Raw genomic sequence first — 260,713 nt, 5'->3', positions numbered from 1 at the left:
AGTCCATTCCACCAGACCCAACCCCCTGGACATCCCAGCTCCAGTGCCTCAAACACCCCTGTCTTCAGCCAGGGCGCGAAGTCCTGCATCTGTTTCCCTTTGTTCTTCCTTCTTGCCTCCCTTTCCTCTCCTCCCTTCTGGACCCCATGGAGCCCAGAGCCAAGAAGGTAAAGTTTCCAGAGCCTTTGAGACCACCCCCCACCCCACCCCCAACCCACTGAATGCCTAGAATCTTCACCCTGGAAGGGTCCAAGCTTCCAGGATTTTCTCTCCAGCCTTGAACCCATTTATTCTTTCACCTTCTGAGTTGGAAAACCCTCCCTTGTGCAGCCTCAGACAGGGTCCAAGGGTCCAAATGGGGCTCAGAGCCTTCCTGCAGTCAGCGCTGGGGAAAGGGGCTGGACATGGGGCTGGAGGGCCCAGAGGAGGAAGCAAGGGGCCTCCCTGGGTGGGCTCCTTCAGGTAGAACCAGACGCAACTGATCCATCTCCAGCAGAGGGTCGGGTACACAGTAGGTACTCAATCATTTGTGTAAAATGCTCAGGACACTGGAAGTTGATAGATACTAGGTGCTGAAGGGCCCTGCTAACTCCTCCAGCACACAATAAGCGCTCGATAAATATTGAATGTGTGAGAGCATGAGCAGCTCACATTCCGGCTAGCTCTGCACACATCCCCTCACCTGCCTGTAGTCTGCCTGCCACTTGAGCCTTTTTTCCGGATGAACCACATGCAGGCATCAAACCCCGCTCAGCAGAGACCTTCAGCTCGCACGCCCGACACATACAGCTGTAGGCAATGGCATCCATGTGCACCCACACTTCATAAACACACAGATTTGACCCACATGTCAGACACATAGTCAAAGATAAGCAAGAAGAGGTTCACTGGGCCCCTGGCTGCGTGTTTACAGGTAGCACACTGCAGACGCATGGTCTGTGGACACACTAGTTACTTCAAGATCACATAGCACAGGACAGCCAGTGCAAAGGCCCTGAGGTAGCATGCCTGCAGTGTTGCCTGGTGGGGGAAAGTGAGGGAGAGGAAGAGGGAAGGAGAAGATGAGGTGGGCAGCCACGAGGGGTGGTCTAGGTCATGGAGGGCTTGTGGACCACTGTGGAGGCATTTTCCCTGTGTGAAATGGGCGGGGGGCTAGTGAGCAGAGGGAGTATAACCAACACTGACAGTTGGAGGCAATATCTTGACTTAGAGACATTACTTAGGAGGTAAGATTTCCTGGCCAAAAGATGGTGCTCATCCCATGGTGGTGGCCAGGGAGGAATGGGAGGCGATCCTTGCCAGGATGTACTTTGCAGGTGGAGCCAACAGGTGATACAGCAGATAGGATGTCGGGGGGCAGGCAGAGCGAGGCCAGGGATCCCCCCCAGGGTTCTTGGCCTGAGCCCAATGGGCTGCAGTACCTGGAATGCATCACGGGCAGGTGGGGACAGAGAGGACCCAGGAAGGTTACTGCACACAGTCATCCAATAATGATGACCCACGGTCTGGCAGAGCGCACAGGCAGGGACATGGCAGACAGCGTCTGCAGGCCTGGCCACCATCTGGCCCACAGCTGGCACAGCTCTCCCAGAGGCAAAGGCCTCACCACCTGCTCCCCGCTCCAGACCAGCTGTGGGACTCACGGCCCCAGGTTGGAGCTGGGAGGCCTCCTTATAACCTCCAGGTGTTACAGAGGAGGAAATTGAGGCCTGGGGGATAGGAGATGCCTTGCTTTCCTACATCCTCACCCTGGGGCCTCATCCACCCTGTCTGCCCTTCACCACTGAGTGGCCTCAGAGCAAGCTGCTGACACTCGGGCGCCTCCTTCTGCTTCTCTATAAACTAGAGAGGTCACCTTCAAATAAATTCTCACAATCTTTGCTATTACCCTTAGTTGCGCATCAACTTCTTATGAGCCTCGAGGCCTTGAGTGGGTTGCTCCAGCTCTACACGTCAGTTTTCCCATCTTCAAAATGTCCTTGTGGGACAGAGCAGAAGCCCGGATAAAATAAACAATGTACAGGGCTCAGGGCCACTCAGGTAGTAGATCCTAACTCCATGCCAGCGGTGGGCATCTCCCCTCTCCCACACTCACTCTTCGACCCTCAGCCCTGCTTGATTTTTCTATCTAACAAACTCTGCATTTTAGGTTTCCTTGTTTTAAAATGGAGATATAATTCCCATGCCGTAAAATTCACTATTGTAAAGTGTACAATTCAATGGCATTCAGTGCATTCATGATGTCATGCAATCAGCACCTCTATCTAGTTCCAAAACATTTCCATCACCCCAAAAGGAAACCCCATCCCCGTTAGCTGTCACTCTCTGTTCCCACTCCCTCAGCCCCTGGCGATCACTAATCTGTGTCCTGTCCCTATGGATTTACCTATTCTGAACATTTCATATAAATGGAATGACATGTGTCCTCCTGGGTCTGGCTTGTTTTATTTTATTCAGCATAATGCTTTTGAGGTTCATCCACATTGTAGCATGTGTCAGTGCTTCATTTCTTTTTATGACTGGGTAATATGCCATAGTATGGGGATTTCCCTGGCAGTCCAGTGGTTAAGACACTGCAATTCCACTACAGGGGGTGTGGGTTCGATCCCTGATCGGGGAACTAAGATCCCACATGCTGTGCGGCACGGCCAAAAAAAAAAAATTCCACAGTATGGATGGACCACGTTTTGTTTATTCATTCATCCACTGATGGACATTTGGGTTGTTCCTCTCTTGGCGATTGTGACTAGTGTTGCTGTGAACATGCGTATACAAGCATCTGTCAGAGTCCCTGTGTTCACTTTTGGGGGGGCACATACCTAGGAGTGGAATTGCTGGATCACAGGTTAGCTCTATGAGGAATTTTTTGAGGAACTGTCTTGCATTTTCTTTTCTTTTCTTTTCTTGTTTTTTGGCCTCATGGCGTGCGTCGCTTGCAGGATCTTAGTTCCCCAGTCAGGGATTGAACCCGGGCCCTCAGCAGTGAAAGCGCAGAGTCCTAACCACTGGACCACCCGGGAATTCCCTGCATTTTCTTTTCTTCCTTATCCTCTGTCATCTCCTCAAGGGATGGGGACTCTGTTTTCTTCCTAGCCACTCCACAGAGCCCTGGGCAGCACCCAGAATGTTAAGTAAATACACGATGCATGAACAAATCAATGTGACTATTGGCTGAACAAGAACTCTTAGGTTCTCTGGGTTCTCAATTTCCATATATGTGAAATGCGAATGGACTCAATCCTTCCCTTGGTAAGAATTAGTCCTGGGCTTCCCTCGTGGAGCAGTGGTTAAGAATCCACCTGCCAATGCAGGGGACACGGGTTCGAGCCCACGTCCAGGAAGATCCCACATGCCACGGAGCAGCTAGGCCCATGGGCCACAACTACTAAGCCTGCACTCTAGAGCCCGCAAACCACAACTACTGAGCCCACACGCCACAACTACTGAAGCCCATATGCCTAGAGCCTGTGTTCTGCAATGAGAAGCCACCACCATGAGAAGCCCAAGCACTGCAACAAAGAGTAGCCCCTGCTTGCCGCAACTAAAGAAAGACTGTGCACAGCAACGAAGACCCAACGCGGCCAAAAATAAAATAAATTTAAAAAAAAAAAGAAGGAAAAGAATTAGTCCCCCTTTCTCCAAAAAGGCTGTGAGCCTGACACTCAGATGCCCACGGTGTAAGCACCATGGTTTGCTAACTCGCCCCAAGCAAACAGTCACCAATTCTGCATTTCTTCCTCCCACTGCTGCCTCCACAGATGCTCAATGGCCAGAACCTGAACAGCAGAGAAGGTCAAGTGCAGAGATGGGGAGGGGCTCCTGCAGTTACACAGCAATGGCTTTGGGCTCTGCGCCTTAAGGAGTGGGCCGTCTGGGAGGCTGAGACAGAGACAGCTCTGGGGAGCCCCACCTCAGTTGGAGCACTGGGGGCAGACGCCAGTCCACAGCCAGGCAGGGCCAGGACTGCTGCTTAGAGGTGAGCCAACCCCAGGGAACCTCATGCAGGGTGGGCAAAGGAGGCCCCAGTAACTGATCCCCAGTGGAAGTGGGCTCTGGGCGAGGGGAGGAATCCCAGCTTCCTCCGTTGTTACTATTAATAACATAGTAGCCACTATGGGCCAAGTGTTGTGACATGTCCTCCCAGAAGCTTCTTCCTATGAGCCAGGGGTCCTGGTAGCTCCCCAGGACCAAAGTCACATGTGAGTGTCCGGCAGAGCCCAGCCTCAAGCCAGATCCAAATCTCACCTCGTTTCAAATCTACACTCTTCACAGCTGACTCATCCCCTCTCAGCCTCAGTTTTCTCATCTTTAAAATTGGCGTACACCCAAGGGACGTGAAATCGGGTGTTTAAACAAATACACATGTACACATGTTCACAGCAGCATTAGTCACGACCGCCAAAAGGAGGAAACAGCCCAAGTGTCCATCAAGTGACAAATGGATAAGCAAAATGTGGTCCATTCATACAATGGACTATTACTCAGCCATGAGAAGGAATGAAGCTCTGACACATGCTATAACGTGGAAGAACCTAGAAAATATGCCGAGTGAAAGAAGCCAGACACAAAAGGTCACCTTTTGTATGATTCCATTTATATGAAATGTCCAAAACAGGCCAATCCTTAGAGACAGAAAGCAGACTGGTGGTTGCCAGGGGCTGGGGGAGGGGGGTGGGGAGTGGCTGCTAATGGGAACAGGGCTTCTTTTCGGGAAAAATGGAAATGTTCTGAACTAAACAGAGGTGATGGTTGCACAATATCGTGAATGTACTAAATGTCACTGAATTGTTCACTTTAAAATAGTTAATTTTAGGGAGTTCCCTGGTTGCCTAGTGGTTAGGATCTGGTGCTTCACTGCCAAGGGCCTGGGTTCAATCCCTGGACGGGGAACTGATACCCCTCAAGCTGCGCAGCAAGGCAAAAAAAAGGTTAATTTTGCATTATGTGAATCTCACTTCAGTGGGAAAAAAAAGGGGAGGGGCATAGAGACCACTTCCTTCCAGGATTGTGAGCGGGGCTCAGTGACAAATAAACATAGTTGCCCTTTATCTTGCTCTCTCGCTGTCACCCCAGCCGGCCTCACTGCAGCGCCCCCTTGAAGTCAGATCTGCACCGGGTCCACCTTCTCTAACTTTACCTGCCGTCTAGAACGTTTCCTGCCTGGGTCACCCTCCCGGGCCACCACCATAGCTATACCTCCTAAGATCATACTGGGTACTCGGTGACCTCCAGACTTTGACCCTCATCCTCACAACAACCTTGCGAAGTGGGGAAAGTGAGACTCAGAGAGTGGAAGCATCCTGCCAAGGCTCAGGAGCAGGAAATGGAGCCCCCAATCTCCGACTCCGAGGCTATGCCCTCTCCAGCACCCCATGCTGACTCCCTCTCCTCCTTTTCTTCAGGCATTCAATGAGCACTTATTGACAGCTTCCTATGCCCCAGACCCTGTGACGGGCACGGAGTACATGCTCCAGACAAGGCTGAGACAGCCCTACCCCCAGGAGAACAGTCTCGCTGAAAAGAAATTGAACAAACACCCTCACTGTACTGGGTTGAATGGTGTCCCCCCAAAGACATGTCCACCTGGAACCTCGAAATATGACCTTTTTTGGGATAAGGGTCTTTGCAGATATAATTAAGGTAAGGATCTCGAGATGAGATTATCCTGGATTGGGTGAGGGAGCTAAATCCAATGACTTGTGTCCCTAGAAGAAGAGGTAAATCCAAACAGAGGGAAGGCCATGTGAAGATAGAGGCAGAGATTGGAGGGATGTGGCCACAAGCCAAGGAATGCCTGGAGCCACCAGAAGTTGGACGAGGCAGGGAAGGATCCTCCTCTAGAGCCTCCAGAGGGAGCACAGCTGCCGACACTTTGATTTCAGACTTCTGGCACGGCAGAAGGGCTGGTCAGTGTGGTCTCGTGCACCCTCCCATGTTCTTCAAACCCACCACAGGTCTCTTCCTCCAGGAAGCCTTCCTGGCTGCTCAGCAGAGACCCCATTTCCCCTCTGCCTAGTCTGGCTGCCTAGCCTGTGTCCAGATTGGGGCCTTGCCATGTTTCCAGCCTCTTGAATCCAGCACTGACTGGCAGCAAATCTGTCGGTGAATGAATAATATTTTCTTGTGCTGGCTCTGCTCTGGCTTTCCTTCGTTGCTTCCAGCCTTGCAGCTCTCTTGGGCCTCCCAGTGTCCGCACTATCACCCCAGAACCCAGCCCCCACTGGCTTCTCCTACAGGGGGAGAGGGTCCCCAGCCCGAGCTCCCTGTGTGTGACTTCTTCTAGGGAAGAGCAGAAAAACCCAACATTGAAGACAGATGGAGCCGAGTTTGCACCTTCTCTGCAATTTTTTTTTTTAAGTTACCATTTACAGAGTGTTTTCAATGCCCAGAACTGTGCATTCTCATGTATTCTCACCACACCTCTGAACGGTTATTAGTGTCCCCATTTTAGAGATGGAAACGTGATGGCTCTTACGCTCATCTGGTGGGAATGTCAACTGGTACAACCACTTGGGACAGCCGTTTGGCAATATTTGCTAAAAGGGAGTATTTGTACACTCTGTGGCCTAGCAATTCCAGCCTTGGGCATTTTACGAGTGTCCTGGGGCTGCCACAACAAATGACCACAAACGGATGGTTTAAAACAGAAATTTACTCTCTCACAGTTCAAGAGGCCAGAAGTCCAAAATCAAGAGGTTGGCAGGGTTGGTTCCTTCTGAGGGCTCCGAGGGAGAATCACGCCTCTCTCCCAGCTTCTGGTGTTGTCTGCCATTTTTGTCATCCCTTGACTTGCAGCTATACCACTCCAATCTCTGCCTCTATCTTCACATGCCCTTCTTCTTGTGTCTCTCTGCATATTCATTTCTGTCCCTAACCAAGACACTCTCACTGGATTTGGGGCCCACCTTAATCCAGTTTGATCTGGATTCTTAGCTAAATTCCATCTGCAAAGACCCTATTTCCAAACAAGGTCACATTCTGAGGTTCCAGGTAGACATGAATTGGGGGGGATTTGGGGCACCACTCAACCCACTACAGGTATCCCTCCAACAGAAAGGAGGACAGGGATTCACCAAAATATGTAAACATAAATGGTCATAGCAGCCCCAAACTGGAAACAGCCCAAAGGTTCATCAACAGGTTGATGGATAAACAGACAACGACATGGTCAGTGGTGGAATACTATGCAACAAGGAAAAAGAATGACCCACTACTACATGTATCCCACAAGGGATCTCACCAATGCTAAGCAAAAGAAACAAAAAGGACACGTGTTGTGATTCCATTTACTTGAAATTCACAAACAGGCCACACTAAACTGTGGTGACAGAGGTTGGGCCAGGGGGCCACCTGGTGGGGATCATCAGGGAGGCAAATCAGTGACCACAAAGGGACACGGGGCCTTGGGGTGATGGAAATGTCCTATATCTTGATTATGGGGCAACAGGGGGGATTACATTTGGCAAAATTCATTGAGCACTTAACATGGCTGTATTATTAAATGTAAAGTTTGCCTCATTAAAGCCGATTTATTAAACAAAAATAGGGAGTTCCCTGGTGGCCTAGTAGTTAAGATTCCGGTGCGTTCACTGCCGTGGCCCAGGTTCAATCCTTGGTAGGGGAACTGAGATCCTGCAAGCTGCATGGCGTGGCAAAAAAACAAAAACAAAACAAAACAAAAAAACAGGTCAGAGCTTCCCTGGTGCACAGTGGTTGGGAATCCGCCTGCCAGTGCGGGGGACATGGGTTCGAGCCCTGGTCCGGGAAGATCCTACATGCCGCGGAGCAGCTAAGCCTGTGTGCCACAACTACTGAGCCTGCGCTCTGGAGCCCGCGTGCCACAACTACTGAAGCCCGTGCATCTAGAGCCCGTGCTCCGCAACAAGAAAAGCCACCGCAATGGGAAGTCAGTGTACCACAACGAAGACTAGCCCCGGCTCGCCGCAACTAGAGAAAGCCCGTGCGCAGCAAGGAAGACCCAATGCAGCCAAAAATAAATGAATTAATTAATTAATTTAAAAAAAAAAGCAGGTCGGATGGAGCCAAGGGGACAGAGGTCAGATGTGGGGCTGCCTGTGGGAAGTGACTGGAAGCGGGCACAAGGAAGCCCCTGGGGGCTGGTGTGTACTCTGTATTTGGGTCACAGGAGTGTTACCATTCATTGGGCTGCACAGTAAAAATGGGTGCACCTTGCTGTTTGTAAGTTACATCAGATTGAAAAGAAAAAACCTGGGGCTCAGAGAGGTAAGTAACTCACCCAAGGTTCCCTTGGAGCTCTCACCACCTCCTGGAGCTCATCACCACCTCCTGGTCTCATCACCCCCTCTCTCCATTCAATCAACAAGCACTTATTATGCACCTAGGGATTCAACTGTAAGCACACGAGACCCGATCCCCGTCCTTCATGTTCCAGAATATTCTGGAATGTATATTCTAATGGGAAGGACAAACCTGAGACATACAAACCAATCAATGGCCAAGATCTTTCCAGATGTGATCATTGCCATGAAGGCAATGGGCTGAGAGTGACCGAGCGGGGAAGGACTGCTTTAACCAGGAGGTTGGGGAGAGCCTCTTTGAGGAGGTGATGTCCCAGCTTTAATAAAGCAGGAGACAGAATGTTCTAGCGTGTTCTGGGACATTCCAGAACATTGTGGAAGGGCCCAGAATGTTCCAGAATATTCCAGGTGGAGGTACTGTGTATGGTTCAAGCCGGGTGCCTGAAAGAGCCTGAGGAACAGAGGTGAGACCACATTGGCTGGGTTGACATGGGCAAGGCTTGGAGCTAGGAGGGAGCGTGTTGACAAAGATGTATTGACAGCAGCCTCCTCAATGTGTGGGACACAGCTGTGACCGAGACTGCTACAGTGTCGCATCATTTATTAAACCAATCATCACACAAGCAAAGAAGCCATAACTTAATTGTCAACATGATAGAGGCTTGAGCTGGAGCGTAGTGAGTTAGGGGGGCTGGGCTGAGTCACGAGTTCAAGGAGAGACATTCGGGCTGAAAAGTTGGCTAGGAAGAGATCAGAGTCTTCCAGCCAGAGGGAACAGACTGTGTGGGGACTGTTGGAGCCACAGGAACCTGGTGGGACTGGGTGTGAAGGGGGTGGTGGGCAGCATCACGTGACACAGGACCCCTGGAGACTTCAGTTTCCCTGTTGGGCTCACACTTGGCCCCAAGCAGGGACTTAAGCAATCCTCAGCTGGGATCTGACTTAAGCAATCCTCAGCTGGGATCTGGCCTGCACCTGCCCCCCTCACAGAAGAGAAAGACATGAGTCCCCATTCTTCCCTCCAAGATCTTGCAGAGTGTCTCCAGGGACGCCTCCCTCCCTCCCTTCCCACCCCTAGGCCCAGAACTCAGGCCTGTCGCCAGGGAACCAGGACCGCAGGTTGCCATGGCAACCCTCACTACCCAGACACATGGGCGCTCCTGCTTGTTGCCATGACACCAGCCACCCACCCACCTTCCACCAGGCCTGCACTGGGGTACGAGAGGAAGGCGGAGGGAGCGGCAGAGAGGGTGGCATCCCAGATGCCTTGCGGAGCTGGGGGGAGGGCTGGGGACAGACGAGGAAACTGAGGCTCAGAGAGCTGCAGCAAGTCAGGACTTATCTGTGGGTAAGCTCTGTGGACACCTGCCCCTGGGAGGAGCCTCTGATGGAGGTGAAGGGCTCCCTCTCTCCTAAGATTCCAGAAGAGTCTTCACTTGGCACTTGAGGCCCCTTCTCCAGTGAAGCCCTCAGAACGGCAGGTTATGTGAGTAGGTATTACTTTTCTCTGAATGTACACACACACCTTCAACACGCATACCCGTGCACCTGGGACACCCTCCCTTCTCCCCGGATTCTACCCATCCTTCAAAGCCCAGTTCAGCTGCCACCTCTTTCAGGCAGCCATCAGTCACCACCAGCTTGGAAGGGAATCCTCTCTCACCTCCACACATCTACAGGGCTCACAGTTTCTACCCGCACCAAATGGCGTTACGCATTCCACAACTATGAGGGATCCGATCTGGGCCCAACCCTGGGCTGTTCACCGGGGTTTCAAGAACTAATGCACTAGGGACTTCCCTAGTGGCGCAGTGGTTAAGAATCTGCCTACCAATGCAAGGGACGCAGGTTCGAGCCCTGGTCCGGGAATATCCCACATGCCGCAGAGCAGCTATGCCCGTGCGCCACAACTGCTGAGCCTGCACTCTGGAGCCCACGAGCCACAACTACTGAGATTGGGTGCCACGCTACTGAAGCCCACGTGCCTAGAGCCACCGCAATGAGAAGCCCACGCACCGCAACCAAGAGTAGCCCCCGCTCGCCGCAACTAGAGAAAGCCCGTGCGCAGCAATGAAGACCCAATGCAGCCAAAAATAAATTAATTAATAAATTAAAAAAAATAATTAATGCACTAGGGAATTCCCCAGTGATCCTGTGGTTAGGACTTCATGCTCTCACTGCCAGGGACCCTGGTTCAATCCCTGGTCCGGGACCTAAGATCCTGTAAGCCATGAAGCAAGGCCAAAAAAAAAAAAAAAGATTTAATGCACTAGACACACAGCAGCATACAAACAAAGCTCTCTGCCCTTGCAACTCAGTCTTGAGAGAGGGGAGGGAGGACAAAGAGACTGGGATCAGTCACAACTTTTCAGTTCCAAGGAACCCAACACAAACTGGCTTAAGCCAAAAAATCAAGGACAAGATGGCTTCAGGCACAGCCTGATCCAGGACTTCCAGCAAAGGCATGAAGATACTGTCTCTTTCCATCCCTCTAGCTTCGGACTGACATTCTCCCAGCTCAACAACCCCACTTAACAGGGCATGTCTCTCTCCCAATAAATCCCACCAATACCAGAGGAAGCTTGGGTCATGCTGCTCAACTTCCCCTGAGCCACATAGCTTTGATCAAACCAAACCAGAGTTCTGTTAGAGAGCAAGATGAGGGTGACAAGGTGACAGGTAGATTCCTACCAAGTCTATGATGGTGTCCTGAGCAGAGGGAGCAACTATAGCAAAGGTCTGGAGGCTGGAACATTGATGTCCCTTATGTCTTCAGACTAAAAGTTTGGAGGAACATAAGAGGTGGTGGCTGCCAGCTTGGTGAGGATTAAAAGCCCTTAAAAGGTAAGCAGAGGAGGTACTTCCCTGGTGGTCCAGTAGGTAAGACTCTCACGTGCATGCCGCAACTAAGAGTTCACATGCCACAACAAAAACAAAAAAATCCCGCATGCCACAAGTTAAAAAAAAAAAAAAAGAAAAGGTAAGCAGAAGAAATTAGGTGGTGTCCGAGGGCAACAGGGAGCTTGTAGGAGAGGGACAAGGTCAGACTTGTGTAGAGAATGGATGTGACTAGGTGAGGCTGCTTCTGGGGTCTGAGAGGGAAACAGGAAGACACCCAAGCAAAAATAATTACTGGTCACCTGCTCCACGTCAGTTCACATGTGAGATCCTAGGGAGCGGCCTTCCTGGAGCTCATAAAATTATGTTAAACGAGGCTGACATTGAAGCAAATAATTCTTAATCGACTGTAAATGTGGTAAGCACAGGGAAGACGAACGGGGAGCTGAACATGGGTATAACAGGGGATGCTGGCCGAGTCTGGGGTGGTGGGGATGTCTTTGGTTGAGGATGAGCCCTTTTTGTTGAGAACTTTGGTAGAACAGGGCTTCCAGGGTGTTGCTGGCAGAGGGAGATGCAAGTGTAAAGGCCCTGGGGCTGGAAGAAACAAGGTAGGTTCGAGGGATCCAGAAAGAACCCATGTCAGCAAGGGACAAAGCCTCTGTAGAAGTGGTTGGAGATGCTAATTGGGCCAAGTCATGGGGGTCCTTGTTGGTTCATGTGGATATTTGGGCTCCTCATGGCAGCACTAGACCCCAGAATTAGGGTAATCATTTAAATAGATGATGGTGATCATTGCACAACATTGCAGATGTACCTAATGCCCCTGAATTGTACTCTTAAAAACTGGCTAAAATGGCAAATTTTATGTGATGCATATCTTTTACCACCACGAAAAAATAGAGGAAAAACCTTAAATGTACATCAACTCAAACTAAAGAACCAGGAAACAGTCCTTGAGTCGCACTAGCCAGGGCTGTGCAACACCATGTGGCTGCGGGTGGCGCAGAAAGAACGTTTCCGTCATCACACAATGTTCTGCTGGGCAGCGCTGGCCTGCCATCACGTCTCACCTCTGCCCAGGTCTTATTTCCTGGTGACATTCCCGGGGCTGCTCTGAAACCCTACACTGGGCCCAGAAATGTACTCAGGGGCCTAAATTGTCTTTATGTTGAATCCTGATGCTCATGATATCAGGCAGGGTCCTGGCAGCAAGCAGGAGCCAGTCAGAATGGAAGATTCAGGAGAGCAGTAATAAAGGGGATATTTACAAAGGCACAGCAGGGTTGGGTAACGAACATGGGGTGGTGCAGCACACAGGATGGGCAACAGTGGGGAGCTGTTAACACGCCCAGGCTGAAGGCTCATTTGGTGGAGTTGTGGCATTGGGTTGGAGGATGCAGGGAGAGAAACAGGGAGAGAAACTCCCAACTTCTCACTCCTCCTTCCTTCCACCTCCTGCTGGTGGCCCCCCGGCTGACTCTAGCAGAGGCTGAGGGCCCAAGTGAATCAACTTCCCAGGACACCGGGCGGGGTGAAGGGTGGTGGGGCAGATCATCAGCCCCACTCAGCTCTCTCTAACTCACCTTCCCCCAACCAGTCACTCATCACCCACAGGCCTCCATCAGACCTTGGAAATCTGTGCCACATTGACCACCATGTCCCTCATCCCAAACTCTTCCCAGGAGATGCGGCCCCCACCAGCCAAGAATCTCTGGTTGCCAGCAACAGAAACAACTCTAGCCTACTTAACCAAAAGATTTACTGGGAGGATCTTGGGGAGTCTGCAGAATGGACAGGAAGGATGGAGTGCCATGGCTGTGGCCTCATCAGGGTGGGCTGTTCCTGTCCTACAAGACTCCTCTTGAATGCAAAGTGCGGGAAAGAACGCCAAGTCTGGACCTCTTGAGTAAGGAAGGGGAGAGAACCTGTGGACAGGACCCTGAGACTGCCCCCAACGGGGCAGAGCTCCATCCCAAAAAGAAAGGCGGATGGAAGCCAGGTGGTGACAAAATTAACAAATGTCCTCTTCAAGATGTGACCTGTCCGTTTCACAGGAGCCACGTGGAGGCCCAGGACCCACCTGGGCCAGGCAGGTGGCCCAAGCCGCTTATCCAGAGTCACCCCTAGTTAGGAATGTGATGTGCGCTGGGTAGCAGAGGGGCTGTCCTTCCAGGTGTCAGCTGGTTCTCATCACTCAAGCCACGGGGAGTTCCCGAAGTTCACCTCCCGCATCTCAGAAAGGGCCTGGTGGGCAGGGGTCATGGCCACGTTCAGGCCAGTCCCCAAGAGACAGGTGGAAAGACCAACAGAAGCAGGCTCAGTCCAAGATGGGTTTTGTATCATGGTTTATTCCTCCCGACCACCATGCTGCAACTCCCAGCATGGCGCTACCCACCACCTCCCCTCTTGGGGGTGGGGGGCCTCCTCTCACGAGGCTACATCTCCGGTGGTGGGGTGGGGAGAAAGGGGGAAGCCCTGGAACGAAGCGGCTCCCCTGTGACCTCAGCCCCCCAGAGGGGAGAAAGGAGGAAGGACGAAGGCAGCACAGAACTGGCGTTGAAATACTCAAGAAGCTACACGATAGAAGACAAAAGTAACACGCTCTGGGGAAGCGGGGTGTGGAGGAACCAAGGTCAGATCCCGCCCCCCAGGAGGGGCAGGGCAACCCCAGGATGGGGGGAGGGGGAGGGGAGAGGGGTGGGACTGGGAAGAGAAGAAGAATTTGGGGAGAGGAGGAGCCCAAGGACCGTCCCACCCTGACCCGGACTCCTAGGCAACGGGCAAGTGAGACCCAAGGAGCTCCTGAACTTGGCAATGGAGGCCTACAGCTTGGTCAGGTCCAGCTTCAGCTTGTAGGGCGGGGGATTATCTGCAAAGGCGTGCGACGGGGAAGGGTACAGGGGCCAGTCTGGCTCTACCATAAAGCCCTTGTGCTGCTCCAGAGACAGGGGCTGCAGGGGGAGGAAGAGGGAGCGAGGGCTATGAGTCCCCAACCTGGCAAGGCTCCTTCCCACCCCTGACCTGAGGTTGCCCCTACTAAGGGTGGGAGTTGTTTCCCCCATTTCATAAGGGAGTGAAGAAACTTGCCTAATGTCACGCAGCAAGTCAGGGGTCCCTGCCTCCATGGGAGAGGGGGCAGCCCTATCCAGACGAGGGAGCAGTTCTCCTCCCACCCCTGCCTGTGGGCCCCGCCCACCTGGAACTTGAGGTGCTGGCCGGGTGCGGTCACCAGGGTGGAACAGCTCAGCCACAGCATCACCAGCACGGAAAGAAAGAGGCAGCAGGCCAGGATCCAGCGAGGAAGCCCGGATCGCCTGCCCCACCCCGCAGGCACGCTCAGTGGCCCTAGTTGGGCCAGATAGTCACTCCCCTCTGGCCCCACCCCCCCCCACCATCCCCAAGGTTCTGCAACCCACCGGGACATGCAACTGAGGAAGTCGTTGTCCTGCAGCTCATCGGACTCCACCTTGGCCTTGCTGCTGGTCTTGACTCGAATCTTGGCCTTCCTTACCTTGTCCAAGGGGCCTACAGGGTCTGAGAGAATAGGTCACCTCTCAGCAGCCTCCAGGCCTTCGCCAAGAGGCGACAGCAGCCATGGAGAACAGAAAGGAGGCCAGGACCTGGGGCAATGGGGCATGGGATCCTGGAATAAATCAGAACCCTGAAAGATGGACCACGGACCCCTGGGAGATGAACCATGGAACCCTGGGAGATGGACCATGGAAACGGGAGATGCACCATGGAACCCAGGGAGATGGACCAAGGAACCCCAGGAGCTGAGAGATGGAAATCCCAATCCTCAAGGGTTCATTTGTCAGGAGAACCCCTTGTGACAGTGGAGCCACCTGTGGAAGGAACACGGGTCTAGGCTTGGACCTTACCAACATGCACCTCCAAGGCCTCAGGGTGGGATCCCCGCCAGGTCACCTCCACTCGCTGCAGACGGGCCCCCTCGTGCCCCAGGCTCTCTACCACAGGCTGGGTCTGGGCCAGGAACAATACAGCACAGAGAAGCCCTTTAGAAAGGCACCATCTTGGCCCTAGGAGGCATCTCTCTGTGCCCCCTGTAGGTTACATTGTCCCAAGCCCAGCTGGCACCTAGTTCCCCTGGGGACAGAGAGGACACCCTCTATGGAGCTGTGAGCTGTGATACCAGGGATGCTGTTCCCTGCTAATATGGGGCCCTGATTTGTCTTGCTCCTAAAGTAGGGATGTGATCCAAGGCATGCCAGTAGAATCACAGGGATTGGCTGAGAGGTTATCACATGACTGAACCAGGGCCAATCAGCTCAGTTAAAACCTCAGAGAGGTTGTCATCTAGAGCCTCAGGCATCCACCCTGCTGTGCGGAGGGATGTGCTTGCCTGAGAATAAAGCCACCAAAAAGGACAGCAGAGTCCAGCAGTGGAGTGAGACACTGAACCCCTGGATCCAGCTGTGCCTGAAGCTTGTCTCCTGTGGACTTTGCATCCCATGAGCCAAGAACCAACTCATCCCACCTTCTTAGCCTGACCACCCAACCACTACTCTAGTGCGGCCCCTGCCAGAGCCCTCACCTGGAACACCACCACCTTCCCATTGTCAGTCTGCAGGTAGTATGTCCAGGTGGAGGAGACGAAGCCCTGCGCCGAGTTGACAAGGTCATTGCAGAGGGTGGAAAACAAGTCCAGGAGCGAGAGGGCCCCACTTGGAGCTTCCAGAACTTTTCTCTGCCAGGGGGAGGCCCAAGGCACAGAAATGTCACCAATGTAGGGCATTAACCAGTGGGAGGGGAGCTGGGAGAATTGATTGTGATCAAAATTCACTAAGTGGTTTGAGGCAACAGGGCTTCATACAATGAACACAGACCTCAGCACTGTATTTGGCTGACTGTGTGCCCTTGGGAAAGTGGATTGCCCTCTCCGAGCCCTGAAATGGGGATGATTCTCTTCCCTCGTGGGGTTGCTATGAGATTTCAACTAGACAATGGTACAAGTGCCTAACATGTAGTAGCTACTATTATTAAAAATATCACCATCATTGTTCTTATTTTGACAGCATCAGGAGAGAACTCAGAATAGGAAGAAATGATAGTGCACTGTGCTTTTATGAACAGTGAAAGCCTGGAAGGGGTGGAGGAAAATGAGTGAAGAGGGAAAAGGCTTTCTGGGGAATCCCAGCCCATGCGTTTCTGGCTGTGATGAAGGATTTCCTGTGCCTCAGCTTCCCCTGATGCAGCGTTTTCTAGACTCTCTCACAGACTATGATAGGTGAGCAGTTATTATTTCTCCCTGGAGTGGGGGGAGGGGTACTACCTGTGTGCCTGGGAGGCTGCTCCCTGCACCTCCGTTCTGAGCCACCCCAGATGAGAGTGGCCACTTGTTCCTCAAGAGGAACGTGATTAGACCAGTAGCTGGCATGTAGGTGGTCAGTAGTCAGCTCTTGTGGCACTGAAGATGAGGGAGGTGAGGGGTGGTCACAAGCCCTAGTGGCACTGGCTTTAAATCCCACCTCTGCACAGCCCTGTGTGACCTTGGCCAGTTGCTCTGTGGGCATGAAATGAGGATGACACTGTCTCAGGTGCCTCCGGGTGGCCCAAGGAATTGAGGACAGGCTGAGGTCAGGCCTGGACCAGGACAAACGCTTGCTAAGTAATGTAAACGGTGGCTGTTTTGGCGGCAGCAGGGGAGGGGAGGGGGAGAAGTCACAGAGATGATAATTGAGTCTTGGGATGTGAAATGGCTTAATCAAGGACACCCAGTAGGCCCCGAATGGAATGGAGAGCTTCAGAGACGCTGGATGTGAGTGCAGATTTGGGGGGTAGAGGAGAGGGGGGATGGGCCTGGGGCCACAGGTGGGAGGGCGCCCACCTTCTGCTCCAGCTCAGGCTCGGCTTCGGGCTCCGGCTCTGGATTCTGGCTCCAGCAGCCCTCGCTGCAGGCCTGCTGCTCTGTCTCCTTCACGTAGGCCTCCACACAGGCTGCAAGAGGCAGGAGAGGGTGACTGGGGGCACAGCCCTTCCCAGGCCACCTCTCCCCACCCTGGCCCACCCATCCAGCCCTTACCGGCTTCACACTCAGCCTGTGTGGCATTGGGCTTGGAACTCCTGGCCACGAATCGGCAGATGGAGAAGAGGCGGCAGCCTCGCTCACAAGCACTGATCAGGACGGCCCTATTATGCGCATTCGCTTTCCGGGACTCAGTGGGGTCCTCCTCCAACTCCTCCTGGAAGCGAAGATGTGGGGTTCAGGCCAGGGGAGGGGCAGGAGGAGGGCAGCGCTGGAAGCCCTCATGTGAGGAGGTAGAAGATTTGATCCCCCCCAGACCTTCTAAGGAGTTTGGGATGAAGTTGGGGAGGAGGCCAAGCATATTAGCAGGGGCTCTTAGCTCTGATGAGGAGAGAGGGAGAGGGGGCTTGAGAAAGAATAAACAACGGAGGTTGCTGGGTTTGGGTAATGGCTGGAAAACTGGGGAAGATCGAGGGAAATGGTCCCCCCCCAAGGCTCCAGGGAGGAGGGCTTCTCAGGCCTGAAGAAGGAGGGGGGGCTCAGAGGAGGTTTTGTCACCCTTCAGGCCTGGGAAAATTGGGATCCGACTGGGGGGGCATGAGGATAGGAGTGGGGGCTGGTAGCTCTGAGGGGGGGAGGAGGAGGATGTGGAAGCTGCTAGGGTAGAGGGGGAGGAGAAGGGGACTGTCAGGCCTGAGGAAAGTGGGGGTTGGACGCCCCAAGGGTCCTTGCGCAGCAGTGTGGAGCCAGAACCCTCTAGGTAGCATCGGGAGCCCCAGTCTCCTCCCTGCCTCAGGCTTGGAGAGACTCCAGCAACACCGAATTCATCGGAAGGACCCGCATCCCTAAACCCTCCCCCATCAGAGGGACCCCACGGCCCCTCCCCTGCGGGAGGAACATCCCCATCCTCATCGGAGGGACCCCCGACCCCTGAGCTCACCACCATCGAAGGAACGCCAGCCCTTCCCCCACCAGAGGGACCCACCCCCATTGGAGAGCCCCCTTCCCTGACCCCTTCCCCCTCCGAGGAACCCTTGTCTCCCACTCCGAATGGGGGGAATCGCATCCTCAACCCATCCCCCATTGGAGAGATCTCTGGTCCTCCCGCTGGCGCCGCATGCGCTTCACCTGAGCGGGCTGCGGATTAGGGTAGCGGTCTCGGCACCGCAGCTGGCAGCTCTGCGTGTCCCCGAGCTGCAGGGCGAAGGGGTCGCGGGCAGGCGGCGCGGGGGTGGCGGGCGGAGGCTGCAGCAGCAGCAACAGGAGCGGCATCAGGGCGACCGAAGCCATGGCCAGGCCGGGCGCAAGGAGCGCGGGGGACGCCGGCTCCTGGCAGGCGCGGAGGATGCGGCGGCGGCGGCGGGGACCGGTTAGCTGACGTCACCCGAGCGAGGCAGCCTGGGAAGGGGGGGTGGGGGATGCGGAGAACTGGCGGGGGAGCGGCGCTGCGGCACCGTGAGGGTGCGGGCAGGGCGAGGCAGGTGGATCGTGGCCCCTGCCGTCTGTCCCATCTCGGGGGTGCCATGACACCTCCCTAGTATCCACGCACGAGGGATCTCAGCCATCGCTAGGGGCCAAAAGGAAACAAATAGTGTGGTAGGATGGGGGAGAGATCTATTCTCCAGGGAATCAAGGAAGGCCTCCCGGATAGGCAACGTTGGAGCTGGCCACGCGAGGAGGCCGAAGGAACAGCGAGGGCCCTGAGGAGGGGATGAGCTTGTTGGAAAAGGAAGTAGGAGGGCGGTGGTCGTGGCTGGAACCCAGCCAGAGAGTGGAGATGGAGGGTCGTGAGTGTCGCAGAGCTGTGTTAGAGAAGGCCTTCTGAAGGTCTGTGTCATCATCTACTTTGGTACCCAAGTCAGAGATCCGGTAACGTGTGCAGTTTGCCTCCTTTAGGAAGCCCTCCCAGACCCTCCAGGGCTCCCCCAGCCTCTCCTCCCTCTGACCCAGCCCTGATCTACAAACCTTGGGGATCTGGTCCCTGCTCTCCCAGACTAGGGGCCCCTCGGCCTGGGGCTGAGAGGGAGGCGGCACAGAGATGTTGATAGGGGCGATGGGGTGCTGCTAAAATTTCTAATTCTCATGGGAAAACTTGGGACAAGCAGGAACATTTCTGACTTCCATCGCACTCCAAGGTGACAAGAGCGTAGCCCCATGAATCTTGGGTTAGGAGGTCCCCCTAGCTTCCTCTCCGGCAGGCATGGGAGTGAGGGTTCCCCTCTAAGCCTGAGACCTTGCAAAAATGACACCCTCCCTCTCTCTGGCGTGCCCCGCGCAGGTGTCTGCCGCCTGCGCATCTTCCATCCACCCTCTGCCTCAGCAGACAGGGCGGCAGCCACTCGGGGTCGGCGTGTCAGAGGGCGCCGTAGGTTCCGGCCGAGGAGGAGGGGACTGAGGGGGTGATGGCTGGCAAGCCCCCTCCCCCGGCCGGCCGCCGCCCTTTCATCTCCGCGCCTCGACCAGCCCCCACATGGCTTAATCAGGCGCGGCTGTGCCTGGCGGACCCTGAACATCTGGATCCCCGCGCGGCCCTCCCCCGTCCCGCCCCTCCCGGGCTAGGCTGCCGCGACCCTGCGGCTAGGGCCTCCAGCCTGCGGTTTGCGCGAGAGCCAGGGAACCCCGCATCTAACCCACCGCGCGCCAGGCCTGCGCCTTGGGAAACAGCCATTGGTTATGACCAATACTGTTCCCCGTTTCACAGGTTGGGAAACCTAGTCCCCAGGACCCCTCCGCAGAGCCAGGTTTCAAGCCCACACATGTCAATTCCAGAGCCCAGCGCGCTGAAGCCGTCCACAATTACTGTTCTTCATTCATTCCAAACAAAACACTTCCCAAGTATTTTCTTGTAACAACCTATAAGGAAGAACTGGCAGCGTTGTCCAAGTTACAGCTGAGGAAATTGAGGATCAGGGTGGCAAAGAGGGTCGGCCCGGGTGACAAGCGAGGGAAGCCAAGGGAGGTGGGCAGACCCCTGCCAAGACTAGGAGGTGGGGAGTCAGGGGAATCGGGCTTAAGAGGCGTCTCTTAAACCACAACAGGAAGTAAGGAGACCCGCGCCTTTTTAAAAGCGGAAGGGGAAACTGAGGCTGGAGGAGTTGGGACGCTGGCCTAGGTCGCTGGAGAGGAGTGAGAGGGTTTGATTGCCTCCCACTCACCCCCTTTTCCGCTGCAAGAGGCCGCCTGGGGCGGGAGCGGAAGGAGGACTTGACCCCGGCCCCCCAGGTGAGCCCCCGCGCCCCTCCTGCCGTTCCCGAGGGAGCAGGTCCAGGTGAGGGGCAGGCGGGCCGGCGGGCGGCCGGGGTCGGGTTTCAGGAAATCCGCCGACATTCCTTCGGGGCTTAAGAGGGAAAGTTGACTCGGCACCGCCCCTCGCCCCCCCCCACTTCCTACCCCCCGGGGCGGCAGGCGGTGGGGGGGGGGGCGGGGGGAGGGCGCTGCGGCCGGCCTGGGCGTGAATCAGAGGCGGGCCGGGAGTCCGGGAAGCGGCAGCCGAGGTCAGGGCGGGCATCGGACAAGCGCCCTTTATCCCTTGCCGCCCTCGCCACGACCCTGCTGACCCCCACCCCCAAGCCGGGTACAGCCTGGGGAGCGGGCACGGCTCCCTGGCGCCGGCGGCTTGCAGACAGTGGGTGGGGGGAGGGGAAGGGACACAACTGTCACCCCCAACATAGCTGGTGCCTCCTGGAACCCAGACGTCCTAGGTTCTCCAGGGTGCGGAGAGGCAGGGAACCCAGGCCTCCGAGGCCCGGTAAACACTGGCCCTGACCTAGACACAGGCAGCTCTTCACTCCTGAGATCTCACCTCCAATGCCTATGGGGGCTGGATTTTTTTTAAGTATAGACTGCACAAAGCTTGGGACCCAGGCAACCCAGCTCCCCAGGCTGAACCTCCAGGGTGGAAATGATAAAGCCCCGCCTTCTCTTGCACACATGTCCTGAACCTAGGTTCTGCTGTCCCAAGCCCACGTCCAGGCGAGCCCCTCACTGTCCCTGCTTCCTGGGCACACTGGCCTGGAACACAAGGCAGCTAATCCCATACTGAGGGGTCTCAACATGGGAGAGGCAGCTCTGTGCCCTCCTCACTCCCAATGGGACCCTGAAGGGGCTGTTACCACTGCCTCTCCCTGGGGCCCCCTCAGTGCCCTGGAATTATGCAGGGAGCTGGGCTGGAGGCTCTCCCCCAAGGTAATCCTTAGGTGCAAAGACTGAGGAGCCCCTCCCTCATGTGGGGCCCTCCCTCCATCTGCCACCTCAGTACATTCCCAGCCACCTTCAAGGACTTGGGTCAATATTTGTCAGAAGTTCCATCAACGCTCATTCCCCTTCCTGCACAAAGAGGTGGTGGGACTGATGAGGAAGGGGTTAAGCCACCTGGAGAACCAAGGGCAGGGAAGGGTGCACCTAGAGGCCAAATCACTTTCCTCAAAGTCAAAGGTTTGAGGTAAAGGTCACCCAGAGGGCAGAGGGTATGCTCCAAGGAGGGGCTGGGTGAACAACCCATACCCTTCTACAGGTAAGGATCAGAGAGGGGTGGCTACCAGGTTGGGTCACACAGCAAGTCCAGGGCCTGGCTGGGATCCCAGACAGCATGATTCACTGGGACTGAACTTTCTTGCTACTCTGAGGCACTGAGAATTCTCCATCCTTTCATTTTGCAAATGTTCACTGAGCTCTTCTCCTGTGGCCCTCACTGGGCCCAGCATGAGGTCCTAATGGCTCTCAGGGTGCTCACAGTCTGAAGAAAATATCTCAAGAGAAAGATGATGTTCGAAGAACTGTGTTACAAAGATAATTTAAAAAGGAGAAGGGGATGGAGGGTGCCTGGGAAGGTTGGGGGACCCCTCCGAGAATACTTGACATGTGACCTGACGGAAGAGAAGGTGCTAACTGGGGGGAGATCTGGGGGAACTGCATTCCTGCAGGGGGAAAAGCAAATGTACAAAGACCCCCTGATAATAAACAAGCCTATGTGTTTGGGAGAAACGGGTGCAGCAGCTGGAGTGGAGTGAGGGAGAGGAAGAGAGAGGATGAGAAGAGAGGAGAAAAGGAGGGGGGAGAGGGTGGCAGGGCAAAAAAGACCTGCTTTGCTTCTTGTAAAAACTCCTTCTGGGGCTTCCCTGGTGGCGCAGTGGTTGAGAGTCCGCCTGCCGATGCAGGGGACACGGGTTCATGCCCCAATCCAGGAAGATCCCACATGCCGCGGAGCCGCTGGGCCCGTGAGCCATGGCCGCTAAGCCTGCGCGTCTGGAGCCTGTGCTCCGCAACGGGAGAGACCACAACAGTGAGAGGCCCGCGTACCGCAAAAAGAAAGAAAGAAAGAAAGAAAAAGCTCCTTCTGCCTGCTGTACAGACGAGGGCAAGAGGATTTACCCAGGAAGCCTAGGAGGAGGCTGGGCGGCATCCCAGACGGAGATGGTGGGGCCTGGAGCCGGATGGGGTGGAGGAAAGGGGTCCGAATCTCAGAATGGGGATGTGTTTTGGAATCAGCCAACAGGATTTGCTGATGGATTGGACGTAGGGGATGAGCGAAGGAGAGAGCTGTCACGCGCACCTCCAGGTCTCTGGCCCGAGCATCTGGGTGGATGGGGGAGCCTTTTCCCGAGACTGGGGAATGACTGGGGAGGAGCAGAGACTGGGGAGGAAAATAATCAAGATTTTGCTCCAGAAGCCTGAAGTCCTCCAGGAGGGAGTCAAACGTTGCAGGACAGAGGTTGTGGGGGAGGGGGTGGTATATATCCTGGAAACACAATTCCAGCCAAGAACTGCCACCTCCACTTAACTCTCTGGACCACCTGGCAGGTGGGACTATGGCCCCATTTTTCAGAGGTGACAAACTGAGGCTCCAAAAGAATGTGCCCCCGGTGCCAGACACTATGCTAAGTGTCTAGACCGTGGAGCCTTCTGCTACGTTGCAACTTCCCACAGAAACCCTTAGGCTGGCTAGGAGTCACCCACTGCGCTGAAGAGGAAACTGAGGCAGAGAGGCCTGGTGTGCCCCAGTAAACGACAGTGCAGTATGCCAGGGCTTTACTCTCTCCTTCACAAACCCATCCAGCGTCCAGATGGGGGACTAGAGGGGCGCACCCTGGACTCCATCCTTTAATCCTCTTTTCTGACAGTCTGAGGTCTGAGTTGGGGACCCAAGTAGCAGGGGTGGAGGGCAGCCGTGAGCAAACGAGATGGGAACTCCTGAGCCCTCCTCAGACACTTTTACCCGCTTGGCTCGTTAGGGACCAAGACGGAGGGTCCAGATCTCTAAGGGAACCCCTGGAAAGGGGAGTTAGAGCCCTTCCCCTCTGAGGGCACGCGGCTGGGGGCAGGGCTGCGACTCTAACAGCCCGGCTGAAGGCGGCCCCGGAACTCTCATTTCAGGCTCCCCCTCCACCGGGGCCTTGGAGGTCAGGAGCCCTTTTATCGTGGGCGCCCGAATCGGGTGGGGACTAAGAGGAGGGGGGTGAGGCGCCCGGGCCTGGAGGGGTCCCGAAACCCAAGCAGTGGCCAAAAATAATAACACGGAGAAGGATCCCTACGCAAAAAAAAAGAAGACAAACTATGCGTCGCTCGGGGCAGCCGGCGTTACCTGGAGTCGGCGGGCGGCGGCCGCCCGAGCGATTAGTCACTGCGTGGCGCACCCCACCCGCGGGCCGCTGAGCGGATTTTTCGGTGGGGGGGGGTGTCAGCGAGTCGGGGGGCGCCTCCTTACCGCTCTCCTCCTGGGAATCTGTCCTGCCCCGCAAACGGGACCCGCGCAAGCCCCCGTCCCCTTTCCCACGGGGGCCCATTTCTCCCAGCCTCCCCACGCGGGAACTGCCTACTGAGGCCCCCGGGTGCCCCCAAAGAACCTCAGCTTGGTGCCGCTCGAGGGGGACAGCTGAGCCAGGGTTAGGTCCAGGGAGGCTGTGCCTTGCGGCTTTTTCTCCGTCTTCCCTCCAGCAAAGCCTGGGGCCGAGGCTTCGCGCGCTGGAGGACCAGAAGAGGCGGGATGAAGTGGGAGGGGGAGCGCTGGGCCAAAACCGGTGGGACCCGCGCGCCGATGGCGTGGGGCGGGAGGGAGGGCGACTTTTAGGCCCCTGGGGAGGAAGGGGGGCTGGAGATGGGAGCAGGCGGGGCTCAGGGACCGCTCAGTGGGGGGCGGGGCCAGAGTTCGGGTGGGGGCCGAGACAGAGGATGGGGGGAAGGAGCGGGCGAGGGCTGGGGGCCTCAGGGGACGCCGAAGGGGCACATGGCTGAGAGCAGGGTGCAGGGAAGTGGGCGAGGGTATGGAAACCCGACTGGGGGCTCCAGGTCCCAGATTCGGGGTAGGCAGCCTGGAGCTCGCGAGGTTGGAAAAGGAGGTCCCAGGTCGGTAAGGGTAGAGTGGGGGGTTTGGGGCCGCGGGAAAGGGCGCGTGCGGTGCGCGGCAGGGCGGAGGCCGGACGGGTGGGGCCCGCGGTGCCCGCGGGCTGGCGGGCGGCGGGGAGGCCGGTGCGGGGCCCGCCGCTCGCCCCCCCCCGGGGGCCGGGCCGGGGGCGGGGCCGGGCGGGGCCAGCGGCGCATTAGCGCCTTGTCAATTCGGTTGCTCAGACTTGCTCTGGCCTCCGCGCCCGCGCTCAGCGACGTGCGGGCTACTTGGCCCGCGCCCCGCCTGCGCCCCGAGTCCCTCGCCGCCGCCGCTGCAGCCGCCGCCCGCCGCGCGCCCCCGGCAGCGCCGGCCCCATGCCCGCCGGCCGCCCGGGCCCCGCCGCCCAATCCGCGCGGCGGCCGCCGCCGCTGCTGCCCCTACTGCTGCTCTGCGTCCTCGGGGCGCCGCAAGCGGGATCAGGAGCCGGTGAGTAGCCGGCGCCGTGCTCCCCTCTTCCCGCCTGGGCCGAGAGCGTGCGCCCCGGGGGCAGCCGCGGGGGGAGGGGGCGCGGGCGCCACCTGGACGGCCCGGGAACAAAGGAAGGCGCCCCCTGCGCGGCCCTCGGGGCATCCTCACCTGTGGGGCGCACGGCGCCGAAGTCCCCTGGCCCGAGGGTCCGGCTTCCGCTGCCGAGGCCTTTTTACCTGGGCTCTCCTCTGGAGGACGCCCGAGTCGGCCCAGGGGGGTCGAGGGGCCGCGCGGCCTGGGACCCTCTGCACTCCAGGACGCGGTGGGCGCACGCGATAGCGTCTGCTGACTCGGAGACGCGGGGACCGCGGGTCACCGCTCTTGGGCGGCGGCGCACGCGGTAGGCGCGCTGGGTGCCGGCCCTGAGCGGGGCCCCCCCGGGTGGAGGGATGAGCCCCGTGAGGAAGGCGGGGCGGGAGGGGGCCGCTCTGGCCGCCTGGCGCGCGGCCCGGGGTCCCCGGGGACGCGCCTCTCCGCGGGCCGGCGCCGCCGCCCTCCCCCTGCGGGACCCCGCGCGCGGGGGTCCATGGAGTCCTCTCCACTGGCGGCGCTCAGAACTGTTCCCGGCCACGCTGCGCCGGGCTAGGAGAATCCAGCGAGAGAAATCTTTGTGAGAGAGTGGGTGAAAGTGAGAGGGAGCGGGACCCAGCGAGTCCGGGCACCGCAGGCCCAGCCGTTGTGGGGGGGAGCAGCCACCGGGAGCCCACAGCCCCCGCAGGCCGAGACCCCCGCCCTGCTGGGAGCGCCTGGCCTCCGGTACTCTCCGGTCCCCCACCCAATGCACACCCCCGCCAGGACACGGTCTCCACATCCAGACCCACTCTGGGACACACCCAGAGACACACAAAGACTCACACTGGCTTGTGGCCCGTCACCCTCGCCCTCAGATGTGCACACACTGCATCCCAGATGCACATTCGCACACCATCGGGGCGCACACACACATTCCATCCCTGACACACACACATTCATGGTCACACTCTTTCCGAGGGAGAGGCAACACAGGGCATGCACGCAGGCACAACCTGCCCTGGATGTTCGCAGTCACTCCACACACCCCATCCAGGCACACAAGTCGACCCGGGTCGGCAAACACTGCACCCCAGGTGGGCCTACATTGCGCAGAGCGGTTTGCAGGCTCCCTGCGGTGCTCTTTCAGAAAGAGCAGGGTCCAGTGTCCTGGAGGTACTTGCTGAAAGCCTAACATGCCCAAGGCTCCTGGGCAGATGAGGGGCTGTCCCAGGCCCTTCTGGGCTTCCTGATAGCTCTGCCAGGCAGTGGGCAGCACCTGTGATGCCACCTTTAGTGGCAGGCTTTGTTTCCCAGCCAGCAGAGCAGCAGGCAAAGGTGGTGGTGGTGGAAGGATTGTTGTGCGTGTGTTTTTTCCTTTAAGGGGGAAGAAATTAAAGATTCTCACACCTCGGCAATATGTTTCTACTTATGGTGTGGTGTGTCTTAGCACCTGACCAGCAGGCGGGTGGGTCGTAAAGCGTCTGCAGGTACCAGCGGGACAGGAGATGGGGACCCCCATGGGGACCCCGGATGGAGGCCACCCTCCTGCCTTGCTTGCAGAGAATCTCACACTTTTCCCTTTTAAAACACATGGTGTTCCTTTTTAATAACGGCAGTGGCTCCAGATTGGGAAGGGGGAGAGAAAAGACTTTTAAAGGCCCCAGCTCTGCGGGAAAGGCGGGGAGGCAGGGAGCAGGGGAGGGGGGCTGTCCAAAAGCCTAGCCCAGGGATCTGCTTAAGGGAGGCTTCTAGGAAGCCCCCCAAACCAGGCCAAGGGCCCTCCCAACCTCAGTGGGCTGTCCCCAGCTGCTTTGCCTGGGCTGGAATGTGTGCATCCTGGTCCCAAATGCCTTGGCCCATTGTTTGGGGAGGCCTGGAGGGAGTGCACCAGCCAGCCAGGGACCCCAGAGCTGGGAGGGGCCCTAATTCCAACAGTTGCTAGGCACTGCAGTGTGCTGGGCCCTCTGGACATGGTGAGCTCATCTCATTCATCTCCCCAGCAGGTAGAACGTATTTTCCTCCCATTTTACGGAGGAGGAAACTGAGAACAGGGGATGGGAAGCCAATTGCCCAGGTGCCCCAGCCGAGATGGGCACCCACATCCCAGGAGGAGAAGGTCTCCCTGTGACCTTTCCTGCTGGAGCTTGGGGTGCGGGACTGGCCTGTCCAGGCCCGCCTGGCCTTGCCCTCTTGCCCTGTCCCCCGCCCAGCCCTGGGAGGGCAGCTGCAGCTGCTGGCAGGCAGGCCACACCAGCCCAGGCCAGGCTGGTGTGGCAGAGGGGCAGTGCCACAGCCAGCCAGGACCCCCCTGAGAGCCCCCTTCCTGGCCTGGCCGTGGGGGTGAGTGGGGGACAGGAGGGCTGTGACCCACCCCTGGCAGTTTGAGAATGGGCCTGGGGTCCGGGCAGGCCTGGCCGTGCCTCCCACCCTGCTGGGGGGGGGCCCAGGCAGGAAGCGGTGGGTGGGCCGGGGCAGAGACGCTGGCACGCCCGAGTTCATGCTGAAGGAATTCCGAATTAGCGGGCGGCTGGCTGCCTGGGACCTCCGGGGCGGCCCCCTGGCCCCCCGCCCCCCAGCCGCCCCCGCCTCCTCGGCTCTGGCCGGCACAGCCGGCTCCTTCGCACGGACGCTGAGACCTCCGGCGAGCCCTGGGCCAAGCCCCAAACGCAACTGCGATCCCAGGCTCCAGCAAGACATGGCCCTCAAGCCAAGTTTGCCCCGGAAAATCGTCAGGGCTGGCCCCGGGAACTGTGTCCACCCCATCTCGCCCATTTGGGGCAGTGAGAGCCAGCACAGGGCAGCCGCTGGCATTTAGGGGCCTCCCAGGGAAACCAGGATCACCCTGTCCTTGGCTGCCAGGGAAGCTGGGCTGCCCCTGCCTCTCTGCCCCCCTGCAGTCCCTTCTTACAGCTGCCCGGTGATCCTTTTAAAATATAAATCCCTTCCTTGCTCAGAACCCTGGAATAACTCCTCCCTGCAGGTCTGGCCCCCTGCTAACCTCCCAGACCTCATTTCCTACCACCCCTGCCCCCCCAGTATCTTTGCACTTGCCGCTCCCACTGCCTAGACACTCTCTTTTGTATATTTTCATGGCTACTTCTTTCACTTTATTCACATCTCAGCTCAAATGCCACCTCCCCAGACAGGCCTCTTGGGCCATTTAGCTGCCACCCCTGATTCGTGCTTTATTTTCTCCCTTACTTGTTCTCCTAGACATTTATTTGTTCTTTTTCTTACTGCTCCCTTGGATTCAAGGCCCAAAAGGGCATGAATTTTGGGTATCTTGGTCACCATTGTGCCCTCAGGTCCTGGCACACTGTAGGTGCTCCTTGAATGAATGAATGAACGAATGAGTGAATGAGTCCTCACTACTACTCTGGGTGGAGGGAGAGGCCCCTTCCCAAAGTCTCAGAGAAGTAAAAGAACTGGGTTAACCTCCAGAGTGACCTGGGGGCATTCGAATCCAGCTCAGCCTGGCTTAAAGATCCCACAAGGTTGTCCTTAAGACAATATTTTCACTCTTCTCGAACAATCTCATGTGGCTGATACCATGATGCCTACTTCCCAGGTGGGGAGACTGAGACTCAGAGGGGCATCAGGGGCTTGAACTGTGCATCCCCTCCCCCTCTTCTGTGCCTTGGTTTCCCCTCGGATAAAAACAGCTCTCTCTTAAGTTCTAATCTTTGGACTAGAAGGCTTCTCCAGTGGAAGGCAGGAGGAAAGGCATCAACCACGGCACCCCAGAGGCCCCTGTGCCCAGCACCCAATTCACACACAACCCAGTTTAGGAAGTCACTTCCCATCTGATCTTCCCAATGGCCCTGAGGACCGTGAGTTTTCTTGTTCCCATTTTGCAGATTAGGAAAACTGAATCGAGGGAAAGCATGATGATGGCAAGTCCCTTTGGATGGGGGTGGGGAGCCTAGAGCTTGCCACGATCACTTTCCATTCCAGCGGCAGCGCAGAGACTGACAAATATAGGTTTAAATAGTGTGCCCTTCTTCTATTTGGTGACCTTAGGCAAAGGACTCGATCTCTCAGAGCCTTGTTTTTTTTTTTCATCCATAAAATGAGCAGGATTCTAGTAGGGGTCAGGGCACCCCTTTTTAGAAGTGCCTTCCTCCCCACAGAGACACATGTGTGAGGTTCTGGGGGTAGAAGAGAAAGAACACACAATCTGTTACTTCTAATTGTCAAAAATAAAATGAAAAAAAAAAAGCAGAGTGTGGTGGTTGTCAGAAGTATGTGCAAAGCAAGAGGTACTTGGATCTGAGTGAGGTTTGTAACCACTCAGAAAGCCCTGAGCAAGTCAGTGAGGAAGTGCTTTGGGAGGACCTGAGTTGTGGAATCAGACAGTCCTGAGGCTGAATCTTGGCTTTACCACCAACCTTGGGTTTGTCACTTGACCTAATAGAGCCTCAGTTTCCTTCTCTGTAAAATGGGGACAATCATATAAAGCTCCTTTGCAGGACTACCGTGAGTCTTGGAGGACCTAGGATGGTGGGGGATGCTCAGGGCAGCTCCATCCCAGGCCTGACAGGTGCTCCTCTCTGACCCCAGACACGGCTGTGATCAGTCCCCAGGACCCCACGCTCCTCATCGGCTCCTCCCTGCAGGCCACGTGCTCAGTGCACGGGGACCCACCAGGGGCCACCGCCGAGGGCCTCTACTGGACCCTCAACGGGCACCGCCTGCCCCCTGAGCTGTCCCGAATGCTCAACGCCTCCACTCTAGCCCTTGCCCTGGCCAACCTCAACGGATCCAGGCAGCAGTCGGGGGACAACCTCGTGTGCCATGCCCGTGACGGCAGCATCCTTGCCGGCTCCTGCCTCTATGTTGGCCGTAAGTGGGCCCCCAGGACACCTAGGGGTAGCTCTTGGGGGCAACATCTCCCTCTGGAGAGGGGCATGAATCATGGGTCCTCTGGTCTGGGGCTGAACAATGGGTATACTGGCATAAGTTGAGAGGTACAGGCCACTAGGGTGGGAATGAGAACCTGGAGACCACCCCCCCACAAGACCATCCTCAAGAGAGCCATGCAGGCGGTCCTGCCAACATCCGCTCTGTCCATCCTCCTTCCGCTCCAAGGTGGGGGCCCCAGCTGGCAGCCAGCAACTCCCCCTTCCACCTGTCCACGGCCCATCCAGACCCTCAGCCCCTGCACCCCCCCTTCCCCAGTTCCCCCAGAGAAACCCTTCAACATCAGCTGTTGGTCCAAGAACATGAAGGACCTGACATGCCGCTGGACGCCGGGGGCCCATGGGGAAACCTTCCTCCACACCAACTACTCCCTCAAGTACAAGCTGAGGTTGGTGGTGGCCCTCGGGTGACATGTGTTCCAACCTGGCTGTGTGGCCTTGGCCAAGCCTTTCCTCTCGGAGCTCTGGTGTCCTCTCTGCACTCCGGGGCTGCTGGGGGGAGGTTTGGGGGCCCAAAGGGACCCTCACATGTCCTCCTCCCCTCCTGCCCCTGCAGGTGGTATGGGCAGGACAACACATGTGAGGAATACCACACGGTGGGACCTCACTCTTGCCACATCCCCAAGGACCTGGCTCTCTTCACACCCTATGAGATCTGGGTGGAGGCCACCAACCGGCTGGGCTCGGCCCGCTCTGATGTGCTGACACTGGACATCCTGGATGTGGGTGAGCCCTACCCCCCCTGCAAGGCCAGCCTGGCCCACCTGGGATCCACCCCGTCCCCCTCGGCCCCCACCAGCCCAGCCACACTGCAGCTCAGCTGAGGTCTGCACTGCTGGTTGGGTTGGGGAGAAGCTAGGCATCCACCCGTCCGTCCCCAGCCCCCTGAAGCAGCCAGGATACCCCTACTCTGTGGAGAACACCTGGCCTGGCTGCCTCCCCCTCGACAGCCCAGGTGTGCTGAGAGGGGCCCCCCGGGGAGCTGGGAGGGGGGCGCCCAGGTCTGGAGGCGCCCCAGGAAGCAGCAGCCTGTAGCTGGGGGGGGGGCGTGCAGGCGGGAGGCAGGAAATGGATGATCTGCGAGCAGAATTGGGCCTAATCTAATTAGGGTGTTTCTCAGCCCCAAGCAGGCCTGTGCCTTAACCCTTTCGGCCCCTCACCAAGGCCTCAGGGGAAGAGGTCAGCCCTCCCTGCTGCCCAAAGGGCTCCCAGAAGGTTCCTCAGAAGTGTTGCAGTGACTCCGTCCTCCTGCTTCTCACTTTGCTTCCTTAAGTCCTGAAGCTGCAGTGGGCATGTTCTAAGCCTCAGTTGTCCCTTTGCACCGAGCAAAGCCGTCACGTTGAGGACCTTTGTGAAGTTGGAAAGAGCAGGAGGTGGTCAGTGGGGAGGTCGGGGGAGCTTCCCAGGAGTCTGGCAGCCCGAGGGCTCCCTGGTCTCCTGGGCATAATAATAATAATATCATCATGCAGGCAGTGTCTGCTTTTTACATAGTTCCCTGAAGATAGGATTATGTTTCTCCTGTCACAGATAATAATGGTGATAACAGCTAACATTAATTGAGTGCTTCTAGGTGCTGAGTGTTTCCTGAATATTATCTAATGTAATCCACCCGTCCTGAAGGGGGGAGAGGGGAGAACGGAGGCAGGTGCCATCTAAGCCACGTTCCCTGGTATTTGGACCCAGACAGGGACCAGCCAGGTCCAAAGAGAGCCCGGTGCCTAAGCCCCGCCCCGCCCCCCTAGTGACCACCGACCCCCCGCCAGAAGTGCACGTGAGCCGCGTAGGGGGCCTGGAGGACCAGCTGAGCGTGCGCTGGGTTTCACCGCCTGCCCTCAAGGACTTCCTCTTCCAAGCCAAGTACCAGATCCGCTACCGAGTGGAGGACAGCGTGGATTGGAAGGTGCCCGCACCCACCCCCCAGTTCCGCTCCTCCCTCCTCCTCTCGCCCCTCCCCACCCCAAGCTGCCCCTGCCTCTGACCCTGCCCTTGCCGCCCAGGTGGCGGACGACCTCTGACCCTGCGCTTTCTGCCCAGGTGGTGGACGACGTGAGCAACCAGACCTCCTGCCGCCTGGCGGGCCTTAAGCCAGGCACCGTCTACTTCGTGCAAGTGCGCTGCAACCCCTTTGGCATCTATGGCTCCAAGAAGGCAGGGATCTGGAGCGAATGGAGCCACCCCACGGCTGCCTCCACCCCCCGAAGTGGTGAGCACCCCAACAGGGCTGGGTGGTCCTGGGACCAGCCCCAAACCAGTCTGGGCCTCTGTTTCCTTGTTTCCTTCAAGAGAGCAGAGGTCTCAAACTCTTGGCCCCAGGGGCCAATTGTGGCCCTTGGATCTATTTTCTTGGCCTGTCATTTGGGAAAAAAAAGTTTGACCTACTGGCAGACTTTTAAAAACAATAAGTTTGAACACAAATATCCTAGATTCCCTAGAAAAATTGTCTAGAAAATGTAATAGGACACAGCCAGAGTTACTCCACAGCCCCCATCAGCAGAGGCTGCCCCTTAAGTCAGGGCCTTTACTCTTTCAGTTGCGCCATCCCCACCTGGCCTGTTTCACCCACATGTACCCCTTCCCCAGCCCCTAAGGGCAAGTAAGTTTGAGACCCCTGCTTCTAAGACGATGGGCTGCCAACTCTCCCTATGACCGGCTTTGATTTCCCCTTCTGTTAAAGGTAGCGGGATGGGATGATCAGGGGCTGGGTCTGATTTCCTTTGCGGTCGGGCCGTGGCGGGTGGGGGGGGGGGGCGTATCTAAGCCCATGGACCTCCCTTCTCTCCTTTGTGAAATGGTATGAAATCTTATTTGGTACGTCTGGCCTCAGCTTCCCTATCTGGAAAGTGGGGATGATAATCATGCCTGCCTCAGGCTACTGTGAGGGTTAGATGAGAGATAACCCATGGAAAGTGCTCTCATGGTGGGTGCCACCCAAGCGTTTGCAAGTGATAGTTACTGAGACTCCCATCCCCTGCTCCCCCAGTGGTTTCACCTAAGGGAGAGCCCCTTTTCTGAGATGAGGACACCAAGGCCCCAAGGTCACACAGGGATCTGAACTCAGTTCCCTTGAAGTCCTGGCTCATGCTCCTGGGGTGATGGGGAAACCAAGGCCCAGAGAGGATCCCAGAGTCAGGGAGTGGCAGAGCAGGGCTCCAGCCAGTTCCCCAGACCCCATCCCGGGCCCCTCCAGGTTCGGCGGTGGGCGGGAACTAGCACAGCTGGGAGGGGCCTGGGCCTTGGCCCCTGCTCGTGCCCAGCACCTGTGATTCTTGCACGTGAGCCAGCAGGCGGCTGTGTCCGCTGGGGAGGCTGGGGAGGCCAGGGGAAGCCGGCAGGGGCGGTGGGGGCCGGGGCTGTGCCAGGGCCTGTCAGCGGGTCCCCAGCGTTATTTATGACGTGAGGCCGATGTCCTTATCCGCCAGCCTGCTCAGGGCTGGCTGCGGCCAGCGACTGGACCGACAGGCCGGCCTCCCACCTGGCCCTCCTGGCCCACTCCCCATCCAACAGGCTGTACTCTCAGGCCTGTCCTGGGGGCTTGCCCCTCCCCCTCAGAGCCACCTCGAATTCTCTGTCTCCCTTCATCTCTCTGTCACTCACTCTCTTTCCCTGTTTCTATCTTTCTGCCTTTCTTGGTTTCTGCGTCCCTACACCCCCAGTGTCTCTGTCCCTCCCTGCTCTGGCTCTCCATCTCTCGAGCCTCTGCATCTCCTTGGCTGTCTCTCATTGCTTTCTCTCTCCCTCTATCTGTCTCTCCTTGCCTCCATCGCTCAGTCTCTGTCTCTCTCTCTCCAGCTCTTTCTCATCAGCGTCTCTTCCTTCCTCTGCCCCCTGCTCTGTCTGCTTCTCATCCCTTTGGCCCTGGCCTCTCTCTCCTCCCCCCGCCCCCTTCCACTCACACCTGGCTCAGGCCACGGGAATCGGGTTCCTAGAGGGGATGTGGAGGAGGAGCCCCTTCCTTCCCCTGCCCCCTATCTCCTTGGGGGCGCAGCTGGGCTGCAGTGCAGGGCTGGGCCGTGGGGAGGATCGGGTCCCGTAGAAACAGGGTGGGAGGTGCCCTAAGGGAACATCCCTCTCCTGCCCGCGCGCGCCCTCTGCCGGGCGCGCCCTGACGCTGCCTCTCCGCCCCCATTAGAGCGCCCGGGCCCGGGCGGCGGGGCGTGCGAGCCGCGGGGCGGCGAGCCGAGCTCGGGGCCGGTGCGGCGCGAGCTCAAGCAGTTTCTGGGCTGGCTCAAGAAGCACGCGTACTGCTCGAACCTCAGCTTCCGCCTCTATGACCAGTGGCGAGCCTGGATGCAGAAGTCACATAAGACCCGCAACCAGGTAGGAAGGAGGGACGCCCGGGCGAGAGGTGGAGGGGTGGGGCCAGGGGGGTAAACGGGCTGGGGAGGTAGGTCCTCAGCCCTCAGACACTGCCTCCTTCCTTCCAAGCACAGGACGAGGGGATCCTGTCCTCGGGCAGACGGGGCGCGGCGAGAGGTAAGGGGGGCCCAGGTGGGTGGGCAGGCAGGGAGACAAGGGCCCCTCCTGGTGGCCGTAGGCCACGGGACCTCCACCCTCAGCCCTAGTTACTGAGGTGCAATCCCTTCCTCCATCTCTCTTATCAGCATTTACGTTAACACCTCCTGTGTGCCTGCCCCTGTAGCCCTTAGTCTAGTAAGAGCATCCAGACCCCTTTAAAATGTCCAGAGGGGAATGTCATCCTCAGGGATGAATGCACATAACCACCCGGTAGCATTATATGAGCGCCTACTGCATACCGGCCCCGTGCCAAGTACATTACCTGCAGGACACCCCATGGAATAGGTATTACTTTTCAGAGGGGAAAACCGGTGCCTAGAGAGGGGCAATAGCCTACCCAAGGTCACCCAGCTGAAAGTGGTGGGACCAGGACCTGAAATGGGGTCTCCTCATTTGCTCTGTGCTCCTGGCCCCTCCCAGGCTCCTTGCTAAGCCTGGCTTCCCCTCTGCCTGCAGGTCCTGCCAGATAAGCTCTAGAGGCTGGGGCTGCCTTCCCTGCTGCATGGAGACCCAGGGGCCACCCCCAGACTGGGGGCCACCTCTGTACCCTCACCTCAGGGTGCCCCAGCCCTCTCGGCAGCAGCTGGGGTGAGCACTCTGAGCTCCGAGGGCCACAACAGCTCTGGCCTCCACGTGAGGTGCACCCCAGTGCGGGGAATGTGTGTGAGGGGGGCTGAGCTTCCCAGAACGCCTGCCAGGGCTGGGGGTGAAAAAGGGTCATTACTCCTCCCTACCCAGGACCACTCCAAAGAGTCTTTTTAAATAAACAAACTATTTAGGTGCCCTGACTGTGAAGGTGAGTTTGGGGCTAGAGTGGCCTAGGGTGGGGGCTGACGAGGAATCCTGATGACCTTTTGGGATGGGAATCTTGACCTCCCAGAATCTAACTCTCTCCATGATCTGAAATATCTGGTTTCAAACTCCTTGGAGAGTGTGATTCAAAACACCAGAGTTTTTACACTCATGGAGTGGGGGAATCTTGCACCTGCCATCCCTGGCTTTGTGGGATCCCACCGCAGCACAGAGAGACAGTGGAGCAGCTGCAGACGAAAGGTTCTTTAGGTTCTTTATTATGAGAGGTGAGGCGAACTTGAAGAGGGTCAGTGGTCCGGTGGGGCATGACCCCAGCCAGCTGGCAGTCAGGGCAGAGCGCTGTACACCCCATTTCCCATCTCCTCTGGCTTGTCCCTGGGGAGCCACCATCACTCGGCAGATTCTGCATCAAACCTGAGATCCTGGAGAACCTCACTGATCGCTTCCATGGTTTTAATTACCCTACAAGAGTGGATGGGAACTATAAATAAAATCCAGATGGGGCGAATTAGCCGCCGCTGCGCCGCTCCGAAGGGGCTGTAGCCAGCCCCGGGCCCTCTTGCCTGCCGCCAAACCTCCAGGCAGCGCTAGCAGCCAGAAGGACCATTTAGGTGCCTGGGAGGATGGGTGGTCCCACGGGTCCCGAGTGGCAAGAGAAAAGGCCATCTTGGGTGGGTGTGTGCCATCAGGAAGGTGTGCAGGGTGACTGTGGCACATGTCTAGTGGGTGTGCACACGTGTGCGCTTGGGGGGCCAAAGGAAGGAACGTGCAGGCGTGTGCCTGGTGGGGCCTGGGCGACCATGTCCAAGCTCGGAGTTGAGCCATGTGAGCAGGATTCGTGTGTATGAGGTGCGCAGCTGTGTCCTGGGAATGCACAGCGAGTCTGGTGTGAAACTGCATAGCCTGTGTGCTGAGGGAATGTGTGTAGTACATCTAGGAGTCACCAAGTGAGTACTCTGGCGTGCACACCCTAAAGGTCGTGTGCAGATCTGCCCTTGCCAGCCCTGGGGCGCACCTGGCTGGGGGTGGGTGCCCAAGGGTGCATGTGCAAATCTAGCGTGGTCAGCCCACTGGGAGGCGGTGCTCACTTCATCTTCAGCTGGTGCATCTGCAGGTTGTCCTGCCCAGTCAGCTCTGGCGTCCCCATCAGCTGCAGCAGGGCCACCTAGTTGGGGAATAGGCAGCAAGGAGGATGTCACAACTGGCAGAGGCCACCCCCTGCCCTCCCACATAGTAGGGAGGAAGAGACACTGAAGCACCGGGAAAGGCAGCGCAAGGGTGGGGCCACAGCAGGCGCGAGTCTCAAGGGGCGGTACTTCGCGCAGAAGGAATCTAGGATTACGTTTAGGGGGGCTCCTGAGGAGAGGGGCCGAGTGGGCGGGCCCTAGAATCAGTGCAGAGCGCAACATGGGCATGACCTCATGTAGGCGGGGAAGGGGAACAGTGGTGCAATCTCAGGCAGGGATAGGTGGGCGGGGGCGGGGGTGGGGTGGGGTGGTTGGGTTGTGAGGGTTGGGAAGTAGGCGGAATCTCAGGGACCAGCCGGGGAGTTACAATCCCTAGACTGGGATTGGGTCTCTAAAGCAGCGTGGCCTGGGAATCCCAGCGTAGAGTGTGATGTGGGCGTGGCTTCACGTGGAGTTGGCCTGGGAATGGTAGTGTATCTTGGTCAGGATTGGCTGTAGAGGCAGAGTAGGCTGGGCCTTGGATCCCTAGCGGGAGGAACAGAACCTAGGCTGGGATCGAGGGTGTACCCGGAAGGGGACCTGGCCTGGAAATCCAAGGCCCCCAATCAGCAGGGAGTTGAGTACCTGTCCTGGGGCATTGGGACAAGCCGGGGGGGGGGGGTGGATAGGAGCATTGTAGGGTCGGGGTCTGGGATAGAGTGGGCGTGTCCTGGGACTAAAGATCTGGATGAAAAGTGGGGGCGGACTAGGGGGCTAACCCTGAGACTCTCCAGTGAACTTAGTGGATGACTGAGGTGGGGCAGGAAGAGGGGGTGCTGGGGCGCCAGGGGCGGGGTTCGAGGGAACGGAATCTGGTCCCTCCCCCAAGGGGTGCACAGTGGGCCATGGCCCGAGAGACAAGCCGAGGAGTAGGGGGGATACATGGAGGGGGCGGGACCTAACCGTGGCCAGGCGCGTCTCCTCCAGCTGCTGCAGCCTGCGCACGTGGCTCGCGAGCAGCGGCTGCGCTCGGGGTCCGGCTAGCTCGGCCTCCACCGCCAGCACCTCCCGCGAGGCGGCGGCGAAGGCCTGGGTCACCTCGTGTACTGTGCTCCGGTAGCGCGGAAAGTCGTAGGGCGGGCCGCTGCTCAGGTACTGTCGGTGGCCTCTGCAGCAGGCGGGGATCCTGAGGCTACGGCCCCGGCTCTCAGGCCCTGCACCCGCATCGACCACCTGAAAGCCCTCCAAGTGTCCCCTAAACCCCAGAGTGTGGAGGACGTTCTGACTCCCGCAGGGTAACCCGAAACGGGCCCACTCCCGCGCACGCGGAAGGGAGCGATCTGGTCTCCCCGCAAATCCCGCCCCACCTCTGACACCGCGGCCCCGTGGGGACCCAGTTCCTCCCCCGAGGCACGCTCATCCCCGGAGCGGGCTGTGGGCTGACCCCTCCCCTCCCCTATGCCCTCACTTACTCCTCCAGCCGGCGGAAGGCCTGCGCGCGCTCAGCCTGCAACTGGTGGATGCGCTGCACCAGCGCCCGTATCGCGGCATCTTTCTACGGGGCGAGGGGCACGGCTAGGGTATGAAGCCGGCGCCCCCGCGCCTGCACCGCCCGCCCCGCGCCTGTTCCCGCTCGGGCTCGAGCTCACCCAGGGCCACACCAGCTGCTCGCGCTCCGGGGCTCCAGTGGCTCCTGCATCACCGGGCACCGCGGGGACAGCGGACTCTGCCGCGGCCTCAGTGATGATCATGACTACGCAGCTCTGGTCCCACCCGGGAGCAGGTTGCTCCGCTGCGCCTGGCGCCCCCTGCAGGCCCGGAGGCCTCTGGAGCCAGCTTGTGGCGACCAGCTAACCTGGAGACCCCGGGGGAAGAATGGGGAGCGAAGACTGGGGGCTTCTCAGGCCTGACACCCTCCACCCACCTCCACCCCTGTGCTTGTTCCCGACTGGCGCCTGCCTTAACGTTTTCGACCTTAAATGTACGGTTCTGTATACAGCAAGGCTGTCCTTCGGCTTGTTTCTATGCAGCTATGTCAAAACCCGACTTCAGGGCTTCCCTGGTGGCGCAGTGGTTGAGAGTCCGCCTGCCGATGCAGGGAACACGGGTTCGTGCCCCGGTCCGGGAAGATCCCACATGCCGCAGAGCGGCTGGGCCCGTGAGCCATGGCCGCCGAGCCTGCGCGTCCGGAGCCTGTGCTCCGCAACAGGAGAGGCCACAACACTGAGAGGCCCGCGTGGAGGGAAAAAAAACAAAAACAAAACCCGACTTCACTTCCTCACATCCCATCCCCACTAATATAAAGAAAATTGAATCCAAGAAGTGATAGCCATCATCTAATGCCACAAGGTTGTGACAAGAGTGGGATTTGAACGCAGGTTCGGACACTGGAGAATTCCAAGTCACTGGCACCCACAGGTTCTGTGTGAACTGCTTTGAAGAGGGGGGCCTGTGCAAAAGGCCCTAAGGTGGGAGTCAGTGCAGGGCTGAGGTCAGGGCTGAGGTCAGGGGTGGGGGGTGGGAGGGTTCCTATTAAGTACAGAGAAGACCTGGGAGCTGGACATACACTGCCTAGTTTGAGCTTCAGGAAGCCTCCTCCTCCAGGAGTGGACACAGGGTAGACCAGAAAGATGGTGGTGGCCTGGCCTTAGGGAGGAGGGGGCAACTGACAAAAATGAAACTCAACTGAGGCCTGAAGTGAGAGCCTTTAGCTGGTACTCCAGGTCTCAGCTGTTCTCAAGCATCACTGTCTAGGCCTGGGTTGTCACCTACAGGAAGCCCCAATCACCCCAAGACAAATAAAAGCATGGCGTTGTCAGGGCACTACAAGCCGTCACCTGACAGACATCAGTCTTGGGTGGGACTCAGGAGCTCCTAAAGGTCAGTCAAAATTGAGAACAGGTATTTTACGCTAGGTGGGGTGTTCCTTCCTACCCCGCCATCCACCTACACCCAAACACCTCCAGGCCCCAGATGTGAGGGTTCTTAATGTGCCTGACCAGGTCCCACCAGTCCCTAGGCTGAGGTTTTTATTCCCATATTACAGATGACAAAATCCAGATGGTTGGGCTCACTAGGCTATGTGGCAGAGAGCCAGGAGTGAGACTTGCCTGTGCTGTGGTTATGACAACTTTAGACATGAAGGGCCGAGACCATGGTCAACTTTACAGGTAAGACAACTGGAACCCAGGACAAAGGACCCCCAAGAGCTATGAAAAACTGAGTGACAGGAAGTCCCTAAGGGAGATGCCCGCACCTCAGCGACCTCCCCACTGGACAGACCAACCACATGGACAACCAGTTACTGCTCCAGTCAACGAAAGGGAAACTTTACTGAGGCCCCAGGGTCATGGGGCTTAGGCAGGAGGCCACCCTGTGGGCAAAGAAGAAGCCGGTGGAGGGGCCTTATTTGACCTTCTTCTTGGGGCGCAGGTTGTTGGTGTGGCCGCACTTCTTCTTGCGGCAGTTGACAGCACGGGGGTGCAGGCGAGCGTAACACCTGTGCAAGGACACGAGCGAGTGGTGAGGGCACATCCCGACCCCCAGCAGGGCCAGCTCACACCCCCAACCTGAAGAGTACATACTTGCGGCAGATCATCTTGTCGCAGTTGTATTTCTGAGCGAGCTGGCGAAGGGAAGGCTCGATGATGCCACCTCGCAGACGAAGCACCAGGTGCAGGGTGGACTCTATAGGAAACGAAGGGCAGAGAGAGACAGTGACTGAGCCTAGGCTCACCACGTCAGTCCCACAGGTGCAGGGCAGCCTCCAGTGCCCTGCAGACCAGAGCTTCTCACGTGTTGACAGGGACACATCAGAATCCGTTGCGTGTTCTATGTGTAGATGGACACACCAGCCCAGCCCAGCCCACAGAACCTCCACCTTGTCATTTCCCACCAGTCCTCGGGGAGTCTGAGACTAATATACATATACATCAACAGTGGTGTCCATCTGGGTTTCCCCAAGGGCAAGGCAATTCTAAGTGGTGCAAGGACCTTTTATTTTCCTAGGTAAGATATTTAAATCTTTTGCTGCAAAAAGTGGTGCCGATTTTCTTTACAGTAATCACATTGAGAAACACAAACACAAGAATTAAAGAAAAAAAGTGAGTAAGAACATGAGAAACCATCGCCATTTGGAAATCCTGGTGGAGATCTTGAGATGCTTTCCAGCGATGGAAACAGTACCTTACAAAGCAATACTCCCTAGCCCTATCTGATCCTCACCTTAAGAACAATCCTCCTCTACAGCCCCCTCCCAGTGCTGAAGAGGCTGTCAGCTACCCATCCTGGGTCCTAGGCCCCACTGAGGTCCTGTCTAGCCACCCCACCCTCGTACCTTTCTGGATATTATAGTCTGACAGAGTGCGGCCATCCTCCAGCTGTTTGCCCGCGAAAATCAGACGCTGCTGGTCAGGTGGAATGCCTAAGAAGAGAGCACTTCAGTTACTAAAGCTCTGGCAAGAATACTACCAGCAGATCTCCCCTCCCTCCACAGGGCTGTGCCAGGATCACCCCCAAACTGTCAAAAGGGAAAATGAGGTAGAGAGGACAAGCTGCCTTCCCAAGATCACACAGGGGAAGCACTGGCATGGCTGAGATCTGTCCAAGCACCCATTCCACAAGGGACAGCAGATCCCCAGGGCTGAAGGGCCCCCATTTTGCGGAGCACCCAGCCCCAACCCAACTCACCCTCCTTGTCTTGGATTTTAGCTTTGACATTCTCAATGGTGTCACTGGGCTCGACCTCTAGAGTGATGGTCTTGCCCGTCAAGGTCTTCACAAAGATCTGCATCTCTGCGTCTGCTGGGGAGACAGGGGGGAGAATGGCCGGATGGAGTAGTGAGCACTGAAGGTCTGAGCAGCCCGAGCTCACAGGCTGGCCAGCTTTAGTTCCTGACAGCCCTGTGCCGGCATCGACTTCAAATGCAGGCCCGCCCCAGTGCCTGTTTCCTTCCACCCTCCAAGCCGGCAGCTTCGTCTTTAAAGATGGAACGAAAAGTTCAGGTCTACGGCACCACCTTGCCAAGAACGGTCTGGAGGTCCCATCCTTCCTCTCCTCCGCCAGCCCCCAGTCTGCCTGCAGCCGGGGTGGGAATCCCATCTTAGTAGCATCCCCCCAACACACAAGCTTTCCTCCCTACAGTCCCTTCTCCTTATTCCAAGCTCAGACACCCAAAACTTTGGCTTCCTTCTGGGTTACGCCCTAATCCTCAGACCACATTTCCTGCCTTTGATCCAATCCATAAGTACCAACTGCCAACCACGTGCCTGATACTTGTTTACACAGGTATTTCCGTTTTTTCACTTTCCAAGTCTAGAAAACGGCTGCTACTACCAGACTCTACTTACAGATTTAGAAAAGGAGACAGAGACCCAGCTCAAAGGCTTAATATTTTTAAATGGACTGGCAGAGTGTCTGCCACGAGACAAAGTTACAGTTAATACTCCTCCCCATTAAATCGGATATGCCCCGAAGGACACATCCTCGCCCCAAAGCCTCGTCAGATAGCTGGGGCCGGCGGAGCGGGCAGGCTCCTCTTCCAAAGGCCGGCTTCCCTCCCATGGCCCAGTTCGGGCTCGGAACCCGGCCCAGTGCGCCTTGCTAAGCCGCCCCACAGGGCCTAGCTCGCCTAGACGGATTCCAGGCCGCCCCCTCCGCTGCCTCGGTCCCCGCAGGCTACCGCGCAACCCTACCCAGGCCATCACCGACCTGCTCCGTCGTCTCGTTGACGAAAAAGAGAGCGGTTGAACCGGAAACCGCCGATTCGCCGCCGAGGGCGCCTGCGCACCGAGCACGCTGCGCGTCTGCGTCACAATCCGCGCCGCGCCCCGCCCTCGGCCCCGCCCCGCCCCTATGCTGGGTGCGGGCGCACGAAGCAGCGGTGCCTGTGAGCGGCCGATGCCCACCTGCCTCGGGGTGCGAGCTCCGCCCGTCGGGTCACGTAGGAAATGCCGCACCTTTCCTGGTGTTTCTGCTCGCTGTTTCCAGGCCGCCTGAAGACTGCCCGCACGTAGCGGGTGCTCCGGAAACATTTCAACAGAGTAGGGGAAACTGTTTTGTGCTAAAGTGGAGGCATTAAGCAGAGGGTCTGCAGGTCCAAGACGCAAGGGTCGAGGCAGGAGGCGGCGTAAGGGCCGAACGTGTTGGAGCCACTGGAGGCCGGCCGCTGTGCACAGATGGATTAAAGGGCGGGTCCGTACAGGAGCACGGAGAGCAGGTGGGGCTGGTGCATTCAGGAAATGGGGTGGGACGCAGGGTCTGTTTAGGATATAAGACGGAGGAGACTCAAGGATGGCTAAAAAGTGCTGGGCGCCGGAAAGCGATGAGAACTGAGAAGTTACCTGTGGGTTTGGCAGCGTACCTTATTTCCTTGAACACTTCCCGGCGCCCCCTATGGACCAGGCAAAAGCAGACACTCTGAAGTCTGGGAAGAGGCCTTTAATAACACAATTTCTAAGTGCTCCAAAGATGAGGGGACTCTGTGAGAGTGTCTGATGGGGAATGAGACCCTCAGCTCCTTGAGGAGCCCACCTTAGGGCTGAGATTTGGAGGAGGAGTTACTCAAGGAGGTAAAGGAATAATGTTGTGGGCACTGGGAATAGCACATTTGAAGGCCTGGTTGGTGACAGGAAGTGGGGTTATTATGGTTGCCACCACTGGAGACTCCCACTCAAAGCAGAGCAGCCCACTTCTTTCCAGCTCAATGGTGCCTGGCTGTCCATAACCATCCTGTCCCACATCCAGCACTTGCCCCCATTCTGGACTGCTGGGCCCAAGGATGGAAGGAAGCCACTGCTAGGTGCACCCTTCCCTTTTTAGTAACAGAGTCTTTTTATTGATAACTTCCCAACAGCATCTGTAAACATCGGGTACAAAAATATTCTGCTTAACTCTGTTCTCCAAGGTGGCTCGGCTTGCTCCATGGAGGCCCCAGGAGAAGCCTGCTGGGCCCTCAGGGTCCATACCGCTGGTCCGAGAAACAGGGCCTAACCAGGCTCGGTGCTGAGGGGATGGCTAATCTCTGCCTTGAGGCTTCTACAACTGTCTCAGAAACCTCTTTGAGATAATGATTGGAGAAAGTATTCAATACTGTCATTGAAGGAAGGGGCAAGGAGACCAGAATTAGTAGGCACAGGGGTGGGCTGGGGTGAACTCAGACATGACAGTGCTTGGCCACCTTGAGGAGGTCCTGACCAGGGTGCTGGGGCAGAGGACATCTGGCTCTGGTCTCTGGGAACCTTTAGGTGTTGCTCAGAGCAGACCTCAGGCCTGGCTCTGCACCCAACCCGACTCCAGCTGGACTGGTCATCCCCTGGCCTGGCAGAGGGGTCTACAGAAGAGAGATGTTCTCAGTGAGGGAGGAGGAGGAATGATAGATCCCCAGGAATTCCATACCCCAGGGAGGGAGCCTTGTCCCCCAGTGAGCCCCAAATGACAGAGTAGGGTGGCAAAGCTGACTGTCTCAAGGCAGGGTTACCCACTGCCACCTCAGACATCTGGGCAGTGGCACCGCTGCTGCCCTGAGACCCATCCGAGCTCCTGGGAGTAGGGCTACTCGCCCGGCGTCTCCTCGTCATCTGTATGGCTGTGGCCATTGATGGCAGGGGAGCCGGGCCGGACGTGGGACAGGTCCTCGAAGCCGGGGCTGAGGGAGGGCGAGACTGTGTCGGGGCTGGTGTCACATGAGCCTGTGCTCTGTTCCGAGGTGGCAATGGTTGTTGTGGTGCTGGGCGGGATGGGGTCTTCATCCTCGTCTTCCAGGAGGGACGCCTCCGGGATGTCTGGGGGAAGGAGGCCCAGCAGTTGGCTTAGTCACCATGCCAGGCACTGTGATGAGGGATTAACTGGGCCCAGGACCCCTGACAGCTACCCCCACCCCATGGGACATAACTCAGTTCATTTTACAGATGAGGAAACCGAGGTCCAAGCAGGTGAGAGGCCTCTCTTTAAGGTGAGGTAAGGTAAAGACGCAGGTTCTCTGGGGTTAGGCCTACGCGGGCCCTGGGGGCAAGTCTGAGCCTGGCTCTGCCCTCTTGACTGTGTCACCTGGGCCAGGCCCCTCACCTGCCCGTGTCTCAGCTCCCTGCTCTATAAACTGGGAATGATGGCATTGCCTTTATGCCTGTGGTTGTCAGCGGCCCTGGAGTGGGGAGCTGTTGGCCCATTCTGCAGACTGGGTAAACTGAAGCTCAGCATGGAGGACGCTGTGCTTCCTCTGACAAGTTACTGCCCCTCTGGGCACAGTCCCCACCTCATAGGTGTTTGTGGGTAACAGCCTGGCTCGTAGGGGTACGTGACATTCACTGGGCTAAGGACTGTCATCATTCTTGTCCACATTCCCTCGTGTCACCTCCCCCAAGGGAGGAGGCTCTAGTCCCAACACCTGCTCCGCCGGTTGCCAAGAAGATCAGGCCAGCACTCCCGCCCCTGCCCCAGGTCTTACTGGACCCACTGCCCACTAGGGCCCGGGCTTGGTGTCAGCCCTTGAGGTGACCTTCCAGAAGCCAGCCCTGGGCTGAGGGCCCTGGCATCCAAGGGCACAGAGCCCAGAAGCGGGATGTAGGAGCTCTGGGTGACACTTACGGCTGAAGGCCTCCGGGTGCTGCCTGGCCAGCTTCCCTTTCAGTGTCCTGCAGGGGAAGGGAAGGCACACAGGGCTGAACCTGCAGAGTGTGCAGGCTGGGCCCGGTGCAGGCCAGGAACCTCCCCGTCACTGCTTGTCATACTCTGCTCCAGGGCTGGAGGTAGGACTGGGCGCTCAGCCAGCAGACCTCCCACCCCCAGGACGGATGGCAGCTACCCAGCTGTCACCCAACTTCTGCGTGTCCTTGGTGCTGGCTCTGCGTGCCGGCTGGGCCCTCTACCTGCAATGCCTCATGTCTAAACCTCTTCTACCGGGACAACCTTCCAGGAAGCTTCCCTTCCCCTTGCCTCAACAGGCACTCCTCTGGGTGACTTGTCCTAGCCTGTCTCTCCATCCCCGGGGTGAGGATGTCTGTGGGGGCCAGGAGTGTTGACTATCCACACCCCAAACACCGAACACTGGCACTCACTAAACTGAGCTTCACAGAGAAGCACCTGCTTCCCTTTTTAACCTGGTTTTTCCTTTTTACCTGAAGTAACGCAGTTCTGTTTACAAAGAATTACAAAAGGTTCTTCAGAGCAGTCTCTCACCCTTGACTATGGCCAGCCAGCACTGTCCCCCCCAAAGTACCACTGCTGCTGCATCCCTGCCTGGGTGGACACACTTATCTCCTTCCTGAGTGACACAGATACACACAAAAGGTGTCAACCCTTGTGGTTCCTACTCTACTCCCACCCCTGCAACACCACACGTGGGCAACCAGCCTGGTGAGATGCCCCAGAAAAGATACGCTTTGATAAAGGATTTATCCGGCCTGTCTTGTGATTTCTGCACAGAGCATGCTCCAAGGAAACATGTTGCCCTCAATCTGTGGCACCTGCTCTGCCAGCAGATGCGGCTGCCCCCGGAAAAGAAGAAGCGGCACAGTCAGCCAGAAATACAGCTGTAGTGCCAGCTTGTTCCAGGCCTCAGCGCCCCAGCAGCAGTTGTTAACGGCAGTAGTGGTGATAGGAGCTCCGGGGGCCGTGTCAAGCATTCTATGTGGCTGGGGACTTGGACATCGTCTTTCTCTGTCCTCATGGAAACCAGCTTGAGAAGGACCCGCAAAACCTGGCAATCTCATTTTCCTCTTGAGAGAAGTCCTGGGTGGAGGCCAAGGGGGACATAAGGCTAGCCTTTCACTGTCTGCTCCTGCCTGCCTTTTGCATTATGGGTCTGGCACTATGTTGCATTTTCAAAAAAGGAATAAAATCTAAATTCAGAAACTCCAAGATTTTCAGATCTTCTCTAATACTAAGTGTGCAATGAAGCCTCCTAAAACAAGCTGAATCTCCCCACCGCCCTGCTATGTGGAGAGGACGGCCCTTATTGAAAAGAGGAGGAACCCTCTTTTCAGGCTCAGAGGCTCAGAGCAGGAGGCAGAGACTGGAGAGCCAAGCACTCACCTGATCCTGCGGAAGATGCTGTCCAGGTCCCGTTTCATCTCCACCAGGGTCCTTGTGTGGTGCAGAAAGCGCTCGCTCATCTGCTGCAGGCGGGCACTTGACAGGTTGTTGAAGTTGAGCAGCATCTCGTTTGTCTTCTCAAAGCGGTCCAGCCTGGTGGCGGAAAAAGGGCACCGACTCCTCTGCTCAGCCTCCAGGTCCCTGCCAACTGATCCTGCTAGGCCCTTTCCTGCTCCATGACCTTTGCATAGACCATTCCCTTGTCTTGTGGAGCTCTACCTGGTGTTTGAGCCAGCTAGCAAACTCCTATTCAACTTTCAAAACCCTACTCAAAAATCCTACTCAAGTGTACCCTTCTCATGTAGCCTTAACCCTCTCCCTCAAGTAGGCTCTTTGACACTCTGACTCCCCTAGCCCCAGCTTCTTTCTCTTGCCCAGCCCTGACACCCCGAGACCAGGAAGGTTCAAGTCTGATTTTGTCTCCCCTCGGCCTGGGAGTTCCCCAGGGTCAGGTCTGAATCTGAACTAAAGACCTAGGAGGGAGATGGGTATGCTGAGACCCAGACATATCCAGCACCACCGTCACAGGGCAAGAAAGGTAAGGTATCAGGTCTGTGCTGGGTTGTAAATGGAAGGAAGAGCCTTTGGCTTAAAGACACAAAAATAAAGCCCCAGGAGACCATGTTTCCCCCGGAAGGTTGTGTCAGCCCTTCTTCCCCACAGAGCAGGCCGGAATTAGGGTGAGGCTATGGTGGACACAGTGCCAAGCCCCAAAGAGGGCAAAGGCCATTCACAGCCCTTCCAAGTGACCCTGGGTGCTCCACAGAGACAGCCTAGGCTCGGAGAGAACAGGTTCCCAACAGGAAGTGAGCCGACTGCCTCCCTTAAATCCCCCAGCAGTTCCTTCCTTATCCCCCTCAAGTCTCCCCACCCCAGGCCTCAGGAAAGGAGCTGCTGTGGTCCCCGCCAAACTGTCCGCAGCTGCGAAACTGTCCCAGAGCCCTGCTTCCTGTGCCAAGGCCTCGCCTCCAGACCAGGAAGGAATTTACTTTGGAGCCAGCCAGCAGATTTGCTCATTTCCTTCATTTTATCACCAGTGTGGGCCCGGGGTAGAGGCGGGCAGGGCAAGAATGCTGGCCAGCAAGTGGACTCCTTCCCATACCGGGGGCCCAGGGCCCTTGGCTTCCACTCACATGTTCTTCTGGGCCAGGATGATGGCGTTGACATCGTCCGCATTCACCATGCTCAGGATGCGGCTACAGAAGACCCTCGAGGCCGAGTCCGGGGGGTCCATCTCTTCCTCCTCCTCCGCTGCCTGAAACAGGCGGGAAGAAAGTGTTTTCAGTCTGCATCAGGAAGTGGGGGGAGGTGGGATGGGGGGCTGGGAACCCCACAGGCCACCTGTCCGTAAGTGGGTCATGCCACCTGAGCCTCAGCTTTGTCATGCCAGGAACTCGGGGGTGTTTCGAGAACCACAGGAGTTCCTATTTATAACTTGCACCCAAGCACATCACAATCCCATCACCCCTCCCACCTCCACACCTGCCCCTCTCCACGTGCCCAAAGCTACAGGCACCTTCCTCCTGCATAGACCTGCCCCCTCCTCCTGGCTGCCCCCTCAAATCATCACCCCCTCCAATGCCTTTTCTCCCAAGAGGTCTTTGATGACTACCCCTATTCTGGTCACTCATCACTTCACCTTTTTTTAATTGCTCCACTGTCTCATCGCTTCCTGAAATTATCTTAGTTATCAGTTAACCCTTTTGCCTGTCACCCCCACAGCAATATTAGCTCCAATAGAACAGAGGCATGTGTTCTTTCTTGCTCGCTGCTCTGTCTCCAGAGCCCAGCCCAGAACCTTGTTCACAGCAAGGGATTGCCTGAATTTAGTTTTATGAAGGCAAACGGAACCTTTCAAACTCAGCTCTGAAGCTAGACTTATATCAGCAAGTTAAAGCCAAGAATTTCAGGCACTGGCAGCCAGGCTGTGGGCCCCAGCAACCCAGATGGCTCTGTGGCTCTTGGCTCCCAGCTTCCCTGGCACACAGATGCTATCCCAGCAGGTGGGGACTTCCTGGACCATGCTAGGGCAGGAGGGACCACAGCTTCAGCACTGACCCTCCTAAGGAGGTTCAGGAAAAACCCAGAATCCTGACATAGCTTGGCTCTGTGGTCTGCACGTTTAATCGCCGACTGAAAGGCCCACTTGCAATTGGTTAAGGTTCACACACAGGATCAGGAAGGGCTTTCAGAGCCCACTTAACTACCCTCCTCTTTATTGAGCACCTACTGTATACTAAACAAGACACCGATTTCAAACCCTGGCAATTGTTACCATCCTTATTCATACATGAGAAAATTGAGGCTCAGAGACTGAGGAACTAGGCAGTTGTCACACAGCCAGTGAACATGGGTCACAACTCAAACACCCACAGACCACAGGATCCACAAATATGTGACTCTGACGTTCAGTAGCTACCTGTGACAGGACAGCTGCTTCTTGCAGCACCTGATTCCTGCCAGACTTCTGATTGTTTCCAGAAATAAACCTGAAATATGGATTTCTTTTTCCTGTGAAATCGCCTCATTTACAAATGTTAGCAACTAATATTTTTCTTACCCCAACACCATAGAGGCCAAGAGTACGTATCTATTTATGCCCAGAATCTGGCTATCAGTTTGCAGCCATTACGTGCCTTCTGGAGATAAACTGCCACACCTGACGAAATCCACCACCTCCCCAATCACCATGTTTGAGCTCCTTCTATGTGCCAGGCATGGACACCCACACCCTCCACATTTCCAAAGATCATCATGTATAAAGAGGACACTTGGGCTCTCAAAGGACAGAATGTGGCGGGAAGCCCACAGCTAGAGCCTGGCAGGTGCAGGATTTGGACCTGTGGGAAATGGTTCTGCTACAAAGATGGGCTCTTTCCTGTCTCTGGCTCCCAGATGTGAGGGCTGAGGGATTCAAGGCACACTCCCCCACCAGCTGCCTCTCACAGGAAGCCTTCCCTGACTAACATACACATACAGAGTGGAAATGACCCAGCATGGGCTCTGATCCTTGCTCCAAATATATTTATGGGGGACACACGCAGAGAGGGAGACTGTGTGATCTTGGGAGAGTCACCTCACTTCCTAGATCCATTTTCTCACCCAGAAAATAGGTATAACAAAGAATCTGAATCTCACAATGCTGTCTGTGGGGACTAAAACCAATAGTGCTAAGAGGTGCTGGGCTCGGAGCAGTCAGTTTCTCCAAGTGGAGTGTGAAGAAATCCTAGGACAGGGCCCGGGAATCAGTATTCTAATGAGGGCCTCCCTAGTGCTTCCAAGAATACAGAACAAACACTTATATAGCACTTCATTTAATCCTCAGTCTCCCCTACAAGGGCATCTCCGAGGGCACCAAAGGCTCCCAGGGGTGGGCTCAGGTCACACACCAATACGGAAAGGCGCCGCTACTCCACCCAAGTCATTTAACAGAATTTAATTTGGCTGCCCAAGCTCAGCAAAACCCGCGAGGCGGGGCGGGGTTCACAAATCCCCTCATGCCCCGCCCCTGTGAAGCGGGAAACTGAGGCCCAAGCAGGTCAACGCCCGATTCCGGGAGACAGGGCACAGCCTGAACACAGGCGGCCCCAACTCCCGCGCCTCGGATCCAGACTCGGCCCATGGCGCCGCCCGCGCGTCCACCGCGCAGACGGGGAAACAGAGACCTGTGCGCAGGAGGGGTGCCCAGATGTTGCCAGCGGCGCGCCCCACCCCGCTACAACCCGAGAACCGCGCCCGACCCGGCCCGGCTCCCCAGAGGCCCCTGCGTCCCCAGCCCCACCCCGAACTCGGCCCCGGCGTCGGTGGCAGCAGCACCTGCACATCTGGCGGCCTTGCTCGCGCTTCCGGGATGGCGCCCGCGCCGCCGCGACGTCACCACGCACCATGCGTGCGAGCGCGCGTGGCGGCGACGTGCCCTGGGCTGACTTGCGTGCGTGGAGGCGCGGCAGGAACGGGTGGAGCTTAGATGCAGCTTCTATTTGCGGGTGCATCACAACAAATAGCCAATCAAGCAGTCTCTCTCGCGCCTGCGTAGTTTCCAAAGCCTGAGCTCCAAGGCAGCCCGGAAGGGGGGAGGGGAATGGGGAGGGAGGATGAAACAACCAATTTTATAGATAGTAAGACTGAGGTCCGAGAGCGGCAAGCATTCCCACAGCGTCATACAATCCTCGAGTGGGCTGTGGTGGATCCAGACCCAAATGTTCTGCTTTCCAGGCTGGGAATCAGACTCACTCGCGTTCAAACACCCTGCTGCGTTTTTGGTAACCTTTTTCTGGGCCAGGATCCTGCATTGCATTTAGTCATGTCTCCTTGGTCTCTTCCACTCTGTGACAATTCCTGTCTTCCTTAATCTTTCATGACCTTAATACTTTTGAAGAGTACTGGTTTTGTAGAACACCTAACATTATGGGTTTGTTCAATATTGCCTCATGATTAGACTGAAGTTGAGCAGCTTGGGAAAGAATCCCACAAAAGTGATGTTTCCTTCTCAATGCATCATATCAGGAGACACTGGGATGTTGATATGTCTCATTGTTGGTGACGTTAACTTTGATTACTTGCTTAAGGCAGTGTCTACCAGCTTCTCAACTGTCAAGTTACTATTTTCCTTTGCAATTAATAAGTATCCTATGGGGGGATACTTAAGAGACCATGTAAATACCATTGGTGTTTTGGTCTTGGGTTTTTTTTGTTGTTGTTTACATATTTTTCACCCTTTAGTTTTAGCATCCATTCATGGCTCTTGGCAGCAATAATGATTACTTACTATGTGTTTGCATAATGGTGATTTTTAATTTAATTATTAATTGGAATTCTGTTGTAAACAAGAGCTGTCCATTCTTCTCAATTATGTATTCAAGTATTTATATCACTATGGAGTCATGAGTATTTATTTTATTCTGTGCCTTATAATTAATTTCTATATTATTTATTTTACTGCCCCTTTAATTTAGCTCCTATGTCTTTTTAATATGTCTCCATGTTTCTGTGAGTACGTCCTTACTTTTGGCATCACAAGATGTTCTGTGCTTGCTTTGGAATATCCCTGGAATCAGCCATTTCTCCAAGGAGCCTGGTTCTGCTTCTTGGAGAATGGTATTTAGAGACCAAGATCTGGGTGCTGGGTGTGCTCACTGCTACCCAGGTATTATTGCTTAGAGACCCTCTCAGCAGTCAGAGCTAGGAAATACATGTATGTCTACTAACGCATGCATATACACATCTATTTTTAGTTCTATATCTGTTCCCTTGTGTCTCTACTGAAAACCATGAGTTCATACTGAGATGAGGATGCATTAAGTGAGATAACCCAAGTTAAATGCATGAACAAAATGGGGCAAATAGTAATTGCTTGATAAGTGTTAGCAATTATCATTAGTTTCTGGGGTCTTATGAAATGTATGTTATATATTATATGTCTGATTTTTCTGTGTCTCAGTTTGTTAACTGTGAGTCTGGGTGAACCTAGCATCTGCCTCTTAAGGTTGCTAAGAGCTTGAGAGATACACACATACCTTTGGGCACATGGAAGACTCTTTGAGAGCCCTGGAATTGGCATATCTGAGTTCTAATTCCAGCTGTCACATCCTAGCTGGGTAGCCTTGAACAAGTGGCTTAACCTTAAGAAATCATGCAGGTTAATTCCTTACAAGAGGGGTCCCCAACCCCGGGCTGTGGACCAGTACTTTTCCTCGGCCTATTAGGAAACAGGCTGAACAGCCGGAGGTTGGCGACGGGTGACCAAGCAAAGCTTCATCTGCCACTCGCCATCACTCCCCATCAGTCACATTAGCACCTGAACCATTGCTGGCATTACGGCCTGAACCATTGCCCCACCCCACCCCCATCCGTGGAAAAATTGTCTTCCACGAAACCAGTCCCTGGTGCCAAAAAGTTTCGGGACCGCTGCCTTACAACAGAGTTTGGCCCATTGTAAGCCCTTGGTAAACTGAGGGTAAACTCTATTATTACTCTCACACTCTCCCGCCTTCATTCATTGAAAAGTAAATGATGATCAGGAATCTTATACATTCTTATAGTTCAACCAACAGTTTTAAAAATTGTTCAGTAAACCCTCTAGTCACCCCTTCTGGGTTTGGCCCATATTCTGAGAATCCAGAAAATACTCAGTCCCTGCCTAGCCTTGGAGGATGAAGGAGAGTCTGACACAGACAATCCCAGCCCTGAAGGGAACAATGTTGGGTTAGAGGGAGGAGAGACTCAAGGCTGGAGGAACCTACAGAGTGGGGTTTGAGGACTTCTGAAGGCCAGGAAGCAGGTACATCTGGATGGAGTTTTGAGGTAGGATTAGGAGTTTTGCAGGTGCTGACAATCATTCAGGACTGAGGGGATCACAGGAGCAAAGACAGGATGGTGGGAAAGCACATAGTGTGGATTTGATCTTTTAAGAATTGTGGAGCTCCATGAGCCAGACAGCAGCCAGTGCTGAGAAGAGCCTGGGTGGCGGCTGCTGGGAAAAGTAGACCTGTGGCTCTGTCTGCATGGCTTTGCCAAGCTGTAGCAGAAGAGGCCCAGACTGGAGAAACCAAGCTTTTCAACGGGTCTCTTGGGCTCTGTTGGAAGCCAGGGAACAATTACGAGGGTCCTGGAAGGGGTGGGGGCTGCACACTGAAGCCAAAAGGGACTTGGCTGGTCCAAAATGTTTTCCTTTTCTATTTTGTTTAAATTTTATTTATTTATTTTCTTGGCTGTCTTGGGTCTTTGCTGCTGTGCGCAGGCTTTCTCTAGTTGCGGCGAGCCAGGGCTACTCTTCGTTGCAGGGCGCGGGCTTCTGATTGCGGTGGTTTCTCTTGTTGCTGACCACGGGCTCTAGGCATGCGGGCTTCAGTAGTTGTGGCACATGGGCTCAGTAGTTGTGGCTCGCGGGCTGTAGAGCGCAGGCTCAGTAGTTGTGGTGCAGGGCTTAGTTGCTCCGTGGAATGTGGGATCTTCCCAGACCAGGGCTCGAACCCATGTTCCCTGCATTGGCAGTCGGATTCTTTTTTTTTTTTTAATTTGATTGATTGATTGATTGATTTTTGGCTGTGTTGGGTCTTCATTGCTGTGCGCGGGCTTTCTCTAGTTGCAGTTAGCGGGGGCTACTCTTCGTTGCGGTGCATTGGCTTCTTATTGCTGTGGCTTCTCTTGTTGCGGAACATGGGCTCTAGGTGCACAGGTTTCAGTAGTTGCAGCACGTGGGGTCAGTAGTTGTGGCTCACGGGCTCTAGAGCGTAGGCTCAGTATTTGTGGCACACAGGCTTAGTTGCTCCGCAGCAGGTGTGATCTTCCCGGACCAGGGATCGAACCTGTGTTCCCTGCATTGGCAGGCAGATTCTTAACCACTGCGCCACCAGGGAAGTCCTCCCCCCCCCCCCCCCACCTCTTCTGACAGGGCAGCCTTCCTTCCTCCCCGCCTTCCTTCCTTCCTTCCTTCTTTCCACAATGATTTCCCTGAATACCTCCCCCTGTTTTGTGCCATGCAGTATGTAGGCCTCAGGACTAAAACAATAAGAAACAATGTACCCTTCTCAGATTTTGGGGGTCTTCCAGTCTACCGGGTGAGGCAAAAGTCAACTGACGGCACAGACACAAGTGAATCAGTTATGAAGTGGAGGTTCATTTTACCAAGACTGCAGCCAATCAGGACACCTGGCCTTGCCATGGGGAGGTCAGGGATGGCTTCCAGTAGGAGGTGACCTCAGAGCACCTATCTGACAAGTTACCGCCAAAAGCCAGTTACCTTCTCCAGTGTTAGCTACCTCCAAAAGCCAGTGTCCTGCTCATTTATTCATTAACTCATTCAATTATTCATTCATCTATTGAACTCCCATAGGGCCTTAAGCATCATTCAAGGAGGTGGTGAGGACAAAACAGACAAAATTCTTTCCAGGCTGGAGCAAGATGGGGGGAAGGGGGGAAGCAAAAGAATGAACAAGATCATTCTGGAAGGGGGTAACTGCTGGAAAGAAAATAAAATAGAGTGAAAAGGAGTAAGTGCCCCCTCTTTCAAAACATGAGCCATAAAAACCCTTCTAATCAATGCTGACACCTTCTCCTGGGGCCGTGGGCACCTTATCATGCTCTAGCAGAAGGTGCAGGGAGGAGGGACTCCTCCCAGTAGCCCTGCTCTCTCAGCAGTTAACCTAGCCATTATTGAGTTCCTCCAGTATGCACCAGGCCACCCTCCCGGGATTAGACAGACCAGGTGCAGGGGCGGTGCAGCAGGGCGGAGGTTCTGTGTGCTCTTGGGCACGTCGCTCCCCCTCGGGGCCTCGGGTCTACAGAAGTAACTAGCGGTTCAGAGTGGGTTATCCAGCAGTCTGGCTGCTCTGACCTGCAAGCCTGAGCTCCTTAAGGAAATACCATTTAGTGTTGTCCTCCCAACAGCCCCCAAGGTGAGAGTGCGCGCATAGAGGTGTTTATCCCCATTTCACAGATGAGCAGAATGAAGCTCAAACAGGGGTTGTATGTCTTGCCAAGATGCGCGGCACTGACCCGAGAACTGACTCGGATCTTCAGCCCCCCGCCCCCGCCTCCGCCTCCGCCCTCGCCTCCGTCCGGGGTTGGCGCGACGGCCTCTGCCCCTTTAAGAACGCCCCACGGATGCAAGCAGGAAGGGGGCGGTGCCTGTGCCTGAGACGGATGTGCTCGCGCACCAATGGACGCTGCAGTCACCGCGGCGGCGTCCAATGGGCGCGGTGAGGGCGGTGCTGGGTGCCAGAGCCTGGTTCCCGAGGCGCGGCGGCCGCGGCTGGGGGCGGGGAGGGGGGCGCAGGACCCCAGGCTGGGGTCCCGGAGCCGGAGGCACGTGTCCCGGGGCGCCGGCGGGGTAGCGCTGGCCCGGAGCGCTGCCCGGACCTGGGCTAGTCCGGGGGCCGGCGCGGCGGGGGCTGCGGCTGCTAGGCGGAGTGAAGGGCCGCGGGGGAGGCGAGCCGGGGGGCGCGGGGGTTCTGAGTGCCGGAGAGGGCGCGGCCTGGTGAGGGCAGCTGGGGGTGGGGGCCACGGAAGGTCAAGGGCAGCGGCTGGGGGCGCTGCCGGCGGAGACGTGCAGGGCCGGGGGCGCCCGAGGGTTGCGGGGGGTCGAGAGCCCCAGACTGGTGGCGTCAAACAGGCGTGGGGCGTTGGGAACTTGGGTGGGAGGTTGACGGTAGGCCAGGCCGGTGCAGGGGGCGTCTGGAGAGCGTAGGGTGTTATGGGATGTGGAGGGGGGGCGTCTGGGGATATCAAGGTGTTGAGGGGCGACGGGCCAGCTGTGGGGGAAGCTGGCCCGGGCTGGGGTCGGTGCTTGGGGTGGGGGGAGGGCTATTTATGCGAGCGCAGGAGATTGTGAGGGTGGGGGCTGGGAGGGTCTCAGAAAATGGGACCCGAGCCCGGAAGGAGCAGGCAGGTGAGGGTTAGGGAGGGGGTGCTGTGGGTTAGAATGACGGCTCTACCACCGCCAGAGCTTGGGGCCTGGGGGAGGCGGACAGTTCTTGATGGTCCAAGGAAGAAGCCGTGGGGGTCTCGACCACTCCTCCTCAAAGGAGACTACTTTGAGAAGGTGGTAAGAAGGCCTGAGGAGAGGAGAAAAGGCTCCCAAGGAATGGCTTGGGTCAAGGTCCCTGGTGTTGGGGGCGGTGGTATTAGGTTCAGTGTATGGAAGGAAAGCCTTGGGGTTTCTGGGTGGCTCCCCTTAGGAGAAGGGACAGCTGGAGGTGGGGAACTCTGGTAAAGATTCAGTTATTTTTCCCTTGGGCTCTAAAAAATAGTCTCCCCAAGATCTCAGGGGTTGTCCCCCTGAAAAAAATCCCAGCACCAGCTCTGGACATTTAAGTAGATAAAGCCCTAGGTTCAAATCCTGCCTCCTGTGGTTGGCTTGCTCTGTGACCTTGGGCAAATGGCTTTGCCACTCTGGGCCTCAATTTCCTTTTCTGCAGGGGGAATGTTCCCTACTTCCCCGGGGTGTTTATAAAGATTAAATAATAGTTAATAATAGCTAACACTGTTTGAACCTGATGCCAGGGTTTGATGAGTGGGTTGTTAAGTCCTTTGGACAAACCAGGGTTGTTACTCTACCCACGCTGTAGATGAGGAAACTAAGGCCTGGAGCCCCTGAGTCACACAGCAAGTGATCGGCGGTGTGGAGAATGGAGGCAGAGGAGATTTGAGGGGCTTGGTGGGATTCTTACCCCCATCCATTCTCCCCACCAGGGCCAATTCCCATCCCCCCAGCAGCATGGCATCCTGTGCTGAGCCCTCTGCTGCGGACCCTGAGCCCACTGCCCCGCCACCTGCTGGGGTCCCACCACTTGAGGACTTCGAAGTGCTGGACGGGGTGGAAGACGCAGAGGGCGAGGAGGAGGAGGAGGAGGAGGAGGAGGATCTGAGTGAGCTGCCGCCACTTGAGGATGTAGGGCAGCCCTCACAGGAGGCGGCCGAGCAGCCCGGGGCCCTGGCCCGAGAGTTCCTGGCTGCCATGGAGCCAGAGCCTGAGCCCGCCCCAGCCCTGGACGAGTGGCTGGACATCCTGGGTAAGGAGCAGGGGTGGCTCGGGTTGACCGACAGGGCCTGGACAGCTCAGGTTCAGGAGTGACCTTGGCCTAGGCCCTCTCCCCCTGAGCCTCATTTCCCCATCTCTGTTGTGAAGGAGGTTGGAAGTAAAACATGTGGTAACCACGTTGATCGCCAGCCACAGGCAGTTGCTCGAGACACTTCACGTTTATGCCCTTTTCTTGCCTCCCCACCCCATGACTTGCTTTCGCAGAGCTGTTAACAGGGCTCAGAGAGGCTGAATCACTTGCCCAGAGCCGCACAGCCAGCACAGCAGGCACTGGCAGCTCCCAATCCCCACTTTTCTTGGCATTTGTCTGGCAAGTGCCTGTCCCCAGAACAATGTGTCCTGAGGTCAAATAGATCTGTGGAACATTCCATTTTGTTCATCCCTGTGTCTGGTTGATAGTATTCATTAGTGTGCTAATTGTTCAGAAAAGTCCTGCAAGAAAGAAACTAGGAGAACCCACACATGTGCCACCCCCATGTACCCCATCACAACAACTCTAGAAGATAAACACAGCGATACTAGTTCTGATATCTAATACACTAAATAATGCTAATGACCACACAAATAATAGTAAAACATTATTACTACCATCATTAGTGCTAATGATACAGTAGTATCGAATAATACTGGTACTGATAAAATCGAATTGGTACTGATTTCACCTCCACTACAGATATAAACCTTACTGCGCCTAAAAATAACACCAGGTGATATTTACTGAGCATTGGTTCTGTGCCAGGCCTGTGCATCATCTTATTTTATCCTCACAGCAACCCCACGATGTAAGTCCTACCATATCCCCGTTTTACAGATAGGGAAACAGGCTCAGAGAGGTGAAGGCACTTGTCCAAGGTTGCACAGCCTCCTTGGCTGTATTAAAGTTTGGGAAGCTCTTCTCTAATGATATTAAGAGCTGCCCTGCTCCCTGCCTGAGCATGAGGATGGCTCTGTTTGTTTATATTCGAGCCAGCTGCTTTCTGAAGTCAGAATTCAGGCTTCTAGACAAGGAAACTGAGGCCTTGAGAGGGGCTGTGATTCTACATCCTCGGGTTTACCTGGGTGAGAGGCAGTGCCTGGTTGAGGTCCTACCAGCATATCCACTATTAGTGCCCAGAAACCTCAAGACACAGGGGTCTCTTGGCATCCACTAGATCATTGGTTCTCAAACTGGATGCAGGGGCATGTATAAGTTGGGGAGCACTGCAGAAATTTGGAACACTCTAGAATATTCCATAGTATTAATAGATCTCTCTGCCCCTAACCTTTAGACTGGGGTCTACTCAGACTCATGGTAGTATTTTCCAGACCAGTGGAATATTATGGAATACAGGTACTTGTTGGAACATGGGTGACTGCAGATGATGTCAGTCTGACGTGCCCCATAGGTGTAAGCCCTCTATTGCCCCAGCAGTTGTCATGGCATGACAGTGGGTGTCATCATTGCGGGGGCTCCTTGAGTGGATTCATGAGAGCACGGGGCCCCATGCCTGGTACTCAGTAGGTGTTGGCTGTGGCCATTTGGCCATTCCTAAGATCGTTTGGGGTATGGAGGGGAACATAGTGGTCTCTTCGGCCGCTGGAGGGGGGCGTTGGGGGCTACTTTTGCTTATAGGTCCTTCAGTGATGTGGTGCTTTGGTCGGGACACAGTCCTGGCATCACAGGTGCTCTGCTAACCAAGCAAACTACTCACTAGGTGTCACCAGGATACCCCCTGATCACCCCATTTCATGGCTGGGTAAATCGAGGTCCACACGTCACAGGGCTGAGATTGGAACCGGAGGAGGGAGGAGAGGGTAGCTCCAGAGTCTCATTACTGGGTATCCCTGCTGCCCTGATTGTGGTAGGCAGGATGGCTTTTCTCAGCCCTTTGCCCTCACTGAGCCTTGACTTTCTTTTTTTTTTCTTCTTTTGGCCACGCCGCCTGGCTTGCGGGATCTCAGTTACCTGACCACGGATTGAACCCGGGCCACAGTAGTGAAAGCCCGGACCCGGAATGCTAACCATTAGGCCACCGGGGAACTACCTTGGTTTTCTTAAGATAACAGACCAGCCAGCGTTCACTGAGCCCATCCTTGGAGCCAGTATCGTCAGTCCCCAAATCAATCCTTTCATGCCCAGTGTCCAAGCCGGGGACACTGAGGCCCAGAGGCATGGGGTCACCTGCCCAGTAGTGGCGGAGTGGCCACTGAAAACTCAGCTTGTGCCCTGGTGCTGTGCCACCCCCAGGATAGGCAGGGCTGGGGAGGGGGGAGTGCCCAGGGGGCAGCTGCCCATCTGAGCTGCTCAGTGACAGGCTGCTTGTCCCTGCTCCATGGCAGGGAATGGGCTGTTGAGGAAGAAGATGCTGGTTCCAGGCCCACCAGGCTCAAGCCGCCCGGCCAAGGGCCAGGTGGTCACTGTGCAGCTGCAGACTTCGCTGGAGAATGGCACACGGGTACAGGAGGAGCCGGAGCTGGTGTTCACTCTGGGTGACTGTGATGTCATCCAGGTGGGAACGGTGCAGGGCCTGGGCAGTTCTGGGTGGGGAGGGGCTGGGGTGAGATGCAGGGGAGGTGGTGGTGGTGGCGGCGGCCGGGTGGGTGGGCACTGCTGTACTGCACCTGGACCCACTCAACTCATGCCACTCCCCTCCCCGACCCCAGGCCCTGGATCTCAGTGTCCCGCTCATGGACGTGGGAGAGACGGCTATGGTCACTGCTGATTCCAAGTACTGCTACGGCCCCCAGGGCAGGTGAGTACCTGCTGCCTGCAGGGGTCCCTGTGAGGGTGAGGAAGTGGGTGGGACCGGTTGCTCCCCCATCTCACCCTATCTAGGTGCACATTTTATAGAAAAGGAAACGGGCTCCGGGAGGGGAACACCCGCACCAAGTCACGGAGCTCAAGAGTAGCAAGAGTTAACTTCCCTTGTGTTTTACTGAGGAGGGGGTGACGGCCCTTTCCCGCCTGTTCCCACTGAACCTAGTGTGTTTGGGGTTCAGTCATGGTGGCCGCTGGGTCTGAGTGCTGTCCCCACCCCATCCCCCAGCAGGAGCCCATACATCCCCCCACACGCGGCCCTGTGCCTGGAGGTGACCCTGAAGACTGCCGTGGATGGGCCTGACCTGGAGATGCTCACGGGGCAGGAACGCGTGGCCCTGGCCAACCGGAAGCGGGAGTGTGGCAATGCTCACTACCAGCGGGCCGACTTCGTGCTGGCCGCCAACTCCTACGACCTCGCCATCAAGGCCATCACTTCTAGTGCCAAAGGTGACCGCCAGGTCGAATCCCAGCACCTCCTCTGCAAAGCCATCCCCACTAGTGCTAGAAACTTCAAGCCACAGAGGGCCCCAGATTCAAAATGTTCTAGAAAATTCTAGAATATGGATAGATGTTTATGCCTAGTCTTTAGATATTTCTAGACTTATATCCCAGGTCCGTGGACTGTTATGGAGTGCAGGTAGATGTTGGAACGTGGGTGACTGCAGATATTGTCAATCCATGATCAGGCCCTCGTTCACTTAGGCTCCATTTTTGTCGACTCCTTGGGAGTGCCCTGAGGACGGCACTGGTCTTGGCCCATGTTAGAGATGGGGAAACTGAGGCCAGAGAGGCCTGAGGTCCCCCAGGGAGTAGGTGGTAGAGGCCCCAGCACTGGCATCTTGAAAACCCCCCATTTCCTGTGACTGGGACGCTCAGAGACCCTTCCCCCCCAGTCTCCTCCAGTACCAGCTGCAGTGGGGTGGGCCTAGGCCTGGGTCACATAATCCCTCTGCAGATGGTTGTGGGTGGCTGGCGGTGTGGTAACAGTGGCTGTAGTTGAGTGCTGTCCCCCAACAGTGGACATGACATTCGAGGAGGAGGAGGAGCTCCTGCAGCTGAAGGTGAAGTGTCTGAACAACCTGGCAGCCTCACAGCTGAAGCTGGACCACTACCGTGCAGCGCTGCGCTCCTGCAGCCTTGTGCTCGAGCACCAGCCCGACAACATCAAGGCGCTCTTCCGCAAGGGCAAGGTGAGCTGCAGCTCACAGGCAGCAGGCGGGCAGGCTGGCTCCCTGACCTCAGAGCAGTGGCGCTGGTCCCAAACCCTAGATTTGAGATAGGCACAGGTATCAGTCAGCCAAGCTCTCTGGGGTATAAATGGGGAAACTGAGGCTCAGACAGGTGCAGGGGTGTGGCCTGGGTCACAGCAATTCATTGACTGAGGCCAGATTTTTTTTTTTTTTTTTTGTGGGCTGTACTACATGGCATGTGAGATCTTAGTTCCCCAACCAGGGATCAAACCCGTTCCCCCTGCATTGGAAGCGTGGAGTCTTAACCACTGGACCACTAGGGAAGTCCCCTGACTGAGGTCAGATTTGAACCCTGGGTCTTAGGTTCCCTCTACTCCCCAACACTGCCCTTTGGCCCATTGATAACTGTTCTTTGCATATAACCCTTTGTGACTCCCATCTCCCTCAGAGTAAAAGCCGGGTTCTTATTTCAGCCTTTAAGGCTCTGAGCTATCTGGTCTTCCTCCTGCCATCATCTTCCAGTGTGCTGTTGCTTTTTTGCATGCTGCTCAGCTTCTCCACTACTTGTTGCCTGGGCCAGGTCTGCTCCTACCCCCGTGCCTTTGCACAGGCTATGTTCTCTGCTTGAGATATTCATACCCCAAATACACCTATGGGTCCTTCTCTCACCTCCTTCAAGTCTTTGCTCTGATGTCACCTCCTCAGGAAGTCCTCCCTACAACACCCACCCTGACCCTCTGCCCTGCCTTCATGTTTCCTGTGTCACTGTCAGCATGGCCAGGTGTCATGCCTCTTGTCCATCTCCCTTACCAGAAGGTGGGGATTTTGTATGTCTCATTCACTGCTAAATCTCTAGCCCTTCAAACAGAGCCAGGCATACAGTAGGTGCTGAGTAAGTGCTGGTGGAATGTAGGAGTGAATTTGGCTTGAATGGATTTGACTTTAATTGCTTTTGTCCCCATCTCTGTTCATCTTCACCCTGTTGGGATAGGGGGTGCTTTCAGCATTTTTTAGCAGTAAACCAAGGAAACTGAGGTGCAAGCAAACGCAGGGTCACCTAGTGTGTTAATGAGAGGCCTGAGCAGGCCAGCCAGCATTTTTTAAGTGCTTTTTGTGTGTAGAGTTCTGCATAGAAACGGAGAGTAGAGAAAAGATGTTGTCCCTGTTTTTCAAGGGTTTAGAATCTTCTTGTGGGGAGTGAGACTGTCTGCTCATGTAGCCTTATACATGTTTGGGTCTGCTGGTTGAAGGTGACGGAAAACTACTCAAATAGATTCAGCCAAAGGAATTAACGACTTGTGGAACTGCCAAGTCAGGGGTAATGGCTTCAGGCACAGCTGGATCCAGGTGTTTAGAAATGCTGTGCAGATGCTGTGTCTGTCTGCCGCGTTTCTCTCTCAGGCAGGCTCCTCTCTCAGGGTGACCAAGATGCTCCCTCCTGCTCTGCCAAAAGCTCCAGGCTTCCATCCCTTCCACTTAGCAACTGGCCTCTCAGTGGTACCAGCAGAGTTCAGGCTGGATCTCACTGGCTGGCTTGAGTCACATGCCTGGCTCTGAATCATTCGATGTGGCCAGAGCTTTGGCAGCATCCATTTGGCTTCTCGAGCCAGCCGAGGTGGTGAAGGAGGAGGAGAGACCAGCACCTGGGTCTCCTGCACAGGATGAGCCAGACACCCAGGAGAAGGAGCAGGTTAGGGGAGTGACACCAAGACTGGTGGTCTGCTCATGTAGTCTAAGGGCTCAGGGGAGCAGTGTACGGGTGACTGGACCCCCGGGGCACTTGCTAGAGATACATTTGGGACTAGTCAGGTGGCCAGGAGCCTGGCAGGGCTGGGTCTCTTGAAGGAGAATGTGGCCCACCGTGGGTCCAGAATGATATACGCCCCACTTCCTCCCACAGGTGTTGGCCCAGCAAGGCGAGTACAGTGAGGCCATCCCCATCTTGAGAGCAGCCCTGAAGCTGGAACCTTCCAACAAGGTGAGCAGAATGGGGGCACCCTGAGATTTGCTGTGCCGGCCTGTCTGGGAAGTTTTTCCTGTGGCCTGCCCCTTAGCCTTCTTGCTGTGGCTCTCCCTATGGTGTTTCTACCTGGGAAGTGGCAGGGGGTAGGTAGCTGAAGGGCCCCAGCCCACCTGCTGAGGCCCTTATTGACCCTTGCATAGGCAGTCTGGACTCACCCCCAACAGGGGTCCCAGAGGCCAAGGGCACTAGCCAGCCTGGCCAATGCCAGTGTCTTCAGCTTTCTTCCCAGAACCTTCCTCTCTCCTGGCCACCCTTGCTCCACTCCATCTTCTGGCTTCCTAGGAGGATGGAGATAGCAGCCTTCACTTCGCCGATGCCCAGAGAATAGCTGACAGAATTCCCATGTCCCAGTGGTTCCAGCCCCGAAGGGCCCCAGGGCCCCAGAAAGGCAGACTGCTAGCAGTGATCGTTGGCTTCTGCTGCCACCTGCTCTCACAGACACCCCCCTCTCACAGACGATCCATGCAGAGCTCTCAAAGCTGGTGAAGAAGCACGCGGCCCAGCGGAGCACTGAGACCGCCCTGTACCGGAAGATGCTGGGCAACCCCAGCCGGCTGCCTGCCAAGTGTCCTGGCAAGGGTGCCTGGGTGAGCTGGGGCCGGCGGGCACAGGGAGGCTCCTAGAGTAGGGGCAGGGGCTATGGGCAGGGTACGCCATGCAGAGGGAGTTTCTTCATTTTGCAAACATCGATGTCTTCATGAACTGGGGTGTTGTGGACCATGCTGGGGACACAGAGAAGCCCAGTGCTGTGTGACCAGGACTAAAGCAGAAGATAAAACACAATCTGGAGGGCTCAGGGTGGGGCTCATCCAGAGGGGAAGGGGAGGTGTACCAGAGGAGGGGACATTTGGCTTGAGTTTTGATGCATGAGTAGGAGTTTTCCAAGAGGCAGGCAAGGCATTGTCAGGCAGTGGTTTCCTGGGAGGCCTTTTTGGGGCCTGTTGCTAGCTGAAGTGCAAGACATCCGTCTTGACCGCTGTCTAGCCTCCTCTTCCCTCTCCTTTATCCACAGTCCATCCCATGGAAGTGGCTGTTTGGGGCAACTGCTGTCGCCCTGGGGGGCGTGGCACTCTCTGTGGTCATCGCTGCCAGGAACTGACCACCCAGGTGGCCGCCATCCCCTCCACTCACCGTGGACCCCACCCTGCGCTCCCTAACTCCCCCAGGCTCCCTGTCCACTGCCCTAACTGGCCTAGCCCCCTCCTCTGGGGCGGGGGCAGTGAGGTTTGGGGGTCGTGTGGCCCAGCGAGCAGGAGGGACTGAGCCCTATAGGAGGAAAGTGAGGCAGGGCCCGGGCCCCACGTCCAGCCCGGAGCAAGGGGGCCCTCATTCCTCCAGACCCAATTCCCACCCCTGACCCCACCCCCTGGGTTAGGTCCCAACAGGGTCCAGCCTCAGTTTCTCCTTCCCAACAGGCCTGGGGGCAGCCCTTCCCCCACCCATTCCCTGTCCAAGCGCCAACTCCTCCTGCCCCGCCTGCTGCCCTCTGTCCAGGTACCCCACCCCCCACCCCCCAACACACAGTGAAATAAAGCCTCCCACCCCGCACCCTGCTGGCTCTGGAGCCTTCTTCCACCATCACTTGGGGCTGAGCCAGAGACAGCCTGTGCCTTGTCCAGGGTCACACAGGACCGTGGATATGGCCAAGCCAGGACTAGAGTGGGGGTTGTCTGCTCTCAGATCACAGCAGACCATCTTTACCAATGGGGACACTGAGACCTGGAATAGCGGGGCGTTATGCTCAGGGTCCCTGGTCAGACTCTGGGGGGGTTCACAGCTAGCTATGCTCCTTACCCCACCTCTCTTGACTCTGTTGCCTCTTCTGAAATTGGGGACCTTGATGGGACCTAACTGGGGACTCTGCTGAGCCCTCAGTGACCACAGGGGTCTGGCTGTGCAGCAAGAGGACAGCCCCATGTCTGGGCAGCAACATAGCCAGTGCAAAGGCCTTGGAGCAGCATGGAACCTCGTCTGTTCAAAGTTGATAAAGGTGGGTGGTCAGCAGAGCTGGACCCTGCAAGGCCTTGGGGGCTATGGGGAGGGGTTGGGAGCTCCATCCCATCTCCTTTTCCCTACAACCCAGGGCTGTTGGAGCTTCTTTCCAAAATGTTGCCCACCGTCACAACCAGGACAGCCAGAGCCAGTGTTTGGGCCTTTATTAACCTGAGTTCCTCTCACTGCTGCTGTCTCTGAGATAGACCACACAAGTGTTCGGCCTGCCCCCATCCCTTACAGTCCAGGAGTAGAAGCAACTGGCCACAGCCACCCAGCAGAAGGTGGCCATCAGGCCTGGAAACTAGATCTTTGCCCTGCCTGCTCCAGGCCGTTGCTGGGCCACCTGGATTACTCTCAGGGCATAAATTGGGGTGGCTTGGACCTGCTTCTCCTCTCCACCATTCAGCCCCCTTAGGTTTCTACCTTGTCCTCAGACAGGAAGGGGGCTCCATGGAAGGTGCTGGGGCGGGGACCATGGGTTGGCCAGGCTCGGGAGACCTGCATCTCAGGCAGGATACCCCCTCTTTCCTCAGTCTCCTTGACTTCAGGCTGGGAAGCTGGCCTGAAGGTTGGCCAGGGGGACTGTGGGCCGGCTGGGGTGACTTCCTGGCCCGGGTGTGAGAGTCACCACTGCTGACATTCCTGAGCACTGATTGTGTGCTGGCAATGGGGTTAGTCCACTGTTTACCCACAGCAGCCTTGTTCTGTGCCCATTTTTCATGTATTCTGGGGACAAGTCCTTTGTCGTATAGGTATATTGTGAATGTAGTTCCCACTCTGTGGCTCACTTTTCATTTTCTTAATGATGTCTTTCAAAGAGCAGACATTTAAAATTTGATGCAGTCCAATTTGTCAGTTTTTTTTCTTCCATTCCATGTGCTTTTTGTCAATATTTGCTGAGCCCAGCTTGTAGAGATTTTCTAGGTTTTCTTTTAAAAGTCCTATGGCTTTAGCTTTTGCATTGAGATCTATGAGCCACTTTGAGTTAATTTTTGTATGTGGTGTGAGGTTGGGGTTGAGGTTCATTTTTTTCTTCTTTTAAAATATTAATTAATTAATTTGGCTGTGCTGGGTCTTAATTGCAGCACATGAGATCTTCGTTGCCGCATGTGGGACCTTTAGTTGCAGCACACAAACTCTTAGTTGCGGCATGTGGGATCTAGTTCCGTGACCAGGGATCGAACCTGGGCCCCCTGCATTGGGAGCGCAGAGCCGTAGCCACTGGAGCACCGGGGAAGTCCCCATTTTTTTCCATGTAGCCATCCAGTTGTTGCAGAAACATCTGTGGGGAAGACTTACTTTTCCCTAGTGAGTTACTGTGGCAGCTTTGTCAAAAGCAACTGACCACACATGTGTGTCTTTTCTGGACTCTGCTCTATGGTGAGGGTCTCTGTGTCCCCTTGGCAGGTTCCACACTGTCCTGAAGACTGTAGCTTTTTAGTAATGATGGAGTCAGGCTGGGTGTGCCCTCCACCTTTGCCCCTTTTCTCCATGGTTGCTTTGGTTGTGTCCCATTATTAGCTGAGCAGACTGAGGCCCAGAGAGGAGACATCTCCTGCCCAGGGTCCCACTACCTGGAAGCAACAGGCAGGATTTGGCCCAGGTCGGCCTGCCTCCAGAGCACATGCTCCACCCACCAGCTGGTTCTGCATCTTACTGCAAGTTAAGGCCAGGAGATGAGAAAGGCCTTGAATGCCATGGCCAGATGTGTGACTTTAATGTGTTCACCCCCTTGGTCATTCCATCCTCAGTAGTCTGAACAGGGTTGGGGTGGGGAGCCAGGGCATCCAGGATGAGGGGCATCGAAGTTGCCCTAAAGGCACAAGGAGGCCTTTGGTGGGTGGCAAACGGTGCTTGCTCCTGGTTCAGGCATAGCATGTGCAAACGTGTGCTGGCTGGCTGGTGCGTGGTATGTTCAGAGGACAACTAGGATGGATTTTTCTTTCACATCAAAACATATACCAGTGCCTTCTGTGTACCCTGTCTTCGGCGATGACTCAGCCTGAACTTGCCCTCGAGGGGCGCGACTCTCAGTGGGCTGTGAGTTGGAAGTGAACATGGTAGAATGAGCTTTGCGTGTGAGAGCTCATGTCTCCCGAGCACTTCAGTGGGATGACCTTTGCATACTTCCATGTCATGTCATCCTTAAAGGACAACTTCTGGTGGGGAGTGTTGGCTGGGGTCACCCAGTGTGGAATCATCAGTGTCTCTGAATGCTTGTGCTCTATTTCTCCTCCTGGTGGAACTCACCTTTACTCCTCATCATGCAGATGGAGCTGGTTCCCCACCAGCCTTCAGGGGTGGATCTGCAACCCAGGCCTGACCAATCAGAGCATTCTAGCCCCCTGGCCACAGTGATTGGCTCCTGAGTGGTCACGTGACACACAGTGAACTATTAAAGCCTTCTGTGGTACTTCTGCTGGAGCCATGAGGGCACCTGGAGCCCCACCTGCTTTAGAGTGGTAAAGAAATAACTCATCAGGCCTGGGTTGTCCAAACTATGCACATTTAAAGGACTGGCCCTTGACTGGCACCTGGGAGGTCACCTCTAGACTCTTGGAATGTCCTGACTGGTATAAGTGTTTACCTGAGGTTGTGGGCCACACCAGATAGTCCATGCTAACAATATGATTTAGGGTGGGGGCTTTTGGCCACATGATATCAGTTCAACCTCTGGATGGGCTGGAGACTGAATTTCATCGCGTGGGTGGTCAGCCATATCTTCATGACTGACCCCTCCTCCCCAACAAAAACCCTGGACAAGGCTCGGGTGAGCTTCCCTGGATGGCGGTATTCCATGTGTGTTGTCACATGGAATTGCTGTCATTGCTGGGAAAATTCAGTGCTGTCTGCAGCCAGAAGCTTGTGCCTGGTTTCTCTTGGTTTCTGCCTTGTGCACCCTTTTCCTTTGCTGATCCTTATCCTTTCGCTGTGATCAACCATAGTCACGAGTGTAACAGCTTTTCTGAGTTCTCCTAGTGAATTATCAAACCTGAGGGCGGTCTTGGGGATCCCTGACAACAGATGTCTTTACCCCCATCCCGAGAAGAGCTGTGAGCACCCCCCTACCCATTGCACAAATGAGTCCTGAGGCCCCAAAAGGTAGACTTGCTGGCTCTGAGGTGCCCAGCTAAGGGAGCACCGGAGCAGGCTGCTTGCTGGCCACCCTACCATGCAAAGGGGCCAGCTCCAAACTGAGTGTTCTCATGGATCATCACGTTCCCTTTGCTGCAAAACTGTTTGCTTCAAAATCCCAAAGGTCCATTTGCTCTGACCTAGCATCTCAAGTTTCAGGAAGTTCTGGGACAGATGTGCAGAGATGTGTCTCTAAGGGCTGTGCGTTGCAGAAGTTTTAAGGCGTTTCTAAGATTTCTCATCCTGTGTCATCCCAGGTCTGGGAATGTGGTAGACCTCACTCCCATGATTGTGTTGTTATTGGGCACAGTTTACCTTAAGATAACCTGGGTGGGCCTGACCCTGCTGGTTGTAGAAGAGGAAGTCAGAGGGATTCAACATGAGGGAGGTCTCTATTGCTGAGATGGAGGGGGCCACGTGGCCAGCGCCTGAGAGTGGCCCCCAGCTGACAGCAAGGAAGTGGGGACCTCAGTCCTACAACCACCAAAAAATGAGTTCTGCCAACAACCTGAAGGAGTTTGAACACAGATCCTTCTCCAGATGAGCCTCTGGATGAGGACACAGTCAAGCCAATACCTTGATTACAGCCTCATGAGACCCTGAGCAGAGAACCAGTTAAAACATACTAGACTTATGACTCACAGAAACTGTGAGATAATAAATGTTCCTTATATTAAGTCACTAAGTTTGAGATACTTTGTTACACAGCAATAGGCAGCAATAGCAAACTAATACATATATTAGCGATAGCCAACTAATGAATAGTGGGTGTTCATCCCAGTGTAGTTTAAAAACCCACAAACTGCAAAGAACATAAATGTCTAACGGAAAGGTTATGTACATAAACTCTTGTAAACCCATTGATAATAATAACAATTTCCATGACGATGCCATTTGCCTTTGGTCTAGGGCCAGGCTCTTGGGTAAATGCTGTTATTATCCCTATTTTATGGATGAGCAAAATGAGGAACAGAGAGGGTGAGACACATCCAAGGCTACAAGGGGTGAGGGTCAGGCTAGGGTCACTGTTCCCATCACAGAGCTAGACCTTTTTCAATGGACTTGTTACGTGGAATATATGTTGAGAGGCTACTCAAGGTGATCAACTGGCTTCCAATTTCTTGAGTGACCTAGTTCTTAAAGGCTTTTGGAGAGCATGCCAATGCCTGATGATTTCCTCCATTATCATTTCAGGGGTCCTGTTGGGAGCCACTGGGGCATTCAGTGTAAAGTGGAGAAAAATCAATACTTGTTACCAAGCACTACAGCCCATTGTTGCAGTGTTCCTAAGTCTTTTAACTTCTCTAAGTGCTCAGTTTCCTCATCTGGCAGATGGGACCAAGTCACTGTATCCACCCCGAAAGGCAGTTGTGGGTGCCAGACACTGAGCACAGAGCCTCGTGTGTTTTAAACACTCTACGTGGGGTGACTGTTACTAGTACTGTTGTCTGTTTCTCAGATGAATCCACTTACACTCAGAGAGGGGAAATGCCTTTCCCAATGTCACACAGCAAGCTGGTCAGCACTTAGAGCTGGCTCCTCCCATGTTCTACTCCATTCAGCAGTCTGGCTGTCTCTCCCCTCCTCATCCTCTTAACTCCAGACTGCCTGCTCCACAGCTACCCTTCTTGCCTTTCTGTGGCCCTTCTAGGGGCAGTGCAGCCCTGGCCTGCTCCAGTATTTTCCTGGCCCAGCCTCCGGATACGCAGTTGGGCACAGCAGTGGGTAAATAGGTCAGCGTGTCTGAGCAAGTGCTGGCATGTTGGTGGTAGGATGATCTGATCCTAGATGAAGGGTGGAGGATCCCAGAGCTTTGGCCCTGAGCTCAGACAGGCTGGAGTTGGAATCTCTGCAGCAGTATGTAAGACCTTCCAGATTCTCCGAACCTCGCTCTCCCCATCCCTGAAATGGGCTGATAGCTGTGTTGTGAGGATTAAATGAGATCATTTATTAATTCAACACATATTTCCTGAGCACCTACTCTGTGCTAGGCCCTGTGCTGGGGTTGTTCAATGAGGAAATACAGAAAGGGACCCAGGTACCAGAGGCAGGATGAAGGGTAATCAGGAGGGCTCTGGATCAGAAAGATCCAAGTTCAAAGTTCCAAGCAGCCCATTCACTGGTAGGGTGAATATCGTCACATGTTGCCTAACCCTTTTGAGCCTCAGTTTCTCCATTTGTAAATGGAGATATTAATGACAGGTATGGAAAAAGGTTTCACAGAATCTAGCATTGCCTTTAGGGTCAGCAGTTCATGATCGGGGTAAAGAGATGGTAGTGCCAGCCTGGCACTGGTGGGCAGAACTAATGAGACCACCTGGGTAGAGACATACACCTTCACCTTCCTGTCTTGCCTCAAAATATTCATTCTATGACCACCGTAAATTAGATTCAAGCGAGAAGGAAAACAACTCAGGAACTTTTTGCAGGTCAGAAGACCCAGGAGCCCAGGAGGAGCTCTCCTGGGCAAGCCAGAGCTGGTCTTCAGCTTCAGTTTCCCCACATGTAAAACAAGAAATTGACAAAATGGCGCAGTTGCTGTGAAAAACAGCTTGGCAGTTTCTCAGAAGGTTAAACATAGAATTTCCATATGACTTAGCAATTTCATTCCCAGGTATAGACCCAAGAGAAGGGAAAACATCTGTCCACACAAAACCATGTACATAAATGTTCACAGCAGCACTATTCGTAATAGTGAAAAAGTGGAAACAACCCACATGTCCATCAATGGATGAATGGATAAACAAAATGTGGTTTATCCACACAATGGAATATTATTCAGTCATAAAAAGGGATGAAGCATTGATACAGGTAACAGCATGGACTAACCTTGAAGCCATCATGCTGAGTGAAAGAAGCCAGTCACAGAAGGTCACATATTATATGATTCCATTAATACGAAATGTCTAGAAAAAGCAAATTCATAGATAAAGTAGCTTAGTGGTTGCTAGGGGCTGGGGAGGGGGGATGAGGAATAACCTGTTTAGTGGGTATAGGGTTTCCTTTAGGGGTGATGAAAATGTTCTGGAACTAGATGGTGGTAGTGACTGCACAGCACTGTGAATGTACTAAATGCCACAGTATTGTACACTTTAAATGGGTTAATTTTATATGTGAAATTTTTTTTTTTAATAGGAGAACTGGACAACCACCATCTCTCAGGGCCCGTGGGGATGTAGGATTTTATTCTATTAAAAGTCTACTCTTGGGACTTCCATGGTGGTCCAGTGGGTAAGACTCCGCGCTCCCAATGCAGGGGGCCCGGGTTCAATCCCTGGTGGGGGAACTAGATCCCACACGTATGCCGCAACTAAGACCCAGCGCAGCCAAAATAAATAAATAAATATTAAAAAAAAAAAGTCTAGTCTTATTGCGAGCAAAGTTTACCAGCCCCCACAATTCCCCAACAACCTTAGGGAAGCCCCACCAGCCCAACCCAGCGTCCAACGCGCGCTCGGTTTGCATAGTCACGCCCACCCACTCAGCCTGCAGCTGGTTCCGCCCCCCCCCCCCCCACGTGTTTTGCGCCGGCCTGGCCCCCTCCGCGCCCTCGTTGGGGCTCTCAACAGAAGCCAAAGGCGGAAGACTTGGAGAGACTGCGTAAGTAATACATCACGTCAGCAGCTGGTGGGGCGGGGCTTCGACGGGCCTGGTTGTCAGGGTCTTGAATAATACACATTGAGGCGGGGCCTGAAGGTGGGCGCGTGTCGGGGCGGAGTCCGGGCACGAAAGCGGACACCTCTAGAGTTCTGAGAGGTGGGGCCATCCGCGCCTTATGAATATGCAGGAAGTCGGGGCGGTGACTGTGGGCCTCACTAGGCCCGCAGGGTGGCGTGGCCAGCCGCGTCTCACGAATAATGCAGCACGTCGGCGGGGGGTGCGGCGGCGATTGTGGTTCTCGCAGGATCCGGAGGGGGCGTGGCCAGTCGCGTCTCATGAATAATGCAGCGCGTCAGCAGGCGGCGGGGTGGGGCGTGGCCGGCGCGCCTCCGGCCCTGGAGCCGGGAAGGGGGGGGCGGGGGAGCGATGGTCGCAAGATGGCGGCGCTGAAGGAGGCTCGGAGCTACGGGCTGTCGTGCGGGCGAGTGAGCGACGGCAGCAAGGTGTCCGTGTTCCACGTGAAGCTCACCGACAGTGCCCTGAGGGCCTTCGAGAGCTACCGCGCCAGCCAGGTGAGCGACACGGGGCTTGGCGCGGCCGTCGGGGACGTCGGGGCGCAGGTCGGCCTCGCGCGTCCCTCTCCGTGGCGTCCTTGCCTGGGGGCTCGGGGTCCGGCGTCTGAGGTGCTGATCGCGGGTTCCTGGGCCGGTGGGGCGCGGGGTGGGCACCTGTCCGGCTCGGAGCGCGGGGAGCCTCGGCGCGGGGAGACGACCCTGGCGGGCGGCCCAGGGCGGCCAAGGGGCCCGAACTCGCGCGCCTGGTCCGGGGGACGTCTGTGTCGGCACCTGGAGGCGTCCGGGGCCTTTCCCGACTTACCCGGCACCTGGGCAGGAACTCGTTTTTTCACCTGACCAGGGGAGGGGGTGGAGGCAGCGCCGTCCGAGCACGGGAGGTGGGGGTTTGGGACTTCTCAGTCTGGCTCCTTGTAGGGTGGCTGGTAGGGATGGCTGACTGCACTCCTGGGGAGCAGCTTTAACGTCTAGGACACTGGCAGGGTGGGTCAGTGGGGCACCGCTGTCGGGGCATCTGTGGGGTCCTGTTCCGTTTGTTTATGGAGGTTGTGTCTACACTTGGGGGCCGTCTTTGATGCTTTCCAATGAGGCCTCTGGAGTTGGGTTCACTCTTGGTTCTTGTGAAGGGGAGTTTGGGCAGAACCTGACAGCTTGTCCCCAACTCCCTAGGTGAACCTGAATCACTGGACACCTTTAGAAAGTGGGAGTGTTTTGGGGAGGGAATTGCTGGCATGGTGCCTCTCCCAAGCTGGGAGCCTGTTGTGGGCACCTGGGGAGGAGCTCTGGCCACTGCACCTGGCTGCTGACTCAAACTTCTCAGGGGCCGATTTGGGCCCATCTCGGGAAGTTCGAGGCGTTTCAGTTCTGCCACCTGGTCCGGGGGGATGGGGAGAGGCTTCTTTCTACCTTCTTTCAGGCCTGACTTTGGGGCACATCTGGGGCCCGTGGTCAGAAACTGCTTCTTCCCATTTCTGTTTGTGTCATGGCGCCCTCCTCCTGTGTTGGGACAGAAGTTGCAGGTGCCCAGTGGTCAGGTCCTGAGGGGAGGTGGTTTGGGAGCCCTTTTCCTCCTTTCCTGGAAAGTGGGGGCTTCATAGTCAGTGGCTGTAGGGGGAGGGGTCTGGCGTCAGGTTCAGGGAGGCCCTAACGTGTGCGTGTGTGTGCGCGCGTGTGTACTGGGGATGGGGGGGCCTCGGGCGGGTGAGGAGAGAGACTAACTAGGAAGGAATGTGGCTTTCTTCCTGCCCTGGACTTGTTCGGCACCATTAGCTAAGCTGGGAATTTCTTCCCCTGTTTTGTTCCCAGTGCCCACCCTTCCCGCTCTTCTTCCCACTTTTTTGGACAATTTCCTTCCTGTCCTCGTGTCTCAGTTTCCCCTTCATAGAACCGGGATTTCATCTTTCTGGAAGAGTGAGTTCTCACCTTGTCAAAAGGGATTCCCCAAGGTGAGGCTGGGGTGCCAATGCAGGTGAGGAGGAGGGGGCACGGTGGCCAGCTTGAACCTCCCTTCCTTGTGGAATTCCAGCCGGGAGTCTTTTTCCCTGGGCAATTCTGACTTGTTCCCCTGGAAGGCAGGATTTCCTAGAAACAGCTGGGGGAGAGCTTACGCGTCATGTAAATAAGGTGAGCTTGGTAGCTGGTCACTGTGAGTTCGGAGCCCCGCCTTCCCTGCCATGCTGCCCTCCCTTGATCTAGTTGTCCGGAAGGCCTGCCTGTGCGTCCACCTCATGCTGTCACGCTGCTATTTTTAATTTAGGGTGTTGGTTACATCCCCTAAGCTGGATCTTCCTCCTGTGAGGGTGAAGGTATAACTGTAGACTCAAGTTCGTCCCACGGAGAGCCCAGCTGTGTATGTCTGTGTTGATCAGCCGGAAAGGGCTCCCTCGAAGAGCTTCTCCTTCTCAAGCTACTCGTGTTAACTTGGCTAGCTGGGCTAAATTTTGGGGGTGACTCAAACTTTCATTTTTCTCAGAGGCTGACTTGTCATTTAAGTTACTTGGCAGTTTTGTATTTAATCTTATCCAGTGGGCAATGTAGTGGACTGAAGTAAAATCAGGGCAGCTTGGGCACACTCAGTGTTCTTGGGTGGTGGGCATGGGGAAGGCGACTTGAAGAACTTGTTTGTGTGACTAGTGAAGTGTATTGGTTATTAACAAAACCTCATATGTTTGACTGTCAGTAGCATCTAGAGTTTTCTATTCTCTAGCGCTGTGGTTATATGGTTTGCCAGTGGCAACTTGTGGGGAGGGTTTTTACTTTTACAAAATTTTTACAGTTGCCCTTGAACAACACAGGTTTGAACTGCCCGGGTCCACTTGTATGTGGATTTTTTTCACTAAACACATACTACAGTACTAGGGGACCCACGGTTGGTTGAATCTGCAGATTCGGCACTCAGGATATGGAGGGCCGACTGTGAAGTTTATAAGGGATTTTTGACTGCTCAGGGATTGGTGCCCCTAACCCCTGTGTTGTTCAAGGGGCAACTATAATTGCAAAGAGGTTTTTACAGACTCAGATGTGGCAGGGGCCTGGAGAGGAGCATCCTTCAAAACTTTCTCTGTGGCTCCTGGGAGCCTAGCTGTTGGAGTAGCCGGAGAAGTCCCTGACAGCTTCCCTCTGCAGAGAGGTCTGGAGTCTGAGCTGCCTTTGTACAGACCTAGTGACCAGCCTGGAACATGGTGGAAGGTAAAGATGTAGTCATATGTGCAGCTGCCACCGTCCAGACTTGGGCTTCACGCAGTCTTGAGTGCATCCCAAGGCACTCCCGTGGATCTCCCTTTTCACTGTGATGGGTTACTTCCGGGAGAGAAGAGAGGGGAAGCGTAAACACAACCCATCTTTCCAAGACAGCATCATGCGCCTGTTCAGAGAAGTGTCCCTGACAGTGATTGAACGGAAGTGACCTTCCCTGGGGCACCTCCCTCGACCACCTGAGTATTTCATCATCGGATTTGGTGGGCTCTGTTGCTGAGTGATCCTCCCCTCCCCAGATTAAAAGGTCTTTGATGAAGAGTAGCATATTGTTGTTCAGGAAAAATTGAGGGCCCGGGGAGGGGCCCAAACAACCTGGGAATTGGAGCCTATCTGGGTTTGAATCTCTGAATCTCGGCTCTACCTGCGTGAGGCCTTGGGTCAGTGCCTTACCCCTCCCGGTCCAGGTTCTCCTCCTCAGAGCTATGAGGATCCCAGTGGCTGCTCTGGTTCCTTCTTCTCTTTAGGATTATGAGTGTCCCAGTACCTGACCCCTCCCAGCTCCAGATCCTTCTCTCCGGACTCAGGGCCCTGCCCTCTCTGAGCTCTGGCTCCTCCTCTCAGGGCTGTTGGGATTCCTTTGGCACACGTGCGGCCCTCAGTGCAGCCCTGACCCCTCCCAGGTTCTCAGCACTTGGTGTCGGTACTCAGGGCTGGTTCCCACCTGGAGGTTTGAGCAGAGACTATAGGAGAGCCTGGGCTCCTACATTTTCCCAAATCTGATTGAGCGCCTGCTCTGTACAGGGACACTGCTCAGGGGCTGGACATTTATAAGTGACCAAATGAGTCCCCAGTCGAGCTGGCATTCTAGAGGCAGGAGACAGATGATGAACAGGGTGGCACAGAAATCAGCATGAAGAGCTTGTCAGCAGTCATTGTCAGGAAGGAAATAAAATGGGGCAATGTGAAAGGGCGCTGCCTAGGAGATGCCAGAGCTGAGGTCTGCTGGGCGAGGGGTCCCCTGGGGGGAAGGGGTGTGAGTTCCAGGCATGGCACATGCATAGGCCTTGAGACATGAGGGGCTGGGGAGGGTGTTTGGGCAGGGGGCAAGGCCCAGGTAAAGACGTGGAGGCAGCTGCAGGGCTCTGTCCTGGAACGGGCTTAGGAAGAGGAGGTCTGCAACAATACTCTGTGACTGTTCTGACCCACGCTGGGGGCTGCTTGCCTGCTGCTAAGGGGCTAGCTGCGTGGGTGTCAGCCTGGCCACCGGTGGCAGGAGGAGCCTTAATTTAGCCTCTACTCCCCTCCCACTGTGAGGCCCCAGGAGGTGGGTTTGTCTCTCCTTCCTGGGGGGCTGCCCCACTCGGCCCTAACTAGGTCGCTTCTTGTCTGTTTTTCATATGAGCTGTCTTTATTTTTTTAATTTTTCTGGCTGCGTTGGGTCTTCGTTGCTCCACACAGGCTTTCTCTAGTTGTGGCGAGCAGAGCCTGCTCTTCATTGGCGGTGCACGGGCTTCTCATTGCGGTGGCTTCTCTTGTTGTGGAGCACGGTCTCTAGAGCGCAGGCTCAGTAGTTGTGGCGCATGGGCTTAGTTGCTCCGCGGCATGTGGGATCTTCCCGGACCAGGGCTCGAACCTATGTCCCCTGCACTGGCAGGCGATTCTTAACCACTGCGCCACCAGGGAAGTCCCCGAGCTGTCTTCAGGAATAGCTAAATTCGCTGCCCCTCTTGGCCTCTGGCCAGGCCCCTGTAAGCCCTTTGTCCAGGCATGTGTCACCTTCTTGACAGTTTTGGCAGGAAGGCTAGCTTATTGTTCCCACTGTTCATTGGGGGCAGTTGAGGCTCTGAGGGGCAGCGTTGCCTGCCTGAGGTCATGCTGACTGTCCTCACCGGCCCAGGCTGCCTCTCCAGTTGGGCGGGAGTTTGAGCCACAGCTATGAAAGGGAGTCCCACTGTGGTCTCAAGTCCTCATGACATGCCAGCATCCCTGGGTCCCGAGAACATTGGTGACATGAGTGGCCATGCAAATTCCTGAAGTCGCCAGCTTTGACTGTCCCGTGCCCTCTCCCCTGAGAAAGCTTGCAGGTGATAACCAGTGCCTGTGGATTGTGCCCTGCATGCCAGCGCTGGCCTGAGCTGTACATGTTACTTCATCTTGTCCCCTGGCTGTCAGCCCTGTGGTGGGGAGCGGTTCTCAATTCTCAGGTGAGGAAACAGGTAAAGACTCTGGGAGGCCGAGTCACCAGAAGGAGTCTCCCAGCTGGGATGGGACTGAGAACCGGGCATCTGGCTGGAATGCAGTATGTGTGGCCTTGAGCTTTGCCTTCTCTGAAGGGTGGTGGCCGAGTGGACTGGGCTGGCCCATTGGTGTCAGGAGCATGACGTAGGGGTTCGGTTTGCATGTGTGTTTCAAGGTGGGCACTCAGTAGGTCTGGGTGGGGTGAGTCCCTCCCAGAGGCACATGTCTCATAGGTACTGAGGGAAGGCGAGCAACCTGGGGTATGGAGTGAGTGCTGGTCATTTCTGCAGATGGCCTATGAGGCTGTGTGAGGGGCCAAGCCCCGCATCTGCCACTGTGACCCTTGACTAGGCTTCCGGCAGCCATTCACCATGGTGACTGTGTGTAAACAGCCGGTGGCTCTCGGAAACCCACCCTCTGTTGACTCATCGGCAAGGCCAGAGTTCATCACCCTTGAAGTAGTTTTGACATCACACCCGGATTGTGACATCTCTGGGGAGTCCTTGAAAAACAAGACTGTTTCTCCTGTTCCGTGCATCTCTTGTCCCGGAGCAGACCCTGGTTTTGGGAAATCTGCTTCTTCATGGCAACAGCCCTGCTCAACGTGCCTGGCTGGAAATCCATCCTGTGCCTTTGGGTTTGCCTCCCCTAGGTCCTTCACTTGTAGGGCCTTGCTCCCTTGCTCTCTGCCTTTATGACTTTCTCCTTGGTCTGTGACTCGCGTGGCCTGGAGGTGTCTGAGATCTCACCTCTAACGATACGTGGCCACTCTGCAGTCACCCAGAGACCACAGGGATGCTTTCCAGAACAATCCCTGCAAACAGCCTCTGACCTGTAGTGCAGTAAGTGACACAGACAGCCACCATGTACAGTTTTATCACTTTGCTTTTTAATAAAGAAGCTGGTGTCCAAGTAAACCATTCAGGGGGAGATCTCCTGCTCCCACACTAAGTGGCTGCACTGGAATCTGACGCTAATTATATCCTCCTAGCTGGGTCCCTCCCTGGCCACACTGAGATGCGGCTCCTGGCTGAGTCACCAGGTCAAAGGGGTGCGTTGGTGACTCGCCACAACCCTTCCAGAGGGGAGGGGGCCTCACATGTCTGTGAAGTTTGTGGGGTCACCGAACTCCTGTTTAAAAGCGACACATGTCAAAAGTTTCTTTCTTTTTACCACAAAAGCTGTAGAGTTCAGTGAGGAACACTAGCAATTCCCTGTTCCATGGGCTGTTGTTGGCACCTCAGCACCTTCCTCTGTCTTGCATCCAGAGGAAGTGGACATCATAGTGGTGTCCTCATATAATCTTAGGTCTCGATTCTTTTTTATCGCAGTGCTAAACTTTGTTTTTTAGTGGCTTTAGTCCTAGTCTGCTGTCCGGTACTGAGGGCTGTGCAGAGATGCTGAATTGCAGTGAGAGGCATCCCTGGTGTACCTGTGCATTTGCGAGTGGAGCTGGAGGTTGCAGGTGCTGAACGGTGCAACTATTGTTATGTTGAAATTGAGGCCCAGGAGGGATATGGTCTGGTTTGTGGTGTTGGATGCTCAGGGAGGTCAGGCCTAGAGGTGGGGAGGCTGGGGGTGGAGACTTTGATGGCCTGAGCTGGGGTCCACTGGGGTCGGGCAAGGGGACAGATGTAGAAGTATTTGGGCTGCCACCTGAACCTGGTTGGGGGAGGTGGACATTTCTAACCTTTCCTGATTCTGGCCATAGGGCAGAAGTGTCTTTGCACACTCGGCTTACTGTCATGCCTGAGCTGGGTTTGTGAGAGTCAGGTTATGCAGGGCTTGATGAGACGCTAATGGTCACCTCTGGAGTGACGCTTGGCTGGAGGAAAGGCGACTGTGGCTGATCAGAGAGCTGCTGCAGGTCTGTGGTGGGTGAACAGCATCAGCATCATCGTCATTGATGTGGGGCGAGGTGGAAGACGTGCGTGTGCAGCCGTGGTGATGCTGCTTCAGGGCCCGTGTCTTTCTGGGTTGCTAACTTTGTCTCAGGGTGTGGATGTCATGAGTTTCTTGCCAGTGTCCTAACCAGTGCAATTTGAAGGCGGTTTAGAACGGATGTGGTGGCCTTGGAAGCCAGCAGCCTTTCTTTTTCTGGTTCTTGGATTGTGTTCGTTGCTCAGGGGCAGTTGGATAGCAGGTTTCCTTTATTGTGCTGGCATTGACCAGTTTCTGGACAGTGGGTGTTCTGGACACTGGGGGAGCCAAGGCTGGGCCTGGACGTAGGGGCTGCACCCTGAGACAGCATTTGGGTGTCAGTGTCACCCCAAGTCAGCCTCATGGGCAGGCGAGCAGGTGGGCTACGCCGTCCAAGTGCAGATAACATTGGGTCGAGGGCCCAAGGCTTGCTTAGCACTTCCCAGGGTTCCCAGGCACACTCCATAACAGGAGGTTCTGGAGAAGTTCAGCCCGCCTTGGACTGCTGTGCTTTCAAGAAATTAATGAGCCGCTGATGATCAAGGGCTGTGGTTAATGCTCCACATCATTGCTCCATCATCGGTGTTCTCCTGGTAGACGTTCAGAAAGGGAGACTGCGGCTTGGCACAGGACACCTTTCCCGAGTACGTGCCCTTGCACCTACCCTGGTTCCTAACCCAGGCTCCTCACTGTTTGCCTTGCTGCCCCTGTGTCTGTCTTAGATAGTAAGGGAGGGTGTCCTAACAAGGGAGTGCCTCCCTCAAAGGATGCTACACGTTGGGGTCAGGTAACCTGGCTCCAGCCAGGTCCTGCTGACAGCCTGGGGGCCCCGGGCTGCTGGCTCCCTCCCAAGCCTCAGCTTCCTGGGTTGAAGCAACACCTGCAGTTGTAGTGGCCTCGCAGGTCAGATGGGCGAAACATATGGATGCTGACCACTCCTGCCCCCGTGTGTGTGTGTGTGTGTGTGTGTGTGTGTGTGTGTGTGTGTGTGCGCGCGCGCGCGTGCGCATACTCTACAAATGATCTGAGAAAGTGAAGCCCTTCAGAATTTAAAATATCCACTTCTTTGCCTCTATCGTCAAGGATTTTTTTGTAAAGTAAAGAATGACTAGATTAAATGGATTTCCCCAGTCTTTTTTAGCCACTTTCCTGCCTGGAAGTCCACCGCACTGTGTCGGAGGGAGCTGGGCCTTGTCATGCATCCCGCTTCTTGATCCCTCGAGCGGCCTCAGTGGGCACTACTGGTGGAGCAGGCAGTGAGCAGAGGCCAGCTGGAGCTGAGGAGGGACAGGAGGTCGTGCCGGGGTTTCTGGAGACGTGTCCGGCTGGGCCTGGGGATGACTGCTGAGCCCACTGGGTTTGTGGCTGCTGCCGGCAGAGTGTGAGGAATCAGCCCCAGAGCCCAGGATATGGTGGCTCCATCTTTGCCTTCAGGTTGTGCTCAAGCTTGTGAGTACTGGGGAGTCACACAAGGGCAGTCTCGAGGGGCCAAACTCCCTCTCCATTCGAGAATGCTGTTCCCTAGGTATGTGAGGAGGGGTTCCTGGCCCTTCCATCATCCAGCTTGGCTGAGTGTGGCCCTGGCAAAGGTGTGCAAAGGCCGAGTAACGAGGGGCCACCCTGTCCGCCCCTGCCCTTTCCTGGGCCCCTCGGCTTCTTTTTGGACAGGAGTGGCAGGACACGGGCATGAGAGGCCTGAGGAGTCCCTGGCCTACCTCTCTCCCCATCTGGATGTATGCCTGTGGCCTTCGTGTCCTGTTGATTAGACTGACTGACTTGGTCTCACCCTGCAGTCCCCACATCCCTATGGGGGAGGCCAGCTGAGGGCATGGTGATGATGGCTGCCAGGTGGGAGAAATGCAGCGGCGATGGGGAGGGAGGTGCCCTTGGGAAGCAGGGCAAGTGAAACCAACCAGGAAAGGCCTAGAATGTCAGCGTGAGATCTGAGAGAGCGGCTGAAGGAGGGAGGCTGGTAGGGAGGCTGGGAGGGTGGAGCAGCCAGAGGAAGTTGGGGCTAAGGAGTGCCTGAGCCGGAAGTTGGGGTTAATTTCGTCATCCAGGGAAGCCCTGAGTGAGTAGCTGTGACTCCTCTGCTTTGTGTGGGTGTAGACGGCTGCAGCCCCTTCCTGGGGGCTCCCTGTGGAAGGCTCGACCCCATGGCTGATTTCACTCTATGCATGAACATTTTCCCTTGGGGGCTTCCTCCTGTGACAGGCAGGACTGGGGGCAGGGTTGTGGTCAGGAGGCCTTGGGAGTGCTAAGACCAGTCAACCCCAGTCTTTACCTGGGATCTCTCAGAGCCTTTTCTAAAAAAATTTTTCATTATTGTTATTTTTTATTTTTATTTTTTATGCGGTACGCAGGCCTCTCACTGTTGTGGCCTCTCCTGTTGCGGAGCACAGGCTCCGGATGCGCAGGCTCAGCGGCCACGGCTCACGGGCACAGCCGCTCTGCGGCATGTGGGATCTTCCCGGACCGGGGCACGAACCTGTGTCCCCTGCATCGGCAGACGGACTCTCAACCACTGCGCCACCAGGGAAGCCCTATTGTTATTTTTTATCTTTTTTTTTTAAGAGTGAAACCATATATAGCTGAGACCACTCCTATTTATTTATATCTGTGTTGGGTCTTTGTTGCTGCACACGGGCTTTCTCTAGTTGCGTGGAGCGGGGGCTACTCTTGTTGTGGTGCGCGGGCTTCTCATTGCAGTGTCTTCTCTTGTTGCAGAGCACGGGCTCCAGGCGCGTGGGCTTCAGTAGTTGTGGCACATGGGCTCAGTAGTTGTGGCTTGAGGGCTCTAGAGCGCAGTCTCAGTAGTTGTGGCCCACGAGCTTAGTTGCTCAGCGGCACGTGGGATCTTCCTGGACCAGGGCTCAAACTCGTGTCCCCTGCATTGGCAGGCGGATTCTTAACTGCTGCACCACCAGGGAAGTCCTGTTATTTTTTATCTTTAATTGTAAAATTCACATAACATACATTTGCCATCTTAACCATTGTTAAGTGCACAGTTCAGTGGCATCAAGTATATATATTCACATTGCTGTGCAGCCATCACCACCATCCATCTCCAGAACTTGTTCATCTTCGCAAACTGAACCTCTGTCCCCGTTAAAAACTAACTGCCCGTTCCCCTCCCCCAGCCTCTGGCAACCACAATTCTGTTTTCCGTCTCTATGAATTTGATGGCTCTAGGGACCTCTTAAAAGTGGAATCGTACAGTATTTGTCCTTTTGTGACTGGCTTATTTCACTTAGCATAATGACCTCAAGGTTTGTCCATGGTGTAGTATGTGTCAGTATTTTCTTCCATTTTAGGGCTGAATAATTTTCCATCGTTTTGATCTACCACTTTTTGCTTATCCATCCATCTGTCAGTGGACATTAGGGTTGTTTCCACCTCTTGGCTGCTGTGAATGATGCTGCTGTGAACATAGGTGAACAGTTATCTGAGTCCCAGCTTGCAGTTCCTTTGGATATACACCCAGAAGTGGGATTGCTGGATCATGTGGATCATATTCTATGTTTAACTTCTTTTTTTCTTTTTTTTTAAATAAATTTATTTATTTACTTATTTATTTTTGGCTGCTTTGGGTCTTCGTTGCTGTGTGCAGGCTTTCTCTAGTTGCGGCCAGCTGGGGCTACTGTTCGTTGCAGTGCGTGGGCTTCTCATTGCAGTGGCTTCTCTTGTTGCGGAGCACGGGCTCTAAGTGCACGGGCTGCAGTAGTTGTGGTGCCAGGGCTCAGTAGTTGTGGTGCATGGGCTTAGTTGCTCCGTGGCATGTGGGATCTTCCCAGACCAGGGCTCGAACCCATGTCCCCTGCATTGGCAGGCGGATTCTGAACCACTGCGCCACCAGGGAAGTCCTATGTTTAACTTCTTGAGGAACTTCCATACTGTTTTCCATAGCGGCTACACCATTTTGCATTCCCACCAACAGTGCACAAGGGTTTCAGTTTCTTGACATCCTCACCAACACTTGTTATTTTCTCCTTTTTTTTTTTTTTTTTTTTTTTTTTTGATACGCGGGCCTCTCACTGTTGTGGCCTCTCCTGTTGTGGAGCACAGGCTCCGGACACGCAGGCTCAGCGGCCATGGCTCACGGGCCCAGCCGCTCTGCGGCATGTGGGATCTTCCCGGACCGGGGCACGAACCTGCGTCCCCTGCATCGGCAGGCGGACTCTCAACCACTGCGCCACCAGGGAAGCCCTATTTTCTCCTTTTTTGATAGTAACCATCCTGACGGGTGAGAGGTGATCTTGGAGCCTTTAAAATGTACTAAGATGCTTGTGACTCTCTGGTGAGAGTTAAGGTCTGAAGGGCCTCTGGCACTTGTTGGACCATTGATAGGCTCAGGAGTTCCCTGTGAAGGTGACAGAGAACCTGACCCCAGCAGAACGGAGGCATGTTGGTACCCACACTTGAGGTGGGCTTGGGCTGGCTTCAGGTCCTGCCTGAGGGAAGATTTTGAGAGGGTCACCCCTGGGAGCAGATGACAGGAAGGGCAGGGAGAGCAGGTGTGGCCCCACCCTGAATGAGAAGCTGTGGTCAAGTGGAGATGACAGTGACAAGGGGAGGATAACAGTAATGAGTTGAGATAGCAGTGACGGTGTAGGAGCCTGGGCCCAGTCAGGACCCGGGTCTCTAAGTTGGGAGAGTTAGTACGTACCTTGGGTGGTCTGGAGAACCTGTGGGGGGGGCAAGCAGTGGGGGCTGAGGGCCAGGGAAGGGTGGGAGTGTGTGTGACATGGGGTCAGCTCAGGTAGCTCAGCTCTCTGCCACCCTCACCACTTCCTGCCCTTCCAAAGGCAAGACTTCTGTGCTCCCCACTCCCCCTAAAACCAAAGAGAGGCCCTGAGGTCATGTGACAGGGAGGGTCTGGGCTCCTCCCTGCGGGCACCTGAGGCTGCTGGGCCCTACCCTAGTCATGAGCTCCGATGTGGCAGAATCTACTCGACTTTTGTGAGTTTAGCAGTTTGTGTCCCATGTTGAATCACAAGGGGACTGTTTCGGAAATGGGCTTTCTTCCAGGTGGGAAGCGGCTTGGAGACCCCAAAGGTCAGGCACTGCCCTTTGTGGGGCACTGGGCAGGTACAGGCTGAGCTTCAGCCTTCAAGACCTCCAGTACCGTTGACCCCGCTCCTGCCCTTGACCTGGCCTCAGGGCCTGAGGGGGAGGAGGAGCAGTGTTTTTTTCTGGACCCAGTGGGCAGATGCAGCCCGCTTGCCCTCGGGGGGGGACTTCAGCAGGTGGGCTCCCTGTGCAGTCCTGCTTCTGCCTCCAGTTCTCTTGCATGGTGTGTGTGCGTGCGTGTGCGCGCACAACGTGCACCCTGGCCCCCATGCTTTTGGTTCCCTCCATCCAGGGGAGGCTGATCTGAGAGGGCCCGAGGGCCCTGGTTGGGGTGACCACCCTGTTATGCTGCCCTGGGGTCAGGGTGACCTTGCCTTTTCTTACTACCCTGAAGAGAGTAAGTGGGCCGGGAGGTTCCTTTTTCCTTTTAAAGTTTTATTTATTTATGTGTTTATGTATTTATTTAGGCTGCACCAGGTCTTAGTTGCAGCATGTTTTAGTTGCGGCATGCAGGATCTTTTTTTTTTTTTTGGCTGTGTTAGGTCATCGTTACTGTGCACGGGCTTTCTCCAGTTGTGGTGAGCGGGGGCTACTCTTCGTTGAGGTGCGCAGGCTTCTCATTATGGTGGCTTCTCTTGTTGCGGAACACGGGCTCTAGGCATGCAGGCTTCAGTAGTTGTGGCACCCGGGCTCAGTAGTTGTGGCTCGTGGGGCTCTAGAGTGAAGGCTCAGTAGTTGTGGCGCATGGGCTTAGTTGCTCCGTGGCATGTGGGATCTTCCCGGACCAGGGCTCAAACCCGTGTCTCCTGCATTGGCAGGCAAATTCTTAACCACTGCGCCACCAGGGAAGCCCATGCAGGATCTTTTTTGTTTTTAGTTGTGGCATGTGGGCTTCTTAGTTGCGGCACGTGGGATCTAGTTCCCTGACCAGGGATGGAACCTGAGTCCCCTGCATTGGGAGTGCAGTCTTTTTGGGGAAATTCAGCTTCCTGCTGTGGACCTTGTGGTTCTCCCCACATCTGGAGGGAGTGATTTAATGGTCCCGGTGCAACATTTCCAACAAGGGGAAAACCCACTGAATTGAGTCAGGACAGCCTAGCTCACAGGGGCTAGAGTGGGGGCAAGCTCAGCTTGGCCTCGCCCTTGATGGTGGGTCCCTCCCTGCCACATTTTCAAGGTCCTGACAGTGAGCCAGTGCCACATCGCCCTTCTGACTGCTCCCTTTACCTGTGGGATTAGTGGTGGAACTGATGGGCCCTCTTTTTGGCCCTGAAGAATCTGAGGTCTCTTGGGCCCAGTGTTGCTGCTGTAGCTGTTGGCCCCCAAGACCAAGGCCTCGGTAGTTTGCCACCATGTTAGGTGAACAGAATCGGATAAGGATGCTGATGAAGTGCACTGTTATGGCATGTTCCTTTTTTCAGTGTCAGCCTTAGAATCTAAAATGAGGGCCAAATCTGGCCCCCACCTGTGTTTGTAAATAAAGTTTTATTGGGACGCAGTGGTGTTGTCTATGGCTGCTTTTGCACTGCAGCGGTGGCAGAGTTTTTGCAACAGGGACTATCTGGCCCTCAAAGCCTGAGACATTAACTCTCTGGCTCTTTACAGAAGAAGCCTGCAGTTGTTGGTCTGGAGTGTTGGGATGGGTGTGTTTAGCAGACTGTTGCTGTCCTGGGGGAAAGCTCAGGCCTCGGACCCCTGGTCCCTGGGCTGTTGCCTGCAGCCCTGTGAGCCCTGGCAGACAGCTTGCCATGGCATCTCAGGGCTAGACGGATGCTTCAGAGGGTCCTTTTTGTCCAGCCTCTTCATTTCATGGATGGGATGTCTAGAGAATGGTGGTTGGCCCACGGTCACATCAGCATAGATAAATCGAGCCTCAAACCCAAGGGTGTCCACTCTGGGACTGCCTGCCCTCCCAATTTCATGGAGACTCCGAGTGCTTCCTGCCCCTCTTGTGAGTCACTGGGTTTCCTGGGAACAGCTTTTCTCAGGCACAGTGACAGGCTTGGCACAGCTTCCAGTGGGCCTGGCCTTTTTATTTGTGACCTTCTGGTGAACTCTGGAAACATAACTGTGCAGCCTGGGTGGGAAGGGCTGTGTGCGTGTCCCTGGCCGAGCTGGGAGGGTGGGCGTCTGCCTCTGATTCGAGTCAGGCTCTGGCTGAAGTCCTCCTCGTCCCTCAGCCTTGGCTCCATGGGTGTACAGTGGGGCTGGTGTCACCTTCCGAGGGGAGATTGTGCCCAGTAAGGGGTCAGTTCCCACAGTGTTTTCGAATGTGTTTCATGACATGAGGAACAGTCAGATGACAGTGGTTTCAGATGGGTCCCTTGTGTGGAGACGACGGACAGCAGGCCTCTCCTGCTCCCCAGGAGTGAGCTGTCCTCAGGCGGGGCCCGGGGGTTGGCGTTCGGGGAACCTTTGGAGCGTTCTCAGCTCTGGACGAGTGCTACCTGTAGTTAGATTCTGACAAGTGCCATCTGTAGATGATTCTGAGTTGGACACTAGAGAAGGCCTTCTTGGGCAGGCCTCTGCCAAGGGGCCGCAGTTTCTGGGTTCTGTTCGCAGAAATGGCATGATTTTGCTGTTATCTGATGTCATTTCTCCCTTTGTAGAATCAGATGGGACTGTTGAGCTGTGGCAGGGTGGGCAGGGGGACGGTGTAGGGGGAAGTTCGAGGCAAGGGGGAGGTCCACAGGGGGATCATACTGGGGACATCCCAGGGTGGAGAGACTGCTGGGAGATGTCTGGGGCAGGGACAGGCCACAGCTAGAAGAATGTGTTCTTTCCTCCTCTGGTTGTACTATTTTTGGTATTGGATGCTCACAGATGTCTGCTGGTTCCAGCAAAGTATGCTCAGCTCACAGTGGATCTGGCTAGTGGGATGAGGACAACCAGCCCTAGTCGCCTATGTCCAGCTTGTCTCCAGCCTGCTCTGGGGAGCGCACCAGGCCCATGCTTGCTCCCTTACCTGTGCCCAGCGTCCCACTAGTCGAGAGCCTTGTTTGTAGAGCCACATGACATGGTGATCCGTGCCAGCTTGCCCTGACAGGAAGCGGAGCTGTGTTAAGAAGGATTCTGAGGTGGTGTTTGGCCTGGAGTGTAGGATTAATGGTATGTGGCCCCTGGCCCTCCCTGGTCTTAGCCCTGCCATCTAGCATCTCTGTGGGGAGGGTCCCTTCTTGTTATTGAGCAGGTGAGGTTAGTGACCCCCCCAGGTGAGCCTGGGCTGTGAGAGTGGGGCCAGCGAATGGGGCCTGCCAGTGCCTGGGTATGCGGGGCTTGGCTCACAGGCTGTCAGTGGAAGGTGGACTGATGCCATGCTACAAATGCACAAAGCTTTGGACCTGTTTTTCCCCAGGGGTTGAAGGTGACTCTCCAGGGTCTGTGCCCCAGAGCCGTGGCTCTGATTGCACTTTGTCCTGGGTCTTCACACAGCTCCTGCCACCTGCCTCTCTTCCTCCTGGTTTTGGTCTCTCATGTAAGAATTCACTGAGGCCTGGATGCTTTCGTGTGACAGGAATTGCCAAGTGAGTGATCTGCTGGGCACAGTTCAGCTTTGGTGAGTGGCTGGTCTGAGCAGACGTGGCTTCTGCCTCCGTGCCCTCTTCTTGGAGCTCCTGGTGCTGTTCCCGGGGCTCAGCCATTCAAGAGCGAGCACACAGAGTGGGTGTCCCCCTGCTGTTGCTTAGCTCAGGGGGCGGGCGAACTTGGAGGTGTTGAAGCAGGTCACTGGAGGACGCAGGGCCCAGGCCTGGGACAGTGAAGCAGGATACCTCGAATTGGCTGAGCTGGGGCTGGTTTTGAGCCAGCCTGCAGACCTGGGGAGGCTGCCCACTGCTCCGTGTTCATATGGGCACCCAGCAGGCCTAGGTACAGAGGTTCCGGATGTCTGAGCTCTGTACCTCAGACAGCTGAGGGCCGGGGTAGGGAGGCAGGCCGTATTGTTTCTAAACTCTCACTGGTATTGACCATGCATGGGCTGGGTGGCTGCAGAGTGCAGCGCAGGACACGGGTTGGGGAGAGGGGACTGGCTGGACAGTGGCACCACTCTCTGGACCTCATTTTACCCCCCCGCGGGATGGGGGTCATGTTGTGGGGTCTGTGCCTTCCTTCCATGCTGCAGCCCTAGCTGTCTAGCAGAAGAGTCAAGGCCTGAGGTGTCTCTGAAAGGTAGGCATTTGCTCCTCTGTTGGAGCCATAGGCCAGGAATCTCCTGGGTGCAGGCATCATAGACCTCAGGCTAGCTGGCTCCTCTGCTGCTCAAGGTTACAGGGTCTTTGCGGGCCCTCAGAGCCTGTCGACTGGACAGGTTGGTGGCCGGACTCGGTGGTGGCTGTACAGGGCTTAGCAGAGTGGGCATGTTCCATTGTAAATAGCATTTCCCATGACAGCCCTTAGAGCACATTAGAGATGGTGAGCGGGGACACAGTTCATGCACAGACGCTGCCGGGCCTTAGGCAGGATGCAGGCTGGGGAGCTCTGTTTGTTTAAAGTTGGGTCTTGTGTTCTTTGTTGTTACTTATTAAGCCATTGATTAACCTTGTGGGTGGTACCAAGCTGGCCTTAGGCCTGGCAGGTGGGGTCTGAGCTCTGCAAGCTGGCCAATTCTGGACGGAAGAGCATTGTTGCTTTGAAAACCGGGTGCTGGGATTGAGGATTCTGGAGCCTGTAGTTGCTTCCCCTTCTGGCCCAGTCATAGATGAACGTGACTGAAATCAGATGTGCACAGCAGTTTCACATAGGCGGCCAGGAGGAATCCTGAAGTCTGTGGAAAATTTAGGGGAAATTTAGAACAGTGATCCCCACGTCATCATTTTCACTCAGGATGTGCATTGAGATTTTGGTAACTCAGAGAGTCACAGGACTGCATTTGAAAAACAGAACAGGAGTGGCGTCAGTCAGCCCACGCGGGCAGATCCCTCAACAGGGTGGCTGGCCTCCTGCCTCTCTTCAGTCCCCTGCACCGCCCCAGCCTGTCTGCATGGTGGCCAAACACCCATTGCCCAGGGCCTGAAATGAAATAGTGTGTGTGTGTCCTCTGCACACTGCAGCTACCTGGTGAGTCCTCCCCAGGCTCTGAGGCCCAAGCGAGGCCCTGGCCGCAGGGAGTAAGCAAGTGGGATGCTACATGTGGGGTCCTGGTCAGCCCCAGGCATCTGGCCCAGAGCACCTGTCCTTAGGTGGACAGGCCGGGCTGCAGCCAGGCCCCAGGTGTGACATCCCAGTTTTGGAGTGCCTGGCCCTGTGCCGAGCGTTGTGGGTCCTGAGTGAAGAGCGACAGTCCCGTGGGCTCTAATTCCACCTACAGGTCAGGAGGGCTTGCTGGAGATGGAACATTTGCTGGAACCTGTTGGAAAAGTGGAATTCCTGGGGCCAGAGCCGGTGGTGGGGAAGAGCCTACACCCCAGGAGGCCCGGGAGGCTGTGCTGAGGAAGAAGCCCGGCCCTCTCCCAAGAGTGCCGAGATCAGACAAACAGGTCAGAGTGCTGGGGAGGGTGGCCAGCACACGGCACCGCAGGGCACAAGCTTCAGGAAACAGCGTGTGTGCCTGTGCCTCAAACACTTTTCCTCTGGGTCTCTATGGGCCTCTCCCTCCCCCACCTTTGTAGTCTCTGCTCAGAGGGCTCCTCCGTGTGTCCCCGGCACTCAGCGTGTCCCCTGAGGTGTGAGTGCTCCTGTCCCAGCGTCTGGAGCCACATCGGCACTCTGTAGCAGCAGGGTGAACCATAACATATGAACATGTGGTGGGACCGTGTCCAGGAGGGGTGCAGGCCCCGTGTGATTGCCTTGTCCAGCTCACTCTGCCCAGTCTGTTCTGTCACTCCAAGGGCCAGCATCCTGCTCCAGATTCAGGATGCCGTCAGCTCAGCTCCCTCAGCAGACCCCTGCCCTGGAGGCCGTGACTGTTCTCAGTGGGGGGACTCTCCTCAGTCACATGTGTCTGATTCTCTCCCTTCCTCATTCTCCAGCTCTGCCAGATTCCTTTTCCAAATATAAAAGCTCTGCCACCTCCTTCTCACCAGCTTTATCCCAGTTCTCACCCCAGGGTGGTGGTATTCCCTCCCAGAGCACCATAAAATCCCCTCTGGAGTTGCTTGGGGCAGCAGCGCAGGCCCCAGGGTGGACAGTGCCGCCAGAGGGCCAGCGGTTCACAACACCTCCTCTGCGGCGGGTCTGGGCCTGGTGTGTTATGCTAATTTTAACGTTTTTTTTTTTGAGCGGGGTTCCCTTTTTACCAAGTAAAACCAGCTTAAAATGCCACTTTATAAAGCAGGTGACAGGGGTGACTCTGGTGGGGGCCGGGGAGTCCTACTGGGTGGCCCATGCCATGGGGGTTGGGCCCCAGCTCTGCCCAGGAACCCTTGGTGAGATTCTGGCCTCATCCTGGGCAGTGTCCTCCCACTCCCAGGGCTTTCCAAGCCTCCACAGCCTGCCTGGGTTGGGGGCACCCCAGATGGCAGCATTGGGGCATTTGCTTGGAGCCCCGTATTGTTACCAGTGACCAGGCTCCTTCCTGGGCATTGGCAAACCTTGCTAGGCTGCTGAATGCTTTCCTCAGGTAGGGGCTTTTGGATTCTGCATTTATGGGCCCAGAACTTCTTCCCTAAGTTGGCTCAGAGGCAAAAAGAAAGAGGAAGGTCATTGAGTTTCCTCGCAGAACCCTGACCACGCTGCACGCGCACGTTCCTGCTTCTCTGTCCTGGAGATCTGGCATGCGGCCGCTGGTGTCGCTGCTGTTTGTCTTCCTTCATGGATAGGGTTTGGGAATCCCAAAAAGCCGCTGTTTGGGGTCCTGGAATGTCCTTGGTGGGGATATTTGACCTTTTGACTCTAAAGGTTTCCTCCTAATTTGGCTGGTTGGAGGGTTTTCTGTGGTGGTGTGGTTCCCATTTGCAGAACTGACAAAGGCCAGCTCACCCTGGGTTCTGGCTGCCCCAGCGGTCTGCAGCACCGCTGTCGCCAGTGCCTCCACCTGGAGCAGTTGGTGCAGGCCTGCACCCCTCCCTCCCTAGGGGTCTGTGCCCCTTGCCACCCTCACCTGGGATGCCCTCTGTCCCCTCCTGACTCACTCCTGTCACACCCACGACTCACGGAAAGCACTCTGTCAGCATAGATAGCTCTGTGGTCATGGCTCCCGGAAGCCTCCCTGCACCCACAGACACGGGGCCTGCCGTGTGTTCTTGTGCCGTCACCCCAGGGTCGCCGTGTCTCTTCTCTGGGTCCACTGCTTTCCTGGAGCCCTCATTCATCTCTGGCTGGGAGTGTGGGTCCTTAACGGGATATCCAGCCACAGTGATAGGGGCCACTCCTGTCCTACAGAGCTCTGGGACATTTGGTGGCCTAACGTGGAGTTTCTGCCACCTGTTACAAACCCCTCATTTGTAACAGCTGGGTGGTGTTGCCACTCACTGCTGCTGGGGGCCACCTGTGGGCGGCGATGTGCGATTCACAGGGCTCCCGGGGACCCCGCTGCCCAGGCCCCAGCATTCTCTCCTTGACAGCCAAAGGCCTTTCTTTGAAAGTCTCCTCGGGAATTCCCTGGCAGTCCAGTGGTTAGGACTCCTCGCTCTCACTGCCTAGGATCCGGGTTTGATCCCTGGTCGGGGAAATAAGATCCCACAAGCTGTGCAGCACGGCCAAAAAGAAAAAAGGTCTCCTTTTTAGTGTCTGTGCTCTTGCTGCCTCCCCTCCTTCCTGCCCACCAAGAAGCACACTCCTGGAGTCCAGAATGCTCCCCAAGGACGGAGTGTGCATGAGAGGGCCTGGCACACACCAGGCCTTTGCTGTGAGCCTGTGAATTTGATTGGGCCTTCTCTTTCTGGATCAGTGGTTTCTGACTTTGTTTTGCTCTTACATGGTGCAGCCAGCTCTTAGGCACCAGCCAGGTGTGTCAGACAGACCAGTGGGAAGTGCCTCACTCCCACAGAGCACACCCTGCTGAATGCTGAGGCCCCTCAGGTCCTGCCCCGTGACTCCAGTGCAGCCTCATCTGCTCCCGTGAGCAACTGGCACCTGGCTCAAGATACTTGGCCAGCCCGACCACAGACTCGAGGGAGGGCCAGGATCTGCTGTCCTGTGGGTTGTGCCTTGTTCCCCACTACCCCCAGCAGCTGACCTTTCGTGCCACCTCTGCGAGCGTGTCCCAGGACGTTTCCCACTTCTTTGTGCATACCAGATTGTCTTATTCTTCCTAATTTTGTGGTAGTGCTGGGCAAAAATGGTATCTCTCATTTGTGTTTTCTTGGTGGCATCTCATATATTTTAGCCACTTGTACTGTTCTCAGTCTGTGCCACTCGTCGCCTTTTCCTCTTGGTGTGTGTGTGTCTTTGAATGGGGTTCACTCCCGCGCCAGTTAACCCCCTCAGCTCTCTCACTGGGTGCCACCTGAATGCTGTCTGCTCTCCAGAACGGCATTGCGGCGTGGTCATTTCTTCTCCCAGGTGTGACCCACCACACACTTTTTTTAAAAAAATAAATTTATTCATTTATTTATTTATTTTTGGTTTTGTTGGGTCTTCATTGCTGCGCGTGGGCTTTCTCTAGTTGCGAGCGGGGGCTACTCTTCATGGCCGTGCGTGGGCTTCTCACTGCGGTGGCTTCTCTTGTTGCGGAGCATGGGCTCTAGGTGTGTGGGCTTCAGTAGTTGTGGCACACGGGCTCAGTATTTGTGGCTCGCGGGCTTAGTTGCTCCGTGGCATGTGGGATCTTCCCAGACCAGGGCTCAAACCCATGTCCCCTGCATTGGCAGGTGGATTCTTGACCAGTACACCACCAGGGAAGTCCGTGACCCACCACACTCTTGACCGAACAAGATCGCCTCGGTTTTGGCTTGGCTGTCCCTGTGAGTGACACTTACTCATGGGCTCTTCTCTGGCAAGTCGGCTGTGTAAAGTTGGCAACCAGCTGGCCATTTGTCACTTGCTTGAGTGTGACGGTGGACCCAGCTGGCCAATGACTTTGAAGCACTTAGACTGTGTTGTTAGACTATTTTCCAGGGTCTTGGGTTTGCTTCCATTTACCTCAGTGACATATTAGTGGAAAAAACGTGCTTGTGGATTGGAAAATACTAGTCTGTATAGCCCCTGTTGGTTCCCAAAGTTATTCCATATATGTATAGCGTTTGAGCCCACGCCAACTTCAGGAAGCAGCGGTGGTCAGTTAGGGCCACTGTGCCAGGCCATGGGAGGCACTGCTTGTCCCTGGGTCAGAGTGAGGGCTCACTGAGAGGTCTGGGCCCCTGTGCCATGCTGGCCTTGGCTGGGATGAGGATGTGCCATCCATCAGCCCCAACACACAGCTGCTTCCCTGAAGGAAGCCATAATTCCCCCATCATCCCTCCATCCTGCAAGGGTGGTTCCTATTTCTGCCTTTGACAGAGTCAATTCCTTGAGGAGGGATCTGCTGACAGGTCCTGCTTGGAGAAAACTGGATTTGACCTGCAGGATTTCAAATGTCATGACCAGAGGGTTGACGGGGCTGCTGTTAAAGGACTCCATGACAGACGTCTGTGTGGTGAGTGCTTGGTGAGCACCATCTAAGGGGTTCAATCAAATGCTGAACGTGCACTGGGGTCCTTACGGAGATACCCACCACGTACATGGCAGATGTGGAAACATGAGTGTGGCTAGTAATCATGTTTTACTTAAATGAGCTTATTATTATTACTTTTATTATTATTGACTTGTTATCACCTTGTTGAATATTATTTGAGATCATCAATACAGTTTTGGGAAAGGTTCCCTGGCTCTGATGGTTCCCTTGGTTTGGGGGGTGGGGTGCTCCCTTTGTCTGGGTCTGGCCTGTCAGCCGTCCCTGGTGGGGACGAAAAAGGCAAGAACAAGGTCATTCCCATTTCTCAGATGAGAAAACTGACCACACAGCTGGTTAGAGGGTGGTTTCCCTCACTCTGGAGGTCCTCGGAGGTCTCTTGGCCTTGCCTTCTTCCTTGCGTCAGGGTTGTTGTTTGTTTTGTTTTGTTTTAAAGAGTGTTGCAATACTTTATTTTCCAGCGTTCAAAAACTGAGAGGCAGGAAGGAGCCGGAGGTCACGTGCGTGGCAGAGCCGGTTTGTGCTGTTCTGTACGTTGTTTCAGCACAGCCCCGTGTGGCCAAGCCAGAGAGATTAAGTGTCTTACTTAGGTCACACAGCTCTTAAGTGGCAGATCCTGAAGTGGAAGCAAATCCTCTGATCGTAGTTCTGGGCCCTGAGACAGAAGTTTTGCTTTTGAGTCCCAGCAGCTGCTGAAAACCCCAGTGTATCATTCCTGTTCTTAAGCCTTTGGTTCCCTGTCTCTGCTGGGACCGGTTGACTGATGTGGAAGCCTGGCAGGTGCACTGCTCCGATCTCCTATAAGGAAAGGACAGGACACCTCCAGGTGCTGCCTCAGCTTTCAAGCAGTGCCCAGCCCTTCCCCCCCAGCTATGGGTTGGGTTTGAATGGCTTGGAGTGGTGTGGAGGAGGGGACCCTGGACCTTGGAGCGGGTTAGAACCTTTTGGCTTATCGTCCCTGCATAAGGCTGTGAGTTTCATGTGACGTTCTCCTTAACCCAGCCCCCGGGGCAGCGTGGTGGTGATGGGAGGCTGGACCAGCCGAGGGCCCCCAAGTTCACCTGACCTCTCATCCTGGTTGATTCTGTGTTCCTAGCCTAGAAGTCCAGAAAGCGTTTGGACTGTACTGTGCAGTCTCACTGCCGATGCACGCGACTGTCAGTGCCAGCGAGACACTTCCGTCTTCCTTTCCTAAATAGACCTTCTGGTCCTCCTTCCGCTGAGGCGGCTGGCCTGGAGTCCTGCCAGGTTCTCCTTCTGTGATGGCGCAGATTGTAAGCTGCTCCCGAAATCTAATTTCAGGCCTGAGATAAAATGGTTTTGTTGACCTGAGGTTGTTGAGTAGGAAGGCAGGAGACTTGAGTTTTTCCTTCTAGGGGTTTCGTGTTGCTGGAGTGATGTTTGCTCGCTTAGAAGACTCGGTATTCCGGCCACGGTGAGAGTCCACTGTGCTCCTCCTGTCGCTGAGGCTGGCCTCACTGCGTCTCCTACACAGACTACCCTTCTAGAAACTTTAAAAAAAGTTGTTTCTTGCACCTGACCTGGTTTTATTTATTTTCGAGCTCAGGAAGACGTGTTCTGTCACTCACAGGTGTGGCACGTGGCTGGGTCTCCTCAGGTTTGGCCTGTTGAGCAGCCGAGTGGTGGAGGCAGCACTTTCCTGGGTCACCCCTCGGGAGACTCTGCTGCTTCCCGAGCCTGGAGGTTGCTCTGGCTCCGTTGTCTCCGAGACTACAGAATGCTCACTGCAGGAGGCTCCTGCCTCTTTTGGAATCTCAGCCAGTGTCCGCGCTTGAGGTCCTCCTGTGTGAGGCAGGGGCTGCACGACCCCTGGGCTCACGCATGGCTCTCCTTTGCTCCAGCGTGCCACGTGGCACACACTCAGGCACGGCCGTCGCAGCTCGAGGTTGTCAAGATCTGAAGTTTGGCTTGGTGGTGCCTAAAGGCACCTGTGTGGGGACCTGGCCGGTCTGGGTTGAGTCCTCCTTCCCTCGTCGTGGGGCTCAGGCATGGCCCGAGCCTCCGTTTCTCCCTCTGTGAGGAGGGAGCAGTTGCCCCTTCCCTGGAGGTTGTGAGGGACTGAGTGGAGTGTCAGATGAAGGGCCACGTGAAGGGGTGTCCTCTGCTCATCGCTGTCACGCTGGGGAGAGGATGCACTCGGCCACACCTCCACGCCTGTCCAAACCCTGGTCATCATCTTTTGGGGTGTGCAAATCCCCGCCGTCAGGGCAGGGAGCAGGTGTGCCAAGGAGAGGCCCCTTCTGGAGGGTGCAGGGGCCTCTGCTCGGCCCTCCTCCCTGAGCCCTGTCACCCCAGGCTCAGGTCAGAAGGTCAGCAGAGGCACTGGCCTCTGCCAGATCTTTCCCTCAGCCCAGGCTGAGGTACGTGGGGTCAGCCTGCCCATCCCCTACCCTAGTGCAGACTCCCCGGAAGTGGCTGTGCAGGGGACCTGGCTTCTACCGGCCCTGCCTAGCGCTGGGGGCCCCTCTTCCCTCCCCATCACTCTACTCTGCCCGGCTCAGCATCCTTAAGACTGGTCTCTCTGTTTGGACCCCCCCCCCACTTTCCTCCCTCAGCTGCAGTGGGGAGCTAATGGGGACACGAGTGAGGAGGAATGGCAGAGGCCAGCAGCTCCCATCTGGGGTCTCCTGCTACTCCTTACTGGCTCCTGTTCTGTGCCCCAGCTGCCCAGAGCAGTGGTTGACATGCGCGTGGGACCAAGCAACGCCCCTTTGGGTGCTCAGTCCCTCTCTCCCTGCTCCGTTTCCCTGGTCTGGCCTCCCTTGAGGTCTGTCACCTCCCATCCTTCTGGTCTTGGCTCAGCGCCCCCTCTCATCCCATCAGAACAGCCTCTCCCAGTGTCACTCTATTGTCCACTCTTAAACTGTGCCAAGGGACCCTGAGTGGACAGGGCAGCGTCTGTCTTATTGGCTGCTGGGTCCCCGCCTCCCGCCTCCATCCTTCCAGCTTGCTGTAGTGCTTTTGCTGCCTTCTCCAGCTATTAAGTCCTAGGCGAGATGGTTCTGAGATTACACCTGCCAAAGGTGCCAGGTGTCCAGGTGTTGCCAGCTCAGGAAGTGGAGGGAGAGGATTCCAGTCTGGCATGGGCAGAGCCGATGCAGCTCTGAAGGCAAAGAAGATGCTGGGAGATGCAGTTACCTGGTCTGGCGCCCAGAATGGGGCAGATGAGTGTGGGGTGGTGGGAGGGGTCGAGCTGAGCAGAGGTAGGGAGTTGGAAATTTTCGTCTGTGGTCTTTAGTGCCAGGCAGCAGAGAGGAGGGACCTGGGGAGTAGAAAGACCTGGGGGGATTTCAGGGAGGGTCTTTGGTCTTTGGGGATCCTCATGCCCTGGGATAGATTTCTAGTATTGATTTTTGTTTCTGATTACCTGCCTGGTGAGAGAGACCTTACTGTGCCCTTGTAGGACAGGTCACCTCTTAGGGGCCTCTGGGACTGTCCCCTCTGGAGGGCACCTGTGTGCTGGGACCAGAGCAGACAACACTGGGAAAAGTGATCAGTGACCCAGCAGGCCTTTCCCAGGCTGCAGGGTAAAGGACGGTGTTTCCCAGGGACCAGGTGGCTGGTGGGCCCTCTCCCTTTGTCTGTGGGGCTGTCTAGGTATGGACGTCCTGCCTGCCCTACCCGTTGGGTCACCTGGGTAGGTTAGAGAGGGAAAAATATGCCATGTTCTTTTCATTTCATCCTCCTGAGTGGGGCGTCTCGCTCCCATTTAATGGTCTCTGTTTTTTGCCCAAGGTGAAGCCCCAGACCCTGCGTTCAGTGGAGCCCAGCCCTTTCTGCCCTGGCTAGCAGCCTCAGAGGGGACAGAGGTGTCATTATGCTGCCTAGAGCCCAGGCAAGCTCTGCAGTGCTGCAGTACAGAGAGGGTGTTTTTTGGTAGGTGCTGGGTAGAGCTTCCCAGCAGGGCCTGGTGGGCAGCTCTGGTGACAGCGGCCCCTTCTCACCACCCTGGGGTCTGAGCTGCCTGTGACGGTCTCCTTCTTTCCTTTTTAGGTTCTCATACAAATCCCTGGGCTTGTAGAAATAGTTTGTCTTTGGTACATCCCTCGCTTTCCTTCTTAGTTACCCTCCTGGTCTGGTCTTGGTGCAGAAGACGAAGGCAGCCTGCCCTCGCCTCTGCTTGTCCAAGTGGCTTTAGAAACCGCACCAGATCAGGAGCAGCAGTTTGGCCCAGCCTGCTCTGTGAGGTGTTCAGAGCTGCCCTTTTCATTTTGGGGGTGGGAGGGGGTCTTAGGAGGAATTGCTGGGTGTGGGGGGAACATGTACTTATTCTAGCCTTTCCTGGTGTCGTCTCAGCCCAGCTGATGGAGGTCCGACTGAGGCCAGCACACAGGCTCTTCCTGCCAGGGGGTTTGGGGAGATGGGGCAGGAGGGACAGCCACTCCAGGGAGTAGGCAGCCTGACGCTGCAGAAGGGCAACCTGAGTGAGAAGGCGAGGCTAAGGGGCCTGCAGAAGGGGCCTGCTCAGGGGGAGGTACTCCAGACAGGCGGGGAGGGGGGTCATTCATTTCCAAATGTCCTCTCAGTTGTGTGACATCTTGTGGTGCCTGCATGCACCTGTGTTCATGATGTAGTAATGGCATTTTAAATAATTGGAACCAGATGTTCTAGGACTCAGCCATGTGTTCCCCACTGCATGGAGGACCCGCCCGCTCCGTGGGCATCAGCAGTACTGGTGTGGAGGCCGGGGTGCTGACATTCCATGCCCGAGTTAGCACTTTACGTGGCTTATCTGGTGATTCCTCACCCCCAACTTTCTGAGGCCAGGAGTAAATAGTGTTTTAGAGACAGTGGATTAGTGGGGGTAATTTTTTTTGAACACAGCCTACTTTATAAGCACCTTCCCAGTCAGGCTGTCATGGCCACACCCTATTTGGGGCAGCTCCTGGTAAGTCACTGAATTTGGGGCAGCTCCTGCTAAGCCTCGGCCCTTTCTGGGCATGATCCCTCTCAGATGCCTAAAATATGTAGAATTACGAAGGAAATGTGCTACACAGAGAGTGAATAAAGTATTAAAAAGGAATGTGTGACCTAGTAACAAATTTATTATGTTGATGTGTTAAGTGATGAGATCTAGCAGTGGATCTAGTTGCTGTAATTTTGAAATTGTGGTGAGCAAAAATGGTGTTTGAAGACAGCAACAAACCATCATTTGATGCGCTAAAGCATATCAGAGTTGATACTGCTCATAACTGCTGTAGTTTGTTGCCTGCCTTTGTAACTGAAGGAAATGCTAAGTTACAGTTAGTGGAAATAGATGTGTTTTTTCTTCCCACCCAAATTCAAGGACGCCCCAAATGTGAGCCCTGTTCTGTACACTTCTTCCAATGTAGGGCCCTCAGCAGCTGTCTCGGGCATGGACCTCTGTAATCTGCTGTGAGGAATGAGGAAGCTTCCTAGTCTCAGTCTTGGAACCGAGGCTCCTTTGAGAGCTGGACAACCCCTTGGCTCTGGCCAGAACCTCTTGTGGTGCTAGGACGTCAGAGAGGTCCCAGAGGAGGGCGGGGATGAGTTGGGAGCCAGCACCAAGGACCCCAGGGCCAGTCTGAGACAATCTGAGTATCAGGATAAGTAAGGACTGGAATGCACTTGAGACCATTGCAAAAGGCAGTCCATGAGTCTGTCCATATCAGGGCTCTCCAGAGAAACAGAACCAATAGGAGTGAAGGAGTGAGAAGAGACTTGTTTGCGTGTGTGTGTGTGTGTGTGTGTGTGCGCGCGCGCGCGTTTGGCTGAGCCTCGTGGTTTGTGGGATCTTAGTTCCCTGACCAGGGACTGAATCCAGGCCATGGCAGTGAAAGTGCGGAGTCCTAACGGACCAACAGGGAATTCCCTTGTGTGTGTTAAAAAAAATTTTTTTTTTATTGAAGTACAGTTGATTTACAATGTTGTGTTAATTTCTACTGTGCAGCAAAGTGATTCAGTTATACATATATATATACATTCTTTTTAAAATATATTTTCTATTAAGGTTTATCATAAGGATATTGAATATAGTTCTCTGTGCTATAGGGTAGGACCTTGTTGTTTATCCATTCTGTGTATAATAGCTTACATCTGCTAACCCCAGCCTCCCACTCCATCCCTCCCCCATCCCCCTCCCCCTTGGCAACCACAAACAAGTCTGTTCTCTATGTCTGTGGGTCTGTTTCTGTTTCATAGATGGTTCATTTGTGTCATATTTTAGATTCCACATATAAGTGATATCATATGGTATTTGTCTTTCTCTTTGACTTACTTCACTTAGTGTGGTAATCTCTAGTTGCATCCATGTTGCTGCACATGGCATTATCTCATTCCTTTTTATGACTGAGTAGTTTTCCATTTTATATAGGTACCACATCTTCATTATCCATTCATCTGTCCATGGACATTTAGGTTGTTTGCATGTCTTGGCTATTGTGAATAGTGCTGCTATGAACATAGGCGTGCATGTATCTTTTTAAAAATTATTTATTTATTTGGCTGCTCTGGATCTTAGTTGCGACATGTGGGACCTAGTTCCCTGACCAGGGATCGAAACTGGGCCCCCTGCATTGGGAGCGCGGAGTCTTAGCACTGGACCACCAGGGAAGTCCCATATGTATCGTTTTGAATTAGAGTTTTTGTCTGATGTATGCCCAGGAGTGGGATTGCTGGATCATATGGTAATTCTATTTCTATTTTTAGTTTTCTGAGGAACCTCTATACTGTTTTCCATATTGGCTGTACCAACTTACATTCCCACCAGCAGTGTAGGAGGGTTCCCCTTTTCCCACATCCTCTCCAGCATTTGTTATTCATAGAGTTTTTAAATATTTATTTATTTTATTTATATTTATTTTTGGTTGTGTTGGGTCTTCGTTGTTGTGCGTGGGCTTTCTCCAGTTGTGGTGAGCAGGGGCTACTCTTCGTTGCGGTGCACAGGCTTCTCATTGCGGTGGCTTCTCTTTTTGCGGAGCGCGGGATCTAGGCGCGCGGGCTTCAGTAGTTGTGGCACGCAGGCTCAGTAGCTGTGGCTCACGGGCTCTAGAGCACAGGCTCAGTAGTTGTGGCACACGGGCTTAGTTGCTCCGCGGCACGTGGGATCTTCCTGGACCACGGCTTGAACCCGTGTCCCCTGCATTGGCAGGCAGACTCTTAGCCACTGTGCCACCAGGGAAGTCCTCGTAGAGTTTTTAATGATGGCCATTCTGACCGGTGTGAGGTGATACCTCATTGTAGTTTTTTTTTTTTTTTTTTTTTAAAGACTAGGTTTTATTATGGTTTCTAATTTAAACTTGAAAATGTGTTTCTATTTGGTTTTTTTTTTGCGGTATGCGGGCCTCTCCCTGTTGTGGCCTCTCCTGTTGCGGAGCACAGGCTCCGGACGCGCAGGCTCAGCGGCCCATGGCTCACGGGCCCAGCCGCGTCTGTGGCATGTGGGATCTTCCTGGACCAGGGCACGAACCCGTGTCCCCTGCATCGGCAGGCAGACTCTCAACCACTGCGCCACCAGGGGAGCCCCTCGTTGTAGTTTTGATTTGCGTTTCTCTTAATAATTAGCAATGTTGAGCATCTTTTCATGTGTCTATTGGCCCCTTGTGTTTGAGAAGAGACTTCTTGTAAAGAATTGGGTCATGCAATCATGGGGGCTGGCAAGTCCAAAACCTGTAGGGCGGGCTGGCAGGCTGGAGACCCGGGGAAGAGCTGATGTTGTATCTTGAGCTCAAAGGCTGTGCGGGGGCAGAAGTCCTCCTTTTTCCAGAGGATCTTGGTCCTTTTTTCTCTTACAGCCTTCAACTGATTGGGAGGGTTGTGGAGGGTAATCTACTTTACTCAGAGTCTATCGATTTAAAAGTTAATCACATCTAAAAAATGCCTTCACTGCAGCTGGTATCTGACCAAGCAGTTGGGTTCCCTGGCCTAGCCAAGTTGACACATGAAATTCACCATACTGCTGATGGTAGCGTGTAAATAAATTAGTGGGGAAAAGGGAGGGCTCCTGCTTATGGTGGGATGCCGAGGCTGCCAGAGACAGGGACTGAGTTTTACAGTCACCACCGTGAAGCTGTGGAGGGTGGGGCTGGCTGAACCCGGGCTGTGGGTGGAGAGCAAGCGTCTGTTGTGACCCGCATGGGGAGAAGGCAGACCGAACAGGGTGGCCCTGCCTGGGTGATCAGAGTTAACCGTCCCAGAAGGGCAGACAGACCCCTCTGCGAGTGCCTCTGGGTGGGGTGCCGTGGAGGACGATGGTCACCTCCCGTCATGCGGATGGAGCACAGTGCAGTTCATCACAGTGACACTAGGTAGACCCAAAGTGTAGCGTGCTCTAGTAAAGAAAAGGCAGGGCCGCCTGTATCCTCCAAAAATGTCAATGTCCTAAACGTCAAAGAACAGCCAAGAGGGCTTCCCTGGTGGTGCAGTGGTTAAGAATCCGCCTGCCAGTGCAGGGGACACGGGTTGGATCCCTGGTCCAGGAAGATCCCACGTGCCGCGGAGCAACTAAGCCCGTGTGCCACAACTACGGAGCCTGCGCTCTAGAGCCCACGAGGCACAACTACTGAGCCCACATGCCACAGCTACTGAAGCCTGTGAGCCTAGAGCCTGTGCTCCGCAACAGAAGACACTGCAATGAGAAGCCTGCGCACCGTGACGAAGAGTAGCCCCCGCTCGCCACAACTAGAGAAAACCCACACACAGCAACAAAGACCCAATGCAGCCAAAAATAAACAAACAAACAGCCAAGAAACCTCCAGATTAAAGGTGGCTGATGAGCCGGGGTGGCTCAGTGCTGTGTGCTGTTCTCCTCACTGGAGGGAGGGCAGTGGGAGGACACCACCGAGCCAGGTGGCAACGTGGAAGGTAGACAGTGGTGCACAGTGTCCCGTCAGTAATGAACATGGTGAAACTGGCGGCTGTCATGTGGTTTACTCCTAGGAGACGCACTGAGTGTTTAGGGGTGAAGCACAGTGGTGTGTGCAGCTTACTCTCAATTGGTTTGGGAAAGCAAGCACGTGCACCCAAATCTATATGTCATGGCGTGCATGTGTGCGTAGGGGCAGAGAGCTTGTGGGCAGGTGGGGAAAAGTTAGCGGCAGGTCAGTGTGGGGTTTAAAGGTATTTGGGTATTCTTTGTGCCCTTGCAGCTTTTCTGTGAGCTTGGGATTATTTCCAGACCATATTTAGGAGAGATAGCCAGGCAGGGACGTTTGTTCCCTGCTCCCGGAAGCAGCGTCTCACCTGCCACACGGTGTGGTTAGGGCTGGCTCACGTCTCTACTCTGCATGCAGCTGAGCCCTGACTTGGGTGACCTGGTGCCAGACCATCTGGAGATGGTCACCATCCTGGAGACCAGCAGTGATAGGACATCCTCCCTCCTGGGACTCATCTTCAGACCAGCCCAGCATGTCTGTCAGGGAGATGTCCTCACCTGGTGGCAGGAGTCCGAGTGAGCGTGCCCCACTGGGAGCCTTTCTGAGGAAGCCTCAGTTGAGGAGTCAGCCGGTTGGATCCAGGGAAGAATGCCTCGGACAGTGGCTTGGGGGGGTGTCACACAAGTGCTGGGTTTGAGTATCGTAAAGGGGGTCACCGTGAGCCCCCAGGGCTGCAGGATGTGATTTGACGAATGCTTGTAAGAGTCCTGGAAGGACTCCTCATTTACATCTACACTCTGTTCTTACTCAGATCCGCAGTTTGCTCAGCAGAACTCCAGCTGCCTCCTGGCTTCTGGGGCGCGTCAGCTTTACACAAATACACAGTGCTTAATCTTGTCACTTTGAGCCGAGATCAGTCACTTTTGTTTTTAGGCAGGTGACAAGATGTTCTGTAAAAAGGTGGCTGACGGTTTCAGACTTCTGGCTCATTTGTGCTTTCAGGGCAAGACTCTCCTCCAGCAGGCTGATGAATGAAAATGGATCTGCAGAAACAGGAGCGCCCTGTGCAGCTCCGGCGAGGACGCTGGTCAGCCAGTTGAGGAGGGTGACAGGAGCATCCAAAGCAGCATGGCCCCATTGATGCTGAAGGAAAGGCAGTCAGGGGAAAAGATCTGTCCTAAAGTAGTAGAGGACCCTCCGCCTCCTGGTTTGGGGGGCCGTCCTGGGTTTGAGTGTGTGCTCTGCCGCTTCCTGAGCTGGTGACCTTGAGCAAAGCTGCTGGCTTCCCTGAGCCTCAGTTCCTCATGCACCCAGAGCTGATTGTGGAAACACGTGACCTTGTCCACGGGAGGTCCCCACGGTTAGGCTCTTGAGGGCCAGTGGGTGCAAGCTGCTGGCAGAACACATGCTGCTCCCACCCCAGAAGAGACCAGCATTGCTGCCCCACCCGCTCTGCAGGATGGGCCCAGTTTGGTGACATTTCTCGTTGGGCTGTTTGCTCTGGGGGCAGGTCATGTTTCTTGGGGGGTAGTTAGTTGGTGGACCTTGGTGGACACCTGTGCACAACTTAACCCAGGAACAGGGCTGATCCTTTTGCTGATGGGAGCCAGGTGGCAGCTGATGTGTTTGGAGAGGCGGCCTGGGCCAAGCGTCACTCGCTGCTCACCTGCCGGGGGCCCGTGGGCACATCTCTCAGAACTCCAGTTCAGAAGGAGTGTGGTGGAGGCAACCCGCCCCACAGACTTCCCTGTCAGCCCGTCTGTGCTCAGAAGGGGCTGTACTCACCACCCGGCAGCGGCAGCTGGCAGAGAGCCCTTTGAGAGGTTGGTCTGAAGCCAATGGCTGGGATGACAGCTGGATGGGCAGCTGGGCCCTGCCTCCCTGGGCTCCAGCAGCTCCTGAGTGTCCAGAGTCTGAAAGTCCAGGTTGTTCTGGGAAGGCCTGTTCTGTCTGTCAGGGTGATAGAGGATCCTCTTGCTCCCAAAGTCTGACACCTGGGTCTGTCGGAGGCCAAGCAAGGATCGGAAGGGACTGATCCGTTCTGGGCTCTGATAGTGATGAGACCTGAGTGCCCGACAGCCACACGGGTCCTCACTGTGGAGATGCTCTGCAGGTGCAGGACTCAGGGTAGTGTTGGCTCCCAGGGCCTCCCCGAGGGTCCAGCACAGCCTGGCCTCGGCCAGGTCAGGTTAGGTTCTGTTTCTCAAAGACAAGTTTAAAAGTGTGCCGATTTCATACAGTCTGCTCCATGTCAGACCCTGTGAAGTTGAAGACTTTCTTGGGACATGTAGCTGGTAACTAGGGGCCCATATCTGAGCCAGCCACCTGGCCGCTCAAAGCCCTATCCCCAAACTGCAGGCTGCACCCAGGCCCAGCTCCGTGCATGGTGCCCTAGTGCTCCTCCAGGAGAAGGAAGATCGTGGGCTGAATTCAGCGATGTTGGCTTTCTGAGGCCTTGCTGCCCAGAACACACACCTCACACGTGTTTGTTTGTCACGTTTGTTCTTCTCTCTCCTGCCCCACACATTTGAGGGCAGGCCAGGACGAGCCCTGGGCCCAGTCAGTGCCCACCCCCTGGTGCCATAAGAGCAGGCCAATGACCAAGGGACCTGTAGGCGGGTCCCAAGCCCTAGGCCATCTTTTCTCCCGGATTTTTTTTTTTTTTTTAACAAATTCTTGTTTTATTTCTTTTGGCCCTGCCACGCAGCTTGTGGGATCTTAGTTCCTGACCAGGGATTGAACCCGTGCCTTTGGCAGTGAAAACGCAGTCCTAACCACTGCAACACCAGGGAATTCCCTTCTCCCAGATTTTGATGGCTCTTTGAGACTTTTGGAGTTTTCTGGCTCAAAATATCAGAGTTGGGCTTCCCTGGTGGCGCAGTGGTTAAGAATCCGCCTGCCGAGGCAGGGGACACGGGTTCGAGCCCTGGTCTGGGAAGATCCCACATGCCGCGGAGCAGCTAAGCCCGTGCACCACAACTACTGAGCCTGCGCTCTAGAGCCCGCGAGCCACAACTACTGAGCCCGTGTGCCACAGCTACTGAAACCCGCATGCCTAGAGCCTGTGCTCCGCAACAAGAGAAGCCACCACAATGAGAAGCCTGCGCACCACAATGAAGGGTAGCCCCCGCTCGCCGCAACTAGAGAAAGCCTGTGCGCAGCAACGAAGACCCAATGCAGCCATAAATAAATAAAATCTTTAAAAAATATATATATATCAGAGTTGCTAGAAAGAGAGAGGTTACCCAGCTCTCTGGGGAGGTTGGCTTGTCCAGACGTTTCTCCAAGCCTCTAGGATGTCTCTGGAACCCTCAGGAACAGTATCCCAGCCTGTGCTCCAAGGCCATGTCTCTGACCCAACCTTGTGGTGGAGGCAGCCTTTACTGCCCAGCTGATCGAGAATCGGCTCTGCTCAGAGGCAGTCTCCCTTCCCGGGGTCCCCAGCTGGTGAGTGGTGGTGTGTTCAAGGCAGGGTCTGCATGGTGAGGCCTTTTCTGTGGTTCTGAGCAATTAGGATTTACTCCTTTGCAGTGGTAGAAGTGGTGGAGGGTGTTGAACATGGCCTTGAGCTGATGCCTGAAGCTGGTCAGAGGCTGGTGGTGTGGAGAGGTAACATGGACTGGGAGCATGTGTCCGAGGTGACACGGTGGGACCAATGCTGAGTGAGCTCCTAGGCTGGGAGGGTGGGTCCCTGACCTGGCAGCTCCCAGATCCAGATTGCAGGTCATTTGTGTGTGTGAGAAGGAGATACAGGAGAGTGACCCTGCTGTGGGCACCAGCTGGAGGCCATGGGGTGGGGTGGGGGATCACATCCCAAAGGGGAGAGAAGGCCGAGTTCTCAGCCATGGCATTTATTTGTCTGTAATTTGTGCCTGCATCTCCTGGGACAGGTTTGGGGTGCTTTGCAGGTGATGAGAAGGGAGCAACTCGAGCTGAGCCCCATGCCGAGATGCAGACCAGCATCCTGGGCTGCGCCCCAGAGTACCTGGGCCATCTAGGTCAAGCCCTCAGCTTCCTCCGCTGTAAGATTCCATCCTCGTCACTGCTGTCTGGGGGAGAGAGAGAGAGAGAGAGAGCGTGAGAGAGACAGAGAGACAGAGACAGAGACAGAGATAGAGAGAGAGAGAGAGAGAGAGAGAGTGTGTGTGTGTGTGTGTGTGTGTGTGGTCGTGTTGCCCCCAGGCCATGGGCAGAGGACAGGTTTGGGCACAGTGAAGTTTGATGCTGAGTTCAGTGCCTGTTGATGAGTTTTAGTGGGCATTTAAAAAGGAAAAACAGGGACTTCCCTGGCAGTCCAGTGGTTAAGACTTCACCTTCCAATGCAGGGGGTGTGCAGGTTCGATCCCTGGCCAGGGAGCTAAGATCCCATATGCCTTGCGGCCAAAAAACCAAAACATACAACATAAAACATAAGCAGTATTGTAACAAACTCAATAAAGGCTTTAGAAGCGGTCCACATCAAAAAAAAATTCTTTTTTAAATATTAAAAAAATAAATAAAAAATAAAAAGGAAAAACAAGCCCACTCAACATTCAGGCTCCTGGCGAGGCACGTCAGAAGCGCAATGGTGCAGAATGCCCCAGGTAGCTTTCTGCCTTTTTGTCTGCATTTCCGGAGTGCTTCCATCGGCCTTGCCAAGGGCTCCCTGAAAGAGAGTAAGATGAGGCCAAGGACACAGCTCCCTGAGGCGGGCTCCTGCTCAGAGGGAGGGGGCCTTAGGTCCCCGGAGCAGAGCAAGGGGCCTGGGCTGCAAACTCCAAGACACGGTGCTGTGGTTCTTTGCGCAAGCTTGCTCTGTTCCCACAGGGCAGCGGTAACACAGACAAGATGAGATCCGAGGTTCGGCCATCTGGGGACAGGGAACTGAGTCCAGCGTGTGGACCTGGCTCCTCCGCAGGCTGTGCTCAGTGCTGCAGGCTGCGTGTGCCGGGGGCGTGCAGCAGGTACTGACGTGGGGCGGCTTCTTAATTTTTCTATTTGAGGAAAGGCAGATGGGAAAGATGAAATAATAACGAGGCAAAGGTGTTGAAAAGAGGGCCTGGCGCAGGCGTGGGTTGCAGAGCTCAGAGAGGTGGCAGGGTTGGTGGCTCATGAGAGCGCACTCCCCTGGAGGCAGGCCTGGGATGTGCTGCGGGCAGCTGTGGATGGAACAGGGCTCAGCGGAATAGGAGCACTTTAATGGGAAGAATTGTTTAGCAAATGTTTGTCTCATCCCATTATGACCGGGTCACGTGCATTTCACAAAGAGTTTGGATAAATTGTGAAATTGGGATACAGTCTAATGGGGCAGTGACCAAGCATGAGCAGTGTGAGGGCCCCAGGACTGGCCTTCCTGTGAGGTTGGGATCAGCTCTGCTGGTGGAGTGGGGCCCCCAGCCCTGCCCTGTGACCTCCAGCAGCCCTGCCCCCCCGTACCTTATTTTCCTCCGTCGTAACAGCAGGAACCCTGATATCTGAGTAGTCGAAGATGGGAGTGAGTTTCCTGATGGATGCCTGCTGTCCTTGATACCACAAGTCATCATGTTCAATTTGGCTGTGATTTCCATGGAGAGCCTGTGCCCAGCAAGTCCGTGCAGCTCCCCTCCAGTCAGGGCTCAGATGCCGCCCACCCACTGACATTTAAGTAGAACACACACCAGACCCTGCCCTGCGGGTCCTTTTGCCCTTCCTGTGTACCGACGTCCCCTGTGCTCTGACTTGTCCAGTGACCCTCTGTAGAGTCACTGCTTTGGACACCTGGGGCAGTCGTGTCGGCTGGCACACGAGGGACACGGGACCCAGCAGGGGAGTGGTCTTGGTTCCACATGGCCTAGGCCCGACTTGTTGGCTTTATGGGTGTGTGAGCAGTGGAGCAGCATGTGCTGCCGCTCAGGGTGAGGCAGGGGTGTCAGGGGCAGGCAGGACACCATCTACCCCACCCCACCCCACGGGTGTTGTGAGGCTGAAACCAGATGATGTCCTCAAACCCTGCACCATCTGGCTGGTCAGCACCCAGGGAGTGTCGGGTCATGATGCAGAGAGCATGCAGACATGGGAGTCTGAAAGAGACCCTGCAGTGGGATCTGGGGTGGGGGTGGTGTTGGACTCAGCAGTTCTCTGGAACTTCTTTTTGTGGAGAGGAGAGGGAAATTGGTAAGAATTTACAAGATTTTAATAAAATTGAGCCATTTAAAAAAAAAGAAAGGAGCAGGACTTCCCTGGTAGTGCAGTGGTTAAGAATCCACCTGCCAATGCAGGGGACACAGGTTTGATCCCTGATCCAGGAAGATCCCCCATGCTGCGGAGCAACTAAGCCCGTGCCGCACAACTACTGAGCCTGTGCTCTAGAGCCAGCAAGCCACAACTACTGACCTCGCACGCCACAACTACTGAAGCCCACGCGCCTAGAGCCCGTGCTCTGCAGCAAGAGAAGCCACGGCGATGAGAAGTCTGCGCACCACAACGATGAGTAGCCCCCGCTCGCCGCAACCAGAGAAAGCCTGCGCGCAGCAAGGAAGACCCGACACAGCCATAAATAAATAAATTAATTAATTAATTAAAAAAAATAGAATTAAGGACTGCATTTTGAAGGACATTGTTAAGAGAATAAAAAGACAAGCCACAGACTGGGAGAAAAATCTTTGTAAAACTCATCTGCTAAAGCTCTGGTATCTAGGATATAAGAAGAACTCTCAAAACGCAATAATAAGATGACCCAGTTTTAAAAAATGCGTTGGAGATTTGTATAGCTTCACCATAAAGATTCAAGAATGGCAGATTAGTCCATGAGAACATTCCACGTCATTAGGGAAGTGCAAGTTGAAACCACGAGATACCACTTCACACCTACGAGAATGGCTAAAATAGAAAACCTGACAACATTAAATCCTGGCATGGGCGGGGAGCAAGTGGAACTCTCCTTCTTTGCTGATGGGACTGCAGAATGTACAGCCACCCTGGAAGCCAGTGTGGCCATTTCTCATGAAGTTAAACATACACTTACCATTCGGACCCAGCCGTCATGCTTCTGGCTGTTCATTAGGTGAAATGAAAATTCGTGTCTGCACAAAAACCTGCATGTGAATGTGTATAGCAGTTGATTCATTAGTTCCCCAAACTGGAAATGACCCTAACTTAGTCTGCAGGTGGATGAACAGATTGTAGTATAATATGGTGGGTTAATACTAAGCAGTAGAAAGGAATGAACTTCTGGTGACAGCAGCGTGGTTGAATCTCCAGGGCATTATGCTAAGTATTGTGTGGTCAGCCGGATAAGGGCCCCCTTATCTATTGATGTCCAGGTCTTAACCTCTGGAAGCTGTGAGTGTGACCTTATGTGAAAAAAACGACTTTGCAGGTGGGAGTAAGTTAAGGATTCTAAAGCAGACTCACAGATACAGAGAACAAACTAGTGGTTACCAGTGGGGAGAGGGACGCAGGGAGGGACAGTATAGGAGTAGGAGATTTTTTTTAAAAGGGTTATTATGGGATTATTTGAAATCATGTGGGTGAAACTTCTGAAAATTGTAAAGCACTGTAGAATTTAAAGAATTTTTCATTCAATAAAAAAAGTTTTTAAAAGTTTAAAAAAATAGTAAAATATGATAAATGTAAATCTATGTTTAGATCAAAAAAAAAGCCAAGAAAAAATTATTTTAAAGAGTTAAGGATTCTGAGATGGGATTATCCTGGGTTTATGGGCCCTAAATGGATCACAAGTGACCTTTTAAGAGAGAGCAGAGAGAGATTTGATGCAGAGGAAGAGAAGGTGATGTGACTACAGAGGCAGAGGTTGGAGTGATGCGGCCATAAGCCATGGAATGCCTGGAGCCTCCAGAAGCTGGAAGAAGCTAGGAAGGATCCTCCCCTAGAACCTTCGGAGGGAAGTCAGCCCTGCCAGTGACGCTTTGATTTCAGCCCAAGGATACTGATTTCTGGCCTCCAGGACTGAGAGAATAAACTTCTGTTGTTTTATGCCACCAAGTTAGTGGTGACTTGTTACATAGCCACAGGAAACTAATACAGTATGATTTCATTTATATGACCTTCTAGAAAAGATGCAACCATAGGGACAGAACACAGATTGGAGGTCGCTGGGGATGAGGGGAGAGTTGGAGTACAGGTGGGCATGTGGGAATTGCAGCAGAAAGGAAGGTGGCCCGTCTGGTGCTGACCATGTTTATTTGCTGACCCAAGAAGAGCAAACAGAAATGCATGGGAAGGTGTCAGGGCCAGTTGCAGGTGATTTACATCTGTTTTTCTAATCCTCAGGATGTCTTAAAATTTTTTCCCTAAACTTTCTGTGCACTTCTCTGACTTTAGATAGAAATATTTGCTGTGCTGGCCACCATGTGGGTCCTGATTTACACCTGGCCTATGGCCACTTGGAATCCCTTTTCTTGCCTTTCTTTGCATGTCCCTTCACATAATGATGAATGTTGTGCCGTCCTCCCGGCCAAGGGGAGGAGCTGCTGTGGGCCCCTGTGCTGGCCTGCCATGCCCTTGCTCTGCTGTGACCTCATCAAGTAAGGGTAGAATCTTATCAGTGTGTCCACCCAGGTTTCCCAGCTTGGCCCTGAGCTGGCCACGCCCACAGGACTGATCTGGAGATGCATCCCAGGCCTTTCCACCCGCCTGTGGTTCACACAAATGGCCCCTCTTGGTCCCAGACACTGTCTAAACTCTCTGTGGTCTCAGCATCCCACTCGGAACCTGCCAGGAAGTCGCAGGGAGGATTCCTGAAAGGCGTTTCCCAATCGTCTCTGCTTTACTGGAAATTGGGGGACAGTTGCCAGGAGGTTGGCTGACAGGCCTTTTCTCAGGACCTAACCTCCCCCTTTGCTGGCCACGCACTGCTCAGGAGAGGTTGGATCCCAGCTCTGCAGAATCAGCTCAAGGGCTACGTTTGTGCTTTGTAGAATCAGAAAGACAGACTCTTTAAGGAGGAACAGAAGCCTTCCCTCCCATCACTTTCCACAGGCACCTCTGAGTTATGGGGGCTTCAGGCCACAGGGAGCATGCTGCCTGGGCACAGTTTCCACTGCCCCCTGTGGGCACTTCAGGACCGAGAGGGGCAGTGTTGGGTACTGATGCTCCCCACGTTCAGCCAGTGGTGGGCATCCTGGGACTGTGTCCAGATCTGCCCCGTCCTTGATGGTCCTTCCACCTCCACTGGCTCCAGCCCTTTCCACCATGTGAAACACCAGCTCTGTGCTCACCAGCCTCACACCCTCCCACACCGTCCATTCAGTGTGCCTTGGGTGGAGGATCTTGTGCATGTACACTTAAAAAAAAAATTATTGTGCGATAGAGAGGGTGGGAGGGAGGGAGACGCAAGAGGGAAGAGATATAGGAACATATGTATATGTATAACTGATTCACTTTGTTATAAAGCAGAAACTAACACACCATTGTAAAGCAATTATACTCCAATAAAGATGTTAAAAAAAAATATATATATATATTTATTTATGGCTGCGTTGGGTCTTTGTTGCTGCACACGGGCTTTCTCTAGTTGTGGTGAGCGGGGGCTACTCATTGCTGCGGTGCGCGGGCTTCTCATTGCGATGGCTTCTCTTGTTGCAGAGCACGGGCTCTAGGTGCACAGGCTTCAGTAGTTGTGGCATGCGGGCTCAGTAGTTGTGGCTCACGGGCTTAGTTACTCCGCAGCATGTGCGATCTTCCCGGACCAGGGCTTGAACCCATGTCCCCTGCATTGGCAGGCGGATTCCTAACCACTGTGCCACCAGGGAAGTCCTGCACTTTTAAATTTTTAAAAATTATTTTATACAGCAGGTTCTTATTAGTCATCAGTTTTATACACATTAGTGTATACATGTCAATCCCAATCGCCCAGTTCATCACACACACACACACCCCTGCCGTGGCTTTCCCCCCTTGGTGTCCATACGATTGTTCTCTACATCTGTGTCTCAATTTCTGCCCTGAAAACCGGTTCATCTGTACTATTTTTCTAGGTTCCACATATGTGAGTTAATATATGATATTTGTTTTTCTCTTTCTGACTTACTTCACTTTGTATGACAGTCTCCAGATCCATCCACGTCTCAACAAATGACCCAATTTCGTTCCTTTTATGGCTGAGTAATATTCCATTGTATATATGTACCACATCTTCTTTATCCATTCGTCTGTCAATGGGCATTTAGGTTGCTTCCATGACCTAGCTATTGTAAATAGTGCTGCAGTGAACATCGGGGTGCATGTGTCTTTTTGAATTGTGGTTTTCTCTGGGTATATGCCCAGTAGTAGGATTGCTGGATCATATGGTAATTCTATTTTTAGTTTTTTAAGGAACCTCCATACTGTTCTCCATAGTGGCTGTATCAGTTTACATTCCCACCAACAGTGCAAGAGGGTTCCCTTTTCTCTACACCCTCTCCAGCATTTGTTGTTTGTAGATTTTCTGATGAAGCCCATTCTAACTGGTGTGAGGTGATACCTCGTAGTTTTGATTTGCATTTCTCTAATAATTAGTAATGTTGAGCAGCTTTTCATGTGCTTCTTGGCCATCTGTATGTCTTCTTTGGAGAAATGTCTATTTAGGACTTCTGCCCATTTTTGGATTGAGTTGTTTGTTTTTTTAATATTGAGCTGCGTGAGCTGTTTATATATTTTGGAGATTAATCCTTTGTCCGTTGATTCGTTTGCAAATGTTTTCTCCCATTCTGAGGGTTGTCTTTTCGTCTTGTTTATGGTTTCCTTTGCTGTGCAAAAGCTTTTAAGTTTCATTAGGTCCCACTTGTTTATTTTTGTTTTTATTTCCATTACTCTAGGAGGTAGATCAAAAAAGATCTTGCTGTGATTTATGTCAAAGAGTGTTCTTCCTATGTTTTCCTCTAAGAGCTTTATAGTTTCTGGCCTTACATTTAGGTCTCTAATCCATTTTGAGTTTATTTTTGTGCATGGTGTTAGGGAGTGTTCTAATTTCATTCTTTTACATGTAGCTGTCCAGTTTTCCCAGCACCACTTGTTGAAGAGACTGTCTTTTCTCCATTGTATATCCCTGCCTCCTTTGTCATAGATTAGTTGACCATAGGTGCGTGGGTTTACCTCTGGGCTTTCTATCTTGTTCCACTTTTTATTTTAAACCTTTTCACATGGGTATGTGCGTGGGTTGTGGGACAGAGATGAGCATAACGAGTGCCCCCTGGCTGTCAGTCTCACCCTCTGAGCTTTTACCCATCTTGTCTCAACTTTTCCCTGTGCCCTCCTCAGTTCCCCATTTTTGGTTTGTTTGGTTTGCTAGAGCATCTTTAAAACGATCCCAGGTATCTTTTCATTTCATCCATGGCTATTTTAATCACTGTGTTGAATGTTAACAGATACAGACTTGTGTTTTTTAGACATCGCCTCCGTGCAGCTCCCTGAGAGCACCCTTGCTGGCTCTCCACAGGCTCTTCACTGAGTCTAGTTCAAGTAGGGTCCACACAGAGCCACACGCGACATTCGTGTTAAGTCTGTGGTAATTTATAGCACTCCATTCTTCCCCTCGAACCATTCATCTGTTGAAGAAACCAGTTCATCGGTCCCAAGGAATTTCCCATGTTCTGCCCTGGCAGTCACTGTCCTCGTTACTTTCCACGTGGCAGCAGCTAGCTCAGGGCTTCTCGGCCTTGGCTTCACTGACATCTGGGGCTGGGTTACTCTGTGGTGGGACCATCCTGTACACCGTAGTCTGTTGGGCAGAGTCTCTGGCCTCCATCCATCACATGCCAGGAGCAGCCCCCCACAGCCAAGTCACGACATCCTAAAATGTCTCTGCGCGTCGCCAGTGTCCCCTGGGGCAGAGTCACCCAGTGGAGAACTGCAAGTGTAACTCGTTGCCTTACCCACTGCACTTCCTACAAACTGGTTGCTAGACCTGGAGGTGGATTTCGTAAGCCACTTCCTGTTGCTTCACCCTCGTAAGTGTTCTTCTCCATGGGGAGAGAGAAGAGGATCCCGGCCGTAAGCTTCCTTCTCGCCCTCGCCCCATCTTAGGGAAGAGGAGTTTCGGGCCAGGAGTCACACCTTCTCCCACGGGCCTGCCTGTTCCCCTGACCGTCACTGCCCTGTGCCCACCCTATTTTTTCTTACATGCATCAACATCTTTATTAAACAGGTTTCTTCACCCAAGTTGCGCCCCCCGCATTGGGGAGCTGCCTGGGGGCTGAGTGACCTCAGGGCGCGGACGCCCCTGCCCTGCTGTGTTGAGGCCTTCCTACTGCCCACCACTGCCAGGCCTCCCAACTCAGCCCTGGGCTCTCAGTCAAAGCATGGCACTAGCAGTGACACTTGTCCCGAGCAGCTCCTGGTTTCATCCTCCCTGCACTGCTAATGGGGGATGGTGTTCTGCTACTTGGGGTGCTGACAGGGCCGGTGTGGGGGTCGGTGCCTGCTGCTCAGGAGGTGGCACACTGGGCAGCTTGGCCCCGGGGGAGGGCGTGACCTGTGAGCCTGTGATGTGAGCGACACAAGCCCTCAGAGGGTCTGAAGAGACTAAGCGTGTCGTGTATAATGCTGCCAGCCTGAGACGTAGCCCGTGCATGTACCAAGTGTGACAGGCATGGAGATGGGTGGTGGTGTGCCTGGGGGGTGTGTGTCATGGGAAGTTACATTACCTGGTGGCTTGTTAATCACCGTCTGAGGGCTGACCCAAAAGCTGCTGAGGAGACAGGGAAGTGGGCATTGCCCGGGCTAGTCCGTCAGTCCCTCTTGGTCCCTAAAATGTAGAGGAGGTAACAGGGTGGCAGGTACCCCTAACAAGCGGTGCGTCCCTGATCCTATGAGCTGTCAGCCCCTGCAGGGAACAGCCAGCCAGAACTCAAGGAAAGACCATGTTTGCACGTTCAGCCCATGCACCACCAGGGGCGTCCTAGCTGCTGGGGTCCAGGGCAGGCTGGGTGGGTCTGGAGGGTGACGCTGGTCCTGCTATAAAGACACCTCTGCCTGTTTGCTCAGAAGACACTGTTGGTACCACATCTACTTTCTGAAAGGGCCCACGAACCCAGGGGGACCCCTGTCTCGCTCATACCACGGCTGCCCTCAAACCTTGCCTTCTTGGGCTTCCCTGGTGGCACAATGGTTAAGAATCCGCCTACCAATGCAGGGGACACGGGTTCGAGCCCTGGTCCATGAAGATCCCACACGCGGTGGAGCAACTAAGCCCATGTGCCACAACTACTGAGCCTGAGCTCTAAGGCCCGTAAGCCACAACTACTGAGCCCACATGCCACAGCTACTGAAGCCTGCGCGCCTAGAGCCCGTGTTCTGCAACAAGAGAAGCCACGACAATGAGAAGCCCATGCACCACAACGAAGGGTAGCCCCCGCTTACCGCAACTAGAGGAAGCTCGCACGCGGCAACGAAGACCCAACACAGCCAATCAATCAATCAATCAATAAAACAAAAAAACAAAAACCTTGCCTTCTCACCCACGGCTGCTGTCTCTGCCACCCTTGCTGCCTGCAGTCCAGCTCAGCATCTCCGCTTCATCTCCTTACGCCATGTGCACTGTGCCCCTTACTTGTTCCTTCCATGTGCAGTCACGGCCATGTGGTGTCCTCTCTGTGTCCAGCTGTCCCACTCTGTGAGGCATGGCCTGGGACCCTCGAGGCTCGGGAAGTACCCCTTGAGGGCAAGAACGGGTAAATGGTCCGACCAGGCCAGAGGTGCACGTTCAGCATGTCCAGCGGCAAATATGCGAGTCCACCTGCTCCACGTCCCCAGAGCTGAGGTGCAGGAGGTCCGGGTCAGCTCTGGCACCGGGAGACCACGCCCTCCCAGTTAATCTCCTGCAGTGGGTCAGATGGTGTCAGGACCCTGGGACAGTCTGCTCCCATCTCCCCCTCCTCCTCCTTGCCCCTGGTTGCCACCCATTTAGTGTTGCACATCCAAATCCCACACTTCATTATTGTTATTTATGCCTTCAACTATCAATTATCTTTTACAGAAACATAATGAGAAAAAGGTCTTTCATGTTTATAAATGTTCACCATAACCTGACAGTCTTCATCCTCTGTGCAGATGTGCATGTCCATCTGGTGTCACTCTCCCTTCCTCCTAAAGAACTTCCAGAACCTTCCTCGTAATGCAGATCTGCTACAAACAGACTCTCAGCCTCTGTCTGAACAAGTCTTTATGTCACCTTCTCTTTTCACTGTATATGGAATTCTGGGTTGGCAGTGTTCTTTCCTCAGTGTTTTGAAGATGTCCTTCTGTGGTCTCTGAGCTTGTTTCTGACATTTGGCCTCGTGAGCGCGTCTCCGTTTGTGGTGCGTCAGTCAGCCCGCTGCACTTGTTTGCTTATGGTGTGTTGCCACGTGGTTCCTTGTTTTCTGCTGGAGCTTCTTAGGTCAGTGGATTTATAGTATTTGTCACATTTGGGGGTTTGAGGCCATTATTCCTTTGGATATCATGCCCTTGGGATTCCAGTTACATGTATAATGGACTTCTTAGTACTGTCCCACAGTTCACCACGGCTTTTTTTTTTGTAATCTTTTTATTTTCCCATATGCATGCACACACACATATCTACAGAGTTCTTGTCGGAGTGTGCAAGCGGCGTGGGAAGACAGTTTTCACCTAACATACGTTTCTGGGCCATGGCCCCGCACCACCATCTACGCAGCACTCCATGGCAAGATTCCAGAACGTCCCACGCAGCCTCGCGGCGCTCATTGCCGCGGTGAGACATCTGGACGTCTTCCTCATGTCTGGGCACTACTTCGGCTTTTCCGTGTTCCTACTCACACACACTGGCCTTGGGCGCCTGTGGTAATGCTCCTCCCCTCATGCTTCCCACGCCTGGATTTCCCACCGTCTAGGGCCACGGGCTGGCCTTCCTCACCTCCCACAGTCTTCAGACACGCAGCCGGACTCACCAAGGCTTTGTTCATTTTCCTGTAGATTTTTTTTTGTGTGATTCATTTTGGGTAGATTGACATTACTTTGTCATCAGATTCACTAACCTTTTCTTCCACAGTGTTTAACGTTAATCCCACCCAGTAAGTATTTCATCAAGATACTGCATTTCTCAGCTCAAGAAGTTCCATGTGACTCTCCTCTGGTACTTCATATTCCTCTTCTCACCAGTTCAAGGTTCCCTTTAAGCCCTTGAGCATTTTAAATTTAGAGTAGTTGCTCTAAAGTGAAACCCTTGTCTGATAGTTCCATCTTCTCTGTCCTTTCTGGGTCTGTTTCCATTGACTGATTTTTCTCCTGGGTTAAGGTTCACATTTTTCTGCAGCTTCACATGTCTGGAGAGTTTTGGGTTTTGGATACTGTGTGTTGTAGATTCCATGGGATTGGCTGCTGGATTTTATTGTCTTAAAGCGTGTCATTTCGGCTGGCTGCTGGCAGGCAGTTTGGTTAGCAGTGGATCAGCTGATCTTGGGGAAGCTTGTTTTTGAAATTTCTTAGTAAGGGGAATAAGAGAACCCCTTAAATGAGGGCTGGTTTAGCTCCACTGCTGAGTGGTGCAGTGAGGACTCCTCTGGGCTGGCTGTCTGTGGCGTGTCCTGGCCCATATTCCTGGGCTTGGGGCCCCAGCCCAGGGAGAGACCCGAAGCCTTCCTGGGCAGCAGCTCAAGGCCCCTTGCAGGTGCCAGGAGCTGTCCCTCTGCACTGTCCCTACCTTCATGGGCCTCTGCCCGCACGTGCAGTTCCTTCGGCCTCCCTGGCCCGTGGTCCAGAGGTTCCTGGAGGCAGTGAGCTGAGCAGTCCAGAGGCTCCCTTGGCCGTTTCCCTTCTTTCACATCTCTGGCCAGTGCTGCCTGCATTCACTTTGAAAGCATTGTTGTGTGTTTTGTCCAGCACCCTAGTTGTCACCAGTGGATGGCTTGTCTGGTCCCAGGTGGTCTGTCTGGCCCTGACATGGGGGCCTGCTTGTGAAGAAACTGAGAAGATTCAACGGGACAGCTATCTGTCCATTCACCCCTCCATCCATCCAGTGAATATTTCCTGGGCTCGGGTGGCCCACCATGGCCTTCCAGTGGTGGAAAGGCCTGCCCCCTCTAAGTGGAGTGCAGGGCATGAGTCACCGGCCTAATCACCAAAATCCCCAGACAGAAGGTTGGAGGTGACTGCAGCAGACGTGGCTGTGTCCTCCTGGGGTCAGCCTGCAAGTCCCTGAAGGGCTCAGAGAACGGGAGGCTGCAAATGTGTGTACCACCCAGCACAGAGAACCTTGGAGGTGGCAGGTGGAGTTGGATCCTGGCCCTGTGTGGGTTTGGGCGAGTCATTTGACCCCCTCTGATGCCTGAGGTTTGTGGTGGAGTTTAGCAATAACAAGCCTAAATTCAGCTCTTAGCCTGCAGCCTGCAGGATGTGTTCCTGGGTGCCATGTGCCCTGGTCCCGTGGTGCCCCCCCTGCTCAGGATGGCTCTGGGTCCCGAGCCTTCACCAGGCTGTTAAGACAAGGGAAGTGCAGGCGGGCTGTTCCTCAGGGATCCTGGATCTTTGGCTTTCAGTGTGGCCTGCCTACAGGAGGTTGGAAGTTGCCGGCCTGGGGCCTTGAGGCTGCTCTGCCCAGGTTTCCCCGGAACCTTCAGGAACAGCCAGCATCAGACCTGCACAGTGTGCAGCGCTGCTGGTAGACCACAGCCACTCCTACTCCCACCAGCCCAGTGGCCACCCACTGGAGTCAGGCACAGGCCTTTGATGGGTGGGGCTTGTGTCCTGAGCGCACCCAGTGGACACCCAGCAACCTCCAAGTAAGGGTCCCCATTGGCGTCCACTGCAGCTTGCTGGTTGGAGCGGGAATTAGCCCAGATGGTCCTGTCCTGCCTTGTTTAACAGCAGAGGGTGGAAGTGGGGCCATGGCCCCAGGTGCTGGGAGGCACCTCTGTCATTGTGAGCGACCCATATGGCAGGGTTTCCAGAGGGGCCCGCGGCACTTGGGGTTACCCTCAGACTACCTGCCCCACTTTGAACCTGACTCAGAAGGAAGGGAGAGAGCCGATGAGTTTATCACGTGACCAGCTTCCTTCCGATAGTTTCTTGGAGGTGACAGGGCTGGATGCACTTTGAGTAATTCAAATAAAGTGTATTTGCTTCACAGTAAGCACCTGAAAACTTCTGTTTAAGAAGATGTTTTGATCTAAAACAGATCTCCATTTCAAGTAGCCCCTGCGCCACAACAAAACAGTAGTTGCCAAAGGCCACTTTGGTGGATGTTGAAGACGCACAAGTAGTTTTTAAGTACATTTTAGAACGCTTTAGAAAATTCTCTTTTCTTAAACCTTCTTGTAAAAATTTTAATTTCGTTGTGCTTCATTAAAATGTTATTGGGCCTCCAAGCTGGGAGTCTGTGACAGGTGGGATGGTCACGTGCCAGTGTGCAGGACACTCCAAAATCAGAGACTCCTGCAGCCCTTGGAGAGGTGCCCTGGCCAGTGCCTGTGTTTCCTCCTGGAAACCGGATGCGGGGGACACAGTGGTGAGCAGGCAGCTTACATACCGGCACCCCATGTGGAAAGGTCTGCAGAAAGGATCAAGGCTGTTGCCCCCAGGACAGAGGAAAACTGATGGGCGAGAGCCACAGCCAGCTTAGGCAGCTGCATTAACCCAGATCACTGAGGGTGGGCCCTCTGGTGCCAGCAGATGTGCTTTTGACTGCTCTTGGTCGCCAGCTGTTCGGCAGCATGGGCTGAGTGCCATCAGAATACACCTCAGGGGAGGGACTTCCCTGGCGGTCCAACGGTTTGAACTCTGTGCTTTCACTGCTGAGGGCCCGGGGTCAATCCCTGGTCAGGGAACTAAGATCCCACAAGCTGCAAGGTGCAGCCAGTCAGTCAGTCAGTAAACAGACAGCCACGGAGCAACTAAGCCCGTGCGCCACAGCTATTGATCCTGCGCTCTAGAGCCCGTGAGCTACAGCTATTGAGCCCGCGCGCCACACTACTGAAGCCTGCACGCCTGGAGCCCATGCTCTGCAACAAGAGAAGCGACTGCAATGAGAAGCCCGTGCACCACAACGAAGAGTAGCCCCCGCTCGCCGCAACTAGAGAAAGCCCGCGCACAGCAACAAAGATCCAACGCAGCCAAAAATAAATAAATAAAATAAATAAGTAAATTTATAAAACAAACGAACGTACCTCAGGGGAAGTCCCTGGTGGTCCAGTGATTAGGACTCTCTGCTTTCACTGCCGAGGGTGCGGGTTCCATCTTTGGTCAGGGAACTAAGATCCCATAAGCCGTGGAGCGTGACCCAAAAAAATGGAAAAGAAGAAAAAAAAATACACCTCAGTCATTGACCAAGTGTCATTGACTCCTCTTTTTGTTCCAAAGTCTTCCAAATGGGGGCTCTTGTCCCCTCTGCCGGCACAGGGGCTGGTGGAATTTAGACAGGTCTTGACTTGGTGTCTTTTTTGCTAATAACGATAGACAGGTGGCCCATCACCTACATGTGTGTGTGTGCGCGCGTGTGCGTATGCATGCACGCGTGCACAGTGGTATGAGTGAATTGCTCTGTTGTCGATGAGAAGGACCTGGCCTGATCCTCCTACTGGAGGGAGGAGACACCACAAGAACCCATGTGGCCCGGACCCTGGTTCTATGATGAAAGTCAGGCGGCATGGGGACACACGCTTGAAGCCAGCCCTCCTGGCGTAGTGGAGGAAGCTTGGGATTTTAGACCTCTTGGCTAACTGCTCTACAGTATAAAGTCTTATTCTCAGTGCCCTTGGGGATTGAATGACTTTGTGAGAAAAGAGTCTCCCAAATAACTTGCTTGACAACTAGGCCAGTTAAATGCTTCACTAGATGGCCCACAGGGAGCGTGTGATCCAGGGGGAGGATGGCCCACCACACCATCGAGTCAGCCAGGCACCAGGGGGGCTGCCCTGATGGAGTCTCTCCTGGGAAGGTGCACCCTTCTTAGTTCCTCTCCTTCGCTACCTAAATCCGGGCTCACATCATTGCTGATGTCATGGCCTCTGTCCCCCAAGCCCCTGGAACACAGAGGCTTTGCTGTGTGTGGATGACAGACACACATGGTGCTATGGTTAGCCCCGAGCTGAGTCTTGCATGGAGATCTGAACCGAGAGACCTGGGGGCATGAGAACCAAGTCCTGCATGCTCTTTACTACCATGATGTCCCACGTCTCTGCTCCGGGCTTTGCACTTGCTGTTCCCTGGTCAAGAACACCCTGACTTCCTAGCTTTCATGATCAGGTGATGTCAGTAGAGAGCTCCGTAATGACGACCGACAGGGTGGCTTTACCTTGACGCTGTCTTTGCTGTGTGCTTGTGTGTTCTGCTGTTTCCCTTCCACCCACTTTACATCACTCTTGCACTGAAAATGGTTAACAGATGGGAGTCTCTCCCCATGTTCAGGTGGTGTTCCTCAAAGCCCACACGAGTCTTCAGAGAAAGACCCTCTGTATGCCCTAGGGCAGGTCACAGCATTATGGAGGCATCATTTGTAACCCATAGAACTTCCCCATTTTAGGTGTATAGTCAGTGAGTGTTAATGTTCTACCCAAGAAGTTCCCCCCAGCCCTTCTGCAGCCACTCCCCACTTCCAGGCACTCACTGATCTTTAGTTTTGCCTTTTCTGGAACTTTATATAGATGGAATCATCCATCGTGTGGTGTTATATGTTGGGCTACTCTCACTTAGCTGGTGGCTTTGAGGTTTGTCCACGTTGTGTCCATCAGGAGTTCGTTTCTTTTTATTTCTGGGTAGTATTCTGTTGTTTCTCTGTCCACCAACTGATGGACATTTGGGTTGTTGGCTATTTTTTGAATAGTAAGAGTGTTCTGCTATGTATGTTTTTTGTGCAGACATATATTTTCATTTCTCTTGGGTATATCCCTAGGAATGGAATTGCTGGGTCATGTGGTAACTCTGTGTTTAGCCTTTTAAGAAACTGCCAGACTTTTCTACAGCACCTTGTATGTTCCCACCAGTAAAGGACGAGGGTTCTGGGGTGTTGTCTTTTTTCTTTTAGCTAGCCCAGTAGGTGCCTGCGCCGTCTCTTCCTCACTGATGAGTAAGGGCTTCTGCCGTGCTTATTGGCCACCTGCAGGTCTTCTTTTTGATCTCTGTCTTTAACCCATTTCCAAGCAGAGGCCACTTAAATGTTGCATCTGCAGGGGCCCAGCTAGGCGGGGCCCCCACCGGTGCTGCTCCTCTAGTACTCTGAACAGCAGCCCAGGCAGTGGTCTGGTTGTGGTTTGTGGGACGGGTCATCTGGTCCTGAGCCTGCTTTGAAGGGACCTTGGCCCTTGTCTCAGCAGCACGGTGGCCCTTGTGCCTGCAGGAGCTGGAGCAGCACAAGGGGCTGGAGGACCTCCCATATCTGCCAGCCTGGCGGTGAGGAGTGTTGTGCTTTAGAAGTGTGGGGTGGTTTCTGGGGGGTCAGATCCCATGGAGGTAAGTGCTGGAGCTCCGTGTGACCTCTCAGGTCTGCTCCAAATGGCGGAGTCCTTGGAGATCCTTGGCAAAAGGGGAGGCTCCTGGTAAGCAAAGTGGGGTGAGTGTGTGGCCCACAGGGTCCAAGCTGGCTGAGCCCTGTCTCCCTCACATGCCTACAGCCCTTGGCCCACTTGGTGACGGGGTCACGGGCACCAAGATGCCAGTCTGCCCATTGGTTGGTTCTCCCCACGTGTATGTAGCTCCTCTACCCACCCAGGGCTTGCGGTGGGCCTGACATTCTGAGTGGGGAGCAGACAGGTAGCCACTCCAGACGCTCTGAGAGAGGCGTGGGGGGGCCCAGGTGGGAGAGCCTCCCCTCCCTCTAGGGGGCGCTAGGGTGGAGACCTGACAGGTGGGCTCTGATGGAGGTGGGAGAGCCCAAGACTTTGGCACCCTGTGGAGGAACTGGGGAGGACAATGGGCACAGAGGCCAATTTGGGCCCTGTGGGTTTGGGGGTAGAGGGAAGGGGTTGTGGTGACAAACCAGCACCACCCTGTCGGGTGATGTCTGCTTCACAGAAGGTGGGTGCTGAGAGCCCCAAGATAGATGAGAAAAAGAGGTGCGACCCTCCATCTGGATCCGTGTTCTTTCTGAAATTCCACCAGAAGGCTGATCTCTGAATAGCTAAAGCTTAAATTATTTTGAGTTTTTTGGTGTATTTTTTCTTGTGACATTTGGAAATTCCGCCACTCCAAGTGCAGTGACAAGCTGCTCTGAAGCTGTGACGTGGGAGCTGGGCAGGCGTTGGGCTCTGTCCTGCCAGGGTGTTGGGGGGCAGGGCGTCACCTCATCAGCCTGCCTCCTGGCTGGTGGTGCTCACCCACCCCGATTCCTTTCCAGTGGGGTGTTTCTGAGGCAGGATGACCTGGGCTGTTGTTGGTTTTGGGCGAATGGTGAAAGGGGGCTGCCCATTGCCTGTATCTTCACTCTTGCCTCTCATGTGTACCTTCAGCCCTGGCCCCTGTGCCATCTGAGGAACTCCTATTGATCCTTCAAAACCCTGCTCCAGTAACCTTTCCTGTAATTTTCAACATGTGTGGATTTTATTTCACCCCTCCTGAAAACACTGTCCTTATCTGGCTCCTTGTATGACTGGGAAGTGAGTCTTTGAATTTCCAGATTCTTTATTGACATTTTTCCATCTTGCTTTTTTGCAGGACTCTGTTTCACTGAGACCTTCGATCCGATTTCAAGGAAGTCAGGGGGTGAGTCTTTTTTTGGTCTTAATCATATTTAGAATTGTGGAACTGGTGTGCTCCCTGCCCTGTTAGGGCTTGCTGGGCACAGCAGCCGGCTGGGAGCAGTGTTTTGGCCCCATCCACTTTTGTGCCAGGCTGGGCCCTATGCTGAGTCAAGGTCTGCCTCTGGTTGCCTCCAGGCTGGTCCTGTGGCTGGGGCCACACCAACAGGCCATCTGTGGTCTGAAGGCAGCTCTCCTGTCCAGTGGCTCTTCAGTCTCTCCCACTTCCTTCCTGTAGCCGCCAATCTGACTTGATCTCTGTGCTGATTCAAAACTATGGCCCCAGAGCCCAAGCAAGCCTGGAACTGTGCCCCCCCAGGGTGGGACGCTTGTCTCTGTTGGTGGACCTGGGACCATGGGTGTTTGTCTGGCTTTTGGTACTGGGCAGGGGGGTTATAGAAACTCAACATTCCCATTTTTTCATGAAAGGTATTTGATTCTAAATAACCATCTTACAGAAAAATTGGGGAATGGAAGAAAGGGTGGGTTGTCTATAATCCTTACCCCCCCAGGTCTTAGGACCCCCATATCGTCCACCTACCAAAGGTGCTTTAGAACACTTTAGTTTTTCTTCTAGTCTTCATTGCAAGTCTTTTTTTTTTTTTAAATCTGAAGAGTTGCCATATGTGTCTAAGTCAGTTTCCACCTGACAGCCTGCTGGCTTCTTACAGAACCAGGGGTTCTGTGGGTTTTGCCCCAGCCAGCATGCTCCAGAGAGATGGAGCCTTGAGGAGATATGTGTCTGAATGTGCAGATACATTGATACCAAGAGATTTATTGCAAGACATTGACTCATGTGGTAGTGGGGCTGATGAGTCTGAATTCCATGGGGCAGGTAGGAGCTGGCACTGGGGTTCATAGGTGAGCTTCTTCCTCCTCAGGGAGGCCTTAGTTTCCTTCTTAAGGCCTTCAGCTGATTGGATGAGGCCCACCCAGAGCATGGAGGGTCATCTCCTTAAAGTCCGCTGGTCGTGGGTGTCACTGCATCTACGGAGTACCTCCACGGCACACCCAGATTACCATTCATAGAGTCTTTGGGGGCTGTGGCCTGGCCAGGGGGACACACGAACTGACCATCACCCCAAGACCAGTCAAGGTCGGTGGGGCCCTTAAAGGCCCCAGGGCCCTCCCCCCGACACCCCCACCCCCCCGCCTCCCCGTGCCTCCTCTGGGGCTTCCTCCACACCTTCATTGGCCCCATCAGTCTTCTGCCAGTCACCCTTTTGCAGTCTCCACTTTATCTTCCCTGAGACATTTCCCCAGGGGTTGGAGGTCAATGCTGGGCTTGCTGCCAGACTGGCCCAGTGGCGCCCTCTTGTGGCCCATGACCACTCTGTGCCCTCAGCAGCCGTGGGAAGATGAGGAAGCCAGTGCACGGATTGGTGTTCATTTATCCAGTGAGCGATGCTTTCTAGTCAGCAAGGCACCACGTGGCTGCTCATAGAAGCGCTGTGAGGTTCTCCTGGGTTGTACCCCGTGTCGCCCAAATTCCTGTGCAAAACCTAAGAGCCACATCCATTCAAGTTAGGGGTCCCAACATCTTAGTCTTAGACTTATGCTTTGCCCACATTTCCTTCCTTCTGGGCATTCTCATGTGTAATGGAGTTCCTAGAAGGTTCTGAGGGTGTGGAGGCCCTGCGCTGCAGCTCGGGGCAAGCCAGGCCATGAGTCTCCACTAAGAGGCTATTCCCTGTCTGAGACCATGTGAGGGCTGGAGGGGGCTGTGTGACAAGGTGGGTGCTTTCCCAGCTTGCTGTGAGGGATCAGGTGCTAAGTCTGCCCCTTATGACCTCTGGACCTTGTCCTTCTCCTCCTGGGCATTGATGGAATGTGACCATTCCTCCCTGCCAGGTGTGAGAGGCCTGGCCTGGTGCCAGGCACACGGCGGACTCTGTCCTGACCAGGCCATACCTGCATGGTCACCCAGAGCGGAGGAGGGGAGGAGGCAGGGTGCCTCGCTCTCCCCTCCCACTTCTCCTGGTCGCTCCGTACACTCCACCTGTGAGGTTGGAAATAGAGTAGGAGGCTGGCGGGTGGAGTTGGGCAGGCTCATTCAGCGTTCCTGATGCTTGGGCTGACTCGATGTTCTGGACCCCGCGTAGGCCGACAGGGCCCACTTCCCAGAGGCCCATGAAGCTGGCAGACTGAAGATTGAGACCCTATTTGCTCCTTAGCTCAGGGACCTTGGCCAGATCTTCTCCCTCTGTCCCTTGGCCTCCCTGCCCAGGAGATGGGCCACCCACCTCAAGGGTTGTATGCAGGTTAACTTGGCCTTAGGAGAACCAGAGTCCTCCCTGCATTCCAGAACCCGCTCACTCAGTTCCTGGTGCTAATCCCCACCTGATGTGAATGCAGTACAGCTGGCGTAGGGTCTCGGTGTCACTCAGCTCCTGGGTTGGGAGTCACATCCAGTCCAGCCACCTCCCCGCCTGTGCTGTGAGCGCCGCAAGGGCTGGGTGCTGTGCGGCTGGGCCCCGGTGTTGGCTGGTTCCTTGGGGCAACTGTATGGCATTGCCAGGTTCCCCGGAGAGCCTGGCCCCACCTGTAGCACATCCATGATCTAGGGCATCTAGGGCATCGTCTTCAGAGCAAAATGCTCACCTTTGTTTCATTTGCTGTGTACATGTGTGTTCTCTGCCCTCTCACAGACACTGAGCTGGCTGACCTGGGCCCCTCTGCCATCAGGGGTCACTTCTAAGTTGTCAGCCCCTGACAGCTGGTGAAGCGTCAGGCTGCAGAGGGGAAAAGAAAACCCCACTTGGCCGGCTGCAGCCCAGCACTCTTCAGTTGATGAAAAAAGAAAGAAAGGGAAGTAGGGTTGGCATCCAGGGCTGTTGAAGGCATTTGCATGTGCTGCAGCAGGAACCCAAACGGCAGTTTACAGAATGAGGTTTGGTGGCACTTGTCAAGGGCCTTTGACTGGTGTCTCTGTGATCTAGGAGCCAACTCTGCGGGAATCATTAGGGATGTGCGCAAGATTGAGCCACAGGGGTGCTTGTTGCTGTGTCACGGGGATAACTTGGAAAGCCCGGGAAGGGGCGGGCAGGTGGGCGGGCGTTGTGCACTCCCGCTTCCCAGGGCCCACAGTGTGCGGGAGCGGCTCTCCAGAAGGAAATAGGTGCTTAGAAAGCGCCCTGGGTCTGGGGTTGAGGAAGCTAGCCTCCCAGTGGGCGGAAGAGGCCACTACAACTCTTAGCAGTTGTATTTAGCTGCGCAGTAGTAACTCTTTACCCAAAATATGTTTTATTCTGAGGGTTCCCTGGAAAAGAAAGATAATGAAAACAAACGTTCTCTGAAAACCCCTCTGGCTGGAGAGAGCCTGGCTCATCAGTTTGGTTCCTGTGTGTGCCTGTTTTGTCTTGTTTTTACCTGACTGGAATACCAAGTGCTCCCCACCATTTATCCCCCACCCAGCTCGGGACCTGATTTGTCTCGTCGAAGCTCCCACCTGCACCGCGGACAGACCAGGCCCGGCAGGTCTGGGGGAGGGCTGCCGGCCTGACTTGGGACAGATTTCAAAGGGGGTTGATTTAAGGGCTCTGGCAGGAACTCGACCTACTCGCAGTGGAACCAACACCCCCTCTTGGGCCTTAGGCCTCAGAGGCGGATGTCAGTCCCTCAGGTGCCCAGGACCATTTGGGATGGGACAAGGCTGTTTGTTGCTCCAGGTCCATCTGTTCGTCTGTGCACACAGACACATGACAACTCCCTCTGCCTCCCCATAACCAGGAGTTGGGGCTAACATCAGATGCACCCAAACCTGCCATGCTCGGGCCAGCTGAGGGCCACGTGGCAGCTGAGACCTGGTCCAGAAGGCACACGTACTGCTAAGCGGGGCCCAAGTTTCGGAAAATGTGTCGAGCTCTCCGCTGTCACAGAGAAAGCCGCGCATTCCTGAGCCATTCGTGCCCAGCTGGCTGGTTTCCCTGCTGGTTTCCAGCGACTGGTAGCCATTAACCAGCATCGTTAACCAGCAGCAAAACAGCCTGTTAACCAGAGGATTCCATAGGGGGTGGTGCCACAGAGCTGGGAAGGGCCTGGGGCTTCAAGAGCCTCCAGTGCCAGGCTCCAAGCAAGCTCCTCTTCCCACCGTCCTGCAGCCCCAGTAGCTGCACAGACCCTCCTCTGGGCTCTGTGCTGTGCCCCCGCCTCCAGGATTTTGGAAGTGGCCATACATACCCATGTGGAAAGGGTTCTCACAGGGTAAAAGGATCACAGTGAAGGTTCCACCACACCCCTGCCCAGAGAGAAGCACGGTTGCATCAAGGCTCATGCTGTACGTACCCTCTCCTTTCCTCGTAGGGGCGATAGCCTGATGGGGACTGTGGCAGTCATGGCAGCCACTGCCCTTTGAGCAGACTGAGATGGAAAAATGCCACCTGGGGAGGCCTGGTCTCTGCCAGAGCCGGGATGTGGCGAGGGGAGAGGATCAAGGTCAGGATGGAGGAAGAGCCACCCGTGTTGGGGTTCAGGCTCCATCGGAAGTGCCTTTTGATTTTTCTGACTTTGTGGTGTACAGTCTTCCTGCCGCATTTTGGGCGACTGCATCAGTGTGTACCTGGCTGCGGGTGCATCTCCCACAGTGACCCTCAGAAGCATCTGAGTGCTGGGTTTTCAGTTACTTCTATAATGGAGAACAAAAGTCACATCTGCAAAGGAACGAGCAGACAACACAGGGTGGCTACTAGTGCTGGACGAGATGCTGCACACGCACTGGAGCGTGTGTGTGTGTGTGTGTGTGTGTGTGTGTGTGTGTGTGTGTGTATACATGTGTGTTTTCCTGCCCGAGGTGAGTGATAGCAGGCAGTCTGGGTTTGAATTTTTTATAGATGCTGAGTGTGAGCTGCTCCATCTCTTTTTGACCCTCATAAAGAAACAGGTGTCTGTGTTGAGATGAGGGCCTGCGTGGCTGGCCAGGACCGACCTGGCATTGCCACCCTGCTGGTCTCCTCCATGGACTTTGGCCTCACCTGCCACTGGGTGTGTGTCCTGGGGGGGGGGGCCCTGCCCCCGAACTGCATTGACAGGATCATGCTGGAGGGCCAGGAGAGAGTGCTGGACAGACCCCAGCTGGGTGGCTGGGTGGAGCTGGGCCAACGGGGCAGCCTTTCTCCTGGGCAGCATTCATCCTGGGGCGGGGACGTGGGGGACAGGGATGATCATTGGCCCAAGGTCATTTGCAGTCCTTGGACGGCTGGTGCAGACTGTCCCTCTCCCCCAGGCCAGGCCCTTCCTGCCCTGAGCGGCTGTGCCTGGGAGCCACTCTGTGACGCCTTGGCTCTCAATGTGCACGGCGGGGGCCTCTCTTTGGAGCAGGGACTGGCTGTGCATTGAGGGCTTCCTGCAGCATTTTGAGCCAGCCCTGGGTTGTGTGACCTCCCAGCTTCCCTCATGGGTCTACACACCACCCTGAGGGCTGGGGCAGGGGAGCCGCATCCCTCCCTGTGGCCCAAGCTGCCGTGTCCTTGCTCTCACGGACAAGGCTCAGACAGGCTGAGCTGCCTGCAGTCACACGTGACAGCTGCGCACAGGGCAGGGGGGATTCAGCCCTGAGCCGCATTCTGTCCAGTGCTGATGAGGCGTGTTAGCGTCCTCACACAACCAAAGAGGAGACGTGCTCGCCCTGGCCTGCTGGGCTGGTGCGACAGCCCAGGAACGAGGCCTGCTGCCCCCTAACCCCCAGTGCTGCCCCTTCTTGTTGACCACCTGTGACCCCACCTTGTGTGTCTGCCTAGCTGTGATGAGCTCCTGTGCTCAAGCCCAGGGATTACTTTAAGGCTGGTCACCTCTGGTGACAGGGTTCTGGAGGCCCTTCCACTGCCTGCCCAGGGGCTGGCAGCCGGAATGTCAGGTTTTCCTGTCTGTGTTTTTCAGCAGCTGCTGGCCTTCACCCAGTGTGGGCAGGGGGCCAGAGGGTCGGCCTGGAATAAAGTGGCCTCTGGATGTCCTGCCTATGCTGAACCCTGCACTTTGGCCAGGACTAGTGCTGTCTGTCTGTCTGTCAGCCAGGTCGTCTGTCTCTTCCCTCTGGCGGCTGTGGCTTTGCCTCGCTAGGCTACAGTGGTGCTCTCTGAAGTTGGGGTTACATAAACCATGGCACACGCATCCCCTGTCATGGTTGATTGGGGGCAAGTGCTGCCCCTCTGTGAGCCCCTCGGGGCCCGTGCCTGCCTTATTCACGGACACCCAGGTGGAGTCATCAGTGTTTGGCCTGGAGGAGGTGGAGAGGGCGTTGCTAAGTAGGAGTGCGGGTCAGGGTATCTCGACCTCTCAGCATGCCCTGCCCGCTGCTGACGCCCACCCATCTTGTCTCATCTCATCTTTACGGTTGTCCTGAAGCAGATCAGCCCTGTTTGGTGGGGAAACTGAGTCATGGCCCAGCTTGGGGTGGGGTCCCTGCCTCTGGTTGTGTGCTGAGTGCTCTGTGCTCCTCAGACTGAGTTGCCATTGCTGCTTAGAAACCAGACACAGGACCCCACCCCCCTGCCACTGCATGAGAACCCAGGACCCACCAGCAGCCTGTCCATGGTGACACGCTGGTCCTGTCACTGTCGGGAAAACAAAGGTGCGTTTCAAAGGAATGTGGTTGCACATTCCCACTGTAAGGGGCATGCTTCAGGGATGGGCCTGGGTCCTGTGCTGGCCCATCCTGTGGTCCCTTCTGTGCTGTGGACCTACCGGTGATGTCCCCCCCTCTCCACGCAGCACATCTCCATCCCCCAGCCTGACTGCCCCACGGAGCCGCGGACGTTCTCCTTCTACCTCTCCAACATCGGCCGTGACAGCCCCCAGGGCAGCTTTGACTGCATCCAGCAGTACGTCTCCAGGTGAGCCTTGCCCAGGCTGCCCCAGGTCTCCCAGTGGGCAGACCCGCCTCCCCCGACTTCCACTGTGGCGTCCCCTGCCCCAGCCTGCTGTGCAGATGTTTACCCACCACCTCCAGCCCCAGCACCCCTTCTTCCCCTTCTCAAGTGAGCTACCCTGGCTCCTTACAGTGTGTTCAGGGCACAGGTCTAGGTCCTGGTGTGCCACCTGTGGCCCAGGGACCTGGGTTCCCTTGTTTCTTTCGGGTCAAGGTGTGCCTTGAAGAAACCGTGTTGCCCAAGTCAGCACCAAGCCCCATTTCTTGGACATGGGGGTGGTGACCATCTCTCCTGGTCATCCCAGGTGCTCATCCCAGCTTCTGGCCCCTTGTCTTGCAGCCACGGGGATGTCCACCTGGACTGCCTGGGCAGCATCCAGGACAAAATCACAGTGTGTGCCACCGACGACTCCTACCAGAAAGCGCGGCAGAGCCTGGCACAGGCTGAGGAGGAGACGCGGAGTCGAGGCGCCATCGTCATCAAGCCCGGAGGCCGTTACCTGGGTGAGGATCAGGGGCCTGGGGCTCCACCTGTGGGGGCCTTGCACCTGCTGGGCAGCTGTCGGGGGAGCAGGAGAGACTCAGGGCCCATCCAGACCAGGAGCGGGAGTGACGGGTTGACAGAGGTAGGATGAGCTGGGTCAGTGTTGGGTCAGGACAGAAGGTCCTTCCTGGGTGGCATCTGCTGCCTTCTGAACCCAAGATGGACTAAGGGACCCGAGAATTCCAGGCATTCTGAATCTCAGGGCTCCTCTCCCAGGCTGTAGCCTTAGGGACCTCTGCCCATCATGGAGACTCACCCTACATGAAGCTAGAGCTTCGGTCTGTCCTCCAGCTGCCACCCCTGCCCTCACCTGCCCAGATGTCTCCTTCCCAAGACCGACGTGGCCGGGGCAAGGTGCAGATGACGAGATGCACCCTGTGGCGGGCAGCCTGCTGCTGTGTTGGGGGGCCAGCGAGGGGCCATAAGGTGGAGACCAGGAAGGAAATGCATTGATCCCTGTTCACTGGGAAGGCTCTGGCCCCTCAGCATCTGCTTGGAAACAATTTCAGTGAAGTCGAGACACTGACAACATTAAAAGTATAGGGAGAAGAGTACTATCTATTTATCCATTTAGAAAGCCCCGTCATCTTGCTGTAGTCTTCCCGCCTCCTGGATGCAGATGGAGTTAAGGAGTCATTGGAATGCATTGCCAGGCAAGAAAGCCCTGAGAGAGGTGTGAAACGGCTTACAGCAGGGGAGAACTTGATGGCTTTTGGGGTTTTTTTCCTCTTTAAGGAAAAGCAAGAGCGTTTCACATTGCTCCAAAGAGCATGCGATTTTCCTTGCTTGGCAGTGGGGTTGGCTCTGAATGAAACCCCAGACGGTGCAGGAATCTGTCCTGCCTGTCAGCGCTGGGCCCCAGTGGATGTGGCTGTAAGTGACCAGGGAGCCTGAGCCCTGGGCAGTAAGCTGCCCAAGAGGTGCCAGCCAGAATCTAAAAGGGCTTCAGAGCCTGCTTTTGCTTCAAGATGCAAATGTGGACATTTGTACACATTTGAATACATTTTGGGTGGGTCTTTCAGTCAAAAACTTGGTCCAAAATTCGTGTTACGGTGCCATTTCGGGTACAATGAAGGTTTTTGCAGTAGTTTACGTTCTGGTGGAAACGCTCGTGTCCTGGCCTCTTAAGCCACCGACGTGCACATCCTGGGTGTGTCAGGCCTCTCCCCCCAGCCCACGTCGGCCCGTCAGATGGGTCCTCTGGGGACGAAGTCTGGCCCTGAGGATTCTAAAAGCACTTCTTCCCTGTGTTCATTTGACAAATCAGATTTGAGGGATACATGCAAAAGGAAGTCGTCGTGGAGAGGTTTCTGGCCCAAGGATTCAAGGTGTGCGCTGACTTTGCTCAGCAGTCCTCGTTCCTGCAGTGGCGGGAGCGCCGTCCAAGGTGGAGTTAATGACTTAGGAGTGGAAGCACCCTCCCTCGAGAGCAGTGCTGGAGGCTCCATGGAGGATCCCCTTGTACGTCTCTGTTTGCAGCAAGAGGGTGGGGGATCGGCCTGCTGCCCCGGGCCTCCAAGCACAGCCAGGTCTGCTCAAGGAGCACTTGCCAGGGCCACAGCTGGGGAGCTGCTCACACCCTGGGGTCTCTAGAGCAGCTGCCCAAGTGGCCCTGATGCCTTTATTTTCCTTCTCCTTTTTCATAAAAAAGAATGACGGATCCTGTGGGACCAGCATAGTGCTGTGGAGTTCAGTCTCTGGGTGCCTGCCTCTGGCAGTTATGGGACTCCCTTGTTAACATCAGCCCCCTCTCCCCATATGGGTCAGGTGTTTTGGGTCCCCAGGATGTAGGCTGCCCATGATGAAGTCAGTTAAGGCTCTAAGCCCGCTTCTCTTTCCTGTAGCTCCCGCTTCTGAGACTGTGGGGCCCTGCAAGTGCCCACTGAGCTGTTTGTGGTCAGCAGGTGGCAGTCTGGGCCGCCCAAGGGCCCCACTGAGCAGGTGGGGCTGGACGAGGCTTGAATTGCCTTCTGTTGGGCTTAGTGAGAGCTTGGGGCTGTCGGCCATCGGCCATCCACGGGTGCCCACGAGCTCGCTCAGGAACTTGGCGTCGGCCCCAGGCAGTGGGACACGGTGGCCACTCCCTCACCCCTTCCAGTCCCTAATGCCTGGCTCTTATTGCAGGCAGAAAGGTTCAGTTTCGGAAACCGGCCCCGGGGGCAGTGGATGCTGTGCCCTCCCGGAAGCGGGCGACCCCCATCAACCTGGCAAGCGCCATCAAGAAAACCAGCGCTGGCAGCGTTAGCGGGGGCAGCGGGGTGTCTCAGCGGCCCTTCCGTGACCGGGTGCTGCACCTCCTGGCGCTGAGGCCCTACCGGAAGGCCGAGCTGCTGCTGAGGCTGCAGAAGGACGGCCTGGCCCAGGCGGACAAGGACGCGCTGGACGGCCTCCTCCAGCAGGTGCGTGCTTGCCCTGGACTGGCCTGGGCTGCGCATGTGGCACTCACTGTCCAGGGCCCTCCTCCTTACCAGCTGTGGACACACAGGCAGTGCGCGTAGCACAGGGGATCCAAGACTTCAGTCGCACAAGGTTTTTAGAATTGAACGAAGTCTGAGGAACCCGCAAACATGAGTTAGCAAGGGCTCGGGCTTCACAGTCAGACAGCAAGGGCCTCCTTATTGCTCATCAGTTGTGGCTCCAGGCAAGGGGCTTCATGTCTGGACCCTCAGGCTTCCATCTGCAGCTGGGGCATGACCACAGCACCTCTCTTGGGGTCAAGAGCTAAGCGGGCAGGAGCGTGGTGCCAGCAGGTGGAGCCTGCTGTTAAGCAACCGGGGCTTTGGAGCAAGGGCGGTGGCCCCAGCACCTTCCTGAGGCCTTACCCTAGAGGAGGCAACTTGAGGACCCCTGAGAAGGTGAGTGGCTCACTCCGGCTTCACCACATCAGCTGGGCCATGTGGATACCACTTTGCCATGAAGTGGGGATGGGCCACCTCAGAGCGCTGTGAGGATGGCACAGCCAGCAGCAGTCACGCCAGCATCCTGAGGAGGAGGCGTGGCCCTGCCTCAGATACTCTGGGCACTTGGATGGTGCCTCCTATAGCAGAAAGTACGCGCCGTGACCATCAGTAGCTATGTCTGAGGATGAGTTTCAGATTTACCGAGTTCTTCAGCAGGCCTCTGGGCACTTCCCTTCCCCATCCCCAGTGCAGTCCAAGGCTGCTGTGACCACACAGCACGTTTGTTGGGAGGATGTCGGCATGGCTCTCATCTCCCCGTGCTCTGGCTGGGGTCCCTGTGTTACCCATTACCCCCCGAGAGTTCAGGGCAAAGGGAACGGGTGAAGAGGGAAGAGAGGCCTCTGTGACATTCCCCTGCATTCCGAGGTGCAGATGCAGGCCTGGGCAGGGGCTGGGCCCCATCCACAGAGCAGGTGAAGGGTGCCTCCCCCATCCTTCACCCGAGGAGAATCCTCTTGTGTCCTGAGGGCTGAGGTGCTCACCAGAGACTCACGTTACTGTCAGGAGCGCCCATGTCCACTCACTGGGTGCTTTTGTGCGGATTTGGCCTCCTGAGCCGCTGTCCCCCACGTGGAGGTCATGCTGGCAAGGACTGAGCAGTACTGTTTCTCCCTGCAAGCTTAGGAGTTGGCTCGGGGCCTATTAGAAGATAGATGCATGGCTCTGGAGCCCAGAAGTTTTCTTTGGCAAAGGGGCTTGCCAAAGCACCCAGAAAGCTCTAGAACCAGGAACAACATTCCCAGGGCGCTCGTTTCCTTGGAAAGTTGCGTGCTGGCCTTACCCCTGGGAAATGGGGGGAAGTATGTGGGAGGCCCTTTCCCTGGGCTGGGGGCCACCCAGAGCTGCCTCCTGCAGCACGGGGTGACCACAGCAGGGCTGAAGGGAGCTGGACAGAGGCATCAGACATGAGCCAAGACTGGAGACAAGTGCGGCAGCCACGCCCACCCCTGGCTGTGCCCGTAGCTTGCATTGCCATCCAGCCAGGCCCTCGGCCCCTGGTATAGCGTTCTTAGAAATGCCCTTGCTCCCGCTCTCTAATCTTGTTCTGTTTGTGCCCAGAATAAAAAAGCACAGTGCAGAATGTGACCCTTAGCTGACCGAGCACTTGATTACACCTGAGATTTACCCACTGAGCAGCCCTCAGATGCGGCAGGGATGCCAGGCTCAGTTCTCTGGAGAGAGAGGGGTCTGGTGGTTCTGACTTAGGTCTGCCTGGGGCACTGCTCCATTTTTAACCCCTGTGACATTCTCATTGCTCCTGGTCCTTTCCTGGGACCAGAGAGGCACCGTACTGGGCTCCAGCTTCTCCAGTGGACTTGGGTTTGGCAGCTCCTAGGGGGTGGCCCAGCCAGTGTCTTGGGGTAGAGCATCCTCCTCGCGCCCGCTCTGATTTCTCCTAAACTGCCCCAGCTGCCTTGTGCTTCTGTGTTTACTACCCAACTTGTTCTCCGCAGCGGTGTGGGGGGCAGGAGGACCCCCGCCAGCTTGGGGATGGGAAGGTGTCGGGGGCTGTGCCTCACCCAGGATGCTCATTTCCAGCCCCCGCAAGTGACCAGGGACTCTGATGAACAGCACTAACAAAACCACACTGCTCAAAGGCGCCTTCTCTATTCCTTCTGTGAAAACAGAAAAGATTTAAGGCATTCCATCTTCCTGGTGGGAGTGTTGACGGGTGGGTGGCTCTTCTGGAGAGCATTTTAGCAAAACGTATCAAGAACCATAAAAATGTTCAGAGCCTTTGACCCACTAATCCCACTTCCGGGAAGCTGGCTGAAGAAAACCATCACCAGCATGGAAAAACCTGCACAAGTGACGTCTGTTTATGCTACAGAGAAACTGGAAACGGCGTCAGCATCCAACAAAGGAGAAACGTTTGAGTACATCACAGTGTAGCCACTTGGTGGAATATTACTCAACCATTAAAAATACTCCTTGTGAAAACTGCTGTGATGTGGAGAACTTGTAGTCTCAGTGATAGCGAAAAACAGCGCGCCAGCCACACGGCTACACACGCGTGTTCTGGAGACCATGGTGCCCAAGCGAGACACTCAGGGAAGTGCCCGCTTCAGGTCAGGGGCCTGAATTCCGTCAAACATCTTACGGCAAACGTTTTAAATCCATCTTCGCAAAGAGTCTTGGAAACAAGCTCAGCTTTTGTTAACCAGCAGCAGCAGGGCTGGCTGGTTGCAGGGAAGGTGGGCTCAGCATGGTCCCTGGAGGCACCACTCACCCAGCACCCCAGTCTCGGCCGACTCTGCCACAGGAGGTCTGAATCCGAGAGCGGGTATGTTAGTCCATCGGGCTGCTGTAACAGAATACCATAGACTGGATGGCTTATACACCACAGACGTTTACTTCTCACAGCTTTGGAGTCTGGGAAGTCCAAGATCAAGGCGCTGGCAGATTGGGTGTCTGGTGAGGGCATGTGCCCTGGTTTATAGACAGCTGCCGTCTTACTGTCATCACAGGGGGGAAGGGGTGAAGGAGCTCTCTGGGTTCTCCTTTATAAAGACACTAACCCCATCATGAGGGCTCCACCCTCATGACGTAATCACCTCCCAAAGGCCCCACCTCCGAATACCATCACCTTAGATTAAGGGGGTTAAGATTTAACGTGGACTTTGGGAGGACAAAAATGGTTCAGTCCATAGCAGGGGGATGGGCTGGTGATGGAGTCTTGGGAGTATAGATGGCAGCCTCCCCTTTTTGGAGCCAACCTAGCCTCCAGCAGCTGTAAGACGTGTATATATGGACCTGCTGCCCTGACCCTTCTGCACCCCGAGGGTTGCTGCGCTGGCACGCAGGGGAGCTGTGGGGTGAGGTGTTGGCTCGGGGAGGGAGTGTGCTGTCCTCTTTCCCCTTTCACGTCTGTCTCCGCCTCTCCCTGCCCCCTCGCAGATGCTTTCAGGAACATCTGTCTCTCTCGGGCATCACACAAGGTGACACCAGCTCTGTCTTGCAGGTAGCCAACGTGAATGCCAAGGATGGCACGTGCACGCTGAAGGACTGTGTGTACAAGGATGTACAGAAGGACTGGCCCGGCTACTCAGAGGGGGACCAGAAGTTGCTGAAGCGGATGCTCATCCGGTAACTGCCTCCCTATCCCTGAGCGAGTTCCCAGCCCCTGGACCTGGGGCAGATCTCATCCCAAGGATGCTGGGGGGGCCTCATCTGGCCCCAAAGGCTGCAGGGCCCGCAAGCAGGATGGAGGGGTCTGTGGAGACTGCCTGGGTGGCCCACCGTGTCCTCCTGTAGGGTAAAGGCCAGCCCTTACCGAGTGGGGTGGAGGGTGTGAGTCACCATCTTGAACACCAGAATGCCCGGACAGAAGGCCCCAGACCGTTCCTTCTGCCCCCTCTTGCCCTTCCTGTCAAGGTTGCTTCCAAAACCTGCACATCCCCACAGGCGTCTGCTGCGGGCCCTCTTTCTTAAAAAGAGCCTCTCAAGGACGAGAAGCAGAGAGAAGCAAAACAAAACTCCCCACAGACAAGATTAAGCAGCATTAATTAAATGCATCCCCTCTCTGGTTAATTGGGACCCAAAGTCAGGAGTGGCCACGGTAGCTCTAGGGAGAAGTGGGTAAGTAGGCCCCCATCTGAGGCAAGCAATTAATGATTTCCTTCTCAATTGATGCCTGGCTCCGGAGCCCGGGCTGTGAAGCGAAGTGCTGTTCAGAACAGCCTGATATGCTAATTAGTCCTTAAGTGATTTCTCAGGGACTTGGAGCTATTTATGAAGGGTTTTGGTTTTTTTTTGTTTTTTTGATTTTTTTTTTTTTTTAAGTTTAGCTGTTTAAAGCAGTAATTGCGTCTGGAAAGCAGAGCTGAGTCGGGGCCAGTCTAGGTGAACCCTGAGTTCCTCCTTGGCCCTGCGGGACACTCACCTGCTGTCCCGGGGTCACTGCTCTGGCTGTCTGGAGGTCTCTGGGTGCTCAGGGAGGCTGAGAGGAGATGGTCTCAGCAGAAGGTGCCCCCCCGGCCCCCACTGCCCTCTCTGGGGGTCCTCTGTTGCCCCAGCAAAGCACATCCTGGGTAGGCAGTCACCTCCTGCAGGTGTTCACATCTATCACGTTTTTTGGCAAAGGGTTGAAATAGTCACTTACACCCACCCTAGTGCTTTGAGGTGGCCAGGGGCACATGGTGGGGGGCACCTTGAGGCTGCTTCCACTCTTCCTTCCTTCAGAGCCTCTCACTGGGTGCCTCGCTGATCTCAGACCCCAAGCGTCTTGTCCTCCCAGAGCTCCCAGGAAGGGGTGTGGCCGAGAGCAAGCAGCCTGTCTGTGTGTGAATGGGTGTGGTTTGTAGGAAACAGCGCCTGGGCTGAATCTTGAGGGGTGTTAGGTGGGAGGTTCCTAGGGATGCGGACTCTGGAGCTCAGTATAATGCCAAGCTCACGCTTCCTCCCTTGTTTTCGCTCTGGGCTGTCTGGATGCTCTTCTCTCCGTCTGCGTGGGCCGCTGGGAGAGCAGCCTCGCCACCGGAAGCCTCTTGGGAAGCCGACAGCTCCTACTGCCCTTGGAAGCGTGAACTGATTGGCGCGCAGAGGGCAGGGTCAACACCCCTGATGCCCGCAGCCACACAGAAGGTTTCTCCAGGCGCCCCTCTGCACAACTTGTTTTTCTTTAGGTTGCTCCCTTCCTGAAGAATGCCCCAGTTATAGCAGGTCTTGATGCTGTGGTCTCACGGCAAGAAGGAAAAAAACAGGATCTTGGGGTGTTTCTGTTGTTACAGGCAGGGTGTGGGGACTTGTGTCACCCCAGGGGCTATAACACCTCCTTTTCCTACAGCTTGTTCTGAACTCGTACCTGACTTAAACATGCTCACGCTTCCAGGGTCTGCCTGGGCCCCCGTGGCTTTGCTCTGCACAGACGTGCACTCCCAGCATCTCGGCTGTTGACTTGGATGCTGCCCCTGTGCTTTTAGTCCCCACGTGTGTAGCTGCTTGGGCCTGGCCTGTCCCAGGAGGAGTCTGTGGACGTTGCAGTGCAGGATGAGGCCTCAACTCCACCTGGCCCTGAAATCAGTCACCCCGGCCTGCCCGTGTCCTGGCCTCACCTCCCCCAGGGCACAGCCTAGACAACCCGAACCTCAGTCCGTCTCGCACGCATCATGCTTTCCCTGGAGTTGGTAACCTGCTTGGCCGAGTTGTTACTTTCTCTGCTCAGCGTTCTGTGTCCTTCATGTCCAACCCCAAGCTCCCCGTGGTTGTGCCGTGGCCTTTTATCACTATCAGGGGATCAGGGGTTCCACCGGGAGCTGCCCCCGTCCCTTGCGGGTCCTTCTGTTCCTGGGTCTGTGATTCTGCCCTGGGGTGGAAGGGACGCAGCTCTTGGAGCATCTCTCAGAGGAGAGGGCTTTGGGAGCTCCATCTGTCATATCTTCACGCCTGGGTGGCCGTCACACTGGATTGGCAGTTGGCGAAGTCTAGTCTTCCAGATTGGAAGGAACTTTCCCTCTATGTTGAAGACCTGGCCCCCGGAAAGCCACGGAGGTTCCCTCCTGGCCCTGTATCCATCTGCATGGTCACAGGATGGCCTGGCGGGTGCTCTGGGACCGGCGCCCCAGCCCTTGCAGTCTGAAAACTTGCCTCGTCCTTCTTCCCGTCCTGGGCGTGGTTGTGAGAGGCCTCACTGTCCTCCCTCGCCCTTCCTCTCATTCTGCCACTGGGGGCTGTGCTGCACCGTTCACCATTGTCTTCCCTGTTGTTTCTTTTAATTTCTTCTACTTTTGGAAGATTTCTTCACCTTCTCCCTCTGTCTCTTTTTTTGCCATTGTTGCTAGTTCCCAAGGTGCAGCTCCCACTTCTCTCTAGTTCCAAAGAAGTCACCCCAAAACGAAACCCCACGTTAACAGCCACTCCCCGTTCCCCCTCTCCCAGCCTCACTAAGCTGCCTCTTGTCTTGGTGGATGTGCCTGTTCTGGATGTTCCATACAAATGGGATTATGTACTCCAGCCTTTTGTGTCTGGCTTCTTTCACTTGGATTAGGTTTTCGAGTTTCGTCCACACTGTAGCACGTGTCAGAGCCTCACTCTTTTTTATGGCCAGGTAGTATCCTATTGTGTGGGCATTTTGTTTATTCATTTGTCTGTCCATGGACACTTGGATTGTTTCTACCTCTTCATGATTACGAGTAGTGCTGCCATGAGCATTCCTGTACCAGGACATGAATATAGCTGACATCGATTTTCAGTTCTCTCAAATATACACTGAGGAGTGGAATTGCTGGGCCATATGGTAATCCTGTGTTTAACTTTCTGAAGAACTGCCAAACTTTTTCTCAGTGGCCACGGCATTTTACATTCCCACCAGCAGTACTCAGTTCCAGTTTTTCTACATCCTCACCAACACTTGTTATTTTCCATTTTTTTGATTCTAGCCATCCTGGCAGGTGTGAAGTGGTATCTTATCATGGTTTTGATTTGTGTTTCCCTGGATGAATAATGATGTTGAGCATCTTTTCATGTGCTTATTGGCCATTCGTATGTCTTCTTTGGAGAAATGTGTATTTAAGTTCTGTGTCTTTCTAAGGCTATTAAGGATGGTGTTTTTCTCGTGGATTTAAAGTTTTCATCCCCTTACAGTGTCTCTCTTTCTTTTCAAATGCATTTTCCTGTCTATTTTGGGGTCTGACATTTGTTGCCTGGAAGCCCGGGTGCGCAGCCTCTTCAGGACTTTCCCATAGGCAACGCAGCCTCCTCAGGAGCACTGCTGAGGCGTTTCTGAATCCCCCATAGGCCCCTCTGTTTCCTCTTCTCCCGAGGCCACGTCTCTGTCCATCCTGTGTGGCCCGAGCATCCTGGAGAAGGCCTGGGCTCCTTCACTCCTGAACATGCTGTGGGCTCCCTTCCCTGCTGCCCCACAGCAGGCCGGGACCCAGAGCAGGGCTCTGGGGGGACAGCCTGGCAGGGGCCCCTCTGCTGAGGTTCCTGAGGCACCCATCCTGGGCCCGTGGGGTTCTGTGGCCTGGGACTCTGTTTTCTTGGATCCTATAGGACAGTCACCACTTGTACTTCTGCATTGAATATCATTTCTCTCATTTCTCTCTCTCTCTTTTTTTAAATAAATGTATTTTATTTATTTTTGGCTGCGTTGGGTCTTCGTTGCTGCATGTGGGCTTTCTTTAGTTGTGGCGAGCGGGGGCTACTCTTCGTTGCGGTGCGCAGGCTTCTCACTGCGGTGGCTTCTCTTGTTGCAGAGCATGGGCTCTAAGCATGTGGGCTTCAGTAGTTGTGACACGTGGGCTCAGTAGCTGTGGCGCACGGGCCTAGTTGCTCTGCGGCATGTGGGATCCTCCCGGACCAGGGCTGGAACCCGTGTCCCCTGCATTAGCAGGCGGGATTCTTAACCACGGCGCCACCAGGGAAGCCCCCTCATTGCTCTCTTCTTCCCTTTCTCTTTTATGCCTTTTTAGTGGGGGCTTGAAAGAGAGTGGATGTAAATACCTGGTCCTCTGTCTTTAACCGAAAGCTCTGGTCGCTTCCACGTGGCTGGAGCAGCAGAGTTGCCCTCAGCCTCATGGATTGTGTTGCCCCAAGTGCCTGCATGTTTCGGGCCCTTTTCCTGTGGCTCTGCTTGCATTTCAGGCCACCGTGGAGGGGACAGCAGCAGTTGTCTAGAGTGTGGCTGTTGGTCAGGGGCTGGGCTCTGCTTGTCACTGGTTAGAGCAGCGCAGACATGGCCCTGGACCTCAGCTCAGCTTCCCTGCAGGGCGTGGAGGGCCCTCGGCACCACTCCCGGCACCTGGCCAGCTGCCTGGGCTCCCATGAAGCGCACAGTCTCCGGGAGTGCAGGAGGCTAAGCGGAGAGCCCCCTCCCCCCCGCCGAGCCGGGGTGACTGTCGGGGGCCTCCATTTGTGTGTCAGGCATTGGGGTGTTTCTTCTCTCTTCCTTGGCTACATTGTTGTGCTCGCGTCCCGCCGGACTGGTGGCCACCCCTGCCATCCCTGGAGGTGCTGTGCCTGGGCTCCCAGGACGATGGGCGCTGAATCTGGAAGGCCCTCCCACCACAGACCAGGGCATCTCAGTCCTCTTCTGTGTTCTCTGTTTCTGCAGTGAGTGTTGTTTATTAGGATGACAGTTGTTTTTAAAAGTGAGGACCAGCACCCCAGTGACAGCAGCTCCCCTGGGGACACAGCATGGATCTTGAGTGTCTGGTCAGTTTTATATGGGTCCTTGGTCTCCATGGTAATGGGAGTCTAGATGAGTGGGTGGTCATCTGACCCTTCTCTGGGCGCAGAACACCCAACGGGACAGTCCTCCTGGCAGTGAGGCTGTGACCTTGGCCACAGGGCAGCTGTGGATAAACCCAGGGTGGAATGTGCTCAGGCTGCTCTCTGCCTGCCGGGCCCTGGTGTACCCATCACACTCAGCCCTGCTCTGGTTCTGCTCTGGAGTCAGGCCCTCCCCAAATCCCTGGGACAGCGTGGTGTCAGTGCAGGGACAGGTGGGCGTGTGTGCGCCCCACAGGGCACTGCTGAGGATCCCTCCAACCCACCCTGCTTCTCCTTTGCAGGAAGTTGTGCCAGCCACAGAGCTCAGGCGGCCTCCCTGGGGACCTTGCGGCCAACAGTCCCCCGGGCGAGCACGGGAGCTCAGCCTCACCCCCTCAGGTAGGAGCGTGGTGGGGAGGGAGGGTGGGTCTCACCAGAGCCAGTGGGCCTGACCTGGCCTTGGTTCCTACGGAGCCTGTTGGGCTTTCGGCTCAGGGCTGGCAAGCTTTCTTGAATGAGTGAACAGCTGGCTGGGGGTTGGGTGTCCTGGGCCTGGGACTTGGTTATGGTTCCTTGGTTTACCTGTGGGTATGTGGCCGAGGGAGGGCAGGCTGCTGAACCACACTGAGCCTCCTGCTTTCTGTGTGGTGGGCGCTCCTGCCTCCTAGGGCTGTTGGAAAACCAGCCAGGGCGCAGTGGGGTCCTATGAGCAGTGGCTACGGCCATGTTAGTCAGTAGTCGGGAAGGGCATTTGGGGGGGCCTTGCTGTTGGGGGCTTGATCTTCAGCAATACCCGCCTCACCGTTGCTTGAGCTGTTTGGTGAAAGCTCTCCCCACCCACCTGCATGCTCTGACTTATGAGTCCCACGTCTCCATCCCTGCTTGGGAGAGGCCAGCCCCTCTTCTCCCTCTTCCTCCTCTGCCCTGGAGGCACCCAGCCTAGGCCCATGACCCTTAAAGCCTCCCCGTGGCTGTAGGGCCGTTGTGGAGAACAGAGGGCCTCATTTCACTTGCGTCCCCACTGCTTCCCTCTGATCCTGGGTTGCCCATCTGCCTTCTTTCTCCCTACCGCTGCTTCCCTGGTCCTGGGCCACCTGGTCTGATCCTGGCTCCATTCCTGGGGTCTGGCCTTGCCTCACAGGCCTCAGTGTTCTTGTCTGTGAAATGGGGATGAAGCCTGCACCATGTCACAGGGTTGCCACGGGGATCCAAGTAGTCAGGGGCCTGGAGGTGTTGGTCCTGTCCTGTGGGGCTGCCCTGTGTCACTCAGATTTGGCTCTGTCACTCTTCCCATCGTCCAGGGAAGATGCTGAGCACAGTGGTGTTTTAGACCAGTTCCCAGAGGTGGCCCTTCTGGTCTGCAACCAGGTCCACTAATGACCCAGCGCCCTTCCTCCGCTCTGGTGGCCTCTGGGCCCAGCTGAGAGCTGAGACCCTGGGCAGGCAGCCCCGGCTGAGCTCTGGGCATCCTGGGCCTGGCTAGTGTTCGCGCGCCCCCATGTGGTCAGCGTGGGCCTTGCGTGTGGGCACTGGGTTTCCTCCGGGCCTGCGGTGCCCAGCCTCTCCCCAGTAACTCTAGGCACAGGCTCCCCTCTGAAATTGTCTCCTTTCCTTCCCAGAAACGGCCACAGCCTCCTGATTTCATCGACCCTCTGGCCAACAAGAAACCCAGGATATCGCACTTCGCCCAGAGAGGTCAGCCTGCAGTCAATGGGAAACTGAGTGTGCCCCACGGCCGTGAGGCCCTGCTTCCCACCCCGGGCCCACTGGCTGGTACAGACGCCCACCTGCCCCTGCGGCTGGAGCCACCACGGGCCCACGACCCCCTGGCCGACGTCAGCAACGACCTGGGCCACAGCGGCCGGGATTGCGAGCGTGGGGAAGTGGCCGCCCCGGCACCTACTGAGTGCCTCAGCCTGCCCCTGCTGACGGACTGTGCCCAGCCCAGCAGGCCCCACGGCGCCTCCTTGCACGGCAAGTCCAAGAAGAAATCCAAGAAGCACAAAGTCAAGGAGAGGGCGGCTGAGGACAGGCACCGGCCCCGGCCGCCAGACCAGATGTCGGGCCCCCTTGGAGCCCCACCAGTCGCCCCGGGTAGGTGCCAAGAGGCAGGCCCAGGGGCAGGGGCTCTGCAGGAGGGTGTCGCCAGGAGCCTGAGCACTGGCCCCATGCCCACCGCCCTCACTCCACAGAGTGCCGAGAGGGCTGCCCACGAGCCCCCACTTCGGCTCAGCCTGCACATGAGGCCTCTTTGCCTCCTGTGTCCTCGCACCGGCTCGTCTGTGACTGCCCTGGCATTGTTATGCTGAGAGCCTCTTGCAGTCCTGTGTGTACCAGGCCAGCTCTGGGGGCCAGGGGCTTGGAGCCTGACGAAGCTGAGGCTCACGGGAGGAGACATCACACAGGGAGAGCAACAGTTCCAGGGCCCAGCTCTGGCTGCGGGGAGGTCCCAGACACAGAGAGAGAACAGGGTGGGACTGGGGCTCAGGGAAGGCAGTGGGGGGCAGGTCCTGGTGGAGAGGGAGGTGGACAGCCCCTGGATCACCAGGGACCTGGTGTGGCCTGCTAGGCGAACATTTCAGCCTGTGGAGAAAGGGTTTGGGAGGTGGGCCCAGAAGGAGGTGGGAGACTGTCCATAGAACAACAGAAGGTAAGAGTCAGAACACGGTCTTGCAGTTGCAGCCTGTGGGGAAGCTGGCAGTGGAGAGACCCTCAGCAGGATGACGGGTGCAAGGCTGCCCAGGGCCATGTGCTGAGCAGGGAAACCTTCTCAGGCCCGGGGCACTGGGAAGGCGCATGGATGGGCTAGGATGGCGGTGGGGCTGGGGTCATGTCCCCCAGAGCCACCCCGCCTCCAGTTATAGCCCTAGGCACCTGAGCCGAGCACCCCTTGTGGCTACTGTCAACCCCAAGAATAATTCAGGAGGCTGCAAATAAGAAAATCGTGTATTTGAGGTCTTAAAAATTACAGTTTGGGAGACATAGATTCAGGTGAGCGCGAAAGAGTGTTCTGAGGAGGAGAAAGAGTCGGGCTTATAAAGACAAAAGCCACGCGTCTGTTAAAGGTTGCCTGGTGAGGATGGTTTAGCTCTGACGCAAGTCAGAAAATATTTGTTTTAGGTTAGGGGTCCAGTAAGTAGACAGTGTCACGAGTGTTTTTAGGGTAGGGGGTCTGATGAGTAGATAGGCTGTCACAAGTTTCTGGCAGATGACTTCATTGGGTCAGAAGGTCAGATTCCATCTAGGCTGAGACGTGCACAAGTCATACTTCCTTAATGGCCTCTTGGTTCCGTTTTTAGAGCGCTCTCTTAGCAATACGGACTCCATTGTGAATTTCCTTTCATGTAATTTAACCTTATCAGCATGTCCTGGCAACAGGCGCAGCCACGGGGGCCTCGTCACCTGCTGCAGCTTTCTGACGATTTCCTCAGGAGGGTTCCCAGCAGGGGGCATTCCTGGATGGGGTGGAGCCACTTCTCCTTAAGGCTTTTAAATTTGTCCTCACCTATCCTTCACGGGCTTGCCAGCCCCTCCCTCTGTGGCTGGAGGGCAGGTCCTGGAAGAGCAGGGTTGGTCCGGTGAAGACGGACTTTGCAGTTCCGTCAAGTCCCCTGGTATTCCTCAACCCTGTTGCACGCTAGGCTTCCTAGCACCTGTGGGTGGGCCGCAGGGGAGAAGGCAGCCCGGTTCCCGGAGCACACGCTATCTGATCCGGCTCCTCCTCAGGGAGACAGGCTCACGGGAGGAGACATCACACAGGGTCACAGAGACATCACTCAGCAAACTGCTGAGCAGCCGGGCAGCGCATTCTGCCCCAGATGGCAGAAGCGGATGCCGTGTGCTTCTGGCAGGGCCCTGGGCAGGAGCACTGTGGGGCCGGGCATCAGATGGGGCCAGGAAGATGCTGCCCAGGCCGGCCCACACGCAGGGCTCAGATGGCTTTGCGTCCTGCCCGGTGTGCGTCAGCTCCAGGCAGCTCCTCCCCAAGCCGAGGTAAGAAAGTGACATTTGGGGTCAGGCAACCCAGGGAGTAGAGGCCCCAAGGAAAAGGAAAAGGGTAACTGAGGTACCAGAAGCCGGGTCTGGCGCCAAGTGATCCACCTTAAGCCGTCTCTCAGGCGGCTCAAATGATAGTGGTAATAGGTGGGTGCAAAGCCCCCCCAGGCTCCCAACACTCACACACACACACACACACCACACACACCTCTGCTGTAACATGTTGTCCCCAAGCTCCCAACACACACACACACACACCACACACCCCTGCTGTAACATGTTGTCCCCAAGCTCCCAACACACACACACACACACACACACACACACACACACACACACACACACACACACACACCCCACACACACCCCGCTGCTGTAACGTCTGTTGTGACTCCTTCCTGGGTTGGGGGCATGTGCAGGCAGGAGCTACCCACCCACTGTTAACAATAGCATTGTTCTCTGAATGCTCCCCCAGCCTCGCTGGAGAGCGCTCCAGGTCAGCCCCTGAGGAAGCTTCCTCACCCTTATGTCCTGTGGGGCAGAGGGATGGGCATCTGTTTAACCCACCCTTCTGCGTGACACTGTCCCCCTAGTCTGCTGTCCCAGCCCTGCCCTGTGATCGCCTCTGACCCTGACAGGTGTGGCGGCTTCCACCTGTCAGGCAGGTGGCTCAGCTCAGCCTCCCTGTGGCCCCCACTCTCGAGGCCCCCCTCTGGCCATCTTCATCCCCCTATGCCGCAGGCCCACTCCTGGGTCCTACGCCCACCCTCGACTGCCCCCGACTCTTGCTCAGGCTGTGGATCCCTCCTGTGGCCAGAGGGTGCCTTCCTGGGCAGGCTGGCGTGCTGGGTGGAGGGCTTGGGCTCAGCCAGGCCAAGCTCAGGCCCACTGACCCCTGTGTGGAATTGGGGGCACCCTCTCTCATTGGCACCCAGACCTGGGTCCTGCAGGGTGAACTCACAGACATGTCCCTGCACCCCCTGCCCTGGGGAGGCACAGGAGAAGCTAGTGGAGGGGACACATGGGTGTGGGAACCAGCTCGGCTGGTGCAGGGGCAGCCAAGTGACAGCCTCACGCAGCCAGTGCCGGAGCAGGAGTGGGGACCACAAAGGTTTGCCACAGGCTGGACCCCAACAGTGTCTTGGGTGCCAGGTCAGCCTGACCCTAAGCCTCAAGGCAGAACACCCCAGGAGGCCTGTCGTGTGTGGGGTGTGGGTGGTGGGAGTGTAGACTAAACCCTCATGTATGTGCCTGTTGGGCTGCATTCTGGGGAGGCCACAGCCTCTTCAAAGGTGACACCAGGTGGGGGTGGGCTCCATCCATTGGTGGGAATTGCACCTCGCGCTGGAGTATAAAACCACAGGAGGGCTCAGCAAACTGCTGATCCACTGGGTGGGCTGCTTTCCTCTGAGAGAGGCACAAAAATACGCACTCAGGATATGCTTCAAAGCGATCAAATTGCTTCTCAGTTGTGGGGAGGGGGAGGCCAGCTGGAACAGTTTCCCAGGGGAAGAGGACCGGACTGTAGCTTTGGTCGACTGCAGCCCGGGCAGGCCTCGAGCCCTGTGGACAGTCTTGTGTCACAGTCCCTGGCCTCGCAAGCCACCAGCCCAGCCCTGTTCCGGGGCTGCCCCTCTGATCCTGAAGTCCCATCTCTGGTGTGAGGAACGGGAGGATGGGGAGAGGGGGTGGCTCAGACCAGGGACCGGAGCCTGCAGAGCCTGCAACTCCATCCACGGGGAGAGGTGTGGACAGGAGCCAGGGCTGTCCCTGCTGGCCGTCTGTCTTTGTCCTGTAGGGCTGGAGCCCGGGATACCCCTGGGACTCGATTATCCAGGGGTCACCGGTTTTCAGCTTAGTGATCTTTTACACGAGGTCAGTGGAGGCGGCAGAGGCTCTGGACGAGTTGCCCAAGCTTTGCCCTGCAATGAATCCATCCTTTGGGGTGCTTGCTGAAAACGTACCCACGATGCCATCTCTGCACGGCTGTGCTTTGGGGACACACACCATGCTGCCTCGCCACTTCTCCCACGGGCTGAGGGCACTCCTGGCTGCAGCTGGACCCCCGAGGTAGCCAGACAGCACTTGCCCAGTGCTCATGCCTCCTTTGCCGGTCCTGGCTCCCGCTACGTGGCCTCAGCAATCCTCTGCACGCAGCGTCCCTTCCAGGGCCTTCAGACAACAAGGCATCAACCTTCTGAGGATCTCACCGTGGACACACGAGCTGTGGACTCAGGAGTTATGCGTTTGCTCTTTGTAGGTTTAAATGGGACCTGCAGCAGCTCAAGTGTTCCCACGTCGACCTCGGAGACTCCCGACTACTTGCTGTGAGTACTTCCCTTGCCGGCTGTGCCTCTCCCCTCCGGGCCCCTGCCCTGCACGTTAGCAGAGGCAGAGCTGACCCCAGGCCATGTGTGTGAATTCCTGGCCCAGTCTGCGCGAGGTCAGGGCTGCTTCCTGGGTGGGGCCGGCCGCAAGGCTGTGGGCACTTCCAGGCTCTCTCCTGCCGCCCCCTGAGCCCCTCCTGCCCCTCTCTCTGGTCTCTCCAGAAAATACGCCACTATCTCCTCTTCGGAGCAGCGCCAGAGCTACAAAAACGACTTCAATGCTGAGTATAGCGAGTACCGAGACCTGCACGCCCGCATCGAGCAGATCACACGGCGCTTCACGCAGCTCGATGCCCAGCTCCGGCAGCTCTCCCAGGGCTCTGAGGAGTACGAGGTAGAGCCCTGCCCACGCACGTCCAACGGCTCTGCCCGGTGCTGGCATCCTCGGGCATGTTCTGGGCTGAGGGCCCTGCTCGCCCCTCCTTCCCACTCCCCAAGTGGTTTAGGCCTGTCCCTGGAGCTCAGCGTCCTCAGCAGTGGGGCCGGTTGTGACCGACTCCGCAGGTGGGAGATGACCCACGTGGGCGGGGGCGGTGTTCCGAGCAGTGGAGACAGCGGGGAGCAGCGGGCTGGGGTGCCTGTGTCCCCACCTCTGAGAGCGCCTGGGGTCCCCTCTGCAGCCCGCTACCCACGTCACACGAGAATTCTCAGTCCCCCAGCCAGGAGGGGCTGGCCAGGCCACACCCCACGGCCCATCAGAGCTGTCACAGACACAGTGGGGGGTGGGAGGGGATGGAGGGTCCTTGGGGTTCCCCCGCCCCAACCCTCTTCCTCTGGCCAAGGGCACCTGGGTTCCCCAAGCCATCCCATGTGGGAGCTCACTGCAGGGGGCTTGGTCACCAGCCCTGGGACGCCAGCCCTCCCCCTTGTGCCACCTTTCAACGCTGGTTACCTGACTGCAGGGCCAGCCCTGATTAATCGTGGTGTTGGGGTCCATCACCCCTGGTGGAGGCCACTTGGGTTTCCAGAGGAGATGGCTCGTGATTGGGGCAGAGAAATGGGGCCTCTGAGGGTGTAGGACAGAAAATCCCCAGGGCATCTCTGTCCTCCCTCCTCCCTGCAGGCCCCACAGGGACACTCCCCAGGTGGTCAGGGGGCCTCTGCGCTTGGCCTTGAACGGTGCACAGGCCAGCTGGGTGCGAGGGAAAGGGGCCGTCCCATTTGCTCTTTGCCTCCTCCAGAGGCTCTGACCAGCCCGCCCCTCCTACCGCGTGGCCTCATGCTTGTCCCTGAGGCTGGGCGCCTGCCCCTCGCTCCCCTGGCCCAGCTTCCTCCCCCACCTCCTGCCCTGCTCATCCCCCAGCCTGCCCCCTGCCCCTCCTCTGTGCTTCCTCACGCCATCACGCCATGCTGAGGCCACTGTCCCCCAGCATGCGGTGACCTTGCAGGTCGCAGGTTATCAGGGAGAAGGGGACATTCAGTTGGGGTGTCCTGCAGGTAATGCATTGTTCGCTTTCTCTTTTGTTTTTCCTCCAGACTACTCGTGGGCAGATTTTACAGGAATATCGAAAAATCAAGAAGGTGAGTGTCCATCCCTTTGTTGGGGTAGGTGGGGTGGGGTCAGAAGCTGTTTCAAGATGAGTGGCGCCAAAGTCTGGGAGAGGAGGGAGGGAGGAAGGGCCTCACTGGGCTGGTCTCAGGCCCTCGGAGTAGCCCCCGCCCCTGGTCACAGCTGAGGAGCTGAGCCTGTCGTATGAGCTTGGGTGCAGCCCCCACCCCCGCTCTCCCAGTGTTTGATGGGCACAGCCCCAGGTCCTTTCCGCCTCCCAGCCTTGGGCTCCCTGAGAGTCTCCTGCGATGTGGTTCCACAACAGCAGCTCACGTTCCTGAGGGCCACATGTGCCAGGGCGGCTCACTGCCAGCCAGGCCCCCGCCAGCCAGGCCCCCGCCCAGCGTGGAAGCTTCATGACCTATCTTGCCTCAGCCTCTCACCCTGGCTGTGACGGTTTCCCAGGGTGGAGCCGAGGGGCGGAGCAGGGGTCCCCGTCATGGCATGGAGAGTTCAGGCCGCAAGCAGGGCGAGTGGGAACCTGGGGCAGCCAAGCGGGGCAGCTCGAGTTCGGGTTGGGCTCTCAGCCTTGGCCGTGTGGGCGAGTGTCAGCCCGGCCGCTCTCTTACAGACCAACACCAACTACAGCCAGGAGAAGCACCGCTGCGAGTACCTGCACAGCAAGCTGGCCCACATCAAGAGGCTCATCGCTGAGTACGACCAGCGGCAGCTGCAGGCCTGGCCTTAGCTCAAGGCCACAGGGCAGGAGGCCCCACCCAGCCAGCCAGGCCAGCTCACCTCACCGGGCTGACCGTTCTGGATGGTGGGGGAGCTGGGGGTGAGGGGGAGCTGAAGATGAGGAAACAAGAGATTTATTTGAAAAAATAAACGTGAGGAAGACGCATTCATCTGAGCCAGGAACGCCGGCTTTCAGGGGAGTCCCTGCAGCCCTGGCGCCCACAGGTCACACAGACCCAGGTGGGGTGTCCACCTCCCCCGGGGCCCCACACACCTCCTGAGCAGCCTCCCCACCCAGATGGGCTCCCCAAGAAGCCCACCTCCTCGCCAGCCCCCCCCGCCCCCCAGGGGCTTCAGCTTCCTATCAGTGAAAGACTCCAAGGCCGGCCTGCCTGCCTGCCTTTTCTAGTTTTATACAAAGACAGCCACTTTTAGCTACTGCTTATGAGACTTGAGTATTTTTATACGAAAGAGAAAGTATCTTTTTTCTAAACCTGTGCCTCCCCTCCTTGGACGCCCAGGGTCTAGGCGCTGCCCTGTGTCCTTTCTACAGTATTACAGATGCTCGGGAAGTTCGGCGTTGTTTCTGCGAGCTCCAGGGCTCCCAGGAGAGAACCCGTGGTGGGCGGGCAGGGGTGCCTCTCCCACGCTGGTCTCCCTCACACACAGCCTCTCCCTGGCTCTAAGAGGGTGGGCAGGGCAATGCGACCCCCGCAGCTCTATTTGGAAAACTCCAGCTGGTCCAGGAGCAGCTGCTGGGAGCCACCAGGCCCGCCCTGCTATTCCAGGCCCTCAGCTGTCAGGGGTCACTGGGAGTTTCTGTGCTTGTAGCCCGCGCTCTGCGGCAGCAGTGTCGGATTTTATTTTACTGTCTTCTCGATTCTCCCCTTTGCTGCTGCTCTTCGTTTCGCACTGTTGAGACCAAGTGGTCTCCATGCTGTTGACCTCGCCCCGCCCCTCAGCCCACTTGTGGGTCCTGGGGTCGTCTTTGCAGAGCCGCCACGGGGTTTGCACTCAGGGAGGGGCTGGGGGGTCGATAGAGCCGGGGGCGGGGGGGCGGGGGGAAGAGTGAGCTCGGAAAAGGCGCCGGATCCACCCATTTTGGGGGTGCTGGTCCGAGGACACCCCAATTGCTGCTTAGTCACTGTGCCTAGTCTAATGTCCCCCAGGGCGTGAGGGGGCGTGCGTGTTTGTGTGTGAGGGACCCCCGGGCGCGGTGGGGTCTAAAGCGAGCGTTCACATGAATTCAAAGCCGTGTTCAGCGAAGCCACAACTGGGGAAGGTCATGGGGGTGGTTGCAGCCCACAGCCCAGAGGTCAGGGGGGGGCGGAGGTGCTGCCGGGAGCCGTAGCAAGGGAGAACGGAAATGCTCACGTAGACACGTCTAGTTTTCTGAGCTGTGGCGGTGTCTCCTGATGGCTTCCCAAAGAGCAGGCACACCTGCATTGTGCCCACCCCACCCCAGAGTCTCTGTGGGACCCCTGGGGTGCCTGGAGTGCCGAGGATGCTGATCCTTTCTGTTTCAACAGCTGTTGTTTTGTTTCTCATTTGGGATGGAGAGGGGGAAGGGCTGAGCACACCCTGGGACCCCAGGTTCCCCCGACAGCCATCTTGTACTCAGCCTGGACGTGCAGACTCAGGTGAAATGGGAGCACTCAAGGAGGCCCCACCCTGGAGGGCCGAGCGGCCCTCTGCCCTGGGATCCAGTTCAAGGGACTCTCAGTTCAATTTCCTCCTCCTCATTGTTTTTTATTGTTGTTGTTTATTTTCTCCTTTTAAGGAATCATGAAGCTAAGAAAAGTTTTGTGCTTTGGGGGTTGATGGACAAAAGTTCTAGCTGATTAAATATGGTCTAACTTATTGATACTGTTTTTTTTTTTTCCTTTTAATATTGTACTGTGGAGAAAAACTTTTGAGCCATGGAGTTGGTGTTTACAAGAACTTTTCACTTTTGCCAAAATGTTACAATTGAAAGGCATCTGCATCTTTAGTTTCCTAATATTTTCTTAAAAGAACTAGTGTCCTTTTTGTACACTAAACAGGTGAATGCTGATTTTTTTCAACCTATAATAAATTTCACTGAACTGAACCTGTCGGCCCAAGCTGGAAGTGTATGTGTCATTCCCTGGGGGCGGGCGGCTGGTTCTGTGTTGGGGTGGGCTGGGGTGAGGAGGCATGGTGATGGGCGGGGCACAGGCTAGTACTGCCAGAGCCACTGCCCAGGAATGAGGTGGGCAGGTGGAGGGCTGAGCTGAGGCGGAGGGCCCTGCAGGTAGGTGCCAGAGCAGGAGGCCAGACAGCCTGGTCATGGGTGAGAAATGTCAAGAGATGGGAGGTGGAAGCAGCGGGAGCCATGGCCGGTGTATGAGAAGGGCAGTGCCCCCGTGGAGTGTGCAGGGTGGGCTGGGCCAAGCAGGGGGTCCCCGGGGCTCCCACAGGGCCAAAGCCCCCAGTAGGGGGGCCACATGGGGCAAAGGGAGTGCCCTTATTTGGGGTAACAAGCTGTGACTGACTGATGAAACGGCAATGAGTAACAGCACTGCTTGATTATTCCTCCCGGGCCACACGCTGGGGTGGGAGGGTCCCCTTGCCTCCCCCCCATGGGGACACGGACACCAAGGCCCAGTGGAGCCCCACTGGCTCAGGACACCAGCCGGATGGCCATCCTTGCCCCTTGTTCTAGGTGAGGAGAAGGCAGGGGGCAGGTTCTACCCTCCAAGGACACAGTGGGGGGGAATGTTTATTTTAGGAAGGAAAAACAAAGAATAAGACCAGAATTAAAGGGGTCCAGGGGTCAGGGACTGTGGGCCTTAGCCTCTCTGGTGGCCCTGCTGGCCAGTGGCCTTGGCCTGAGTTCTGAGGCGGCCCAGGAATCTGAGGGGCGCGGGAGGGGAGGTCAGGCAGGCCCTGTGGGGCAGAATGTACCCTGCTCCCCAGGCAGCCTGTCCATGCTGTTCTAAGGGGTAACAATGTCCCTGCTGCCACAGCCCCAGGCCGAGGGCCGACACCTGCCTCCTTCGGCCTCCCGCGCTTCAGCCTTGCGTTGCTTACCCGCCTCCCCCATGGCCCCCACGCTGCCCCGTGGCACCATGGCCACAGGCGGTTCCCTGACCATCCTTTCCCGAGCCGACGGCACCTGAGTCCAGTCCCTCAGGGGCCCAGCAGGGTCTTCCCACCCTCACGACCTGCACTGTGGCCAAGGGGCTTGGGGTCACCCACCGGCCCCTGCCACTTGCCAGACAAGAACATCCTGCACCCAGATCCTGTGGCCCCTCCTGTGCACCAGGCTCCATCTGGGCGCTGGCACCCAGCAGTGACCTCAGCAGCTTTGCCCTTGCCCTCGGAAGCCTGCGGTCTGGTGGGATCGGGGGTCTCCAGTCGCTCACTGCTCACCACCAGGCAGCACACTCACCCCGTGTCACACACCCAGGCGGTCCCCACAATGGCCTTACAGCACCAACTGACGGCTTGGAATCAAAGCAGCCACGTCCCTCCCAGCTGCCCCAACACTGACCCTCCAGGGATCCTGCCCGGGTCCGCTCTGCCCCCACCACCCTCCTGCCAGCACCTCCCACAGGTTGTCCTGTGAGTGCTGGGGTTTCCCAGGGCTGGGTCTTTGGGGACCTTTCTGTACCCATTCCTGTGACATCACACACAGCCTGAAGGCACAGCCTCCCGTAGATTCTCCGACACCAACTGGAGGTCCAACAGTTCCATTATCAGGTCTGGCATCAGACCCCACAGGTGAAGGGGCTCAGGCCCCCACTTCAGACACCTGCCACAAGTCCCTGGCCACCCAGACTTCTGACCAACCCGCTATAAATCAGGGGTTCCCTCCCACCCCCTCAGAGGTTTGGTGAGTTGCTAGAATGGCTCACAGTGCTGAGGAAAACACTTCAACAGCCGAATGGAGGAGAAGCCAAGAGCAGGGTGTGGGGAATGGTGCAGGGCTGCCATGACTCCTCCAGGTGGGCCACCCTCCCAGCACCTCCATGTGTTCCCCCGAATCCTGTTGTTTAGGGGTTCTTTTTACAGAGGTTCCATTACATAGGCATGATTGAGTAAATCGCTGGCCGTCGGTGATTTTTTTTTTTTTTTCTAATTTTTGGCCGCACCACACAGCACGTGGGATTTTAGTTCCGCGACCAGGGATCTAACCCTCGTCCCCTGCAGTGGAAGGGCGGAGTCCTAACCACTGGACCACCAGGGAAGCCCCTGGCCATTGGTGACTGAACTCAATCTCCAGCCAGGAACTGGGGACAAAACCCAAATATTTATTATAAAGAATTCTCTGTCCCCAGCCCTGAGGGTCTGCCCTGGTCCCCAAACTGCCTCCCTCTCCCTCACACCCAGCCCCGTTTCATCTGCCCCTGAAACCAGTCCCCCAGGTTTTTGCCCGGGCAGCTGCTCTTCAAATCGTTGATAGGAGATGTCTGGTTATCTCAAGACCCCTTCCAGCAGCCACCTCCTCCAAGCAGTCTGCCCTGCCCACCCCTGCCTCTTAGGTCCCTCTGGCTGGGAGTGCCCCAAGTCCACTTCTGAATCCCCTACACTGGGGCCCCTTGAGGGCAAAGCCTGGACCAGAGTCTTCGAGCCCCCACTCCCCAAGGCCAGGCTCTGACCAAGTTTCCTGCAAACGTTCCCAACGATCCACCTTTTGGGCCAGCTCCAGTGGTGGAAACTTTCCAGCCGGAGGAGGCCGCTTGTTTTGGAAAGTTCCTGGGGGAGCCGCCCCCGCCCGCCTGCCGAGTTCCCACGCTCCTTTATCACTGGGCGCTTAGAGGGGCTCAGTGCTTTGCAGGCCTAGCTCCTCCCAGCTGGCCACCTCTGCCCTGCCCATCCGCTTCCCTCCCTTCCCCACAGAACAGTCTCTCCCCTGCCCCCACTCCAGCCCGGCCCTATCAAGCCCTCCTGCTATAGGTGAGGACACCGAGAACTCGAGGACTCGCAGCCACCCCCGCTCCATGCGAGCCCTATGGGGGTGGAGTGCCTGGTGGGTGCTGCTGCTCAGGAAGTGGGAGGAGGAGGCAGCCTGGGCTGGAGGAGCGTCTCGCGTTGAAATTCGAATCCTGACTTAGTCTTCTGCCTCAGTGTCCCGTGCCTCAGTTTCTCCAGAGACGCGCCCCCTGGTCCCCCTCACGCAAAGAATGAGCTTCCTAACCTAGCTCCACCTCCTGCCTTGTGGTTGGGGCCTGGCGCTCACTTACAACCTTAAAGTCCTCTTTTGTAAAATGGGAATAAGCGGCCGCGGGCCCTAAGTTAATCACGCGCGCCGAGCTAGGGCCGGGGCGGCGGGAGATGCGGGTGGGGGGTGGCTGCGGCCCACGTGATTGCCGGGCCGGGGACCAGATAGCCGCGGAAGCTCCGGGCAAAAGGGCCTCGAACCCAAGCCCCACAGCCGGTGCGCGCCCTCCCCCTCGCGAGCGCCCCTCCTCCCCTGCGCGGGCGGAGCGAGGGGCGGGGCGGGGGTGGGGCCGCGGCTCTTTTCTCTGGAGTTCGCGCGCCCGGAGCCCTAGCTGTCCCCTGCTGTGCCAGCCGACTCCGCGCCGGTGAGTGCCGCCCCAGGAGGGGTGCAGGCTCCCCGGGGACCGAAGTCGGCTTGGCCCGGCCGGTTCTCGGGTCCCCTCTGACCTCCTGGCAACCCCGTGCCCCCAGCTCGTCGCGATGGAGGCCGCAAGTGAGTTCGTGGTCGAGAGCCCCGACGTGGTCTACAGCCCCGAGGCCATCGAGGCGCAGTATGAGTACCGGACGACGTGCGTCAGCCGCGAGGGCGGCGTCCTCAAGGTAAGCGAGGGACCGACCGGGCGGGCCATGGGACTGGGGGAACCAGGGAGCCGGGAGGGAGCGGGAACTGCCCAACTTCTGCGACTCCCGCCGTGCAGTGAGGCGGGAGGGGCCTGCGGCCCCGCGGCTCACCGAGCTGCCCGCCCTCAGGTGCACCCCACGTCCACGCGCTTCACCTTCCGGACCGCCCGGCAGGTGCCCCGGCTCGGGGTCATGCTCGTCGGCTGGGGCGGGAACAACGGCTCCACGCTGACCGCTGCCGTGCTGGCCAACCGACTGCGCCTGTCCTGGCCCACGCGCACCGGCCGCAAGGTGGGGGGTCGGGCGAGGCTCGGTCGGAGAGAAAGCTTCGCAGGAATCCATGCGGAGGGGGAGGGGCTCGACGGAGGAGTGGGCCCGCAGTGGGCAGGGTTTCTGGCTGTGGGCTGACTCCGGGGAGGGGCTTCCGCGGGTGGGCGGGGGGAACTCCTCAGGGGTCTTGCGGGGGCGGAGCCTAAGGCGTGGGAGGGCTTCGGGGTGGGACCTCAGGAGCGGAGCGGCTTCCACCCCGGCTCGGAGCGCCATGGGGAGGTGCCCCAAAGTAGGGCGGGGCTTGAGGGTGCCGATAGGGGTCCTGGCCAGCTCGTGGCCCACGCCACGCCCACCCTTCACTCAGCCCCCTCTGCCCACCCCCCCAACCCAGGAGGCCAACTACTACGGCTCGCTGACGCAGGCGGGCACTGTTAGCCTGGGTCTGGACGCCGAGGGCCAGGAGGTGTTCGTGCCCTTCAGCTCGCTGCTGCCCATGGTGGCACCCGACGACATCGTGTTCGACGGTGGGCGGGGCCCTGGGTCGGGGGTGGTGTGGGAGGCGAGGCCTAGAGGGGCCCAGGATTGGGGCCGGGCCGAGCTTGAGGGTCCCCCCCAGGCTGGGACATATCGTCGCTGAACCTGGCGGAGGCGATGCGGCGCGCGCAGGTACTGGATTGGGGGCTGCAGGAGCAACTGTGGCCGCACATGGAGGCCCTGCGCCCGCGGCCCTCCGTCTACATCCCCGAGTTCATCGCAGCTAACCAGAGCGCGCGCGCCGACAACGTAATCCCGGGCACGCGCGCGCAGCAGGTGCAGCCCCACCCCGCGTCCATTACCCCTGCCACTTGTCCTCCCTCCCCACCACCTGTTACCCCTCTTTTGTCCCCATGCTTCCATCCCGAGGGTCCAGGTCCCACTTTGCACTTGGGGAACTGAGTGGCCCAGGCCTCCAGAGGTCGGGGGAGCCTGTACAACCTCCTCCCCCTCCATCCCCCCCTCCCCCAGCTGGAGCAGATCCGTAGGGACATCCGCGACTTCCGGTCCAGCGCCGGGCTGGACAAAGTCATCGTGCTGTGGACAGCGAACACGGAGCGCTTCTGCGAAGTGGTCCCGGGCCTCAATGACACCGCTGAGAACCTGCTGCGCACCATCCAGGTGGGCGCGCCCAAGGGGTGGGGTAGGCTCAGGGCCAGCCCCCACGGACTTCTCTGTGCTGACTGCTCGCTTCTGCCCGCAGCTGGGCCTGGAAGTGTCGCCCTCCACCCTCTTTGCCGTGGCCAGCATCTTGGAGGGCTGCGCCTTCCTCAATGGGTCCCCACAGAACACGCTGGTGCCTGGTGCCCTCGAGCTTGCATGGCAGCGCCGTGTCTTTGTGGGTGGAGACGACTTCAAGTCGGGGCAGACCAAGGTCAAGTCCGTGCTCGTGGACTTCCTTATTGGCTCTGGCCTCAAGGTGTGTGGGCCTGGGGGGCTGCTCAGCTCAGTATGGGGGGGCGTGGACCCCGAGGGGTGGGCTTGTGTGCTGCGGGGCCTGCAGCTGCCACGGGTCTCCTTGCCCCCGCAGACCATGTCCATCGTGAGCTACAACCACCTGGGCAACAACGACGGGCAGAACCTGTCGGCGCCGCCACAGTTCCGCTCCAAGGAGGTGTCGAAGAGCAGCGTGGTAGACGACATGGTGCACAGCAACCCAGTGCTCTACTCGCCGGGCGAAGAGCCCGACCACTGCGTGCGTGGGGCGCAGACGCGGCAAGGGGCGGGGATGGGGTGGGGTGGGGTGGGGCGGTGCTCCCCACAGAGAAGGGCAGGGACCCGTGTGACCTCGTGCCGCCCCCCAGGTGGTCATCAAGTACGTGCCATACGTGGGTGACAGCAAGCGTGCCCTGGATGAGTACACATCGGAGCTGATGCTGGGCGGTACCAACACGCTGGTGCTGCACAACACGTGCGAGGTGTGGGGCAAGAGGGGGCAGGAGTGGGGCTGCCCACCAGCCCGGCCCACCTCCTGACCCGCTGGCCCCACAGGACTCACTCCTGGCCGCGCCCATCATGCTGGACCTGGCCCTGCTGACTGAACTGTGCCAGCGTGTGAGCTTCTGCACCGACATCGACCCGGAGCCGCAGAGCTTCCACCCGGTGCTGTCGCTGCTTGGCTTCCTGTTCAAGGCACCGCTTGCACCACCGGGCAGCCCAGTGGTCAACGCACTCTTCCGCCAGCGCAGCTGCATCGAGAACATCCTCAGGTGTGCCCCGACCTTGGGGATCCCCACCTACGGCCCAGATGTCCACTGGCGGGGCTGTGCACAGAGCCTAGGGACTGCAGGGCAGTCTTGGGATCTGGCCCCGCTGAGCCGTGACCATCTCTCAGGGCCTGCGTGGGGCTCCCGCCGCAGAACCACATGCTTCTGGAGCACAAGATGGAGCGCCCTGGCCTCAAGCAAGTTGGGCATGTGGCCACCGCCTGCCCCGTGCCTTGCAAGAAAGGATCAGCGCCAACTGCCCCCAATGGCTGTACTGGTGACGCCTATGGGCACTCACAGGCTGAGGCACCCCAGATGCCCACCACCTAAGGCCATGGCCATACAGCTCCCCTGTAGCTCCTGCCCCCATTGCTCCTCAGCAGGCGACCCTTCCAGGCTCCCTTCAGACAGACAATAAAGCCAGTGCCACTGAGCCACACCTGTGGATTCTTGGTGCCTGCGACCTAACCCTAACGGCCCCCAATACCAGCCACATCTCCCTTTTCCACCAGCTGGACTTCTACCTACCCTTCCAAACTCTGCTGTCCCAACTCTCAGGGGCTTTCCAGAACCCCCGGGGGGAGGGGGGCTCTGCCTAACCACAACCCTTGAAGGTTAGGCTAAGCAGGCTGTGGCTATAAGCCAAAGCAAAGAAACCCGAGAACAGATGCCAAAAACCAAAATCGAGTTATGTTTATTGTTGGGGCCCACCCCTGCGCTCCAGGGGAAAGGAAATCCCCCAAGGAGCCCCCTGGACAAAACAAAAATGGCGGGAAGGGCCCATACAAGAAAGAACGTCTCTGAGGTCCTTGCGTTTTTTTATAAAATGAATGAGTCCTTCGCGCGGGGCCTCCCAGCCATCCAAGCCTTGACCGGGAGTCCAGTTGCCCGCGGTGTGACCTCAGACCCTCACCCTGCAGACCACCCGAGCCCCTGGACCTTGGCCCCGGGCAGGGGCGCTGGGCAGAAGCCGAGGTCGGCAGTGGGCAAGGGGCTGCGGCCCCATCACACGCTCATGGTCATCCCGGGGGAGTACTGCGGAAAGACGAGGGGGTGGCGCGCGGGGGCCGGCTCAGTTCCGGCCTAGGCTGGGACCCGCCCCCGGGGGGAAGGGGGAACAGGGCGGGGTGGACGTGGGATGGAAAGGGACCAGGTGTTGATGCGTGGGGAGGCCGCCCTGGGCCGCGGGTCCCAGGGTTGGGGTGGGATGTGGGCGGGGCGGGGCGATAGGGCGGGCCTGGGGAGGGGAAGGCGGGAGGAAGGGAAGGATGCCGCGGCCGCCCCCCCACCTGGCCCGCCGCGGTCACGGTCTTGCTCTGGCCCCCCGGCCGCCCCGCCGGGGTCTGCCCGCCAGGCCCCTCCGGCCCGACGCCGCCGCGGGGGGGGAGTCGACGCAGTCGCTTACGCTTTCGCTCGGGAACGGGTGCAGGAAGGTCCCGGCGGCCGCCATCTCGCCGTCGTCCCGCGGGGTGCCCGGGGTGTTGCTCAGGCCGGCCACGGCGCCGGGGGAGCTCTGGGGGCGGCCGCGGTCAGAGCGGAACACCCCGCCCCGCGGGCCAGGCCCCGACCGCCGCGCGGCCCAACCAGGACTAGGCCTCTCCACGCGGGCCGACCCCGCAGCCCCGCCCCCCGCAGGAGCGCGGCCCCCTCACCTTCGGCAACCCGTCCAGATCGCCCGAGCCTGTGGACCGACAGACGGCGGTGACGCGGCTCAGACGCGCCAAGCCGGCTCCACCGACCCCTTCCCGAACTTCCCCGGCGGCCGCGCCCCCTCCCTCGGCCCAGCCCACTGGGGCACCGCCGGGGGTCCCGGGCCGAGGGCCCAGATCTGGGGTGGTGGGTCAGTGCCGGCGGCCGGGCGTCCCCCCGGTTTAGTTACTGGACCCTCCCCGCAGCGCTGCCAGCCCCAGTCACTGAGCCCAGAGAAGCTCGGGGCGCGCCCCCAACGCCGGCTAAGCACAGAGGCGGAGGGGCTGAAGGGGGCCGCCAGGGGGCGCACGAGGCTCGCGAAGCAGCTGGGTGGGGGCGTGTGTGTGGGTGTCTGTGTGTCCCGGGACTCCGCCCACTCACCCAGGGATCCGTTTACATGGTGAGGCTCCATCGCACTCATGGCGGCCATGGGGGCCTCCGGACCAGGGCCAAGCGGGAACTGCAGGCAGAGGAGCAGCTTGGGCCTCGGGCCACCACCTCTCCGCCCCCACCCCGACCCCCGCAAGCCCCAGCTCACATTAGCCCTGCCGGCGCCTGGCCCGATGGGGTTCATGATGGTGTACATGTTCTCACTGGAGTTGGTGGAGTCTGAGGCAGCACGTGAGGGGGTGGGGTGTGAGAGGGCCTCACCCAAACACACCCCTCCCTATGCCCCGCCCAGGCTGTAGTACCTCCAGGGCTGGGCATGATGGGTGTTCCAGGGGGCCCACCTCCTCCTGGGGGTCCCTGCACACAGAGGGAGACAAAGAAGGTGAGAAAAGCTCTCCAACTGCCACCCCACAACCGCTGCCCCCAGGTCGGGTGTCCCAGCTTCGGCATCACTCACCGTGTAGCTGCCAGGGGAGGAAGAGGAGTAGGGGATCTGGGGAGATGGGCAGCTGTGAGCAGTCCGCCCACTCTACCAACTCGCACACTCCTAATCCCCCCCCCACACACACACACCAACGCCATCCCGACACTCACCGAGTTGCCACTGGGGCTGGCCCATGGGCCACGCACTCCGGGTCCCCTAGAACAGACAGTGGTGGACCCTGGGTCTAAGCCAGGCGGTACACAGCCCCCCAGCACACACTCCCTGACACCCCCAGCCTGCCCCACGTGCCCTCAGAGCAGCAGATGTTGGCCGAGAAGTAACCAAGCAGATGCCAGGCCAGCCTTCAAATCCCAACCCCATCCGTCACTCACTGGTCTTTGAGCCTGAGTTTCCCCACCCAGCAGTGGCGTAAACAGTATCGGGACTGTTGTGCGGCTTCGGGGTCTGCCCCAGCATACCCAGCCCATGAAGCTGGGTGGTGACCCACATGGGCACACTCTCGGGGGTTCCTGAGGGCCTTACATGTTCATGGTGGGCAAACCCGGGCCAGCAAGAGAGTTGGGTGGGGGCCGCATGCCACTTCCGTAGCTCTGTGAAGGTAAAGGGGCCGTGAGAGGGCAAACCGAGAGAGGGCAGCCCCTGAAGCTGCCCTGTCGCCTGGGCCCAGCCCTTACCTGGGGCCCAACGCTGGTCATGCCCCGTGGAGGCGTCACCCTCTGCATCGGGCCCATGCTCGAATGACCTGGGGGCAGAAGGAAGAGGGCTCAGGCCGCGGCCGTTCCCCGGTGTGGACAGGCGCTGTGTTGGGGGTTGGGGGTATTCCTGCACGGTGGGCGGCGGGGAACTGGCTCTGGGATCCTGACGGGAGGCGGGGGACAGCAGCGGGAGCTTCCCTACTCACCCTGAGCACGTGGGGAGGGGTCCATGGCGCCAGGGAGGAGGGGCTGGGAACCGGGTAGGCCCACGGGAGGCTGCGGAGGGGGAGTGGCAGCACTGAGTGTGGGTGCCCCCACCCCGGCCCAATTCCTTACCCCCCTCCCCTCATCCCTCTCTCACCTGACTCGGCATCCGCAGGGTGGGCCGAGGGCCCCCTGGGAACCGCGGTGACATGAAGGGCTGGAAGAGGTGGGCCGGGGATCAGCACCTCCCCCCACCTACTCAGCCCCCAAAGCTACCCGCTTCCTGCCGCACCCGGGCCCCCAGCCTGGATACTCCCCCTCCTCCAAGACCAGCCGGCAGACCTCAGCCAGCCGCGCCGGGGGCGTGGGAGCGCAGTGGGACGGGCCCAAGAGCCAGGGGGAGGGGTGTGCGTGCTCGAGGGGGCGGGGCACCACAGGTCCTTACCGGAACCTGAGGCCCCATCATGGGGGCGTTGGGGTTGTCGGGGGGAGGCTGGGAGGCGGGGGGGGGGCCCTAGGAGGACAGAACCAGGTGGGTTGGGAGGAGCGAGGTCACCCGAAGTTCCACGGTTTCCTGTGGCTCTGCTGAGCCTGGCCAGGGAGGGGAGGGGACACCGTGGAGGCAGGAGAGTGGGCCAACTAGCCCCATCTGCGGGACGTAGCGGGGGTGGGGTGGACCCAAAGGGGGAGGTCATGGGCAGGACCCGTGGTTCAGCGAGCCAAGCTGTGCGGCCCCAGGCGCCCCGACACACACAGGCGCAGGCCTAGTGCAGAGACCCCGCCCCCTCCCGCAGCGGGGCCCAGGCCAGATGGCCCCTCCCTCACCAGCACTACCGAGGCCCGCAGGGGCATACCCACCCCGTCATTGCCCCTGCCTGTCACCCTCCCACACAAGCCCACCCAGGGTCAGGAGACAGGGAGCCCCAGCCCCGGCTATACCTGGAAGAAGCCGGTTGCCATGGGGCCTGATGCCATTGCATCATTGGGAGCCATGCTCCCCATCACCGGGCTGGGGGCCGCTGCAGCGCTCTGCAGGGGTGGGGGAGATGGCAAGAGCCAAGTCAGGTCACTTCCTGTCCAAGTGTTTCCTTCTCTCCTCAAGCAGCTGGCCCCACGGAACAAGGAACCCAAGCCATCCAACTACTCAGGCACGGGAGGATTTGCGGGGGGGGGGGGGGCAGTGGAGGGGGGAGGGGAGGGGGAGGGGGAGGGGAGGGGAGGGGGGAGGCGGCTCTAGGTGAGGGAAGAGCTGCGGCCCCTGTCCCCACCCTGGCTTAGCAACCAGATGTGCTGGGTGGCCCTCGGCAAGGGCTCTGCCTCCTTGCTGAACCCGTGACCCTGGAGGTGATCAGGGCCCAGCCTGGCTGAGCCCACAGCCCAGGTGAGCAGGGACCTCAGCCCCCTGTGTCCCCACCCTGAGGATTCCGGGGGTCTGAAAATGCCATCCACCCAGGACTCCAGTGCGTGCCGCATCCTTCTAGCACAGCCTTGTTCTTTTGGTCTGAATCTAACTTCAGATGGGTGGGGGCACAGTCCCCCACTCCCAGCCGAACCCAACCAGCCCTGATTCCTCCTGCCTGGCAATGCAGGTTAGCTGGGCCCCCAAGACACCTCAAATCAACAGACAAAAAAATCAATAGACAGCTTCAAGATGAACCTCCCTCCCAGAGGGCTCCTCCTTGGAGCTACTGTACAGACCACTGCCCCTCCTCCTCCTCCAGGAAGGAGGGGAAGGAAGAGCAGAACTCTGCAGTGGGGTCTCCAGGCCCCCAACCTCTCTTCAGATGGAGGAGGGGGGAAGACCGGGTGCCTGAGAGGGGAGTTCCCATGTCTGCCAAGGGTGGAGATGCTGGTGGCAGGCCCAGAGTTGGCAGGGGGACAGGCTGACAGGCCACTTCCTCTGGTCGGTTCCAAGTCCCAGGCTTGTCTGCCTTTGGGGCCCACAGAGCAGGGGGAAAGGGGGAGATAGAGGCCTAGTCTTTAGGGCAGAGGAGACACATCAAAAGGATAGGGACGGGGGAAGACACTGCAGGCATTGAGTAGGGCACTTCTCTTAAGGCCCCTTGACTCTTGTGGCTGCATCACCTTCCCCCCTCCGCCTCCAGGCCCCAAAAGGAAGAGGCTGATCTGTCTGGGTCACTGCTGTCCCTGCAGCTGGCACAAGCCAGCACACAGGGGCACTCAGGAATTTGTGGAACTGCAGCCACTTGGGTTCCAAAGAGTTAAGCACTTAGCCCATGGTCACACAGTGCATCCTGCCCTACAGAAGTGGGGAAAGGGGCCCCTCGTCTGGGTCGGAGCAGGGCCCCTGGAGTCACACCCTTCCCTTTGTGGACTGACACCTGCCCCCTTCTTGCTCCTTCTCAAAGGTCAGCCTCTAATGGATTTCTACCCAGGCCCAAGTTGGGAGGGTACCAGTGCGAGCACTCGCAGGGCCCAGCACAAATCTTTGAAAACCCAAGTGACCCCGGGGGTGGAGGGGGACGAAGCTCTCAGCCCCTCTCCAAAATGCTGGGTCACCCCTGCCCTCCACCTCACCCTCTCCCACAAACACAACACGATGGCTCAGAGCAGCTACTCTCGCTGGCGCCGGCCTCAGTGGCTGGAGGGAAACAGCTCTGAGCCCTGGGTCTGTCCACCCCTCCCCAACCCTTACGGAGGGCAGGAGCGCAGCCCCCCTTTTGAGCCGCAGCAGGCGCCAGAGCATTTCCTGGTTGGGGAGGGTGGTGGTGCGGGTGGCTGCCGCTCCAGACCGTGAGGTGTGGGGGCGGGGAGAAGATGGGGCTCCCCAACTCTAGGCCTTGAAGGGTTAATCCAGGGTTGGGGGGTGGGGGGTGGGGGGTAGGGCCCACCCTCCCGGTCGGGTGACCTGAGCTGGACCCCCCAAGTCAATCAACCACCCCCAGAGGCGCCAGCCTGGCCTGCGTTGCCATAACAACAGGCTGGGCGCGCTCGCGTTTCCTGGAGACGCCGAGGTTGGCCCCCAGCCGGGAGGCTCTGACTGAGCCCCCTCAGGGGGCGGAGGGCGGGAGGAGGGAGCCCCGACTGCGAGGGAGAGGCGGCAGGACGCCCCTTCACCCCACCCCCAGTAAGTGCGGAGGTGGGGCAGAACGTGTAGCTGGCTTCAGTCTGCTGACACAGGGACCCTGTCACCCCAGGGACGGGGCGCCACCCCCCTCCCTTGACGCGCCCTGCTGCCATGGTAACCAGCAGCGCGCCCCAGGAAGCGCGCTCATTCCGCTGGGAGACCGCGCTCTCCCCTCCCCGGAGGCGCCAGGCTCGGGGCGGGGACGAAGGCAGGCGCGGAGAGGGAAGGGCTGCGCAGCCCGGGAGGGGAAACAGAGCTCAAGGGGCCCAGGAGAGGCAAAGGGAGGAGCTGGGGACTACATTGGGGAGAGAGAGCTGGGCCCACGCGGAGTCACGCACGCACACAGCTACACACACTTCTGTTACCCCAGTTCTGGCGGGACCACAACATGAATAGTGGGACCTGATGGGGGTGAACAGCAGCGACCTCGGCTCCCATAAATGCGCATACAGCGTGCATGGGGCGTCTTCAGGGATATGGTGAACCCCAGCCTTCTCGGGCTGCACCCTGGCCCTGCAGAGGCCTACACGCCTCCACAGGGGGGCCTCTCTGTTGGCGAGGCCGTGCGTGGTGTGGGACCCAGACTAACCGCAGAGGGCGGGGAACAGCCAGGCCCTGAGGGGCACAGCAGAGCAGAGGGCGCAGCAGAGCAGAGGGCTCAGGATGTGAAGGCGCCCACTGCAGGAAGAGTGGTTGCAAGGGAGGGGCGAGGGCAGGGGGAACCTCTCTCAGGGGCCAGGTGGCCAATCCCCACGGGCAGGGTGAAGAAGTTAAAGGCAGGGGGCTGCCATCTCCCTATGACAACAAGGTGGCGCCCGCCCCCTCACGTTACCCACCCACCTCTCGGGACAGGCCTCTGACTCCCACTCAACTTGTATGAAACTGAGGCCAAAGACGTGAAGTCAGCAGCCCCAGTCGCAGAGCAAGGTTGGGAGATCTGCCAAGTGCTCGGCCTCTCCTGCTCCAGGGTGCACAGGCAGTTAGCCGTCCCCCAGCACCCCTGCCTGGGCCCCCACCCCAGAAGGCTTGGAAAGGCTGGGGTGGGAGGGGACAAGCAGTGGTGGCCACCCGTCCGGCCCTGCATACACGGAGCTAGGGAGGCAGGAGCTGTGGTACTGTCTACCTGGTTCCACATAGGGTTCACGTGAGGGGGAGCAAAGGAGGAGCTGGCCTCGGGAGGGTGTGGGGCTCATGGGGACCGTCAGGAGTTGGGTGCAGTGGGGGGCAGAGGGACCCCACAGAAGCCATGATCTCAGGTCAAACCCCACAGCCTGGCCCACTAGCCCACCTGAGCCAGCTTCCGGCCATGCAGCCCCCCAAGGCCACAGGACCCTGCCCACACCCGTAAGCCCTGGTCCCAGCCCCTGGGGCGGGGACTCACGTAGTCCTGGAAGGCCTTGGCTTCACTCGAGTGCTCGCACGCCTCTCTGCGGTCGGGCGCTGCACAGTACAAGTCCCAGAACACGCTGTGGGCGGCAGGGGGGGACGATGGTTTCCCCATGCGCCCCCCCCAGCCCCCCCCATGTCCCACCCACACCAGCCTTGCGCGCACCACCACCAGGAATGCAGGAAGCCCGGGGGCTCCCCCAGCGTAATGTTCTTCTCCCATCGGATCTGCAGGGGAGAGGGAAGGAAGGTGAGGGCTAACGGCCTGGCCCTGTCTGACCCCTTCCCCTCCCAAGAGGCAGCCCCAACCCAAGCCCGGGGCCCAGGAAACACCGGGTCAGGAAACCAGCAGATCAGAGCAAGGGAGCCAGGAGGGGGACAGCTTGGTGAGGACAGGGACAGAGGAGCGGGAGGCAGATCCTCAGATGGATGGGCAGATACCAGGATGCCAGCCCTGCCGCTCCGCAGCCCTCAGTTCCCAGGGCACAACCCAACCCCACCATGGAGACCTGATAAAAATGGGTTAGGGAGGACCCCAGGATGTGGGTGCCAAGGAAGGGGCTGGCTGTGGGGGCCCTGCCTGGCCAGGCCAGCTTACCTCGGACAGAAAGGTCTGGGCTGACTTCTGGGCACCAACGTGCAGCAGGTACTCATACACGTACAGCGCCAACCTGCAGGCGGGAGGGGTGGGGGCCGGCTCAGGCTCTCAGGAGGTCCCGGCAGACCCAAAGCTCTGCCCCGAGGGTCCCTGGGAGGGGTTTTAAGGTGCGGCACCTGCCCTCTGGTGGGAAGGTGGAGAGGGGCAGGGGCCCACAGTGAGCCCCTCATTGTACCTACCACCTACTGCCAGCCTCACTCACTTCCCTCTGCTGGTCTCCCCCTCGCCCCACCTCCCCCACCCCTGAGAAGAGATGGCCTCCTCACCAGTTGCTCAGCCTGGCCAACTCCTACACATCCATCAACACACAGCCTGCAGGCCCCTCCTCTAGGCAGCACTCCTAGCAGTCCCCAGCCCCCCACCTCCAGGCCAAATTCTCAGTTCAACACCCCCCTGATGGACCAAGTCCTGGCCCCAACCTGCCAATGCTGAGACCTTATAGCAGCCTTGGCCCCAGGGAGTTCCTCTCCTTGGAGAAATGGCTCCTGGGCTTCACTCTAGTTTGTGCTCTGGGTGGGGTCTCCCGGCAGGCACCCCGGGCCATGTGGCCAGGGCCCAGGGCCTAACTCACTCCCAGCCTCACCTGCCAAGGAAGAAAAGGGGCTCTCTGACCTGAGGTCTTCCTCCTCCAGGTTTCCCTAGACCCCATCCTTTCCCTCAGGATCAGTTCCCATCCGCCAGTGGTGGCTATGACACATCCACACCAGCCCCCCAAGGGGGAGTCTGGGGAAACGGGAGGTAGGGCCAGCAGTGCCACTCAGCTGCCACGGCACCGCCCTGTCCAAATGCCCACAGTGCCCAGTACCCCTGCACACACCAATCGGCCACTGCCCACCCCAAGAGCACAGGCCACGCTCCAACCAGCAACACCATCCATTGGCCTCCACCACACCCCAATCTGTCTTCCACACCCGCCAGCAGAGGGACAATTCCCCACCCGCTAGGGTCACCCATTCCCCAGCCCCCACTCTACCAGTACCGGCCCCTCCGGGCACCTCCAGGGTCTTCCTACTACCCAGCCAGGCCCCAGGTGGACCGAGGGGAGTCTGGATCTAAGACCGGGGGCTCCCCAAGGGCCAGCCTGAGGCTGCTCCGGTGAAAGCTGTAGGCCCTTCCAGATGCCTCCCCGCTCAGCTGGCCTCCCTCCCCTGGCTGATGGCCCCATCCTGAAATAACCTTGCTTTGACTCATGCTCCTGCTTTCTCTCACCCTTCCCAGCCAGGCTGCTCAATCCTCACATCCCAGCCCCCTCTGCAGAGCACCCCCGCCCCCAGTTCCAGCTCAGACCTCACCAAGGCAGTTCTAGCCCTTCTGTCCCAGGCCCCACCCCACGGCTTCTGCCCTTGCCCTGGACCGTCTTTTCCTTCCTTCATCCATCCATCCGTCCTTTCAGTCATTCATTCAACAAACATTCACCTCCTTGAGCAGTGAACACAACAGACCCCTGTCTTCCTGGAGGCTACCTGCTCACGGGGAGAGACGGAGGAGCAAGAATACAAAGGAGGAGGTAAGTCATCTGGTGGGGTGGAAGGTAGTGTGTGCTACAGAAGTACAAGGGGGGACATTAGGGAGTCCGGGTGGGCAGCTGAACCAGGGCAAGGTATGTCCACAGCTCACATTACACCACGCGAGCTGTGACAGCCACCGGAGGGACAGAAACAGGTCACAGAGGGGCAGGATTTGTGGGGCTCACATAGTTCTGAGCATGGGTCTCCCCCAAGACTGGCCAAGGTTCCTGCCTCATCATCACACCCCTCTCAGCAGCGCCTCCAGCCCGGGCACCCCCAGGTTCCAACATCGCACCCTGGCAGCATCCACCCTTCTCCAGCCCAGTGGTCTTTCTCACCCCCCAGCCTCCAGGCTCACCTGTCCAACTCACTCCTGGGACCCCCCTCCCTTTCTAGAGGTTTCCTGAGCCTTCACGAGTGGACTGCATCTACCAGGCCTGAGTCCATCAGTGAAGAAATGAACATGAAAAGTCAATGGGGCAGCCCCAGCCTGCTCACCAACCTGACCCTCCAGGCAAATAGAGAGGTTTGAAGAGATCCAGCTGGCCCCCTGCCACCTTGGGGAACTAACGGTGCAGGGAATGAGGTACCCAGAGACAGGGAGCAAGACAGAGTGGGGGGATCCAAGTAGGCTGCCCAGAAGGGAAGTGCAGCAGGGCAGGGGAGCACATGGGGGGCTGCAGTCTGGCCCCACCCCCACCAAGAGCAGAAGCCTCTCCTCAGGGTTCAGGGAGCCTCCTGAAGAACATGCTGGCTCCCACTAAGGCCACCAAGGGCTCTATGCTGCCAGCCCATCGGGTCCCTCTCCATCACCTCTCACCCTCCACTGGCCAGGGGTGGCATCGGACCCAGGATGCAGGTCCCGGAGCCCACCACTGCCCGCTCCCCTCCCTCCTCCGGCCCTGCCCCAGCTCTCCTCTCTTCTCCCTGGGTGGCCTCCCCTCCTGCTTTGATGTTGATGACTGACGTGGTGCAGCTGCCCACAGGGTTCCTCCAGCCTGGCCTCCCCTGTGAACTCAGGGTCTGCCGTCCACTTGACATCTTAAAGGCCCAGCCCCACCCCAGCTTCTTCCCCTCCTGTTCCCTGACCCGGGTGGTCTTGACTCACATAGGTGTGGCGCAAGTGTGAAGATCCACCTAGCTGTCCCCCAGAGATCACTACATTTATTGAATTTAGGGGAAAAACTTAAGGAAAAAGCACTCTCTCTCCTGATTCTGAGCCTTCTCCCTGCCTTCCTCAGCACACACTTGGTCCAGGCCACCACTATCACTTACCTGGATCTCAACAGGGCCCCTCTAGGGGCTGCTTCCTCCCCTCCCCACCAGCACTCCTCACTCAGACCCTTCAGTGCCTCCCACACACGTTGGCCACTCTCTACCTCTCCACCCCAGGGCCTTTGCACAGGCCATTTCCCTGCCTGAGACACTTCTGCTAGAGACCCTCATGGCTCCAAAGTCACGGGGCAGAGGCTTCCCTATCACTTCTAACGGCAGCCCTGCTCCATTCTCCACCTGCCTCCCATGATATTTATCTCCATTTGACACAAGGCCCTCTGCTTACTGCCTGCAGCCCCCACTGGATGTAGCTTTGGGAGGGCGGGACCTCGTCTCACTCCTGAGCTTACACAGCGCTGGGCATCCTGGGCCCCCAGCCACCCCAATGAATGAACCAACCAACCTTGAGCCCCCTCGCTCCCGGGATGTCCAGTAGGCACTTATGAAGGTCAGCACTTACTTACTATTCTGATGTTAAGAATTTGGGGTTTTATCCCAAGAGCAAAGAGAAGCCAGAGAAGGTTTTCAGTTTTGCTTGATTTCTCTTATATGCTGGTACTTTAATTTTTATCAAGTCTCAGAGAACCGTGAGCAGCTTTCTTTGTTTGTTTTCAGTGAAAACTTTTGAAGCCTGGACATCTGGTCAGGTTGCTTCGGGACCTCCAGGGCCCGCCACTCAGGGAGGGCTTATGGCTTGCAGGTCGCTGTCTAGGCCCTGAGATGGGTTGTGGGAAAGGGCCTGGGCTCTGGATCCAAATCCTGGCCCCACCCCAGCCCTGGTCAGCAAATGACCTGCAGAATGAAGAGCCCACCCATCAGAGGGGCTCCCGACGCAAGAGGGCAGGAGATGGGAGGGAGTGTGGGGTGCACCGGGGGCCCTCCCTCCAGAAGGAACGGTGACCTGGAGGATACAGGGTGCCCGGACCTGGAGTGCTCATGGGGAGAAGCTGCAGCTGCACAGGGAAGTGGTGACAGAATGGGGTACTGGAGCCTCCCGGACTAAAACGCAGCAGTACTACCTTCATCATCAAGAATTACCATAATAACCAAGAATTAAGGTAAGAGGTGCTCCCTGCCAGGCACCCCCTCCCCTTTAAAGCCCCTGGAGGCACATACTGCTGGGGGCTGGAAGAAGCCCTCTCTACTCAAGGCCTTGTGTCACCCCCTCACCCCCATCTAATCCATCACCAGGTCGCACCGACGCCCCTAAGGGACTCTCCAGCCAACACATTTCCTCCCTCCCCTCTGCTACCCTCATGGCCAGGCCCTCAGCTCTTAAGAGCCAGGGTGGTGGCCACCCTCCTCACTGGCCTCCTGGCAGCCTCCACGTTTGCCCCTTACAGCCTTTCTCCTACCCAGCAGTCAAAGTAACCGCCCCCACTAACAAATTCCATCCCAGCATTTGTCCCCCAGATACTGCCTCAAGACCTTCCCAGAAAGCTCCCCTGTGTCCACGGGCTCTGCTCAGCCTCCAGGACTCAGTTTGGGGGCTCCTTTCTCAAGAACCTCTTACCCATGCACCCCCCTCCAACAAGGATGCCCATGGGCATGGGCACCTGGAAGCCCAGCTAGGGATGGGACAGACACATGGTGAGTCCCTTGCCTGCTGGGATAATGAACAAACTACCTGAGGTGATGTGCCCATATCAGAACTAACCCTGGGGACTTCCCTGGTGGTCCAGTGATAGAGAATACGCCTTCCAATGCAGGGGACGCGGGTTCCGTCCTTGGTCAGGGAACTAAGATCCCACATGCTGCTGGGCAACTAGGCATGTGTGCCACAACTACTGAGCTCACGCGCCTCAACGAGAGCCCGCGTGCTGCAACCTACAGAGCCCACACGCCCTGGAGCCCACGCGCCACAATTACAGAGAGAAAACCCGCTGCCACAACTAAAGAGAAGCCCGCATGCCGCAACAAAATAATCTGCATGCCTCAACGAAGATCCCGTGTGCCACAACTAAGACCCGACGCAGTCAAAAATAAATAAGTACTAAATAAATCTTAAAAAAAAACAAAAACAAAACTAATCCTGGGAGAAAAACACAAGACACCCAGTGACACTGACAGTGACCATCACTTACGGAACTATTCTAAACCCACGTGGCAGCACTTAAAGTGTTCAAGGATGTACACACACGATGCAAACATTTAGATCTCTCTCCTCAACTTAGGACAGCACAGCCTCTGGGGCTGGAAGGGGGAAGGGATGCAAAGGGGACACAGGGGGCTTCAACTGTCCCTGTCACCTTCATCTTATTTAAAGAGACCTGAAACCAGTGACCGAATGCAAGCGCTAGTTAGTTCTGGGTAGGAAGTGATCTCGGGGTTTCCCTGTAGGTTGGAGTGTTCATCACTCACACAAGGAGAGGCTGTGTCTTCCTGCAGGCAGCCCACTCAGACCCCAGCCTCCCTCTCACCCACCCTGCCATCCCTTCCTTGTATTCCCTGGACCCAGAAGTCACCACGGTTTGCTGTGAGCCCCCAAGAGCAGGGACCCACCATCTGTGCACCAAGCAGGCACTAAGTCCATTTCTGGGACAGGCTAGCCCAGACCTAGTGCTGAGATGGGGAGCCAGAGGGGGCTCAGGACAGGGGCCCAAGAAGGAAAAAGAGGAAGGGCAGGAGGAGTCAGGAGGGTGAGATCAGGGAGGAAAAAACAGTCTTGGAGAGTCGAGCAGTGGAACCCCCTTCACCCCATTTCACGGAGGAGGAAACCAAGTCCCAGAGACAGGAAGTGGCATGATTGGTGAATGCCTGTGAGGGGTGCTCTATCTGCAGCCTCTCCCCCAGTCCTCGTGAGAATCCTGCAAGGCCGGCTGTCCGTGTTTCAGAGGGGAAACTGAGGCTCAGAGCAACCAGCCTGCCTCTCTAGTGTATCAGCCCCAAGCATCTGAGAGCTCTCCTGTGCCCCAGAACCTGAGTCTTCAGCAGGGTCCTTCCTCTCCAGGGCCTGGCATCCCCGTCAGTGAAGTGGATGCCACCATCTGGTGTTTTCCAAACTTTCTTTAGCGGCAGAACCTCGTCTCCAAGCCAACACTGCTACAGGACCCTCTCGACAAGAAATGGATGAGTGCAGGATGGCTCTGGCCAAGAGGTCAGATAACCCCCTCTTCTATCCCTAGCCAAGAGCCGAGGCCCGGTTCAAAGAGTCAAAATCTCTCCTGGACTGTCTAGTGGGATTGAAGCGCACTCCAAACACCATGACCCCAGCTCAAACCTATTTCCTCCCTTCGCTTATCTCCACAGCCACCCCCTAAGCTGCCACCATTAGCTCTCTCCCAGATAACTGTGCCTGCCTCCCCCAGGTCTCCTGGCCCTCTACCCTCACGCGACCCCCAGTAAGCCCCACTCCACAAAGGAGCTGGAGTGTACTTTGGAACACAAGCCTCTCTGGCCCACACAGCACATCCCCACCCTGGGCACCAGCCCCAGCTCTTTGGCCTGGCCTCGCCCTAGGGCCTTTGCACTTGCTGTGCCCTCAGCCATCGGTTCTTCCTCCAGGTCTCTGCACACCTGACACACCTCCTCACAGTTCACTACCGCCCACTTTCCCATTTTGCTTTTCTCAGAGCATAGCTCCAGATCCTTCCATCGGCTTGCTGAGTAACTCACTTGCCTCCTAGCTAGGATGTGGGCTTCTTCAGGACCAGGGCCTGGCTTCCCAACCACTACACCCCAAGACCCAGCCCAGCACATGTCTGAACAAGTGAACGATTCCCACTGGGGGAGTGGTAGCCCCCAGAGCCCAGAAGCCAGGGTACAAGGATGGCTGGAGATGTGCCAAGATCCCCAGGAGTGGGGTGGCTACACCCCCCTGCTTCCAACCTGGGCAGGAGCCAGGTGCCAGTTTCAAAAAGTCTTCCTGCTTAATGGTGCTTGGAAATGGACCCCAACCTCATAACTGTGCAGACAAGAGAGGTCTGGAAGGGCAATCATCTGTCTAGCATCTCCTGGCCAGAAGAATCTCTTCTCCAAAATGACCCCGAGGCTGGGTAGAGAATGGACACTCATCCTTGGGTTGGGGGGAGAGGTGGTGCCCCAGTGTCAGTCCAGGAAGAAAAGACAGGAGACAGCCCATATTCAGGGCTCCTTTTCACTGCCCAGACATTCAAGTCCTCACTCCCGCTCTGGCCCTCAAAGAGAGTCATCATGGGACCTCTCCCCAATAACTCAGCCTCCTAACTGCTCCAGCAGCTGGTTTCCCGCCCTAGGTGGCTTGACTTCTAGGATCCTGCAAATCAGCCATTGGCCATCAGACATCAGAAGCCTTCTCTTTTCCCTGGCATTTTAACAATATCACAAACTGTTGGGTGCCCTTGCTGTGAGACAGTCACACGTCCTAGCACCTTTCAAACACTCCCCAAACCTAAGAGACAGCACTGTTATTATGTCTGCATTTCTCAGGATAGGAAAATAAGCCTAAGAGGGAGTGCTCCCTCACCCAAAGCCACAGGGCAGGTAAGTGGCAGGGCCAGGAGACAAGCACAACAGCTCAGCTTCCTCCCCACCCCAAGAAGCTCTGAGCGCCCTCCGCCCCTCACTGCAGAGTCTGGGAGTTAGGAACCTGCCCCTCTACCAGCCTAAGACCATCTGCTACCCACGGCCCAGCGCCATGCCCAGAACAAGTGGGGGCCCCAGGACTGTGATCCTGCGGCTTCCCCAAGGGCCCCACCCAGCTGCCCCAGGCCCGGCTGGACAGGTGGCCTTTCAGGGGTGGGGCCGGCGCCCCTCAAGCCCTTCTCGCGTCTCTCAAGCTTTCGGTAAGCAGCGGGGGAGGGGGGAGGCGCCCAGAGCGGCCAGTCTCGCCTGTCCGGGAAACTTCCCCAGAGGATGGGGGAAGCGGCACGAATGGCGACTCCGCGCGCACACACGTTCGCAACCTCCCACACCCAAGGCTTAACCGTCGGGAAGGTCTCGCGACCCTCTAGTCCCGCTCGAATCTCGCGCGCCCCCGCAATCTCACCCCCCTCGGGTCTCCGGGGTCCCTTCTACTCTCACGACCTCTCGAATCTCGCGCGTCCCCTCAAATCTCGCGACCCGTTAAGCCCCTCACGCCCCTTGGGTCTAGCGAGCTCCCCAGTAGCTTGCGACCCTCCAGCCCCTCCGGTCTCGCGCGCCCCTTAAATCTCGCTCCTGCCCCGCACCCACGTGCCCCACGCGGTGCCCGCCGGCGTTAGGGCCACGGAAGCGGCGCGGCCACCGAGCCCCGCCCCCGTCTCCCACGGTCCCGGACCACCGACTCACTTCTCTCGTGCCTGGCTGTCGGAGGGCACGGCCGAGCCCTTGCCCCCCTTGGCGTACATGCTGCTCCGTGCCGCCGCCGCCGCCGCCGGGGCCCCACACCTGTCAGGCGGCGCCGCGGGCCGCGCTCCCGGTCGCCATAGCTACCCCGCGCCCCGGGCCTCACCGCCCCGAGCCCCGCGCGGGCATCGCGGGCATCGTCCGCGCGGGGGAGCTCCAGACGGCTGAGACGGCGGCGGCGGCAGCTCCAGCTTTGGCTCCGGCCGCGGGTTTTATTTTCTTCCTCTCTTCCCTCAGCGCGGGCTGTTCCGGGAAGCGCGCGCCCCCTCCTCCCGCCGCGCGCGCCCCCGCCCGCCGCCTCCCCGTCGCCCGCGGGCGCCGCTCTTAAAGGGGCGATGGCGTGAGCGCGGGTGGGTCCCGCCGCCGGGACCGTGGGCCGGGCGCGCAAGCGCAGTGCCCGCCGCGGGGGGAGGGGGCGCGGGGATACACATACTCGGTGCGACTGGGGACAGCCACCCGGGGACACACAGCGGGACACAGCTGATCACGGCTACACACACACTTTCCAGATACACCCAAATTGTACACCCAAGAACACAGCCACACACTTAGTTGCGGCTACATTCTCCGACACAGGACTGCACACGTAAGTCTCTATAGCTACTGGAACAACTACTGATAGCCCCGTAAAGCTACAGGCAGTTATACTGGGTGTATCGCCCCGCAGAGCTACCCACGCCCAGCACGGGTGGGAACCGCCACACACACAGTCTGCCCAGGGATACACTGTCACACACGTAGGTATACACAGCTCAAATAGTGGCTGTTACAGAACGTTGAAACACACTCGACGTTCACACACGCACACAGCCGCACAGAGACAAGCATCGGCACCGCTATGCCATAGCTTCCAACAGCTGTGGAAAGAGCCCACGCAGCTACTTGCTGTCACCCTGGGGCACACCGTCGCAGCCTCCCGAGGGCTCCACACAGGGACCTGGGGTCTCACCGAACCACAGATGGCTCAGTCACACGCAACACACAGTCACACAACACAGATACATGCAGCACAAAGACACCACACAGACAAGAAGCTCCTGGGGTACCCAGGCCACACCCTGGGAGCTACCCTGCACTGCCCCACAGTCACACTTCCGTGTCAATTGTAGGTGCTGGGTGACTTGACTGACTGGGTCATTCCCGCTGGCTCCGCCTCTCAGCCTGTGCTGCCAGCTGTAAATATTCCAACTTTAATAGCACCTTTGCAGGAGTCAGGGGTGCAGGCAGTGGGCACCCCATTCTCCCTCCTAGGGCCCTTCTTCTCCCCCCAGGAGGTGTGCAGAGGTGGAGGCCGACACCGAGGCAAGGACACCCGCAGGGCAGGGGTGTCGGGTGGGCGCGGAGCCCTGTGTGCCAAGGTACCTGTGGGCAGTGTGCGCCGGACGTGCGTGGGCTAGGTGGCGGGAGGCGGTCCAGTTGTGACTCTAGGTCTAGATGCTTCTGTGAACGTTTGCCATAGGTTTTTTTGTTTTTCTTTCTTTTTACGACCACAAGTGTGTGTGTAAACACGCGGTTCCTGTGTGAGTGCACGTGTGCGTCGTTGTGCGTGGGGGGTTGGCAGGCACCCAGTCGCTGTCTGGGCAACTGTCCCTGGCTCTGCGACAGTGGTTATGTGTCCGCGGCGGCCGTGTGGGGCCGAGTGACGCTGCGTCAGGTTTTGTGCACTAGTGTGTGTGCCTCCCCGAATGGGTGGATTGCTGGCTCCCTGGGACGTGTGTGGTGTGGCTGTGCGCTCACATTTCCTGTGTCGTGTGTTATGTGATGATCGGAGCGCCCCTCCCGCTGCCGGCCGACCCCCCATTATGCCTCCAACGGCCTCCTCCCCACCCAGGTCTTCTGCCGGGCGGGAAGTCTTGAACCGCTGCGGTTCCAGACAGGCGAAGAGGAAGGGAAGGGCCAGGCCGGCCCCAGCCCCGCCTCCATCCCGAGGGGCCACGGCCGGGGGGGAGGGGGGGACACGCCAACCCTTCCCACTTCCTGTCCAGCAGGTCGTCCCCTCCCCCAACTTCCTCTCCCGCGGACCTCCCGGGCCCCGGGCCGGCGCGGAGGAGGGGCCCGCGCTGCGCACTAATGGGGGCGCGGCAGGCCAGCTTCAGTCGGACGTCGAGATGGGGACTGCCCAATGACCCGGGGGCCACCGGTGAACGTGGGCGTCAAGGACACCCTCATCGTAATACCCGTTCCCATCACCGCTCTCCAACTACTCCCGGCCAGGCACAGAGAGGGTGTGACTCACCCAAGCCACACAGTGTATTGGTGACAGCTGTGATTCCCACGGACGCTCCCACCACCACCCCAGGCGCCCCCATTTATCTCCTAATGCTCTGTTGCTCCCCAGAATTCTGTGTGCCCTGGGCGGGTCCATGGCCCTCTCTGAGCTCCGGTTCCTTGAGTCGATGTGAGTCTTCATCCTCCCGACAAATATTTATTGAGTGCCTTCTGTGTGCCGGGCTCTGTGGACCCAGTCGGGACACGTTGCTACTGCTTGTGGAGCAGAGGGTCTGATGGGAAAGGCGGACAGTCAAAAGCTGGCGAACAGTAGGATAATTTCAGGGAGTTCCACGTGATGGGCAGAGGGAGGGGACCCCGGTGAAGAGGACGGGGCGACCGCAGGGGCGGAAGGCGGAGGGAGGGAGGCTGGGAGGCGGAGGCGCCCGTGGTGGGGCTAGCTGCGGAGGGGGAAGCGCGGCCGGCGGGAGAGACTAGCGCGGTTCTCATGGCAACAGGGACGGATCTCCAAAACACTGCCTCGGCGCCGGCGGAAAAGTCGGAGAAGAGCAAGCTCTAGCTCCCATGCGGCGTCCGAGGAGCTGAGCCGCGTGCACAACCAACCAGAACGCACGCCTTGCAAAAACATATATATATATATATTTAATAAGGGGAGGGGGTGGATCCGAAAGATCTGGAAGAAGAATGTTCAGATTGTAGTAACGGCAAGTGCAAAGGTCCTGAGGTGGGCACACGGTTAAAGTGTTGGAAGCAGAGCGAGGAGGGCGGGGGGAAAGGAAGAAACGGGTCGGGCCATTCCTGGTGGGGACGGGTTGGGCTTTGTTTTAAAAGGAATAGGGAGCCACAGGAAGGTGTGTAGCCGCGAGGGGCGGGATCTACGTCAGGATTTTAAGAAGCTCCTTGGGGCTGCCAGGTAGATCGGGATGGCGTGGAGGAGGCAGGGAGGTTGACCCGGTAAGAGGCCCTGGAGGACCTGACAGGCCCGGGAATTGATTTAGGAGCCGGTGTGGGGGCGGGGGACGGTAAGCAAGGAGCGCTAAGGGTTAAGGCTGGGCCCCAGACCTGCGGCTCCTTGCCGGCTCCCGGTCGCCCCCGTGTGGCTGCCTGCAGCCCTGAGCTGGGTCTCTGACTCTTGGGACCACCGACGACCCCAAACCCCAGCTCCTTAACGTCGGGGTCGGTGCCTGGGAGAGTCCGAAGTCGGCTCTGCTTGTAGGGTAGGGGGATTGCCTGCAGGAGGAGCCACCCCTCCCCTCACTCCCTTCCAACCCTTCCATTCTTCAGACCCACCTCTCGGCCTTTGCACTGGCCGTTCCTGCCTCCTGGAGCGCTCTTTTCTCTGGCTCTTGGCCTGGCCTGTTCTGGCCTCCTTCGACTTTTGGCCGCATTATTCCTTCTTCTCCCCCACTCGCCCTTCTCTTTCTCCTCCCTCCTCCTCCCCTTCTTCTCCTCCTCCTCCATCTCTCCCTCCCCCAACTCCTTGCCTTCTGTGGCCATCTCCTCCAGATTACTGGTTCTGCACTAGCCTTGGTTGGACTTGTCACTGTTATGATAAAATAATGCCTAAGTCATCTGTTGGCAGCCTCCGCCTCCCTCTGGATCTGCTCTCCCTGCAGACACAGCGGTAGGGGTCCATGAATATGTTGCTTGAGTCGTTGGGAAGGCTAGTTTGGGTTTTCCCGATGATGCTTTTTCCTCTCCACAGGAGGTGGAAGCAGCCCCGTTAATGGGGAGGGGGGGACGGGGGAAGGGAGGGATTCGGGGAGGGGCCAGGATCCAGGCTGGAGACCCCTGCAGCCCCTCCTCAGCCGTGCGTGGGAGGCGGCCACAGCTGGGAGCAGGGTCTGCGCCGTGAGACGTTTCCTTTCAGAAGCTGTAATTATGGGTAATTTTCTAACTGCAACAGAAAAATTAAAACCCAAACAACACCGGGAGGGAAGAAGCCACAGCAGCTGGTGAGCACCGGCGCAGGCTGGGCTGCGGGTTCCAGCCTAGACCTGGTGGGAGGAGCAAGTAGTGGGGGAGGAGGTTGTGAAGGGACACAGGGCGGAGGGTCATTAAGACAGGCTGGACTCTTTGGACAGCCAGCAAACCCTTGTAGTCTCGGGTTTGCGAAATGGGGGTTATACCCCAAGGCTGGTCACCTGGAGGCAGAACTCCCCGCTTGGAAGATCTGGACCTGGGTTTGAACCCTGGCGCTGTCGGTCCGGCTGTGTGGCCTTGAACCTCAGCCCCCAGGCTCTCAGGGTCTTGAGGAACTCAGGCGAGAGAAGGGACACAGGAGGACTGAGTGGAGGAGCCTCAGTCGAACCCACAGCTCACTCCCCCGTTCATCCTACGTGAAGCTCAGCCTGAGCCAGTACACTGCCAGGCTTCCAGCACCTTCCATGGCTCCACAGCTCACAAATCAAGACTCCGCCCCTCCGCCCTGCACATTCCAGAGTCAAACTAATCCGTAGGAATTGGTACGCCCAGCTCTGATCATCCCTTAAAATCCTCCCAGCAGCCTCCTGAGAGAGGCAGCACTTTTTTCTCCCCATGTTACAGAATGGGGAAACTGAGGCCCAGAGAAGCATGAAGGGAGATACATGGACGACCCAGAGGCAGCACCCCACTCACCGGAGTGCCCCCAGCTCCCTGTCTGGGTCTGGGATACTCTGGGAGATTGGAGGCATTTTGTGGAAACCTCAAGAGCAGGGAAGGGAGAAATGGGGGAGGGAGAAACCTATCGCAGCTACAGAGAAAGTTCTGCAGATACATCTGAGGCTCAAAGCCGGGGAGCCACTCGCCCGGGGACGCACATTAGGGAGTGGAGGCACCGGGTCCCACTTTGGGGTGCCCTGGCAACGCTCCTCCCTCGCCACCTCTCTCTGGAGCTCCGCCTCTCTTCCTGTGGTGGATTTTCCATGGCAACCTGAAGTCCTAAGATCCCGGGGCGGTACAGGGGGAGGGGTCTTTTCTTCCCTTTGGGTGGGGGGCTTCCTCTGCTGAATAACAGCACTGGGGAGTGGATGCTCACTAAGGACCAGAAACTGGTCAGTTTTGTCCATGATCCTGTTGTCTGCACCCAGCTCATTCCCACCCCAAAGCCTCTGCACAGGCTGTCCTCCCGGCCTTGGACACCCTTCCCCAGCCCTTCCCCATAGCCCGCCTCTCTTTGTCCTTCAGGCCTCAGAGAGGCCCTCCAACCATCTGGATCACATTGCCCTGTTGGGTTTTCCTGCAAATCTTATTTTTGCACGTTGATTGCCAATGTCCCCAGTAACCCATGAGTTCTGTGAGGGCAGGGAATTCTATCATTTTGTTCAGTGCTGTGTCCCTAGCACTTACACGTCTTGGCACACAGGCGCTTAATAAATACCTGTTGCCGACCGAATGAGTTAAAAATTACCAATGTCCCCTCTGTTCTGGGGCCTGAGGCCTCCAGTACCCTCCTTCAGGGGTCTCAGCCTGAGAGCGACACAGACCGTCTTGAACTCCCCCCATCCTCCCCGTGTTGGTCGGGATGGAGTTTGGGAGTCAGAGAAGTGGGAGGGACCAATTCTCTGCCTCTGCCAAAGCCACCAGAACCTGCAATCCCGAGTCTGGCCACACGAGGGCAGCAGAGATTCGCAAGTACAACTCCGGAGGGTCCCAGCGGGCCCCGCCTTAGCGCGCCTTTGGAGTGGCTCTTGAGACCCCGAGTTTCAGGCTTGGAATCTGGTACACCTCTGTTGACCTTGCCCATGCCCCCAAGTAGGCTTCCAAATGTATATTTACATATTTATGTACTGAATTATTTCATGGCAAAAAAGAAGAAAAATACAGAAAAAATCACCCAGTTCTCCCATCCCCCCCAAAGTGTTCTCATTTTGAGCTCTTACCTGCACGTGTTTTTTTCCCTTTTTGTCTGTTTTCTTTTTTTTTCCCCCCTCGAGAGGTTTTCTTTGACGAACCCTCTTCAAAACTGCAAACCGCCCTGTCTTTCTCTCCAAATCCCCCAAATTCTTTTTAACTTTTCCTCTCCCCAGCCCTATTATTTCCTAACCTCCTTTAAATTTGCTAATTTACGGTTCATCGGATCTCTCCCAACCTCCCACCCCTCCCCCAATTCACCTTTCTAAGGGTGAGAGTTTTGCTGCATCTGGTAGGTGCTCAGTAAATATTTCTGGAAGGAAGGAAATCTTACCAAAAGTAAAAAATAAATTAAATAAAACCTAGCAAATAAGCTAAATAACCTTCTTAGCCCCGCCACCCCCAGGCAGCCACTACCATGAAGTCAAGTCTAAACCTGCGCATCCAGGAGCGGCAGATTGTCATCGTGTGCCGCGCAATGGCTCTGCACACGCTTCTACGTAGATGCAGACAAATGAATCTTGTCTGAGCACAGTGTAGCCTAATGGTTAACCACACGGTTTGAGGGCTCACCCTCGGTTGCTGTAGAGCCTTGGGCAAGCTACTCAAACACACTGTGGCTCAGTTTCCCCGTCTGTGAAATAGGGGGGTAATGACAGTTCCTACCTCAAGAAGTTATAGTGAAGATGACATCGCTTAATAGCCAGTGCTCGGCTGCTGCTAGTTATAATTACTTAAAATGTTTTAAAAATCTGACGGCTTATAATGTTTCTTTATATTCCTCCACCTATCTTAATTTGGGACCCCCTGGAAGTTGACCGGAGATCGGAATTCAAGACAGTAATTATTTGGGAGGAAGCCCTGGTCCGGGTGAGAAGAGAGACGGGGACCTGCAGGGGGCGCCAACGAGCAGGCTCCACAAGGCTGGGTTCCCACTGGGCCCTCAAGAAGCCCGCCAAGAGCAAGTGCCTCTGAGACGTCCTACCCAAGGGAGGAGGGAGGAGGAAGCCGAGGCGTTTCTAATCAACTCTCCTTCCGTCTGTGGTCAGGGCAGCTCCCAGGAGAGCCGTGTGGGCCAACAATGTGGCATCCTGTGACCAGAGCAGCCTCAGCAAAGAAATGCCGGTCTGGCAGGTGGAGGGTGCTTGCTGACCGCAGCTGCCCTGGTGCCACATTTTGTTTGCCCACCCCTCTCCTAAAGGCATTCTTTGGCTTCTAAAATGTTACTGTAACCAACGAAGCCATGTGACCTCAAATAAGGTCTTTCCATTACATTAAAAATCAAGCTTTACCTTCTGAATTCGATTTTTGTGCATGATGGACCATTTACACCTCCCCCACCCTTAGGACACTCAGCTGTGTATTAGTCACACACGGCCTGGTACCAGGCACATGCTAACATTCACGTCCATCTCCCAGCCCTTCACGGCCACCTTGCACGGTGGTTTTCATTGTCCTCATTTTACAAAGGAGGAAGCAGAGGGACGTCCCTGGTGGTCCAGTGGTTAAGACTTCGCCTTCCAATGCAGGGGGTGAGGGTTCGATCCCTGGTGGGAGAGCCAAGATCCCACATGCCTCCCAGCCAAAAAACCGAAACATAAGAAAGAAGCAGTATTGTAACACATTCAATAAAGACTTTAAAAATTGTCCACATCAAAAAAAAAAAAAACTTAAAAAAAAAATTGGGCCTTCCCTGGTGGCACAGTGGTTACGAATCCATCTGCCAATGCAGGGGACACAGGTTTGAGCCCTGGTCCAGGAAGATCCCACATGCCGCGGAGCAACTAAGCCCGTGCGCCACAACTGCTGAGCCTGCGCTCTAGAGTCCGCGAGCCACAACTATGGAGCCTGTGGACCACAATTACTGAAGCCCGGGCACCTAGAGCACATGCTCGGCAACAAGAGAAGCCACCACAATGAGAAGCACACGCACCACAAGGAAGAGTAGCCCCCGCTCGCCACAACTAGAGAAAACCCGTGTGCAGCAACAAAGACCAATCGCAGCCAAAAATAAATACATAAATAAATAAATTTATTTTAAAAATTACAAAGGAAGAAGTGGAGGAACAGAGGGTTTAAGGTACTGGCCCCAGGTCACACAGCAATGAAGTGGCTCAGTGCACTGTTTGCTGAATTAACGCATGGAGGTCTGCAGTTGCTGGAGTCTGCTCACATTCCAGGTTTGCCCGTAAGTTGCTTGGCCACCTTAGCCCAGCCCTTGGGCATCATAACTGCCTGTGGTCCTGACCAGCCAGCTCCAGAGCTCCTCAGAGGCCTCAAGATCCCCAGGCCCTGTAAAGGGCTTCTACTGTGGCCTGGGCTGCCTAGCAACCTGCCCTAGACCCTCCCTGGGGTGAGACTGGATTCTAAGAGTAGCCAGACCAGAGCCAGGGGATGGGGGTGTCGGTAGTTCAAAGGCTGTCACAGGGAGAATGGAGATGGCAGGAAGGGGCTGAGGCCAGAGGTTTAGAGACCTCACCCTGGGGAAGCTCGGAGGTGGAGAGGGGTTGATTCCAGATAAGTGTGAGAGCCTCGGGACGGAACTGGAGGTGGATGTGGGGAGGGGAAACCCTTGGCCCCTCTCCAGCTCCCCAGACGAGGGGCTCCTGGGGACACACCGAGGCCTCACTCAGCACAGGGTGCGTACTGGGGATCGGAGGGTGTTGGGCAAATGTGGCAAAACTGTGGGACCACAAGTTGGTGGCCCTGAGGCTGGGTTACCCCAGGGTATGCCCCGCATATCTGTCTTTGTCTTTGGGAGTGGTCTCTGAATTTCTTCTAGGTATCTCTGGGGTCTTGGGGATGTCTGCGTTTTTCTGGGTTTCTCTGGGGTTTCTGAAGGTCTCTAGGTGTCTCTGAGGCTCTACAGAGGTCTCTGTGCTGACAGGTTGGCCCTGCCTGGGACTTATATGGGCAGGAGGGGGAGTATGAAGGTGAGCCCTCTGGAAGTTTCTGGTTCCTCTCAGCCAGGTTGAGGGCCGGTGTAGCCCCTCTTCCCACAGCCTAGCCATGGCCTGCCAGGGCTGCAACAGGAAGGCCCAGGCCCCAGGCTCCCCCAGACCCACCTCCAGAACCCACTGTCTCAGGCCCCAAGCCGGCCTGTCCCATGCCCACATAGTCCACCCCAAGCCTGAGTGTCTGGCCCTTTAGTTCCTCATTTCCTTCACTTCATTTCCTCATTTCCTCCCATTCTAAGAGGCCTCAGTGTTGGAATCCACCCACACCCAGGCCCGCCAGCTGGCGCCCCTCTGTCCCTCTCATCCTAAAAGCCTGATTTCTTGTGTATGCTTGTTGGCTGATTTCAATGTTTGGATTGAACGTGTTGACTGATTTGTATTCACATGACATGATAGGATTCTAAAGGAAAAAAGATAAAAATATACATGGGGAGCTTCTCCTTCCCATCCATCTGCCACTAAGAGGTAACCCCAGGGTATTTGTTTTTCCTGTTTCATCAAAAGTTTCTATAGGGGGGCTTCTCTGGTGGCGCAGTGGTTAAGAATCCACCTGCCAACGCAGGGGACATGGGTTCGAGCCCTGGTCCGGGAAGATCCCACATACCACGGAGCAAGTAAGTCCGTGTGCCACAACTACTGAAGCCCGTGCACCTAGAGCCAGTGCTCTGCAACAAGAGAAGTCTGCACACCGCAATGAGAAGTAGCCCCCACTCACTGCAACTTGAGAAAGCCAGTACGCAGCAATGAAGACCCAACTCAGTCAAAAATAAATCGATTTAAAAAAAAAGTTTCTGTAGGAAGCTGCTTTCCCCCCCACCCCAGTTAACATATTCATTTGAAGACATCTGCTCTCACCCAGGCCCACTCTCGCCCCAGGGCCTTTACACAGGCTGTTCTACTCCCTGCATGCCCTTCCCCCACCTCCTTGCTCAATAAGCCCCCTTATCCTTTGCAATAAACCCTCCCTTGATCATCCCATTAAAAAGTTGCCACCCTCCCTGCTTGCTTCCCAACTTTACTTTCTCTGCCACCTGTTACATATGTTTTAATTAATTAATTAATTTTTGGCTGCGCTGGGTCTTTGTTGCTGCGTGCGGGCTTTCTCTAGTTGTGGCGAGAGGGGGCTACTCTTCATTACGGCGCATGGGCTTCTCACTGCGGTGGCTTCTCTTGTTGCAGAGCAGGGGCTCTAGGTGCACAGGCTTCAGTAGCTGTGGCATGCGGACTCAGTAGTTGCGGCTTGCGGGCTCTCGAGCGCAGGTTCAGTAGTTGTGGTGCATGGGCTTAGTTGCTCCGTGGCATGTGGGATCTTCGCGGACCAGGGATCGAACCTGTGTCCCCTGCATTGGCAGGCGGGTTCTTAACCACTGCGTCACCAGGGAAGTTCCATATTTTCTTGATAGATTCTGCATGTTTCCAGCCTCCCCGACTACTACAAGAACTCCACGGGGATTGGGAGTTTGTCTGTTTTGTTCATGGCTGTATCTGCAGCTCCTAGACCAGTGCCTGGCACACAGTAGGAGCTTAATAATTGTTTGTGGAGGAAATGAATTAGTCTTTCCTTATTGTTTCATAGAGATCTATAATTTCATTTTCATGACTCTGTAGCACCTCCCAGGATAGATGAGCTGTTATTGATCAAACCAATCCCTTAGGTGGTTTCCAATTTTTGTTTTCATAAAACAAGCAGTGCTGCAATGAATCATCCTGTAGCTCTGTCATCTTTTTGCCTTAAAAAAATTTTTTTATTCAAGTATAGTTGATTTACGATATCTTGTAAGTTTCAGGTGACTTTTTTTTTAAATTGTGCAAAGTACACTTAACAAAAATTTACCACGTTAGCCACTTTAAAGTGAACAATTCAGTGATTTTTAGTACATTCACAGTGTGTGCAACCATCATCCCTATTTAGTTCCAGAACATTTTTATTACCTCAAAAGGAAACCCCATCCCCATTAGCAGTCACTCTCCGTATCCCACTCCCCAGCCCCTGACAATCACTAATCTACTATCTGTCTCTGTGGATTTGCCTGTTCTGGACACTTTATATTAATGAAATCATACACTGTGTAGTCTTTTGTGTCTGGCTTTGTTCACTCAGCATAATGTTTTTGAGGTTCATCCGCGTGCAGTGTGTATCAGAGCTTCATTCCTTTTTATGGCCAAATAATGTTCACGGTATGGATGGACTACATTTAGTTTATCCACTCATCTGTTCCTGCCCCTGTCATGTTGTAAACATGAAAATATTCAGGAGTCCCAGGAGTGGGATGCTGGATCAGTGGGCATGCGCCTTCATCATTCCTGTGACAGGATGCCTTACATCGGGCTGCACCACAGATGCTCCCCCAGCAATGTGTGGGGTTGCCTGTTTCCCCACAGCCTGGCCAGCACAGGGTGTCATCACACGTTTGAATTTTTGCCCATCTGATAGATGGAATCAAACAGTATCTCAGAGTTGCTGTGATCTGCTGTGTTTTACTAGGAGTGAGTATCTTTGGGTTGTTGAAGAACAAATTGTAGCCCTTCCCCAAAGTCTCAGTTCAAGACCTTTGACCATTCGTCTGAGTTTGGAGATGGAAAAGGGGCAGAGTCTGAGGAGAGGGGAAAGCGTGGGGGAGTAGACTCCAGCCTCCCAGAGTCCAGGAAAGACTCTTGACATTTATCCCATTTTACAGATGTGGAAACTGAGGTCCCATTTTACAGATGTGGAAACTGAGGTACCATTTTACAGATGTGGAAACTGAGGTACAGAACAGTTAAGGTCAAGCAGTGAGCCAGGGGCTGGAAAGGATTTGAACCTGGTCTGCCTGAAACCCGGACCCCAGTGAGGTTGAGACTCTCTGCCAGCCTACCTGTACCCATTCCCTCCTCAATCTCTCTTGTGTCACTATCCCTCAGGTCTGACTCAGCTCCCCCTCTCCCTCTGGGACTCCAGGCTCCTCAAAAGGTTTGCCACCTCCAGACCCCAGACTCACTCCAGAAGAATCTTTCGACACAGTGCCCCTCCCCTGCTCACATACCTGCTTGGCCCTGGGAATAAAGCCCCACTCCTCCGCCTGGCTTTGGAGGCCTGTGCTGCCTCCCCAACCTGCCCATGTCACCAGTTCCTCCATTTAGTCAGTCCCTTCCAGCCACTCCTAACCACGCTGTCCCAGCCGGCCATGCTTTCTCAAGCTGCAGGACCTTTACTCCTGCTGTGCCTTCTGCCTGGAATCTGCAATGCATTCCTTTCTGCCTTCCACTGCAACTCATCCTCCAAGCCCCAGACTCAACATCCCCTCCCCCAGGGAGCCCTCCTCACATCCCCCCTGCAGCATGGAGGCATGATTTGTACATGAGGAGAGCTCTGATCTTGTGGGAGAGGCTAGGAGCTTGGAAAGTCAAAGGCCGTTTGCCAAGGAATCCTTGGCAAACTCCTACTCATGTGTTGAAACCCCAATTCTAATGTCTCCTCTCCAGGAAAACTTCCAGTACCCTGTCCCTCACTCTGGCCTTGACCTGACTCCATCAGACTTGGGGTGCCTGTGCCCGGTTCTGTCTTTTTCCGAGACTGGTTCCTCCTGAAGCAACTGGACAGGACTGAAGTCTCTTGGGGGGCTCAGCATGGATGATGTTTGTTGAACGAATAAATGAATGCATGGGTTGGGATTCAACTGAACTGAGACCAGGAAGTGAGCTGATGAGGTAGCAGTTAGTTGGGGTGTTACTGGGGGACATGTAGTCATTGGGTTCCAGCAAGAAGGAAGCAGGCTGCCCCTGCCCTTCCCGTAAGAATCCTGGTCCTTGAGGCCTTTCAGCGGGGAGGGGGTGGGGGCGGGTCTCTGTATCTTCTTCATTATTCCCCTCTGCACTTCAGCCGACACCAGTTCCTCTTCCCCTGAGTCGCTGGGTACAGAGCCTGAGAAGCGCCAGGCACCGCAGTGGATCCGGATCCGCGGAGGGTCAGACCCTCTGACCCCCGCGTCCAGGTGAGCCACGACGCAGCCCCTCGGCACCGGAGACTTCTAGCACGACCGAGGCCAAGGCGTGGCAGGGGGACCAGAAAGGTAGGACGGAGGCACTAGAACTTGGGTCTGTGCAAACCACAGCTGGTGGGACCCCGTCAGCAGCACCCCCCACGCCCACCCCCACCGCCAGCCCAAGACTCCCAACAGCCTGCAGTTCGGAAAAGAAAGGCAGAGGGGCGGGGTCGTTTCCGGGGCAACGGCTCATTTGCATGTAGTCCCGACTTGGCCAGAGAGGGCTCCTGAAATGTTGGGGGAAATTGGGCAACTTAGCCCAAAGGGGCTGATCTGAGAGAAGGGGAAGGGGTTGTCTCGGTCAGGTCTCCTCCTCGCCTTCCATGCCCCTGAGGCATCCCGGTTAGGTACCCATTCCCCGGAAGGGGAGACTGAGGCAGGGGGCCAGAGCCAATCAAAGAGGAGCCACCAGCGGAAGGGCTAAGTTTGAACACTTCAGAAGTGGCCTGAGCTGCTCTCAGCTATTAAAAATGTATATAACAAACACAGGTGGCGAGGGGGAGGGTGACCCTAGACTGAGGTTGGGGCTTGGATTCCGGTGTCTCCGCTTAGGTTGCTTGCATGGGGGGCGCCCCGGTGTGGGTGCTGTTGTTGCCGCTGCTGTTACTGCTCCGTCCAGGCAGCCAGGAATTGTCGTGCCACGTGTCCTCGGGGGACGTGGACTGGACCCGGGAGTTCACGGACAAATGCCTGAACTTCAGTGGCCGAAACCTGAGCCTGTTGCCTCAGAACCAGTCTCTGCAGGCCAGCAGTGTGCTTCATCTCGACCTGTCTGGGAATGGCCTTCGAAAGCTCCCACCGCTTTTTTTTGCTCACCTGGGAAAGCTGCAGGTCCTGGATGTGACCAACAACCCCCTGGACCTCGTGGACAGGGCACTGGCCGAACACTGTGACCTTGACCTGAGGGCTGACTGCAGCTGTGGCCTATCACCCTGGCACGAGGTCCGGCGGGACAACTGCTCTGGCCCACAGCCTCTGCTGTGCCTGGATGTGTCCACCGGTGCCTGGCGCAACGTCTCTGCCTTCTTGGAAGTGCGCTGTGGCCTTCCCCTGACCATGATAACCACAGGAGCTCTGGTGGCCAGTGGAATCCTGCTCCTCATGCTTGCCATTGCTGGCCCAGTGCTGGCGTGGAGACTCTGTAGACGTCGGGTAGGCAGTAGCGGGGGCATGAGCAAAACGTGGGCTGCTCAGAATGGTCCCAGGTCTGGTTCGGGCCAGCAGCCACGGTATAGTAGCCGGGGCCTCAGCCCTAAGCTCCCAGCAGCCACCCTGCCTGGATCTTCCACTTCTGACTATGAGAACATGTTTGTGGGCCAACCAGCTGCCAGGCACCAGTGGGCTGAACACAGGTGAGTGACCCACACACATCTGCTTGCAAGACTCTGGAGCCAGATGGCCAGGGTTCAATTCCCAGCTCTGCCTCTTACAGGCTGTGTGATCTTGGGCAAGTCATTTCCACTTCTCTGGGTCACCGTTTCTTCACCGATAAAATGGGGACAATAACAGCCCTCCGCCTCATGGAGTTGGGATAAGAATTGAGTTCTTGTGTAGGAGACAAGTGTTCCTCTCATGACCTGCAAACCCAGCTTCTGGCTGCCAAGGATTGGGAGAGAGGAGGCAGGTGTTCAAGGCAGAGTCGGGGTTCTGCGGTAGCAGTCAGCGGCCTGGGCTCAGATGTCGTGTGACCCAGGGCCGTCTCTGAACTTCTGTTTCGGTCTCTGTAAAATGGGACAGCACTCCGGTCTCCTTCTGACACACAGGAGATGCTAAGAGAGCCATCTGTGTCTCTCTCTACCCCACAAAGTCCTGCCTCCAAAGTTGCCTGGGCTTAGATAGATGGGTTCAACTTTTCCAGGTTGGACGAGGGAGTGGAGGGGATTTCAGGGGGGCAGGCACAAGGAAGGGCAAAAGCCTGGCAGTGGGAGAGAACAGAGAATCTGCTGTGGATGTGTTTTGTGAAGGCAAGACATCAGGGCTGAAGTTGGAGGGGGCTGGGAGGATCCAAGCAGGAAGGGAAGAGCTTGGTCGTGGCTGGGTTTTGCGGCCGCAGAATCCAGAAGGTGGGGAGGCCTGTGAGAGACTATTGGTTAGAAATAAGAGAATATGCAAAGCAGATGCAAATAGAGCTCAAATGCAGAAGTGGGCTGAGGTAAGGAGTTGAAGGCACCACACTCCCTAAGGCAGCTTGTGTTCTGATGCTTGCCTCTGCCTCGCTGTCACCAAGACCTCAGGACCAGTCTCCTCTAAAAACACTGTTAAGAATTGGATGTGTCAATCCCAACCTACATTTTAAAGTTGCAGAGATGGAGGTTCTGGAAATTCCCTGGTGGTCCAGTGGTTAGGACGCTGTGCTTTCACTGGTGAGGGTGCGGGTTCAATCCCTGGTCGGGGAACTAAGGTCCTACGAGTCGTGCGGTGTGGCTGAAAAAAGAAAAAGAAAGAAAGAAAGAAAGAAAGAAATGGAGGTTCTGGAAGGCAGGGGAATGACATGCCCAAGGTCAGAAGCAGAAGCAAGAAACAAACCCTGAGTTCCATCCCCATACAACCATTTATGTATTTGGAGTAAATTATACTAAAGTACAAATGACTGATAGACACCATTTACCCAAAGTGGCCTTTTTTACAAGAGGAGCGGGGGTGGGGGTGTTAGGATGTTCTGGAGGCAGGAAAGTTCTTCTCTGGGTGTCTTGCCCACCATAGCAAGACACTCCTAAGAAGCTACCTCCTCCCTGATCCATTTTGTGGATGGGGAAACTGAGGCTCAGAGATTTATTTTTGTATCAAGACCACAAATTCAGCTGCTTCTGGGGACCTGGTGAAAACATTTCCCATCTGAAGGGGCACTGGTTCAGCTCCAGCTACTTGTGTTCATGTGGCTGATGTGACTAGAGCTTCCAGTTTTTCAAGAGGAAAACAAAATCTAGAATTTAATGTAAAAAAATGGGCAACCATCTCAACTTTAAGGAAGAAAAAAACCCTACAATGACTCAAGGTCCTTGGACCACAGCGTTACAACGCTGAATCCACAGAATATTCCCTGAATCACTGCCCCTTACTTGCTTTCCTCACAGAAAGTTGGGCCAGGCTGGGAGAACACTGCCCCATGACTCACTTTTCTCATATGTAAATATTAGGAGTGGACTCAATTGCCCTGAACTACGTTGCCTCTCAAAGCTGATGTGCCCGCTTCCTGAATCCTACCTGCCCTGCCATCTGTCTGTCCCCACAGGCCTCACCCTTCAGAGGACAACGACTTCTACATGAACTATGAGAGCCGCCACCATGATTCCCAGCCTGTCTACTGCAACTTGCAGTCGCTGGGCCAGGCCCCATCGGATGAAGAAGAGTATGTGATCTCTGGGCGCTGAGCCTTCAACATCTCAAACTCCAGCCTACCCCCTTCCAGGTGACTTGGGGCACCCTGGATCTTCCCTGGCCTCAGTCTTCCCATCTGAGGAATGGGGCCAGGGAAGGATCATCCTTGAGGCCCCAGGGAGGCTCTGCAGCCCTCTCCCTAGACCACTCTGCTCCTCAGGCCACTCAGCTGCTAGAAGTGGAGAAGGAGAGACGCCAACACAGGGATGGGAGGGTCAACGTGTGAACTCTGTCGTCACCCTCCCGTTGGTGTGCAAGTATTGCCCAATAAGTTCTGCGGGACAGATGAGGCTGCTGGGCTTCCAAGACGAGAGGTCTGGGACTCCCAAATTGCTCCCAACCTCCAGTCTCTCCCCTCTGTCACTCTCAGGCCCCCTTCTCAGGTGCCTGGTATCCAGACTTGGCCCCCCAGGGCAGCCCACACTAGCCTCAAAGGGATCCTTATAACTCATGAATGGGACTGCGCCCCTCCCCTGCTCACGCACACTCTATGGCTCCCCACTGCCCCCAGATTCTCAGCCTGGTGGTTGAGACCTGCATGACCCAGCCCTGCCCAACCCACTGCCCTCTCCCATTCCTCTGCCCTTCTGGTCTGGGCCTCCTCTCCATCAAGCTCACCTCCCTCCTGAAGCTTTCATTTTCTCATGTCATTTACCCATGCCTTTCCTTTTGCCCAGATTGCCATCCCCTTCCACGTTTTCTCACTCTTAAGCATCTAAATACAGATGTAGAACTCTGGTCTGGGCATCAGGAGGCATGGGTCCACTTCCTGACTCTGCCATTAACCCTCTGGGCTTCAGTTCCCCCATCTGTAAAACAAGGTGATTAAAATTGGCCTCTAAGGCTGTTTTAGCTCTAATATGCTGAGATACCTTAACTCATCCTTCAAGGCCCAGGTGCAATGCCAATGCCACTCTGAGAACCCTTCCCTGGTTCCTCCTCAGGCAGAGTTCATAATTCCCAGAGCTCAGTGTATTTCAAGAGTTTGTTCAAGCTCATGCCTCAGCTGGGTTTTCTGTCAGCTGCTCCCAGCCCGACTCCTGCCAAGCCCCCAAACTAGGGGAGACAGAGCTGGACACAGACACCCCCAGTCCTGGGAGGTCAAGCCTGGGCCAGAAGGAGAGATGGAACGACGGTCCCCAGAGGGAGATGAATGAAGGAGTTTAAAAAGGGCTGTACGTAAGAGGGGAATCTGAAGTGTGTTTTGAAGGATGCATAGGTGTTCGAGAAGTAGAAAGGAAAAGGCACACTGGGCAGGGGGACCAGCCTGGAGGTGTGAAGAGGCACATGGGCAGCAGTGTCCGGCAAAGGCAACAGTTGATGTTTGGGGAGAGACTCAGTATGGCAGCTGCTACCTTTGGGTGATCCTGACATTGAGTTTAATTTTGAGGTTCCCTTGGCTTCCCCAACACCTGGGAGTGACCCAGGGTGGGAGAGGCAACCTATGAGGGTCTTCAGCTTCCTTGCACCCCTGCATCCCTGCCCTGGACACTACTCGAGCCCCCACTCCTGCTGCCAAAATTCTGTCTTCCTCTGCTCACTAATGCATTGCCTGGGTGGACCTCTTTGCACGATTCTTACTACAATCAGCCACTTATGATTTATCTTCTACTCGTTTGTCCCTGCACTCAGCTGAGCTTGAACGGAGTGGTGGAATTTTGCCTACGTTGCTCCTTCGTGTCCTCAGTGCCCAGCCATGGCCTGGCACAAAGTGGGTACTCACTGAATACATTCGGGGCACCTGCAGTCATTCAGATCTGCCTCTGGATGCTGGGCTTCACAGGGGACACATCTCACTCACTGCTGAAGCTGGGTGCTCTGTCCTCCAGACTCCCATGACAGTTCCTCAGGGTGAACAGGCAAGTGGGTGTGGGGAAGGGGCTGGGCTTGGTACAGCTCAGCAATTCTAAGATCCTAAGTAGGAAAAGATATAACCTGGGAGATGTGGTGTGCATGAAAACGTTCTTCACAGCTTACTTCTCCCTGCTCTTTTTTTAAAATTAGTTAGTTAATTAATTTATTTTTGGCTGCGTTGGGTCTTCATTGCTGTGCACGGGCTTTTCTCTAGTTGTGGCGAGCGGGGGCTACTCTTCATTGCGGTGCTCAGGCTTCTCATTGCAGTGGATTCCTTTGTTGCAGAGCATGGGCTCTAGGCATGCGGGCTTCAGTAGTTGTGGCACACGGGCTTAGTTGCTCCATGGCACGTGGGATCTTCCCGGACCAGGGCTCGAACCCACGTCCCCTGCTTTAGCAGGTGGATTCTTAACCACTGTGCCACCAGGGAAGTCCCTCTCCCTGCTCTTTTTATATGAAAGGATAAAGGCATGATTAACATGAAGGGAGGTGCCACAAACAGGAGAGGTAATGGGGCTCTTCCAGGTCAGGGGCAGATTCACACACAATGCACGTGACTCTGGGCTGCCTGTGTTTGGAAAGGTGACCCCCATGGAGGGAGAGAGAGCAGGATGGTGATAAAGACAGGGCCAGATAATTACGGAAACAGGAGTACTGAGAGATCAGAAGAGATGGAGGGAGGCTGAGACCCAAAAGGGTCTCAGAAACAAAAGCAGAGGAATAGGGAGGTAGAGAAGCACAGAAACAGAGAGAGGGATGTCCCCGGCTGCGCTTGAGGACCATTGGCATCGTGACCACCGTCCAATCTCTTGGCATCCCCAAGAACGTCCTGCCACCCATTCCCCGGACTGTTCCAATCATCTCATATCAGCTCCCCTGAGGGAACTGAGGCCAGCGGGGGTGGGCTCTTCCCAAGGTCACCAGCTCCATCCTGGACACCACAGGGATCAGGTCAGACAGCTTCATTTTTATTACCAGAGTTTTCCATAAACGCACACCCTGTCAGACCATGCCTCCCCAGCCCTCCAGTCCCCAGGCAGATCACCCCAATAAATTAATAATAAATACAAACATAAATACATAGGTTTGGGCCAGGAGGGAGCAGACTGCAATGGTTAGGAATCGGGTATTTCAGGTTCCACGAGCCCATTAGACAGACAAGGACAACTGAAGTCCTTTCCATTGCATTTGTACCATAAGTGAAGGACCAGGGCTGCTCACACGCAGTGGCAGTCCTTCGCCACGAGGTCGTCGAAGGGCGTGAGTGACACGCGGCCGTCGCTGTCATGGTGCATGAGCACCACCGGATCGTAGCTGGCTGGCACGCAGCATGGGGCAGGCGCAGCATCAGGGTTCAGGCCATGCAGGCGCGCTTGCATCTGCGCGTGCGTGTTAGCCGATCGGAAGTGGCTCGGGCACGCGCCGGTGCACATGCGCACGTCCAGCTCGCGCGGCGCCAACACCCAGTCAGCCCAGCCCAGGTCCTCGAGCGACGCGCGCAGGCTCTGCAGGCGACAGCAGCGCCCCTCCCCTAGCGGGCAACCGTCCCGGGTGCGAGCATGCGCGTGGCGTCGCCCCCTGGTGGCGCTTGTCCGCCAGTGCAGCTCAAGCTGGGGCTGTGCAGAAGACAATGCCTCCAGCAACTGGTCCGGTCGCCGCAACGGTCGCAGGCGTATTGCGGGAGCCCGGGAGCTTCCGAGGCTGAGCTGACGCTGTAGTGGCCGCGTCACGTCCCACGAGCTCCGCGCCTTCGGGGACAGCCGGAGAAGGGCCCTATGCAGGCGGGAGGCTGCCGGGAGCCCCTCAGTTAAGTCGACCCGGGGGATGCGCAGGTGCAGGTGGCCGCCTGGTCCAAGTCGCACTATGGGAGAGAGGGAAACCAGTCATTCACGGGCTTACTGTGTGCCGGGCGCGGGGTGGTGGTGGTGTGTGTGTGTGCCCATTTCCTCCAACACCCCAAGCTAGATCTTACCTCACGGCCTTTGCACAAGCTACTTCCTCTACCGGCCACACTCCTCCCCTGAATCTCAGCATGGCTGGTTACATACCACTCCAGCCTGCCTAAAATTGGAACCGACCTATTTTATTTGGTTGTCTATTATTTGCCTCCCCCACCAGAATCTCAGCGGGGATTTCTGTCTGCTTGGTCACCACTGTGTCTGACACATAGTAGGTGCTTAGTTAACGAGCTACTGTGTTTTCAACTCTCTGGTTGCCTCCATATCTGAGAAATGAAGGGTGTCTGGCTCCCCAGGATTCTCAGACTTCCAGGCTGGTACAGATGTTGGGGAGACTGGGGAGACTGAGGTTTGAGGGCTCGCAACCCAGTCACTAGGCTCAGAGAGAGGGAAGTTTTCCTGGAGTCCCACAGCACAAGTGGGATTAGGGCGGGATAAGAGCTCTTCCTTCTGGCCTGACATCCACCCCTCAACTCCCAGTTCCTAGCGCAGCCCACATCTCCTTGCACCCCCTCCATCCGCTGGAGGCTCGGTGGAGGGCGTGAAAATACTCCACTCCCTCCCTAAGGCACCAGTCACGTGCAACTTTAGCAGTGCCTTGGCACGCGATTGCATCAGATTCGGAACCATCCCAAGCAGGTTCTGCGCATCTCTGTGCACCTCTCTGTCCCTTTCCCCGTCCCGCCCTTCCGCCGGACCCCTGGATCCTTCCCACTGGAAATCCCCCTCCAACCCTTTCCTCACATCCAAGAGCAGGGACCACGTGCCCTCGCCCAACCTTGTCTCTGGGTTCTCCGGACTCTTGGAGTGTTCAGTAGAGTCTCTGGATTCTCTGGCCTTAGTTTCCCCATCTGCCACCCGGGGAGGTGTTGTAACATCTCAGGTTGGCTAAGCCTCGCCTGGTCCTGATGCAAACCCAGCCTTTAGTTCCCCCATCAGCCTCGAGGGGTGACTTTCTTGCCGGGTTCATGGATGGGAAAACTGAGGCTCGGCGGCAGGTCTAGGCCTCTATGTTTAAGAACCACTGGTTAAATGATGGGAGCTGCCCAGGGTGGGGTCTCCGAGATTTTACTCACGCTTTGGAGTGACTACCAGGACTTGAGGAAGGGGAATGAGGTCCGGGTTCGAGTCTTCCCGGGTCTGGTTCGCTCGAAGCCGGGTCAGCAAATCTTCGTAGCGTTTCCGCAACTCCCGGAATCTGGAGACATCAGGACTGGAGTGCACGTTTGAGGGTCCCGGGAAAGTGGGGAGGTGCTCCTGGGCCAGAGATAGGGCGCCTCGCGACGGCAGCCAGGAGAACATGAACAGCATCAGCAGCATCGGAGAGCAGTGTGGTGGTGTCGGTCTCTGCCCTGGCATGGCTGTGTTAGTTAAGCTCTAAGCTGGGACTGACCGGACGCTGCTGGACTAGCCTTTATAGTCCCCGGACTTTGTCCGCCCCCGCCTGCCTGGTCCCGCCCACCGTGGGTGCAGAGTAAACACTCCAGGGACCACAACTGGGCGGGGTCTTCGGCTGCTTTTCAGGGGGCAGTGCTTTCTGATGGGTAGGAGCTCCTCGGTATGCTGGGAAATCCCCCTCAGGAGCCTCTCTGAGCCTCAGTATCCTCTTCTGTGAAATGGGGACATCATCCCAGCTTGGTGGACTGGAGGGAAGAATAATTTTCTCAAAAAAGATTTATTACTATGTGCTAAACTCCACAACAGGAGCTTAAGGGATGAGGTGGCTTTCTTCCCTGATGAGATTCCTGCTCTCCCCTCTTTGCTTAGGGTCAAAGGCTGAAGATAGTGAAAAACAAAGGAAGCAGAGGAAAAAAAAAAACGGCCAGAAAGTGCAACCTGGGGCAAACCATTCCTCTCCATCACACCTCTATTTCTTCATCTGGAAAATAAGGAAGGATTGAGACTTTCACTGGAGAGAAGGTCAAATGAGGTGTAAAGGACAGGACCAGGCACATAGCAGGTGCTTGATAAACTGGGTGTTTTTGCAGTTACTCATCTTCAGCTGGGGAACTCCTATCCATTCCTCAAAACCCTACTCAGAAAGCCCCTCCTCCAGGAAGCCTTCTGACATTTCCTTTCCAGGCTCAGCAGGGTGCTTCCAACCCCATGCCTTCCTCCAGCCCAGCCCTGACCCCACAGCGCTGGGAGTGTGTGTGCTTGCTTGTCTCTGTCTGCCCCAGACTGGGGGCTTCTTGAAGGCTTGGGCAGGGATGAAGCTACTCTGGGCCCCCATCCTTTGGCTGGGCCTGAAGAAGAGGTGGCAGAGAATTGGGGTGCCGGGGCCTGGGGCAGTGAAGGCTGGTATCAAGTCCAGTCACCAGAGGATAGAGGGGTAGAGGGTGCCCCAGGAACATCCTTTCTCCTGGGGTACCCAGCCCTTGCCCTACTGCTCAGGACTCCTGGCCCCAGGCATCCATCCCTGTGCCTACTCCCAGCTTCCTGGCCTCAGGATGGGCCACTGTGCAAAGCAGATCGTGGGGGTGTGTAAAGTGTGACGGGGTGTGTGCAGGCAACAGATACAAGGAGGGGTGTCACACAGCAAGGCTCCTACTGGAGAAATGGAGTCCAGGCCTTCCCCACCTCCAGCTGTGTGAGTCCCACCAAGCCTCTGGCTCCACTGGGTCTCAGCCTCAGCTTCTGTCAGTGGGATTATCGCCCAGCTATGGGGGTGGAGGGCTGAGGCTCTCGATGTGATGCCCCGGGCATTCAGCAGGTGCTTAGTAGAGACGTCTCTCTGCTCATGTCACCATCATGTCCAACTGACTGCAGCTGGTTGGGAGGCTGGACCAGTCCTCTTCTTTCCATGGGACTCAGTTCCTTTCTAGGGATAAGGAAACAAAGACTTTGAGGGGCAAGTAAGGTAGGTAGAGTTGTAGGGGACGATCTCACCATAGGATCTTGCACGTGTCCACACAGGCCACGCAGACCTCATCTGAGTCTTGTCAGAATTCCTGGGTGCCCTGGGAACCCAGAGTTTGGAGGCCTGGGGGGAGTTTCTCGGAAGCCATCACCACTCACCTCCTTACCTCTCTTGGAAAGCTGTCATGGGACAGCTTCTCATGCCTCCCAGGTATGAGCCTCCCCAGGAAATTCACAGAAAATTCAACTTTTAAAGTGAACAGGACTTCCCTGGTGGCGCAGTGGTTAAGAATCCGCCTGCCAATGCAGGGAACATGGGTTCGAGCCCTGGTCCAGGAAGATCCCACATGCCGCGGAACAACTAAGCCCATGCGCCACAGCTACTGAAGCCCGCGCGCCTAGAGCCCATGCTCCGCAACAAGAGAAGCCACCGCAATGAGAAGCCCGCGCACCGCAACGAAGAATAGCCCCCGCTCGCCGCAACTACAGAAAGCCCGCGCGCAGCAACGAAGACCCAATGCAGCCAAAATAAATAAATAAATAAATTTTAAAAATAAATAAATAAAGTGAGCGATTGAGTGGCATTTAGTACATTCACAGTGTTGTGAAACCACCACCTGTGTCTAGTTCCAGAATATTTTCATCACCCCAAAAGGAGACCCCGTCCCCATTAGCAGTCACTCCCCATCCCCCCTCCCCCAGCCCCTGGCAGCCACTAATCTGCCTTCTATCTCTATGGATTTGCCTGTTCTGGACATTTAATATTAAACATTCTTTCCCCACATGAACAATTCTCTGACACCAGCTGGGTGTCCTATAATTCAACTCAGTTATGGCACTGTCTACCCAGAGATAGCATCAGACCCCACGGCTTAAGGGCTCAGTACCACAAGACTGCCCTCCACCACCCCTCTTTAGATGCCAGTCACAAGTCCAGGTGGTCACCTGTACTTTTGACCAATGGCTATAAATCAGAGGTTTCCATAATCCCTTCCTTGGGTTTGATTAATTTGCTAGAGCCAGTGAGAGAACTCAGGAAATCCATTCACTCACTAGATTACAGGTTTATTACAAAGGATATTAAAGGAAAGGGAGGGACTTCCCTGGTGGCGCAGCGGTTGAGAATCGGTCGGCCAAGGCAGGGGACACGGTTCGACCCCTGGTCCGGGAGGATCCCACATGCCGTGGAGCAACTAAGCCCTGCACCGCAACTACTGAGCCTGCACTCTAGAGCCCGCGAGCCACAACTGCTGAGCCCACGTGCCACAACTACTGAAGCCCACGCACCTAGAGTCCATGCTCCGCGACAAGAGAAGCCACCGCAATGCAAAGTCCGTGAACCGCAACAAAGAGCAGCCCCTGCTCGCCGCAACTAGAGAAAGCCCGTGTGCAGCAACGAAGACCCAACGCAACCAAAAATAAATAAATAAATAAATTTATATTTAAAAAAAATAAAGGAAACGGATCAACAGCCAGATGGAAGAGATGCATAGGGCAAGGTATGTGAAAAGGGCATGGATTTTCCATGTCCTCTTCCAGCACACCACCCTCCCAGCACCTCTGCATGTTCATCAACCCAGAAGCTCTCCAAAGCCCATCCTTTGGGGTTTTATGGAAGCTTCATTACATAGGCACAGTTGATTAAGTCATTGGCCATTGGTGATTGAACTCTAGCTCCAACCCCTCTTCCATCCCCAGAATTGGGCGGTATAGGGAGGTTGGGGCTGAATGTTCCAACCCTCTAATTGCATGATTTGTGCTCCTAGCAACCAGCCTCTATCCTTGAGTTGTTTTTCAAAAGTCACCTCTATAACATAACGAAAGACACCTTTATCTCTCTCTTCACAGGAAATCCCAAGGGTTTTAGGAGCTCTATGCCAGAAATGGGGTGGAAGACCAAATGTATATTTCTTATTATAAGTCACAATATCACATATATAAACGGAATCGTGCAGCATGTGGCCTTTTAGATCTGGCTTCTTTCACTCAGCGTGTTTTCAGGGCTCATCTATGTTGGAGTGTGTATCAGTGCTTTTCTCTTTTTTATGACTGAATAGTATTCCAGCATATGAAGACACCACACTTCATTCATCCATTCATCCGTTGATGGTCATTGGGTTGTTTCCACCTTTTCAACTATTGTGAGTAGTGTTTTCGCGAACACATACATGAAGATTTGAGGACCTGTTTTCAATTCTTGTGAGGTTGTACGCAGAAAGGGAATTGCTGGATCATATGATCATTCTATGTGTAACTTTTTGAGGCATCACAAAAATGTTTTCTACAGCCCTCTGCCTTTTTATTTATTATTTTATTTTATTTTATTATTATTTTTTTTTTGCGGTACGCGGGCCTCTCACTGCTGCGGCCCCTCCCGTTGCGGAGCACAGGCTCTGGATGCGCAGGCCCAGCGGCCATGGTTCACGGGCCCAGCCGCTCCACGGCATGTGGGATCTTCCCGGACCGGGGCACGAACCCGTGTCCCCTGCATCGGCAGGCAGACTCTCAACCACTGTTCCACCAGGGAAGCCCTGCCTTTTTATTTTTAAATTTTTATCAAGATATGACTTACAGAAAGCAAAAAGGCCTAATCTTAGGTGTTGAGTTTGATGACATTTCACATAACCACCTCCCGAAATGAGGTTCCAGAACATTCCCAGCTCCATCACTCTCCCTACCTTCAGATAACAGCTGTGCCCACCTCTGTTACCATGGATGAGTTTGCCTGTTTCCTAACTTGATGTAAACAGAACCAGCCAGTACATCCTCTTTTCTGTCTGGTGACTTTCACTCAACACCATGGCTGTGAATGGCTGTGTTCTTCACCTATTGTGTGCCTTGTTCTTTTTCCTTGCTGTATAGTATTCCACTGTGCATGTCCAGGAGTGGAGCTGCTGACTCATGAGTGGGTGTCTGTCACTTTACGAGCAGGACCAGTAATTAGTTTCCTTTATTCCTGGAACTTCACAAGGGGACACAGCCCGTGGGTGGTCCCTAGGGACAGGAAAGGATGACATTAGCTCCCTGGTGGTTTCCACTTCACCAAATTCTGGAATGCTGGCAGCCAGGCCGATCTGGCTCCCCTTCACAGCATTGTTAGCCGATGACCTCATGGCCAGTCCCATGGCCAAGCTGGGAGGAACAGTGGGGCAGGCCGCAGGCAGCCAGCCAGCGATGAGCTCAGTCGGCCGGGACCCTGCATTCCTCATTGGCAGCTTCCACGAGCCCCAGAGGCCACGCCACGGCAGAGGTAAACAGAGCACAGAGGCCGGGGGTCAGGCTGTTCCCTCCACTTGGCTTAGCTCCCAACCTCCTAGAATTTTTCCTCACTTCCTTCTGTTGGCCGTAGGCACCCTCATCAGACACACGCAACACACAAGAAACAACCCAAACCCAGTTGTTGGTTTCTCATTATGTGAGGCAAACACAGTCATGACACGAGATCCAGAAGAGGTGAAAAAGCAGGTTATTAAAAAATCTCTTGAGTTCAACGGACAAGGAGAACTGCTGTCCTGCAGCTGTGAACGTCCCTCCAGGCCAGCATGTTGCCTGTGTCATCGATGGGGGGCCACAGGCAGCCTGGGTTCAAATCATGGCTTAGTCCTTGAGATGCCAAGCAGATTTGGGAAGCATTACTTATCTCTCCAAACCTGTTTCTCAGTGCAGCCTGTTTCTCAGTATTACCCTCTTATAGGGCAGCACTGAGTAGACGAAGTTGGATTGGACTGGATTGGACTGGCAAACTCCTATTTACCTCTTAAACCCCAGTTTGATGCCCCATCTTCCAATAAGACTTCCTTGTTCTCTGCCCAGGTTCCCTCAGGCTGAGGGGCCTCCCTCTGGCCTCATCTTGACCACACAAGGCTGGAGGGTCTGAGTCTGGCTCTGTGCCCTGTCAGACCAGAGCTTTCTGGGACCAAGTCCCAGTATCATTATGTTAGTTTCCTGCGGCTGCCATAGTAAATTGCCACAAACTGGGTAGTTTAAAACAACAGAAACTTATTCTGTCACAGTTCTGGAAGCCAGAACTTTGAAATCATAGGTTGGCAGGGCCGTGCTCCCTCCAAAGGCTCTGGGGGAGGAGGCTTCCTTGCCTCTTCCAGCTTCTGGGGGCCCCAGGTGTTCCTTGGCTCGTGGCTGCATCACTTCAGTCTCTGCCTCTGATTTCCCATGGCCTTCTCCTCTTCTCTGTCTATCCCTCCTCTTCTCTAAGGACACCTGTCAGTATGCAGTAAGTCTCCTACGTGCGAACGAGTTCCATTCTGAGAGCGCGTTTGTAAGTCCAATTTGTAAGTCCAACAAAGTTAGCTAACGTACCCAACTAACACAATCGGCTATATAGTACTGTACTGTAATAGGTTTATAATACTTTTCACACAAATAATACATACAAAACAAACAAACACAAAAAAATAAAGAAAACATTTAAAATCTTACAGTACAGTCCCTTGAAAAGTACAGTAGTACAGTACCACAGCTGGCATACAGGGACTGGCATCGAGTGAACAGGCAAGAAGAGTGACTGACTGGTGAAGGGAGAGGAGGTGGGAGATGGTAGAGCTGAAGGATCGTCAGCAATAGGAGACGGAGGGCAAGCTGCAGTTTCACTCACGTCCCACGTTGATGGAATGTACGTTCGCATCTTTGAAAGTTCGCAACTTGAAGGTTCATATGTAGGGGACTTACTGTATTTAGGGCCCAGTGTAAATCCAGAACAGTCTCATTTCAAGATCTTTAACTTAATTACTTCTGCAAAGACCCTTTGTCCAAATGAGGTCACATTCACAGGGACTGAGGGATCTGTATCAGCTCATCAAGGGAGGTGTGGTCCAGAGAAGGGCCATGAAATTCCCTGAGAAACATCACAGCAGTGAATGATGGCGATGGTGTGGAGAGACACCTACATCTGCAGCAAAGTGTGGAGGGGAATACCTGGGGAAAAATTTTGAGCACCTACTGTTACCAAACTGAACTCGGGTCAGCTCACCCTACGTGCAACAAAGCCAATCTACTGACACCAGGTTGTGTTGAAGGAAAGCACAACGTTTATTGCAGGGCACCAAGCAAGGGAGTGAGAGACCAGCCTCCAATCCACTCCACCTTGGCCCCTGAGTTAGGAGTTTTTTTAAAAGGGGAAGAACAAAAAGGCTGAAATTAATCATCTTGTGACATTGCTGTGACATTTGTTTTTTTTTTGTTTTTTTTTTTTTTGGTACGCGGGCCTCTCACTGTTGTGGCCTCTCCCGTTGTGGAGCACAGGCTCCGGACGCGCAGGCTCAGCGGCCATGGCTCACGGACCCAGCCGCTCCGCGGCATGTGGGATCTTCCCAGACCGGGGCACGAACCCGTGTGCCCTGCATCGGCAGGCGGACTCTCAACCACTGCGCCACCAGGGAAGCCCCTCTGTTTTTTTTTAATCAGAATTGTACCCATTCTTTTCTTCTTCTTTTTTAAAATATTTATTTATTTGGTTGCACTGGGTGTTAGTTGCAGTGCTTGGGCTCCTTAGTTGTGGCATGTGAACTCTTAGTTGCAGCATGCATGTGGGATCTAGTTCCCTGACCAGGGATTGAACCCATGTCCCCTGCATTGGCAGGCAGATTCTTAACCACTGCACCACCAGGGAAGTCCTGGAGTACAAAGTCGTAACTACTGTGCCACCAGGGAAGCCCCTGCTGTGACATTTCTTAATCGTAGTTTCAGGCATCAGGATATGTCTGGTTTACGATGCTCTGGCCAGGTGGTCCATGGCTCTGGGGTCTGTGAGCCCATCTCGCCCCGGAGAAACAAGCTGAGTTTGTATGTTAGCGATGTTATCTACAATAGCCATTTTGGTACATTAACGATGTTATCAACATCAGCAATTTTAATCATCTGACTCTGGTTGATTAGTGTTCAGGTAGCACAGGATTGAGGTCAGACGGGACAAGAAAGGGAATGAAGTTTGGGATCGAGGGATTAATCCTAAACTTGGTAAGGGAACTCGGTTTTAGGGGGGCTCAGTTTCACTACTATGTGTCTGGCACATAAGACATAATCCTTATAAGACCTGATGGGAGCGGATGACGATCTTCACTTCACAGGTGACAACCTGAGGCCGGAGAGGCATTGTGCCAAGGCCAGAAACCAGTGAAGCTGGGCTTGAAGCCCAGGCCAGCCCCCTAGCCTGCTCCGTCTCCCCCAGAGCCTCTAAAAAGAGGGGATCTGGCCACCCTCAGGGGCCAGCATGAGATGTGGGGCAGCGAGGAGGAAGACGAATTCTCCCTCTACCCTTCTGAGTTCTTGGTTGAGACCCCCTGGAATAAAAGACAGACTAGCAAGAGAAAGACACACAGAAATTTAACATGTATATCTCGTGTATATATGAGAGATACAGAGGGAAACTGAGTAAAACTCCCCAAGGGGGCCCCAGCCACTCCCTTAAATATCATCTTCCGCTAAAGACAAAAGAAAGGTGCTGGGCCTGGGGTGGGTGTTGAGGCCAATTCTGTGAGGTGACCAGGAAAAGCACAGTAAACAAGGGTAAGATTCGTTCTGCAGGTTTTACTTTGTGCTCTCTCCACTGATAAGATTCTCCAGGGATTCAGAGCCAGGCTCTTCCTCCTCGTACAGAGAGGGAGACACACTTAACGAATGGAGACTTCTTTTATAAATGTAAGTGCCCCTTACAAAAGCATAACTTCTACTCTGTTTTCAGAGTTTCTCCTGTACCTGCAGTTTCTCAAAAGAATCTTTATGCCAAAGAGGCAGGCTCTGGAGTGGCACCTTCTGCCACCCTTCAGATGGGACTGATGAAATTGCAATGTTGGGCATATGATGGGCTTGCAATACCTGGGCATTGTGGGAAGAACTCAGGCTCAGGGAAGGGAGATCCAGGTTCGAATCCTGATCATGCCAGTTCCTGGCTGTGTGACCTTGGGCAGGTGGCTTGGCCTCTCTGTGCCACTCTTCCTTCAATGTCCTGAGTCCTGGACAGGCCACAGCTGTGAGGATCCACAGGTCTTTCTCCTTGTGCCCACATGAGAAGTGCTTTAAAGGAACTCATCTATTCATTTATCCATTCACTCCTTCATCCATTCGCTCCACAGATATTTCTTTAACATCTATTATGTGCCAGACCTCCTTTCAAGTAGCAAAAGAAAAGTCTCTAGGCATGGGAGGAGTAGAGGAAAGGGTGATTCTGGCAGGGGAACACAGCATGTTCAAAGACCCTGAGATCAGACAGGCAACTCCAGGCACCAGGCTGGCAAAGGAACTTGAAAGCTGATGCAGGCCCATGAGGCCATTCACAGCAGACAAGCCTGGTTCAAATCCGAGTTTGTCTTCTCCTTGGCTCTGTGGCCCGGGCAAGCAAGCACTTCACATCCTAGAATCTTTTCCTTGTCAAAGGTAGTTTTCCTCACCTGGAGAGGTTTTTTTGCAGCTCTTCACAGTCAAGGTAAGTTTTAAAAAAAATCTGTGAGCATGTGAATGCACCCCCAAAGGTGCCCAACTGATGGCCGGGGTTACTTGAGCAAAGTCGCTTTTAGTTTATTTTATTATTAAAACAATTAAAAAATTATTTTCCATTACGGTTTACTACAGGATACTGAATGTAGTTCCCCTATGCTATGCAATAGGACCTTGTTTTTAAATAAAATTTTTAATTGTGGTAAAATACATGTTACATGAAATGTATCATTTTAACCATTTAAACATGTGCAACTTAGTGGCATTTAGCACATTCTCAGCGTGGTGTAGCCATCACCATTATCTATTTCCAGAACTTTCCCATCACCCCAAAAGGAAACCATGTCCCCATCCGCAGTCACTCCCCATGGCCCCTCCTCCAGCCCTTGGCAGCCACGGAAACTGGCCCCAGAGAGTTGACAGAAGCAGAAGACTAACAGGAATTCTTGAGTTTGTCTTGCAGAGCAACAGATAGGGGAACAGCTTGTTGAAACCCCTCTGCTTGTAAACTGTCTTCACTGATTAAGCTTGCTTTAGTTATTTTTTCTTTCATTCTTTTCTTCCTCTCTTTAATTGCATACCCTCCCAGAGTCATGTAGGCCAGCTGTTTTACAGGAACTTGGAGTCAGCTCTTGTTTAACTAAGGCTGATGGGGACCACTGACCCCAAAACTGGGCCCGTGCAAGCATTGAATGAATGGCCTTTTTTTTTTTTTTTGCGGTACTTGGGCCTCTCACTGTTGTGGCCTCTCCCGTTGTGGAGCACAGGCTCCGGACGCGCAGGCTCAGCGGCCATGGCTCACGGGCCCAGCCGCTCTGCGGCATGTGGGATCCTCCCGGACCGGGGCACGAACCCCTGTCCCCTGCATCGGCAGGCGAATTCTCAACCACTGCGCCACCAGGGAAGCCCTGAATGGCCTTTTGACGTCAGAAAACTCCACCCTCAGATCATGCTAAGTGCCTCCATTTTTGAAGATGCAGAAACATGTAACCCAGATACGCCTGTGCAGAACACTGATTACCTCACCTTTTCCCCTACCTCCAATCACCTTTTCCTATGCCCAAGACCACTCTGCTTCTCCCATAAATATCCCAACCCCCTCGTCTTCGGGGAGGCAGATCTGAGACTTGTTCTCCCGTCTCCTCGCTTGGCTGCCTTATGAATAAATTCTTTCTCTGCTGCAAACCTCAGAGTCTCAGTGTTTGGTTTGCTGTGTGTCAGGCAAATGGACCCAGTTCGGTAACACTGGTATCAACATGTGTGTACAAGTTTTTGTTTGAACACCTGCTTTCAGTTCTCTTGGGTATATATCAAGGAGTGGAATTGCTGGGTCATGTGTTAATTTTATGTTTAACTTGTTGAGAAATCACCAAGCCTTCTCCTGTCAGTTTTATTTTTCATTATGAAATATTCCAGGCATATACACAAAAGTATCAATAATAAAGTAACAAATACCCAAGTACCCAGCACCCTGCTGAAGAAACATTCCCAAGAGAGCTGAAGCAACATTCCCAAGAGAGCTGAAGCAACATTCCCAAGAGAGCTGAAGCCTGTGTACACCTCCACCACCTACCACTCATCAAGCCTTTGTCTAAAATTGGGATTTGATTTGATCATCCCCATGCATGCCATATATATATATATATATACATACATATATATAGTAAGTATATTTAAAATTTTATCAACAAAATGGTGCACTATGCAGCTCCAACATCTCCTTCCCCTACAGGACCATCAAACAAAAACTATCAGAATTGACTTTGTTAGAACTCTGGAAAACAGAAATTTGTAACAACTAAGTGCATGTTGAAGCAAGAAAAAGGCAACTTGAAAATGGTAGGAAAACTTTGTGGCATTTCCACTTGCCCTTGCCCCACCCACTCTGCAGCTCGGCTGTGGTCTTTTTTTTTTTAATTTTTATTTATTTTTTATTTTTGGCTGCAATGGGTCTTCACTGCTGCACGCATGCTTTCTCTAGTTGCAGCAAGCGGGGGCTACTCTTCGCAGTGGTGTGCAGGCTTCTCATTGTGGTGGCTTCTCTTGTGGAGCATGGGCTCTAGGTGTGTGGGCTTCAGTAGTTGCGGCATGCGGTCTCAGTAGTCGTGGCTCACGGGCCCTAGAGCGCAGGCTTAAGTAGTTATGGTGCATGGACTTAGTTGCTCCGCGGCATGTGAGATCTTCCCAGACCAGGGATTGAACCCATGTCCCCTGCATTGGCAGGCAGAATCTTAACCACTGTGCCACCAGGGAAGTCCCACAGCTGTGGTCTTGTAGCGAAAATAACCCATGTTCCCAGTGCAGGACCCTGGTCCTTGGATCTGGTGGGAGCAGTGCAGATCTTATTCACAAATTATTGTGTAGTTCTATTCTAACCTGTCTGGGGCTTCTTGAAGGACTGACATGGGTGCTCACCTCTGAACTGCCTAACTTGGAGCTCGGGCTGGAAAAGTGGTGGGTGTTGCTCAAAAGCACTGCAAGCTGAACCAAACATATACAGACACTTAGGGCAAAAGGTTACGTTCAAAACATATTATCAACCACTTAAACCCTGAGAGGAAAAGCTGGGGGATATTATTTGGGAAATTAGGACATTCAAAAGCACCTGTGTATATGAAGGGAATTTAGAAATCCATGTACACACCCAGGGGCAAGACTTATGCTCAGAAGAGAACTGAGAAGACTCTGAGCTTCACCTCAGGCTGATCCCTAGTCTCAGTACAAACCTGGCTAAAAGTTAAAGGAGTGTTCCAGCCCAGAACCCATCTACAAACACTGGGAGATGTGGATTTTGTTTGTTTGTTTGGGTTTTTCATTTTTAGCTCCTGGCATTCAAGGAAATCTCTGTCAAGACATTAGCCGGACATGAGCTAAATGGACAGAGACATCAGTGACCACACATGAAAAGGAATACAGTCTTTGCAAAAAATAGTTTGGAAAAGTACCTAAACAAAAGGAATACTGCAGCCTTCAACAATTCAAAAACAAAATCAAAACAGCAAAACCCTCAGGAAGGCATAGAACCTGATTTCCAGAGTTTGCCACATTATAATATTCAAATGCCTAGTTTTCAACAAAAAAAAAATCACAAGACATAAAAACATGAAAGAATGGCCCATTCAAAGGAACAAAAGTAATTGACAGAAATCGTCCCTAAGGAAGCCCAGACATCAGACCTACTAAACAAAAACTTTAAAACAACTATTTTAAACATGCTCAAAAGCTAAAGGAAAAAAGAAAGAAAAGAAAAAGCTAAAGGAAAACATGAAAAAAGAACTGAAGGAAATCAGGAAAATGGTTTATGAAAAAAATGAGATTATCAATAAAGAGACACAAATTATAAAAAGAAACCAAACAGAAATTCTGAATCTGAAAAGTACAGTAACTGAAATGAAAAATTCACTAGAGGTGTTCGACAGAAGATTTGAGCAGGTAGAAGAAATAATCAGCAAACCTGAAGACAGGACAATTGAAATTATCAAGTCTGAAGAGCAGAAATAAGAATGAAGAAAGGTGAACTGAGTCTAAAGGACCTGTAGGACACCATCAAGAGGACCAACATATATATTATGAGAGTCCCAGAAGGAGGAGAGAGAGAGGAAGGGCAGAAAGAATATTTGAAGAAATAATGGCCAAAAACTTCCCAAATTTGATGAAAGATACAAATCTACACATCTCAGAGGCTCAGTGAACTCCAAGTAGAATATACTCAGACCCACACTGAGACACATTGTAATCAAACTGTTGAAAGCCAGAGACGAAAAAGCGAAACTTGAAAGTATTAGGAGAAAGCTATTTATCAAGTACAAGGGATCCTCTATAAGATCAACAGCCAGTTTTTCATCAGAAACCCTAGACTCCAGAAGGCAATGAAATGACATATTTAAACTGCTGAAAGAAAAACTGTTGACCAAGAATTCTATATCCAGCAAAACCATTCTCCAAAAATAAGGGAGAGGGAATTCCCTGGTGGTCCGGTGGTTAGGACTTGGCGCTTTCACTGCCAGGGTCCAGGTTCAGTTCCTGGCTGGGGAACTAAGATCCCACAAGCTGTGCTGCATGGCCAAAAAAAAAAGAAAAAGAGAAAAAAAAGAAAGAAAGAAAGAAGGAAAGAAAAAGGGAGAAATCAAGACATTCTCAGGTAAGCAAAAGTTGAGGGAGTTTGTTACCCTTATACTTGCCATGCAAGAAATGCTAAAGGGAGTCCTGCTGGTTAAAATGAAAGGACCCTAAACAGTAACTCAAAGCTGTATCTAAGACTTGAAGGGAGAAGTAAATAGTTCTACAATAACAGTTGGAGACTTCAATACCCCACTTTTAATACTGGATAGGACATCTAGACAGAAGATTAAAGATATGGAGGATTGAGCAGCTCTCTAAACCAACTAGACCAAACAGACATCTATAGAACACTCCAACACCACAATACACATCTCTATCAAATGCACATGGAACATGCTCCAGTATAGATCAGCTATTAGGCAAAAAAGCAACTCTCAGTACTTTTTTTGGCATCATTTATTTAATTTTATTTTTTATTGAAGTATAGTTGATGTACAATATTATATAAGTTACAGGTGTACTCTCAATAAATTTTAAAAGGCTGAAATCATCTTCAGCTACAATGGAATAAAGCTGGAAATCAATAACAGAAGGAAAGCTGTTATGTTCACAAATATGTGGATATTAAACAACACACTCTTTTTTTTTCCGCTACAGAAAGTTTTATTGTTTCCATTTGGTCCAAGGCTTGGGAGAGAGCTCCAGGGTGGTTAAAAATCTGCCTAGTGGCTGCAGAGACGGGCTTCAGGCAGAAGCTCTGATGCCAGAGGGGCTCCTCAGAGGCTGCTGGACTTCAGAGACTCCTAGTCATGCTTGAGGGTGAGTACTTCCTAGAGATACTCGCCCAGCCCAGCCTGGGGACCAGCCATCCCGTGGAGGTTGGTCAGGTGGCACCCATCTTCTTGATGAGTTTCACCCCCTCATCTAGGGAGTGGCTCTCCAGGAAGTCACAGAGGTGGGGGTCTGCATGGGCAGAACCCAGGGCATGCAGGTCCAAAAGGGCCTGGTTCAGGTTCTTCTCAATGAGAATGGCGTCTTCCATAGCGTCCTGGGTTTTACTCCACTCATCCTGAGATGGCTTCTGCACATCCTGGAAGAGGGCACGGCCGCCGCGCTGGTTTTGCATTTTCAAGAGACACTCAGCGCCCTCGCACTTCTCTTTGGCCAATTTGAGGGAAAAGTGGCCCACGCCCTCCAGAGCCACGTCGTCGGGATCAAACTAGAAGCCCAGAGACAGGTAGGTGTGGGAGACCCACAGATGCATGTTGACCAGGCGGTTGATGGCGGCCTCCACCTCAGTGGAATAATTCTGATGAATCTGGGAGCTCACGGTTGATCGGTAATAAGGAGTTAATCTCGAAAAATGGTGTTGGCTGGTCCCGGTGACCGAGGATAACTGAGTGGCTGATTCTGAAGGCTGTGACTGGAAAAAAATGTTGGAGGGTGGTCAGAGGCTGGAGCAAAGGGTGTCCCTGGGTCTGTTCCATCCAAACACTGTTGAAGCAAGAGACAGATGCACGGGACTGCTGAGCACACTGCTAACACACTTTTAAAGAAACGATGGATCAAAGAAGAAATCACAAAAGAAATTGGAAAATACTTGGGGATGAATGAAAACAAAAATACAACACGTTAACGAACGAAACTTGGGTCTGCTCGCCCACGTGCAGTAAAGCCAATCTATTGACACCAGGTTGTAGTGAAGGAAAGTGCAGCATTTATTGCAGGTACAAAGCAAGGTGTCCAGGTAGCTAGTGTTCAAAACACCTGAACTCCCTGGTGGCTTTCAGGGAAAGGTCTTTAAGGACAAGGTGAGGGAGCGGGGTTGTGGGTGTGTGATCAGCTCATGGACATTCTTCTGATTGGCCAGTGGTGAGGTAATCGGGAGTCAACATCATCAACCTTCTGGTTCCAACTGGCCTGAGGTCTACGTGCTTGTGGGCAGCATATGGTTACCCTTTTCCACCTGGTGGAGGTTTCAAGCATCTGAAAAACAACTCAAAGGATGTGGCTCAGAATATTATCTATAGCCCTTGAGGTGGAACTAAAGGTTCTTGACTTTGTTTAATGGCTAAACTAGTATTATTTTGTCTTGATTGACTGTTTTCCCTCCTTTCTGCATTTTCTCACTTCTCTGATTAAATTTATGCTTTGGAACTTGAGGAAGGCCTAGGAGCCTAATGTTCTTCTACAGACAAGAGGCAGGCAGAGGACATGGCGGGGTCATGGTGGGGGGGTCTGTCCCAGGAAGGCCCCATAGGGTCCTGGTCAATTATAAACATACTAAAAGTTATCAAGAACCTAACTTTATACTTTGAGGGAATAGGAAAAGAGGAGTAAACTAAAATCAAAGGTAGTAGAAGTTAGGAAATCATAAAGATTAGAGCAGAAATAAATTAAATAGAGAATAAAGAAATAATAGAGATACTTCCCTGGTGGCGCAGTGCTTAAGAATCTGCCTGCCAATGCAGTGGATACGGGTTCGAGCTCTGGGCCGGGAAGATCCCACAGGCCGTGGAGCAACTAAGCCCGTGCGCCACAACTACTGAGCCTGAACTCTAAAGCCCGCAAGCCACAACTACTGAGCCTGTGTGCCACAACTACTGAAGCCCATGCGCTTAGAGCCCGTGCTCTGCAGCAAGAGAAGCCACCGCCATGAGAAGCCTGCGCGCTGCAGTGAAGAGTAGCCCTCCCGCTCGCCGCAACTAGAGAAAAGCCCGTGAGCAGCCATGAAGACCCAACTCAGCCAAAAATAAAAATTAATTAATTAATTAAAAAACAAAAAGAACCAAAAAACTTCGGGATTTCCCTGGTGGTCCAGTGGTTAAGACTCTGCGCTTGCAATGCAGGGGACGTGAGTTTGATCCTCGGTCAGGGAGCTAGGATCCCATATGCCATGCTGTGTGACCAATAATAATAATAATAATAATAATAATAATAATAATAAACCTTCCAACAGAGAAGTCCAAGACCAGATGGCTTCACTGGTGAATTCTGAATCATTTATGGAATAATACCAATTCTTATCTAATTCTTCGAAATAATAGAAGGGGAAGTGACAGTTCTAACGAGGCCAGAATTACTCTGATAATAGTGACAGGTAAATATGTTGCAAGAAAAGAAAATTACACACTGTGAGATAATAGGAAAAAATATATATATATATATTGGTCTCTGCCCCCGGTTCCTGGCACAGAGCTCCTGAAAACCTTGTAACTTCCTATGTGATAAGAACCCTCGGAGCATCTTTTGTTCTAATATTTGGTCTTTGACCCTAGTTCCTGACACAGAGTTCCTAGAGCCTCTGGAATTTCCTGGGTGATAGGAGTGTCTTTCGTTGTAATGATGGGACTGGGTGGGCTCGTGGATGGCCCCTGGATGGGGGCTGGTCACCAGGAGGGCCAAGCCATGATTAAGAGTTTGGAATTTTCAGCCACACTCCCTCCCCCACCGTTCTCCAGAGAGGGGGGATGGCCTGAAAATGGAGTTAATGATTGATCATGCCTACGTGATGACGCCTCCATAAAGATCCCAAAAGAACCGGGTTCAGAGAGCTTCCGGGCTGGTGAACACGTGCAGGTGCTGCAAGAGGGCATGGAAGCCGTGCGCCCCTTCCCGGATGCCTTGCCTTCCACATCTCCGTATCTTTTTCATGTTCTTCTTTTTTTTTTTTGCCGGGGGCGGGGGTGGGCTTAAAACAGTAGCAATTTATTTTCTCACAGCTCTGGAGGATACAAGTCTGAAATCAAGGTATTGATAGAGCCACGCTCTTTCTGAGATCTATAGGGAAGAATCCTTCCCTGCCTCTTCTAACCTCAGGTGTTTGCCGGCAATCCTTGGTGTTCCTCGGCTGGTAGAGGCATCACTCCAATTCCTTTTTAAATTTAATTTAATTTATTTATTTTTGGCTGCGTTGGGTCTTCATTGCTGCATGCGGGCTTTCTCTAGTTGCGGCAAATCAAACCTATGGTGAGATACCACTTCATTTATTTTTAAAATGTATTTATCTATTTGTTTGTTTGTTTATGGCTGCGTTGGGTCTTCGTTGCTGCCCGTGGGCTTCCTCTAGTTGCGGTGAGCGGGGGCTACTCTTCGTAGCGGTGCGCAGGCTTCTCATTGCCGTGGCCCTCGTTGCGGAGCACGGGCTCTAGGCGCCCGGGCTTCAGTAGTTGCGGCGCACGTGCTTAGTTGCTCCGCAGCATGTGGGATCTTCCTGGACCAGGGCTGGAACCCCTGTCCCTGCATTGGCAGGGGGATTCTTCACCATTGCGCCATCAAAGAAGTCCCGAGATACCATTTTATACCCATTAGCATGGCTATTAGCAAAATAACAAGTGTTGGTGTGGAGAAATTGGAACCCTCTTGGACCTCTGGGGGAAATGTGAAATGGTGCAGCTGCCGTGGAAAACAGTTTGGTAGTTCCTTACAAAGCTAAACACAGAACGACCATATGATCCAGCAACTCCACTTCTGGATATATATTCAAAAGAATTGAAAGCAGGGGCTCAAACTGAGCTTGTACACCAATGTACACAGCAGCACTATTCACAAAAGCCAAAAGGTGGAAACAATGCAAATGTCCACCAATAACTGAATGGATAAACAAAATTTGGTATATCCACACAAGGGACTATTACACAGTCATAAAAATAGAATGATGTTCTGATCCATGCTACAACGTGGATGAACCTTGAAACATTATGCTGAGTGAAATAAGCCAGTCACAGAAGGACAAACATTATATGATTCCACTGGTATGAAATGTCTAGAATATGCAAATTCATAGAGACAGGAAGTCAATTTTAGGTTACCAGGGGCTGGAGGAAGAGGGGTTAGAAATGAGGAATTATTGCTTAACAGTTACAGAGTTTCTGTTTGGGGGTGATGGGAAAGTTTTGGAAGTAGATAGTGATGTTATACTATATGTATGCTCAACATTTCAGATGTACTTAATGTCACTAACAGTTCACTTAAAAATGGTTAAAATGGCAAATTCTATGTATGTTATATATATTTTACCACAATACAAAAATGCAAATTAAAAAAACTTTATAAAAATGGTATCACACTGTTACAATTATTTTCACTCAAGGGTCTGGATTGGAGATTTTTGCCTGCAAGTCTGGCCCATCCTTTTTCACTGCTGTATAGTACTCCATCGTAAGAACACACCTGAATATTTCCCAAGTTTCCAGCTCCTTCTTATTATGAACCATGCCGCTGGGAAGGCATGCACATGTAGGTTTCTCTAGGGTTCACACTAGGACCATGAGGGAGGGTCCAGCCATCCTCAGCTGTGTTAGCATGGCCAAATTGTTCTTCTGAGTGGTCAAGCCAATTCCCACGCCCATCACCAGTGACTCTGTCCCCTGCCTAAGAGTGAAATGGGATCTCAGTGAATTTTTTTCCCTGATGACTAGATTGAGCTTCTATTTATTGGTTGTCCTGGGTTCATCTTCCCAGAATTGCCTTTTCATGCCTGTACTGCATTGAATAGTGTGTCCCCAAATTCATGTCCACCAGAACCTCAGATTGTGACCTTAAGGGTCTTTGTAGATGTAATTATTTACATTAAGATGAGGTCATACTGGAGTAGGGTGGGCCCTAAATCCAATGACTGATTACTTTGTAAAAGGACACATGAAGATGGAAGCAGAGATTGGAGTGATGCAGCCACACGCCAAGGGACGCCGACCAGTGCCAGAAGCCACCAGAAGCCAGGAGAGCGGCCTGGGACCAATTCTCCCTCACAGCCTCCAGCCCTGCTGACACTTTGATTTGGGACTTCTGGCCACCAGAACTGTGAGAGAATAAGTTTCTGCTGTTGTAAAGCAGAAATGTAAGACCCAGTTCGTGGTCATTGTTATGGCAAAAACAATGCCATCTGCCCATTTTTCTGTGTGGTGTTTTTTCTTTCCGTCTAGTGTGTCTGGTGGAGTGGGGGCACTTCATATGTCCTGGAAGCTATTCCTTGGTCAGTTAAATGCATCGCAGGTATCTCCTCTCTGTCCCTGGCTTATCTTTTCAATTTCTTGATGGATTTTTTTGGTGGCCGAAAGTTTGAAACTGTGACTGATTCCAAAGGACTGTCCCAAAAGTATTCATTTTTTTTCCTTGTCAAGAGCAGGTTTTCATTTTTCAGGCAGTTAAGCCTGGGGTATAATTTTCTCTCTTCCATGATGCTCTCAGCCAGCCGTGACTTCCCTGCCTTCGGGGTTTGGGCCTCTGCCAGCGCCCCTACCTCTCAGAATCAGAGCTCAGTGAGGGAAGAATGGGGACAGCTGAGTGTGAGTCAGCAGGGCCTGGGCTGCAGGCGGAGCGGGGGACGGAAGTGGTCAGCTCAGGCCCTGGGACCGGCTGTGCGGATTCCTGGCTGCGGGTGGTCACCAGCACAGCCCAGGCCGGGCAGGAAGTGGGTCAGCTGAGGCATCAGGCTTGGAGCCCCACATGCTCACTGCCCGGAACCCATAACCTCCCGACCTCCTGCCCCCACACGACCCCCTCCAGCACCCTGGTTTGCATGCCTGCTCCCGTAATGGTTTCACTGACCACAGTGTGCATTTATGGAGCACCTGCTGTGCGCTAGGCCCTGGCTGAGTGTGGACCCCCAGCCCTGCCAGGTGGCTGGGGGAATCAGTTCCCTGACACTGGGGGAAACTGAGGCCCAGAACAGGGCAGCCCTGTGCATGACTCACACAGCGTGGTGTCCCAGCCACCCAGCCTCCCAAATCCTCCTCCTTGGCTGGCTGGGGCCCTCTCCACCTCTAGGTGTCCTCACCCTAAACACGGCAACTTAGAAGAAAAAACAGCTAGGAAGTTTCCACGTTTTCTCTCTTTGCCTCCCTCAGTCCCTCTCTCTCTCTCCTTTGTTCTCTCTGCATTTCTGGTTTTCTGTTTCTCACCACCACCCCCATCAGTGTGTGTGTGTGTGTGTGTGTGTGTGTGTGTGTGTGTGTGTGTGTGTGTGTGTGTGTGTGTGTGTGTGTGTGTGTGTGTGTTGGGGGTGGGGACAGCCTGAACGCACCCCTCCTCTCTTCCAGGGGACCAGGACACGTCCGGGCAGGTCTGGACACTCCTTGTAGAAACTGCTGACTGCCTAGTGGCAAGATGCCAGGGCAGGAAGGAGCCAGTAGGAAGGTTGAAGAGGGTGTGCAGGAAGGCCTAGTTTGGGATTTCTGGTGTGGTGCTTTGCCCTTCTTACCCCCACCCAGGCCTGTCACACTCAGAGTGTCCCAAGATGACCTCAGCATCTTCCCCCAAAACTTTGGGTTTTGAGGGATGCATAGGAGTTATCTAGGTGTAGATGGAGGAGGGGGGACTTCCAGGCAGAAAAGACAAGCTGGGGTCAGCAGAGACAAGGGAAAAGGGGTTCAGATGTCCAGCAGAGGAGTCTGGCTTGCTCCTGTGGGCCAAGGGGAGCCACCGAGGGTGTGAGAGGCGGAGAGGGGCCCAGGCAGATCCCTGGAATGGGATGGACTCTTGTCTGAGACCCTCACCTTTAAGACCGAGAACATCCAAGTGAGAGCTGAGGGAAAACTCTGTTGAATGGGGCCAAGGCTTACCCTTGAATGAGCCTCCCTGAATATACCTTAGACCCTTCAGCTGCCTGTCTGTCCCCCATCACAGCTGGGACCCCTACACTGTACTCCCAGCCTGGAAGCTGCTGGTTTCCTGGTGTGTCCCCAGTCCAAAGCCCAGTGCACAGTAGGTAATTTATAAGTTCCTGGAGCAGCCAAGAGGAGATGGGGCTCTAGAGGCAGGGAACAGGCAGGGTGGGGGCCTCAGCTGGAGGAGGCACCTGGCCTTCAGGGGCGTGTCATCCCCCTTCCCCTCCCCGGAGGCTCCTGCGCCTCCCTGCGCCCCCTGTTGGCCTCAGAATGGAACACCCAGCCCCGACCCCTCTCCTCTCTCCCATAGTTTATTGCACACCTATTATGTGCCCAGGGCTGTTCTGGGTGCAACAGACACAGGGGACCCCAGACAGACCTGCCTGTCCTCCGGGACTCCCATAGAACTAGTCAGTTACTACCCAGAGTATGTTGGCACGAGGGTGGGGGGGAACCAGGCAGCTATGGGAGGCAGAGGAGGTACCTGGACAGCCAGGAGGGCTTCCTAGAGGAGGAAGTAATAGTAGTTGTACTTATTAAGTAAGTACTATGCGCCAGAGCTGTAAAAGCAGAATCTCACTGAATTCTCACACAAGGCCCATGAGTGTGGGGAACGGAGGCTCGGGGAAGTGGGCCTCAGATCGTCCCCCACCTCGCAGCTTCTCATAGCCTTTGGAATAACACCCAGACCACTCGCCAGGCCTTGAGACCCTGCGCCATCAGCCCTGCTACCCCTCCCACATCCCCTCCACCTGAATCACCCAATCTCCTCCACACACAGCCATCCCTCTTGGCCTGCAACTTGTAGGGTACAGTTGAGGTCAGGGGGTTTCTCTCTGGGCAGCGTGGCCAAGGGTAGGCGGCGGTTCCCGTTGAACCAGGGAGGTGAGGGGAGGTTTCCAGGATTTGGGAAAAGGATACCCCATGTAAAAAGGACACAGCCCCTTCCAGTGACCACAGGAGCATCTATATGGTACACCTGGGACCCTGCTCACACCCCGGGGCCGTGGAAAGAGCCAGCCTTAGAAGCAAAACCACCGTGCTATAGACACCTCATCTTGGGGTGCAAAGACCTTGGGGGCTCAGGGACTTGGAGGGGGTACCCCTTCCCCTGGGACCCATGTTCCCCAAAACAAGCCATTTCCTTACTGCTGAAGCCCCTTCTTCTTTGAAGGCCACTGACTCTGGAGTGTCCCCATTCCTGCTGAGGACAGACACAGGGGATGACCGAATCCTGTTTCCGGTGTTCAAGCTGCTCAGTCCAGAGTAGCCGGCTTGGGTTCACATTCCCGCCCCTCCTCTCCTTGGGACAAGGGGCTTCAACTGACAGAGCCTCAGTTTCCCCAGCTGTAAAAGGTGGTAATAGCACCTCCCCCACAGGGGAATTCTGCACACACTGGGGGTCAGCATGATCACGATTCAAATCCCACTCCCCACCCCGCTTGCTGTGTGACCATAGGCAAGTTACTCAACCTCTCTGTGCATCAGAACCAAGGCAGTGGGTTGTAGGAGGTAGAACACTCAGTACAGAAATCCTCTCATCATTATCCATTCAGCACACTCATTGCAGTGGCCACACACCAAGGACCAGGTCACACACCAAGCACCAAGGACAGAAATACTGGTGATTTGAGGTCCCCTCTGCCAGTTGATGACCCCAGGTTGAGGATGACCCTGGCGGATGCCAGCTTCTCACAAAGACACACAAGAAATTGCATATTTCAACTGTTTTATTTGCTTTCTGGGGTGTCAAGTTTGGGGTCTCCCGGGGTCCAGCCCCCAGCAAAGTCTGGCAGACTCTTGCCCGGCCTGGGGTCCCAGACACGGCGCTTTCAGACAAGGCACTCATAGGGTTCAGGGAAAAGCCACCCCGAAGCTGCAGGGGCTGGACCCTCCTTTGGGGACAGAACACGGGGTCACCTTCAGCAGGAAGGGTTTTTCCTAGAGAGAGATTTATGACAAGATAGAAACCTGAGATGTTAAGGGAGCTCCGGAAACATGCCTGGGCAGGAAGAAGGCCAACTCTGTTTCCCACGATCCAGATGGGTCTCCCGTGGCATCCAGCCAGGCCTTGGGAGCAGAGAGCCCAATTCCAAACCGGCTTTCTCTGGGATTTCCTCCAAGTGTGCAGGACACAAAAGCCACTGGCCCCAGGTCCCACCCCTGCGAACGGCTTGGGTGAGGCCGGTCTGGGCAGCGGGGAACCAGGGCCTGGGGGTGCTTCTCTCTTTCCCATCCTGTCCCCTTTCTCTGTGCCCCATGTGTACTGCAGAGGCAGGCACTTCTGTGGGTCTCTGGGCAGCTGAAGGGAAGCCTTGGGTGAGGAGAGGGAGGAAGAGAAAAAGGTCTTAAGTGGGGGGAGAAGCTTGGGCTGGACTGGAGCCCTTGAGGGTCTAGGAACCCCTGAAACTCAAGCTGTGACAACTGCCCCTAAACTGGAGGACAGGATCTCGTAGCAGGTATGCCCAGTGTCCATCCAAGAACTAACTTTCAAGATGTGGATTTTGGGCAAATGTCCTTTCCCCTCAACAGCCATTCTGCCCTGGGTCTGAGGGGGATCCTGGCCTTTAACACACTTCTTCACTGCAAAGATGGAGATGTTTTTCCTCCCAGTGGCAGCACTGGTCCCTTTACGAGGCACTTGTTCCATGAGAAGGGAAATTTAATTGGGGTTATAAAAACAAAGCCCTTTTTAGCTCCCCACAAGTCTGTGGAGGCCATGAGACTCTTGGCCACGAGGGATGACCTGACAATAAGGCAGCAGCCTCTGCCTGTATGACCACCATCAGCGCCTCACGCTGGCTGCAGGCTTGAGAAGGCTTCCAGTGGCCTCAGGGCAGAGGCTGGGCCCTCAGAGGAGAATGGGGCTCTGTCCCACCATCCCCGAAGGGGACTTCTGTGTTCAGACACTCCAAGAGGTGAAGAGGTCAAAGGTCAACAGTCTAGACAGTGGCAGCAAAAAACAGGCCAGTGTGGTGGGTGGATTTCCACGAGCAGCTCCCTTCCCCCGCCCGGTCACCCCTCGGGGGAACAGGCCTGTGGGTGGACATACACACCCACTGGCCCGGCTTCCTGGCAGAAACTTCTAAGATAACAAAAAGGCATCAACAGTATCCTTTTCCAGTCGTCCCCTTGAGCAGGCCCTTTCTGTTCTAGAAGTTTCCACGCCAGCAAAGAGCAGGGTAGCTGAAAACTATTTTTCTTGCTGAAACTATCACAACCTGACCTTTCCCCAAAGACCTGGCACCGACTGGGAAGCCATGACCTCTGCCCCCACCCCCTGCTGCCCCACGGCCCTGTCTCTCTCAGTGGCCAGGAGACCTTGGCTGTTCCTTGATTGGACCAGGTGAGCCAGGTGGCACCAAGCCCAGTCCACCAACTGGAATTGCTGCTTCTTCCCACCTTTCTTTCTATCCACTCCGTCTTAGTTCTTTTCCGAGCTACGTACTCATATGCAGACCACCGACCTCCTTTTTGGTGGGAAGCGGGGCGTCAAAGGGGCTTAGAGAAGAATAAAGTTATAAGGTGCAGAGGCTCTGGCACCTTAAAGGAGATGCCATCACCCGACGCCCAGATCACTGTCTCTGCCCCCATCCCCCACCTCAGTACCCTCCACAGGACTCACCAGAGAGAGGCCCCCTCCACTTTCCTATGAGTCCACCCCCAGCATCACTTCTCACTTTTCCCCCACCAGCCTTCCCGCCACATCCCTCAGCCCATCCTTCCACCATGAACACTCACTGCACCCACCCCTTCTGGCATTGCTCACCTCCGTACATGCCAAGCTGCACCCACTTCACAGGCTCATCCCTTTCCCTATTCTGTGCCCCCGACAACCCAGACTCTGAAATGACAAGGCAGAAGGAATGAGACTTGGCCCCCCTCTTCTCACACAGGGACATTTTTTTCCGGGACCCAACAAATGCAGACAGATATACCATGGATTGAATGGCTGAGTTTGCCCCAAAGAAAATGATAAAAAGTAATTAAAACAGGAAAATTTAAAAGCTGGCAGGGAGCGAGTGAAATGTTTAATGGCTATCTGATTAAACAAACATCATGAACAAGGACAGGGTTCTGGTTTGACTTGAGGAGGAAATCTAAAACCATGGCAGGAACACAAAAATGACACGCACACACTCGACAATGATCAGACAATAAATTATATCTCTAAGTTGCTAAACCACATGGTGCTTTAAACAGAGAAGAGAAGGGAGGACAAAAGAAAGATGAAAATGCAGAGTTTGGGGATGGTGTGTCTGGGTTCCGTGGGCACCCAGCTAAGCTCAAACCTGGCTCACTTCCAGTCTTCCCTCCCTACTCCAGCTTGCCTAGGTCCATTTCCTCCTCAGAGCCCCACACATCAGACCTTTAGAGAACAGAGCTAGTTAGAGCCAGATGCCATTCTTAATAAGACCTCTGGGGGACCCCCTGGCCTTGAGCCCCCCGCCGCATTCAAAACAGCCACAACCTCTGCTCACAGAAGCCAGCTGAGTGAGTAGATGCCATGACATCCTATGCTCCAGATTTCTCAGGAGACTGCAAACTCGGACCAGGGATGTGGAGGGGGCATTTCTGGCAGATGGAGGGTTGGCATGGAGAGGGGAGCTAGGTCCTGATCATTTTACCCTGCGGGCCATGGTACACAGCCACCATATGCTGACCCCACGTCACCATATGCCATATGCTGACCCCATGTCACCCACCTGTGCCCACTTTTCCCCTCCAGAAAAAGCCCAGGACTCAGAAAATGCATTTCACTCAGAAACCTATCAACCTGGTCTCCAAGCGACACAGCAGCTCAACGGAGGCAGCAACCACCCTGGGCATCGCAACAGCAGGGAAAGAGGGCGAATGTTTAAGAAAACAAAACAAAAATCTCAGTTGTTTTCAAAAGAGCTGCATGCTGGGAAACACCAACGTGATCCAACACAACATCAGACTACAGCAAGCTTCACACTTAGTGAAGCGATAAAACTGCGCGTTCTCCAAAAAAATAGAAGAATACTTCCAAACCGTGTGCTTTCCTCACGGTTGCTCCTGCCACCCCCTCTCTCTGATGGGTGCCAGGGTCCAGCTGAATTTAGTTGCCTCCTGGGAGATGTCACTCTCAACCCTGCTGGTAAGTTCAAAGTCACCGGGGAGTGAGATAAAAATTTACCAGGGACTGAGATAAAAATTTACCGAGTCCCAGGCGCATCCAGAAACCAACTACACGAAGCCTGCTGGCTGCCCCACCGCTCTCCTGCTCAAATACACCAGCACGCATGGAGCTCAGCCCCCAGACTCCATTTTGGCCCTCTCCCCTTAAGGAAAACAAGCACCAAGACTGAAAATCCAGGTCAGATGTGGGGTAGGTTTGCAGCTCCTATGCACTTTTCCATTAAAAAAAAAAAAAAAAGTCATGTGCATGTTGAAATGAGAGTCTGCTTTCCCACCGGCAGCCCGGCCGCAGTGGCCCCGTGGGTACAGCTCACAGCTCGGTCGTTGAAAGGGTCAGCCAACCCTTTCAGTCTCCTGGGGCACCAGCCACCCCCCGCTCCCTGTGGTCTAGCCGTGGGCCCAGTGCCACAAGCCCTGAGCAAGGGGATCTCAATGTCACCCCCAAAACAAAGTTGTAGGTCCAGTGTTCAGGGCAGGAGGCTGAAGGGGCTGCACCCCAGGAAAAAGAAAAGACACTTCTGTGTTTGGCTAAAGCCCGCGTTTTAACCAAAGGGAATATAAATTACTCTGTGCCCAAACTAGCACTATTGTTTTTAAAAAGAGAATAAGAAAGAAGAAAAAAAGCCATGCCACGTCCCAAGGCGGCCCTTGCCGGGGCTGTCCAGGCTGCTGGGACATGGATCGGGGTAGAGAGTCTCCAGGACATGTTTACATTTGGGAAGAAACAGTCACGGACGGAGGGAACTCTGGAATCCCTCCACCACAGACTTAGAATGGCAGGTAGCCCCAGCCATGGGATCATGGAATAGAGACACCTGAGCGGGGTTCTCTGCAGAAATCAGGACCTCCCCGCTTCCTGGCTGCCACAGCTGTATCCCCAGATGCAAAGAGAAATAGAGGAAAAAAATCTTCACTGCGGCCTTCAAATCAACCAGTGCTTTTGCAGAGAAAAAGGGAGAGGAGGTGTGTAAGTTGGCATATTTGATCCAAAACAGATCCCCAGCTGATGGGCTCGTTCTTCCCGGTCAGGCCCCGGAGGGCGGACGTCTCTCTCAGGGTCCCTGGCAGAATGAGGTCTTGGGAGGCCTGAGCAGCAATCAGTGTTTGTGGCAACAGTTGAGTTTGCCTTCTGACTGCTCTAGGACGTCCAGCATCTCCTCGATGATGGCCTGAAGCGCCCGGCCCAGCTGGTCTGCATTGTAGGGCTTGCCCAGAGGGGGCACGTGAACAAAGGCTGAGCGGCCGTGACTCTGGTACAGAGAGGTATAGTAGGCGAAGTCGCAGAGGTACCTAAGCCACAGGGCGTGGGGGATGGGAAGGAGACCAAACGGGGTCAGAGAGTGAATGTTCCATTGAAATCCATCATAAGACACCCCTCCCGCCCCAACCTCACCAGTCATCCACAAGACGGAATACTGCTTCTCCCTCCCCAGGCCAGCCAATAAATAAATAACTCCAAGTGCTGGGGTATATGTGGGGAAGGAAGCAGTGTGAGATGCTGCTGGCTGGGATACAAATTGCCCCACGGGAGCACAATCTGGCAGGCTAGAAAAATTACAAATGTGCAATATTCAATATTTTGTGATAAACCTTAATGGAAAAGAATATGAAGCAGAATATATATATATATATATCTCGCAATCACTTTGCTGTACAGCAGAAATTAACACAACATTGTGAATGAACTATACTTCAATAAAATTTTTTTAAAATAATTTTTGGGCTTCCCTGGTGGCGCAGTGGTTGAGAGTCCGCCTGCCGATGCAGGGGACACGGGTTCGTGCCCCGGTCTGGGAAGATCCCACATGCCGCGGAGCGGCTGGGCCCGTGAGCCATGGCCGCTGAGCCTGCGCGTCCGGAGCCTGCACTCCGCAATGGGAGAGGCCACAACAGTGAGAGGCCCGCGTAACGCAAAAAAAAATAATAATAATAATAATAATTTTTTAAAAATTACAAATGCATAGACTTTATGACCTGATGTTTTGAGTTTTTAGACTATCTCAGGAGCCATCTGCACACGAGCACGAGAAAGACGAACAAGGTATCTGCTGCAGCATGATGTGTAAAAGCAGAAAAACAGGAAGCAGCCGGCTAGGATCTGAATGTCCCCCCAAATCCCCTCCCACCCCGTGAGGACACGGCCAGAAGTCGGCAGTCTGCAACCTATAGGAAGGCCTTTATCAGAACACCACCATGAGGGTGCCTGGATCCTGAACTTCCTTGCCTCCAGAGCTGTGAGCAGTAACTTTCTGTTGTTTATACACTGCCCAGCCTGGGGTTTTTTTTTGGTTATAGCAGACTAAAACACCACCTAAGTGTCCACTGACAGAGGAGTGGCTTAATAAACTCTGGTTCATCTGCACAGTGGAATACTATGCAGCCGTTCACAAGGCAGGCAGTGGAGCCACAGGAAGACAGAACTCGCTAAGACCCATGTCACATGCCCACAAGTGAAACCAACGAAGGGAACTCTCATGAAAATGCACACCACGTAACCCCATCCACGTGAAAGCGAAGTGAAACAGGACAAAATTCGAAAGTAGTACGCCAGATGTCCTACATATGTATGGAAACATATGTGTGGGTGAGTAGGAAGGGTCATAGTTTAAGTCTCTGATTTAACCGAGGGATTCCTGGGGCGGGGAGGGGCAGTGGGGAGGAGAGAGGACAAGAGAATCTTTCACAACAGGGAAGTATGAGAATATTCTCTAGAATTATCTGAGTAACTTAAAATTAATTTTAGGGGAGTTCCCTAGTTGCCTAGTGGTTAGGGTTCCGGGCTTACGCCGACAGGGCCCGGGTTCAATCCCTGGTCAGGGAACTGAGATCCTGCAAGCTGTGTGGCGCAGCCAAAAACAAAAAAAAAATTAGTTGAAAAAAAAGACTGAGCCCGCGTGCCACAAATACTGAAGCCCGTGCGCCTGCAGCCCGTGCTCCGCAACAAGAAGCCACCGCAATGAGAAGCTTGCGCACTGCAGCAAAGAGTAGCCCCCGATCGCTGCAACTGGAGAAAACCCGCGTGCAGAAATGAAGACCCAATGCAGCCAAAAATAAATACATTTTTAAAAAAAGACTGGTGGGAGGGGGAAGGGGCAATATAGGAGAAGGGGATTAAGAGGTACAAACTATTCGGTATAAAATAAGCTACAAGGATATATTGTACAATACAGGGAATATAGCCAATATTTTATAATAACTATAAATGGAGTAAAACTTTTTAAAAATAAATATATTTATTTCTTTTTGGCTGCTTGGGTCTTCGTTGCTGTGTGCAGGCTTTCTCTAGTTGCGGCAAGTGGGGGCTACTCTTCCTTGAGCGGGCTTCTCATTGTGGTGGCTTCTCTTGTTGCGGAGCATGGGCTCTAGGCATGCGGGCTTCAGTAGTTGTGGTACATGGGCTCAGTAGTTGTGGCTCGCAGGCTCTAGAGCACAGGCTAGGTAGTTGTGGTACACGGGCTTAGTTGCTCCGCGGCATGTGGGATCTTCCCGGACCAGGGCTCGAACCTGTGTCCCCTGCATTGGCAGGCGGATTCTTAACCACTGTGCCACCAGGGAAGCCCAGGAGTGTAACTTTTAAAAACTGTGAATCACTGTATTGTACATCTGTAACGTATACTATTGTACATCAACTATACTTTAATTAAAAAAAAATTAAGGGACTTCCCTGGTGGTCCAGTGGTAATGAGTCTGCCTTACAATGAGGGGGGCACGGGTTCAATCCCTGGTCAGGGAACTGGGATCCCACATGCCACGGGGCAACTGGGCCTGCACGCCACAACCACTGAGCTCAGAAGCCTCAACTAAAGAGCCCAAGTGCCACAAACTACAGAGCCCACATGCCCTGGAGCCACGACTAGAGAAGAGAAAAAACCCGCACGCCGCAGCTAGAGAGAAGTCCATGCATCACAATGAGAACAGCCCGCGTGTGGCAACGAAAGATTCCACATGCCACAGGGAAGATCTCGCATGCTGCAATTAAGACCTGACGCAGCCAAAAATAAATTAAATAAAGAAATAATAAATAAATCTTTAAAAAATAATAATAATTAAAAAAAAAAGACTGATGGTAAATTCAGCCACTTCATTCTGTCAACTGAATTTGCCACCTGCCGCCTTTGGACTGGAGAGGTGTACAAAGTGTTGAGAAATCAAGGTATCTGGTGTTGAGAGGGCATAGAACAGAGATGTCTGGGAGGCTGGGGAGTCCTTCCCAAAGGGGCAACATTTTGGAGTTAAGACCTGAAAGAGGTATTATCAGAGGGAGGTGAGCTCTGGGCAGAGGTCTTAGCATGTGCAAAGGCCCTGATGCTAGAGTGAGCTTGGTGTGTTTGTTTGAGGAACAGGAGGAGGCTGGTTTGTGGGTCTGGAAGGCAGTGGTGAGGCAAGAGTGAAGGCAGAGGAGGGTGGAGAGGTGGGCAGGGGTCAGACCACACAGAACCTCTGCATGGTGGAGAGTTGGGATTTCATTCGAGGTGCAGTGGAAGCTGTAGGAAGAAGTAAGCAAGTTAGGGACATCATCAGACTTAAATTAATAGACCCTCTAATAAGCTGAATAGTTAGTTTCTGTCCCAAATCTGTGTTCATCTAGAACCTCAGAATGTGACCTGATTTGGAGATAGGGTTTTTGCAGATGTAATTAGTTAAGATGAGGTCATAGTGGTTTAGGGTAGGTCCTAAATCCAATGATTGGTGTCCTTGTAAGAAGGCCACACGGGGACTTCCCTGGCTGTTCCGTGGTTGAGACTTCGCCTTCCAATGCCGGGGGTGTGGGTTTGATCCCAGGTCGAGGAGCTAAGATCCCATGTGCCTCGCAGCCAAAAAACTGAAACATAAAACAGAAGCAGGGACTTCCCTGGTGGCGCAGTGGTTAAGAATCCGCCTGCCAATGCAGGGAAAAATGGGTTTGATCCCTGGCCCAGGAAGATCCCACATGCCGCAGAGCAACTAAGCTGGTGCGCCACAACTACTAAGCCTGCGCTCTAGAGCCTGCGAGCCACAGCTACTGAGCCCACACACCACAACTACTGATGCCCGCGCTCCTAGAGCCCAAGCTCCGCAGCAAGAGAAGCCACTGCAATGAGAAGCCCGCGCACTGCAACGAAGAGTAGCCCCCACTCGCTGCAACTAGAGAAAGCCTGTGCGCAGCAACGAAGACCCAACGCAGCCAAAAATAAATAAATACATTTATATATTTAAAAAAAACAGAAGCGATATTGTAACAAATTCAATAAAAACTTTAAAAATGGTCCACATCAAAAAAATCTTAAAAAAAATAAAAGAAAAGAAGGCCATGTGAAGACACACACAGGGAAGAAGGCCGTGTGGAGGTGAAGGCGGAGACTGGGGTAAAGCATCTCAAGGCGCGGAACACTCAGCGCTGTCAGCAGCCCCCATAAGCCAGAGAGGCATGGAACAGATTCCCCTCAGCACCTCCAGAAGGAGCCAACCCTGCGGACACCTTGATTTTGGACTTTCAGTCTCCAGACCTGGGAGAGAATAAATGTTTGTTGCCCTAAGCCACCAACGTGGTAATTAGTTATATATAGCAGCCACAGGAAACTAATAGAGAAACTGACTGCTTAGGAGAGGACTGTCAGGGTTGGGGTAGAGGTGGCCGGAGGAACAGCAGGGAGACGGCCGGAGCAACGTGCAGGTGGGAGATGCCGGGGTCCACAATCCACACACAATGAGTTCCAGGAGCAGAATCCGTGGAACCTGTTTTATATACATATACACACACATACCCATATATACTTAACTCTGTGCCTCATGGATGGTGAGGTTTATATACTGTGAAATTCTATGTAAAAATATCATGTATAATACTGTTAAAATATCCCATGCATAAAAAAAATTATCCCACGCTTTAATCAGGTGGTAAATCAATTATGTTTTCAGAAGTGAAAAAGAGGGTTTCCCTGGTGGCGCAGTGGTTGAGAGTCCGCCTGCCGATGCAGAGGACACAGGTTCGTGCCCCAATCTGGGAAGATCCCACATGCCGCGGAACGGCTAGGCCCGTGAGCCATGGCCACTGAGCCTGCGTATCCGGAGCCTGTGCTCCGCAACGGGAGAGGCCGCAACAGTGAGAGGCCTGCGTACTAAAAAAAAAAAAAAAAAGTGAAAAAGAAAAAGTGGGCACTTGGCCCAAAGAGGCTAAAGTCAAACACACTTGGCTTGTTCAACACCCAGCCTGGGCTGATGTAGGAGGGAAACTCCTACTCACACCTACACCATAGGGCCCCATGGTGCCTTACCTGCCGGCATCTTGTGAGATGGTCACTGACACATCCAGGCCCAGTGTAGTAACCCTCTTACATACAGCGTCCATGTCAATGATGGAGTCAATGCTTTCAGGCCCATCCTCCACACAGCACTGGGAGCCAGGGCAGAATCGGCAGTTGTCCAGCCCCTTGTAGCCCTTGTTGTGCCCGCACTTCTCCAGCGTGACTGTGGTCGCCATGCCTGACACCCCCACATGCACCACCAGCTGCAGACAGATGGGCAAGGCTTAATAGGGTCTGGTCATGGGACTGGGAGTCCCCCCAGGCCAAGGAGAGGGCAGCATCCTCACAGAGCTCTGCTGGGGGTTACGTGCTTTCTGACACCTTGCTGCTGGAACAGACCCTACAGTCACTCTTACAGAAAGGTGTGCCAAGTGAAACATGCAAGAATGTGAAATATGCAAAGATGTTCATTGCAGCTTTGTCATTACAATCAAATATTGGAAACAACCTAATTAGCCATCCATGGTGAGGTGGGGGTGGGGGTGAGGTGGGGGCGGGGGGGTGGGGTGAGGTGGGGGCGGGGGGGGTGGGGGTGAGGTGGGGGCGGGGGGGGTTGGATAAGTAAAGTATGAGCTACTTTGTAGCTGTTAACATGCCCAAGGCAATTCTGTGTGAAATAATCTTCAAGACATATTGCCAAACACAAAAGGCAAGGTATAATTTCCGGGAATCTAACCTAAAAACAATCAAAGGGATAATAATTTGCCGATGGTCACTTCGGTGTTATTTATAAAAGTGAGGAAAAAACCCCCAAAACATAGAAATGACCAGCATGCCCAATAATAGGAGAATGGTTGTATTAATTACTAAATATTACCCAGCTGTTAAAATAATGTTAAGGGAGAATTTTTCATGACCTGCGTGATTAAATGCTCATGATAACATATTTATAAGAGGCAGGATACCAAACTGAATACAGTTTAACTTCAAATATTAATTATTTGTGTGTATGTTTATATACAGAAAGGGCACTGTAAGAAAATATGTGAACATTTAAAATAAAGACTGATGAGCACACTGTGCCATACGGCAGTCACAGGACACATGTGGCTATTGACCATTTGAAATGTGGCTGATACAAACTTTCTTCTATGCATTTTCTTTATTTCATTATTGGTTATTTCCCTACGGTGATATATCTCACAGTGACTTTTTTTTTCACATCTTTATTGGAGTATAATTGCTTTACAATGTTGTATTAGTTTCTGCTGTATAACAAAGTGAATCAGCTGTATGTATACACACATCCCCATATCCCCTCCCTCTTGCGCCTCCTTCCCACCCTCCCTAGCCCACCCCTCTAGGTCATCACAAAGCATCGAGCTGATCTCCCTGTGCTATACAGCTGTTTCCCACTAGTATATATATGTCAATGCTACTCTCTCACTTCGTCCCAGCTTATCCTTCCTCCTTCCCATGTCCTCAAGTCCATTCTCTGTGTCTGCGTCTTTATTCCTGTCCTGCCCCTAGGTTCATCAGAACCATTTTTTGTTTTTTAGATTTCATATATATGTGTTAGCATACGGTATTTGTTTTTCTCTTTCTGACATACCTCACGCTGTATGACAGACTTTAAGTTCATCCACCTCACTACAAATAACTCAATTTCATTTCTCTTTATGGCTGAGTAATATTCCATTGTACATATGTGCCACATCTTCCTTATCCATTCATCTGTCAATGGACACTTAGGTTGCTTCCATGTCCAAAAATAAACACAAAATGGGCTTCCCTGGTGGCGCAGAGGTTGAGAATCTGCCTGCCAATGGAGGGGACACGGGTTCGAGCCCTGGTCTGGGAAGATCCCACATGCCGCGGAGCAACTAGGCCCGTGAGCCACAACTACTGAGCCTGCGCATCTGGAGCCTGTGCTCCGCAACAAGAGAGGCCGCGATAGTGAGAGGCCCGCGCACCGCGATGAAGAGTGGCCCCGGTTTGCCACAACTAGAGAAAGCCCTCGCACAGAAACGAAGACCCAACACAGCCAAAAATAAATATAAATAATTAATTTTAAAAAAACACACAAAATGGATTAAAGACCTAAATGTAAGGGCACACACTATAAAACCCTTAGAGGAAAACATAGGCAGAACACTCTATGACATAAATCACAGCAAGATCCTTCTTGACCCACCTCCTAGAGGAATGGAAATAAAAACAAAAATAAACAAATGGGACCTAATGAAAATTAAAAGCTTTTGCACAGCAAAGGAAACCATAACCAAGACGAAAATATAACCCTCAGAATAGGAGAAAATATTTGCAAATGAAGCAACTGACAAAGGATTAATCTCCAAAATATACAAGCAGCTCAATATCAAAAAAACAAACAACCCAATCCAAAAATGGGTGGAAGACCTAAAGAGACATTTCCCCAAAGAAGATATACAGATTGCCAACACATGGCTGATACAGATTGAGATGCCAGTGCAGCACACACACCAGTTTCAGAGACTGGGCATGAAAAAAGAATGTAGGGAATTCCCTGGTGGTCCAGCGGTTAAGACCCTGCGTGTTAAGACTCGACTGCAGAGCACGGAGATCTCACATGCCGCGCGGTGCGGCTAAAAAGTAAAAAAAAAAAAAAAAAGTAGCTGTAGTATAGAGGGTTGAATGGTGATTCCACCACCACCACCAAAAAAAAGAAAAGGAAAGGTATGTCCCTGTCCTAATACCTGGAAACTGTGACTGGGAACTTATTTGGGAAAGGGTCTTTGCAGATGTAATTAAGTAAAGGATCTTGAGATGAGGTCCTCCTGGATTACCTGGATGGGTTCAAAATCCATTGACAAATGCCCTTAAAAGAGACACACAGAGCAGGGACAGAGAGAGGGGAAAGGAGAAGGTCATGTGGAGCCAGTGGCAGAGGATAGAGTGATGAGGCCACAAGCCAAGGAATGCCTGGGGCCACCAGAAGCTGGAAGAGACAAGGAAGGATCCTCCCCTAGAGCCTTTGGAGGGAGCCACAGCCCTGCTCATGCCTTGATTTTGGACTTCTGGCCTCCAGAACTGTGTGCTTATAAATTTCTGTAGTTTTAAGACACCTAGTTGGCAGTCAATTGTTACGTCAGCCACAGGATGCTAATCCATGCAGTACGATGCTTAAACAGTACTTGCGGGTGAGCACAAATGTATATGAAGATGCATGTGTGTGAAGAAGATGTGAGTGATGACAATAGCCATGGTACCAGTTAACCACTATTAAGAGCTTACTATAGGGACTTTCCTGGTGGTCCAGTGGGTAAGACTCCACGCTCCCAATGCAAGGGGCTTGGGGTTCTATCCCTGGTTGGGGAACTATATCCTGCATACATGCCGCAACTAAGAAGTCTGTGTGCCACAACTAAGAAGTCCGCATGCCACAACTAAGAGTCCACATGCCGCAACGAAGATGCCGTGTGCCAAACTAAGACCTGGCGCAGCCTAAATAAATAAATTTTTTTTTTAAAAAAGAGCTTACTACAGACCAGGAGTTCTCAACCAGGGGTGAGCCTCCCTCCAGAGGATGTTTGGCAACATCTGGAAACGTTATGGGGTATCAAACTGGAGACACGGTGCTCCTGGCATCTCATGGGTGGTGGCCAGGGATTCTGCTCAGCACCCTACAGTGCACAGCACAGCCCATCACAGAGCAGGCTCTGGCTCCAGTGTAGCTGAGAAACCCTGGGGTGGGCTGAGAATTGTTTATTGCCCTACTGGCCTCATCTCTCTCATCCCCACCACAAACTCATGATGTTAGTGCTTGTGATAGCGAGATCTATAGTAAGAGACATACATGTGTTGGAACTTCCCTGGTGGTGCAGGGGGTGAGACCCCATGCTCCCAATGCAGGGGCCTGGGGTTCGATCCCTGGTTGGGGAACTAGATCCCACATGCATGCTGCAACTAAAAGTTCTCATGCCATAGCTAAAAGCCCGCATGCCGCAACTAAGACCCAGTGTAGCCAAAATAAATAAATAAATATTAAAAATAAAAAAAGAAATATATATTTGTTCTTAGTTCACTCTTCCTGGCACAGAGCTCCTAAAACCGTTAGAGTTCCCTAAGTGATGAGAGCAATAAAGATGTCCTGTTTGGTTAATTTTTTTTTTTTTTTTTTCTGCTGCATGGCATGTGGGATCTTAGTTCCCTGACCAGGAATCAAACCCGTGCCCTCTGCAATGGAAGCGTGGAGTCCTAACCACTGGACTTCCAGGGAATTCCCCTGTTTTGTTAATGAGGTAACTTTTGGAAAGCACTTTAGAATGGGGGCTGGTTGCCAGAGGAACCAACCACATGATTAGAGGGTTGGAACTTTCAGCCCCACCCCCCTACCTCAGAGGAAGGGAGAGGGCCTGGAGATGGAGTTCAGCTGGGGAGAGTAGGGCGCTTGGGAGGGCGAAGCAGCATATGCTTGGGAGGGCGTAGGACAAAGCATACATTGTCCTATGCATCTCTTTCATCTGGCTGGCTGTTCCTGAGTTATATGCTTTTATAGTAAACCGGTAATCCAGTGAGTAAATGGGGTTCCTGAGTTCTGTGAGCTGCTCTAGCAAATTAATGGAACCCAAGGAAGGGGTCATGGGAACCCCTGATTTATAGCCAGTTGGACAGAAGCACAGGTAACAACCTAGACTTAAGATTGGCATATGCAAACTATTTTATATAGAATGGATAAACAATAAGGTCCTACTGTAGAGCACAGGGAACTATATTCCATATCCTGTGATAACCATAATGGAAAAGAATATTAAAAAAAAGAATGTATATATATGTATAACTGAATCACTTTGCTGTACAGCAGAAATTAACACAACATTGTAAATCAACTATACTTCAAAAAAAAAAAAAAAGATTGGCATCTGAAGTGGAGGGCAGTGCTGTAGGATGGAGCCCTTACCCTGTGGAATGAGATTCTATCTCTGGGTAGGTAGTGTCAGAATTGAGTTGAATTGTAGGACCCACAGCCGCTCTCCAAGAATTGCTTGGTGTGGGGATAACCCCACCCACGCGCTGGAATTGGGTGGTAGAATTTTAGTACTTCAGTCACCCCTCGCTTCGGTATCCACAGGAGATTGGTTCCAGGTTCCCCCCCTCTTCAGATAACAACAGCTGGGGATGCTCAAGTCTCTCATCTAAAATGGCGTAGTATTTTCATATAACCTACTGCACATCTTCCTGTGTACCTCAGATCATCTCTGGATTGCTTACGATACCTAATAGAATGCAAATGTTATATAAATAAATAGCTGTCAGCTCAAGGCAAATTCAAGTTTTGCTTTCTGGAACTTTCTGAATTTATGTATTTATTTATTTATTCTGCACTGCACGGCTTACTGGATGTTAGTTCCCCAACCAGGGATTAAACCCGGGCCCCCAGCAGTGGAAGCATGGGGTTCTAACCACTGGACCACCAGGGAATTCTCTGGAATTTTTTTTCAAATATTTTTGATCTGTGCTTGGTTGATTCCTGACTGTTATTATTTCCACCTGTCACAGGAGGAAACTGAGGCACGGGGAGCCCAAGGAGCTTCCCTGAGACCTCACAGCTCATCAGTAGCAGCCTGGACCCAAAATGCATCTTCTTTATTCCTTTCTATATAGTGAGACATTTTTAAGACATCTTCATGCCTTAGGTTTTCTTTTTAGCTAGAATAAGGCAGGACTATATAGACAGTAGAGGAAAAAGCTCATTCACAGAACCTTCAGTCACATCTCACTGAGCCTCCAGGTCCCCCTCTGTAAAAAGGGACAAATTCTAATTTTTTTAAAAAATAAATTTATTTATTTATTTTTGGCTGTGTTGGGTCTTCGTTTCTGTGCGAGGGCTTTCTCTAGTTGCGGCGAGCGGGGGCCACTCTTCATCGCGGTGCGCGGGCTTCTCACTGTCGCGGCCTCTCCCGTTGCGGAGCACGGGCTCCAGACGCGCAGGCTCAGTAGTTGTGGCTCACGGGTCCAGTTGCTCCGCGGCATGTGGGATCTTCCCGGACCGGGGCACGAACCCGCGTCGCCTGCATTGGCAGGCAGATTCTCAACCACTGCGCCATCAGGGAAGCCCCCAAATTCTAATTTTTAAAAAAGAGTTTTGAGGGAGCTTCAACGATGGCGGCATCCACGGCACTGACTCTGCAGGAGAGCCCCAGCATGAAAAAAGCAGTGTCGCTGATAAATGAAATAGATATAGGAAAACTTCCACGATTGCTCACCCCAATTCTTCAAAAACTTCACCTGAAGGCTGAGAATAGTTTCAGTGAAGAAGAGGAAGAAAGACTCCAAGCTGCATTTTCTCTAGAGAGACAAGATCTTCACCTAGTTCTTGCAACAATATCATTCATTTTAGAACAGGCCGTATATCACAACGTGAAGCCAGCTGCTTTGCAGCAGCAGTTAGAGAACATTCATCTTAGACAAGACAAAGCAGAAGCATTTGTCAATGCTTGGTCGTCTATGGGTCAAGAAGCAATTGAAAAATTCAGGCAGAGGATTCTCGCACCCCACAAGCTGGAGACGGTCGATGGCAGCTTAACCTTCAGATAGATGGCCCACTCTGCCCAAGCAAAACTAAAATCTCTTCAAGCTGTGTTACAGCTAGGAGTAAGCAATGAAGAGTCGAAGAGCCTGTAGGAAGTTCTTGTGGAATTCAGTCACAAGGAATTGTTTGATTTCTGTAACAAGCTTGTGACCATACAAGCACAGCTGGATTCCCTTACAGGATGTTCTCCAAGACTTGTTTCTCTATATACTCCTGCCACCTTATTATTTTGCACTGAAGATAAACGGCCAGGTTGTGTTTTCTGAAGGATTCATTAGCTTTCTTCTTGTAAATTATATGGCTTATTGCTTCTTATCACAGTAACGGCCAAGGAAGATCATTGTTCTGAGTACAGATGTTCTAATATACATTCTCTAGTTCTGTGAGCCAACAGCAAGCAATTGTTAAGAACACTTCTGTTTTAAAGGAAAGAAAAGTGAATATCGTATTGTTTTTACTGTCCTATTTTTGCTTTATTGCCTGACCTTTTTGTTTTTTACATACTTGATGATACTTTTATGTATCAAGAAGGGTCCATGGATACAAAGTGTAATGTGTACCTTAGAACACAGAACTTCATTAATTACAATAATAAAAATAAGAAAGTAGCCACATTCAAAAAAATTTTTTTTATTGGAGTATAGTTGATTTACAATGTTGTGTTTCAGGTGTACAGCAAAGTGAATCAGTTATACATATATCCACTGATTTTTAGATTACTTCCCCATATAGGCCATTACAGAGTATTGAGTAGAGTTCCCTATGCTATACAGTAGGTCCTTATTAGTTATCTATTTTATATATAGTAGTGTGTGTATGTTAATCCCAACCTCCCACTTTATCCCACCCACCCACCCCTTACGGGACAAATTCTACTTGAGGTGCAATGAGAGGGCTTCTTAGAAAGGAAGATACCTCCAGCCAGCCCTGGAGGATCTGAAACAGCAGGCTAGGGTCGGAAGCTGAGTGAGGCCCCCACAAAGGGGACTGGGACTGCACTTGTCAGAGATACCAGCCCAGGTAAGTTCCCAGATGGCTCCTGCCCAAGGTCTTGGCTGGGCCAAAACTACCTCTGTGGGAGGGTGTGGTTCCTGCCTGTCTGGCCTCCATTCCATCATATCGGGTTAAAACCACAGCTCTCTCCCACAGCTATTTTCCCTTTGTGGACCACCCTCCACTTCTTCTCATTCTAGGAGGTTTGGAGAGAGGTGACACCACCCTCTGGCCACCGGAGTGGGCATGTGGGACTCAGGCTTCACAAATCAGAGCATTCCTTCTTCCCCAACCATAGTGATTGGCTCAGGGACTGGCCTGTGACCCGAGCCAGCCAATGAGAATCAGCCATAGACTTTGGGGAATTATTTGGAGGAGAGGTGTTCTCTTTCTGCTGAGTGGCTGAGTTGGGAGGATATCAGCCAGCAACCACCTATCTTTGCCACAGCAAAAGCAAAGTGGAAAGCAAAGCAAAGCTACGTGGTCAAGAGAGGAGGCTGACGACATTGGGTGAGCACCTGAATCTATACCACCTGAAGCTATACCTAAAGCATACCAACATTTGGGCTCAAGCTGGATTGAGGTGTGATTTGACTGTCACTTATCACCAAACAGGTCATGACTGATACAGAACTCAAGTGGGACAGAACCAGGCTCTGTGAAGTTCCAGATGTTGGCTTTCCTCCCTCACCTCTAAGGGTAACCCAGGAAAGTGCGGCACTTTAGGAAATAAGGCTGTGGCGTCAGCCATGTGATCAGAGCAGGAACAAAGTCACACGAGCCATCCATGTGTGGGGCACCCACCTGCAGGTCCTGATGGGGAAGCACCTACCTTTCCCCCACTCATCTTTGCCCCACTTACCTGTGGACTGTGCTTCTCCCACAGAGCGGGGATGAGCCTCTGGACTGTCTTGTACTCCACTGGAATCTCATACACATGCAGGTCCACGCTGTCACCGAGCCCCAGCTTCTCCAGCTCCTGGGAGCAAGAGCAGAGGAAATGTGGCATTAGGTCAGGGCTGCAGGGATAACTAGATCCCTGGGGACAGAGTGACCTATCCTCAGAAGACAGGCGGGGTTCCTGACTCACTGCAGAGTGGGAAGGCACATGCGCTGGCCTATCCCAAAGATCCTCCCTCAGCCCCTTCCCCACCCCCTCTCTCAGCATCTCCGTGGGCAGCAGCATGATACCATGGCCTCTGAGGCTAGTCTCCTGGATTTGAACCCTGCCTGTGGGGGGAAGGGCAGTGACTTGGGCAAGTCACTCAACCTCTCTGTGCCTCAGTTTCCTCATCTGTAAAATGGGGATAATAAAGTACTTACTTCACAAGGTAGTTATAACAAATGAAGGAACTAATTCACGCTAAAGAGTTCCAAGCAATGTTTGGCATACTGTAGGGACTCGAATAATGTTGACTACCATTACTACTATTATTTTTGTTGTTTGTTATTACGCTCTCCCTTTGTTACACCTGTTAAGAATTATTTATAGACTTGGTGCATGGTAGATAGCAGGGTCTCAACATATATTTACAGATGGACCCAACTCCTTAGGGAGCCTCTAACCATCTCAGAAATGAAGGGGTTTAAGAACATCATGAATTATAAACAAAAATGGGCTATGATGACCCCAAATTTCATAGCAGCACTATTTACAATAGCCAAGACATGGAAGCAACCTAAATATGTCCATCAACAGATGAATGGATAAAGAAGATGTGATATATATATAAATGGAATATTACTCAGCCACAAAAGAGAGTGAAATAGGGACTTCCCTGGTGGCACAGTGGTTAAGAATCTGCCTGCCAATGCAGGGGACATGGGTTCGAGCCCTGGTCCGGGAAGATCCCACATGCCGCGGAGCAACTAAGCCTGTGCACCACAACTACTGAGCCTGCGCTCTAGAGCCTGCGAGCCACAACTACTGAGCCCACGAGCCACAACTACTGAGCCCACAAGCCACAACTACTGAGCTCACGTGCCACAACTACTGAAGCCCACGTGCCTATAGCCTGTACTCCGCAACAAGAGAAGACACTGCAATGAGAAGCCCGCACACTGCAACGAAGAGTAGCCCTCGCTCGCTGCAACTAGAGAAAGCCTGCACGCAGCAACAAAGACCCAACACAGCCAAAAATAAATAATTTTTTTAAAAAAAGAGTGAAATAATGCCATTTGCAGCAACATGGATAGCCCTAGAGATTATCATACCAAGTGAAGTCAGTCAAGCAGAGAAAGACAAATACCATATGATCTCACTTATATGTGGAATCTAAAAAAAAATGATACAAATGTACTTATTTACAAAACAGAGACAGACTCACAGACCCAGAAAACAAACTGACGGTTATCAAAGGGGAAAGGGCAGGGAGGGATAAATTAGAAGTTTGGGATTAACAGATCCACACTACTATATACAAAATAGATAACCAACAAGGACCTACTGTACAGCACAGGGAACTATATTCACTATCTTGTAATAAACTATAATGGAAAAAATCTGAAAAAGAATACGTATACATAAGTACATACATATATATGTATATATAAATATATATCTGGGAAAAAAGGGCTATGATGGATCACCACATGCGTACTTTTCTGGGGAAACACGGATGCTTTCCTCAGATTCTCAATGTGGCAGAGCCCATGACTGGGCCTCCTTCCCCCAGATGGCCCACAACCCAGAGCACAGCAGACCCAGAACCAACTTTCCCGGAGGAATGATGATCCTGGCAGCTCTGGCGTCCAGGGGTGAGCAGAGACGTTCAGGGATGAAGGTTTCAGCTCAGTATCAAAAACTGAGCATTCTTCATGGTAAAATTAATACCCCAAATAATGATTATCGGTCAGGCTGTTTCATATTATTCTCAGATCTCATGCAGTAATTTGGACATGCTACCACTGGCGGATGTTACAGAGTTCTATGGGCAGGTCCCAGGCGAAGCAGTTTTTGCATCTGGCCGTGCCGAATTCACTAGAGGTGAGCTCTTTTTTTTTTTTTGGTCACGCTGCGCGGCTTGTGGGATCTTAGTTCCCCGACCAGGAACTGAACCCAGGCCCACGGCAGTGAAAGTGTGGAGTCCTAACCACTGGACCACCAGGGAAGTCCCTAGAGGTGAGTTCTTGCATCTCCTGCAGCGGCTGCAGGATTTCTTTCTCTGGTTGCCTTGACCTTGCTATACCCACGCTATGCCAAATCTGTGCCCCACTGACTGCAGTTGCTCTGGAGAGTATCCGATGCCTGGAACAGCAGGTCTTTCCTCACTGATAGCTAATTCCAAATTGCTCCCCAGAGAGGTCACCTGGAGACAAGGACATCTGGAGGGTAGGTGGGGCGAGGCAGGTGTGTGTGCGGGGGGGAGTCTCAAATGCCAACACCAGGATCTGGGACCCCAGCCCTCTTGCTAAGCCCAGTTACGTGTGACATCAGGAAGCCCTCCCCGCCGGACAGAAGAGGGCAGAGCGCAAACCTGCTCCCCAAACGTGGTGCACGGTGAGCTGCAGACACTGATGGGTAGAGGGTTGGGGGGGAGGGTGGTTATATTTTGTGTGAGATCTATTTTAAAAGACGCTAAAGAGAAAACTTTGTAAACTATTTAATTTCTCCCACAATCATTTTTCTTAGTCACTAATATTTTTATTCTTCATGCTCCTTTGTCTTCTCAACTCCCTGGAGTGTGGTGGTGGGAATCAGAGGGGACTTTCTTCAAGGGTTTATGGATTCAGAGACGAGGCAGGCCTGGTACTCGCTGGCACACAACCATGATTCCTACCTGACCGTATTGTTTTTTACACCATTGAACCCCTGAGAAGCGCTGGAGGTTTTAGATCTGTGCTCCCTGTTTCCATTCCCGTGATTTTATCAATATTCACCCTGTTTGTGCACGCTGCACGCCCGGAGTGATTATTCTGAATGGCCACACATTAAAAATAATAGGAGGTTATAGACCACTGTTTGCTTGACGCTTGTTGGATACACCCAAGTTTTGTTTTGGCAAATTGATTTGGAGATCAAGCCCCACCTCCTCCCCAGCACTGCCCCAGCCTCCTGTCCCCCAAGGCAGCATCTAAAATCACAACGCAGGCTTTCCCTGCTTCCGCTCTGCTGTGGCTCCTGCCACGCTCAGAATAAAAATCTTAACTCCCCACCATAGCCCACGATGCCCTGAGGGGTCGGGATGCTGCCCTCCTCTCCCTTTGTCCCCCTTCTGCTCACTTCTCCCAACACAGCCTCCCACATACCAGACTCACTCCTGCCTCAGGGCCTTTGCACTGGCTATTCCCTCCACTTAGAATGCTCTTCCCATCACTTTCCAGTCAGTTGACTCCTTAGCCTTCATGTCTCAGCCTCCCAAGAAGACATTCTGGATGCCCAGCCTGCTTTACATGCTCTCTTGGTCCCACAGGTCAATGTCTTGGCCACGGCCCAAGATGTGCACACATTCGGTGCTGGTGAATGTCGGCTGAACAAGTGAGCAGTTCAAGCTTGGACTGAGAACAAATACAGACCCAGGTGAGCCTGGGCAAGTACCCGACCCTCCTGAGGGTGCCTTGTTTTTCTTAACTGTAAGTGGGGGTTTGGACTCACTGCTGGCTGTGACCGCTTTCCTTTTCATCCTTTCCTACATTTAAAAGTAGCTTCTAACTATTTGCAACAGCTGAAGTATCCATCACTGGATGAAAGAATATAAACAAAATGTGGTCCATCCATACAGTGGAATATTACTCAGCCATGAAAAGGAATGAAGCACTGACACATGCTACAATGTGGATGAACCTTGAAAACATCATGCTGCATGAAAAAAGCCAGACACAAAAGGTCACATATTATATGACTCTGTTTATGTGAAATGTCCAGGACAGGCAAATCCACAGAGACAGAAAGCAGATCAATGGTTGCCAGGGGCTTGGGGACTGGGGATGGGGAGTGACTGCTAACGGGGACAGGATTTCCTTTTTGGATGATAAAAATGTTCTGGAATTAAATAGAGGTGGTGGTTGGACAACACTGTGAATGTAATAAATGCCACTGATTTGTATACTTTAAAATAGTTTTATACTATGCAAGTTCATCTCAATTTTTTTAAAAAGGAAAAAAGCAGCTCTTAATTGCATGGATGGTGGAGGGTAGGAATCAGGGGTGGAGCCTCTAGAGCCAGGTGACCAGGTTTGTTCTCCCTCCCCTCCCCTCACTCCCTGGCTGGGTGACCCTGGGTAAGTCACTCAACCTCTCTGTGCTTTAGCTCCCTCATCTGTAAATGGGTGAACAGTAGTATCCATGTCATAGGGAGAAAAAATAAAACAATAGAAGAAACTAGAAAAAATAAAACAATGTTAAATTATATTTTAAAACATTAATGTGTTTCCTTTAAAAAAAATCCAAAAAAATCCAAAAAAAATCCAAAATTTCTGCCTAATATGGCATAAGTGAAAAAAAAATAGATAAAATGTGTAAAATAACAGTTTTCAGACGTGGAGTTGAGGAGTCAAAGCTGAGGTTCTAGAAAGTGTAAGAAGGCTACAGTTTGCAGAGTGGAGTCCTGGACAGGAGGTACCTGGGGGGAAGAGGAGGTAGGGGGAGGGAGAGGAGGGGGGAGGGGAAGGGGAGGAGGGAAGTAGGTAGAGAGTGTGTGTAGAGAGGGAGAGAGGAAGAGAGAGGGAGAGAGAGGGAGGAAGAGAGAGAGAGATCAATCTAGAAGTTGATCCAGAGATCTTTTGAGAGTCCGAGGACTGATGGGTTTACACGCATGCAGAGGCCAGGGACAGAGCCACTTGAAAGGAACAGAGGGAGCAAGCCTCCGAGCTCACACCAGGTTGGAAATACTTGTTCCCACCAGCCAGAGTGGAAAAACTTCACAAGGAAGTGGAGAAAAATTAGCCCCAGAGCGGAGACTGCTCTGGTTCTGCCTAACAAAACTGAACAGCAAGGCTGGAAAGGAACTGTTTCCAGTAGCTTAATTGTATCCCAGAACAAAGATCAAGAATATTTTGAGGAAATACAAAAGGATACAGCATGCCACAAGGTAAAATTCACAAGGTCTGGCATCAGTTGAAACTTACCAGGCATGCAAAGAAGCCAAAAACTACCACCCATAATGAAGAGAAAAATCAATCAATAGAAACAGGACCGGGGGCTTCCCTGGTGGCGCAGTGGTTAAGAATCCGCCTGCCAATGCAGGGGGCACGGGTTCAAGCCCTGGTCCAGGAATCCCACATGCAGCGGAGCAACTAGGCCCATGAGTCACAACAACTGAAGCCCGCATGCCACAACTACTAAAGCCCGAGCACCTAGAGCTCAAGCTCCGCAACAAGAGAAGCCACTGCAATGAGAAGCTCGCGCACCGCAACAAAGAGTAGTCCCCGCTCGCCACAACTAAAGAAAGACCGCACGCAGCAACGAAGACCCAATGCAGCCAAAAATAAAATAAATAAATATTTTTTAAAAAGAAAAGAAAAGAAACAGGACAAGGGAATTCCCTGGTGGTCGAGTGATTAGGATTTCAGTGATTAGGATTTCATGCTTTCACTGCCGATGGCCCGGGTTCAATCCCTGGTCAGGAAACTAAGATCCCTCAAGCCACGTGGCATGGCCAAAAAAAAAAAAAAAAAGAAATGAAATGAAGTGAAACAAAATAAAATCTACAGAGTAAATATCCACTTCCAAGCCCTCCACACACACATAATTTGCAGGAATTTCAAATTCCCAACTGCCTGGGCAGGAGGAAGGACCCAGATATGTGAAGGCACCCAATCTGGGGTCCTCCTCTTTTCCCTTAAATGATGAACTGTGTCCCTTTATCAGGATCTTGAACATGTAGGGGAAATGGGGATACACAAACTTTTCATTTTTAAGGAAAGTGGGGACTTCCCTGATGGCACAGTGGTTAAGAATCCACCTGCCAATGCAGGGGACACGGGTTCGAGCCCTGGTCTGGGAAGATCCCACATGCCGCCGAGCAACTAAGCCTGTGCACCACAACTACTGAGCCTGCGCTCTAGAGCCTGCGAGCCACAACTACTGAGCCCACGAGCCACAACTACTGAGCCCACGAGCCACAACTACTGAGCCCACATGCAACAACTACTGAAGCCCACGTGCCTATAGCCTGTGCTCCGCAACAAGAGAAGACATTGCAGTGAGAAGCCCGCACACTGCAACGAAGAGTAGCCCCCGCTTGCTGCAACTAGAGAAAGCCTGCACGCAGCAACAAAGACCCAACACAGCCATGGAAAGCAGTGAAGCATTGATTCATGCTACAGCAGGGACGGACCTTGAAAATGTTATGCTGAGTGAAAGGAGACATAAAAGGCCACATTCAATTATGTTTTCAAAAGTGAAAAAGAAAAAGTGAGCACTTGGCCCAAAGAGGCTAAAGTCAAACACACTTGGCTTGGGCTTCCCTGGTGGCGCAGTGGTTGGGGGTCCGCCTGCCGATGCAGGGGACGCGGGTTCGTGCCCCGGTCCGAGAGGATCCCACGTGCCGCGGAGCGGCTGCACCCGTGAGCCATGGCCGCTGAGCCTGCGCGTCCGGAGCCTGTGCTCCGCCGACGGCAGAGGCCACAGCGGTGAGAGGCCCGCGTGCCGCAAAAAAAAAAAAAAAAAAAAAAAGTTCCTATAAAAGGGTTTCATCTTCAAAGAATTCATGGAAAAGGCTCTGACAAGTACAGGTTTCTGGTAACTGACTATACTGCTGAACTGAATGAATAAGCATTTTCAGAACTCTAATGGAAAAGTGATGAATTCATAAAAGTGCTAACAAAAGACCAAGATGAAAAACAATTAATTACATGGGACTGAGTGAACTGATGAGGATGATTATAATTTGTGTGACTTTCTGTTTGAATAAAAAAATAAAGTTAAAAAAAATGCATTTCCAAAAAGTGAGCCTGAAACCAAAAAGGAAAGAAGTGCTCAAGAATGATACAGGAGCCAGTCTGAAGGGGCTGCCACGGGCCAAATCCGGGACAATTTGAACATCAAAATTAAGAGAGAAGGATGTAATAACCTATACAGGAAAAGAATCTGAAAAATAATAGATATATGTATATGTATAACTGAATCACTTTGCTGTAGACCTGAAACTAACACAACACTGTAAACCAACTATACTCCAATATAAAATAAAAATTAAAAAAAATTAAGAGATTATCATCTGTTGAAGACAGTACCCATGAGTCCACGCAGATACAAATAAACTCACAGAAGGTCTTAAAAAGTGTCGAAGGTAAGATGGAATTAGAAAACCATCATTTGGCAAGCATCATACTAAAATAATAACTGATTCAGGTGAGACTCACCAGGGGATGCTAATATGGTCTCAAAGCATCTCTTTACAGGGTCTCAAAGTATCTCTCTATGGATACTTTTTCATCACAAAGGGCAAGATAGTAACTTTGCAAAGAAGAAATCCATCAGACCTCACCTTTAGCAAGTGATCAAGGTCAATGATACCAAGAATGAGACGCAGCAATATAACCAGTGCCTCCTGATATGATGCACGGAGAAGGACACAACGTTACTTCTGTGGGATTCCTGCCCCCAATACACACACAGCCTCCATCTAGTCATGAGGAAACACTGGAGGAGCCACCCTGACGGACACTCTCCAAAGGATTGAGCAGTTCTTAACAAGCATGTCATGCCATGAGACACAAAGGAAGACTGAGGAATTTTCCAGACCACAGGGGATTAAAGAAATGGGACAACTGAACCCTACATATAATCTGGAACTTTCTTCTGCTGTGAAGGACATTAACAGGGTGGTTGGCAAAATCTGAATCAGGTCTGTAGATTATAGAATTGTATCAATGTCCAATAAGCCTGCTTTTGATCACTGTGCTGAGGCTGTGTTTTAGGAAACACACGGTGACTTATTTAGGGATAGAGGAGTATCATGTCTGCAACCGACCCTTAAATGACACAGAGCACGACAGTTCCTCAAAATATTAAACACAGAATTACCATAGGATGCAGTCATTCCACTTCAGGGTCTATACCCACAAGGACTGAAAGCAGGACCTTGAAGAGATATTTGTAGGCCCATGTTCATGGCTGCATTATTCGTAAGAGCTAAGATGTAAACGCAACCCGAGTGTCTACTGACCTATTAATGGATAAGCAAAATGTGGTATATACAGCTTGCGACCAGGCAATGGGATATATATCAACCTTCAAGAGGAAGGAAATTCTGACACATGCTACAACACGAATGAACCTTGAAAACATTATGCTAAATGAAATAAGCCAGGCGCAATAGCACAAAACTGTATGCTTGCATTTATATGAGGTCCCTAGTGTAGTCAGATCCATAGAGACAGAAAGGAGAATGTGGTAGCTGCCAGGAGCCGGAAGAGTGAGGAATGAGCAGTTAGTGTTTAATGGGGACAGGGTTTCAGTTTAGGAAGATGAAAAAGTTCTGGAAACCAATGATGGTGATGGCTGCAAAACAATGTGAAGGTACTTAATGCCACTCAACTGTACACTTAATAATAATGGTTAAGGTGGTAAAGCTTATGTTATATATATTTTACCACAGTTTAAAAAATGACTTGGAAGTCAAAAACATTTTTAAACTATATTTATCTACCTACCTATTTATCTATAGAGAAAGAGCAAATGTAATATAATGTTAACACTTGGGGACTCTGGGTGTGAAAGGACTTCTTTGTCTTCCTCTCCTGCCGTGGCTGGGAGGAGAGATCTCCAGCAAAGACATCTCAGCATAAGGTAAATAATCTCATCTATCTTTACATCCTGTCAACCACGACCCAACTTTTTCTTACCCTCCTGTCCCCCACAGCTTGAAAGTTCCCTGCCCCCTCCCGTTTCTTTTCCGCATGGCCCTGGCAGTGCTTTCTGGCAACATGTTGAAAGTCCAGTAGTGAAAAGAATCCATCCCCCAGGTTAAGTGAGGACTTAAAAGGATCATCTTTATTTGTTCAGAGTTTCACTCAGGGAGTTATCCCCAAAGCTGTCCACGGGACAGGCCACCCATATGCCCAGGCAAGTCAATTTGGTGGAAGAATCTCTATGGGCAGGGGGGGTGGGGTACTGAGGATGCTACTAACTCGGTTAGTGACCAAGCCAAGGAACCCTCTATATGGCGCAGTAACCCTCCCGGTGGCCACCATGACATCTGATACGCCAAGGTCAGACCCCCAGCTCAGGGCAGCAGCCCCGCCTTATGGATCCTGTCTCTCTGCCCCTCTCCCTTCACCCAGCAGAACAGGCGCTACATGCTGAGCACCACTGCCCGCCCAGAGTAACTCAAGGGTCTCTCCCACTGGGTGATGTTTACCAAGCATTAGTGGGAAGAATCGCCCACATCGACTTTTGACGGTAGGAAATGACCTGGTGCCACCAGGGAGCCATGGAGTGAGTCACCTTCTTGTCCTAACCTTTCCTCCTCATGTCCTCTGGGTTCCCACTTACCCCTCCCCATCTGGGGGAAAAAATAAACTAAGAAACCCACCATCAAAGAAATACACACACCCCATGGCCAGCATCCCCACAGAGAGGCGTCCGCATGCTCGCTAGAGACCCTGAGAGGGGCATCCTTGTTGCTTTACTCTTGGGGAGCAAACCCTGAAGCCCCCAGTGTCAGTGCCAATGGGAGGAGGGGTGGGTCGGGAAAGGAGACAGTTGTCCCCCCGCCACACACACACACACACACACACACACACACACACACCAATACAGGGTGAGGAAAAGCAGCCGGTGCCAGAGGAACACACCATCCCATTCATTTCTTTGCAGCTTGAGACCAGGCAAAACTCATCTGCGGTGACGGAGCTCAGGAAGCAGCTGAGGAGCGATGGGGGGCGGGGGGTGGGGTAGCAGGAAAGAATGTTCTGGGTTGATGGGAATCAACCACCTTGATCGAAGTATTGGTGACATGGGCATAAACACTTTTCACCAAAGTGATGGGGGCACTGAAGATCTGTACATGTTTTTATACAAATGATTCCCCAATTTTAATAAGGGCAATGGTGGGGGAGGAGCAGCTGTACCATTCATCTGAAGTTAAGAGAAGCAGGTGGCCCGTAATCAAGCGAAATTCTTGGCCTCTGACCACTTTCTGCTCCAAAAGGACTGGACAGTCCTCCTGGGGGGAGGGTAGCAGCGCACCCCAAGTCCCACGACAATCTGCAGCCAGCACAGCCACCAAGCACAGACTGTGAAAGTAACGGGGCTTGTGCGCCCCAGACAACACATTGTCTACACCCCACCTACCTGACAAGACCCTGCCGCGCGGCTGCGTCTGACCGATTCCCTTGACCCCATAACAAAGACCCGCTTTGTTCCCTGGTTAATATCCTTAGCAGGTCTGTCTAGACTCACTGTGGCAGTAATTGTCCTGTGACCCGACTCCTCCTTGCCCCACTTGGGCAGAGAAGGCTACAGTTGGCCCCAAGCCAACAGAGTCCAAGCCCTCAACACCCACCTGAGCCTCCTAGGGCGAGAAAGACCCGCAGCCAGCATCCCACTCCCGCCACCCAAGACCTGCGGGGAGACGGGACACTTGAAAAATGCAGTCCCTCCTGTGTGGGGTGCCAGGGGCAGCGGCATTTTTTCCTGGGAAAGAGGAAAGGAGGGGTGCCCCTCTGTCCCCAGAACTCCCACCTCCAGAATGTGGCTGATGGGAAACAGTTCACTCTCTGCTGGGGCGCCAGTTCACCCAGGGCATGAAGAAGGAAGGTCAGATAAGAGAGAGAGGAGAGAGACATAAAGAGAGAGAGAGAGAGAGAGAGAGAGAGAGAGAAGGAGGTGGGGGAGGGAGAGAGTCAGGAAGAGACAGAGACCCAGAGAGAGATAGAGGCACCCAGAGAGAGACTGAGAGTGACAGAGAAACAGAGAGAAGGGGAGAGACAGACAGAGAGAAGTGAGTTGGTCCCTGGCAGAGGAGAAGGAGTTCCTTCCACAGGTGGCAACTCGAGCTTCAGAAAAATCAGTTGGGACAGGAAGTAACGGCTGCTCACTCCGCCTCACCAAACACCCATCTTCAGCTTGAGGTGACAGACATCAATGGTTGCCCACAACTCATGTCTGGATCACACCAAGAACACTCTGAGGCATATTTTCTTGAGGGACGGATTTGACCCATCCAATGACTACACCCTTTCCATGGGCAAATCTGTTTTATCCAGAATAACTGAAAAGCACCACCAGCGGCTCCTAGCCACCCCATGGGTGGATCCGGCAGATGCTCTGCTGTGCAGAAGGCATAGGACCCAAGTGCAATTCCAATGACACCAAGTTCTAGAACAGGTAAAACGCACCTATGGAGGCCATAAAGTCAGCAGAGAGGTTTACACCTGGGAGTGGGGTTGGCGGGTGGAGTGGGAGTAGCTGGGAAAGGACACAAGGGGCTTCTGCAATGGGGACGAACAGAGAAGGGGCTGAGAATGTTCTAGGTCTTGATCTGAACTCAGGTGCTGCGGAGGTACACGTGTCAAATTTCATGGGCTAACACTGCTGTGCGCACTCAGGGTATGTATGGGCAACTCCAGTTTTTGCTGTTGTTGCTTTTTTAAGGGAAACAATTGGATCTGGGAAGGTTGGCATTTTTTAGCTGGGGAATGGTGGAGAATTCTCTCTTCTTGTCTCATAAAGTTGAGGAAGAAAACTGAAAGTCTTCTAGAGGTGAGGTCTGGAGGGATGGGTGACTGAAATATAAGGGGTACGTCCCCACAGGCAGCAGGATGAAAAGCTGCCATCCTCCACCATCCGAGTCCCAAAGCTTGGAGGGATTTCCAAAGATTGTTTAATTGATTTTTCTCCTATTTAGATGCAGATCATAGTGTCTGGGGCCCAGGAATTCAGACACACAGCTTTGTGTCCACTCAGCCCCGTGAAGACTCCTGTCTGAAACTCGCACAAAGCCAGACACACACGTCTTCAGAAACACGCTGTTTCCTTTTTGTCTGGGGCTCCAGGGAGCGGGTGCGACGAGCAGGGCCTCAGACATGCTCCCATCTGCGGAATCCCGGGGATCCTGTCCCTCTGTTCCGCTAGCAAAGTGGGGTGAAAATTTTTAAAAAGGGAGAGGAATGTGGCCAAGATTTTGAGGTCCGGAAGAAGGGTAACAAAAAAGGTGGGGCACCCCAACTGGGAATAGACACACTGAGGTTTCAGCTTGGATTTTTCTCCGAATTCAGGGCTCTGGAGTGGAAAGCAGGGGATGCTTTAAATCAAGAATCTAATGGGCTAGGATTAACACGAGCTTGGCTCTGGTCCATGCAGATCTGATTTATATAAGGAGGAAACTTTTCTCTCTTTCTCTCTGCCCATTGTTCCCCAGTCTGTCCCTCCAAATGCCCCAGCTGACAAAGAAACTGGAAGGCTCAGGACAGCGGGAGAGACCTCCTCCCCGGCAATATGCAGCCTTTGCTTCCTCCAGCTGCCAGGAAGCAACACTGAGGGTCACTGCACCCCCTCTACAAGGTTAATACATCCCCCAATATCCCTGCCTGGTCCCCCAAAACCTGGCTGTGGCATGGGATACTTCCGAAGAAATGCCACTCTGGTTTCTGAGCTGGATGACCTCAGATAACTCTCTCTGTGCCTCAGTTTCCTCATCCATAAAGTGGGCACAAGAATAACTGCACCTAAGGGTTGTTGGGAGAATTCAGCATGCTGGGCAGCAAAAAACGCTTGGCGCAGAGCAAGCACTCAACAAACGCAAGCTACAGTGGTAACTATCTGAGAGGAAGTGTATATCAGACTTAAATATCTCTCAGGAAGCTTCACAGGAGATGTTCTCTTCGTAGGTTACTTCCTTTCTTTGGTGTCAAGTATTTCCAGGGGAAGCCCAGCCCCAAGCCTGATTCCTCCCCTCTGGATCCAGTTACCTGGACTGCAATCCAGCTGGCATTCACAGTGTGTTCCCCAAAAGGGCCGAACCCTGAAAAAAATAAGAAAAGCAGCATGTCACCACCCAGCGGCCCCTCCTGCCCTGCCCAGGGCCAGGCTGCTGCTTTCATCCAGGAGAATGGAGCAGGGAGCTTTGGGAGCAGCTGCCACCTGGGACAATGTCGGGGGCCTGGTCCCAAGTTTGGGGTGCACCCAGTGGCCCTTCAGAGCCCTCCATCACACAAACTTGTCTGCTCTTAACAGAAGCTGTGAGTCCTTTCTCGTCCTCACTTTCACCTGACCTTCAAGCCCAGCAAGAGGCCAGTGCCCTCCTTTTACCCCAGAAAAGGCTGGCCTTTGTTCCCTTCCCGATTTCTTCCCCTATCCTTGACCCCCAAATATAATATAATTTTATCATTGTCTTTGTGCCTCCTCCCTGGACTCTGGAACTGCAGGGCCATAGGCGGTCTGTGAATCATCACCTGATAAGGAACGGCCCTTAAGGGATGCATGTGTATATCTCCCAGGTCAGGCTGTCCAGACATCATCCCACCACCCTCCTCCCTACTCACTCAAACTCCAGGCCCCATTTACAAACCAGATTCTCACCTGAGCATGTGCTAAGTGCTCTGCATGCCCTGTGGCATTCAGCCTCCCTGTGCCTCTCTTTCAGGCACGGGTGTTTCCTGGGCCCATTTTAGAGGAGCTGGGACTGAGGTACAGAGAGGTGAAGCCAGCTGCCCAAGGTCTCACAGCAAGAAGACGGAAGAGCACGGATTCAAACACAGACCCAGGAAAGTCTGTGGCCTCCCTCTTCTAATCGCCCCCAACACACCTAAAAAATAAACCTCTCTAAAAAATAAACCTCTCCAAGAAAGGCTGTCATTGAACCATGGGTCACTCCAGTTGGGCCAAGTGTCCCAAGTGGTATCATGGCCCTGGGAGGCATACTGTTCCCTGGATCAGCAGGGGGCCCCCAAGTAGGGTCAGAACCTCTCCACCCCTTTCCTCCTCCTGCATGGACCAAGTATGAGTCCCAGCTCAGCCACTTACAAACAAGGTGACCTCTGTGAGCCTCAGTTTCCCCCTCTGCAAAATGGAGGCAGTAAAGATTTAACGAGCTCATGCAAGAAAAATGCCCAGTCCCGTGGCTGCCTGCTGAGTCAGGACTAAAGTAATAAATAAGCAGATATAGGAGGGCTGCAGGGGAAAGTGACCCTCTGGCAAGTTGACACACCTGTTTGTCAGATAAGTGGCTTCTTCTGTATTCCTGGGAATTCCAGGACCAGCCCAAACCTCCCTGGACCACAATATACCTGTTCGAACCTTAGCTGGATTTCTCACTCTGACCCTCCTGACAGGGTCAAAATACCGCACGCCCCCACGCCGACCAGAGGCCTGGCAGAAACTGACCGCACACGAGGCTCCGAGGTGGAGTCTCCTAGAGGAGAAGCAGTTAGTTTTGGGGAGTCGGTGACAGTGGGGCAGGGGTCCAGACTCACCCACAAACAGCCCGGGCAGGAAAGATTTTGACCAAGACAGTCCTTGGGACAAGCGGAAGAACGGCCGGGCACCCGAGGTTCCCCAAACTTCACCTGCCCCTGCCTGGGGGGAGCAACCGCCCATTAGCGCAGGGCTCGGGGAGCAGTGGCTGGCAAGAGATTAACTTATCACGGGGCACTTCCTGCCCGCAAATCGACCTTTGTCCCCTGGGACCGGGGGTGGTGACAAACCCGACCTCGGGAGGGGCAGGGAGGAGTCCAGTCCAGCCTGCCAGCCGGGCAGACACAACAAACAAGTGCCCGGAGGGTCCCTGTCCCCAACCGGGGAAGGAAGGAGGCCAGAGGGGCCTGCTCCGTGTGGGGCACTTGGCAGAACACCCACGTCCTTGCCTGCCCCGACTCCTGACAGTGGGACCACAGAGGCGCCCCCTTCTCCACTTTCTCTGTCGCGCGGACTGAGCTGGGCTCCCGCGGGCGATGACATCTGCCAAACCTGGGACGACTTCTAGCACCTGCCCCACCCGGGCCACCGCGCTTCTTCCGGCCCCGCTGCCTCCGGAGCCGCCCGACCCGCCCCCGCCACGGGCCGCGGCTGCCGCGGCCGCCATCAGAGCACTACATCAGAGCGTACCCGTCACCACCACCGCCTTCCTGGGCTGTTCCATGGCGGGCTCAGGCTGCGCCTTTGACCCACTCCTGTCCGGCCCGGCGAGCCCGTTGCTGCCGCTGCCGCCGCTCGGCCACCGCGCCGCCCCGCCCCCAAGCCCGGCCCCGCCCCCGGCCGGGCCGCTGGGCGTGCGCGTCCCCGCGACCAAGACGCAGAGTGCACGCCCCATCCCTAACTCTCCCCACAGTGGTTGCCCCCACTCCCCAACCTCAGTTTACCCACCCGTACGATGGGGACAGTTCGTACTGCAGGCTGTGGCCGCTTGAACTCGAGTCACACGCTGGGGACGAGCCTGTTATGCATTCCACAATGTTCACCGATCGCTTGCTGTGAGTTATATCGGTGCCCCCCAGCTCCCTGTGAGCAAGGCTCCATTATTCGGCCCCTTTTACAGATGAGAAAACTGAGGCATAGTTCGGAAGGCCATTCACCTAAATCCTCCTGGGGTCACAGATGCGGCATTCAAGCCAGGAGTTTGAGGGAGGGATGAAATAAGGTGAAAACCGGGCACCCACAGCTGGGTGGTGCCCAAAGCAGGCTCCTGTATTGCTAAGGAGGCTGACGTGGCCCCAGATACCTGGGCCTCCCCTCCCTCCTTCTCCCCAAACACAGTTGCTCTAGACCCAGCAGTCCTCCAAGGGCCCACCCAACACAGTCCCACCTTAGGGCCTTTGCACCACTTGCTGTTTCTTCTGCCTGGAACATACCCTACAGGTTCCTGCAAAACTAGTTGCTTCTTCAGGGCTTAGCTGGAACATCACCTCCTCCTAGGGGTCCTCCTCACCCTGGCTGAAATCCCCCACCCCAACTCACCACCACCCCAGTAGGTCCGTCTCATTTCCTTGTTTCATCCTCTTCAGAGCAGCAATCACATTCAGAAATCATTCCTTTATAGGCACTGCTTTTCTTTTTTTTAATTTTATTTTATTTATTTATTTATTTTTGGCTGCGCGTCGTGGGCTTTTCTCTAGTTGCAGTGAGTGGGGGCTACTCTTCATTGTGGTGCGCGGGCTTCTCATTGCGGGGGCTTCTCTTGTTGCGGAGCACCGGCTCTAGGCACGCGGGCTCAGTAGTTGTGGCTTGCGGGCTTAGTTGCTCCCCGGCATGTGGGATCTTCCTGGACCAGGGCTCGAACCCGTGTCCCCTGCATTGGCAGGGAGATTCTTAACCACTGGGCCACCAGGGAAGCCCGACACTGCTTTTCTGGTTCATTTCCCTTTTCCTGCCCTGACTTCCAGAAAAGGGTTATGTCTCCATTAGAGCCTTGTGCCTGGCACACAGTAGGTCCCCAACCCACATTCAGCAGAGGCCAGCATTCTTCCAAATATAGCCAAAAAATACGGCTGAGTTTCTGGCCACATCCTTAGAAACAGGACTGGACCTTGGACGTGGGTCACTGACATCTCATTCCAAGCAGCCTTGGCCCAGATTAGTTAGGGTGCTGAACAAGGACCGTCTGCCTCTGGCCCAGGCCTCAGAATATCCAAAGCAATGTTCTCTGAACTGCCCGGCAGCCTTGTTTGCAAGCTCAGACCAGAGGTCACACACTCAGTGGCTATTTTGGTCTCTGGCAGTTTCAGGTAGAATTCAGAAAATCTGAAATCCAGCCTGGGCCAGCTGTGGGAGCGAGACCTCAGCCAAGTAGAAGAAAAGAACAGAAGAAAAATCTCACCAAGAATCTGGTTTTATAACTCAAACATGTAATAAGTGTCTGGTACAAAGTGCATGTATTGCTAGAAGCTGGTGATGTGAAGAGAGGGAAACCACAGAGGGTTTCATTTTCCCCCCCATCGCAATGGGAAAAAAAGAAAAAAAGGAAATTGATGACACTGAGTTAGCCGTGATCAGAAAAACTGAGTCACATGCTACTGCCGAGAGTTACGGGGGTAAAAGTTAGTATTCACTGGATGCAGGCCCTGTTTAAGCACATCACTGATGTTCTCTTTTTTAATATCACAAATCTTCGGAGAGAGGAACTATTCTTCTCCCATTTTGCAAGTAAGGAAAAGGGACCCAGAGCAGCTAAGCCGCTCGTCCCAAGTCACACATGGAAGGGGCTGGGATTTGGATCAGAAATAAGTGGGTGAGTCCTTAGGGAAGGAAAAGCAGGACCAAAGTCCTTAAGGAAGCACAAGAAGGGCCAAAGAAAGCTGGCTAGATGGGGCTAAGTTATGTGTTCACAGAGAGAGACACAGTCTGGCTTTGCAACAGTGTAACAAGCAGCTCAGTGCCTGTGAGGGGTGAGGTGAAGGGAGGGTGAGGGATGGAGAGCTCTTTATTTAAAAAACCAAGATGGTTACATTGGAAAGCCAAGTACAGTAAAGTGGTGCAGCTACTGTGGAAAAGTTTGGCAGTTCCTCAAGAAGTTAAACATGGTTACCATAGGCCCCAGCAATTCCACTCCTAGGGATAACGCCAAAATAATTAAATAGGTGTCCAAATATTATAGGTGAAAGTTCATGACAGCACTATTCACAATCGCCAGAAGAAAAGAAAACAAATGTTCATCAACAGTTAAAGAAATAAACCGTGGTCCATTCCTACAATGGAATATTACTCAACAGTGAAGAGGAATGAAGCACTGACACATGCTGCTGCGCGGATGAACCTTAAAACACCAGGCTGAGTGAAAGAAGCCAGACTCATAAGGCCACATACTGTATGATTCCATTGATATGAAATGTCCAGAACAGGAAAATTCAGAGACAGAAAGCAGACTAGTGGTTGCCAGGGGCTGCAGGAGGGGAGATGGGAAGTGACTGCTAATGGGGACAGGGTTTCTTTTGGGGGTGATGGAAGTGTTCTGAAACTAGATAAGAGGCAATGGTTGCACAGCATGGTGAATGTATTTAATGCCACTGGATCATATACTTTATTTTTTTAATTTTATTTTTATTAATTTATTGGCTGCGTTGGGTCTTCATTGCTGCATGTGGACTTTCTCTAGCTGTGGCGAACGAGGGGCTACTCTTCATTGCAGTGCGCGGGCTTCTCATTGTGATGGCTTCTCTTGTTGTGGAGCACAGGCTCTAGGAGTACGGGCTTCAGAAGTTGTGGCTTGCGGGCTGTAAAGCACAGGCTCAGTAGTTGTGCCGCACAGGCTTAGTTGCTCCACAGCATGTGGGATCTTCCCAGACTAGGGCTCGAACCCGTGTCCCCTGCATTGGCAGGCAGACTCTTAACCACTGCGCCACCAGGAAGTCCCTGGATCATACACTTTAAAATGGTTGAAGTGGTAAGTGTTATGTGTATTTTATCACAATGATTAAAAAAAAAAACAGCGTGGAAGCACTGATGGAATGAAAAACAAATGTCAGAGTAAGAAAAATGTGTTTGCAAATGCAGAAAATATCTGAGGAAGGAAGAGTAAGAAATTGATAACATGATAACAGTGGGGGCTTTGGGGAGGGAACCAGAATATGGGGGAGGTGAAAGTGGGGGTGGAGGGGAGACACCCTCAGCATTTCTTCCACTGTGTACATACATGGACTACTCAGAAATAAAAGATGAGGGCTTCCCTGGTGGTGCAGTGGTTAAGAATCCACCTGCCAAGGAGGGTCCACGGGTTCCGGGAAGATCCCACATGCCACGGAGCAACTAAGCCCGTGAGCCACAAGTAGTGAGCCTGTGCTCTAGAACTCATGATCCACAACTACTGAAGCCCACATGCCTAGAGCCCATGCTCCGCAACAAGAGAAGCCACCGCAACGAGAAGCCCGCGCAACAAAACAAAGAGTAGCCCCTGCTCGCCGCAAATAGAGAAAGCCTGCACAAAGCAACGAAGAACCAACACAGCCAAAAATAAATAATAAATAAATTTTTTTAAAAAAGAAATAAAGATGATACACTCTCCTTTTTAAAAAACACCACTCGATTTTTTTAAATTGTGATAAAACCATAAAATGGACCATTTTCAAGTGTACAGTTCAGCAATGTTAAAAGTACATTCTTCACATTGTCGTGCAACCAACCTTCAGAACTCTTTTCATCTTGCAAAACTGAAACTGTACCCATGAAACAACTCTCCATTCCCCCCCCCCAGCCCCTGGCACCCACCATTCTATTTTCTTTCACTGTGAATTTCAATACTTCTAGGCATCTCATATGAGCCGAATCATACAGTATTTGTCCTTTTGTGACTGGTTCATTTCACTTAGCATAATGTCCTCAGGGTTCATCCATGTAGTAGCATGTGTCAGAATGTCCTTCCTTTTTAAGGCTGAATAATATTCTACTGTATGAATGGGCCACATTTTGTTTATCCATCTATCCATCAGTGGACACTTGGGTTGCTTCCACTTTTTGGCCATCCTGAGTAATGCTGCTGTGAACATGGATACACAAGTATCTTTTTGAGATTCTGCTTTCAATTCTTTAGACCATTCAACTTTTCTAACTTCCTATCTGGAAATATTTTAAGACTGACAAAGTTGCAAAAATAGTTCCCTCTCCATGGACACTTAACTAAACCAGTTCCCTCTCCGTGGACACTTAACTAAACCATTGTCAAAACCAGGATATTGGGGCTTCCTTGGTGGCACAGTGGTTAAGAATCTTCCTGCCAATGCAGGCGACACAGGTTCAAGCCCTGGTCCAGGAAGATCCCACACACGGCAAAGCAACTAAGCCCATGCGCTGCAACTACTGAGCCTGCACTCTAGAGCCCGCGAGCCACAACTACTGAGCCCGCGTGCCACAACTACTGAAGCCCACACGCCTAGAGTCCATGCTCCGCAACAAGAGAAGCCAACGCAGCGAGAAGCCAGTGCACTGCAACGAAGAGTAGCCCCTGCTCGCTGCAACTAGAGAAAGCCCGGGTGCAGCAACGAAGACCCCACGCAGCCAATAAATAAATAAATAAATAAATTTTTTAAAAAAAACAGGAAATTGACGGTACGATGTAATGGACTCAGGTACCACACCTTATTTCCTGGAGTTGTAAAAACAAACAAAGAAACAAAACAAACAAAAACATTTCATTTGTGAAGAATTTTTCCTTTTAAAATTTCTATGCAATATTCTTAGGGAGAGAATGGAGGGCAGCAAGTGTGGTGGTTAGAGCCAGATCGCCTGGGTTCAAATTCTGCCTGGCTCCTCACGTGGTGCCTGCTCTCAGATGAGTTATTTTCCCATTCCAAACCTCAGTTTCCTCATCTGTAAAATGGGGATCAAAGAGTACTGGGGCCCCAGTGAGTCCTGGGAAGGAAGGTAAAGTATATAATAGGAGTATTAACATAGATAACAATGTGGTCACACAGAATGTCTTCATGGAGCATCTTTTTTTTTTATTGATGTATAGTTGATTGACAATGATGTGTCAATTTCTACTGTACCGCAAAGTGATTCAGTTATACATATATATACATTCTTTTTCATATTCTTTTCCGTTATGGTTTATCACAGGATATTGAATTTATTACCTGCACTATACAGTATTTTTTAAATAGAATGCGCTGTTTGCATATGGAAAGATGAGTGTGATGTATTGCTTAGTCAATCAACAAACCCACAGTCTATCCAGTTTCTTCCACATGCTCTCTCTCCATGCCAACTCCAATCTCTCCTAACACGTGTCACTGCTGTAATTTCACTTTTATTCATACAGTTGTGCAGCTGCCGACTGTCTCCCTCTGGACTGTGAGCATGGGAGGGCAAGGACCTGATCTGACTTGGTCACCGCTGTGCATAGGGCCCAGCACGAATCGGTGCTCAATAAATATGCTAAGTAGAGCAGAACCCACCATGCTGGAGGTTGGCTTGGGAAAGGAGATGCATTTCTCTGTGGGCCCCCACCCTGACAGCCCTGGGAGATTAGGGGCTCACAGCCACAGAGAGCCAGGTGGGGGAGGCTAGAACTGGAGCTGGATTCAGATCCCACCCCTAGGATCTCCAAGACTCTTCGCATTGCCAGCTCCTGCTGGGTGTGGCCTTGGGGGAGGTGGGAGAGAGTGGAAGCCCATGGGACCCCATGGCGCCTTCTTGGGGCTCCTTCCTTTTGGCTCTGCCAGTTCAGGGACTGGATGGGCCTTTTGGCCGAGTTAGGCAGAGTGACATCTGGGTAGACATGCGCGTTTCAAAGGGTGAATGCCCCTTTTTCTCCAGGCGGTCTTGAGACGTGTGAGTACTTTCAGGGGCTCAGACTAGAAGATGGAGCGGGTGCTTTTGTTACTGAACCAAACTTGGGTCTGCTCACCCACGTGCAGTAAAGCCAATCTACTGACACCAGGTTGTGGTGAAGGAAAGTGCAGGGTTTATTGTAAGGTGCCATCCAAGGAGAAGGGTGGCTCCGGTGGCTCGTGCTCAAAAACCCCAAACACCCAGAAAGGTTTCAGCAAAGCATTTTTCAAGGCCAAGTGAGGGAGGTGGGTCGCAGGATATGTGATCAGCTTGTGCTGATCCCTGGCGGTCCAGTAGTTAGGATTCCGTGCTTTCACTGCTGAGGGCGCAGGTCTGATCAGGGAACTAAGATCCTTCAAGCCACGTGGCCAAAATTTTAAAAAGAAAGAAACAGAGAAACAAAGAATAAGAAAAAAAAAAGATGCGTATAGTTTTCTAGCAATTTTCTTTTTTTCCGGTACTCCTTTTGCGAAGTGGGTTCTGGTAATCCTCAGAGGCTATGAATGTAGTGGCAGGAGGGGGAGATGGGGGAAGCAGTTTCCACCTGCAACTTAAAACAGAAGAAAACAAAATTAAGGAAGATAAATTTTTTTTTTAAGAACTTACATTTTTAAAAAAATTATTTGTTTATTTATTTGGCTGCATTGGATCTTCATTGCGGCACACGGGCTCTCTCTAGTTGTGGTGCGTGCGGGCTTAGTTGCCCCGAAGCATGTGCGATCTTAGTTCCCTAACCAAGGTTTTTTGCGGTACGCGGGCCTCTCACTGTTAGGGCCTCTCCCGTTGCGGAGCACAGGCTCCGGACGCGCAGTCTCAGCGACCATGGCTCACGGACCCAGCGGCTTGGCGGCATGTGGGATCCTCCTGGAGAGGGCCACGAACCCGTGTCCTTTACATCACCAGGCGGACTCTCAACCACTGCGCCACCAGGAAAGCCCCCCCTTCTCTCTCTTTTTTAGAATCTAACCACTA

General features: G+C 54.4%; 12 protein-coding genes and 1 pseudogene across 51 annotated transcripts; 6 read left to right on the top strand and 7 right to left on the bottom strand.

Annotated features, from left to right (window-relative positions):
• Window positions 1–13,448: 13,448 nt before the first annotated feature.
• On the bottom strand, window positions 13,449–18,483 carry TMEM59L (transmembrane protein 59 like). Of its 3 annotated transcripts, none has more exons than XM_067733287.1 (8): window positions 18,235–18,483; window positions 17,164–17,323; window positions 16,969–17,078; window positions 15,676–15,741; window positions 15,002–15,104; window positions 14,537–14,654; window positions 14,317–14,434; window positions 13,449–14,071 (listed from the first exon to the last, which is right to left on the bottom strand). In XM_067733287.1, the coding sequence occupies exons 1-8, from the start codon at window positions 18,394–18,396 to the stop codon at window positions 13,943–13,945; spliced, it is 966 nt and encodes a 321-aa protein (XP_067589388.1). In that variant the 5' UTR covers window positions 18,397–18,483; the 3' UTR covers window positions 13,449–13,942. The 3 variants fall into 3 exon arrangements, with proteins under 3 accessions (XP_067589388.1, XP_067589387.1, XP_067589389.1); XM_067733286.1 differs by having other exon boundaries at window positions 15,676–15,828; window positions 18,235–18,482; XM_067733288.1 differs by lacking the exon at window positions 15,676–15,741.
• A 6,197-nt stretch (window positions 18,484–24,680) lies between these two features.
• On the top strand, window positions 24,681–35,184 carry CRLF1 (cytokine receptor like factor 1). Of its 2 annotated transcripts, none has more exons than XM_067733284.1 (9): window positions 24,681–24,913; window positions 29,528–29,809; window positions 30,146–30,275; window positions 30,443–30,612; window positions 31,629–31,786; window positions 31,921–32,089; window positions 34,016–34,203; window positions 34,312–34,359; window positions 34,858–35,184. In XM_067733284.1, the coding sequence occupies exons 1-9, from the start codon at window positions 24,802–24,804 to the stop codon at window positions 34,876–34,878; spliced, it is 1,278 nt and encodes a 425-aa protein (XP_067589385.1). In that variant the 5' UTR covers window positions 24,681–24,801; the 3' UTR covers window positions 34,879–35,184. The 2 variants fall into 2 exon arrangements, with proteins under 2 accessions (XP_067589385.1, XP_067589386.1); XM_067733285.1 differs by having other exon boundaries at window positions 24,682–24,913; window positions 34,317–34,359.
• A 266-nt stretch (window positions 35,185–35,450) lies between these two features.
• Window positions 35,451–38,815, bottom strand: REX1BD (required for excision 1-B domain containing). 7 transcript variants are annotated; one of them, XR_010942400.1, is made up of 5 exons: window positions 38,030–38,815; window positions 37,853–37,935; window positions 37,344–37,635; window positions 36,230–36,379; window positions 35,451–35,676 (listed from the first exon to the last, which is right to left on the bottom strand). XR_010942400.1 is itself a non-coding variant. In XM_067733290.1 (5 exons), the coding sequence occupies exons 1-5, from the start codon at window positions 38,129–38,131 to the stop codon at window positions 35,604–35,606; spliced, it is 615 nt and encodes a 204-aa protein (XP_067589391.1). In that variant the 5' UTR covers window positions 38,132–38,255; the 3' UTR covers window positions 35,451–35,603. The 7 variants fall into 7 exon arrangements, 6 of the variants coding, with proteins under 6 accessions (XP_067589391.1, XP_067589393.1, XP_067589390.1 ...); XM_067733290.1 differs by having other exon boundaries at window positions 36,303–36,379; window positions 38,042–38,255; XM_067733292.1 differs by having other exon boundaries at window positions 36,303–36,379; window positions 37,344–37,572; window positions 38,042–38,246.
• An 866-nt stretch (window positions 38,816–39,681) lies between these two features.
• On the bottom strand, window positions 39,682–42,224 carry UBA52 (ubiquitin A-52 residue ribosomal protein fusion product 1). 2 transcript variants are annotated; one of them, XM_067733298.1, is made up of 5 exons: window positions 42,091–42,224; window positions 41,070–41,183; window positions 40,717–40,803; window positions 39,965–40,067; window positions 39,682–39,879 (listed from the first exon to the last, which is right to left on the bottom strand). In XM_067733298.1, the coding sequence occupies exons 2-5, from the start codon at window positions 41,170–41,172 to the stop codon at window positions 39,786–39,788; spliced, it is 387 nt and encodes a 128-aa protein (XP_067589399.1). In that variant the 5' UTR covers window positions 41,173–41,183; window positions 42,091–42,224; the 3' UTR covers window positions 39,682–39,785. The 2 variants fall into 2 exon arrangements, with proteins under 2 accessions (XP_067589399.1, XP_067589400.1); XM_067733299.1 differs by having other exon boundaries at window positions 41,070–41,180; window positions 42,091–42,214.
• Window positions 42,225–42,799: 575 nt separating this feature from the next.
• KXD1 (KxDL motif containing 1) lies at window positions 42,800–50,412 on the bottom strand. 2 transcript variants are annotated; one of them, XM_067733297.1, is made up of 5 exons: window positions 50,287–50,412; window positions 47,604–47,725; window positions 46,411–46,563; window positions 44,965–45,011; window positions 42,800–44,162 (listed from the first exon to the last, which is right to left on the bottom strand). In XM_067733297.1, exons 2-5 carry the CDS (start codon window positions 47,702–47,704, stop codon window positions 43,933–43,935), a joined length of 531 nt encoding a protein of 176 aa, XP_067589398.1. In that variant the 5' UTR covers window positions 47,705–47,725; window positions 50,287–50,412; the 3' UTR covers window positions 42,800–43,932. The 2 variants fall into 2 exon arrangements, with proteins under 2 accessions (XP_067589398.1, XP_067589397.1); XM_067733296.1 differs by lacking the exons at window positions 42,800–44,162; window positions 44,965–45,011 and adding an exon at window positions 45,068–46,107.
• Window positions 50,413–55,152: 4,740 nt separating this feature from the next.
• FKBP8 (FKBP prolyl isomerase 8) lies at window positions 55,153–64,571 on the top strand. 5 transcript variants are annotated; one of them, XM_067733281.1, is made up of 9 exons: window positions 55,153–55,275; window positions 56,662–56,981; window positions 59,330–59,499; window positions 59,654–59,742; window positions 60,037–60,257; window positions 60,828–61,000; window positions 62,901–62,978; window positions 63,479–63,610; window positions 64,036–64,571. In XM_067733281.1, exons 2-9 carry the CDS (start codon window positions 56,687–56,689, stop codon window positions 64,120–64,122), a joined length of 1,245 nt encoding a protein of 414 aa, XP_067589382.1. In that variant the 5' UTR covers window positions 55,153–55,275; window positions 56,662–56,686; the 3' UTR covers window positions 64,123–64,571. The 5 variants fall into 5 exon arrangements, with proteins under 5 accessions (XP_067589382.1, XP_067589383.1, XP_067589381.1 ...); XM_067733282.1 differs by lacking the exon at window positions 55,153–55,275 and adding an exon at window positions 55,341–55,447; XM_067733280.1 differs by lacking the exon at window positions 55,153–55,275 and adding an exon at window positions 55,820–56,014 and having other exon boundaries at window positions 60,040–60,257.
• A 7,582-nt stretch (window positions 64,572–72,153) lies between these two features.
• ELL (elongation factor for RNA polymerase II) lies at window positions 72,154–153,569 on the top strand. 4 transcript variants are annotated; one of them, XM_067733260.1, is made up of 14 exons: window positions 72,188–72,325; window positions 89,556–89,724; window positions 93,626–93,761; window positions 124,211–124,258; window positions 130,999–131,120; window positions 131,496–131,659; window positions 133,824–134,098; window positions 137,622–137,746; window positions 143,173–143,269; window positions 144,490–144,964; window positions 149,127–149,193; window positions 149,416–149,587; window positions 150,730–150,774; window positions 151,374–153,569. In XM_067733260.1, exons 3-14 carry the CDS (start codon window positions 93,705–93,707, stop codon window positions 151,488–151,490), a joined length of 1,764 nt encoding a protein of 587 aa, XP_067589361.1. In that variant the 5' UTR covers window positions 72,188–72,325; window positions 89,556–89,724; window positions 93,626–93,704; the 3' UTR covers window positions 151,491–153,569. The 4 variants fall into 4 exon arrangements, with proteins under 4 accessions (XP_067589360.1, XP_067589361.1, XP_067589363.1 ...); XM_067733259.1 differs by lacking the exons at window positions 89,556–89,724; window positions 93,626–93,761 and having other exon boundaries at window positions 72,154–72,325; XM_067733262.1 differs by lacking the exons at window positions 72,188–72,325; window positions 89,556–89,724; window positions 93,626–93,761 and adding an exon at window positions 73,707–73,793.
• A 3,325-nt stretch (window positions 153,570–156,894) lies between these two features.
• Window positions 156,895–160,228, top strand: ISYNA1 (inositol-3-phosphate synthase 1). 2 transcript variants are annotated; one of them, XM_067733258.1, is made up of 11 exons: window positions 156,895–157,029; window positions 157,136–157,264; window positions 157,415–157,576; window positions 157,947–158,079; window positions 158,172–158,365; window positions 158,561–158,710; window positions 158,793–159,008; window positions 159,120–159,284; window positions 159,394–159,507; window positions 159,581–159,798; window positions 159,924–160,228. In XM_067733258.1, exons 2-11 carry the CDS (start codon window positions 157,145–157,147, stop codon window positions 160,123–160,125), a joined length of 1,674 nt encoding a protein of 557 aa, XP_067589359.1. In that variant the 5' UTR covers window positions 156,895–157,029; window positions 157,136–157,144; the 3' UTR covers window positions 160,126–160,228. The 2 variants fall into 2 exon arrangements, with proteins under 2 accessions (XP_067589359.1, XP_067589358.1); XM_067733257.1 differs by having other exon boundaries at window positions 159,581–160,228.
• Window positions 160,229–160,463: 235 nt separating this feature from the next.
• SSBP4 (single stranded DNA binding protein 4) lies at window positions 160,464–180,069 on the bottom strand. Of its 14 annotated transcripts, none has more exons than XM_067733268.1 (17): window positions 179,957–180,069; window positions 168,291–168,363; window positions 167,859–167,920; window positions 167,688–167,772; window positions 164,158–164,247; window positions 163,376–163,435; window positions 163,221–163,290; window positions 162,994–163,061; window positions 162,842–162,909; window positions 162,469–162,514; window positions 162,332–162,367; window positions 162,177–162,231; window positions 162,023–162,093; window positions 161,866–161,944; window positions 161,448–161,476; window positions 161,085–161,308; window positions 160,464–160,830 (listed from the first exon to the last, which is right to left on the bottom strand). In XM_067733268.1, the coding sequence occupies exons 1-16, from the start codon at window positions 180,052–180,054 to the stop codon at window positions 161,099–161,101; spliced, it is 1,200 nt and encodes a 399-aa protein (XP_067589369.1). In that variant the 5' UTR covers window positions 180,055–180,069; the 3' UTR covers window positions 160,464–160,830; window positions 161,085–161,098. The 14 variants fall into 14 exon arrangements, with proteins under 14 accessions (XP_067589369.1, XP_067589375.1, XP_067589372.1 ...); XM_067733274.1 differs by having other exon boundaries at window positions 161,201–161,308; XM_067733271.1 differs by lacking the exon at window positions 179,957–180,069 and adding an exon at window positions 176,381–176,739.
• A 9,253-nt stretch (window positions 180,070–189,322) lies between these two features.
• Window positions 189,323–194,772, top strand: LRRC25 (leucine rich repeat containing 25). 2 transcript variants are annotated; one of them, XM_067730174.1, is made up of 3 exons: window positions 189,323–189,506; window positions 190,032–190,831; window positions 192,712–194,772. In XM_067730174.1, the coding sequence occupies exons 2-3, from the start codon at window positions 190,041–190,043 to the stop codon at window positions 192,848–192,850; spliced, it is 930 nt and encodes a 309-aa protein (XP_067586275.1). In that variant the 5' UTR covers window positions 189,323–189,506; window positions 190,032–190,040; the 3' UTR covers window positions 192,851–194,772. The 2 variants fall into 2 exon arrangements, with proteins under 2 accessions (XP_067586275.1, XP_067586277.1); XM_067730176.1 differs by lacking the exon at window positions 189,323–189,506 and having other exon boundaries at window positions 189,791–190,831.
• An 896-nt stretch (window positions 194,773–195,668) lies between these two features.
• On the bottom strand, window positions 195,669–199,374 carry GDF15 (growth differentiation factor 15). The gene is made up of 2 exons (XM_067733248.1): window positions 197,746–199,374; window positions 195,669–196,572 (listed from the first exon to the last, which is right to left on the bottom strand). Exons 1-2 carry the CDS (start codon window positions 198,026–198,028, stop codon window positions 195,929–195,931), a joined length of 927 nt encoding a protein of 308 aa, XP_067589349.1. The 5' UTR covers window positions 198,029–199,374; the 3' UTR covers window positions 195,669–195,928.
• Window positions 199,375–211,498: 12,124 nt separating this feature from the next.
• Window positions 211,499–253,721, bottom strand: PGPEP1 (pyroglutamyl-peptidase I). 7 transcript variants are annotated; one of them, XM_067733250.1, is made up of 5 exons: window positions 253,589–253,721; window positions 251,455–251,507; window positions 238,460–238,576; window positions 230,064–230,296; window positions 211,499–212,533 (listed from the first exon to the last, which is right to left on the bottom strand). In XM_067733250.1, the coding sequence occupies exons 1-5, from the start codon at window positions 253,620–253,622 to the stop codon at window positions 212,335–212,337; spliced, it is 636 nt and encodes a 211-aa protein (XP_067589351.1). In that variant the 5' UTR covers window positions 253,623–253,721; the 3' UTR covers window positions 211,499–212,334. The 7 variants fall into 7 exon arrangements, with proteins under 7 accessions (XP_067589351.1, XP_067589354.1, XP_067589356.1 ...); XM_067733253.1 differs by lacking the exon at window positions 253,589–253,721 and adding an exon at window positions 252,958–253,521 and having other exon boundaries at window positions 211,499–212,462; XM_067733252.1 differs by lacking the exon at window positions 211,499–212,533 and adding an exon at window positions 224,757–225,099.
• Window positions 236,167–236,776, top strand: LOC137222278 (COMM domain-containing protein 10 pseudogene; annotated as a pseudogene).
• Window positions 253,722–260,713: the final 6,992 nt, after the last annotated feature.

This window comes from Pseudorca crassidens, chromosome 3 (assembly GCF_039906515.1).
Source record: "Pseudorca crassidens isolate mPseCra1 chromosome 3, mPseCra1.hap1, whole genome shotgun sequence".
NCBI lineage: Eukaryota > Metazoa > Chordata > Mammalia > Artiodactyla > Delphinidae > Pseudorca > Pseudorca crassidens.
This window is presented reverse-complemented; position numbering and strand designations above follow the sequence as displayed.

Bases quoted from the DNA above. Each gene is read 5' to 3' on its own strand.
- FKBP8 (XM_067733279.1), top strand. From the start codon at position 55,947: ATGGTCCAAGGAAGAAGCCGTGGGGGTCTCGACCACTCCTCCTCAAAG. The intron at 56,015-56,661 runs GTAAGAAGGCCT...TCTCCCCACCAG, and splicing joins GAGACTACTTTGAGAAGGTG to GGCCAATTCCCATCCCCCCA. The intron at 59,500-59,653 runs GTGGGAACGGTG...CCCCGACCCCAG, and splicing joins GTGACTGTGATGTCATCCAG to GCCCTGGATCTCAGTGTCCC.
- KXD1 (XM_067733296.1), bottom strand. From the start codon at position 47,704: ATGGACCCCCCGGACTCGGCCTCGAGGGTCTTCTGTAGCCGCATCCTG. The intron at 46,564-47,603 runs GTGAGTGGAAGC...TTCCGCCACCAG, and splicing joins ATCCTGGCCCAGAAGAACAT to GCTGGACCGCTTTGAGAAGA. The intron at 46,108-46,410 runs GTGAGTGCTTGG...GCCTCCACCCAG, and splicing joins AGCATCTTCCGCAGGATCAG to GACTTCTCTCAAGAGGAAAA.
- ELL (XM_067733259.1), top strand. From the start codon at position 72,191: ATGGCGGCGCTGAAGGAGGCTCGGAGCTACGGGCTGTCGTGCGGGCGA. The intron at 72,326-124,210 runs GTGAGCGACACG...GCTTTTTTGCAG, and splicing joins AGAGCTACCGCGCCAGCCAG to GACTCTGTTTCACTGAGACC. The intron at 131,121-131,495 runs GTGAGCCTTGCC...CTTGTCTTGCAG, and splicing joins ATCCAGCAGTACGTCTCCAG to CCACGGGGATGTCCACCTGG.
- LRRC25 (XM_067730174.1), top strand. From the start codon at position 190,041: ATGGGGGGCGCCCCGGTGTGGGTGCTGTTGTTGCCGCTGCTGTTACTG. The intron at 190,832-192,711 runs GTGAGTGACCCA...CTGTCCCCACAG, and splicing joins CACCAGTGGGCTGAACACAG to GCCTCACCCTTCAGAGGACA.
- SSBP4 (XM_067733263.1), bottom strand. From the start codon at position 180,054: ATGCGGCCAAAAGTCGAAGGAGGCCAGAACAGGCCAGGCCAAGAGCCA. The intron at 162,515-162,841 runs GTAAGGCCCTCA...TGTCTGTTCTAG, and splicing joins GGTTTGCCCACCATGAACAT to GGGACCCGGAGTGCGTGGCC. The intron at 162,368-162,468 runs GTGAGTGTCGGG...CCATCTCCCCAG, and splicing joins CCAGCCCCAGTGGCAACTCG to ATCCCCTACTCCTCTTCCTC.
- GDF15 (XM_067733248.1), bottom strand. From the start codon at position 198,028: ATGCCAGGGCAGAGACCGACACCACCACACTGCTCTCCGATGCTGCTG. The intron at 196,573-197,745 runs GTGAGTAAAATC...TCTCTCCCATAG, and splicing joins CCTGGTAGTCACTCCAAAGC to TGCGACTTGGACCAGGCGGC.
- REX1BD (XM_067733289.1), bottom strand. From the start codon at position 38,131: ATGATCATCACTGAGGCCGCGGCAGAGTCCGCTGTCCCCGCGGTGCCC. The intron at 37,636-37,852 runs GTAAGTGAGGGC...TCTGGGGTTTAG, and splicing joins GCCTTCCGCCGGCTGGAGGA to GGGACACTTGGAGGGCTTTC. The intron at 36,380-37,343 runs GTTAGGTCCCGC...TTCCCCAACTAG, and splicing joins AGGAGACGCGCCTGGCCACG to GTGGCCCTGCTGCAGCTGAT.
- UBA52 (XM_067733298.1), bottom strand. From the start codon at position 41,172: ATGCAGATCTTTGTGAAGACCTTGACGGGCAAGACCATCACTCTAGAG. The intron at 40,804-41,069 runs GTGAGTTGGGTT...CTCTCTTCTTAG, and splicing joins TAAAATCCAAGACAAGGAGG to GCATTCCACCTGACCAGCAG. The intron at 40,068-40,716 runs GTACGAGGGTGG...CGTTTCCTATAG, and splicing joins AGACTATAATATCCAGAAAG to AGTCCACCCTGCACCTGGTG.
- CRLF1 (XM_067733284.1), top strand. From the start codon at position 24,802: ATGCCCGCCGGCCGCCCGGGCCCCGCCGCCCAATCCGCGCGGCGGCCG. The intron at 30,276-30,442 runs GTTGGTGGTGGC...CTGCCCCTGCAG, and splicing joins TCCCTCAAGTACAAGCTGAG to GTGGTATGGGCAGGACAACA. The intron at 34,360-34,857 runs GTAAGGGGGGCC...CTCTGCCTGCAG, and splicing joins CAGACGGGGCGCGGCGAGAG to GTCCTGCCAGATAAGCTCTA.
- PGPEP1 (XM_067733249.1), bottom strand. From the start codon at position 253,081: ATGGGCGGTTGCTCCCCCCAGGCAGGGGCAGGTGAAGTTTGGGGAACC. The intron at 251,508-252,957 runs GTGAGTCTGGAC...TATTTTTTTCAG, and splicing joins CCTGCCCGGGCTGTTTGTGG to GGTTCGGCCCTTTTGGGGAA. The intron at 238,577-251,454 runs GTAACTGGATCC...TCTTGCTCCCAG, and splicing joins CCAGCTGGATTGCAGTCCAG to GAGCTGGAGAAGCTGGGGCT.
- TMEM59L (XM_067733286.1), bottom strand. From the start codon at position 18,396: ATGGCTTCGGTCGCCCTGATGCCGCTCCTGTTGCTGCTGCTGCAGCCT. The intron at 14,435-14,536 runs GTGGGTTGCAGA...GGGGTGGGGCAG, and splicing joins TTCCTCAGTTGCATGTCCCG to GCGATCCGGGCTTCCTCGCT. The intron at 14,072-14,316 runs GTGGGCGGGGCC...CTCCCCCTGCAG, and splicing joins GCCAGCACCTCAAGTTCCAG to CCCCTGTCTCTGGAGCAGCA.
- ISYNA1 (XM_067733257.1), top strand. From the start codon at position 157,145: ATGGAGGCCGCAAGTGAGTTCGTGGTCGAGAGCCCCGACGTGGTCTAC. The intron at 157,577-157,946 runs GTGGGGGGTCGG...CCCCCAACCCAG, and splicing joins CCACGCGCACCGGCCGCAAG to GAGGCCAACTACTACGGCTC. The intron at 158,366-158,560 runs GTGCAGCCCCAC...CCCCTCCCCCAG, and splicing joins CGGGCACGCGCGCGCAGCAG to CTGGAGCAGATCCGTAGGGA.